The sequence below is a fragment of the Carassius carassius genome, chromosome 17 (assembly GCF_963082965.1).
Source record: "Carassius carassius chromosome 17, fCarCar2.1, whole genome shotgun sequence".
NCBI lineage: Eukaryota > Metazoa > Chordata > Actinopteri > Cypriniformes > Cyprinidae > Carassius > Carassius carassius.
In genome coordinates this window covers 9,849,675-10,067,801 of record NC_081771.1, presented here as the reverse complement: position 1 = coordinate 10,067,801, position 218,127 = coordinate 9,849,675, and the positions used below count along the sequence as shown (strand labels likewise).

The following is a 218,127-nucleotide window of genomic DNA, read 5'->3' as shown; positions in this document are numbered from 1 at the left end:
TAAGAGTTTACGATTGTACGACAGTTACAAACCTGAGTACTTAAATTCTTAACCAATGTTAAAGACTGAAACATAAAAAACAACAACCCAGGGTTTAGTAGGTTAGCTATGTGAGAAAAAAAAATGCAAGTAATGTTATTTCACCAAATTACATAATGTACATTGTTCAACATCATTAACAGAAGAAAGAAAAACAAACACTCTGGCATAACTGGAAGGCTGCTTTATTGTTTGGAAAAGGTTTCGTGCTCAAATGAAGACAATCTTTCACTGATTCTCACTAAGTCAAGTGGTTGTGCAACATACCCTCTCCTCTCCAACATCAGTGGCAAGAGATAAGAACAACATTATGAACCAAAAACCACTTGAATTATTGTCAGCAAATGAAGGAAATAGCATTTCAGTCATGCTACAAAAGAATAGACAGTATTTATAGAAAAATAAAAGAAGTGGCTGAAAATTAACATAAGCTGAGCACAGAAGGCAAACTGTTTCTCTTTCTACAGACTCAACTTTTAAGAGATTCACTGAGTGACCAACGCACTCTATTTCCTGCCCCATGCTATTTGACAATCTCTGATGAAGTCAGGCTGATGCCAGTTAAGTTTTCTTTTTTTATTTTATTTGTTTCTGCTTTTTTTTTTTTTTTTTTTTTGTATTTTGTCTTTTTTATTAAGTTTATTTTTATTTATTTTTTGCTTTTTAATAGATGTCACAGACATTCTTTAGTTCAGTTCTTTCTCCCAGTGCTCATTTGAAACAAGCTCCACTTGTTTAGGAGAATTTTATGCAACATCATCTACATTTTTGACAAACAAAATTGGCAGCAAAAGGCACCTTAAACAAACATACAAAGACAAGAAAAGCAATAAAAAGCCTAACAAAAACCTAAGACTGCAAATTGCATTGCTGTGTATCTAAGAGATGAAGAACAAGCTAAGCTTAACTCAAGCTGCATCACACATTTAAAGTGACCAAACCGTCACGGACACTTCATCCCCTCCTCCCTACGCTCACACGCGCACACACACTCGCTCTCAGACTCGGACTGAAAGATCATGGCATTTGGTGATTAGGTCAGAAGATGAAAACAGGGTTTATGGGGGAAAACATGTGGCGTCCAGTGCATATGTACGTAGTATGTGAGTTAGAGATGGTAGGACGTATTCACACAGGGTGTAAATGAATTGCTGGTATTCCATTCCCCTCCCAAAAATGGGTGACATAAGCCATAGCGAGCAGCCACTACATCACCGTGCATTGAAAGCTAGACCTGTGCACGCACACAGACAACACTCGCTCAAACCCAGACGTCTCAAATACACACACACAAGCACACACTGTGTGGGCCAGGTCAGAGTTTTGGCCGTTCACTGAACGTATTGCACGAAAGAAAGAAGAACGTGAGCAAACGACAGCCAGTAGTGCTTCACCTCCACTCCAAGCAGAAGAGGAGGACAGTGCTCTCATATCATATATACATACATATGTATATGTGTGCATATATATACACATATGTACATATACATGTATACATACATATATATATAAATATGCCTTGATTTATGTATAGGTTAATATATACTTTTTGCATTTAACATATTGGATTCCACTCTTAAATGTGAAAAGTGTGTCAGAAAAATCTACACCTTCTAACAAATATGTCACAGTCTACCTAATGAGACCAGGGCAATGAGCGAAGCCATTCTATTAGGGTTATAATTATTTTTCAGTATTAGATTAATAGCAGTAATTTTTTTTAAGTATTTCTGTATTTACAAAAAAACTATGCATGCTGTTAAAATAAAATTATATATTACATTATTTATAGTCTCTTAAAAAGTTCATTCTTAACTTTTCAGCATTTTGTGCCGCTTACAACATAGCCTATACAGTACAATACATGTTTTAAATGAATTTTTCATTCATTTAGTTTTTTTTAAATGAATGTGTGATCTGTTGTTGGTTCTTTTTTGTTGTTGTCGTTTATACAGAGCCTGCGTGGCTGCTTAAATGAGAATGGTTGAGCTTTGCTGAGCAGAGTTTTTGTTTTGTTTTGGTTCAGGTCAACACCCTCACATGAAGCAACTGGACCATCAACACCAGATGAAGGGTAAGGAAAGACTGCTTACATCACTAAAAGAAACCAAAAAAAAAATGTAGTCACTTTGATGTGTGGAGCTGCCCGGCTCACAGTAAGCTGCTGTGTGACAAGTGCCGAATGGTTATTTGGAATTTGTGTAGTGGTGTACTGAAGAGAAAAAAGGCTGACCAGGGGTCGAATAACTGCACATTTAATGTGGTGAGAATTAGCAATATTCTCAGTCTGGATCTCATTTCATCATCAACTCCACAACAACACCTTTCCTGCTGTCTGAAAACTCTGAAGCTCGGCTCTGTGTCTCTGTGTCAGATAGCCCTACTCTTCTCTCCACATGAGAGTTCAATGTGGTGGGAGCGCTCCTGCTTTAGCTCCACACAAACTCGATTATAAACATTCTCCGGACCTAGTGGAGGCCCTTGACGATGACATCAGAGTGACATGATACACTGTGTTGTATCCTGAGAATAATGGGGAAAGTCAACTAGCATTAGTCTGTCTGAAAGTGTTACGCAGGAGAGGATCACTCCACCCCGGAGACATTCCAGAAACTTCCAGACACAAATTGCACACACCAGATAATCAGACAAACATCTTTGGCTTCTACTTAAACAGCTGTGACTTCCCAACCATCCATCTGTCTCTCTCAAGTCCTGTCCCTTTGTCCTGGCTACAATCAAACCATTGTTGAAGATGCGATGGCTTCATACACAAAAAACATCCGGATGACCCTTGAGGGACAAACCAGGACGAGTCTAGACATAGACACACTGCAATATTCTTTAAAGAAATATAGCATGTAAAAATTTAAATTAAAAATCTCTAAAAAATTCTATTTTTCTAAAATAAAAATAAAAATAAAAAACTGCCACTTTCCCAGAAACAGTTATAGCTTGTCTCATCTAATCCCTGATGAGGATTAAAAATGCCAACCAACTTGCTACACCCCTAATAATGCCCAAACTTTTGCCCCCCACCCTCTTGCCCCTCCCTGGAGTCTGAACCCACCTACCATATGACCCGCAGCGCGGGCAGTGCTGTAGGTGAGGCAAGTGATATTGCTGCATACAAATAAAACAAGAAGCTTTAGGAATTACAGTGTTATTTTGTATCATTTTTCTCCTGTCTCCACACACACATTCCGACACATTTAGTCTTCCCATTCATTATCTCCTGAGCAGCACAAAATGGGATGTCCCTTGTATCCTTCCTCTCCAATAATGTGCCACAATGCGAGTATTTGTTTCAATGTATATAAGCCACTGATTAGTCACAGGCATTTGCACCATCTGAAGCCAATCCCAAATTCTGTCCTAATGTGTGATAATCTATTTCGTAATGTTAAGTAGAGGAGCCAAATTGGGTTTTCAAATTAAATTTGATTTCTGGATGTAAATCTAGCCAGTGGACAGCATAAAACATCATCAAGCCACTTTGGTGGTCTGTATTAGTGTTTTGTGGACTATGATTACTCATGCAAAATTTCTGATCAAAACATGCCATCATGCAAGTCATTTCTATGCATTGAACAAGCACAGTAATTTATTATTCATTTGGAGATGTGTATTGGGGGCCCCTGGTTTTTGCCCCCGGTCCTATCGGTGTGAAAGCCCATGTAAAAAAAGCCTTTTGATGCAGGCATAACAAAGTTATCATGACACAGTTACTGAGGGTGACATGGGCAAAATGTTATATCCATATTTTCCCTCCTGTTTTCTCCTTTTTTTGCCGCTCAAATAATTTAAAGACCGTGTAAATATATATTCAATGCTAACAAACGCAAAGAGACCGTTGGAATCAGCCAGACTGTCTATCTTGCTCACTCTCACAGTAACGTCGAGTTCTGACACGTATATGAAATGAAACTCCTTCGCCATCCGCTTCGGGAAGCTGATCCATTCATGAATAGCTGTGTTTGTTTTCTGCATGGAAACTTCACAGACGCAGTTCAGAAGCATGGGATTCGATCCTAGTTCTCCCTTGGATTATCACATTGCTGCTCGGTAAAGAGTTCCATATTGAAGCGGAATATAGCCCTCTAAAATACACTCGATCAAGTATCGGTCTTTTAAATAATATTTGATTCTGTTTAAATTGAGTGTTGATGCAACAGTGTCACACAGGAAGCTGATTATGTTTGGTTTAACTTGTAAGTTTCTTCAAGCTTTGAGGAACCCCAACACTTTTCTTCGCCTCGATATGCCAGTGACGTTTGTAAACATTTTTTTGTCGTGTTAATTCGGCTTTGTTTTTTCCTCTTAAATGAAAGTAATCTGTACATCTGTATAGTTTGATTCAGGGTTTCCAGTCGCTTGATATGACAGTTTTTGTTATAATATCATGTCATGATCATTATCGCTGTCCACGAGTGTTACCGCAGCAGTCTTAACACTTGGATTCCCTGACGTCTTTTTGGTTTCGGCCCTTTTCCTTGCGGCCCTTGCCTTCATTGTTGTCGTCCTGTTTCTCCTTCTCGGGCTTGGTTACACTGTCATAGGACGGCAGGGATGCAGTGGAAGGCGTGCCCTCTTTCTTCTCCTGATTGTTCCCTCCGTTCTCTCCGTTCCGTTTGTTGTTGGCAGGCCTACGTTTGCAGATGAAGCCTCTGCGCGCCAGGTGGGCTCTGTATGCCCTCTGGATGATGATGGCTGACACCTCCTCCTGCTTACGCCGCAGCGTGGTAGTGATGGGCTCGTATGACATCTTAGAGGGATTCGCCGCCACAAAGCGCTCCTCCATTTGCTGTCGCATCATGTCCAGGTCCCCACTATCTCCCAGCACACGCTTGGTAAAAGCGAACAGAATATCCAAGCAGTGAATGCGGTCGCCACTCACCATGGGCATGTCCATGGCGATCAGCTCGATGATGTTTGGCTTTGGCACACGGAGTGGATGTTCTAATGTATCTGCAAAGTCTGGCAACTTGGCGAAGGTGATAAACTGTGAAGCATCTGGGTCAAACTTCTCCCAGATTTCATAGAAGGACTCAAAGTCATCTTCGCACAGTGGATCAGCACTCTCCTCGGTGGCAACACTGAAGTTCTCCAAGATGATAGCAATGTACATGTTCACCACAATCAGGAAGGACACAATAATGTACATTACAAAGAAGAAGATGCCCACTGAGGGATTGCCACAGTTGCCCTTGACTGTGGTTCCTGGATTCTCTTTCTCGGGGTCACAGTCAGGTGGATAGTTCAAGATAGGAGCCAAGAGGCCATCCCATCCAGCTGACGTGGTGATCATGAATAGACAGATCATGCTGTTGCCAAAAGTTTCAAAGTTGTACATGTCATCAATTCCTAATTCTCGTTTCACATATGCAAAATTAGACATGCCAAAGATGGAGAAGATGAACATGACTAGGAAAAGCAGCAGGCCGATGTTGAACAGAGCAGGAAGTGACATCATCAAAGCAAACAGTAATGTCCGGATGCCCTTGGCTCCTTTGATTAGACGCAGAATACGGCCAATTCGAGCCAGACGGATGACCCTGAACAAAGTTGGTGACACAAAGTACTTCTCAATGAGGTCTGCCAGGAACATACCTGAAAAACAAATTAAAGACAAATTACAAAACTCTCCAAAGCTGATCAAATGTGAAATGTCTATTGATAAATACACATTTGGACAAATCACTCACCCACAATGGACAGAATGACGACAACAGAGTCAAAGACATTCCAACCATTGGTGAAATAGTAGTGTCGCAGAGCAAAGAGTTTCAGGACAAACTCGCCAGTGAAGGCTACAATGAATATGAAGTTTACCCAGTACAAAATGTTCTCTGTCTCATCTGACTGATCATCAGTTTCCACCATCATGGTTACCATGTTAAGACAGATGAGGATCATGATGGAAATGTCAAAGGCCTGCTGAGTGACAAAGTCGAATACCATCCCCTGGATTTTGTTCTGGAAGTAAAGGAAAAGAAAAAGGAATACAGAAGATATGGAGGTAAACATGGAGGACTAGAAGTGTTTCTAGTTCTAAGTTATGAAATGTAAATCAATAATACATCAAAAAATATTTGAAATTGACATTAATAAGCATATTTAAAACATTTAAAAGTCGAGAACTGTAAATTAATTAAAATAATTATATTAAGAAAATAATAAATGAATAAAATGCACCTTTCTTGCATTTAAATTGCATTTGTAGTTGCATTTTTATAAAAAAAAATGTTTTTTTTAAATCCACTTGCCAATCTATATATATAAAAGAATGCACACGTTTGAATATGACATTATTGGTCTATCCCTGCACCAGTCATTGATGGCCAGATATGTGTAGCAACCCAAATCTGTCTGCTTACCAGAGGTCTAGGGATGGGTTTCTGGGGTTTCTTTGAGCCCAGTTTCTTCATAGCATTGTAGTACTTTTTCTGTTCTTCAGTCATGAAGATATCCTGACCTCCAAAGTATAGGGACAAAAGTAGACTGGTTACAACCTTACAAACCTTACACCGCATGTGCTCAAATTAAGAAGATTTTGCAATCAAGCAATTAAATTTAAAGCATGTCGCACGAAAATACAGAGAGAAAAGAAGATAACATAAAAATGCAGAGAGAAGGTGTGAAAGTGCAAAGCACAGTAAAGAAACTCTAGATGTGAAAAAGAGAGAGAACACTTATCTTTTTCTTCTGTTGGTTAAAGTTGTCAATTATGACACCAATGAAAAGATTCAGAGTGAAGAAGGACCCAAAGATTATGAAGATGACAAAATATATATACATGTAGATGTTGTCCTCATAGATGGGTTGGTCCTCAACCTGGAAGCAGCAATAAGCAAAAAGTGATTCAGTTGAATAAAGAGCTAAAAGTTTCAAACTATAAAAACATCCGCACCTTTCTGGAATCCACAGCAGCATACATGATGTCCATCCAGCCTTTGAATGTGGCCTAGGTCATATGGAGAAAGAAGCCAAACTCAGTGCTATGCACAGTAATACAACTCTTACTCCGCCATTGACATGTTATCTCGTCTTTTATGAGAAAACAGTTCCCTGCCAAAGACAAGATCTAGTCTTTCCATGCTTTCATTGCTATACGCTCAGGGTGCTATTATGCATCTTCTGAATCATCAACAATAAACAGCATATAAATCAAAACTGCCTAGTGTTACTTAGTGAAATGTGGATCCAAGAAGTGGTAAAGGACTGTGCAAGCTTTGGGGGTGCTGATTGAAGCGATCCACTGCATCTATGCTTTGATCACCATACTGAATATAATCCAGATGTAGCCTTTGATAAAAATTTGATTTTCCCAGCTTTATAAATAAATAAACAAACAACGAAGCTAGAACAAAACATATTTATACAACAAAATATTCTGAGGGCCAAGAAAATTTTGTGAAAATGCACAAAAACACAGGCAGTGGCTGGCAACTTTTTTCAAACAGAGTTATCAGTTCTAGTTTGTTTACATTGAAGATTTGTGTTTACTGAGCAAGGTCATGGTGGGTATTTAAACAACTGATATACAAAAGATGAGATGACTTACCACTTGCAAGAGTGCCAGGTAACCTGCACCCACATTATCGAAGTTGATCTTCACATTCTTCCAGCGAACCTCTGTGTGGTTTGCATTGATGAGCGCAAAACATTCTGTCTTGTTGTCGACAATGTCATCTTTAAAATACTCTTCTGATGTCTCATTGAAGCAGTAATAGTACTTCCCAGCGAACAGGTTGACACCCATAATACTGAAGATCAGCCAGAAGATCAAACACACCAACAGCACATTCATAATGGAGGGAATGGCACCCACCAAAGCATTCACGACAACCTACAGGAAAAAAAAAAAATAATAATAATAATTGGGGGAAGTGGGCAAAAAAGGGGGATGGATTTTAACAGAGTGTTTGAGAGAGAAATAAAAAGCAGAGAGAGAAAGTAGTGGTTAGACTAAAATTGTTCATATGTTCAACATGTAATGTGCATATCTTCAAGCTCTTTTGAAAGCAAACCAATTTTCCACCTAAGAAGGCTTCTACACATTTTGCAATGAACAAAAAAAAGTAAACTAATCTTTTTAGAACAACATATAGGAGTTTTGTTGACTTTAATAACAAATAAAGTGTAGTAAAATCTGGCCATTTTTTTATCAATATTATCTGTATATACATGTAATTATAATACCACTAATATGTATTGTTGTTAAAGAAAATTTAAGAGGTAAAGGTTTAAGATTTACTCTATAATTACTGTGCCAACACCTTAATAATGAATTACATGAAAATCCAATTGTAATATTTTGTGCAAGAGCAAGGAGATAAATACACAAATATGTTGTAACTTGACATAGAATCTAAAGATGACAGCACTAAGATGATGTAAACTGGTATGGCTTGATTCAGAAACAGAAATGAATAAAAAAAATAAAAACTATAAAGTGTGCATTAAAGTGGCAAAAGTTATACAGACAAAAGAAAGAAAACTCTTTTTATGTTAAGTTTTTGATGAAATGTTTTAAATTGAAAATTTGGCAGTTTTTATCACATCAAGGTTCAAATTTACAGAATGGCCACATTGGTTTCTCTCCACCTGCATGCTGGATATCACATGTTCTGCTTCTATCTGCTTCTCATGACTTACTTGCTACCCTATTTGTAAGTCAACATTGTTTCCCATTCGATAACTGAATGAAAGATTTATTATAAAATGCTATATAATCTAAAGAATCCCAAATTTTACTAAATATGAAGAGTAAAAAAAATTTTGAATGGGCAGCAATTTCATGCTTGACAACAGTGTATCAAGTAGAAAGAAACAAGCAGAAGCAAAACAACACCAGAATCGAGAGAATATGTGGAATTCAATTTGTAGACCATTGCCATTTTTGATTAATTATTACTCACACATACTGTAAATACATAGCCACCAAACACATTTTTTTTCTCTTGCCATACCAGGATACTACTTAGTGTCATGAAAGAACCCAGATTTTAAGAGAAAACTATTAAGAGAAATGTAAAGGTAGACATTGAAGAAGAAGACTCCCACCCTCCCAAATCACCCTCTCACTCATGGTACACACAAAAGCTGTGATGTCAGAGATGGATAGCCAATAATGGTGCATGCAGGACATCAATCCTAGCAGTAGCCATGCCCCCACCCCTTTATACATTTTAATAGAATGTCAATGATCTTACTGACTCATTAATTAGTGATCCTTACACAAGGAACTCAATGGTTCTATTAAGGCTTTCATAAATTAGTGCAACTTGCAATAATTTTAGGTATTTTGAAGTGTAGGAAATGTATCAAAAGTTCTATAAAATAAGTTAAAAATAGTGCTGTTAAACGATAAATCACAATTAATCACATCCTAAATAAAAGATTTGGTTTAAATAATGTGTGTGTACTGTGTATATTTATTATGTATATATATAAATACACACACAAAGTATACTGTATATTTATAAAATATTTACATGTATATAGTTATATTATTTATATCACAGATAAATATATTTATATATATATATATATATATATATATATATATATATATATACATATATATATAAACATAACACATTTTTCTTAAATATAATGTGTGTGTATTTATATAAACATAATAAATATACACCGTACACACATACATAATGTGAACAAAAACCTTTATTGTGGATGTTTGACAGCACTAAAAAACAAATCATTCTCTGGTAGTGAAATATGACCTGTACATACTCCTGGCATTCAGTTAATCAGTGGAGCTTGCTCAGCAAATATGCCTGGTGTATATGAGTCAATGAGATGGTTATGTAATCGCAGACATAAGCTACAACAGAACCAAGGAGGGAACATGACTTTCTTCTAACACCTTCAAGAACATGCATTCTACATGATATGCAATGGCAAAGGGATAAAACTAGAATATGAACAACTGAGTGAAAAGTATTGAAGTACTGCTGTGAAAAAAAAGAGATTAGGATACAATAAACTAGTTTTAATACGGATACAAATTCTATTTAAGTTCTAGCGATCAAAGAATTATTTAGAAAATGGTCTACTGTCTTCTGATTTTGCTTTTCATCGACATTGTCTATTAGTCTTCAACATTTGTCTTAAAGGGCTGAAAATTATGGAAGGCATTTTCTGCCAAATTTAAATAAATAAATGAAATGATTAAAATTAAAATTAAAACCAGATTAACTATTTCATTACAGAAAACTGTACGCAAAATATGTGACAAAATTGAGAATGAAATTAAATAATTTCATTTTCACGGTGACATACCTGTCAAATTGAAAAATAAAATGCAATTGGTGATTTCACATTTCATTTTCAATACAGTCTCGAGGCAAGACTGCCAATATTAAAATGAAAAGCCAAACGTGAAAAAGAAACTACACATACAGTTTTTACAAAGCTCTTTATTAACGCTCACGCAATAATAGTGACACAATTCAAATTTAAATGTAAATTTTACTTGTCATTTTAATTCCTCTTTTATTTCTCTGTTTTCATTTTCGTTTTCATTTTCAAAAACAACCTACATGCAAATTATATGTTAATGATTGGGTGTGGCTTATTCTAGTAACAGTGCTAGAGACAGTCGTCGAAGTCTCGTGTGCATGAGTTGAATGGTGGTTGAAACAATGTGTGAAACGACATTAAAATGTGAATATATTGTAATCCAGACATAGCGAATCTGTTAGTGAGCTTTTGCGGGAAGCTGCTGCAGCATTAGAACGTGGAAGAAACAACCAGCCTGACCAGCATGTGTCAAACCCTCGACCCACTGCAGTTCCTTGGCCTGAGCCTCCACGAGACTCCCCGGAAAATCTGCTGTCTGCTGAGTTTGTGACGGCTGCAAAATGTCCAGTGTATCCAAGATAGATTCAACTCGTAGCAAAATGAAGTCATTATCATCCGAAATGTTTGCAAGCTGGTTTAATTCTGCTGCTATACTGGCCATAACCGCCATTATAGCTCCTCCACGTAAAAACGTAATTGAGCCACACCCACTCATTAACATATAATTTGCATGCAGGTTGTCTTTGAAAACGAAAACGAAAATGAAAACAGTGAAATAAAAGAGGAATTAAAATGACAAGTAAAATTTACATTTAAATTTGAATTGTGTCACTATTATTGCGTGAGCGTTAATAAAGAGCTTTGTAAAAACTGTATGTGTAGTTTCTTTTTCACGTTTGGCTTTTCATTTTAATATTGGCAGTCTTGCCTTGAGACTGTATTGAAAATGAAATGTGAAATCACCAATTGCATTTTATTTTTCAATTTGACAGGTATGTCACCGTGAAAATGAAATAATTTAATTTCATTCTCAATTTTGTCACATATTTTGCGTACAGTTTTCTGTAATGAAATCGTTAATCTGGTTTTAATTTTAATTTTAATCATTTCATTTATTTATTTAAATTTGGCAGAAAATGCCTTCCATAGAAAATTATGTATTTTTGACATAATTTAAAAATGTTGTTGTGAGTGATCGAAAAATTATTGATGCATAAAAATTAAATGTGATTTTTAACCATGCTGTATCTTTTATAGCTCAAATTATCAAGCGAATATTATACTGTATTTAACCCTAACATACGGCCGGCCAATTAACCTTATTTTAACCTTAACCAGATATTTTGTAATTAGACACCTTGAGAAAACTTTTTTTTGTTATTCTGTAATGACTGGAGTAAGGATGCAGGAATTGGTGGATAAGTTTTAGGTTGCAGAAAAGAGCAGGGTGAAGACAGAAGGATGACTTTAGAAAGTGGCAGAGGTTCTTTGAAAGAGAAACACTGAACCTTTAAGGCATTTTGGATGCTAGAAACATCACAAAAAGGCCTTTAACCTATGTTGCATAAATGGTAACCAGACAAAAGAAATGAATGGTTGTGATGAGGCAGCTTCACATAATATCCCCTATCGTCTTTATTCTAAAAACCATAAGTTTCCCCAAAAGTTGCTATAAGATTATTTGCGATCGCAATTGACTGGAAAAGGAATTTCAGTATTCTTCTAGACATCTAAGAAATCAATAAAAGGAAGCTAAATCTTCATATTTCAGCTGCATCATGACGCAATGTTGAAAGGGTTTTCCATGCGGAGAGTTTTAAAATACATGCACTTGAAGGATAGGTTTAGCCAAAAAACAATGTCATTTGGATTTCCAGAATCCTGATAGGTTTGCTTATTCCTCTATAGCTGTGGTTTTGCTTTCTGCACAATGGTGGTTTTGGCATGCAGTCGTGTTCTCACAGAGTGACTGGCATGCATAGGGCAGCCCTGGATCTTACCCTCATGCCCTCAAACCGGGACAAAGCTCTCAGGGGCCTGAGAGCCCTCAAAGTCCTCAGGGACTTTATGGGGCCCAAGTCTGAGTAGCCCAGCGCATTAGCTATAAGGCTGACTATAGACACCTATACAAAGAGAGAAAGAGGAAGGGAGGGAGAGAGAAAGAGATGGGCCAAAGTGTTAGAGTCAAGGAGGACGTCAAGGAGAAAGAGAGGGGACCCTATATTGACACTGAGCTGGAAAGGCAGTAAACAGATATATACATACATACAGAAGGATTTGCTCATGTATGTATGCATATACAGTATCTGTATTCAACAACAGAGAGAGAGAGAGAGAGAAGGAGAGATTCAGGTTAAACATGGGGTTAACCAGTCATAGGTACTGTATGTTGGGCAACCCAAATAAAAACAATAGTTTTGATCTTAGTATGCGATTTGTTTTTGGTATCACAGGTGGACGAAGCATGGAAAGCAGCTTACAGCAAACCTGGAAGGAAACTTTTGGTTGAGAAATATAAAAAACAGAGGTGAAGGGACACATATAGAGAAGAGGTGTGCACAAACTTACAAGCAAGTTCACTGTACTTTTTACGCACAAGATACACACAATACGTACAAACACCAACCGCGTATGGTACATACAAGACCATTTGAGAGTCATTTAGGTAACAGGGCGGTTTGGGAGAGTAAGGAGGCAGAGAGAGAGAGGAACTCCTGTAAAAGAACAAGAGAGTCCTAGCAGAGACCTTACCCTGGCCCCTCACTTCCCGGCCCTCTTATGCCCCCTCAGGCCCTCTGTGTCCATCAGCACTATAGAGAGACAAGGTTACAGTGCCTGTCAGGGACAATAACTTACCATTTTTAGGACTTATATCCACATAGACATGTAATCAATACACAACTGCAGCAGCAAACCAAAACAGGCTATGTTTATAAATGTGGGCAGTCATTTAGATGTGTTAGTTTGTGGTATTGTCTTTGATGTCAATATCATGTCAGCCATTTCCAAATGAATCATTTTTACAAGTTAATTTACAAGAATATCTATCTACATCAATTTAAAAAAGAAAGTAGGATTTTTTTTTTAATAAAATCAATTTCAAAGAAAAAAAAAGCAATGTTTTTTTAGCATTAGTTACACTAAAAATATTGAAATTTATTAAAATGTATTAAAAAATTAAATTAAACTAACAATTGCATTAAAAAACTTTTTTTAATTAAAAATGCTAAAATATTTTGAAACCTATGTATGTGAACTTTGGATAATTTACTGGAATTTACACTTGGATTTCTTACTTGAATTTTAAGACACGGAAAAGCAATATGAATGAGTCATAATAAATGTTGATTTTTTTTCTGTGTGGTTTAAACTAAATGAATAATCTAGATATAAAATGATATTGATGAATTGTGTAAAACTTCGTTTTCATTTTCTTACATTCACATTTTCATGATTCCAACTGGACAAACTCAGGCTTATTCTGTTCAAATACCCAGGATTCACATTAAACATATTTTTTTTGTTTGTAGATGATGATTGTTTTTTGCTGATGTTTATACTGTGAAAAGGGGAAATACATTGAAATAAAATAAGGCAACAATGTCACTAGTAACAATGTTTCTGTTCTACAGAAACATCAGTACATGTATAACAAGAATGAATAAATATTATTAGTATACAAATTATGGAAACATGACCTCAGCACTCAGTTAAGATCAAATTTAATTTTAAGATCAGTCTAATGCCGAGTTCACACTGTATGATTTTCAAAATCAATCGAATCATCGTTGTTTTCACACAGCACAGCTATCTGGGGTAGCATTCAGCTGCTGCTGTGTTCATATTGCACTATAGATCGGCGACAGGAGGTTACACACTGCATGACTTTACAATAGAAAGAATCGCAGACAACTCTGTTTGGTCCACAAACTATGTTTCATAACCAAAGGCACACGAGAAGTGATAAGGAAATAATGCAACATTACGCTGATATTGTGGTCTACAATATGTCCTCCCCAAACAAACATTAAAAAAGATGACTTTCGTAACATAGCCTACTTCTGCTGGGAAAATTTTATATACACAAATCTTAGTACTCGAAAGTGAAGCAACGTTTTGTGCATTTTATAATGTAGCTTATAATGTAGTGATGCTTTAAATCTTTGATAATGTCACTCGCGTGAACAAGCAACGATTTGCCTCAGATTCTGGGCATTTGTCTGCAATTTGGCAAAACCTGTCTGCAGGTGAAAATCAGGGCTAAAATCATGCAGTGTGAGCTCGGCATAAAGACAATGGCCAATGATCTTAGAGCAGATCACGAGGAACAAAAGGAATAGAATAGAATAGAAAAATATGTTTTTTTGTATTGGAAATATAACTAATTAACAGTGCACCATGAAACACTCAAAACTACTGCATATATCTGCAGAATAGTCCATCTGATGTGAGGCAGTGCAAGGGATAACAGCTGTGATTTATAGACATTAGTGTAAGTTACTTACATCCACAATGAAGAAGTCCAGCCAGCACCATGCATTGGTGAAGTATTTGACAAAGCCATAGGCTACCCATTTCAGCAACATTTCCAGGATGAAGATGTATGTGAAGACTCTGTCTGCATATTCTAGAATGACCTGGATGGTTTTTCTCTGTTCAATGTATACATCCTCAAATGCCTTAGAAACAAAACAGATAAAGGCATATTTTTTTTTACATTTACTTAGCACATCTAGTTTCTGAATGTTCAATTAATCTTAATTTTTTTTAAGAGTAAACCACATGAAAACATTTTAAATTTACATTAAAATAAAAAAAGTAAATTATGGTAACTCGATTTTGATGAATGTTTGTTAAATCTTATTTTCAAACATGGTTGTTTGATCAAATGTTTAAGATTTATCAGCTGCTTCTTTCCCCACGATCATTCTTCACCTTCAGTACCGGACATCACCAAAGTGTGGCACTGCAACCCCAATTACATTAGCTCACTCTTTTACTTTAGTGGTAGTTTGTGCAAGATCCCTAACAGTAGCTGTGAGAGAGGCAGCAGAATTGTCTGCATGTTGGGCCATTTCTACAGCATTTGGCTACAGTCCCTAACAGCAGACATGAAATACTGCAGGCCCAAGACAGACTGCTTAGGTGCAGGGCCGGTACAGTGCAATATAGTGATAGCCATTAGGTACTTACATAGATCATATACCACATAGTATGCTATGAAGCCTCAATCACATTAAAATCTACCTGCACTAGCATTATATCACATTAGTTTCCCACACACTCTGCCCATATATCTTCCAATCCTTTTTCAGAATCTTTATCTCAGTCTTTATTTCTTTCAACTTCTGTAAATCCTTTTTGTTGATGTTGCCATAAGGTTGCCATAAGAGCTTATGAATGGGCATAGACATTTTGAGGTCTCCACTCTTTATCTAATTTATAGCAAATTAAATAACTGATTTATCTGTAATATGCATAAAGGTTATTTGCATCACTTTCAAAGATGAGGGTATAAACTAAAGGCCCGTAACTCTTTCAAATGTTTTTTTTTTTTTCAACAATGGTAAGGGGAAAAAATAAGCTTAACGTTCAGAATATCTTAGCATTAACAAGTTTGGGACCAAATATTGGTTTGTGGTTATGAATAAATATTGCCAATAAATTAAAGTATGTGTATGTGTGTGTGTATGGATGTATTTATTTATTTGATCTTTAAATAGATGGAATATGTGCTTCAAACGCTGTGCAAAAATGAATGGAACATTAAAGTGTACTGCATCCGTGGAATGTGGTTTACACCTTTGCACTTAGAGAGAATATTAGCAATTAATATCACCGTCTACTTTATTTATTTATTTTTTTGGAAACGGTATCATGTGTGTGACCTCACCAGAGCTCCAGAGCTCAGCAGAATCATGAAAATGATGACTGTCTCAAACCAGTTGTGTTCAACTAAGAGGTAGCAAGTTTTCCTCAGGAACCACCAGTATTTTCCCCAGCCCTCGGTGATAGGCACGTCACAGCATTTGTACCGTGCCACACAGGCTGAAAAACATACAACACATCTACTGAATACACATTTACATCAATTCAACACTCACAATGAATGCTTTATTGCCTAAAGCTAAAAAAAAACTGACTGCTTTACCATTTCTTTTACCAATTTTATTAGTCATTTTTCTCAGCTGATATGTATATATTTGATTGATTTTAATTAATTAATTTATAGATTATATCATAGATGAAGTATCACAGATATATAATATTAAAAGTTAGATTTATATCAAGAACATTCCCTATGGAACAAATGTGCATTCATTTCTCACCATCAGTCCAGCAGGCCTCTGGGTCTAAGTACTCCTCCACGACCTCCACTACAGCCATCTCCTCCTTATCAGGCTTTATGTCGATAGTGCTTCCCTCTGAAGAGCTGGTGTCATCCAGCTGGGGAGAAAAACACAGATGTATCAGTGTACATGTGATACAGATGGTCTCAAAACAAGGTCAACACAAGGTGATCCTGAATCCACCTCTCCAATCACTGCTTTCTCCAGTGAAAACCTTCTGCTATTGTGTTAGTCCACAGAAATCCCTGAATGCAAGATACAATATAAATAGATACCAGAACATGAGTAACAGAGACTGAGTCAAATTGTAAGCCACTAGTAAGTCATAAACTGAAGCCAGATGTGTCCTAGCACTAACCTTCAGTGTTCTTCTGGGTGTCTAGCTTAATTAGCATTCACTCTACCCAAGACACAATTAACCTTGCCTCAACACTAAAATTAACAAGGTTAAAAACTGTCATCTACATGTGCAAATCAGACAGTGATGAATGACTTTTTGCTGTATTTTATGCAAATCAGGTGTTGTGTATTGATTTCAGTTTTGTTTCATATGGAACATCACATCTGTATTTATGTCTAGCCAGCAACTGAAAAATATATATTTGTCAACATCATTAACATCTCTTGTAATCTAATAAAGATAATATTGTTATAATAACAATAATAATAATTTTGATTATTATTTGAAAATAAATACACAATAACCTAAAATGTATTAAATTATAATGTGTATATTATATTATATTATATTATATTATATTATATTATATTATATTATATTATATTATATTATATTATATTATATTATATTATATTATATTATATTATATTATATTATATTATATTATATTATATTATATTATATTATATTATATTATATTATATTTCCTGGAAAATAAGTAGCACCTGACTTGTATTGGGCCAAAAAACAAAAACGTTATTTTTTGATTATTCATTTACTACAAGTTTTCATATTAAATCTTGATGTTCCTAAATGTTTATATTATATAATATTTAAATTATATTATATTTTTACAAGGAAGCTACCTAAATGTGACATATAAGCCTTGTGCACAGTTCATCAAAAGCTTTAAAAAAGTGAATTAGCATATACACACACACACACATACACACACACACACACACACACACACACACAGGCATGTGATACCCATACAAACACAAAAAACATATTCCTCAGCCTACTGGAAAAGCCTGACCCTGATCACAGCAGGCCAGGATGACACAGCAGTTTTATTAAACCGGAAACATTAATACACACACCGGCAGTCGAAAGCATCAAAAGAATCAAGCAACCCTTACACACCACCACTGCAGTCCTCCCTGACCCAGCCTGGCCAATCAAAAATGAAGACCCAACCAGCACTGCTTTGATTGGCTAACATGAATGATCTACTGTGATGCCACTGGCTAGATGTTCAGCATGTGTAGTTCAGCCGTGGATCTGTTACGTCTTAACTGGGTCAAGGTGACCCAGTCTTTGCACAGAGACCAGGACAATGACAAGAGAGTCACTATAAATTTATGTGTGTGCTAATATCAATTATAAATGTTTTTTTTCTTACTCAGTTCTCACTATTACTCAATTCACGAAAACTCATGCTTGATCCTCACATTGAGAGCTGCAGGTAAACTCAAATTTTGAACTACATATGATTTTGGATGATAAGTGATCACTGACATTGTTTTCTGATTAATTCTTGTGCCTGGTAGCATGGTAAAACATACATAAAACAGTATTAACTTTTAATGGCTAGCAACGCTTTTTGTTGCTCTCTTGTTGCCACAGATTTAATAACCCAATTTTATTGAAATTTGTGTGCACACAAATGCATGTGTTTGACCAAAAATGCAAAGGAAAAACATTACAGCATCTGGGGTGGACTGCATCTATTCTTTGGCTGAGTGGCTCAGCAGTCAGCAGAAGCAGCATGGCAATAAATCACAGGAATAGCACAACTCAACATTCTTATACTGCCTGCAAAGCCTTAATCCACCCATACTGCTGTAATCTGCAGTCTGTAATCAACTACTGACATTGATTTCATCTAGTCACGCTCTTCAAACACATACCGCCATAGATTGATCATACTCCCTTATTAAATTTTGTATCATTTGATTAATTAAGATATATGCATTTGAGCTTAATGCATTTGTCAAAATATCAAACAAAATAGAAATGACTAGTCTGCTTCTCTAAAACTGTACAAGTCAATGCAGTCCTCGTTATCTATATTTATTTGAGTCATGCTCTGCTGACTCAAGGAGTGTTCTTTTGGCATTTTATTAATAGAGAAATCATCTTTAATCAAAAAGCCCTAATATGGCCTCGGGAAATATATAAAGAGGTGCAACCAAATGCAGATAGACAATAATTTTCAGTGTGCCAGGAAAATAAAGTATGTCTCTGCCAGAATACAGAAGCTAACTTTTTCTGAAAGTGAAATGATGCAAAAAGCAACAAGGGCTCAAAATGATGATCTTTATGAATGTTACAGTAAGCAGCGGTAAGCCATTTTCATTTCCTCAAAGAATACTGTAAGGGCTACAATTTTTCCAAATTTTTTCCTCTGATAGATTTTTGAGATTTTAGCATTTCCCCATTCAAGTAGATAGGAGTTAGTCTTGCAATCCATAAAAAAATCAATGTTGCAAATATGGCCACCAAGTGAATTGACTTTCCTTAAAAGGGACTTTAATAATACTCACATCTTTGCTATTTTCCACATCCGACTCACTGCTGAAGTCCTCTGTGTTGAGGTTCTCAAAGTCCGACTCTCCCAAAGCGATGGGAACCCGTACCGTTAGGTTGGGGTTGTGTATGAAGGACATGGGCTCCTCATCAATCATGTACTTTCCTACGCTGCTACCAATGCCGCTTGTGGTGCCATTACCGTTCTTGGCGTAGTTCAGATCGCCACATTTGATGTCAACACCGGTGTGGTTACCTATGATGTTGAGTTTTTTGTCATACATGTCGTCAAGAGGTTTGTCTTCATCTTCCAAAGGTTTCTTCTTCATGATGTGGGCCACCAGGAGACGCATGTGAATTTTAAACCAAGCGATACCCTTCTTAATGCGGATCACTGAAATCTGCAGGTTGTTCAGCTCACCGTCATCATCTGTGGCTGCCAGATTATCAGCACTGAAGGAGCTGAGCAGCAAGGCCAAGAACAGGTTCAGCACCTGATCAAGAGAAGATCACAGCTTTAGCTTTTACATACTGTATGATGAAGACTTGAAGACCACAAGACCTTAGGTTGTCCCATCTGTAATTTATTTTGCTCAAGCCCTGCCATTATGTCACCACAATGCATCTTGTATACGGCATTATTTTACAAACGTGCAAACCCCAATGAGGCCTGCAAGCATCCATTTGAACCACAAAATGACAGGTGGGATAGACATTATTTAGGAAATAGTGACAAAGAAACTGCCATACTGGAAAGTAACTGAGCAGAGAAGAACTCTAAAACTCACCACCAAGTTTCCAATGACCATCACCATCATGAATACAGTGAGACACATTGTTTGTCCAGCCACCTCCATACAGTCCCACATGGTTTCGATCCATTCTCCACACAGCACCCGGAACACAATAAGGAAGGAGTGGAAAAAGTCATTCATATGCCAGCGGGGAAGCTTGCAGGTCTCTTGGGCAATCTTACACACACAGTCTTTATAGCTCTTCCCAAACAGCTGCATGCCCACCACAGCAAAGATGAAGACGATGATGGCCAGCACCAGGGTCAGGTTCCCCAAAGCTCCCACAGAGTTACCAATAATCTTGATCAGCATGTTCAGAGTGGGCCATGATTTAGCCAGCTTAAACACCCTCAGCTGTATGAGAGAGAAGTTTGGGATTCACAAAAGGTTCAGAATCATAGGATAAGACATTTTACTCTACTGTTCAAAAATATTTTTTCTGTTTTAAAGAAATCTCTTATGCGCACTGTGGCACATTAAAACTTATTGTAAACTGTTATTACGATTTAAAATAACTCTTTTCTGTTTTAAAATGCAATTTAAAATTTATGGCAAAGATGAAATTTCAGCAGCCATTACTCTGTCACAAGACCCTTCGAAAATCCTTCTAATATGTCGATTTGGTCCTCAAACCGGAAACCGTGATATGTATTTTTCAGTATTATTTGATAAATAGACATCTGAATAGAAAAGAAGATGTTATTTTCCGAAATATGTCTTCACTGTCCCTTTTTTATTATTTTAATGTATCCTTGATAAATAAAATTAATTTCTTAAAATAAAAAAAAAATATTTTACTGGCCCCTGATTTTTGAATGGTGAAGTGTATACAACTATGGATGTCATGATACAAAAATGTCTGTAGTTGATAGTTGATAAAGTCTGTAGTCTGTAAAATATCAAAATTAATTAATTTTGTGTATTGCATTTTTACACAGTTTATTAAAATATGAACAAATCAGACTTTAGGTAAGTAAAAAATAAAAATAAAAACTACTGTGGATCTAGTACCTTTGACATCCCTACATACAACAGTAGAGTAGGGTAAATGCAAATACAAGACACAAGAGATGCTTATACCTTTAATCAAATTTGGTATTATCTATTACAGAAAAACATGTGCACGAACATGTCTTCACTCATAACGCACCAATCTGAAGGATCTGAGCACAGACAGGCCCTCTACATCAGCCAGCCCCAGCTCCACCAAACTCAGGCTCACAATGAAGCCATCAAAGATATTCCAGCCCTCCTGGAAGTAGTAGTATGGATCCATGGCTACCAGCTTGGCAAACATTTCAGCTGTGAAGATTCCTGTGAACACCTGAGATAAAAAGACAAAGAAAAATGTCATTAACACAATCTCAACAAGGTCAAGGGAAAATGTTGATGATACATTAACATCACATAAAAGTATATTAGTATCTAGTCCATAGAAAAAAGGTATTTGGATTGCAAATTAACATTGATTGTGCCTGTATCATGATGTGTGATCACTAAATTGCATATATGCGGAGCAATGGATTGGTAGTGGAAGATAACAAAAACTAGAACGGTAGTGGAAGACTGGTTTAATGGAGGCTGCATTTTTTAATGTAGGTCCATCAGATACAGACAGTGCCGCACTGCCAGAGACATAACTTAAAATGGAAATGTGGGACAGGGTCCAGCATTGCTGCTCATTACAGAAATGAGGATATGGTTAGAACTGAGAAAGGAAACGACTGAATTTAGGACTATCAGTTGATTAAAAATTGCGATTAAATCAATAACATGATATGTCAATCAATTAAAGAAATATTGTATATACAAATATTTATTAAGAAAAGGTCCAAATAATGATATTAACATGGCAAATGAAAGGAATCAGAATATTTGTGTTTTGTATCAACTTTGTATCAAAAGTACAATTAGATATTAATACCAATAATACAGAAACAGGAACAGAACTGTAAGACATTTAAAACATTTAATGTTTTAAAATAAAATAATGAGGCCTTCATGGTGCATAATTAATTACATTTTATGAGGTTTACCTCATGCAAGTAAACATGTTCGTATTAAAGTCCACAACCATAATCAGTGAAACAAAATATTACTAATTAAAAAGATCCTAACAGAAGTTAAAAAGCCATTTGGCATTCAGTTCAATTTTGCATTTAGTTGTGTATATGAGTTTCCACACTACTTTGGTCATTTCTATTAAAAAGAAAAAACTATAAAAGAAAATGAAAAACATTCTCACCAGATTTCCGACATAAAGCACTTCCTCAAAGTGTGGTGTCATGGGATAATGCTCCATGGCCATGAAGACTGTGTTCAGCACAATACATATAGTGATAGCCAGGTCTACAAACGGATCCATCACTATGAGGTTCATTATCTCTTTTATCTTTATCCAGATAGGACAGCACTCCCATATCAAGAATATGTTAGCAAACTTATACCAGCAGGGCGGACATTTTCTCTGAGACTCCTCCAGCTCTGTGGTGACATAAATAAGGAGAAAATCTGAGGCCTATGTTTTTTGAGCAAGAAATATGAAATATGGAACTATAATTTGACATCATTATGGTTTTGCTATGTTTTGGTATCATAGTAAACAGACAGACGGAAAGACAGATGTCACACAATACCTTCCACCAACGTGTTGGTGACAACAGTCATAGCACTGTTGGCTCGCTCTTTCCGGCTAAAGGAAGTATTGAGCTGGTCAACCGACACCATTAGAGAACCTGAGTGCTTTCTCTTTCCCTCCACCTCTGTAGTCTGTGGACAAGAGTGATATAATGTGGAGAAATACAAAGAGCAATCAGAAAAAAAGGATTTTATTTTTATAGAAACATTTTAACCCATGCCAACACACATGCACATGCTGACAAAAACACAAGCCCAAACTAACCTGCAAATCACACTCAACTTTTATTGTTCCATTTAGACATTGCTGAGTTCTCTGATACATTTCTAAGTGGGTTCTATCTCTCTAAACCACACTGTGAAGTATTGTACTTAAACCCTTCTCAAACTGGCTTTACTAAATTACAATTCGATTTTTGCAAGACAATGGCACATGGATGAACCATAGCTAATTCTCTTACAGACCCAACGGCAATGTGAAGTTCAACTTTTCTACACTAGATGAACACATTTATAAATATATATAAATTTTATAAATAGTAGAAGCCTTATAGTGATTCTCAACTAGAAGGACTTCAAGATGACGAAATTATTTAAAATTCGACAAACAACAAGGATATTTCTTATTTTAGGTCACCTGCTCCACAACCTTTGTTTTTTTTTTGTTTTTTTTTCAAGAAAAAGGTCTTGAAAAACCTTGGTATATGAGGTAGTCTAATTTAGTCTAATATGATTTCTAGACCTGGAAAAGCAATGTAATTTAATAAAATCTTATAGTTATATAGGCGTTTTATGAATATACATTCATCTATCAGGTAGAAATTGAGAGTAAAATATTTGTAAAAAGTTCTTATGCTTAATCCATTAAATCACAACCAACTAAAAAAGTAATTGGGCCTTTAAATATTGTTGTGGAGAATGGGGGACCTTGGAGTCAAAGACTCAGAATCGCTGCCTTAGAGGAATAGTTTGAGCAAAAAAAAACTTTTTTTTCATTTAACTGTACATCTGAGATTTTGAATGAGAGACACCTATTTACTACCTTTAGTTACAAGACTATTCATTCATTACTGCTAGCTGCTCAAAACGTTGCCTATTTGTTCTCCAGAGAATATCATGATGCAAGAAGAAAATTCACACATTGCTTGAGGCCCAGCTTTCACTGCCATTAGAAAAGTCTTTTGAATATAATTTTGGTCAAGACAATGTTTTTCTGTTTATCTGTTAACAGTTCCTTCCACTGTTTCAAAGATAATCTATTTTACAATGCAATTACTTGGTGACAGCAGCATGTTCAGGTGAATGTCTGAAACAGCATGCTATAAAGCTGGGTGAAAACTGGGCCTGAGATCATGCTTCACACACAGGAGGAAAAGGCAAAGAGAGTATAAGGATGTCAATCCACCATGCTAACTAAAATGAGGCAGTATGCTGTTATTGGTAATGTTAGGGTAGGTTTTTCTTGCATAACACTTTTTTGGAGGGAGCAGAGTGGTCCTGAAATTCTGAAAGAATTGACGTGGAAAACTACATAGAAATAAATAAAATGACAAATCTGAGGTTGCGGTTGATGGGTTGATGTGGAATGGGTAAAATACAATAGTGTGACCTGAAAAATATTATAGGTACCTTATTATATATTATTTGGCAATGTAATTAGTATGTAACTCAGGTTAAAAGGGGAGGGGCTACAGCACATATTAGTTTAAAGATGGGCATTAATGTGCACAAAAGGACCCCTCAAAAACTCGCCCAATTTCTTCTTTTTTTTCTTCTTTTTTTTTGATTGGCCATGCCATTCGCAGGGGAAGAGCATTGGCAGGGAGTGGGACTGGTACAGTAGGATTGCAGATCAAGACTTGCATAAAATAATAAAAATAGAAACAAGAAAAGTAGTTGAGGGGTTGAGAGAGAATAGACAGGTTAGAAACTCAGAGACTTAAGCTGCTTTTCCACTGAATTTTCCTGGAACAAATTTTTCCCAGGAACTATTTTTTATTTTTTTTTACCCCAGCCCTATTGCTGCCTGCGTTTTCATCGCAGTTTAAAGTACCGAGAGGATTAGGCAAATAGTCTGGTGACGTAGGTCTGCGCGCGTTTCTCAATACAAAATATGCAAAATTTGGACTTGCATCCTCAGTATTTCAGACTTTGCAAGTTCGACTCTAGAGTGTGAACACGCGTGGACGGGACGACGCAAGTCCGGTAATTCTGCAAACAGCAGTGTACTTAAAAACTGTCAGCTCGCCTTTTTTCCTTACTGAATTTTCCTCACTGTATTTACAATAAGACTAAATATTATTTCAAACACCACTGCCCATTTTAGTTTTCATTTAAACTAATTAATAGCCACAGAACTGTAGTTCAGGGAAAACGTACAAAAATTATAATGAAGCAAAATATTATATCAAACAGTAGGCTATTGATAGATTAATTGAATAAAGACCAAGGATTACCTGTTAGATTTACCCAAAACAAATTATATCTTATGTTTAACCACTATTGAGACATTAATCGAGACTGCTCTCATCGGTAACATGAGCACTGAGCTCCCACTTATCGCGTGAAGCTCACGTCTCTGAAATCTGCGAAGCACATTTTCAAATAGGCGCTGTCTTTATAAAAAAAAACACAGATTTGAGTTTCAAACAAATACATTCTGGTCTGAAATACTTTTAAAACTACATTTCCTGATACAAACATTAATATCTTAAAAAAATTATGCGAATATACGGTGGTTGAAATACAATGCTGCGTGAATTCAACCAATCAGAATGTTCAGTGCCCAAATCCCGCCCCCAAAGTTCCGGAATTTTGAAGAAATTCTACTTCGAAAGCAGGGACATTCTGAGAGGCTAATTTTACCCAGAACATTTTTTTAGATCCTGGTTCCTATATTAGAAACACTAGAAGTACTGGCCCAAAGTCCATAGTTCCTGGGGAAAGTTCCTGCAGTGGAAACAGAGCTTTAGAAGGACAGAGTCAAAATGGGGTAAAAGAAAAGGTAAAGAGAGAGGAAAAATCTGAACTGGAATCATAATCGGCCACTTTTGTCATGCCTATACTCTGAACCTGCCCCCTGTGGACGTCCTTACACTGTCATCAGAAGCTGCCTTATCTATTTTCACCTCAGGCAGTAGCCGGCCAGGCCCAGGCGTGATCAGAGACACCACTCCATTGCAGTCCACCGTGCTGTTTCTCTTGCAGCCTAGGTGGGGTGCCAGTGGGTTAATGCGTGAGGAACCCTGGCTGTAGCCGCTGTAGCTGCTGCGCCTGTACGGGACAAAGAGGGAGCCACGGCGGTCTTCACTCTCCTCGACTGTGCTGTGCTCGTCATCTGCGAACTCGTTCTCCGATCCCTTGAAGCTGAATATACTGCTGCGGCGGGACATGAAGGGTGAGCCAGGGATGCTCAACAGGGACTGTAAAAAACAAGGACGGCACACATGAGAATAAGGGATCCTTAGAGAATGTAAGAAGCGAGAATGACATTTACACATGAGAAGCTTAAGAAAAAAACTTGCACTGCACTCGTTTACCATTCATCTGCCGAAGACTCCACATATTAAATACTAGTGACTCTCAGTAAGGTGGAGAACAATAACTGCTGAGCAAAGTCATGAAATGAATAATTTAACAGTTAACTGCAGGGCACTTCTGGTATTCAGAGAGCCACTGTTCTGTATTTGTTTATGAAAGAGGACTAGGTAAAGCTGACCAGTGTTTAAAATCAATATGGAATCAAAACAGACGATGTTTATTGTCTTATTGCACATTTCTGATATTCTTATTTATTTTGATTACTATTAAATGTGCATTAATAGTTAATGAATAATACTAAAGTAATGCTGCTTAATATGATTTAATATAACCTAATATGTAATGCTGGCTATTTAGTAATTGCTTTTACCATTCGATTTGACTTCATTCTGGCATATTCTAATACTCATACCTCACAATCCAATTAATTATTTCACTTTGGAAACGTGTAACATGATGGAAGTTTAATGAAAAAGTACACTCTTGCTCATACACCAAAAATGAGCATTTGCCTTACTGCAGAATGCTTACTTGTGGCTAAAATTCCCTTCCCATCCGATATTCACAGATGATCCAAGATGCTAGTTGATACCAGTAATATTGTAGCATTCTAATTGTTTGCTGAAATTCACTGATAATGCAGAACGCTAGTTGCTAGCGCAGGTATTTTCTCTGTGGTGCGGCTGAGAGCCTTCCCCCTAATGGAGCGGTTGACCACTGCAGACTATGTACAGCAGAAAGAGACCCAAATGTGCTCACAGAAGGGACTATTTTACCCAGATCACTCACTAAGGAGAAGTGGTTTGATCTGGTAAAGTGTTGGGACCACAGTGATACAAAGTAAAAGTACTATGGAGATTGCATAATGTTACTAACATCAATAACAATCAGTGGCTTTGGAGCTAAATCTAAGAAGAAGAAAAAAAAACAGTATCAAAAAAAAAAAACCAACAAGTAAAATGTTGGGTCTCACTGTAATAACTAATGTCATGAAAACAGCTTCCAATTAAATGCAGCGATTGCCTAATAAGGTGCATTTATTCTTTACGGCGATGTTGATTTGATCAGAATTTGCAGGGTGCGGCCCAGGAGTATAACTTCCTGCTTAAGGACACTATATTACTGCTCTCATCAGATGAAAGATTTATAGCAGGTAAATAAATAATTCACTGGGCCAGCGAAAGTACGGTGTAGATTTTTATTTTTGGGGGGTGGGGGGGGGGGTGCTTATTCCCCCCTCCAACATAAATTTGTCCCCAGCACTTTTTCAGGCAAGTGTATTCACATACAGGTTTTCAGGGGCCTGTGTAAATAAATCTAAATTTAAATTTAAAGAGAAAAGAATTACGGAAGACCAGGTGTTTTATTTGTATCCAAAATTAAGAGATGTGTTATGGAGTGCTAAACACTGTAATGCAGTTTGTTGCATTCATACAGTAGCAGTAACCGGAGGACACTTTAGTGAGAAAGTACAAAACGGCATGGCAGGAAATACGGCCCTAATATGGACAAATACATCCAGCTATTGCTTTGTTTAAACAAAAACGCAGTATTAATTTCTGTTGATTTTATCTGAAACATACTGTATTTTTGTGTATTCAGATGGTTTGGTAAGATAATAGTCAAAGTGAACCAGTTACTAGTAGTTTTTATACTCTGTGGGGTCCCAGTGCAGGTTGTATCAGTGGGCCTTGTTTGAAACAGTTTAATTTGTATGCTTGTTCTGTTTATTTATGTGTACTATTTACACACTGTTTAAGTTTTTTCAAGTTTGTAGGTGTCCAGGTACAGAAACCGAATAATCAAATGTAAAATAGCACTGCATAGTGTTTACTCTAAAAATTCAATAAACTGTCAAACCAAAATTTATTCAGACACCTCCAACATTTCTAACACGATCACAGTTTATTTGCTATAGTTTAAAAAATGGTAATAAAATAAGACAAGTACACAGAGAGAACAAATTCATTTTGATAATATCAGATAACTTTGATATAAAGATATGTAATGGATTACAATCAACCAAAAATTCAGACAGCTGATAGTATGACAATATTTACACAACGATCAATACTTTGTTGACCAGTAACCAAATAATGCTTAATTTTTTTTCAGTCAGTGGTGTGAAAAGGTCACATTAGCAAATAAAGAAAAACTTAATTGCAAAACATGGTCAGGTCAAAGTGTCTACATACTATGATACACATACGATTTCCTTCTCCGCTGTTTACTTTTAATTTAGACATAACCTACAGTTTTTTTGAGGATACTGTCCAAGAAGGGTTTTTTGAAAGAATTTTGTATGCATTCATCGAAACAAGAGCAAGAAGAGGCAAATGCGGTGTTCAAGTGTTTGAGACTCTTCTGCATGCGCCCTGTGCACAAAGAACATCTTTTTAAATTTTACAATCATAAATCCATAAGCTGCTGCCCAAAGCAAGACATTGAATGAGATGGAAAGAATTACAGCGATAGACAGATGGGCACTGAGAAAGAACACTTCCTCTTGTTCTGATCTTTGAGTGTAAGGCTGAAGCACTTTGTCTAATCACCCTGGTGATATGGACGATGACTCAGCGGAAAGTGGAAGCGACTGCACAGAGCAGAGAACAGTAGTATCAAGGGCTGGGCTGGGCTCTACTGGGCTGAGATAGCAAACACCAGAGGTTATATCCGCTTGCTACTGCAATGTAACAAACAGCAAATAATCTTTGCAGTATAATTGGAGAGCACAGTTGTAGCTTTAAATCACTAATGTTAATAATAAAATGCTATCTATCAAACAAACATGCATGGTGAATTTCAACGGGAAACAGACAAATTTTGCTACATGTAATTTTCTACCTGTTATTGCTAGATGATGGCAGGTGGTATTAATGTTTAAGGGGGAGGGGATTTTATTCTACAGAACAATTTATTCAACAATATATGTATACGTCGTAGTCCAAGATGAGTCATATTATATATATACATATTTCTGGTCCATCTTCCCTGAAGACGCTACACATGTCTACTGAATTAATTAAGGTTTTGTTGGGCATTGAGAATTGTTGTGTAAATTTAAAGGAAACTTAATAGTTACACTCTATAAATAGCCAAAACTATATCTTGGTATAGACATTGATACTTAAAATGACCAAAAAAGTCAATAGCTTCTCGAATTAACAAAAAGAGAATAATTCTATGATGACAACAAACAACAACACCTCTTATATCCATCTTCTCCAGTCTGAATGAACATGATGATCTACTCTTTATGAAATTCATTGTAACTTAGCAATCTTTATCTAGCCAGACATTTCATATACCACATAGGATCATGTGAAAATTATATTTTTGGGGGGGGTGGAAGTAACTCCACTCTCACCTGGTTCATAATTGAGGCCTTCCGCCCAAGCCTGTTGTCTCTGAAACGGAAGCGGCTTCTCTTGCTGCCGTCATCAGATTCTGACTTTACCACCTTCTCACAATCACCTTTCTCCTCCTGTTCTTTCTTCCACTTTTTCTTTCTGTTCCTTCGCTCCTTGGCACTCTTGGAGCTCAGCTTGGACGCCTCAGAGGAACTGCGGGATAGATGCCCTCCTCCGTCGTCCTCTACTGCATCCTCAGATACTGTACCTGCCGAGGTTGCCATGGCATTGGCCTAGTGATGAGGGACAAATAGAGGATGAACATAAATGCAAAAAATCGCAGGGAAGTTTTGCTTGTGATGTGCATGTATTTGTGTACCTGTGCCTCCTCCTGTTGTCTTTTCAGTTGTTCCAGCATGGCTTTAAACTCAGCCTCCTTCTGTTCTGCCTCCTCCATGGTGGCCTGGTTCTGCTCTTCATAAGCCATGGCCACCACAGCCAGGATCAGGTTCACCAGGTAGAACGATCCCACAAAGATCACCAGTACAAAGAAGATCATATACGTCTTCCCAGCAGCTCGCAGAGTCTAAGAGAAAAACGTTGGGAAGAAATGTCAAGAAACTACAACCCGAATTCCGGAAAAGTTGGGACGTTTTTTAAATTTTAATCAAATGAAAACTAAAGGAATTTCAAATCACATGAGCCAATATTTTATTCACAATAGAACATAGATAACGTAGCAAATGTTTAAACTGAGAAATTTTACACTTTTATCCACTTAATTAGCTCATTTAAAATTTAACGCCTGCTACAGGTCTCAAAAAAGTTGGCACGGGGGCAACAAATGGCTAAAAAAGCAAGCAGTTTTGAAAAGATTCAGCTGGGAGAACATCTAGTGATTAATTAAGTTAATTGATATCAGGTCTGTAACATGATTAGCTATAAAAGCTTTGTCTTAGAGAAGCAGAGTCTCTCAGAAGTAAAGATGGGCAGAGGCTCTCCAATCTGTAAAAGACTGCGTAAAAAAATTGTGGAAAACTTTAAAAACAATGTTCCTCAATGTCAAATTGCAAAGGCTTTGCAAATCTCATCATCTACAGTGCATAACATCATCAAAAGATTCAGAGAAACTGGAGAAATCTCGGTGCGTAAGGGACAAGGCCGGAGACCTTTATTGGATGCCCGTGGTCTTCGGGCTCTCAGACGACACTGCATCACTCATCGGCATGATTGTGTCAATGACATTACTAAATGGGCCCAGGAATACTTTCAGAAACCACTGTCGGTAAACACAATCTGCCGTGCCATCAGCAGATGCCAACTAAAGCTCTATCATGCAAAAAGGAAGCCATATGTGAACATGGTCCAGAAGCGCCGTCGTGTCCTGTGGGCCAAGGCTCATTTAAAATGGACTATTTCAAAGTGGAATAGTGTTTTATGGTCAGACGAGTCCAAATTTGACATTCTTGTTGGAAATCACGGACGCCGTGTCCTCCGGGCTAAAGAGGAGGAAGACCTTCCAGCATGTTATCAGCGTTCAGTTCAAAAGCCAGCATCTCTGATGGTATGGGGGTGCATAAGTGCATACGGTATGGGCAGCTTGCATGTTTTGGAAGGCTCTGTGAATGCTGAAAGGTATATAAAGGTTTTAGAGCAACATATGCTTCCCTCCAAACAACGTCTATTTCAGGGAAGGCCTTGTTTATTTCAGCAGGACAATGCAAAACCACATACTGCAGCTATAACAACAGCATGGCTTCGTCGTAGAAGAGTCCGGGTGCTAACCTGGCCTGCCTGCAGTCCAGATCTTTCACCTATAGAGAACATTTGGCGCATCATTAAAAGAAAAATACGTCAAAGACGACCACGAACTCTTCAGCAGCTGGAAATCTATATAAGGCAAGAATGGGACCAAATTCCAACAGCAAAACTCCAGCAACTCATAGCCTCAATGCCCAGACGTCTTCAAACTGTTTTGAAAAGAAAAGGAGATGCTACACCATGGTAAACATGCCCCGTCCCAACTATTTTGAGACCTGTAGCAAAAATCAAAATTGAAATGAGCTCATTTTGTGCATAAAATTGTAAACTTTCTCAGTTTAAACATTTGCTATGTTATCTATGTTCTATTGTGAATAAAATATTGGCTCATGTGATTTGAAAGTCTTTTAGTTTTCATTTTATTAAAATTTAAAAAACGTCCCAACTTTTCCGGAATTCGGGTTGTACATTTATTCCGTGAAATCTATTACTGTCCTTTGTTTCTAAATAAAAATTAAATGAAAACATTTTGTTAGCTTCTAACTAGCTAGCAAGGAAGGATGGGAAGTAATATCATCCATGATTTCACTCCTGCTTAACATATTATTAGATCAGACTACCAAGAATATAAGAGACAATTCAACCCAAAATTAAAACTCTAGAAAGTTATTATAGTTAACTTAAACTAAAACCATAAAATAAAATGTTAACTGAAATAAAATAGAAAAGCTTATTTCAGCTTGTTTCCAAAGCAACATTACTCGTTTTCATTTAGTTTAACTAAAACTAGAATAAAAATTAATAATAAAAAACATATATGTGACATTCAACAAAAACTAATAAAAAATGAGAAATACACAACAAAACACTAAAACTTTCAAAAGAAGATGAAAGACAGAAAATATGAAAAGAAAATATTTAATTACAAATAATTACAAAACAATGATAGTATAATAATAAACTATAATAATACTATTATATGTTATTTTGGAAGTCAATGGTAGCCAGATTTGTTTGGTTACCATAAAAAAGAATGATGACTGAATTTCCATGTTTAAGTGAACTATCCCTTTACAGTTCTTTTTACACTAAATGTGAATGAAATATACATTTAACTAACAATACTAATAGTTATTTCCAAGATAATAACTAGAAACCATTTTAAATAATAATCATGCAACATGGTGAGGTTAAAAAACTTAGAGTAAGGGGAATGAATGCTCACCAATTGGTACAGATTCTCCCAGAAGTCTTGTGTCATGAGTCGGAAGAGGGCAAGAAAAGCCCAACCAAAGGAGTCAAAGCTAGTGTAGTTATAGTTTGGGTTGCGTCCAGCCTTCATGCAAGTATAGCCCTCCGGACACCGTCTACACAAACACACACGCAAACACACTATACTACACATATGTCTGTGCTTTTAACAGATCATACATTGACAATAATAATAAAAAAAACATTATTAAAAAGTGCATCAAGTGTGCTATTATTTGGAAAAAAATATTTAGACTTTAGACTTAAAAATACATTAAATAACTGCTGATAATTTATTATTGGAAAAATTGTGTTTGTCTGTGTATGTTTTCACTCTTCACCCTGCATCTGAGCTGTTTCCACATATCAGCGCATCCAGCATGCCTGGCTGAAAGTAGAAGTTTTCTGAGAAATGAGGAGAGAGAAAAGAAGATGGACTTGTAAAATGTGAAAACCATGTCTAAAATCATCCAAAAGTCTTCAAGAGTGTAACAACTTTTTTGGAGAACCTGAATTGTAGAGAAAATCTAACTTTAGAGAAAATAACAATAAATAAAAAAAAGCTGAGGACAGCACTGTTTGATGCAACTGTATTAGAAACTACCCTACATAGTCAAAGCTTTGCCTACTCACTTTTATCCATGATGTATTCATTGAAGTCAAAGCCCCTGCTCCCATTGGCCAGGTAGGACTCAGTATGATTGTATGGCCAGATGACACACTTTTGCCGAAGATTACCCATGAACAACTGTAGACCGATGAGGGCAAATACACTCAGGCAGAACACAGTCAGAATCATCACATCTGACAGCTTCTTCACTGACTGGATCAGAGCACCCACAATGGTTTTCAGCCCTGTGGGGAAATGAGGAGACAAACACAACGGGGAATATTCTGTGTGCAGCACAAGTGATAATGTTCACACACACGTTCTACACTTTGTTGATGCATGCAATTTCATGTCTTACTTTGTGATGTAAATTTCCGCTATGATATATATATATTATTTCACTACTTTAAAAAAGATGAAAGAAAATAATTTACTTTTGCAACAAAAAACAACTAATTCAGTATCACATCCATAATCAGATACCCATTCAAGCAATCATACCACTGGTTTCCTTAACTTTCTTACACACACATATCATAATAAATAATAGTTTGCTTATATAAAACCATGATTCACACTGAACAGGCAGCTTAAAGAGTCTCCCGTCCTCTCAGGACAACAGCACACAAACTGTCTGTATCTCATTGAATAGAACTATGTGCAGTTTGCCATAAGTTTGGAATTATGCATACCACATTGATTTATAATTTGAATATGCCACTTAATTATATCAGGAGGAACAAATGAAATGTCAATCATGTGTAATATGTAGTTTGTAATAGTAACAACAGCAACACGAGGATCTCAGTTTATAAATACTTGGAGAATAAAGAAAATGAGAATTGTAGGAAATGTTTGAGTCTTCATGAATCCCCCACTACAATTTCTGCAAATATTGTTACAAATAATAAATCAGAAACTGACATTAGTTGTTAGAAAAACTTAATTTTTACTTTTCTAGAGAAATATGTGAGAACTCACCACCACAATGCTAGGGGCATTTAGGTGTAGGTGGTTGCTAAGGTGTAGTTGCAATGAAAGCTGGTTTCTCGGGCATTACTAAGCTGTTCCTAGGCTGGTTTAGTTTGTTGATAGGGGTTATCAAGTCGATGTTTATGAGTATATGCAATTTATTTAGTCTGCCAAGAGAAGTAGTGGATGAGAAGACTTGTTTGCTAAACGTTTGAGCACAAAATTAAAGTTCTAGGTGGTTACCAGTGCATTACTAAGGGGTTCTAGGTGATTGCTGCAAGGCTTTATTAAATTCTAGTTCCTACTCTAGATATTGCTCAACCATTTCTTTAGTGCAATGGCTCCCAAGCTTTTCTTCTGGTTCCCCCTCTTGTAGAGAAAAATGTTTTCAAGCACCCCACCTACATGCACCTACATAAAGACACTCTCAGACATGACCTTGCTTGCAAAATCATATTGTATTTATTTGAAACATTTTAATAACACAGTAAACACAACTTAATCCTTAAACAAGGATTTTTGTTTTTATAGTGTAATTCACTATAAGCATTCACTGCTTTTAACAGATTTTCAAACTTGTTTCTGGCCATCAATGAACATGTCTTGATTGAGGCAACTGCAGAAAAACCATCTCACATAGTTAGGATGTGGCAAAATGAAGGAGTACTGCCAGTGCTCTGGCTGTAGGGTAGCAGTGGGTAGACCTTTTCCACTCCAATCCAAATTGCAGCTAATGAATGGGACTTAAACTGAAGCCTCATTAGAGTTGACATCAATGAACTGTGCTCAAGTCAGCAGCTGGTATTCCACTGATGGGGTCTCAAATCCAGTCATATTAGCACTGGGAAATAACTCTGGAGATGTTTTTTTATTTATTTTTTTATTACTTTGGAGATTTAGACCTCAATTAATGATTTCAGTTCTCAAATAAGTCTACATTCCCTCTTTCCAGTTTTATTGTGAATGATTTAGTTCACAAGAATTTAGTTCAAATATAGTTCATTGAGCTTCTGAAACATGTCACTGAGGAATGCAAGTTTCATGAGAAAGTTGTTATTTGTTGAACTTAAGGGAAAGTCCATTTCCCTCTTCCTCTGAGAAGATTCTGATCTCATCCCACAACTAAAAAACCCTGGATAAAACTTTCCCACACAACAGCAAATGGGGAAAAAATGCTGTGTGATCAGATATAATTTTTTTCACACAGTGGAAACCATTCTTGTTGTTTCCAGTGACAATAATAATGTGCATTACATCTTTCAGCTTGGCAATCATCTCTTTAGTTTCTAGCACCTCCCAGTGCATCATACACTTTGTCCACTGCAGATTTGGGAAAACATCCTTGACAACTAGTGCATCCAGCTCTCCTCGTTTCCCCAAATTTGCCTGAGCCCCATCACACAGCCCTCCAATTTCAGATCAGCCTCTTTCAAATAAGTGTCAATGATTCTGAACAATTCATTTGCTTTTGCTTTTTCAGTTACAATTTTGCAGAAAAGCAAATCCTCCCTCAATTTATCAGCATCAATAAACAAGACATGGATTATCGTTAAACCATCTTTGTTACTGTCAGTTGCTTCATGCATCTGCAGAGCAAAATGGCTGTCTCATATCTAGTCATTAAGTTGTTCCTCTACATCTTCCTGTAGCTTCACAATAGTGTTGTGTGCAATTGAATAGCCTTTAGTTTACTGGCTGTTACTTTATCAATTAGAGTTAAAACCATATCAATAGCAGAACAAAGTATTAATTTTTCAGCTAAAGTGCAGCATCTTACACTGAGCTGCTCTGTATTTATAGGAGGCAGATTGAGCATTTGAAGGCAAAGATGCTGCTTTAGTAAAACGACTGTGTTAATATTTTGAGGCACCTAATACACGTGGTCTCTCTTCATTACCCACCGTTGTACTGGTGTATCCGAGGGTGAGATATGCTTCGACATTTTTGTCTTTGTTATAGTTATAGTGACGTTTAAAGTAGATTCATCATCTGCTTTTATGTTACCAGGCACTGTTCGTCCTCAGTGCAGAACCATGCATCGCTTAATTTATACAAAGCTCCCTGCAACTAATTTCTGATTCTTCAACTGTCCCATCTACAAGTCTGTTATTCTATGACAAAAACTGCAACGACTGATAACAGACACTGAGTCCAGCAGGTACTGCGAGTCATCTTGAAGTAATACGTCAGATTAATATTTTGTGTGATGTTGTGTACTTATGTGGCAAGTAGCAGCGTATTAAGTGGGACAGTCAACAAGTTCCATTGAAGTATAAGGAAAATCATCTGAGAGAGAAAAAAAATCATTGTATATATTACATATATTTCCTTCTTGTGTGTGGGAGGGCCTTCAAATGAAGTGGCAGCAAATCAGGGCCGGCCCAGGCTCTGTTGGTGTCCTAGGAGAGATTTTAGCTTTCCGCCCCCCAACCCCTACAAACTAAAAAATTCTGACAATGCTGATTTTTCAAATCTTTGCTATAATATATAACATTACATAAATACCGATAAGTATTGACATAAATTAGTAAATAAATCATGATAATAAATAAATGGAGATGTTGAAGTGCTGTAGGTATTTGTGTATCTGTTCAAATAAACTATTGAAGAGACCAGACATGAGCTATTCTCCGAGTGGGTCTTGAACCCAGGTCTCTGATGTGGGAGGAAGACGCATGAACAAGGAGGATAAAGTCACTTATGCGCCTTTTGGGATCGTTACATATACTGTATACAGTGACAAGTACTTATTACAACAAAGAAAAATATGAGCAATATGAAATGCCATAAATAGTCTAACATATAGACGGTTTCATCGGGCGCACGCGCCTGGACCTAAGTTAACTTCCGGTCTGTGTTGTGTATATCGGTCTGGCTGCAGTGCCAATGATGAGGTGATGAGTACACTGAAGTTGGGGTCAGGTGGTTGTGCTGCGGGATGTGTTTCCCATACATTTATTTATTTTTGGAGACTCGCCACAATTTTAAAACTGATCAATTTTCAAAAAGGCTTCGCTGAATAAACATGAGTAACGTTACGTACTGCACGTTTAATAATAATAATTCCTTACATTTATATGTTTAAATATCAAAACGAGGCACAGATGTTTTTATATCGCTGTATTTCTGAAGGAAGACTTGCGTGTTATATGCCTGATAAAGCAGCGTGTGAGCGTACCAGCTCTGCTCTGTTTACAGCTGTTACTGGGGAAACCTCTATTTCTCGGGCTTTATGTCTATGCTTTAAAACATCTCCTGCTGCCAAAGAATGAATTTGCATTTTCATTAAGTCCGCCTGATTCACGCGGCAAACATATTTTGTTTGTTATCAAAAAATATCTACTCTAGAGGGACTTGGCTGTTGTTATTGATTCTATTTGGAAGTCTACCGGAAGTTAAGTTAGGTCCAATAAAGCGCGCATGCGCAGTAACGTTTGTTTATGTTGTGTCCGTTGAAACCGTCTATACAACAAAGGCAACAAAATAAAGGCTACATTTTGTAATTTATTTGTAGATGTTAGCCAGCTAGTTAGTCTAATTAGCATACCCATAGCTTTCATTTGCAATTTTGTGCATACAGTGGAAAATGACATTGTGACGAGTGGGGCGGGGCCAAGGGACATGGGAGCGAGGCCGGTGGAGTGATTGGAGATGAACTACACCTGTTCGACCCACCGGTCTTGAGGCCCACGGAGGAGATGGAAGGATATAAAACTGGAGCGACGACAGTGAAGGACGAGAGAGGACCAGGCCTGGGCTTTATTTTAGGTTTTGGTTTTATTTTGTGCGCATCAGCCGTCCGTTTTGTGTTTATTTTGAATTATTAAAGTTTCATTTGATTGTCCGCCGGTTCCCGCCTCCTTCTTCCCGATGATTACGAAGGTTTAATTCATTACAGACATATTTAATTATTTCATTTTATGAATGCTAGATTATAGACATTTAGACCAGTGAATTAAAAGCAAGCAGTAATGTAACTGAAATTTAAACAACATTACAGAAGCTTAAATTTATTGTAAAAAAAATTATTAAGGCAAATTAAATAAGCAGTTAACTCAAGCAAAAACATTCCACGGTGTCAGAGTTGCCAGGTAAGATGTTCTAAAAAAGAATATTTCAAAATACTACATAAATATCACGGGCTAATACACTTTCTTTAACATGTGATTTTTACCTCTATATTGATATTTGTTCTGCCACTGATAATTTTCTTTGTTTCACTCATTTTTTAGCAATTATACTTTAAGAGCACATAAATGGCAAAACTATTTTAACTGCATGCGCCATGCATAGTTAATGCGTTATGATGATGTATTCTAGGTCATGATGCAGAAAGTGTTTAAATTAGTCCAACATGACATGTTGTCAAATCTTATTTTTCGTTGATGTCAATTTTATTTTATTCTAAAATTATTTCAATCAGTCTGATGATCGATCAGTACAAACATTATGTCAACTGTCAGAAATTGTGCTTAATATATGGGTGTAGAAGGGCACAATGGTCACAAGAGGGCACACTTCCCCCCCAAAAAAACCTTTCCTGCAGCTATGTCGCCTATGCCACGGGCTGGCCCTGCAGCAAATATAATAAACTGGATGTTGTAGATGCTAATAATAAATATATTTTCAAAAATGCAGATTTACAGTTTTCTCATGAGCTCTTCACTAAGGACAGTTTGTGTAGGGACCTTGGAGAGACTCTTTAAAAGATAAACACACATACAATATTCAACACATATCAGCAAAATGAACACTGCCTGAAGAGAGCGGCGCCATACACAAACAGTATGAAGAGAGCCAACACAGAGAGAGGAAGAAGAGAGGACAGGCAAGGGGAGGAAGGGCATGCAGGTCATTTAAACGCCAAGGCTGAAGGCAGCAACATTATCGTCTTTGCTTTATCACCATGGTGTCAATATCATGTTTAACCAATCGTTCATGTCTAGAGAATGTGTAACCCTGTCTTCATATCCCATTGGATCTCTTAGCGGAGAGAAACCAGGTGAATAAAAAAGTCATTCTCTAATCGAAATACTCACATGTGAAGTCTACAACAATTGATACAATGTGACAATACTGAATGTAAACATGTTTCATATGGGTGGGTGCAATTGTGTGAATGTTTCATAAATTCAGCAGAGATGAAAACTAGCTAGTTAACTTGGCTATTCCTGGTTTTTTGGTCCCCTTGCTACAATGCGGACATACACACAAATGTTCTTAAATTTTCTGATGCTTCTGTTTTACTTTCCACTCCGAGTTCTTTGAAATAAGAATAGGGAGGGAGCTAAAAAAACAGTAGTTTTACAACAACAAAAAAAAATAAGATAAAAAATACATAAATCTTTATGTGTGTAAAGGATGCAGAAATTCAAGGAAATCCACTTGTAGAAGAAAAAAAAGAAAACAGAATAAAAGAAAGACAAACTAAAAAAGCAGATGTCTTCGAAAGCATCATGCAGCAGAAATGTTTCAAACTAGGCTTGGCAGTCTCAGAGAGCACTCTACCCACAAACCTTTGCTTCATGACATCACATCGGCTTCTTTAAAACAACTCTGATGAGATGTTCATCAAAAGACAAACAATTTTTTAACAGTATGAAATAAAAATTTTCTATGCACATACAATATTTTTTTTATTTTCTACGAGTTTTAGGTTTGTCTGCTTAGGATACTGTAACTTAAACTCAACACAACAAAGAAAAGACAAGGCTGGACATTTCAAATATAGAACACAGAGCTGCAATCCTAATTTTTTTAAATATATTTTTTATTCATGGGTTGGATATAATAAGAACTGCATTCTGTGTTTACAAGTACTATACTTGAGTACTAAATGGTACACTAGGAAATGTGTTCTCCCAGCTGCAAAACCAATTTAAAACCAACTTAAAGTTGTTTGAAACATGGCACCTGGTTTCCATTCACTGGTCCAAGTTCCTTAAGTTGATCTGGTCAGCCATTTTGGATCAGCAATAAAACCACTTGACCAACTTTGACAAGAAGGGCCCTTGACCAAGATTGGTATACTAACTCAGTCAGGTCCTCACCAGCTGTTAACCCACCTAAACTAGTGACCATGTTACACAACACAACTTTTGTGCTAAGTTTAGCATTTTATTGTCAAAACAACTGCCATTTACAATGCACGTCTGTTGACAAATGCAGTTTTTATTCAGTAAAAATATTTAACTCTCATATTTCTGGAAGGCATGTGTTTTTTTCCATGATTTGACTGCAGACTGCAAAGCCTATCAAAAATGTATCGCTACCATTTTTGATCGTTTGGGTATTAAAACATAAATCGAACAAATGAAAGTATTCTTTTAGCAGCATCCTCTTGAAGAAGTACAGCAAGTCAATAATAAGAGAAATAATAAGAGTAATAGTACAACTGGTAATAATAATAGTTTGCATCGGCGTGGGAAGCAGCTCAGCCTTCGTGTTTAAATGCATTCTCACCTGGTATGACAGAAATAGTTTTGAGAGCTCGTAGAACCCTGAAGGTTCTCAGGGCTGACACATTCCCGAGGTCCACAAACTCTGTTACATATCTGCAACAAGGGAGGATCACACACAGAACAAACGGCATGACACAACATACACACACACACACACAACACCACAACACGTACGACACACCACTACCACCAAGCCTGTCTAACGGGAGAAGAGAAAGAGAAACGAAGAGAGGAAGAAGGAAGAGACAGGAGCGTGAAAAAGAGACAGCGAGCGGCGCCCTCTGTTGGCCCTGATGGATGCTGGACTTACCTGGGATCACAGCAACAGTTTTCAAAGCCCTCAGTACCCTGAATGTGCGCAGAGCTGACACATTGCCTAGGTTTACAAACTCTGTAATATACCTGCAGAATGGATCGCAACATAGTTACCAGAGAGAGAGAGAGAGAGAGAGGAGAGTGAGAGACCGGAAAGGAGAAGAGATACAGGATGACAAAGCAGTGAGGGAAGATGGCTCACAGGAAGAATTAGTTGTAAAAATATATGCATCCCATAAAAACAATGCTCCAGGTTCTAAGTTACACAGCATTACTGTAATTACAAATTTAAGACTGGTAAAAAAAATTTAATTATTTGCCACCGCACACATGGATCCATGGCATTATGAGCCTTAGAAACTATTTATTTCTCAAGAAGAGCATGTGAATAGCTCAAATTAAAATCTTGAGAGTTGCTATCTCGTAATTACAGTAATTCCAACATGATGGGATCCCAGCGTAAGGATTTGAATCTTGTGGCACGTATTCCAGTATAATGCCTTGCCCCATAGACTAATAATAGCATTAGTATACTCTTTTCTTTTGATTTTACAAACTGAAGTTGAAATCATTTTCTGTGGCAACCTACTATGTATCACAGATACTCTCTATATAGAGACTGACTGGAAATAAAAAGCAATCAGATATGAACCGATTCTCACAAAATGTCATACAAAATTCATGACAAACATTTAATACACTTTCCAAAGGGTTAAGAGCTTGTTTCTTCTAGTTTTGACATTTTTTCACCATATTTCTAAATTGAACATTTTGCTTTTAGGGGCAAGGGTTGTCTTTTGTAAGAAGAAAATGGCTACCCGCCAGAGGAATGAATGAATGCAGATAGGGAGAGAAATGAAGTGATGGACAGATTAAAAAGAGAGCTATGATTTATATGTACACACACATACACAGAAGTACAGGCACAAGCATTGTCATCTTTGAGTACTGAACTCCCATCCACCACCTATGAGAGGCAGAACAAGAGCCTCTGTCTCTCTAACGGTTGCAGACACACACTCTTTTGTGCAGGCATGACATCAAGGCTCAAAAGTCAATGGTCTATGACCTAAATAAAGGTTTTAGTTTTAGACTGTTCTCAGATATTTACTGTGCAAATAACTTGCATGTTCTGGAAAACTTTTAGGCTTTAAGTAGGTCTTGCCCTCTAATTAGTGGAGAAGCTTGACTCAATCTGGGTGCAAATGAATTTTCATTTGATATTATTTAAGAATTTTCCTAAATAATATCACTATATATTTTTCCAGTCCTTAGTTGGGACCAACTGAAGCTCCTCTCTATAGCCTAAAAGTCAATGCTGCACACAAGAGTTACACACCTGTAAATACTGCATGCAAAAACATATTTTGAAGACAACATTATCAAAATGTTTAATTAATGTTTGAAATAAAACAGGATTATACTTACGCCATAGAGATGACCATGAAATCCAGCCAGTTCCATGGGTCTCTGAGGAAGGTGAAGCCGTCTATACAGAAGCCTCGAGCCACAATCTTTGTGAGTGACTCAAAAGTGTAGATTCCTGTGAAGGTGTATCTAACAGAGTTCAAAAAAGAATGCATATAGGTAAGCGAATGCTTGGAATTTGCTGTATGCTGTCACACTAGCAAAAAATTGATACTTTTCATTATTCAGTTAAATGAATGGTTTGTTTATAATTAATATTTATCTCGCCCTCCCCCACCATATTCTTTTTATTTATTTTGCATTATGGGACCAGCTACAGCAGAGAAGATACATGTGACGCTGCCTTAGAATTTAACCATAATGTCTAAGGAGGCAGCATAATTAAGATGATGTCCTAAAATGTTGCTCACTAAGTTTTTCAAGGACTCCAATGAAACTCCATTAATCCTAGTTACCCCTAAAATAGACCCAGCAATTTCTCTATCCCTTTTTGCTATGCTGCTGCATGAAGAACATCTGCTTAGACAAGACTAGACTAGAATTCTGGAATAGAATGGAATAGAATACTTACTCTACTTGTTTGGACCATTCTGGAGGATTGCTGAATGTCATGAAGACACAATTTGTCAAAATTGTACACATGATGATCATGCTAAAAAGTGTAAGAAGTAGTTAAGGAAATTCTGTGGTAATCTCATAAATATTGATCAGATATCAAAACTATAATGAAAAATAACAATGAAACAATTTCATAAAATGATGTGGTAAATTCTGGGGTCACACATCAGTTGTTGGATGAGGACATAAGCATTAGCTATTTTTCATAAGGAAGTATGTTGTTAGCCTGATATGAATAATTGCCTTTTAATCACTGTCTGTGTCACAGCACAACAAGCTTTAGTTCAGAACTCTCTTTATTATCAAAACATTTAATTAAAATGCTTAAACGATGTATTGTGATACAGATTATAGGGTGCAACTGGTAATTTGTCAGTAATAAATTTGATAAAACCTATAAATTTAACAAAGCATTGTTGTCAGATTTCAGACAGATAGATTAAGCACAGATTAGAAACAAGAACAGTTATTAATAAAACGAACAATGTTTGGAGCACTGAAAAGGATATGAGTGTATCAAAATTTTAATTGCTATTAGCCTGAATAGGCTAAAAGGACTAATGATATATAACGAGGGCGTGGCACTGAAACGGAAGATAGTTTTTCCTTTGTTAAGCACTATAAAGGTCTGAAGAGAAAAAGAGGAAAAGAAGAAAGAAGGAGAGATATTAGTTACATATGTCAGGGTGCATGGTGAGCGAGTCCACACATTCCCAAAAAATAAGTTGAGAAATGTCAATAAACAACATAATTGAAAGGTTAACATGACAAGAACTTTGTCTTTATCCAAAAATGACAGCCACATTCAACATAAATTTACAAACTGTATACAATATTCAAATATACCCATATAAGTTTTTCATTAAAAAAATTAATAAATAAAAAAAGGCTATTTCTAAATCAAGCCTATTAAAACCCATCTATGGATATATTTGCGCAAATGGAGCTAAGACAACTGCAGTGAGCTCTGGCAAAGATATGGACCTCTTACAGGAACTCAGAATGTAATACTAACGCTAATGCTAACCACTAACACTGCGATCCATCAGATGCAGAAGTGCTGACTCCAGATAGTGTGTGTGGGACAGGGAAAAGTGAGAGGGAGGGGGAGGGAAGGAAGAAAGGAAGGAAGGAAGGTGGGTCAAAAGCCCTGCAAAACTGCTTTGATCCTGCATAATGTATTAAAAAAAATTGAAATCTTCATTCACATACTCATCATAGAAACCACATGAATCTAAGTTTACACACATATACAGACTTCATGTCAAAGAAGTAAAATTGTGCTTTTATACATATTTTCAATCATTCCCTATTTCCTTATTTTTCTTATCCCTTTGGTGAATATTTTTTCTTACTTGCTTTATTATTGTTTTTTAATGTTAGTATTATATTTTTTTTAGTTACATTTATTTTTTATTTGCCACTGGGGTACATAAAAAATCTATATTTGAGACCTTTTATAAAAAATAAATTTTTTATCCTTTCTAGCCCTAATATATTTCTTTTGTTTTAAGCATTTTTAGAGTTTTACTGGAAAACAATACAAAAAAAACTGAATAAGTCAATATTTCTTTAAACACATAGAATACTTTACATTGCTTTACTTACACACACACACACCCAATAAAACACCACAGAGAGGAGTGGATGAGATTCTTCCTGCAATCTAATTAGATTAAAAATAGACAGCTGTCTGAAGGAGGACAAAAAAATCTCTCTCTGTTTCTCCATCCCCTAGCTCCTTTTTCACTGCATTTGTCTGTCTGTCTGTGTATTTAATCATGTCAAATACTACAACACACTTAACAAAATCATAAATTAAAAGACACCATGTGTCAGTCAGAAATCACTGTGTCTTCTGTTTGAAGACAGCTGTCATTTTGAAGCACAGAATCCCAAAGCACTAGCAAAAGCTGTGAACCGCCCAAAAGGCTCCACGTGTTACTGAATACTGAGCACTGGTTTCCCCCGAGTCTCTCTCACACACACATACACACCCACACTGCGACAGACTGTGGGCTTCCTCCGCTGGCAGGAGCTCCCACTCTCACAATGCTACACTTTGCCGAGGACATAGCTGCAACTGTCAGTATCCTGGCCTAAAAATCATTCTACTCTTCTCTGAATCTTAATATCGATGAGTGTTAATCAACGATCAATGATCATAACACAAGCATAGTTTCAACTGTAACTCTTGTGTATATAAAAGTTATGCGATTTTGCATATGAGCAGAACTAAAACCTGCTACAAAAACATGGCGCTTAATGGTCATGTACATGTGATAACAGCCTTATGTCAACACCTGCACACACACAATGCAGCCTATTGCTCTTTCCTTGTGACAGCACAAGTGATATGCTGCAAAGCTACTGAAAATTTCATTATCTACAGAGAAGAGAGCCAGAGAGACATGAAGATGTGGACAGAGCTAAGGGATCTGCTGCGGGGAAGGAGGATGAGGGAAGGAGGGAGAAGTGTGTTAGTATTGGGGGTTCAATAGTGGAAAAACTGGATATAGCATCAATGTTGCACTTAACTCCAAGTACATCCGATCTACTAGACATCACTGAGTGCATTTACCGTAAGGCCTTAAATCACCAACACCCCATCCAACCGCTAACCAACACTTCTCAGTCTTTTTTTACAACTTTCACAATGCGCTAAGATGCATCTATCAGTCTATCTTTTAGAGAGTGAATAAAGTTCTAATGACATGACTGAAAATATTTTCAGTATTGCTACATAAAGCCATAGGAGTTATAATAATATAATTATAAAATATGGTACATACAAAATCCATTCACCATCCATTAATATATCTACTAATGAGATCAAAACAGAAAAGTAATATAGATATAAAATATTGTTTAAACAAAATATAATTATTGATAAAAATAAACAATTCATAATAACATTGATTAATAACATAGAGACAAAGTTTGTGAATTATAGTGAAAATACAAATTATAGTGACCCATAACAATAAACTATGCATTAATGTATTTAATAATTTAGAAAATAAAACAATATAATTACTTTGAATCACTTAAAATAATAAACCATCAATTTATTTACCTACTAATTAATTCATAAATCATGAACAAAACATACTCGCTGATCACAGTCACAAATCATCCATTAAAGTAAATCTACAGTATCAGACCTGAACTTTTTTTTAACAACTCTCTCCAGATGTCAAGCCCTCACATACTGCATCCCATATCTCACAATCACATGCAAACAAACACATGTGACTACAGGGCTTCCTGACATCCTGACTGGCTCTTTTACCAAGGGACCAGAAAAACTGCAATTCTGCATTCCTTTTCTCTTTTTATTCCCTTTAACCCTTCCCCACAACGCATGACTCTACCACAGCTGCTGCAGTTATAACAAAACATACCACTTTCCAAGAGGGAGAGGAGGAGGGAGGGCCGGAAAGGAGCTGTAATATGTTGGATGGGACGCGCTGGCAGCAATGCACGTTATTTCTGGTAATGCGAGGTGGATATGGTAATGTGTGCGACAAATGATAAAACCACAGACAAGACCAATATTCTGTTTCCTCTACTAATTTCTCTCAAAAATATCTCCTCAACTCCCACTGAATAACACATGCCACACTGTGCTCGGTTATGTAACACATACCTCTAGTGTACCAACAAGGAGGAACTGATGTGGGTGCACCGCTCCTTTACCCATATACAGTTGTGGCCAAAAATATTGGCCCCCTTGGTAAATATGATCAATGAAGGATGTGAAAATTCATCTGCTTTGTTAATCCTTTTGATGTTTTATTAAAAAAATTAACAAAAATGTATCCTTTCATTGGATAAGAATTTAATACGGGGGGGATACCATTATGAAATAATGGTCGTTCTCAAATACTCGTTGGACACAATTATTGGCCCCCCTAGAAATTCTTATGAGTAAAATATCTCTGAAGTATATTCCCATTCCTATACACAATTTTGAGCACTCCAGCGTGATTATGAACATGAAATTATCCAGCCATGGCTGCCTGTTTCACAGAAATATCACAATTAGAAAAACCAAAGAATATATTTCTGATGTGCAGCAAAAGATAACTGAGCTTCACAAATTGGTGAAGTGGCATTAAGAAAAGTGCTAGAGCAGAGAAAAATCCCATTTCCACCATCAGGGCAATAATTAAGAATTTCCAATCAACATAAAATATTACGAATCTGCCTGGAAGAGGACGTGTGTCTATATCGTCCTAATGCATGGTGAGGAGGTCAGTTTGAGTGGCTAAAGACTCTCCAAGGACCACAGCTGGAGAATTGCAGAAAACAGTTGAGTGTCGGGTTCATAAAACCTTTTAAAATATTGTCAAACAGCACCTACATCACCACATGTTGTTTAAGAGGGTTTCAAGAAAAATTATCCTAGCTCATCCCAAAACAAACTCCAGCATATTAATTTATCAGACACGACTGGAACTTCAAATGGGACTGGCTTCTAGTCAGATGAAACTAAAAATGAGCTTTTTAGCAGCAAACACTCAAGATGGGTTTGGTGAACACAGAGAAAAAAAGTACCCCATGTGTACAATGAAATATATTGCTGTATTTGTGATGTTGTGGGCCTATATTTCTGCTGGAGGTCCTGGACATCTTGTTTAGATACATGGCATCTTTGATTCTATCAAATACCAACAGATAAAAAATCTGTAAGTGACTGACTCTGTTAGAAATCTTATAATGGGCCATGTTTGGATCTTCCAACCGTACAATAATCCAAACACAAACCTAAAAAACAACACAGAAATGGGTCACTGAGCACAAAACCAAGCTTCTGCTATAGCCATTCCAGTCCTCTGACCTGAACCCTATAGACAATGAGTGTCGAGAACTGAAGAGGAGAAGCACCAACATGGAGCTGGGAATCTAAAGGGTCTGGAGTGATTCTGGATGAAGGAATGGTCTCTGATCTCTTGTCAGGTGTTCTCTAACCTCTTCAGGCAAAAATACTTTTTGAAACCTCCATTTGCCAGTTTAACAGACCTGTTAAACTGGCAAATGGAGGTTTCAAAAAGTATTGAATAAAAGGGGGCTGTTAATTGTGGCCAATGAGTAATTGAGAAAAACTTTTATTTCATAATGATATTTCCCCCATTTTAAAGTCGTCTTATCCAATGAAAGGATACATTTTTGTGAATTTTTTAGATCAAAAGAATTAACAATGCAGATCAATTTTCACAGCCTTCTTTGATCATATTTACCAAGGGGGCCAATATTTTTGTCCACGACTGTATATATATATATATATATATACAAGAATGACACTGAGTCTGAAGGGCATTTAAAAAGCCTCTGGAAAAAAGCCACATTACAAATAAGGTTGGACAAAATCAGAAAGACCTTTTCCTTTTATATAATTATATTCTAAATAATACATATAGTATATTCCTTTTATATATCCATTGCTCAGAAGTTTGGGTTTGTTAAAATTAAACATTTTGACATTTTAATTACACTGTAGCAAGCAAACAAACACTATCAATTATATGTGGTTGACTTCTATGATTTATATTTTTATGATTTGAAAGGGACAGTTCACCCAAAAAGGAAAATTCTGTCATTATCGCTCACCCGCAAGTTGTTCCAAACCTGTATGAGTTTCTTTCCTCTGTTGAACATAAAAGAAGATATTGTGACTACGATAAACCCACTGACATCCAAAGCATTTTCTACCACTGTACTATGGAAGTTAATGGGGACCAACTACTGTTTGGTCACCCTCATTCTTAAATATCTTCTTTCATTTTCAGCAGAAGAAAGAAACTCATACAGGTTTGGAACAGCTTGAGGGTGAATAAATAAGGGAAGAATGTTCACTTTTGGGTGAATATTAACTTTACAAGCATTTAAACCCAAAATACACAAAATTGTTGTCATTTTAATCTCAACAAAGATCTTTAGTAACCATACCGTTATGGCAAAGCCTTATACTCATTTGTTACTATATCATATAATCTGTTCATCCATCCAAACAAAGGAATAAGTTAGCAAGTTTGATTCACCAACTTCGATCCTCTCTGCACCTTTCCAAACCTTTCCACCACTCTCTCTTTCCTCCAGCTCTCCCAGAAGCTGAAGAGCGAAGCATTCAGAACACTTCTTAATTCATCTTAGTGAGGAAAACTATATTTCACCTGTATGGAAGATGAATCCTATCAGGGATGATATGGACTCAAAGCTCACTCACTTTTTTGTTCAAATAGAAGGGGTCCAAGTCCTCCAGGGGCACAGCCAACATGTTAGAAGGAACGTCCCCGTAAATAAAGGGCACGCTCTTCCCTGCTTCCAAGTCAGTGTTGGGCTTCGGTTTGTTGTCATCATCGTCATCACGGTGACTGCTATCAGATCTGGGCTTAACAGGCTTCTTTTTCTGCTCCTCAGCGATGCGCGCCTCGATGTTGGCCAAAGATTCTGGGGTAAACCTCTTGAAGCTATCGGGGCCTGGAGGTGCAAGCAGCTGCGCAGCCATATTGTCATCCTGCAGCAGAGTCCTCTTTATTTAGAAGCCAGTCAGGACAGCTAGCTCTAGGAAAAGGAGGGGAGAGGGAGGTACCCGGACAGATCCCGAAAGAGAACAATGAGGAAAGAAAAAGAACAGAAATTAAATTTCAAAATGACGTTTAAGCAAATAATTACAGACAAACAAAACAAACATAAAACATTTCTACTTTACAAGCATATTTGCATGTGTGTGTATTTGCAAACTATCCATTGATTTCAGTGGCCTCTGTTATTGTTCATCCTCTTTTGCAGCTCTCCCTGTTGCTCTTTTTCTCACTCTTACACTCAAACACACACACACACACACATTCATTATGTCCATTAAGAAGAAGATGACCAAGCAGAATAATACCAAATGTGCTGCAGCACTGGAACCTCAACCTGTACGTGTGTGTGCATGAAAGAGAGCGAGAGAGACAGAGAGAATGTACATTAGAGGGTAAGGTCATAACTGCATTACTGCCCTTTTCAACCTTCTGTGATGGCCTGGATTATACTAACTAATATTCCAGCCCATGATGTCATCAAACCCATTCCAAAAACATCATATTAAACATTCAATCAATTCAGAAATATTCAGTCTGTCTCTTCCGGATTTATTATGTAATACCATTGTTCAGAATGAAATCACTACATTTAATCAAGTGTTCGTGAATCACAAATCACAAACTCTCCACTTCATTCATTTAATACTGAGTTTATACATTAAACACACTATGCTTATTATATCGCTTGACCTAAATAATACTGAAAAAAACAACACATTATGTGTCTGTCAATAAAGACTGTTATAAAGACACTATAGGACAGTACAACCAATTTAACAGTGCCCCTTTGCTATTTATGTTTGAAGTGTCAGACCTGATGTATTGACCAGACTGATTAGTCAGCCAATATTTGGCCATTTTGAGATGAACTCTGTCCAAAGTGTTTCAATTCCTAAATCTGTGTGTGTGTGTATGTGTGTGTGTGTGTGTGTGTGTGTGTATACACTTGTGCCGGTATTCGGTAATGCGATATATCACAGTAATGAATATGCACAATATTCTTATCGTGGGCACTTCTAAATACCGTGAATAATTATATATTACAAATTATTCAGAATTTGGAATGCATTTTAAGAATACTATTCCCATCAACTGGTCAAAATGCACAACACCGCTGTATGCTGCTTGATCTGACTCTGTGCGCTCTGATGTAAACAAGCACGTAAGAGAAGCACATTGAGGAACACGTGAGGGACTAGCTGAATGAAAGCACATTCACTCTCTGACAGCAGATGGCGCTAAACTGCAGAAAATGCAGTCCTTACCCTTGAAACACCGCAAATAAACCAGCTGCCCTACTTGCTAAAACATATTTAATCATTTTAAATAGCCAATCAGATTTGTGTATTTGCTATGATGTTCATCACAATGCCAATTACTTAAGTATTAAGTCTTAATAGGCTATTTTAATCTGGACTACAACATGACATAGAAATTGTTTGAAACTGTTTTGATTTTTTTATTGTTAATTTACATTTTACATTAGGGCTTCATTTTTAACATTAATTCATTAGTTAACATAAGCTGCCAATCAAAAAATTATTCTGAACATTCATTCATCTTAGGTATTCCAATATTTAATAACACGTTGATAAAATCTAAAGTCGCAACTGTATTATTTAATGAGCTAATATGAACTAAAACTTATTTTTTAACAAAGATTAATAACTTCTGTAGCAAATGTAGCTATTGCTCATTGTGAATGTTAATGGTGAACTAAAGAGAATCTCACCGTAAAGTTATACCTATGGGTCTTTATAGTTCTTTTGCACTTTAATCAGTGCAAAACTTTTATCTTTATTTTTCTGTATTGCTTTATTGTATTTAAATGTTCAGTTATTTTTGTTATAAGAAAAAAAGTTTTTTAACCTGTTATACTGTATTATGAGCACTAAAGTAAAACTAAATTGCAATACCGTGATAATACCGTTTACCGTGATAAAAGCATGAGCAATTAATCGCAACAGGAAAATTTGATACCGGCATATCCCTAATATATACTCACATAAAGCAGCATGTCACTCTTGCACTCATGACAATTTGTAGAATTTACACACTACATTTGATGTACAACGAGTTAACAAATTAACTTCCCCTATAGAGTTTTGTCTGTGAAGAACTATCCCATTAAAGATTTATAACGAATGTGACGGAAAAACTCTAAATGGCATTAGTACCCTCTCCTGTGTTCCAGGTGTGTGTTGCGGAGTTAGTCCCAGCTTAGTCCCTCAGGCTCCACTAAACTGGGCTTTTCCTTTTCCAGAATGTCCCTTTACAAACATTTTCTATTGCAGAGCTGACTTGCATTCATGGCCCAGTGATCAATGTAAAATGTGTCCTTTTCTAGTACCAAACTAATTAGACAAGCAAAAACAAGAAAAGAATATGAGCACATAAGCACTTTGTATGAGCACACATAACCATTGATGACATGATGCTCTCTTCAACTAATTACTGAAACTGCATGTTTTCAGACCATCATCTCCACATCCACATATCTTAACTCATGTAAGTGCAATATGATGTGTCATACAGACATCACATACTTTCACATTCACTTTCAAAAATATTAAACCTAACAGCCAACACTAACGATTCTCTTTCACTTGTCTTTTTGCAGGATTGTTTTATATAATGTCCAATACTGAATCCCTGTTCTCCATATCCTTAATGACACAGTCTGTTAATTATTTATACACCAAAATGGATTCAGTTAAGTCAGCACCGACAAAATCAATAGTGAAGTGCCCACGGTCACGTGACACTCTTTATGATGGGCGACTTTACCACCATTAAAACAGAAAGCTTCTGATCGACCTATGGCAAGTCATTTTAACATTTAAAACATTAAACTAGCATTTTTTTGTTGTTTACTATAAAGCAGTCTTATAGTTTACATTCCATCAGTAATGAGTTAGTACTTGTTCAGTAAACATAAGTACTAATTTCTTTACTTTTTAGTACAGAAAACAAGTATTCACTTTCAATAAACATGTTTTCAAATCACTGCTTGTACTTGATCCAGTTTTACTAGAACTGCTCAATGTGATGGGTGACTTTATCACCATTAAAAGGCTTCCTGATCTACAGCAAATCTATTATAGCAAGGACTATTAACATTTATTCATGAATTCTGGCATTATTTAGATATAATCTATTTTGAATTACTTATTAAGCAATTATTAAGTAATAATATAAGTGGATTAAGCAATCCAATTGTGAATAGTATTCATATTTTTCATTATTCACTATTCATTATATATAAAATGGCTTTGAAACTATTTCACTCAGAAACTGATAGTACATATTACAAATAATTACTAAGAAAAAGCAAGTAGCATTTAATTAAACATAAAAGTTTTAAGTAAAAGACGGAAATAGTACTCTTGTAAAATGTACTCCAATATAATTTGTTTTATTTATAACTTTTTCATTCAACACTAGTTGTTTATTACATTAGTGACAATTATGTATTGCTTTAATTACTAGCACTTGAACTTACTAGAAACAATAAACTGAATACTTATATAACGAAGTCAATACCCAATTAAAAAAAAAAAAAAAGATACTCGTCTTTATTGGATTGCTTACTCGTTATTTAAAATATGTTTTTAAAAAAACGTATTAGTGGTTTAGTGGTTAATTTTAATGAATGTTTGTTAAACCAGCTTGCCATAGACACATTAGTTTTTTTTTTTTTTTTAGACAAAAGAAATACAAAGTAAACAACACTATGACGTGCGTTTAAAGTTACACACTGCTGTGTCCAACCTCCAAGTCTCCTTCCTGGGATACTGTAGAGACGCCTCAGTTCAAGGTGATACATCAGATAGACAGGCCCTGACAATATATACACACAATGACCTTAACAAAACTACTGCATTTTCTTTCTTGTTTTGCCATCTTTGGTTATAGAAAACGAATATGCTGTTTAATGGTACGACCTCCACTTTTCGATTGCCTCGAGTTAAAACACCTACACGTTAAATCCAGAATAACCGATGCCATTCGATAGGTTAGGCTACTTACGTGCCTTCAAGCAAAGTCATTGCGTGCTCTCATCTCTGGTAATCTGTACGTTCCCGTGACATCGCAAAAGTATTCTTCATCAAGCAAGAATAAGTGTATGTTTTTAGGAAGCCGAGACAAGTCCGCTGTCTTAGATGCCGTCGAGTTTAGCGGCGCTGTCCGTTCAGCACCGCTCAGCGCGAGCTCACGCTTGTCCTCTAGACTAGGTGAAAAAAATCACATCCTGCCTCAAGCCACGATGAAACATGACTTTCCCGTATTTGATGCCTTTAACGAAATTATATGGAAAGCGAACGCTAGCTCTCTGGCACTGTACATCGAGGGGGGTGGGGAGATGCACAGCTGTCACGAGGACGAACCTCGCCGGCCTATCCCGTGTGGAGAATAAAGGCCGTAAAATCTGACTATATGTTTTTAGATTTCAACACACATAAACACACAAATATGTCGTTTTTGACTACATTTAACTATCTCTCCTTTTGCTTTTGTAATACTTGTTTTGTTACACCAACATTAACATACAACCCATTCAGGAAACGGTCCTCGTCATTTCAAAGCAAATATAAGTTATAAAGCATGAGCGATAGCAAGAACATATTAAACCGGTTCATACTTCAGCCCCTCACGGGTATTACGCAATTTCTCCTCCTAACAAGCTTTGCGCATATGAAGGAGATTTACAGATCAGTACGTCCAAGTTTGTTTGTAATTATGGCATCTGTACGTACACGCGTGGGCCCCACGCTCTTGACTGAAATACTGCAGTGGATCTGAGCGGAGCTCGCGCGAAGGCACGAGCCAGCGAATCAATCTGTGAAACATCTACATCTGAACACCACTGACGTCTCAGACAGTCGTGCCTGCGATGTTTTATTATAAGTCTAGATTTCTATCCTGTTGGTTTCAATGGCATTCACATCTGAACACTTCAAGAACATTTGGGACTCTGTCCGCTCCAGCACCACACCCGTGCAGTCAGACCGTCCTTCCTGTGATTTAACCCGCAACAGCGCACACGGTCGGGCGCATCATGCCGCTAACGCCTCAGGGAGGAGTGAATGAGAAAACGGGGGTGGTAGTCCCCGTTTTTAACGGCAAAAACGTAAACGCACCGATTCTAGAAAGACCAGCCCAAAGAAGTATGGCAAGGGTGACTTACAGGGAGGGGGAATGCAGGCGCAGGGGGACTAAAACTGCCACATTAGTGATTTTGACATGTTACGTTACAAAACACTGTCACAAATGACATCTGCTTGCTGAATACTGCGTTTGCGTCTTGCGTCAGTCTGTCCGGACAATATTCCCATGCAATAAAGTTTGCGGCGGTCGTACTTGCCTGTCCCATGGTATGCGTATGTTCTACATTTCGACACACACGCTAATTTTATGTTTCCAGCGCCAGGCCAACACCCTCATTTACCTCAGTCAGACTTTTTCCCTTTGCACAGCCTCTGTTTAATCAATACAATAGCTGTTAGTAGTGACTGGTGTGTTTACTGGCGTTTTCCTGCAGCAAGCCTATCCACATCTGTGAGCAGGAAAGATGCTGAGCGCGAGAGACCGCTCTGCGGCAGATGAGTCCAGGTATGAGACACGCTCAGAACAGGCTTTAAACACCTGAAAAACCACCACACTTGCGCTGTAGACAAGAGAAAGTCTACTTACTTTTTCCGCATTAAGAGAGATACATGTAGATCTTGCGTGCCTAAGGATGTTTAAAAAGACCCAGGAGAAACTGCGGATGTCGCCATATTGTTGCCGCTATCTTCCTTCCCAGTGCGTACGGCTAGCCTGCATAATTGATGACTCTCAGCAAATTGTTAGGGAGCGTCTGCAAGTACCCTACTTCCGACTTCCGTACTGACCGACAGAACGCTGCCACGTAAGCGAAACAGCGCTAAATCGCAATATCAATCACAGTGATCCGAGTCTAATTATCTTTACCACTTCACAGTAACATTAATCTAATCTTCTAATTTCTGTTCCAACAAATGTTAACGGTCTCAAATTATTATTATTTTTAATCGAATCAGGACTGTTTAATCAAAATAAAATAAAAATCTTTCTAAATTTGCCAATATATAATTTAATAATTTTTTTAAATGAAAATTAAATTCTATATTGCAAATTTTGGAAGTTCATTCAGAACACACAATGAACAATATAGAATACAATTTGCTGTCATTTATGGTGTCATCATATGGTACTGGCTTTCAAATTAAATGGTGCTATTTCAGTTTTAGCATACACAAAGAACATTTCAATATCTTCATTATAATGTCTGGAATAATTCTGCTATACACACCTGTTCCCACAAAAAGTTATTTGAGGTTATGTATGCTTTAAAATATCTGTGAAGCACAAAGTCACATAAAAAAATAGTTAACCCCAAACTGAAAATGTAGGCCATCCAATATTTAGATACATTTGCTTCTTCATCAGAACAGATTTGGCGAAATGCATTGCATCACTCAACCAGTCACCTCACCAACAAATGTTCTGCAGCAAACAGGCAACAGTTCAAACATCTGATAAAACATCACAGAGATCTGACAAAGCCATGATTAAGACACTTTTAACTTCAAACCATTGCTTCCAGCAAAATACATGTCTTGTTGCTTTCTCTTGTGATTTAATGCTAAATTTCTCAAAATCTTTTCGGATGAAGAAACAAATTCACCTATATCTTGGATGTTTTTTCAGCAAATGTTCATTTTTGGGTGAACTATTGCTGAGGACAAATGCAGACTTTCCAATGAAATTCATTATTTTAAGTACAGTGGTCAGTGCAAGATTATACTCTGGCATTGTTTGTGGGATTGATTCCAGCAGTGTGGTTGAGGAAGTAGGCACATGTTCAAAGGTTGCAGTCAATAGTTAATCTTCCTCTAATCCTGTTAGGAAGTGAAAGGAAACAACAGCTTTAGTCTACCTCCAACTCCCCCTTCTGGGCCACCTGAGCATCTTTTCTAGTCCTCACTGATGAGCCTCAAGTGGATGAAGCCTTGCTGTGCAATGCGCCACCAGCCATGTGTTTTGTCACTGTCCTTGGTGCTGAAGCCCCACTTTATGCATAAGCCAAATGGGACACAGAGGCATCTTCAAATGACACTGTCTGCAGTGCAGATGAATAAAAGAGTAAATTTTTATGTGTTAGTGATGTATATTTTTATAATGTTGCGTGCAAGTATTACAGGAGCTTACAGCGTCTAAAGATATTACTGTAAACCTAATCTCAAGTAAGAAACTCCTAACTCCTAATCTCAGTCACCACAGAGGATTTTAGGGATAATTGCATTTGTCAAGAAGAAGATAGATAGATAGATAGATAGATAGATAGATAGATAGATAGATAGATAGATAGATAGATAGATAGATCAGATAGATCAGATAGATAGATAGATAGATAGATAGATAGATAGATAGATAGATAGATAGATAGATAGATAGATAGATTTTCTTAAACATTTTTTATTCATTTTTTTAAATCTTAGCCTACTACTTGTTTTAGAATGTACAGCGAACATGTAAAAGTAATGTTTCCATAATGTTTTCAAGAAAATAAATGCTCCAGCAACGAAAGTTGTTATTACTGGGCAGTTACATAGACAGTAGAAAAGCAGGATAAAGAGAGATTTTAAACCTGAGTTGGAAACTAATTCTCTAGAGCTGAGAAAACTTTCAATAGACAAAAATCTCCATTATTAAGATAAAATGTCCATTTCTGGGTTTCTCTCTAGCGAAAGTCATCATAGTTGTGTAAACTTCTATAGCACTGAGTGGGAGTCTAAGAACCACAGATAATACAAAGTATAAGTGTAAACTCTTTTTCTAATGAAAATATAAAAAACTTTCTAGGATATCTTCGAGGGTTACTTTAAGTGAGGAAAAGAAAGGAGGATCCACTACTATTATTTATACACGGACGCCATCTGTCGACAGAGTGGAGTACTGCCTGTCTGGAGTATGTCACATGCTGATCACATGCGTTGCAGTGTTGCCAAGTCCGCGGTTTTCCCGCGGAATTTGGCTACTTTAATACCGTTGCCTCGGGTTGTTTTTCATGTCCGCGGTTTGAAGCGACACAAATAACGTGATATTTAGCACCTAAAATGCGAATTTTACCAGGGAGGGGAACCCGACCAAAAACGTGTTTTTTACCCAATCGATATGCGGTTTTTTTTTTACCGGGGATCCACCCCGAACCGAGATTCGGTTAGTTTCGGTTGAGTTCTGAGTGGAAACTGGGTGGATCTTGTTGTGAAAACCTGGCAACCCTGAGCAATGTCACAAGGTGCGCGCAACAGCTATTCCCTTCTGGTCTACAAAATACAGCTGTTGGTGCTCCAGGTTTGTCGCTAAAAATGACGCGGTTTATGAACGCTTGCGCTTTTTTAGTCAAAGTCCTCACTCTACCTCTGCAAATTGCGGAGGTGATTGGACTTATGTCGATTTACAAACGCGTCTTTCCTTTAATCGTCTATAAATTATCGTTCTCCTACAATGATAAAATGAACGAAAACAAAAGGGAACTATTTCGAAACCTGGAAAAATTCTTCCCCCCGAAAGGCTCTCTGCGCATCCTGGAGGTGGGCTGCGGATCCGGGGCGAACTTTGAGCATTACCCGACGGGCTGCAGGATCACATGCATCGAACCCAACCCGCATTTCCAAAAGTACTTAGAGAAAAGCATGGCGAAGAACGACCACCTCGTTTATGACAGCTTCATAGTGGCGTCGGGGGAGAATCTAAAGGCGGTGGAGAGCAACGCAATGGATGTTGTGGTGTGCACGCTGGTTCTGTGCACAGTCCAGGACACGCAGAAGGTTCTGCAAGAAGCAAAGAGAGTTCTGAGGCCTGTAAGTTTAGGACAGTCATTGCTCAGCTGGAGGAAGTCCAGTATTTTGATGGTATTTCATGGTCTCTCATAACTCCCAAGCCTCAGAGAGTAACTATTGATAACATTAAGTTTATTTACAATGAAAGGTAACAGCATTACGTAACTACACGTAGACTGCGATGAACCCATTAGTTTTAAGTGAAGTGACATACAGCCAACTATGGTGACCCATACTCAGAATTCGTGCTCTGCATTTAACCCATCCAAAGTGCACACACACAACAGTGAACACGCAACCAAATTCAAACCCACAACCTTAGGGTAAAGAGTCAAACTCTCTAACCACTAAGCCACTACTTCCTGCACTAAGCCACAACTTCCCAGATGGCAGATGACTTCCTAGGGCAGATGCTGTTTTTAAATGCTGGAAAATTTTAAGCTAAATAACCTATATTCAAATACACAATTATGGGTTGAGAAATATAATTTTGCTTTATTTTCAGGGAGGTGCATTTTTCTTCCTTGAACATGTGGTGTCTGACCCCTCAAGCTGGATTTACTTTTTTCAACATGTTCTTCAACCATTCTGGTAATATAAAAGCACACAGTATTTATAAAATCACCATTATATTTTACTTATAATCTCCACTGAATTTTAATCACTTTTATAATAATAATAATAATAGTTATTTATATAAAGCTGAAGTAAATAAAATTATGGTAAATTTCTTATATTTCTGCAAACATAAAGCTAAAAGACTATGTTATAGCTTTGAAAAAATATAAGTTGGTAAAATGCCTGCGTAAATATAGCAAAAATATATGCAATCACCCACACATAACCAAACCTTTTTTTTTTTTTTTCTTTCTTTTTACTTTGAAACCATACTCTTAACATTTTACATACTGTTGGAATACTTGTAACAATATGACCATTGACCACTGTAGAATAAGAAAGTCTATGCTTTACTTGTGTGTTTGTCAGGTATTATTTCGGTGATGGCTGTGAGACAACCCGTGCTACTTGGAAGCTGCTTGAGGCAGCTGGATTCTCGGACCTGCAGCTACGTCACATCCAAGCTCCTCTGTTTTTTATGATCAAACCACATATTGTTGGTTATGCAGTCAAATGATGCCAATTATAAAAAAAAAAAAAAAAAACAGCAACAACCTACATTCAAAAAGAAATCATTTCACCATCTACTTTTAAATGTTTTTGTATGAAAGACCAATTTGTATTAAACCATAAAATAGAACGTTATTGTTTAATGTGCAAAATCTCAAGACTGAATTGTATATTTTATATGACTGTATCTTGATGCATGAGTATTCCGTTTGTAAAACATTACTATTATGTACAAAAATACAAGCAGGTAAAAAAAAATTATAATAATATTTTTATCTATATAAAAAGGCATTCAGAGATAAATAGAGGCCAGCTTTTGTGTTGTTGTGGTTATTGTATAAACGAGCTATACTGCCATCTCGTGGTTAGGAAAAATCTTCATTTTGACTTCATACTGTACTGAATACTTTTGTAATTAATTAAAATTGCATAAATACTCAAAAGACCACTTTGCATTCTCCACATTTAAATTTTTACAGACATATATTTTTTACCCAATACTTCTGACTATTAAAGTTCCTGTTGTTAAACAGATGGTACAAAAAGAAAAGAAAAAAAGTTATCAATTAGAAAACAGAACAATTGTTCTATCAAATTGTTCTATTTTCTATCTATCAATCTATCTATCATCATCTTGTCAAATGCAAATATCCCCAGCTGATGACATGTCTTTCTGAGGAAAAACTTTCAGCAGACAAAAACTCTATTATTAAGATAAATCGACCGTTGCCAGGTTTCTCACTAGTGGAAGTCATCATAGTTGTGTAAATATCAATATCAGTGGAAAAAAAAAGAGAGAGACTGATAATGGCAACCAAAGTTCTGTCTTGATTGGATCATATGAATCAATTATGTTGATTGGTTAGATGCCATGTGAATATTGGAAAGCATGTGGAGTCGACTAATAGCAAGATTAGCCCGACATTTGAAATCGCTCACTTGTACACCAAGTTTTCAGTGCATTATAAGTCTTGCCTGTCACACAGGGGCTACCGCTTGCTCTTGCATAAGCTTGCTGAAAGAACTGTCTCAACAGATCCTTAGTAGCAACACCCTGTTTAGATAGGTATCTGAGGATACATAGGTGGAGCGGCGCCCAAGATGAACGGGGCTTTTACCAACTCAAGAAAGGGCACGAAGCAACCGCCCAAAACCCTCACCATATAGGATTTTTAGAAAGATCGCAGAATATTAGTGTGTGAACTTACCACAGTGTGGATTTCAGAAAGTGCGCAAAGGCTTCACGTGCACACTTACCATAACATGGATTTTAAAAACCGCTCTAAGGGGGGTGGGGGGCTCTTGTGGCACTCTGATAGAGCAGCTCATAGATGGAATGGTGCATCCCAAAACAATATGTTGATGAGTCTTCAACTCGATCTATGGTAATAATGCTGGACCGCTCTGGGGGGGAAGAACAGAGAACTCAATCTCACATGAGAGGAGAACTCAGAATTCAGGAAGAGAGTAGCGCACTCATAGGCGACCATTTTTTGGTAAAGGGGAGCACTGCTAAACTACTACGAGAACCACCCAAATAGCCCTTAATGTTGAGGGAAGCGATGCTTGGAGTGTATAAGTAAAGACACACTGGCTGAGTGGAGCCCAAGGAACCCAGGTCTAACCAACTCAAGGAAAAGGGATAAAGCTGAGCGCATAACCCTTACCTTACAGAATTTCAGAAAGTGCGCAAAGTCTTGTGTGCACACTTACCACTTATGCAGATTTTAGAAAGTGTGCAAGTTGTTCAACGTGCACACTCACCACCATATGGTTTTCATAAAGTACACTGAGCTTAGTGTGTGTACTTAAAGCTACCTAAGCATCACAGAGGTGCCGAACCGCACAGGAGATGCATGCTAAAAATTTGCAAACCTCTAATGAGGGGAGCATCACCTGAGACAGCATATACAAGAAAATTCCCGCAACAGCCACCTCCACTTCCGGCTCGATGGGTGCGTGCTCTTAGCCCAAACAACCAATGCAGAGATTGTGTGTGTCATCGGGTATCAAATAACGATGACATGGATTCACACATCCTCTAAACGTTTTGCTAGTGTTTGCTTTGCAAGGAGGAAGTCTTAATAGACTTAACATCTTAAGAGAAGATGCTTCCCCCATGGAGATATAGCATGGCAGGTCTATTTAACAGGTGGCAACTTCTCATAACCATTCTCACGCATCCCCTCGATGTTGGCATAACTAGTATGCTGGAATCTGTGGATGCGGATGATAATTATTTTTCTTATGTTTTGTTTTAAGCATTTTTTTTAAGCCGGAATGCAGCATAAGCAAAAGGAAATTTCCTGTCAGATCCTTTCCATGTTATCAACGCGATGCATGCATTCAGCTCCCACGGGAGGTAAACACGCTCCGCCCACTCACTAGATTACCACAGAAATCAAGCATGAGCAAAAACTGCTGCCTCATATGCATCGCTATTCCCGTGAGATGCAAATGCACTCATGCAAATGTTGTTACAATCTCTGGTAAATAGTGAAATACATCCCCTCAGAGTCTCGCAAATGCATCACAATGAGTGCAGCAGAGTGCATCCTACTCCCTCCAGAGCTGAAGGCTTGTGCTTGCTCTTCACTGCACACACACACACACACACACACACCACAGTGTGCGAGCCGTGTGAACTGCAGGTATCAGACCAAAGCCTCTGATGAGAAACATGCACTCCTAAACGCTGTACGCTTCAAACAAAACAGTCAATGAAGACAAAGAACAGAATGACGTGTTCTCCCGGCGCCTATTTATCTATAGTCGCACTGGTAGTGACGTCAGGGGCTGTCGCCGTCCAACTTGGTGGTGTTTTTTCAATGAATGCTTCAGACATGTCACGACGAGGCTTTCACCATAGCGATCCCTAGAGGACACAGTTCGAAGTTCCCTTGAAAGGGAATATTTTTGATTGTATATTTGTAACAACTGGATGATTTGCATGAGTTGGGAGGAATGAGGTGTGATCCGGGAGGTGCAGGAAGTGAGGTGGATGAAGGAAATGAGATTGAGGTAGGAAAATTCAAACAACGAAGAATGGAGGATAGTGAATCGGGGGGAAAAAATTAAACAAAAGCAGAGAGAATCTGATGGAGAAAAGGGAGAGGAAGAACAAAGTTCTGAAATTAAAGTTATTCTGCGATTTCAATCTCTCTGTTCATCAAATCCCTTGAAGGGCCAATTGGGGGCTGTATAATTTTAAAACAAGCAGCAAATTAATTGAAGTCATGCCAAATTTGAGTGACGACATTGAGGAGCTGAATGATATGATTATCAACATAATACATGAGTCAGCAGAGGAAAAAATAGGTAAAACATCTGGAGCAAAGAAGAAGAAAATGGTACCATGGTGGTCTGATGAGTGTAGAGAGGCTGTTAAAAACAGGAATAAAGCCTTTAAGATTGTTAAATCTAATCATTCATTTGATAATTTATTGGAGTATAAAAGAGCACAGGCTAAAGCCAAAAGAATTATAAGAGAATCTAAAGGGAAATATTGGAGAGATTTTTTGTAGTAATATTGCAAGACAGGAATAAAAATGAATGACATATGGGGTATGATCAGAAAGATGGGTGGCATAAGAAGGGACTTTTCACTACCAGTATTAAGAGATAATAGCACTGAGGCACTAACCAGTAGAGAAAAAGCTGAGATGCTTGCAAAATCCTTTGTAAGGATACATAGCTCACATAACCTCTCCAGTGAAGAGCTAGCTACTTATAAGAATGAGGATCATTGAAGAAAATAAAAATATGCTGGGGATAAAAGTGATGGGGGAGAGCACACTAGATGCAGATTTCACACTGTTTGAACTAAAAAGAGCATTGATAGGTGTTAAAAAATACCTCACCAGGGAGAGATGGGATATGATCAAAAAATGTGATACTGGTTTTATATAACAAAATTTGGGAGCAAGGAAAACTGGGTGGACTGGGCCTACTGGGTGGAAAAACTCCGTAATAGTCCCTATAGAGAAACCAGGAAAGGATAAAATGAATGTCAAAAGCTACAGACCAATAGCATTAATTTCTAAGCTATGTAAACTCATGGAGAGGATGATTACTAAAAGGTCAGTGTACAAATTAGAAAGCAGAGGGTTGATCACACCATATCAGAGTGGATTCCGTATTGGAAGAACAACTATGGATCATGTAGTGTGCCTGGAGAATGAGATACGTAAAGCACAAGTAAACAAAGAATCTGTTTTGGCAACCTTTTTTGATGAAGAGAAGGCTTATGACATGCTGTGGAAAGAGGGACTTTAAATTAAGTTTAATAAAATGGAAATGGAAATGGGAGGTAAAATGTTCAACTGTTTTTTGGGGGGGGGGGGGGGCGCTCGGTGTTCATCTTCAGTTCTCTCTTCACAGCAGTTCAGTCAGTGTAGTGTTTGAGTAAATGAATTACTCTGGGATATTGATTTGAACTCCGAGGGAGTGTCAGCCTCATTAAAAAAGTTAACAGCTTAAGTCATTTGTGGATTAATGCGTATTGGAGACACAAACCGTTTAAAACGATTCAGTTGAACTGGTTCAAAAAGATCTGGTTACATCGAATGATTCGTACGCGAACTGGATATGACAAACTGCTTTGTTTTGAACTCTCTCACAACAGACACGGAAGAGAAGACCATGCTGAATAAAGTCGTAGTTTGTGCTATTTTTGGACCAAAATGTATTTTCGATGCTTCAAAAAATTCTAACTGACCCTCTGATGTCACATGGACTACTTTGATGATGTTTTTCTTACCTTTCTGGACATGGACAGTATACCGTACACACAGCTTCAATGGAGGGACTGAGAGCTCTCGGACTAAATCTAAAATATCTTAAACTGTGTTCCAAAGATAAACGGAGGTCTTACGGGTTTGAAACAACATGAGGGTGAGTTATTAATAACAAAATTTTGGTTTTTCGATGAACCCATTAAGAAATTAGGCATACCTCAATACTTTTTCTCTTCTACTTCCATACTTGTTATAATACTTCGGCATTAGCTATATACTCAGAAAGACCATCTTGTATTCTCCAAATTTAAATCAAGATGCTTCCTTTCTAACATATGTATGTATAGGTGATTAAAGTTAAACAGTTTTTCCACTACATAAATTTCTTAGACTTTGTATTGTTTTTGTACTTCTCCAAAGCCTGGAAATTAATCTTTAAATTATAAATTAAAAAGAAGCTATAATTATTTTATTATGTTTTCACAAATATACTGAGTGGAGTTTTTCCAAGGGTCTCTGAGCCACAAATCAAGTGACAAAACAACACTGAAACTGAAAGGGAGAAAAACTAAGGTTTGAAAAATATTTATTTAGATTCACTTTAGGAAAAACAAGTGACATCAGGTTTTTTTTTTTGTTTTTTAATCGTATACTCCCTGATTCGATTGTCTTGTAACAGCTTGACTTATAAACAGTGGTAAGCCTCGGGTCTATTACTCAGCTAAAACCAACAACGGTTCCAACCCAAGTGTGTATATGGCTTGAAGACCAATCAGACTTATAACAATGACCTTGACTACAAAGGACATGGGTTTCTATAATATTAGTATATCAATCCAGAATAAGGCTTAAATCGGCTTACCACTGTTAAATGTTACCTATAATAATAAAGCTGAAAGTCCTCACCTTAAATTCTGCTCAGTCTCTGTAGAAAACCTCTCCCTAAAACTCATTCAAATAAAACACGGAATGGGGATAAGAATACCAGAGCTTCCTAAGAAGGGGAAAACAGCAAGAATGCAAAGAACACAGCTGCATGACTTCATGAAAAATACAATCGCATCACAATTTTCATACATACAAGCGCATCTGAGACAAGGTGTAAAAATACCTATCTATCTGGATATATCAAAAGTCAGCTAGCGCTTCAAATAAAATTAACATTCAATATACCCTGGAAACCAAATGCATCAAAAATAAAGCGAGATCTCCCAGTGTAGACGTGCCAATGCTAGCACAAGATAACATACACAAATATAGACATCTGTTGACTACAAATAAAAATATGTGGTAATGGAAAAGCATATCCCTCTTTCCATCTATCCTGAAAAGCATAACAGTTGCTGTTGTTTCTGGTAAATCGTTCTTAGGCTATTAGTTAAAAATGAGTTGTATAAAAACTTGACATTTGACATGAGGATTAAATGCATCCCCCATGCCAAAAAAAAGTCCCTGTGTCTGTGTTTCTATAAGCCCGTAGGCAGACAGGTCTGCCAGCAAAGTCCCATTAGCATGATTGGATGGATGTCCCATTAGCCAGTTTTAACACAGTACAGGTCTTTTAATGTCTTGAGCTCCTCGATAAGAGTCTTGTTCTGATTCTCCAGGACAGCCACACGGTTCTCCAAACATTTCACATACTCCTTTTTCTTTCTGCGGCACTCTCTGGCTGCCTCCCTGAACACAGAGATTTGCAATTACACAAAAAATGCAGTTAGGCTTAAAATGCAATAAAAACGACCCATATGAAAACAACCACAGGATATTATACATCACCAAACATGTTCATCTCGCTAAACAGACCAATCCTCTTTCTCTTAAATACACCCACCTGTTCTTCGCCAGGCGTATCTCTCTCTTCATTTGCGGGTCATCGCTTTTGCCCTGAGAGCTGATAACAGGTGATGTCATGACGACGGTCTGAGGCAGCGAGGAGGAAGAAGAGCGGATCTGATAAGCTTGCATTTCTCCCCCTGCACCTATAACACAGTATCACAGCCAGATTGTGTCCAACATCTACTAAAGCAACAATCCCAGCTGACTGCCAAATGAAAAGGCCAATTTGCCTTTGTGTGCCAACCTTGGAGCACCACTTGGTTACTAGGCAGCAGAATCTGTTGTCCGTCGGCAGTCTGAGCGTATTGCAGGATAGTTGGCTGGTTTGGGTTCGAGTTGGTCATGGTGAGAGTCTGCAGGCCTTGCACACCCTCTGAACCAGCACTCGCCAACTGCAGAGAGCCATTGGATGAAATCGCAACTGCAAAGGTGCAAACAAAACTCTGATGGATGGTTTTTGGTATAATAGTATGCAACCGTGCTCTAGTTCATGCTGTAATATAATAAGAAAAATCAAGTTTGTATAAACAACAAACTGCAGCTTAGGCAACCATTTGCTTCATTTCTGTTGCAGAATACATAGGAAGTTACCACATGATGCATTCCGTACAGCACAAAACCCCAATGTATTCAAATAACATGCTGGCTTGGCTTACTATATTGCCCAGTGCTTGTCTGGTAGATCGGGGTAGGGAGTGAAACGCTTGTTATGGCAGAGGAGGTTGAGCTTTCCTCTTCTCCCTCATTCTGAGTCACCACTTCCTCAGCTGATAGATCATTTAGAATCTTCCTGAAACACAAAAAGGAACAGAAAGTTTTTGTGTGTGCCTAAACTTGGTTTTGTGCAAGAGATGTGCCTGGGGTTTGGCAAATTTAGATTTTTACTTTCCTCTCACTAACATTGTGTTTGTGTTTAATTAAGGACACATGGAATGGAGCGCAAAAATATCCAGAAGAAAAACCTAAAATCTACACAGATTTTCTTTTTTAAACAATGGGTGAAATATGCTGGTTCTGGCCCGCCTCATCTCACAGTCTGAGAGGCAGTTCTGTGCTCATCTAGTTTTCTACACAAGTCAAAAAATTTTTTAAGGATGTGGTTAAATGTAAACAAAAAATACTTATGCTGCATTTAAAAACTGTAAATGATGACTGCAAAAGGAGTGATTTGTCAAAGATTTCCAAAACAAGAACAAAAATCCAATAAAAGCACTATAATCATTGGGAATTTTTTTTTTTTTTTTTTTACATTCAAGTCACCATGAAAATAGAACAATTATAGAAGAATTTACTGATTTATCTGTGAAAATTGTGTTATTTTTATTTTTTGAACTTCAAACAAAAACATTAACGCTGGGCAATAATCTCCTATATTGCATAATTATATAAGCTAGTGGCCTGTTCTTCATCCATTTGAAACTAAACTTTATTATACAGCCTATTGATACTTTTCACGAGACGTCACACTCGTGACGCCCACCTGGGGGGCAAAATGAAGCTTTGTTCCACTGACCACCAGTTATTTTTTTACACAGTTTGCATTAAGTAGTAATGTAGTAAAACGCATATATTAAAAGGTTGAGAAAGCGGCATCCTGTTTGTTTCCTTTATTTTACAAAAGCATGTTTTGTTTTAATTGTGAATCTACACAAGTAAAATAAATATTTAGAATAATTTTGAATAATGTTTTACTCTAATATGACCACAAATGAAGGAGGCAGGCTGTTACAGATGGTTGTTTCCACTTTTATAAGGAAAAAATAATAAAAAAATCAACTGATCTTGCCAGTGTCTCCTGCACACAGTTAAGCGTTAACACGTTAACGCAGCATGTTCATGGTCATAATAAAATACAGTCAACCAAACATATTGAAAAAACATTGTTTCAAAAGAAATCCTTTAAATTTAACAGAACAACAGTATACTCAGAACAAAACAAGAAAAAAAATATAACAAGCCTAAACAAATACATTTAAAATGTTATACTTATCGTTCCAATATTCACTTAAAACAAGATCTTCAGAACAAAATGAATCAATTTTAACTAGCAACTTAGTAAAGAACATTAAATTAAGATATGTATATTTGAGAGGTAACTCATCCATTTAACAATACGAGTATGATTTAATGCGCTTTTGAACTACAGGGAAACGGTGCTTTAGCGTGAGCAATGCTGTCATGTGACAACACTTTTATTTGAGTTAAAGCCCCTTTTCTAGACAAAGTGTTTCCAAGATCCTTTTTGCAACGTTTGAATTATCAATATATAATTTGCGGTAAAGTCAAACGGAAAAAGATTATGTCAACACGAGACATTGTATCGATAAATGGCATTTACATCAGCTAAATTTTTTGAAGTGCTAAATAGATTGGATGGAAACCTCGATATTGTTGTTTGCGAATGTTGCAATATCAATCAATTCCAGAAAAAAAAAAATCAAGTTAAATTTTTTTCTAATTTGAGAAGCCATTTCACTCAGATATACAACACATTAGAAGAAAAGAGGTTAAATGGTGACTTTAAAAATGTCTTCTTTCTTCGCATTCTCACTTTAATAGTCATTAAAGTACCGGAGAACCATGCTTCGGAGAAACTGCTTGATTACACAATCACCATGAATAATGAGATTTGTGAGCTGTGTATTTACTGAGGGAATATTTTGGAGCAGATCCAGTTCTTCAGTGTGAAAAGCTGTTTGCTTGTGGTTACTGCCAAGGCCATGAGAGTCCACCTCACTGACTGGCTCTGATTAATTCAAACTTGCTACATGTGGTCAGGGGGTCTGCAAGAGCAATCCCTCTGATTCTCAAAAACTATGCAAATGAATGCTATTAGGATGCCAGCTTCAGAAGTAATTAAAGAATCCATGTAATGTTGAGGTTCAGCAGACTCATAAACTATTTGCCCCTGACCCCAGGGCTTGTTTTACCTGTAGGATGGGCGCCGAGCCAAGATCTCTCTTGATTTCTGGTTAGATGCTCCACTGTCACTTGATTCCTGAGAATCATCACTGTCAGATGCTTGGCCCTAATAGGAAACACTGTTTAACTGGAGGGGAAACATGTCATTGATTTCAACCTGAAGTAAAAGCATTCAGAAGTTTTAAAGATCAGGAAATTTAAGATCACTGTATGCATGTCTGCACATTACCTGTGCTTGTGCTGGTGGAGACTGGATAACTGATGACTGTGCTGACTGAATCACACTTTGAACCTGGAACTGACCGCTGGGCAGCTGAACCACTGTCACTGGATTCCCACCCAGAGACATCTTTGTACGTGATAATCATAACATGAAACAAGCAATTTTGGTGCTCTTTTTTTTTAAACAAATGCTCAGTCACACAACATGTATATGTAAATACATCATGAAAATGTGTGCACATGAACAATACCTGTGCTATCTGTGATATGTGAGAGGCAGTTATAGTTGTGGGGATGGCAACAGTTTGATCGGAGCCATTACTGTTATTCTGCTGGACCTCCTCCATTGCCACTGCAAATCAACAATGAGACAGATTTTGGTCAGTATTTAATGTAGATGTGATGCTTTCCATGACCTGTGCTTATATACAGAGTGTCCACATTTTTTTAATTGCCGTGTTCTGTTATTACTAGAATGTACTGTTTACAGAGATTACTTTAAACAAGCAATTTATAACCAGTTATATTTAGAGCTGGTCTTAATTATAATTTTTTAATCAATAAAAAGGTATATTTTTATACTTAATATATTCATTTCCAAGTAATTTCAATCACAATTTCCTCACATTTCTGAAATATCTTACATATTTGATCATGAACATACATTTTAATACCTTGCAAATAACTGTTAAAAAGTGTTTGGTAATAAATAATATGTTTTTAATTAATTGTTAAAGGGAAACAAATTCCCTTTTATATCATTTTATTAAGGATGTGCACGCTTTATGAAGAGAAATCCCCATCCACTACAATGACAGAGCGTAGAAAAGCCAGGACAATTTTTAATATAACTTTGATTGGATTTGTCTGAAAGAACAAAGTCATATACACATAGGATCGCTTGAGGGCGAGTAAAACACAGGCCAGTTTTCATTTTTGGGTGAAATGATCATTTAATATTTCATATATAAAAATAAAAATTTATTTGAATTTCAAAAAAAAAAAAAAAACTATATATATATATATATATATATATATATATATATATATATATATATATATATATATATATAATGTGTGTAAAAATATATACATGAAATAAATAATTCAAAAAGTTGGTAAAGTTAATATTTTATTTGATTTTATTTTTTTCAAGGCAAACAAATTTGAACCAAGGGCAGAAAAACTATGTACAATTTTGCAGACTGACAGCAAACATGAGAATGCTGAAGAATACAGACTGTTTTTATGTGTTTACAGGATGGTCGGTGTGTGTATGCGTGTGCATGCTGAGATAGTTCTGTGGTCAACCTAGGCTAACAGTCAAAAGCCTTGATTTAGTCACAGTTTCCATTTCACCCCAACCCTGAGTCAGTCCCTTCGGCTCCACCACACACACTTACACTGTCCTTCTGGGTTGCTTTCTATACATTATTTCTGAACCTAAATTATGATTTGACTCCAGTAAAATCATGTTAGTACAATAATTGGAAAATAAAGTTACAATGTGATGGAAATAAATAACATAAAGGCTGCTTTAACATGGAAGACACAACTCCTCCTGTAGTAGTAAATCAGATGGAGCTGCTTAGTGTTGTTATTAACGGCACTTCAAGTAGAACCGGATGCTAAATAACGCCCATCAAATACGCACAGTCCTCGAAAAAAAACAAGCAATATCGGGATAATTTTTATTTTAATAAAGCCATGATAAAATTGCGAGCTATACTGACCTGTTGATTCAAAACATTTTCGATAATAATGTCTGTTAAAAGTCCACGTTTAAATTTTATATATATATATATATATATATATATATATATATATATATATATATAAACTACAGCAGCTAAAGTTAACATACTAAATAATAATAGGCAACTGCCTAGGTATTCATTTCAGGAATTATCTATTAAAATACATCAGATTCAGTGGGTATTTAAAAGCGGGCTTGTTTGCACTAAACAAAAACTCCATCACCAGAAACGATAATTTTAGCGATGTTGCAAATATTTAATCAGTTTCAGCGTCCTAAAGTCTTATTCCCCCATGAGATCCTGATCAAAAGCACATCTTGAAAGAAGTCAAACCGCTGCGGTGTGTTGTGAAGCCTGTGGGCGACTTTATGTCGTGCTCTGCAGAAAGTTTCAAGCGAGTCACTGGCACGCAGATGCCCGCGTCAACAGACGTCAGCGATACGGGGAGCCATTAAAACACCTTCCCGTAACGAGTGCTACAACCGAGCGGACGGGCGCCATGACTGCAGCGACAGAGGAGGAAGAGTACAGAACAAAAGCAACGCCTTACCTTCAATCCTTTTGAACCGCTCCTGGGAACAATAACGACGCCTATAGAGATGACAGGATTCGAGATATAATTTGTAAAGTAAATTATTTAATAATGAACAGAATAAACCTGGGCGGTTTCCATTGAAAAATCTAGATGGCTTGAGTTTTTTTTCTAAAGGCCGCAATAAGCGCCGCCCTCTAGAAAGACGTGTTACGTAAATCTGTATTAAGTTTTGTGATTGGTCAATATCACTGAAACGTAGGGGGGTCTAGGGGCATGAATGAAAACAATACAATTTTATGAATTTCTATATTCTGCTTTGCAAATACTATATTCACAAACAGGAATTCTTAACAATATATGTTCCTGTTATACAACCCCAACTATTGTTTAATTAACTAATTTATTTATTTTGGGGGGGGGGGGGGTAGTTAATGTTAATATTGCATGTTTAAAAAGAACCTGTACATGGCAGCTATTAACGCTTTCAATCTGTTTGAAACTTTAATTCCTTAATAAAATAAAGATAACACTGCTGTTATCTAAAATTGATACTAAAGCATTGTGTCTGCCACTTTCACCAAAAAGCCATATAGATAGATAGATAGATAGATAGATAGATAGATAGATAGATAGATAGATAGATAGATAGATAGATAGATAGATAATAGATAGATGCAGTTATGAAATAAAAAACTTCAGAGATGCAAAATAAAAGCCTTTTATTATTTTTTCGTGGTTTTCATTGGAGTATAAAACAGTTACAATAACCAATGTACAAAAAAGAAAGATGTGAACGAACACGAAAATGCTTGCTTGCATAATCAACACTTTCATTTATATCCATGAATGACTAAAAATTGATTGTATCACATTCGTTTAATTGCAATGTGATCTCTTAATCTTGTAATTTAAAATGCTATGAGAATTGAACAAAGTTATAATCAACACAAAAAAGTTATATGCATTGTCTAAACAACAAAAGTCAAGTTACAGTTGCATGTTCCCACTTTATAGCTAGAAAATAATCTGTATTTTATTTGTGGTGAAGTGTGCACGTTGCTTTACCGGATGTGTCCTTTGTAACTGCATCTGGTTGCATAGTGTGTGAAACATTTATTTTGGATCCAGCACTCAGCTGGCATAACAGATTATCAATTAAATGATAATTTTCTTCTTTGTTTTGTTTCTTGTCCAAGACTTGGTTAACACTTGTTAACACTAAATGACAAATAAATTATTTTTATTTAAAGAACATAATCATTGCAAAACATGAAAGTGAATATTTATAAATGAATATCCTCTTCATCCTGGAAAGCACTATTTCCCTGAATTCCCCATGTAAAAAGCTAATTCACTCGCTTGTGCTTTCATCAAAATAAGCTCAGCTCTGATGCCATTAACGACAGTGAGAATGAGAGAATACATTTCATGACAGGAAAAGGTATCGTGGAACTCATCAGCAAGCAAATGACCTTTCAACGCAGTGACCATAAGCATACATATACAGTACAACCCCAGAATGAGGTCAGACTAACATACTGTAGTGATCAGTTGTGTAAGGACTCTGAAAATAGTCTTTCAAGCCCCCACAGTGCTTGACTTTATCATGCTTACATCTTAAAGACTTGTACATACCGTAAGAGTTCTGAATCTGAATTCTAAATAGAAATGCATGACAGAAAGACTTCAACCCATCACATTTCTGATCAACCAGAAAAGAAAAAACAGAAACAGAGCGAGCTATTTACAAGAAGTCTTTAACTTTAGACCCCCGCTCAGCTACGAAGGGATGTAAATGACAGTAGTTAATATTAATCCAAAAATCTGACAGAATACAGCAACTAACTTACAGTACAGTAGAATTTCACATCTGTACACAAGCAATAATTTTACAAGAAGTTAGTCATTCCTAGTAAAAATGTCTATAGTACAGGAGACAGCAACTGTCCTTTAAAGATCCTTTGCCAAACATGTAAAATCGATGCCTTTGTACAGTTAGGTGTTCACAAGGGGCTTGCTTGTACAGAGTTGTGTTATTTTACAGTTGTTTTATTTTATTGTACAGATGCCTGAATTCCTTTTTGCCATTCAGAGGTTTAAATGGCTTGTCCTGATGTGTATAAGCACCTTTAAATGAGAGCAAAAACAGAGCTGTACGTAACTCATTTGGTGTTTGGTTTGGGCTTGGTGTGTGTGATGATGAGGTTTGCAGTTGGTGAATATTCTTGTCTTACTGTTTTATGTTGAGAAGTAAACTCAAGGAATGTGTGATTTGTAAATGTAGGTACTGAGGTTAGACTGGGCATTACGCCCCAAAAATTAGTTTTTTTTATCTGCCTGCGCATTTTTGTGCAAGTCATATGCTACTCAGTAAAGCACGTATTTATATAATACTACACATATGCCCTTGTTGACAGATATTAATAATACATGTTACAGAATGTAGCTGCATTTATCTAATAAAGTGCATAAAGGATAAAAAATAATAATAATAGGGATGATTATCCTCATGCTGAACTTATGGAGTTGAGGGAATTAAGTTTTTCAGAACTTCAGAAATTGCAAACTAAAAAAAGATTATAAACTTTCGGGTATTGCATTGCAATTTTTCTAGTACATCTATAGATTGTGTACTGTAGAACTAAAACAAATATGTAAGTTTGTAGCCATAATAGCTCCATATCTGAAATTTAGTTAAAGCCCCAGTGGTAAGATTTTAAATGCTTAATGGTTTCAGAACAGGCAGCAAAATGAGCTGAAGGCTGCAGTCACTGCAGCACATTTGTGTGTTAACCAAAATGGTGGTGGATGATACTGTGGGTTTAACCTGGGTAAGGGCATTCTATGAACCAGAGTGTTAAAGAAATGTCCTATAATCGATAATGCCCTTGAGAAAGGCACTTAACCCCAGGTTACTCTGGAGGGACTGTCCCTGTGTCATAAGTATACTGAAAGCTGCTTTGGACAAAAGCATCTGATGAATGACAAATGACCAGGGGAGTATCAATACCCCTATTACTCCAATGCTGTCCTAAAATGTTAAAAATTTAAAGCCCTGTAACACACAGCACCATTAATAAGCTGGGTTGCAGATCAATTCTGTGTATATATTCAGAATCATTTAATAATATATCCTAAAAGAAACTAATCTTCCATTCTTTGCTGTTGGGATTCAGAGGCATGATGTCCTTGTCTGTTCATGAACTTGATTAGCACACAAATACACATCCCAAAAGAGTTCTAACCACACTATTTTAAGATACAGAATATGTATTGCTAAATCTACATAATTCCTTGACTCCTGTCTTTTGTAGCTCATCCATCCATCAAGACCTCCTATCATTCATTCTAGTAATAATAATCATATAAATAACAGTTTATATTGCAATTTTTAAGAATTCACTTTGTCTCCCTTTATACTAATTTTGAGAATTGACTCCTGGAATCGATTCCATTTATTCCAAAAACTTGGAAACGGAATCATCTATTCTGGAATCGAACAACCCAGGTGAAAACTTACAAACTGAGGCTTTAAGATCATTTTAATTAAAAGAAAATTACTAGCTAGACAGTACTAGAATAGGAATGCATTTGAGTAGAAAAAAACAGCTATGTAATTCAAGTAGATTTAAATCATGACCAAGAACTGGACAGACAGTAAGTAGAATTTTGTTCTGGGGGAGAAGGAAGTGAGCAAAAGGGAAATTCTATTATAATATCCCTTCTCCAAGACAGTAATCTCACACATTTGTAATTTTTGTTCAATAACACCTTATCCCTGAAAAAACAGGGCCAAGTCTGTCTGTATAAGAACCCAATCCCAGTTGTGAGGCCAGGCTCCATAGCACCTTTCTGTTAAGCCTTTGTATCGCCCATGACTCAAATCACATGTTGTACGCTACGTATATGGGGTCCAGCTGATCTGCCAGGAAGGAGTCTCTCAAGTGCATTCGTTGCTTTTCTCCTCTGGAGTTTATGGGAATGACCCCTGGGTCAACGATAACCACTACACCCACAATCAGATGGTGCTCCTCTAAAACAACATTGGTTACCAGAGGAACCAGGTCTAAAGCATCCTGCTCGGATCCGCAGAGTTCAGCCACCACCACCAGCAGATTTGTCCAGGTGAACACAGCACTGCGGAGGCAGAAAACAAATAAAAGGTAATGGACAGCATGACAATATATTGTCACAATGAAAATTAAGCAAAGAGTGTGAGGCTGGGACTCTACCTTTCACCAATGCTGCGATGGGCACGTGATACGCTGGTCTCGATGTCAATTGGATGATATCGCAAACCTCTCAATTCTAAAGTCTCATCCAGCGAGCCCACCACAAACAGGGCGTCATGACGATCTAACAAACAAGAACAGATTTACAAGAATGCATGTTTTTTTTTAATTAGTGACCCATAAACAGAGTTCAGAATCTAGGAATATATTCATACATTTTTATGCATTTTTTTACAATTCTAGAACTTTTTTGCTGAGAATAAAAAAAAAAAGATCTTCAAAGTGGTTTCAGACTTTAGCATTCCACATATAACATATCTCCCTCATCAATCTGTCATGAGCACTTAATTCATCCATTTTTATTTCTCTCTCTCACCTCCACTGGAGTCTGTGAGTTCAGTTCTCTTGACAAAGCCCAGGTATCCAGTTCTGGCCCAGAGTGTTTGAGGATCTCCGAAACTCAGCTTAGTGTTGAAGTGGTCAGCCTGCAGATTTTCCTCTCCGTATATAGTGTAGTATCCTGTTGCATTGTGGGGACTGTTTACCCAAATCTAGGAAAGAAAGAAGTTTATTACTGGATAAAGAAAAAATCCAGGTATTATTTCCAATTAAACTGTGTATTTCTCAGAGTATTAGCCAAATTACTATTTTTTATTATTATTACTATTTCAAAATCAGCCATAGCAAGACGAAGGAATCACTGTATTCCAAAAATGACTCCGTTATAATTGTTAGTATACAAATAAAATAATATTAGAATGATTGGAAGTGTGTTAAAGGGTTGTTCATTTTCAAAAAAAAGCACAAAGCTAAAAAAAAAACCACCCAATTATTATTCTCATATTTAAACACACCTCTCCCAGGTGAGAGTCCCCTAGTGGTCCTCTAGTTTCTGGATTGACTATGATCACCCTCACACCAGGAAGAATCTATAAGAGGGAGAAAAGGCATTAACACTATTTTCAATTTCATTTATGCACGGTCCAACAGTGGAAATGTCCTTACTGTTCCAGACTCCACAAGAGGAAGTGACTGTGGTGCTCCTCGCTCTACTAACCTCACCCTACAACACAGAAACATATTTTTCATATGTCAACACTTTTTTCATATTTGAAAAAACCCGGTCTCATATTTGATAGAATTCTGCATTTGAAACAGTGAAAAACTGTTGACTACTGAAAAATGGTACCAAACACAATTCAGTTTGGCCAGAAAGTGACATTTCACGCTTAACTTTTAGTATTTAAACACTATTTGTTTTGTGTGTGTTTATATGTGTTTGTCCTTATCTTACCGGTCATGCCGGAGGGACTTCATGTCCACATAAACAGTGGAGGGGTCTGGTCCTGTGGTACCCTGTGAAAAATACAAACCCACCAAACATACAGATCAGCTGAAAACCAAATATTAACATCACATATCCATAACCTCCCACCAAGCCCCTGTTAAAAAATTAGTATATGCTAGGTATGTTTTAAAGCATGGCTACTGGTTTGAGCTGGTCCTTAGCTGGTCATGAGCTGGTTTAAGCTGATCCTAAGCAGGAGCTAGTAGCTTAGGACCAGTTTAGGACCAGCACATCACTAGCTAAAACCCAGCTTAAACCAGCAAAGGACCAGCTTAAACCAGCACAAACCATCAGCCATGCTCTAACCATACCTAACCAGCATATGCTGTTTTATTTTTTTTAACAGGGGCATTTATTGGTAACATAGATATGATGGATCAGTAAGAAGAGTATATATCGTTGCCTACAGCAGGTGCAAAGGAAAATCAATTTACTGAGTTCAGATAATGTACCTGTAGGCATATGGCCAGGTTAACTCTCGACCCAAACGCAGTGCTGACAGCCCGCATGGAGAGTCCAAGATCTTTGAACAGCTTGGAGAAGGAATGTGTGAGAGCCAAGCGTGGACGCTCCTCAGCAACCACCACACAGCTCCTCACACATGACAGGTTCACACCACGCGCCTGAAGTCAGATGGAAACGAAGAACATTAGAAGAGCATGTGATAAAAATAAGAATCTTTTGAATCCATGATTGAATGGATCTATTGAATCGATGGATCTATGAAGGAAAGCCATACAGGAGTAAGAGTAAGCAACTGATGGTAGAATTGTCATTTTTGGGTGAACTATGCCTTTAATGTTGTAAATATTAATGTGAGCATACCTTCAGCATGTCTGTCTGTCCACCTAGGCCCTTGGTGCAGAGCTCCATGACTGAATAGGAGCAGAAGGTGTCTCTGATGCGGTACTGACTGAGCGTGCCTAGCCACAGGGTCAGCGAGCTCTCCAGCTCCAAAGGAGGGATCAAAATGGACTGATGACCTGAATATACACTGTAAAACACAGGCACATACCAGGTTTATAATACCTTCAAAACATATTCATATCCATTCTGAAGAGAACAAGCCATTGCATGAGATGACACAAAGCCATTTTTATGTTAGTATGAGTCATTTGTATGTGACTGTTTGTGTGTATCCATCTGTTACCTCGCAAGGCACCAGAGCACAAAACCAAGTCCACAGTAGGGGTCGAGGCAGATGGTGATCTGGCGAGAGGAGTACAGCTCACACTGCAGCTTTATAGAGCGACAGAGAGCGCTCACCGCCGCATGAGAGATCTGGTTGACAGCCAATCAGAGAGGGGAGTCTCAAATGTACAGAACAACTAAAAGGGAGATATTTGCTACAGTGGGGTCCAAAATGTCTAAGATATCACTGAAAATCATTAAATAATTTTTAAAATAAAATGTTTTTTTGCGATTTCAAAAGAGAAAATTGCAAAACAGAAACATTTTCAATAGTGGTTTTAGGTTTTAAGGACACCACTGTGTATTAACAAACATCCCATCCATTTGAAACGTCTCCGATTGGTCAGTTATTCAATGACCCTGCTAAAGATAACTATGAATATCTTATGAAGATCTCTCACCTTCACTCCTGTCAGCATGCCTGTGGTTGAGACACTGAAATCCAGATAGGCGATCATCTCAGCATTGGGTGGTTTGTAGATTGTGGGAGGTCGTTTGCGAGGCAAGTCATCTGGGGAAAATCATGAACATGTAAGTTTCTAAGTTTTTAGCCTAATGTTTAATTCCAAGCTAGCTTGCTATGCATGTTACTGGGTGGGAAGTTTATGTTGTTATTTTTTGTAACATGGAGACTTGTAAGTGCTTAAATTGACTGTATTGTGGTGATGAGTCTATTATTACACAAAACCCAAAAGTTGTTTCAATGAAAGAGCAAATCCTGATAGAGAGTATATGTTCAATTCTCATATAATATATTGTATCGTATCATATCATATATCATATAATATCATGTCACATGACTTGAAATAATTATTATACAAGCAAAGTATGTTGTGCACAGCAACTGTATTGAAATTGACTGGTGTGTGTTACCCGTGTCTATTATGATGGGCCATGTTTTTATGTTGACTGTAGCTGCTGCTTCTTTAGATCTGAGAATCTTCGTTAAAACCTGAGTTGTGAGAATGCAAGCAGCCTTGCTGACCTGAGGAAACCAGGAGAGATGCAAGAAAAGTGAACAATATTAGAGTTTGGCGGCTGAAGACCTACCAAGCAGTTAAAAGAAAATCAATCAAATCAAGGTGTTCAAAATATGCAAACACACAGACTTACATCAATGATCATGCGGACAGTGGGCAGAGTGGCAGAGAGGTTCTGTGGGTGTGGAGGCCTCACGGTGACAGGAATACAACCAGCATACAAACAGCCATAAAATGCTGCGATCAGATCTATTCCTGCACACACAAATAAATCAAATGCAAGGCAACATTTCAATTGTGTAAAAAAAATTTTTTTTTTGATGTAAAAATCTTAAAAACATTATAAGTGGACCTCAGAGAACAGTACAACAACAAAAAGGCATTCTTGACCCCTTTAAAGCACCTTTATGAAAACATCCTCTCCACATGTGAAATAAAATAGAGCAATTTTTTTCAATTAACCATGTCTTTGTGGTTTACTCCAATACAGTGTATTTTTTTAATTTGCTATGAAAGAACAAAGTATGTGTAATTTACCAGGTGGATACAAAAGCACCACATTCTCTCCGATGTTAATACCACTTCTCTCCATGAGAGCAGCTGCAATCTTCTCTGATCTTTTATGAAGCTGAACACATGTAGCTGTACATACTGCAACTCCCTAGACAGAGAGAGAGCACATTATTGAACAGCAAATCAGACATTGTAAGTAAGGATTAGATCAAGTGTAGTCCTTCCACTCTGTTTTTTGAGTGTATGAGATTTTTTTTACCTTTGCATTCAAAAGTACAAAAAGCGTATGGTCAGGATCAGTTTGAGCTCTCCAGTGTAAAGCCTCCGTAAGGAATTGATGCTAACAAAGACAAGATAGACAGTTCATCATCAATAACATATAAAATCAATAAAACACTAAATAATCATATCATGCCAAAAGTCATGTCATGCATGTGATGTGCCATAATGGTCCCAATGCTTACCATCATTGTAGGCCACATGCACAGCTGCATCCATACGAAAGCATTAAAATACCACACAATGCATTTCAAATAAACTGCTTCAAATTATACGGGTTGCATTATTTACTTCTGGTTGTATGGGCACAATACACAATAAATCTCAGTTTACCTTCCTGACCAGGTCTTGGTCCTCTATGAGTCCCAGATCCCTGCCTGCAGCCTGTGCAATTCTTTTCCCAGCAACCAAATTACCCACCATAATGGAGGCAGGTCCAACACCGACTATGAAAGACATAATAACAGGACAGAACACTTTGAGAAAACATCACATGCATCAGATTTTCACCTCTAAGATCTCTTTTTAACCCCTGCATACACACCTGGTTGTTTTTGACGTGGTTTGGGCATGTTGGTGACGCAGGTGTGGGGGCACATGAGGATATTGCAGGGGTGCAGCGCTCCCTCCAGGAAGAGTTGCTTGGTGTCGGAGATGTGAATGCCCCCTAGGGGAGTTTTGGGCAGGGTGTTGGCAGGAACCAGTGCAAGACAATACAGTCCCACCTGATGAATACTGTCAATTGCCTACAGTTGTAAAACAATACACAAAAATCACCAACAAACATATAAATGCATCATATATAAAACATTGTCAAATGTATGTGTGTTACACTAAACAATGAATTAACATTTATGCAAGCAGTAATAAGACACTGTTGTGATTTTACTTTAACAATGGTAAACTGCTGCCTTAATTAAAATGCAACTATATTCATTGTAAATGCATTAACCTGATTGGTATTACTAAATAAATCTAATTAAGAACAGTGTGATTTTAGTATTTTTTATATATTATCATAATAATTACTAATATTTTGAATTATCTTTTTATTTTTATATTTTCAGTTTACTCTAGGTTTAAAGAGATAGTTCATGCTAAAATTTAAATTCAGTCATTAATTGTCTTATGTCGTTCCAAACCCGTAAGACCTTTGTTCATCTTCAGAACACAAATTAATATATTTTTAATGAAATCCGAGAGCTCTCTGACCGTCCATAGACAGCAACACAACTGAAATGTTCCCAGGCCCAGAAACAGAGTAAAGACATCGATAAAACAGTCAATGTGACATCAGTTGTTCAGCTGTAATTTAAGGTTGGGAATGACATGAGGCTGAGTAATTAATGGCAGAATTAGAACTATCCCTTTAAATTACTTTGTTATGTGCTTTTGTCATTTTTATTAGTTTATTCTATTTAGCTTTAATTTGATTTTAATTTCAGTTTTAGTTTTATACATTTTAGTACTTCAACGTAAAATTATTTTATTTCAGTTAGTTGCCAAGACAACATTTTTCATGTATTTATTTGATTTTATTAGATTTTATTTCAGCTTTATTTCAGTTAATGAAAATGATTTGTAATCGTTTTAGTTTTAATTAACAATAACAACATGGATTTTGACAAATCCATGACAAACACCTTTAAATAATATAGAAGCATTAAATGTTCATTAAATAATCAATATTTTCAGTAAATTCAGTAAATAATCAATATTTAATAATAATAATCACAAACCATTTTTACACAAAAGATAGCACATACTGGCAGTACAGTCACAGATGTTTGTACATATACTCCCTTTTGTAGCATGGCATTCACATGGTACATCTGATCAGATTTATTTATTTATTTTTGGCATTTTTGACTTTACTATGATAGGACAGCTTAGATCTGACAGGAAGCGAAGTGGGGGAGAGAGAGATGGGGCAGGATTCGAACTCAGGATAACTGTAGTCACCGTGCTGTCACGAGTTGCCCATCAAACTATCGACACCGACATTCGATCAGATTTAGTATAAAACCTTCAATTTAAAATTATTGCTATGAATTAGTCTGCACCTGTAGAACCCGACTCATCCACTGGAAGCTGTCTTCTTCACTGGCATCAGGCCTCTGCTCTGCTACGATCACTATCCTCTCATCATAAAACACGGTCACTGAGAACACCGCAATCCTACAAAACACACACACATTAGATTAGTTTATTCTCTCATTAAAATAAATTTTAATACTACATTGTTCTCTCCATATTCAAGTGGGAACCCTCACCTTCCTCTGTACACGGTTTTGACTGGTTCCACCGCTAGTGCCGTCGCTACTAGATCATCAGCATTGTGACGACGACCACTAACCATTAGCAAGCCCTCATTCTTACCCACCACAAATATCAAACTACCCTGTAGAAGGAAGAGAATGGGGGAAAACAGATTTTATTCACATAAAAAAATGCACTGTTCCTCTCTTCTTTTCCTTTTTCACACTCTTACCGGTCCAACAAACCCCAGTAATCCTGAGCGCACAAATGGGATTTCACCAATAGGAGTGCCACTAGCATTGACTGGGATCACCTGTGAGATTTCAAACACAACATTCACATACACATCAAATTATTCCATTAGAAATATATTTATGGCGTGTAATTCCGTACGCATGTATGTGAGTTTTAAATTGATCGTCATACCTCAAAGGTATTTTTAGTGACTCCATGCAGGCCGTAGTACATGTTCCCACCAGCACGAGAGTTCACAACGATCTCTCCAATCTCATCCGTCTTGCACAGCATGGGCGGCCCATCCGGCTTCACAATGCACATCAATGCTAAAACACACATAAACACACATGCTAACTTCACGTGTGCTTGACAACCATATTTAAACTTTTATAACATGGTATTACGAACTGGATTTTTCTTTGTTGTAAATGTGAGTGAGAATTTCATAGCTCTATAAATCTACAGTAATATAATGATTATATTTTGTATGTGTGGACAATGCAAATCAGACACATAAGATTCAATAACACTTCCAAGTTTTCAATAATTAAAAAAAAACATTTTTTTTTGAAAGACATCTCTGCATTTATTTAATCGAAAAAATATTTTTGATCCTTCAAAAATCATTCTAACATGCTGTTTTATTGCTTAATTATTATCATTATTATTAACATCAATTATTAAATAATGGTCAAATATTAATAAGGATTCTCATTATTATGATTTGCTTTCAGATCTCTACTATCACTACTAACACTCGGAGAGCACGCTATGTACGTCGCAGGAAGGCCTGTCTGACAAACCTACGACCTGTCCCTCTGACCTCTACTACTACGCTCTCTATTCCAGTTGGTCTCTGGAATTGCCAGTCTGCAGTTAACAAAGCAGACTTCATTTCTTCTCTTGCTACTCATTCCGGTCTCAACCTCATGGCACTGACAGAGACTTGGATCAAACCTGAAGATACTGCCACCCCTGCAGCCCTCTCCACTAATTTCACTTGTTCCCACACTCCTCGTATCACTGGGAGGGGTGGAGGGACGGGTCTCCTTATATCAAAAGAATGGAAATTTGATCTTCAGCCATCACCTACAGGTACTGGTTCATTTGAATCACATGCCATTACTGTAACCCACCCTGTTAAAATCCACTTTGTGGTCATTTATCGTCCCCCAGGTCAATTGGGAAACTTCTTGGAGGAGTTGGATGTGCTGCTATCAAACTTTCCTGAAGATGGTACTCCTCTGGTACTGCTTGGTGACTTCAACATCCACCTAGATAAACCCCAGGCTGCTGACTTCAAAACTCTGCTCTCCTCATTTGATCTCAAGCTAGTGTCTACTACAGCGACTCACAAATCAGGCAACCAACTGGACCTCATCTACACGCGCTGTTGCTCTGTGGACAATTCTTCAGTTGCTCCACTGCACACCTCAGACCACTTACTCATTACTGCTAACCTAGCACTTACTCCTGAAGTGCCTCACACTCCAACGCAGGTCACCTTTCGACGGAACCTACGCTCACTCTCTCCATCTCGCCTATCTTCTGTGGTTTCATCCTCGCTTCCTGCACTCTCTCAGTTCTCTGCTCTGGACACGAACAGCGCTACGGACACTCTTTGCTCCACTTTAACATCTTGCTTGGACAACTTTTGCCCACTGTTGTCTAGACCAGCACGCACTGCCCCATTTGCCCCCTGGCTGTCTGAGGTTCTCCGTGAACATCGCTCTAAACTCAGGGCTGCAGAGAGGAAATGGCAGAAATCAAGAAACTCTACAGACCTCAGTGTGTATCAGTCTCTCCTCTCTTCCTTCTCTGCAAATGTCTTCACAGCTAAAACATCCTACTACCACAACAAAATTAACAGCTGTTGTGACGCTCGGACACTCTACAAGACTTTCTCTTCTCTTCTTAATCCGCTGCCACCACCTCCTCCATCGACTCTTACAGCGGACGACTTTGCAGTTTTCTTCACAAATAAGACAAGATCCATCAGCGACCAATTCTCCACACCGCAGATTGAGGACAACTTCACAATGACCAACGCACACTCTTTCTCCTCCTTCTCCCCACTCTCAGAGATGGACGTCTCCAAACTTCTCCTGTCCAATCATCCTACTACTTGTCCACTTGATCCAATCCCCACTCATCTCCTTCAAGCGATCTCTTCTTCAGTCATACCTTCGCTTACTCACGTTATCAACTCCTCTCTTCACTCTGGAACATTTCCCTCAGCATTCAAGCAGGCTCGGGTAAGCCCACTGCTCAAGAAACCATCTCTAAATCCAGCGCTTCTTGAAAACTACAAACCGGTATCCCTTCTTCCATTCATTGCAAAGACACTTGAGCGAGCTGTGTTCAACCAGTTTTCTATGTTCCTTGTACAGAACAACCTCCTGGACAGCAACCAATCTGGCTTCAAAAGTGGCCACTCAACTGAGGCTGCTCTACTCTCGGTTACTGAAGCCCTGCGACTAGCAAGAGCAGCTTCAAAATCCTCGGTACTCATCTTACTGGACCTTTCTGCTGCTTTTGACACTGTTAATCACCAGATTCTCCTGTCCACCCTCAGAAAGATGGGCATCTCTGGAACAGCACTCCTGTGGGTTAAGTCCTACCTCTCTGACAGATCCTTCAGTGTGTCTTGGAGGGGTGATGTTTCAAAGTCACACCACCTTGCTACTGGGGTTCCTCAAGGCTCAGTACTTGGACCACTTCTCTTCTCAATCTACATGACATCATTAGGATCTGTCATTCAGAAGCATGGCTTTTCTTATCACTGCTACGCTGATGACACCCAACTCTACCTCTCATTCCAACCAGATGACCCGACGGTAGCTGCTCGCATTTCAGCCTGTCTGAGTGACATCTCTAGCTGGATGAATGACCATCACCTTCAGCTTAACCTTACGAAGACAGAACTCCTGGTGATTCCAGCTAACCCATTGCTTCATCACAACTTCTCTATACAGCTGGGCTCATCAACCATTACTCATTCGAGGACAGCTAGAAACCTAGGAGTTGTGATGGATCATCAGTTAAGCTTCACAGACCACATTGCTACAACTACCCGGTCCTGCAGGTTTGCCTTATACAACATTAGGAAGATTAGACCCTTCCTGTCAGAGCAAGCAACCCAACTTCTTGTCCAAGCTCTTGTTCTCTCCAGACTGGACTATTGTAATGCTCTCCTGGCGGGCCTTCCTGCATGTACTGTCAAGCCTCTGCAATTGATCCAGAATGCAGCAGCGAGGGTTGTCTTCAATGAGCCAAAAAAAGCTCACGTTACTCCTCTCCTCATCAGGTTACACTGGCTACCAGTAGCTGCTCGCATCAAATTCAAGGTACTGATGCTAGCCTACAAGACGACCACTGGCACGGCACCAACTTACCTAAACTCATTGGTTAAATCTTATGTGCCCTACAGAAGTTTGCACTCTGCAAGTGATAGACGCCTTGTGGTACCATCCCAAAGAAGTTCAAAATCACTCTCACGGTCCTTTTCCTGGACTGTGCCCAGCTGGTGGAATGACCTCCCAATCTCAATTCGTACAGCTGAGTCTTTACTCATTTTCAAGAAACGGCTAAAGACTCATCTTTTTTGCCTGCACTTAACCAACTAACACTAGCACTTTTCCTTTTCTTGTCTTTTAATTAAAAAAAAAAAAAAAAAAAAAAACCTACCTATGCGTTCTATACTAGACTAAGGGTGTACTCACACTAGGCACGGTTGCCATGAACCGGGCCCGAGTACGATTGTCCCCCCTCCCCACTCCCCCTCTGGCCTGCACTCACATAGGGTTTCAGCATTCGTGCCGGAGCACGCTTACGTCATTATGGTGCGACAGTTTCGGGATAAACAGGAAGAGCGGCGCTCTCTGAACACAATGGAGTCCATCGCTCTGTTTTCTTTGTGGATAATTTTGTGTCGTTTGGTCCACGGTGGTCCACAGCCCTCTCACAGCCTGTTGTTAAACAGATGTGTCACCTTAGTGGCGCGAAAATTTTCACGTAATCGTGCTGCTCATATGAGGAGGTTTGCAAGGTACCAGCTGAGCTTTTGGAGCGTCGCAAAACCGTGACGCCACGCGTCCTGTTCCGTGCTCCAGCACGGTTAGCGCTCACACTGCATGCGAACCGCGCCCGAGTCCAACTGAACCGTGCTCTGGCCCACCTCTTCCAAGCAGGCCAGGGCCGGCCAATCGAGCCGCGCCCGGGCACGGTACGGAGCACTCACACTAGTCAAACGAACCGCACTTTGGTGGTCAAACGCACTCGGGCACGGTTCAAACTGGCTAGTGTGAGTACACCCTAACTGAGACTTGTCATGGCACTTGTATACTGTTGTTCTCTTGTTGACCTGACTGCTTCTATTGTTCTCATTTGTAAGTCGCTTTGGATAAAAGCGTCTGCTAAATGATTAAATGTAAATGTAAATGTAAATGAAGGATCATGTCAAGGATCAAAAACTGGAGTAATAGCTGCTGAAAATTCAGCTTTGCCATAACAGCAATAAATTACATTGTTATATATATAAATATATCAAAACAATTTAAAACAGGTCTATTAACTTTTATCCCTGCATTTTTATCCAAATCCTTGATGAGCACAAGAAATGTTCTTCAAAAACATTTCAAAAATCGTAATTATTCCAAACTTTTGATCGGTTTGATTGGTTGTATATAAAATTAGCATTAGTAGCACACACACCTCCAGGCATGACGTGTCCCACATCCTGGACGGTGAGAGCAGAGTTTTTGTCTTCAGTGTTGACCCTAATGACCCCATGGCTCAGCCCAGTCATGGACAGAATGGCTCTCGCTGGAAGAGGAGCTCCAGGGACCCCGGGCCTGGAGAAACATTTCACAATCAGGAAACGAATAGCTAGGGCTTTTAAACATGGATCCCTGCAGTTCGTCAAAAGAATGAAATACCTCCGTATGGCAACCGTCATGGCCTCAGGTGATGTAGCACATGGGCAAATGACCTCTGGCTTCAAACCATGGGCCTGGAATATGTTTAAAAAGGCATCACATGATGAAACTGACCCTAAATCAGAAAGAGATGGAGATACAGTGAGATGAAAAGAGTAAAATCCTTGAATGTGAATATTAAATGGACATCATCTCCCATGGAGTCTCTGCAGGAGGTCTGGTAGTGTAACTCACAAGGATTGGCTCCGTCAGCAACAATTAACATGCGCAACGAGGCCAGACTGGTGTCTCTTTGATCTCTGTGAGCCATCATCGCCCAATGCAGGTCACGACACTTCACCAGGGCAACCCGTGCTATAGAAACAGACATTTTTCATATCAAAACAAATGTGTGTAGATGACAGACATACATTTGTTTTTTTGTTTGTTGTACCTTTGTGTATATGAACTCGCTGAACCCAGGAAAGTGGACATGCTTTCATTACTGCATATGGAACACTGATGGTGTGGATTCGGTTCATCACACTCTGAAATACACACAGATATTACTGGTCAAATGCTTCAAAAATGGCAAAGGTCAAATTCCACTCTAAATCAAAAAAGAAATCAGCCTATTTTAGAATCATAATTTTATTTATTTTTTGCATTGTGACATTACTTTCAAGACAATAGCAATAAACAAAGCCTAATTTTCAATAACCTGATTATCATTACCGAAATGCTCTCTCTCTCTCTGTATATATATATATATATATATATATATATATATATATATATATATATATATATATATATATATATATATATATACATATATACAGTACAGACCAAAAGTTTGGACACACCTTCTCATTCAAAGAGTTTTCTTTATTTTCATGACTATGAAAATTGTAGAGTCACACTGAAGGCATCAAGGGCTATTTGACCAAGAAGGAGAGTGATGGGGTGCTGCGCCAGATGACCTGGCCTCCACAGTCACCGGACCTGAACCCAATCGAGATGGTTTAGGGGTGAGCTGGACCGCAGAGTGAAGGCAAAAGGGCCAACAAGTGCTAAGCATCTCTCGGGGAACTCCTTCAAGACTGTTGGAAGACCATTTCAGGTGACTACCTCTTGAAGCTCATCAAGAGAATGCCAAGAGTGTGCAAAGCAGTAATCAAAGCAAAAGGTGGCTACTTTGAAGAACCTAGAATATGACATATTTTCAGTTGTTTCACACTTTTTTGTTATGTATATAATTCCATATATAATTCCACATGTGTTAATTCATAGTTTTGATGCCTTCAGTGTGAATCTACAATTTTCATAGTCATGAAAATAAAGAAAACTCTTTGAATGAGAAGGTGTGTGCAAACTTTTGGTCTGTACTGTATATATATAAAGAGCTGGGTAGTAAGTGACCACATTCACTTAATTAGATTCCAAAAATTAACTACTTATAATTAGATTAAATTACATTTACAAATAGTTGCAATCAGACTACAGTTAAATTTTTATTGATTACATGATTACATATTTTTACACAATATATTTAACAATATTAGAATTAAGAATCTTTTAAATGTTCTTTTCTAAAATGCCTACATGACATGCAGACAAACGAAATATTGAATCTTTTAGTAAGTGTCATATTTTAATTGATGTTATTTTAAAATTATTTATTTTCATTTTACATTTGCGTGGCTTAATTAATAATTAGCTTTTCATTAAACTCACAAACCCCCCGCAGTTCCTTCACAAACACCACTCTGGGAAACCTTGAAATAATGTAATGCTTAATTCACTTTATGTTGTGAATAACATCAAATGGAATATATTTTCTTTGCATTTTAACATGAATATGGTACAAGTATAAAAGTAATCTAAAATTATTCAAAACGTACGGATTATATTATCTAAATTGTTTAATGTAATAGACTACATTATTAATTAAATTTTTTGTCATTTAATTTATAATCAGTAGCTAACAACAATTTGTAAGTAATCTATCCAGCTCTGTATATATATATACACAGTGGTGGCCAAAGTTATTAGAACACCTGACAGTTCTGAACATATTGACCATTGTCCATTATCATTATTGTTTTTGTCATTATTATTTTCTAAAATAACAAAAACAATAAACACACATACATATATTATATGCGAGGATTGAAATATGTATTTCCTCTAGGTTAGGGTTAGGGAATTCATCTAATTATAATCTCACCAATTTCAGTTATTGCATCAGCAGTAGGCAGATCAACACACCTTGATTCTGAAAAAATCTTTAGTAACAGCATCGATGAGACATTTTTGTCACTCACCGTGAGAACTCCATGCCACAAACCCATGTCCTTCTTAAAGTCCAAAACATTCACCAGCGTTTCACCTGAACATAGACAAATTTCGTTACATCTCCAAACGAGCAGGGCATAAAGCTGCTTAGCTAGTTTTTTGGTTTAGTGCAGCTGCAACAAAAGGATGGTGTTTCCATGGCAACAGCATCACTCACCCTCACAGTAGTTACAGGCCTGACTGAGAGCCTGGCAATGTGTTAACATGGCAACTTTTGAAACCGCAACACCCATCACTGTGCCCTCTTTACTGGCCTTATACTGCATGAAAGAGCAAGAGAGAAGAATATTTACATCATTTCAACAAACACACACCCACAGAAACACATAGAGCATGCACATGATCTTACCTCTATGTATGCCGTGTCTGTGTTGGCTGTTGGTATGTGAGGCTGCCAGTCTTTTGAAGGCTTTGTGAGGTATTTGGAGTCCGTCACTACCCACTTTAACCTGCGCCAGCCTATCAGAAACCCAACTAGTATTAGATCTGTTATAAACATTACCATCACGGACTGGCTTTTGAAAGGAAATGGATCATTAATTTGCATGTGAAGTCTCTGACCTTTAAACTGCAATATTTCTCCAGTGGGGGTCTTGGGTAAACCCTTCAAACAGATCTCACTGGTCAACGCCAGACCCACCCCACAGCTACCCAACAAAAAACCAACCTGGCTGCTCCCAGCATCCTGCAAACACAGAAATGATTTCAACCACAATACCAGTATGAATTTCTTTAGATTTGAAAGCTATTTATAATATATTATTGGTAAATGTGTGAATACCTTTCGGGATAGTGGAACCTCTATGGGCACAGGAATGACTTCAGCCAACAAACAGCCATAAAACGCAACCCAGAACATACCAGGGTCACTGTTTGGATACACCAACGCTACCTGGACCAATAAAAAGACATTGTTTACAAATAAATAAAGTGAAATGGTAGCATTTTTTAAAAATAAACATTACTTCTATCAATATATGCTGCTCATACCTAGTCCCTCCAAGATTTCACGATTCTGCCATTGCAGATTTGAATCCAAAATAAAGCAAATAACGTATTATTTGCAGCAACTTATTTATATTTAACTTATTTCCACTATTTTCCCACAAAGAAACGGTAACTTGAGAGTGTGTATGCAATACTAGCAATGCGATAATGCAAACGCAATAGTACACAATAGACAATGTAATTGTTTAATTGTAAAAACTTGAAGGATTTACAAGTAATTATACTATTACTGTCACTGACACTAAATACATCATGATTATTGCTGGGTTTTCACTATAAAAACAGCATGAAAATGACAATTTTTGAAAACTAGAAATTTATGTTAAATATCCATTAATATTATGTCTACTAACATAAAACTAAGTCTTAAATTCAAATAAAAATAAAGTAAGGCTAAATTATAATTATTTTTTTAAATAAAATAAAAAAGATAAAACCATATGAAAAAATTACTAAAACTGAAATAAAAAAGAAAACAGAAGAATAAAATGTAATATATTAAATCAATAAATACTATAAAAGAATATAAATAATTCTAAAATAACATTGGTTTAAGTAAACAAACTTAAAAAAGGTATGCAAACATCTAAATTATATTATTATTTTATTACTAATAAATTATTATATTATTAAGATATTTTTTTTTTTTTACCCGGTCTCCTGGTTTGAGGATCTGCTCATTTTTGGTTCCCAGCTTGTTGAGGAGAGTGTAGGCCAGCTTTACGCTACGACTCCACAATTTCCCTGTCAATCACACACCAATCACTCAGTTTTAAAGCCCTTATACCTTTCTTGGCAATTCCAGCATCTGCTTTCAATCAAGGTAAGTGTTTTGCAGGTGACCTTGCTCAGTCTTACCATACGTAAGTGTATAAAGTGGTTTTCCTGTGATATCCAGAGCTGTGAGGGCGGGGCTCTTGCCTTGTGTGGCACCCCATCGAGCTAATGCTGCCTGAAGAGCAGGAGGCCAGTTACTGACCACACCCAACGGCTCCCCCTTCACCGGGATTATCTGCCGGCCTTCTGGCTTCGGGGTGTTAGGATCTGCCTGGGGAACTGTGGAAGAAGGAATATGCTGATCCACATACTGCAGCTTTCTTACAGAGTGTGATGTTTTCTAAATTCAGTCACGTACCTTCTACAATCTCCTCTTGGTCATCCGTGAAGAACTCACTGAGGGGTGGGCGTTTGGGTCGTTTTAGCGTGTTTAGCAGCTGCTGAATCTTTGTGGATACACGACTGGACACTGGAACACCTAAACCAGGATCGGGGTCAGGTAGGGTGGGATGAGACAGACGAACAAACACAAACTCACGCGCACTTTCACCTGACCTGGGAATTTGTAAATCATGACTACTAATGTATATACATCTATTACACGCTCCTACAGTGGTATCATCAGTTCTGGTCCAAAGATGCCAAGATATACAGTACAATTATATACACCACCGTTCCATGTTTGGGTTCAGTAAAACTTTTTTTTATTTTATTTATAATGACTATATTTTTTCAAATAAGTTCAAACATTCAAATTCATTTTTGCTAAACCAAAACTTTTGAAAGGCAGTTTAATCTTCTCCTTTTTTACTGTGATATTTTTGCATTTTCTATATGGAAATTTTAAAGGACTTAATAATATTTTACAAAAGTTGTAAGAAATTATTTTATGATATATTAATGGGGATTTTTAGGTGAGTAAATACTTTAAGAAAGTACACTATTCCTTTAAATATCATACTTGTTTACTTGCAAAGCAGCCTTGATGTGTTGTGAAAGATCAGGACTGAGTAAAACCACATGTAAGCAGAGATGCAGGGATGACTTATCTACTATTGGTTATTTATTTTCCTAAGAAAGTGCAGGGTTTCACTTGGGTTCACATTTCCTCTGCGTAACACATATACAGTACACAAGCACAAACACACAGTCTTAAAGTCAGCTTACAGGACATTTCTATGACCAATTATTACCTCTGCCTACTCTTCTCACTGACAGAGAAAAGCAACATGACACAAGTGGATAAAAGGTGGAAAAGGAAAAAGAAACGGGATGTGATTAATGAAGCAGTCAAACACAGCATTCATAAAGACTTACTGAAATGTCCCTACTGAGATGATAACACAAAGCTCTGAGAGGCATGAAAAGAAAGTTATGAAAAGGCGCTTAAAGGTTGAAATACATTTTGAGAGTATATACAGTATGTCACGACAAGTGGTTTTTGTGTTTCTACAAGTGTTTTCCCCTGCACACACACACACACACACACACTCAGTACCGTCTGCTGTCTCCATCATGCTGGATCGGCTCTGGCCTCGACTCATGCCTCGCACCACAGCGTTGGGAGGCAGATCCACACGAGAGCCTCTCGCCTGTGCTTGGGATGGCACATCAGGGGGCCCAACTCCTCCAGCCGGATCTGGTACAAAATAACACATATTACTCACTCATACCCAGCCAAGCTAAAAGATATCATGCCCTAGCTCTTAAAAGTAATAGTTCACCCAAAATGAAACATTCATTTCTAATGACTTTGTCCTTCCAAACCTGCATGGCTTTCTTACGTAGAAAACAAAGAGGGAAATTTATCAGAATTTTGTTTGAAACATTTTTTTTCAATCCAACCGTCTACTATTCTCTTAAAAATCTTTGTAAAACTATGTGCACTCAGTACTGTTTTCACAATGTGCTTCCTTGATTTTCTTAAACTGGTGATAAGCCCAAAGATATTTTAAAGCAACATGCAATCAAACAGGTTTATTTACTTTATTTGTAGTATCTTTAGAATACTTTATTTTGATTTATCTAACATTCAAATATATCTATACAATGTCAGATAAACTGTGTATGTGACATCAATTTCCTACATATAATAAACTACTGTTCAAAGGTTTGGGTCATTAAGATTTTATGTAAAACAATTTAACACTTTCATTCATCAAGGATGCATTAACTCGTTCAACAGAGAGACTTTTATATTGTTAAAGGGAAGTTAAAATAAAATAAAATAAAAATAATAAACGCTGTTTCTACAAAAAATATTAAGCAGCACAAATGTTTTTAACATTGATTATTATATAAAATGTAATAACAAATGTAATAATTCACTTTGTCAGTACAGGAGTAAATTAAATCTTTAAAATATAAGATTTTTTTTTTTTACATTTCACAACATACATTATTTTTTTGATAAAATAAATGCTGTCTTGGTAAGAATAAAAGGCTTCAAAAACCCAAACTTTTGAATGGTAATGTCTCTTTCTTCTCACATTATAAAGTCATTTCATCTCAAATCAATATTTCACATTATTTTTCATGTTAAGCAGCTGAGTAATGTCCGCCTTTATCATGAGATAATGTAAAGTCGGTCACTTGTTATCCAAAAAATAATCCTCTTCAGGGTGCTACAATATTGATCACCCTGTCAGGGTTTATTTTACCTGTCTGTACATTATCTCTTACATAACTGTCTCTGGTTTATTGTGTATCATTATCATCGTACATCATCGTTTTCATAATCGTTCACCAAAATGGATTAACTTTCTCTGCCTCTGTGGGCTAAGGCTGTGTGGGTGGAGAAAAATAACATTAAACCAATAATATCAGCCTACTGAATATTCCATTTCAGGTCTGATGCAAATACACAGTTTTTGCAAGGGTGCGAATACTATTTCAGGTTGTCTTTACATTCACAGTTGATTACTGGTTGAATTTCTAGTCTAAGCACATAATCTACAGACTGTCTAAACTTACTGTCTGCTTTTCTCACACACTCAAGGTATGTCATTTGCAGGAAAAGACACTCATTGAATAAAAACGGTATGAGATCAAGTGTGTATTAAGATGATCACTCCTGAACACAAAAAGTTCACCCACTTCTTTAAGAAGCTTTATTAATTTTTCACTATTGACAGACCAATCATTCATAGGCTTCAAACACACAGGTGGGGCATGTGGAGAGACAGATAATAATCATAACTTTTACAAACACAGGGAAAAGACTATTAACAATAAATTTTACCTCTTCCTATTCTTCTCACTGACAGTCACAAAAGATATAAATGAACAGAGATAATCATTTGGCAATAGAATGCATAAAAGACAAACAATTTAGAAATAATAAAGCAATGACAGCACATGCAAAAACAGTTCAAATTAAAACTCAGTACCAAATAATACAATGGTGTAGGGTAGCTGTGACTCACCGATGCGTGCCTGAGCGAAGGCCTCTGCCAGGGCGGAGGGCTGAGAGTGGGAGTGGGGAGGGTGGGCAGGTGCGGCTGGAGGCGGGACCTGCTGAGACTGAGGCTGAGGAGCCTGGGTGGGCCGAGACTCCCCATGGGAGAGAGTGGAGGAGGCAGAGGAGGAGGTGGAGGAGCCATGCAGAGAGCTATTAATCCAGGTGTCTGGAGACTGCTGAGGCCCTGTACTTTCACTCGACACGGCTTCATCATCAGAGGAAGAGGAGGAGTCTGGCAGAGAGAGCATGAGAAAGACAAGAGAAAAAAAACAATGATAAGAAATATTTAAGCCTTTTTTTATACTTATTTTTTTCATGAGAATAGTAAATGTGGCTGCCACAATAACAAAATGTTAATAATACCAGTAAAATTGTGTGTGTGTGTGTGTGTGTGTGTGTGTGTGTGTGTGTGTATATATATATATAGATAGATTTATATATATAATAATAATAATTTTAATTTACTTTTTAATTACTTCCTTAATATTCATATGTATTATAAATCTTTATAAACAAATTCAATTAACTCTAATAACATGTTAAAATAAAAAGTAATTTAAATTAAAACTATTTATAAGATTACATATACAAATAATTTAATTTAAAAGTAGTAAATGCCTAAATGTTCAAAATTGAAAAATGCAACATAAAATACAAATTGTATAACTGATCTAACTCATCTAATATTCACTACATGATTATTATAGAAAATACATAAGGATAAGGATTTAAAGCTATCAGTTTCACTGAGAAATACCGTTACTTTTGCTATTTTAAACAGAAAAGTAAGATCCGGATTAGCTCTACCATTAACAATATGATGATATGTCCTATGACTAAATGTGGTATGGTTCTGTAAGTTCTTCTCTAGCTCTGTAGTATATTATTGTAATGGTTTATTTGAGCTTTAATATATTACCTGGTGGGGTGCAGTTGTCAACTGGTGACTGTACATATGCAGATCGACGCTTGGTTGGCATGGGCAGTGCCATCTTTTCCTCTTTATGCTTGGCCAACGCTGCCTGAACTGCCTCAGTGTGGATATCTGAGACAAAAAGAAAAAGAAGACCTCTGCATTTAGTAAGATGTTAGCAGATGATTAGTGTTATCCAAAGTGACAGGTACAATCAACCTTGACCATCCTGGGGTTAAATGCTTTGCTCCAGAGTACAAGACTGATTGGAATCTCATTAACCTACATTCTGTACCTTGATATAAATCAGTAACTTTTGTATATCAGCAAAGCTTCTTAACCAACTTAATGCTTACATAACAAGGTCCTCAACATAAATTATGCTTTGATATCAAATGATTGAATCCACAGGACTGATGAAACTACTTTCTGATAACAGTAGGACAGTAAATTTTATAATCACATCTGTGCAGAGTAACTGAACAAGAAACCTACAATCAAATAAGCAAGCTGCCATCTTGCAATTGCCACAAAGCACCAGAAATCCACAATGACACATTTCTTCTAGGCATCCATTTTGTCCAAGTATGACTGCCATGGCAGATGACTAAACAGTTCTTTCAAGGATGTAGTCAGAGAACAGGCAAATATTACCACCTGGAGACTCAACCTCTCAACCCATAAATCTTAAGTAAAGATCGGTCTATACATGACTTGCAAATTGGAGTTCGATGTTTTAAATGCGACGTGTGTCATTTGTTTAATGTTGAAATATTTGTAATGTGCTGAGATCACTATAAGTAACCCATGTTAAAGAAATCTTATGAACTTGTGTTTATGTAAAGTTCTTTGACATTAAATGAAGTACTTAAACATATTTTTCCACTCCTTTGCAGACTATAAGATATAATGTGATATATTTTAAATACTTCTATTTGTCACTAAAACATTTGGATCTTGACTACTTGTTTTGTAAAAAAAAAAAGGACTTAATGAAAATGTTTTATATATATATTTGAACTCAACATCAAATCAGCAGAATGCTTTTTCCAAGATAAAGCGCTTTTGGCTATTTTTGCTATTTTGCTTAGTGCAATTAAAGGCAAAACATTTCTCAGCCTCTATAATGACTGATAACATTATTAGGTTTTTTTTGTCCAGTGGCGCTAAAGGCAAAACATGACCTTTGAATTAACACAAGAGGAACATTCTCACACTATACTGGCTGGTAAAATTAAAATCAAATAGAAAACGATTTGTATGTTGTCAGGCTGTTCTAACCTGATCTGTAGCGTTCATCTCTCGTCCCACTGCTCCGGTGTGGACGCCGTGTGCGCCGGTGGCGAGAAGAGGAAGAGGACGAGTTCGAAGGGCCAGGTTCAGGTGCGGAGGCGAAGCTTGGACCAGGAGACTGTGCATCATATGCCGGAGGCGGAGCTAAACCTATAGAGACAATGAAGAGACAGTGAACTTCATGCAAACTAGCAGACGCAGTGAATGATTACAGAAAATGGAAGATATGAATGTGAAGCAGATGTGTAAAACTTTGTTTTGTTTTTTCTCATATCCCTCAAGTATAACAAATCAGCCCAACAAATCATACATGTCTTGCATCAGGGACCGTCAATAAAATAAGAGCAATTCATGCTGCACTTCAATGCATGAACAGAAGAGGGCAGTGCAGAGGGACTCTAGTCTAGATGGAACCCTCCAACCTCAAGAGGAACAGCCTGAGAAGATGTTTCATAACCACATTATCATATGAGTCAGTGGAGGACTGAGAAAAACAAGGAGACAGAGATAATATGGCAAAAAAGGAGATGGTGGGAAGTGGGGGCATAAGCAGCGATATGTCTGTAGTTCTTACTTTGTGTTTGTGTCAAGTAGGGTGCTAAAACCTTGGCCCTCTTCTTCTCGTATCCTTTTTGTGTGATGTCACCTAAAAAAGAGAGATAATTACCAATTAAAAACATGAACAGCATAAATTCAGCATTTCATTTTGAGATACATTTTTGGTCAAACGTTCTTCAAAACAGTAAGACAGATTTTAGTTGAAAAAAAAAAACCCACAACTTTCCACTTCACTTCTGTCTAATATTCAACATGAGGTCGCCTTCCAAAAAGTTTTTTTTTTACAGTTCATATACAAAAATAACTACATTAGATCACAAAAAAATCAAAACAACAGGCATTGTTTTAAAAAAGGTAACAAAAATACACCTAAAGATCATTTATTTATAGCTTAAGTGTCAAAATACTATTTTGGGGTCAGTGCATGAAGATTTTAATTTTGCATTGTTAAATAGAAATTAGGACTTACAATAAAATTGTAAATGATTGTTGTTTTTTGTACATATATACACTAATGTTCAAAAGGGGAAAAAAATAAAAAAGTAATACTACTCAACATTGGATTCATTAAACTGATCAAAAGTGACCGCAAAGGCATTTACAATGTTATAAAATATCTGTCTTTCTAATAAATGCTGTTCTTTTGAACTTTAATTCATCAAAGCGTTCCAAAAGAAATTATCATTATCACTTTACTGTATTTTTGATCAAATAAATTAAGCCTTGTTGAGTAGGAGAAAACAAAAGACATCCTTCAAAAAAACAAAAGAAAAGTTCATCTTATTGACCCTGAACTGTTGAACAGTAAGGTATAGGCAATGGCATTGGCATTGTAGTAGCAGATTATTAATAATGATAATGCTAAATAATATCTGGCGTTCAAAGGAACACATTTTAGCCGTTGATGGAGTAGGTTTGGAAACACAGGTTTGAAGAAACCCAAACACCCAAATCCTTAAAGATCATCACCATCTTACATTCTAACAGCCAAGCTGATTTGAGTGCGTGAGAGCTGGACTCGTGTGTGTGCTTGTGAGTGTGAAAAAGAGCAGAAAGTGTAATCTAGTGGGATTATGCAGGATGGAGAGAGCTTTGGTTATGATACGTGAGCAGCTCAAGCTCATTTCAACACGTGCCCTGAAGGGGAAAGATTTCAAAAGAGATAACACAAAAATATTTATTATAATGCATAGAAATCAGACTGGCCTGTGCTCATGCATTGACAGTAAACAGCAGAGATTTATGAGACAAACCACTAAACAAATCGTTCTTGCGAAAGCATTTTCAACATTAAAAAAAGAAAAAATAGCAAAGAAGAGTCAACTCCCATAAGTAATGCATGAGGACTGAACCCAGCTGCACCATAGGATATTTTTAGCTTCACCAGACTGTTCTATCACATGTAGCTATGAAGGGGGTTGTGTATGTGTATGTTCACCTTCAGTTTGATCCTTTCAGTGTTGTTCAGAAAGAGTGGTTTTGAACTGCAGTAAATTAATGTCAACTTTCAAGACAAGTCATTGCGCTTTTGTAAGTCAACCGCAAACTAGAAGGTTTTATTGGTGGCCTAAGGTGGTCCGGTCCACACTGAGGCTCAGATGGACTGTGGTTGGTTGCTGGGAGAATGATGATGATGAGAAGCGAGTGACAACAGACTGAGGCAGAAATCTACATTAAGACTTGACACACATGACATGACCTAAAGTTAGACATCAACACACACTTTCAGTCTATGAATCAGTGACCTGTAACATCCCACCTCAGATTCTCACTTCCACAAATTATAGATCTTAAAAATAATAGAAATTTGGAAATTGTATTACTGTCTTTCAGTCCAATACAGTAAAATTACCAATTCTAAACAATATAACCTGCAATCTAATGTCTGAGCAATAATTTTAACCTGTAATCCAGACATTAAGCCTGAAATCTAACCTTCATTTCTTTTAAATTCACATTCCTAAACTGTAATTCAACTATACTAAACAAATATACTCTATAATCCAATGTTTATCATTAAAATCTAATCCAAATACTTTTCTAATATTGGATCCTTAGTCTGAATTGAGCTCATAATGGAACATCAAGAGAAAAATATTTTGAATCATGACAGAAATCTTGTATTTGCAAGCAATTATGGGAAAAAGTGACCTTTTTCAGTATAGCACTTATCTTCCTGGCTCTGGCATTTTCAATTATTTAGTTTATGCATACATAGACATCTACTGGCATGCATGCATACACATACAAACACGTGGGGATTCTCTTGACCCTGAGAGAAAGGAGGTGAGGGAGGACGGCACTGCTTTAGGAGATAAAGCTTTACAAAATACAGTTTGCCTGCATTAGCAAAACAGAAATGAAACACCTACAAGTGACTTAATTTAAAATTGACATTTTACATGCATATTGATATTAACAGAGATTAAATGGAATGATAATGGCTTTAGCAAATAAATAAACACATTACCATTGAAATATGTTTGGTCACTAAGATTTTATGTTTTTGAAAGAAGTCTCTTTTTCTCACCAAGGCTGCATTTATTTGCTTAAGAAAAAAACTTGGTAAAATATGAATATTTTATAAATGTACAACTTTAAATAATTCTTTGCTATTTTAATATATTTTAAAATGTGATTTATTCCTGTGATGCAAATTCCTGATGTTGCAAAAAAAAAAAAAACCTGTTAATGGTTTCACATTATGCATTTTCTGTTAAGGTAATTAGAATAGAGACAGAACCATCTAGTCCCTCAGTGGCTTTCTGTACGACAGACATGGACACCAGCTGCTCGGACTGTGGGAAACTTGGATCTGGAGCAGGAATACGTGTGTCTCACTGACTAGTGTGTGTATGAGGGAAAGAGAGAGATGGACAAACATCTATTTTTAATTGACTGTGAGAGAACTTGTCTTGTTCTTTTGAAAAGCATTAACTTGCCCTGAATACAATGTTTTCAGATACTCATATCGACCCTCCCTCCGGTGTGCTGCATCACTGGCCCTGAAACACTATGACACAACAGAGTGCTCACAATGACTTTCACTCAAGACATAATACAGCTATCTCTCCATTGTGTCCCTACACACACACACACACACACACACACACACACACACACACACACACACACACACACAGCCTCAGTTACCCACCACCAGATGGTGACTCACCATTCAGAAACTGATAACACTGTATCACACTGTACTGAAGATGAATTTCATTGCCCTTCTTCACTGTTCTTTTGTCCACGTCCAACAGTCTGTCTTTCCTTACACACACACACACACAAACACACACATTTCCTTTCCCTCTGGATGATGTCATGTTCTCCAGTGCTAAATCTTCTAGCCTATGACATGGTTTCCTGTTCTGCTGAGAATATAAAAACAGAATGTGAGAGACAGAGAGCAACACAGACAGATAGAGAGTGACAGTGAAAACCTGCTCATGGAAACAGTAAAGTCAGGGTTACCAGGGTGTGTGCATGCAGGTGACAGGAAGACTCAAATTACCACTTTACACACCTGGGAACATGCCTTGCCAGGTGTAACCTTCCTACTTTACTTTGTAACATAGTTTATATGGGCAGGGTGCGATTTGTGAAAAAAAAAACAGGGGGGGGGGGGGTGTTTTGAAACATTTTAATTCATAAAAACAAATAATGAGAACATGAACTAGATGACGTCATGTGCTAATTAGCATATTTATGACGTAGGTGCGTCGTATTGTATTGCCTCCCTATGCTCACATACTGCAATTTAATTTAGCCATTTAATTTAATTCTCAATAAAACTGTTTTTATTACTATATTTTTATGTTTCTGTTGTCAGAAAACGGAATTAATATTATAATGACTGAAACGCGGTCCATTAAGACTGCACCAGCTCTCAAACATTAATCTGCACTAATGAAATCAAATACACATACGATAAAGTCAGTGGTTGTGCTGTGACAGATGTCAGCTATACTTGCTTGTAAAATAGAATTAGAAGCAACAGAATATATTTCTTTTTTTTTTACTGAAAATACTGCTGCTCTCTGCGCTCGCTCACAGATGCAGAGAGAGGCTAGCGCTGTATGGCGTTATTTTTGTGACACAATCCTGAGCGAGTAATTGTATGTTTTGAGCACAGAGAACTATATTTTGCAAGCACATTACATTATATTTTGAACAGAAATTAACAATCGCAAAAAAAAAATCGCTTGAGCAAAGAAAAAACTATTCCGTGCTCAATAAATGTATTTGCTTGTTTGCTATTATCCATATTAATGTGCAGTAATAACCCCTCTCACGCATTTTATTCAGGTGCTCTCTCACAAACTTATTCTCTGCGATCCTGTCACGTCCCCCTCTCTCTCTCTCAACCTCTTAATACTGTGCGTGCTCAACTCTTGACACACGCTCGCTCAACTTACAACAGCGTTACAAGTGTGCCACAAAAATCAACCAATCGGAAAATTACAGGTCAATTAGCCTTTTGCCGGCTTTTCCCCCAAAACGGCCATTGTCCAATCACACATCATAGAAACCGTTACTATGTGAGGCAGTTCCGACAAACTTTGACTCCAAGCAAGATGGTGAAGCGGTGCGCCCACTGCGTTTGTAAATCGGACACTAGAATAGAGCTGTAATCGGGCCTTGAAAGTTAGGCATGACAGGACCCGAGCCCGACAGATTTCGGCCCTAGCCAGACAAGTACATTTTGATTGACAGCTTTTTAAAAGCCCAAACCCGTTTACAGCCCGACATTATTCAAATGTACGCACGGACACAGCTCTCTTGCCTTTTGTCAAGAATGAGTCATTTATACATGTTTAAACATAATTTATACATGACTAACGTAATAGGCCACTTGGAAGTTTGAACAAAGAAATAAAATAAGTCCTCTGTGACATCGTAACATCTCAGAACTCTAAATAGCCCAAGGTATAGACTCATTTACCCTATAAATAAAACGCACCAATAAAAACGAGTCTTTCTTAAAAATTTTAATTAAGATAAATTCTAAATTAAGATGGGTATTTGGCAATAACGAAATTAATTAAGATAAAGACTCTGCCTTATTTGCTTCGCCATAGCAGCTGAAATTTAATAAAAGAATAATGCCAACATTAGCCTATATAGGCTAGCCTATATGTCTACATTATGCATTTAAGACTCAATTAGTATTTAGTTATTATTTTTAAAACCTTTACTCACCAAGATAATAATAAAAATAGCTACTCGCAATAGACAATAATAGACCATAACATATGAAAGAGAACTTTCCCGGCAGTGCAAGAGCATGACTGGTACACAAGGTCGTGTTTGACCATTTGTTTGTCGGAAGTAGCAACAGTAACTAAGGTGGGCGGGGCTCGGCGAAAGGCTAATTGTGATTGGCTGTTGGTCTCCCATCAAATCGCCAGTAGAACCAAAGCCCATCATTTCCTATTTAGAATTCAATAACAATAAATGGAAAAATGGCTCGTTTATTCGTTTTTCCGTTTAGTATAACAAACGAAGAATGAGTTTTTGGCTCTCTCTCTCATTTTGTCTTTTGGGGTTTACAAATCGGTTTATGGCTTCAATATTTCATGCGCACTTGTGGGCGGTGCTGAAACACTGCTTTCACATGCAAAGAATGTAAAGAGCTTTGACATTTTTTTTTTTTTTTTTTTTTTAAATTCGTTATTGAATTCTAAATAGGAAATGATGGGCTTTGGTTCTACTAGCGATTTGATTGGAGACCAACAGCCAATCACAATTGACCTTTAATTTTCCGATTGGTTGATTTTGTGGCACACTTGTAACGCTGTTGTAAGTTGAGCAAGCGTGTGTTTTTCTCCGTGGGTGCTCAAGGGCGCACGCCATTTAAAAAATAAAAAAAATAGACTAGGCTATTCAAAAAATATTGCATTTCAGAACCTTAGGCTAATGGACAGCGGCCGATACAAACAAACACAACAGCGTCACTTCTCAAAAATACAAACAGGATTGGAGATGAAAAGTTTAACTGACACGTAACCGCTAATGCGTTCAGCTTCTTGGGAAATTAATGTTTTGTAAATATTGATTAAAAAACTATTGCGAAAGGACAGCGTTTCCATTAACCGATTGTTGCGACTAAAATAATGAGTTTCTGGGAATGTCTACCTCATTCATGTTTCGAGGTTTCTTTTGATAGTGGCATGGCTTTTCTTTGAGGTTTCGAATCCATTATTCATATAGGCTAAAAAAATACTTTTTTATTTTATGTATTTAACAAAGAACTCGTATTCTGTCCAAAAGTAGGCTACTTTTGTGTCCATTAGTTTTTCCTCTTTTAAACCGTATATAGGCCTATACTTGAGCAGAAAAATGTTCCCATTTAAACCCTGTTACGAACTTTAAGGAGTCTAGGGAATGTACCGTAACATTTACATATTAACGTACTGCTGGGTATGAAATGAGGTGGAAGAACATGACAGACAAAACTTTGAAAGAGAAAAAATACTGGACGTTTATTCACAAAAAGCCAAAGCCACTAGATCCAGTAAAATAACAATAATAATGTGCGCTATGTACAAGGTGAAAATGTAAACAAACAAACAATAAAGTGGGAAAAGAACGAAAGCGGCGCCAAAGGAAAGAACAAAATATAAGAAAACAATCCTTAATCTAAACCTAATCTAACCAAAGCAAAATGTAGAAAATAAACCGAAATCTTCAGTGCAGTTTTTTTATAACAAATCTGTCCATTTTAGTCTGATGAATGATTAGTGATTACGGAAAGCAGTAAATGATTACATACTCGCACGGCACTGTATAGTGGGGGATGGGACGTTTTCAGAAACGCTGTGATTGGTGGATAGGATATGGAACATGCATGCGACTGGTTATGTCACTGTCACTGACAACAACATAACCAATCACAGTGTGGCAGACGCTTCATAGCGCCAACTGCAATGTTTAATTTTAAATAAATGTAGCCTGTTGGCAGTCTGGCACTGGCACACGTGGGTGCTCATTTTCCGTGGGTGCTCGGTATTTTCATTGGGTGCTCGAGCCCCGGAGCACCCACGGTATCGGCGCCTATGACTGCACGTTAATATGGATAATAGCAAACAAGCAAATACATTTATTGAGCACGGAATCGTTTTTTCTTTGCTCAAGCGAATTTTGTTAACTGATTGTTAACTTCTGTTCAAAATATAATGTAATGTGCTTGCAAAATATAGTTCTCTGTGCTCAAAACATACAATTACTCGCTCAGGATTGTGTCAGAAAAATAATGCCATAGCGCTGGGAAAGAGAGACCTCGCGCTCGTGCGGCAGCACCAGAGAGTCTCAGAGACTAAATAATGATTGTCCAAAAAGTCGCTAGATCTGTCGCTAGTCCCTTATTGGAAAAAAAGTCGCTAAATCGAGCGACAAAGTCACCAAGTTAGCAACTCCACTGCCCAGCGGACCGGCTTCAACCGTTTCGCAAGTGTTGATAGGCTATTACTCGTGAGGTGTAACCAATCAGATGATTGGGACATTGAGCAAGTCTGCAGAGTGATGAATACAGAGAGACGTTGCGCGCCAGCCAAAGTAGCGCATTTTAAAATAAAATTGACTTTAATCAAACCACGGATCCGTGATAAGAAATCAAAATAAAATTTGATGCACTGTTACACATGAGATTAACTGTGCAGCCCTTGTTTGTTGATCACAAAGTAAAAAGTAGAGGAGTAAAACTAAGATGCGGAGTGTATTCAAAGTGCCGCCATTACTGTCTAGAGTGCGTGGAATGGTGTACTGTGATTGGTTGAGAGGATATATCGCATTCTGCAAAAAAGGGAGACGCAAAAAAAGTACCCTACTAGAATTGTCACTCGTATAGTTTTGTAGAGTTGTGACGTTCGCGAACGAACCGATTCTTTTGAACGGCTCATAAACATGAACGATGGGAGCCGAGTTGCGGCTGGAGGGGAGCCGTTCTTTCTGTCGTTCTTTTATCCTATGCGTGTTTCACACAGATGCACACAAATGAGCTCCTCCGCGAGACAGAACAGTTGTAGGGGGAGGGGCGCACCCAGCGCAGGCCAACCCTTTATAGCGTGATGATATTAGTTATTAGTTGTGCACGCATCCTTCACGTCCTTCACATCCTGCGTGCCTCTGTCATTGGGTAGGAGCGTTGAAAAAAAAGCTGTTTTGCACAGACATTTATTGCAGCCCACTTTGTTATTGTTCATTGACTTGAAGGGGCTGATGTTTGCAAAGTTTACAGTAGTAATTGTATGTAGACATTTCCATTTTATTTATTCTAACTTTAAATATTTTTTGTTTTCTATCAAAATGTTCTTGTGTGATAACAATGTTCTTGTGTGGAAGTGTTTGTAGTAAAAGCTGTTTTGCACATAAATTCATTGCAGCCGGCTTTCTTTTTGATGTTTATTCGTGAGTAGGTATTGTATGAATAACATAAGTCAACGTAGCTTTACACACACACACTTTGTACTAAAGGTAAATCCAAAATAGTGATGTCACTGTCTAAGCAGAGGGATTTGTGCAACCCTATGGAATATAGTCCACACATGACAAACGAGGTAATAATCAATATTTCAGAATAATTCAAACTCAGATATTGGTGTGTGATATCTGAGTTTTAATTATTTGACTACAAATCTCACCTCATCATTCTTCCCAGTGATTATTTCCAGGATAAACTGAGATGGCTCCAAGCTGGCTTCTTAAAACTGACTAAATATTTAAAAGAGCCAAAAGAGCCGTTCTTTTGAACGGCTCTTTGAAAGGAACGGATCGCGAAGATCCGGATCCCCTCAAAGAGCCATAAATCCCAAAATGCAACACTTAATATGGCCGCTCAATCGCAAGAAGCCCCACCTTCTGAATTAAAGAGCCAATCACTAATCGGTAAAGTGTGCACTTTGGATAGGTTAAATGCAGAGCACGAATTCTGAGTATGGGTCATTTTACTTGGCTGTATGTCACGTCACTTTTTTTTATTTTTTTTTTTTTAAGTCAACACATCACTGTTAAAAAGTCCAATTTGCTATAGAAAAAGTCAGGGCTCTGAGATGTGCGCTCAGGACAGCGCATGCACACTGGCTGATCTAGCCTGAAAAATAAGCTTTTTATAACGCTATTTGAACAAATGTAAAATTGAATCGTAAGCTTAGTGAACAGTTTTGGAGAATTTGATGTTTCCATATTCAACGTGATAGAAGATGCACTTGCATGCCCGAGAGGCGTTTCAAAGATGGGATTTTGATAACTTAAATACATACACACACACTACCAAAACAAAAGCCTACTCAGAGGAGAAATTATCTGTGCATGTTTGGAGAGATCATTTTAGCTACAATAAAAGTATTTAAAATTGCTGAGTGAATATTAGGCCACAAATTTCTAAAACTTTTTTATGCATTTACACAGCAGTGAAACAGAACTGCAATATACAAATTAATTACAAATACCATTTTCAGTCACATGCTGTCTAGTTAAACATTACCTATGAAGGTCTGTTTCCACCTCTGAGTAAAAAAAGTATTTAAAAAAAGGAAATTGGGATTTTCTTTTGTCTCACAATATCCTTTCTTTCTCAGAACTGCATGATATAAACTTGCAGTTGTAAAAAAAATGACTTGTGAGTTGGTTTGGGTATCACAATTGCATATAACTCACAATTGCAAGTTTTATATCTCACAATTCTGAAATTCTGTCAAATTTGCGTGATATGGACATGCAATTGAGTGAAAAAAGTCATAATTGTATAATAGTTTTTTTCCCTCATGATTGTAAGTTTATATCCCGCAATTTTGAAGACAAAAAAAGTGGTGGATACAAGCTTCCATAGTTACCAGAGTATAATATGTTATGAGAGAAACATCTCTAACTGGCAGTTTGGAAAAACTGCTTCCTAACAGGATAGTGTATGCTAGTCTGCTAGAAGTAAAGTGTGCATCTCTTCTTTTTTAAAGCCTGATGTCCATCATGGACCGGTGAATAATTCAGTTACAGAGGAACCTATATTGCAACCATTGCAAAAGATATTAACTATTAAAATGTCCTGTGTGATGTGCACTTGAGAGCGAGCTAGCTAGAGAAACCAGGAGAGATTTAGTTTTTTTAAAGGAGACAACAAACAGGGTGGGAAAGAGGAGAAAACAGAGATGAGATAGTGGGAGAGACAGCGCAACATGTCAGAAAGCATGCTGTGAATCATGGGTAAATGAGTGTATTTGCTTCCCAATGCTCTGTGACCTAGATTAGAGTAATCTCTCTCTCTTTCTGTTTTGTCCCTAGGTCTCTTTCTCCCACTCTATCACTTTCTCTCTTTTTCTTAACAACTCAGAAAGCCTGCCTGTCCTCCTACAATCACAGTGGGCGCTTCAGCTACTGAAGTTACCTGATCAGATGCACACAATCAGACATTGTACAGCTGGTCCTAGCCTCTTTAGTTTAAGTATATGCTGACCAGCTATGGAAGAGGATTTCCACACTCACACACACACACAGCTCATTTGATCAGCTTAAGTGCATAAAAGCGTCTGAGTATGTGCTGGGAATTCAAGCAGAGATCACGACTGCTCAGCCCTGATGCTCTCAATGGTGCTCATTGTCACTCTGTCACGAAGACACACACGAACAGAAACAAACTATTTAATTCACAACACACGTTCATTACAAATAATGAAAACATGATGATGGTGGAGTCTCTCTATGAAATATTAAGCCAATTTGTATAATTAACAGGAGTCAACATTAAGAATGCTTTGTCTAATGGCTCAGTAGAAATGTAGCAACATATTTTAAATGTATGCATATTACATGAAAGGATATTTTGTATTTAATATTAAGCCTATTTGTATAATTTACAGAGTTCAACATTTATTTTATTTTTTTCTACTGGCTCAGGGAATGTGTAGGCTATATTTTTGGCTACATATTTATAAATGTTACTGTATATGTAAGGATATTTTTATTTAAATTTGGGGTGTTGGTGGCGCAGTGGATAAGACACACGCCTTTGTTGTGAGAGACCTGGGTTCGAATCCACTGTGAGACACCAATGTGTCTCTGAGCAAGACACTTAACCTCTAGTTGCTCCAGAGGCGTGATACCTCTGACATATATAGCAATTGTAAGTCGCTTTGGATGAAAGCGTCAGCTAAATGAATAAATATAAATATATAAATATATAAATTTAAACCTAGTATTTGTTTAATTTACAGGGCTGGACAAAAATAATGTTTTGCCTGCTGGGCCATGAAGAGAAATGTTCCTTAAAGGTTTTTTTTTTTTAATGTATACATTATGCAAGGATATTTTATTATCATTTTAATTTAAGGACTTTTTATCACATGTGTATTATATGTAAAGATATTTTTATTACAATTTCAAACTATTTGTATAATTTAAAGGGCTCAATAATATATTTTTCCTGCTGGTCCAGGAGAAATATTGCAAAACATATTTTATAAAATGTATTTGTTTTATTTGTAAGGATATTTTGATAAGCCTAATTAAAATAAGATTTCTGTACAAAACAAATCTCAGATTTGTTATTGAATATTTTTTAAATATGTCACTTTACAGAAGTAAAATGAGAAGTAAATGCACAGCCCTAGAGATGAACAATTATATTATTGAGGGGGAAAAATACTAATATAAAATAATCATTCATACTATGCTTTGCCAAATGTGGGGTGCGATGTCCAAAAAAACATGCCATAAGCATGCTAACATATCCAATTCTGACATATTTTACAGTACTATTTTGATAGTGACAACTGTTACTATTCAAAATAAATGTGTTAATATTTTCATAACACATTTTTCGTCTATTAAAACAATAAAAGGCATACATTATTTCAACAGGCTAGAAATAACAGCAGCTCTATAAACTACTGTTGTCAAACCTATGGCCATAACTACACTACTACTATGTCTGAACCCAAACAAAAATCATTGAAGCAGGGTCTATGAGCAGTGAGCTGGAAGCAGCCATACTCCATTGGTCCTTCAAAGACTGAAAGAGTCTTTCATTGTGACCTTTTCTTTGTGCTATACAGTCATTAGTGCAAAGGAAAGATGATATGGGTGTGATGCTAAACATGCTCATATCATGACAAACATTACTCAAAAGCAAACCGCGCTACTTAGTCAGTTTTGACTGTATTTTTAAGGCTGCAGTAGGCTTCGCCTGTCTAAGAGCCAAAAAGTGGGGACTGTAGGTGGGGACTGTGAATCGTGCCAGGACTGCATTGTGGGCTTTGAGAAACAGATATGCAGAAACATGTATAGGCTATATAATGCATACTTCAGAAGCCAACCTCAGGGAAATTAAGAACAGAAAAAAGACAGAAACAGATAAGCTTTTGTGTGTTTGCAAAACTGCACCAGCAAGGACACAAGATGATGTATGCAACTGCCATAAAATCTCAAAACACACGACAATAGTAAGTGAAGCCAAAAGCAAACTAGCCATCATTTGTAATCTGCCTCCAGGTGCTCTCTTGATGTTCTGTGTGGGAGACATACTGAGAATGAGTGCAGGCTGCACTGATGGCAGATCAGCTGTTATTTCAATTCAAACGATTCTCTGGTGCAGAGATAAATGAGAATCTCTTTTTATATTTCGGTAATGTGGTTTAAGATATTGTTTTGCTCTTCTAAATCTTTCATACACCACTGCTGAAAGGCTTATATAACAAATAAGAATGACTAAACACACACAAACAAACAGATTGCCTTCTGCAGTGAATCACAATGACCATAACAGCAAATTAAATGTAAACAATCACACACACACATTTTTGATCAACTGAGGTCTAGACTCACCATTCATACTGAAAATCATTTAAAATGCTTAACACAGAGTAATAGTTTGTTTATGTGAATTTTATACATGTGCATATAGCCTATATGTTATGAGCATGATATTAAAGCTATATATTCAAAGGCCCTGAAAAAGTTTCACACTGGTCCACTCTATGCCAAGTTCCATTGTCTGAGTGAGTGATTTAAATGTTTTGTGGCAAGCTGTTTTAACATTTATTCCATTAGAACCAATGTTACGAATAATTATTTTAATGTATAAGTGCAATTAAATAGTGCCTAGTATTTTCTTCAAATTTGCAGTTAACTGTTCTTTAGACACTAGCAATTACTGGACATTAAATTTCAAATTTTAGTTCTTGCAAATATGTAATATTGGTCTGTAGTTGGGATATTGAGAGTTAATTTCTGTTTAATGGTCTGTATTTATTTCATAAAGATTGAAATATTTATAATTAATAGTTTATATATTAAAACGTGTAAATAATTCCATACAATTAATGAGACCTAATACTACTGAAAATGAATATTATATATATATATATATATATTAGTGGTGGGCCGTTATCGGCGTTAACGTGCTGCGTTAACGTGAGACTCTTATCGGGCAATAAAAAAAATTATCACCGTTAATCTATTCTCAAAGCTGGGTTGGGAGCTGGATCTATACTAAGCAAGCTATGATGACTTTCCCCTTGATATTTTATATAACCGACTGGCTGAGGCCAGCCTAAAAAGATGCTCAGGACAGTTGACGGGCCACTGCTGCGCATCGTCACGAAAGCTTATCTTTTTCACGTGTTTTTAAGCCTTACCGCTTGTTGATTTAAACATTAAAGCATCCAAAAACAAGACGCTTTCAGTACTCGCTGTGTTCTGGTGTTCAGGGCTCACGCAGAGAAAGGCGTCTCAAAACACTTGAAAACTGAATCTGCTTCTTTTTGCTCTTGTGCAGACAAATACATACAAAATATGTCAAAATATAAAAATATTTTTAAAAAAAATGGGATGTGTATTATATTGGATGCGTTCATCTTCTCTTAAGTGACCGCGCCTAATTTAGCTACTGGCTGCTGTAATGTTAATCCAAGAAAATGAAAATGAAAATCACTAGCTGCTCTTGACTGAATTACTTTGAATAATTTTTGGTTTGACTGTTAAAACTACAGACACCAGATATAATTTTTGATATATATAGCAAAACTGTAATAATGTGAGAAATGTTGAAGGTGTCTGAATAAATATAGGTTGTATTGTATATTTCATTTTTACATTGAAGACTATCCAGTGCTATTTTATATTTAATTATTTGGTTTCTGTACCTTGACACCTACAAACTTGAAAAAAAAAAAAACGTAAACCTCGTGTAAATAGCACAAATAAATAAATAAAAATAAACGAACATACAAATTAAACAATTTCAAACAGGGCCCACTGGTACAATCTTCACCGGGACACCGCTGACCCCAGCTACAGCCCTGCTCACGCCTGTTTCACACATACTCCGTCTGCAGTGCTTATACTAGCTTGATAAACCCCTTCTCAAAGACTTACTGTTTGTCAATTGCATTTGGGTAACACACATATTCTGAATGCCTTCGGCAGAATTCGAATGAGCCATTTTAATCTAGATTAATCTAGATTAATTTCAAGATCACAGTGAGATTATGTGTGATTAGACTACATTAACATTAGATTATAAATATTTATTATTATCTAAATGACAGACCTTTCAATGGAATTCAATGGAAAAATTAGCAATGGAATAAGTAGGCTATATAATGCATACTTCAGAAGCCAACCTCTGGGAAATTAAGAACACACAAAAAAACAGAAACAGATAAGCTTGTGTGTGTTTGCAAAACTGCACCAGCAAGGACACAAGATGATGTATGCATCTACTATCTAATGCACAAGTAATAGATAAATAAAAAAATACTAGTAATTATTGAATTACTTACAAGTAATAAATAAAAACAAGTAACAGTAAGCTAATTTAAAAAAGGTACTTTTTCATTCTAAGGAATAAATGCTAAAACGGATTGCCATACATGACCTCTCATTGAATCTTAAATGGGTGTTGATTGTTTATGCAGGAAAAATTCGTTCAGATCTATTAATAGCACTGTCAATGTATCAAGCAGTACATTCATTAAGAAATCCTCAAGCCATAGGATAAATGTTAGTTTGCCCATTATATTTTACCCATAAAGATAGTACCCATTATAATAACAGCCTTACAGTGTAATATTACAAAAGCTATTGTGTTGTACGGGATTATATATATATATATATATATATATATATATATATATATATATATGTATATATATATATATATATATATATATATATATATATATATATATATATATATATATATATATGTATATATATATATATATATATATATATGTATATGTATATATATATATATATATATGTATATGTATATATATATATATATATATATATATATATATATATATATATATATATATATTCCCATAATAAGATTAAGTAAAGACTAAATATACAGTTAATACTGAATACTACTTAGTTGATGGAGTCTGAAAGAAGTAAGAAAAGACATATGCAGAATAACAGTGGCCTGTAAATAATCACATAAATACATCCAGCGCGCTTCACAGACTCGGTGTTTTTGTTTTACGCAATAAAACAGTAAATAAAGAAACATATTTGAGTAATGTCAGGACAATTAAATAGCAAAACAAAGCGAACAGACGTTTAAAATGCAGATAAATGCGACGCAGAACTAGTGAGCTGCAGAAAAAGAGGTCAGTGTGTTTCAGCGATCGGCGGCGACATTGAAGCATCATCATCACGGAACCTGTATGTGTGGATGCTCTTATTGAGGATGCAAGACTGAGCCTGTCAGTTCAACACATATCCATATAAATGCACGCATTGAAAAAAAAGGAAGGAAGAGCCGTTGTGTTTACAGGCTTACCCTCCGACAGCTCCAGGTCCAGCTCAGCGAGCTGCTCCCGGATCTCTTGGGGGAGAGCGGACACATCCACACCGCGCTCCGCCATTATGGCCCGACACCGGAACGGCAAAGAACGGTTTACCGACAACAAAAATGCACGTGTCCTCCTCACAGTGAAAAACAAATGGTATTAGACAGCAGACCTAGCTCCATCATCTCCGCCATGCCGAGAGAGAAATCCCAGCCGATGTTAGAGTCACATGACCAGGGCTCGGGATGAGGAGTCTGAGCCTGCGAGACTGTGCTCTGAAGCCCTCTGGTGTGGTGAGAGAGAATCTTTATAATCAAGTACCTTGAATTCAAACACTTAAGTGGTTAAAGTAGTTTTTCCCCCAGAATTTTAAATCCTGTCATTATTTACTCACCAATATGTCTTTCTAAATCCATATGTAGTTTTTTTTCGTGGAGACGTTTTGAAGAAGCTTCAAGCAACTATTTTCCATACAACACACCAAGTCTGTCAAAAAGTTAAAAAAACACTATAGAGATTTTCACTTTCGATGTGATTAACACAAGGTTAAAATTAGGTTAAAAAAAAGTTGAATATATTTTTTAATCCAAGGAATGTGTCCTACTTGTGTACATATCATTGCAAATATTTTTTATACAAAGGCAATATACAAGCTTTGTATTGTTTATGATATATTACTCACACTGATAAACAACATATGCATATACACCGAGCAGTCACGCACACAAATTCCACTGTATCACCTCTATATACACAGAGGAACAGAACACCTTCAAAACAAGATGATAAATATAGCAGAAAACCGCATCTCATTGAATGTACAAGAGGTTAGAGTTCCAACAATGTTTAATTATGACATATCTTAAGGACTGTTTCAGTTAGTCAATATCATACTGTAAGCAATGTTTGTACGCCGACACTCATTTCATATGTACAGCTCTAGTTTAGGGGCTTCACTTACACATTACACAATTTGGGATCAGTGAGTTATACACACCATGGAAAGCAGTACGTTCTACATCCAAATAGGATAAATCCAGACGCAAGTAAGGTCAGTGGCAGAAACTGATATGGCAGATTGGATCATGTAAAAAAAAAAAAAAAAAAAATCGATAATCTACACATCATTTAATCAAAACACATTATGAGAAGAAATATGATGCCATTGCCCAAAACCTATCGAAGCCAATTTCCTCAACATATGAAAAAGTATGCTTTGGTAAATCATAATTATGAGATAAAAGGTTATGATGACATTAAAATGTATGTTTATGAGACAAAATGTCTTTGTATTTTATAATTATGACTCTGTATCCAGGTTTTTTTTTCTTTTACTTTTACATCATAGGTATGATTTATCACTGCATGATTTTTTTCTTGTGGCAGAAATGAGTTTCTATAAAAAAAACTAAACAAAAAAACAGATAAAAAACACAAGTTTTAATAGAAAAGCCAAGTTATAACTAGCACAGATTATCCTATTAAAAAAAAAGTGATCAGACATTAACTGTTTAATGGAATACAACTCAAGTTATGAGTTAGTTATGCGCACAAGATGAAACTCATTCAGGATAGCCAAGTTTGAGTCTTTCGGGCCCCAAAAAATAAATAATAATGTTTTATTTCTGTAACACCATCCTATCACTTATTCAAAAGCATTTCAACCATTTTGAAACGAGACTTCACATTCATAGCCGGGTTACTTAACTACTGTACATTCACAAAACGCAAGCACAAGTCATTACGCGTGAGTTTTTGTGCGCGTGTTCCCTGTTGAGACCAGCTGCACTTCAATTTTGGGGTCTAACCTCTAATGCAAAAGGATTTATGTATTTTGGTTCAAGATACCTATAATTCAGCAGAGCATATCATAATCATACTGATCTAAAACATGTCCACATGGTTACGCTACCCGTTATATCCATATATATATTGCAAAATGCAGACAAACCAATAACGATATTCAAATATAAAAATATATTTTCTCTCCATTCTTAAGCTTTTCCAAGTCTATTCTGTGGCGCCAGGTTATGTTAATGTGAGAGACACGATCTTCACCAGGACCTGAGAGAAATTACTTTAGATACGATGATAAAATTAAGACAGAGCGGAAGAGCGAGAAATAAAAAAAAAAAAAGCGAGTATGTGTGAGAGAGCGTCACCAAGAGAGACTGAGAAAGGCGTTAAACTTATCTGCATAGTGTAGTAATCATTTCTAATGTGGCCAGAATCATGCAACGAATCATTATATTAGAAAAACCATTGAATAAAATGCAAAATAATTACAAATATCCGCAAACGAGACAAATATCAACTCAATGCACTAGTGAGAAGATCTATACAAGTACATGTAAAGGTGTATTTTATAGAGATGACTGAAGAGACTTCATTTCCACTGCAATGCTTCCTAGTCGGTGCAGTCTGACAGGGGCGTCGAATGATGTCACTACTTAGCCTGGGGAGAGTCTGCGATAGGCTACGGGTGAGCAGGGTGTGGTCAAAGCATGGTAACATTGCTTCCCATTTGTCACATGAGAGCATTTACAAACACACCAGGACTGACAGTTTTGAGGGGAAAGGGGGGATTCGCTCCTCTGAAAGTATAATTAGTTCTCATTGGCTGAACGACATGCTCATCATCTGGATGTGGGCTGCGATTGGGAGGAAGCATCTCCAGCTGTGTTACTCCACTGGCCCGAGCCCATTCCCGCTAAAACAGCAACAGCCTCTGCCGCACGCACGCTCAGACCGTTAACCGACACTGGAGCCGGAACCGACACGGGCATCACCAACGCCGCCACCGAACTCTCATCCACCCCTGCAGCTGAAGGGAGAGAAACAGGGGATGGATGTTAAATATAAGGCATTTTCAGCAAATAAAGAAAATACGATGGCCATGTGGGAGGAGAATTTTGATGATTAACAGATGATCTACCAAGATATGCTTTTTTCTGCATGGCAGTAACAGGGCAGTCCTTATGGGCCAACAGCAGCTCCTTCAAATGGGTCACCTCAGTCCTCAATAGGGAAACTTCACTCTGTCAAGCACATTTACACGGCTGTCAAGGAAGTCTTGTGATCAAAGTGCATGAAGGTCATTTTATGCAGAAGAAAGCCATTAATAAGTGCGTTTCCCCCAAATGTGTCTGACCAGCTGGACACAAGAACATTGGCTCAACCAACAACGCATGATCAAAAAAAAAATTGGGGGGGTTAGTAAGATTTTTTAATTTCTCATATACTCACCAATTCTGCATTTATTTGAGCAAAAATACAGTAAAAACAGTGAAATTGTCAAGTATAATTAGAATTGAATATATTGAATATAACTATATTTGTATAGATTTTAAAATGTAATGTATTTCTGTAATGCAAAGCTGAATTTTTACTCCAGTCTTCAGTGACACATGATCCTTCAGAAATCATTCTAATATGCTGATTTAGTGCCCAAGCAACATTTATTATCATTATTATTATCATTATCAAATGTTGAAAACTGTTGTGCCGCTTAATACTGTTGTGGAAACAGTTTTTGTTCAGGGATCTGGTATGAATAGAAAAATCTAAAGAACAGCATTTATTTGAAATCTATATTTTTAAGTTTAAAAATCTTTCCTGTCATTTCTGATCAATTTCAAGCATCCTTTTATAATACAAGTACTTTTTTTTTTTTAAATCTTACGGACCCCAAACAGTGAAAATTTCAACAGCATTATGAACAAGGACTCAAAATCACTATTTCCCGTGTCTTTTCACTCTGTCCGTCTGACTTACTGTGAGCGTGACGTTAGCATTAGCTAACTCCTCAGCGCGCTTCTCCAGGGCACTGACCCACACTTTCCGTTTTTGCCGGCAACGGGAAGCAGCGGCTCTATTCCGTTCAAGAAAACGGCGCCTGCGCTCATCCGGCTCAATATCTGCTCCTCGTCGTCTGCGGCCTCCTTTTGGTGGAGCAGGGGACACCTGCAAGATATCGCTTGAGCTATCAAATACATTGAGAATGTAAGCATGTGACAACCGTAAAATAGTGTAAACTAGGGTTGTGCCGATAGACGATAGTATCGTGTATCGACGATAGCAGATGCCTTTGTCAATAGTCAAGATGATATTAGGCTCATTCTCCTATTAATGTATAAAATTATAATAATTATTATCATTTGTATTATTATTATTATTGGGCGGCCTATTATAATTCAGCTATTAAATTGCCCTGCTATTTCACTTCAGCACTGCATTTCACACACACAAGCGCACATCATCTGCAGACAAAAAGTATTTCAATGCACTTTAACAAGTAATCTGAGCGGCCTATATATTTGCAATATTTTAAAAGAGCCCTCACTAACTGAGTTTAATGCCACAGTAATGTTAGAATGCATCTCTTTCTTGTTTCTGTGGCGGTGCTTCGGGCTCGTCATGGGGCACGGTATTTTCATATTTAACATGTTAGTTTATCAGTATGTTAGAAAGTATATTTTTTATTATTACTGGTGATCACGTAGGCTCGCTATTGCCCACCTGTGCAGTTTAAAACACCAGATAGTTATGCTATGACAAGAACAAAGAGTCTCTCTCTTGCTCCACTCATGCACGATAATATCGTGTATCGTCGATCTCACGGGCTGACGATATGACGATTTGAAAAATCACCCAACACTAGTGTATACTGATATATAATGCTTTAGTTGAGCTTATTTACTAGAAGATATCCCATTTTACCTATTCATTTAACTATTTATTTACGTCACAACCCCTATTCAAAAAGAACAGGCAAATACTAGCATATATGTAACACAGGCATGAGATGTCTGTGAGCACCTGTGGTTGAGCAGGTGATGGTGTCTCAGTCTGATCTGTTTTTTGTATTGGTGCTGGTCCACTAGGACTCTGCTGAGCTAGTGCTGCTTTTAGCCTCTAGATGGAGACAGATCCCATACACAAACACAAGGAAACACCACAACATGTAATTTAATGCTCAAAACCTGTGTGTTACATTTTTTTTGTTAGTTAATCGTTACATAATAAGCCCATTGTTAAGCATTTATACCTAAGTAAACACTGCGTGTGCTAGTGTGGGTGTATGTGCGTTCATTCTCACCGTCTTGGCATCAGAATGTGTACTGTATCCAGACGGAGAGGAGGATCCACTGCTGCTCCCACCAATAGGAGGGCCTGGAATCCCTGGGATATTGGGCACTGGGTTTGATGATCTGGCAAGCTATATATATATATATATATATATATACACACATAACAACACAAGCTTAACATACTATAAACACAAAGCATAGACACAAATACAAAACAGATGTGAGCTTTTTTTGAGGGTCATATTGCCGAAAATGTCATCATCTCAGATACTGTAAAGTTAAGATACTGTTTTGAATTTAAGAATGATATATGTCTGTGGGAGGTTTTCACAAGTGCAGATGTACTATATATTTTCATATTCATGTAGTCAGTTGTCTTTAAGGCCATCTGTATGATTAAAAGGACTGATTTTATGTTCAACACATTGGATGTATTCTTGCATTAAAAACAGCTGGAAAGAGTGCAGTGGAATGCATAAATTTTGAACTATTTTTAACTTGACATGCTGATAGTGCAAGAAGCTGGAAAAAAAGTGCAAGAACACACATTCCTCCATAAGGGTAACAGATATTCCACAAATATTTGAGCTAAACAACTTTTTACTGTTAACTACTGTTAACTGAAATAGAGATGTAATATAAATATTTGATGAATACATAGTATAAATGTTGGCAACAAATTAAAAATAAAATAAGATTTAATAAATTCTAAATTAAATTCTAAAATGACTAAAACTGAAAAAAAAAATGAAATGCTAAATATAAAAAACTAAGAAAAATTATAAAAACAATACTAACTACAACCTTTTTATTAAATAAAACCAATACATTTGACACACACAAAAAAACAGAGACACTAAAGGTTGTTTAAAAAAAATAAAACTGCACACTTTGATAAAAACTGCACATCTTGATAAAATCCTTTCCAACCGTGTCTCTTTTAATTCAACATCCGTAAAGCGCCAGCACTAATAAGACTAATAATAATTGTAATAATAATATAAATAAATAAAACACATTAACTAGCTGACCTCACTAACTCTGACTAGTTAGATGGAGAATAGATAGAATTGACGACCCTGACTCATCCCATAATGAGCACATGTGTGAGATCTCCATACCGATATGACTGAAGTCTGCCCTGGACTGGGCAACAGAGGAACAGTCTGACCATTTGGAAGCTGCATCAGCATGGGAAAAGAACCAGACGGCGAACTGAAAAGAGTCATAAAGGTACTATTTTAGGACATTTTTCCTCATGCAGGGTGAGGAAGCAGAGGTGTGAACAACACTGAAATGACTCATGCAATTAAAAAAAGAAGTTTCAACTCGAAGGAGTGAATCTGCTTCACTGCTGAGGATGAACACAACCTATCACAAAGTCAGGCTTGTGAGTTCATTTGGTTGGATCAACACCTACAATCCAAAAAAAGGCACTTGACATGAAGGGCCCTCTGCACTAGTGTGTTTGTACCTTAGTCTGTTTGACGGAGGGGTCCTGGTGATAACAGAGGTGGGAGAGGGCTGAGTTGGGTTCATGGCGTCGAATCCTTGGTGAAGTGGGAGTGAGCCTGGGCGCACTATGGTTGGTGTAGGAGTGGAACTTGCTGCAGTTCGTGGAGGAACATCCTGTTAAATGTAGATACAATTTCATATACAGCACTTGAAGAAAAAAAAAAATACTGTAATCCATCTAGCCCCAAATTTTAATTCACCTTGGCTTTCCTCATAGCAAGAGGCTCTTTTGCCATCCCAATGGCATCTTTGCTGTTTGTCATGCTGGAGGCGGAGTCTGGGCTGTCCGGAGGGGAGGAGTCAATCTCAAGAGGCCCCTCCCTCTCTTTAACCTCTGTAGGTGTCTGTAGAACTGGAAGCTTTGAGGTTTAAGATATCAAATTCATTAAAGAAACTGTGTCAAACAGAGCATTTAAGTTAATGACCTTTTACACTATCCTTATTTGAAATCTTACCGTGCCCTTAATTCTCCTCTCCTCCTCTTCCTGTGTTTTGCGGAGATCTTGCTCAAAGGAGCCAGCCAGCTCACTGAACAAACCCACCTCCTCACAATTCTTAAGAAATCGGGTGGGAGTGGGTGTCTGATCTGCACACACACATTTGTTTGACCATTGGTGAGGACGTTGCATGGACTTCCATTGATTTTCTATCATGTTAATGATATTTTCTATTCCCCCCAAACCTACCCTCACAGAAACATGTGCAAAACACTAGATTTACATCAAAATATGCTCTCATAAGCCTTTTTTAACTAAATGAGGTCTAGTTAAATGTCCACACTAGTGGCTATCACTATATAAGTGAGGACATTTGGCCCTCACACGTACACACAGTATTAGCAACAAATACAAACGGTCATAGGCGGCTAACTGCTCTATCAAATTTAGTCCAAAATGTAATCCAGATGTCCTTATATGTAGTACAACAGCACTCTCCTGTCATCTGACACTTTAATTGCTCATGATCTTTTAAAGCAGAATGGATTCTGCCTTAAAACACTGAAAGCCAATCAGAATTTACCCAACCTTAAAGAAATCAAACATATAAAATTTTAGCTTGTGATTATAATACACACATTATTATTGTTCTTGGTGTAAACCGGCATTAACACAAGCACTCAATGATAAATTCATCTACACAAACCTGCTATGATAACTGTGTCTGTTCTAGCTTGTCCAAACTTCAGCGTCATCTCATGCTTATGTTTGTGTACTGCCAAATGGTCCTCATTGGTGAACCTCTAACATGAGAAACAGAAACAGAGACACGTGCATTAACCAGCTGTAAAGTTTTCAGTCAATTTCCGTCTCCTCCTAATTCAAATCAGATGGAAGCTAGAAAGATAGAAGCAGTGAATGATATCAGGCCATCTGTTGTTTTTATGACGGCTTATGTTGTTATCCAGTTATGCAGTTCTATGGGAGCCTCTTACTCAGTGGAAGCAGGGATTAAAACAGCTGGTGTGATTTTAGAATAAAAGTTTGGGGCAACAATCTGTTTCTGGCCCCAAGATTAAGGGCCATAAATGTGCTTATACCTTATTATACACCTTATGCAAAAGGACATGACCGGCATAAAAAGGGAGAATTTAAGAGTAATAATGCAAGAAATTAGCTCTTACCTGTCCACAGCCTGGGGCAGTGCAGACAAAAGGTCGATCGTCTCCCATTTTAGATCAACTTCTTCCTGTGTCACTTCTAAACACCATCCAGAAAAAATTTATGATTTTAAGAATAGTTCGACTTTTTAAAAACCTCAATTCTATTCGTTTCATCTACATTTTTAAACCCGTCATCTGACCATAAACCTCTATTTAAAATCATTTCTGCCAAACTTTGCATTTGAAATGTTGTACAGGCTCTTGACAGATGACAGGAATCTAGACTTCATAGCAGCTGAGAGGCCTGCTGGGTTCAACTGATTGCATAATGTGCATGATGATTACATGATAAGACGCTTTCATTTGACTATTGTCTGAGATCATTCCTGTTTAAAGAACATTTCCGCTAAATTAAACCCGCTTCAACCCAATAGCTTTCTCATACCCACAAATACCGCTAGCTAGCATGCGTTTCCTCTGTAAGCCATTCCAGATTTATCTACAGTAAGATCACTTCACACTAGTATTAAATAAAGCCGTAACAACCGTTTTAACGAAACGATAACGTGTCGAAAGATTTGTCGAACTCCTGGCGCGTTGTGTTTCGTTTAAAAGGTTCTTATTTAGCGATGTCCGATTCGTGAACGAATCGTTCTTTTGAGTCGGATCTTTTGGTTGAACTGGTTCACAAAACCAGTACGAACGATTGATCCACGAATCTGACTGAATCAATGAAATGACAGTGGGAGCATTTGTAGTGAACCAAAACGTAAAATTACTTTGTTACAAATTAAAATATATTGTAACTATATTTACGAAGTGATTGCATGGCAGCTTTACCAAAAACATTAGTAAAATATGTAAAGTAAAATGTAGAAATATATAAGGCTGTTTTAAAAGAACTAAAACAAGACACACTAATATTAATGATTATTAATATCAAAAAGTTGACAAATCCGTGACCGCGAGATGACGCAATTACGAGGTAGTATACGTAATATCCGAATCATTTTACCGTTTTTTTTAACGAACTGTCCAAAAGAACCGATTCGCGTAAACGAGTCGGACTTCCCATCAGTAAAGCTAACAGGCTAATGCTAACCACACATGAGCCAACAGGCTGCAACACCCCATTTACACTACAAGCAAGCGACGCGAAGGGACAAAACAAGAACACTCCCATTATATTAAACGAAGCTACAGTGCCAGAGCCTTAAGATTATGATCGATGGATATAATGGGAGTGTTCTAATTGTGTCGCGGCTAGCGCAGGGTACACACGGTGCTCATGACACCTCCACCATTCGCGCGACCACTGCCGCTACACTTAAAGTCACTTATTGCAATGCATCAATTAAACAAAATGTGTTGCGTGTCACCTGTTCATCAGCCAAGGTTTCAGTGTTTACAAACTTACCCTGCTCCTCCCTCTCTCGTTCGTTCCCTCTCTCCGCGTTCCCACCTTTGGAACTCCTTCATCCAGCCTGCTCACAATGTGTTAATCTCGCGATATTTTGAGGTAATTTTTTTATATATATATTTTGAGCTAATACTCATAACCAGATTCAAGTCCTTACGTAACAGTTTGGAGCCATGATGAAAAATCCGGGTGCTCTAGTTTACGCATCTCTGTGTTGCACATCACCGTCAAATTAAAACAGGTATATTACTGAAGGAAAAAAAAAATACTCCCCACCTTAATTTTTTTTTAAATTAATGAAAAAATATTTTTTCGATCAATTTGCATTCAAGTAAATACAATTTTGCAACTTGACAGGTAAAGAAAGTCACAAGGGTTTTATAATACAAATTATTTATTACTCCTATTGTGTGTTGAAACAATCAGGATCATTTAATATCTGGTTAATAATTAAAATAAATTGCGATTCTTTTTTCATTCTACAGGATGTTCAAGAATAAAAATCAAGCGCAGATTAAAATCATTTATTTTTTTCTTTCATTTTCTTTCTTTTTTTCATTGAACATCTACAATACCATCCAAAACATTTCACTCAGCAGTTGCTATATCTATCCCCCTATACAAGTAAAATGAATAGGTCAATACTTGGTTTTCCTTTCCTTTTTTTGTTGGCTAAAGACTTGCTACTCGTAACTGCACCATTTCATGTCTAAAAAGCTTACAGCCTATACAGGTTATGAGATTAGCAAACATACATAATACATTTCATTTCATCAACTAGTTATGAATCAAATCCATTAATTCAGATAAAATAATAAAAAATTAAAATAAAACCAGGTCCACTGATTTTTTTTCTAATTTTAGTGGCACAGTTTCAAAATAGTTTGCGCCAATGGATAATAATCGCCAAATATAGAAAACAAAAATCTGAAAACATCTCAAACTAATTAGGGCAAGAAACACACATTAGGGCAAGAAAGTTAAAAGAAACAGACAATTAAAAAAAAAAAATGCTGATGCATGAACTTTCCCTCCATCCTTTCGTCTGAAACAGTCAAATAGAAAGTAGGGGATTTTGAGAAATTGTTCATAGGAGACCTTTATAAGGTTCTACACACAAAGTTTCATAAAACTAAAACATAAATTGTTCAACTCACTAATCAACAATCATAATTTTTATCACTCACTCATTCAACGGTGGCCCTGCCCATGGCAGAATAAGAGAGGAGTGAGAGAGGATCTACTGCATTTAAACAGCACTTCCTGAGATTGTCTCTCTGCTGATTTGACTTTGGTCTGGATCTGTGCACAGCCCATCCATACATGTGATTGAGACGAAAAGGAGGGGAGGAAAAACAAATTGAGAAGAGAATCATGCATTACAGTGTCATGGATTAAACATTTTTTTAAAACGTTCAAATATACATTAACTAAAACTTAAGACCCCTAAAACAGTTTAATGTGGTTACTGAATTTAAAAAGCTACAATTACAAAAAAAAAAAACTGCAGTAAGCATTGGTCAAAATTAGCAGTCATACACATCACTGATTTCCTCTGAGGTCCTGAGTTCCCTCTCTTTTACCAAAGTGGACATGAGATGGATGACGGGTACACTATGAGTGCTGTAGCAGGTATATTACATGGAATCATACCTGAAATGTATAGGCATAAACACAAGCATCACATACAGATTATCATTAAACAAACATACAAAGAAAAACAGACGGACTCAATAACACAGACGACATGAACAGCGATTCTGAAGCAGCACACTAACTCTGAGAGCATAAAATCCAACCTGATTATTGTCACCAGCATCTACAGCAGATGAAGTAAAAAATAAATAAAAAAAATAAAACTGAAATTGTCAAAAGCAGACACTACAAACAATCTGATCACTAGAAAACACTAACAAGACTTGCACTCCCAAGGGACAGGAGGGCAAACTCTGGTTTTGCTCATCTACACAAAGGATTTCTATTCATTCTTTCAATAAAGCAGCTTGATCTTTCGGTTACTGACAGACCCAGCCTTCAGAAACACTGGACATCACATGACATTTTACAAAAAGACACACCAACTCAAAAATCACCTGGAATATACACCGCAACGTCCAAATCTTCTTTCAATGGATGTCTAGTTCGATTTCATCTTTTCTTCATGAAAACTTCTTGTTCATTCTCTCAGTTTCCTTCAAACCTACACATTGCCCTATTCTTTTGTCTGAACAACGTACACACATTTGTTTTCCAGGTTTAGACTGGGGTGAGAATCTATAGGCACCGCATAATTTAGTTTTGATTCAGTCATGAAGCAATTACAACACAATGGCATAATGTGCACAACTGATTTGCTTTACAAATCATGTGATGCCCTTAATACCTGCCTGAGAGCTTTTTAAATGACATGCCAAATATCAACAAGTTTCCACCATGTTTAGGTTAATACATTTTTAGGAAGAAAAAAAAATTCAGACTGCTCATATTAAATTAATTTTAAGAATTAATGATAATGGAGATATGACTCACTTTTCTCCAAATCTCAATTTTAAAATTTCCTGGTGTTCCAAGATTGTGGGAACCTTGTATCAATATCTTGTTTCATCTTTTCACCACATTTCAAATAAATTAAACAACAAACAGTTCTGATTCACTGTGCATCGATCATTTTTAAAAGCATCACATCTGAATCAAATTGTTCCCCCAGCCCCTTTTAGGACTGGTGCAAACATAGGAAGCAATAAAAAAAAAAAAACACACATGCCTCATGGACTGGTGGGGTGTTGCCATGCTGTCTTGGTGTGATCTGTTGCATATGGAGAACATTTGCTGGCTTAATTTCTAACCAACTATCATTTAAAGATAACATCATATGCATTAAAAAAAAAAAAAAAGTACAGCATTGTTCACTAGTGCCAGGACCTTAAACACTCCAAATAAAATCAAAACTCATTCACAAGCTAATTAACTGTTGTAAATCACAGATAACACAGGAAGCATAGCCTCCATTTCTCCTTTCAAGTATAAGAGGTTTTTCATCTTAAATTCCTAGATTTCTTCTGTATTTTTAAGGAACAACTTCCCAGATATCACAGTCATTTGGAAAGTAGAGGGTCCTTTGACAACACAGTGTGACAGTCCAGTTTTCATATGTAGATTTATATATAGATATTTATATATAGATTTATATACTCTTAAATTTCATATATATAAGTTGTGTATTTAAGCATACACACAAGTGTGCACGTGTTTTGTGGGCATACGAGGCATTACTTTGGTGATCTGGGTGGGATGTTTTGTTCTTTTCCACTGCGTCTGTTATACCCCATCTGTGGAGAAGAGCGCCGACCCTGTAGAGGGCGTCTCTGTTGCTCTCTGAGTTTAAAACCTGATCCTCTGGGGCCGTTACCACGTTGGTGGCCAGTCTGCTCTCTGGACGTCCGACTCTCGTTTCCTTTCTCCAGTTTCTCACCAGGACTGCAGCGGGATGAGGCTGGGCCTTCCGCTTTGTTGACACGAAGTTCACGTAGTGGTTGGTTTGTGGTGGGAGAAGGAGTGGGACTGGGGCTGGGCGGGGCAGCTGGTGCAGGGGGAGGGTCTTTGGGTGGCCTCTGACACACCTCCGCATAGCTCAGCTTCCGAGGCTCCTGAGGGGGGAGTCCAAAAAATAAATAAATAAAAACCTTCAAGTTAACAGACATCACCATTCCGACCTTCAGATGTGAACGAGTAATAGGATGATTTACAATTTAACACATGAATGCATTTACCTGGACAGCTGCACTTGTTAGGACAGGTGGTGTAGATGCAGTGCATGAAGTGCTTGACTGGCTGGGTGAAGGTTGGGGGGCAGAAATGGGCTGGACGTGCTTTGTAATCACCAATTCAAGGTCCGGAGGCGTGTCAGAGACATGGACCTCTTTCTCAGCTCTCTTCACTTGATTTGACGTACTGTAGAGAAAAATGGGATTTGAATCAACCTGCTTCTTTTTGAACAACGTTTCAATTATATTTTTTAAATGCATTAATTTGAATCAAATTATATTGATATGTATAGCAAAAAAAGTGTTAAATTTTTCGGATATTTAAAAACGCATTAATAACCAATAAATAGGTATTACAATAATTATAAATTAAAATTAAATACATTTTATAATAAAATTTTAATTATATTAATTAATTGTATTAAATTAATTATAATAAAATTCACAATTCACTAATTAAAACCAAGAAAAATAGTATTAGTAAAAAAATTCTTCAATGAAAATGAGATTCTTTAACTTAAATTCTTCAAAATATAAGATCCTACTGTACATGCATGTGTGTACCTAGTGGAAGGTGTGTCCTGTTTTGTGGCAGGAAGCTTTGGTGCTGGAGTAGAGGGTCCAGTCGATTGAGCTTCCACTGGACATGTCCCAGGATCTTGACTGACATCTTGCTTACTTGTTTCCGGCTTAACAAACGGAAAAATGGTAACTTGATGAGATTCTCTGTGTAATAGCAGAACAAATGTAAATGAGAATAAATGGTTACAAGAAATAGTTCTTACTGCCTTGTCCCTGCTGATGCCCTTAACTACATCTGCCATGCGATTTTCCAACACCGACTCCGTTTGTATGGTCACACCTGGCAGCCGACTCGGGACACCTCCTGGCAATGGCGGGAAGTTAGTGGTTGCGAGGTCAAACTTAGGGGGTGGAGCTTTCACTTCTGATTCAGGATTTGGCCTCTGTGAAAAATAAAACTCAAATGAAATGAGAAACACAAATAATGGAGCACGAATGGGTAATAAAAATGAGGTACTTCAGAGAGCCATGTAATAAACATTTAGGACTTACGGTTCTTTCATCATCTCTTCTCCTCCTCATGCCACGATAGCTTCCTCTCCTAGACACATCACAAGTTGTTAAATACAATCCTATCAGCAAACCTGCCACCATTCACTGAACACGCTCAACAGATGACCCTCAGATCTCATAATCTTACCGCTCACTGGGACAGGAGTGACAGAGACTTGGAGGAGAGAGAGAGAAAGCAAAAGAAGAGGAAGGAGAAGTGATCAGAGAGAAGATAAAGAACTCAAAGCCTTCCCATCAACCCCTGCTTCCCTCTATGCGCTTAGTGGATCATCACTGGGTCAAAACAACCAAATCTGCTGCTTCGTTAAATTCATTTAAAAAAAAAAAAAAAAAAAAAAAAAAAAAAAAAAAAAAAAAAACAGACCTGGCCCGGCTACTGGTGCCGAGGTCTAAGTGTTGGTTCTCTCTGGGGGAAGCTGGCGGTTCAGAGAGTGGGGTGAGGGTGGAGGCAGTGGTGTCTGAAGTAGGCATGCATGGAGGCTGGGGACTACCGGTACCAGACGAAGTCTCTGTCAGCTGACACACGTCAGCACGAGGCTGTGGCTTTACATGATTCCTGCACAGAACACAAAAATCAGGTGACTGCATGTAACCAGCCTCCAAAGCAACGCTGAGTAAACAACTGTGGAACAGATCGTTTGTCCAGCTGGGCTTTAAGGGTGGTCTCTCTGGCTGTGAACAACAAGCATCACAAATGGAGGTGATATACATAGCGACAAGAAAAATGCCTATTTGGTTGAGAAGATCCTGAACAGCAACACCATTTTCATTTTTTTTGCAGATGTTCTCCTCATTAGCAGCATAGAAAAACTAAACCAGCAGGTGAACCAACAAGTAAATATAATTCTGCCTGTGTAAGCCCTTCATTCCAAACTTGCATAATGCTTTTAAAAATTTTATTTATAAATTTTTTTTAAAGCACACAAGAGAAAATCTATATTTATAAAAAAATTAAAAAAAAAAACGGTGCATGAACTTTCCCTCCATCCTTTCGTCTGAAACAATCAAATAGAAATTATTCATAGAAGACCTTTAGAATGTTTAAAGAAAAAATATTGTACAACTGACCTGAAAGATTGATTCTAAAGTCAAATATTATTCTAACATGGTAAATATTACCAGCACTTGTTACAACTGCCCCTGATCTTCCTTGGTGTAATATACCGTACTTATTTCCCTGCTGCCAAAATTATGCAGGTCTCATTTGTCATTAAACCTATTTTGGGAATAAATGCGCCACTGGCCAACTTGTCCTTTAGATCTCATATCAAGGCAAACCCATATGCAGATTTTAATAATTCATGTACTTTCCCAAGACGCCATCAGGAACCTCTCATACACGTAGAGCAACAAATGATACATGCAAGGACAGGGTCACATGACAGATCTGATGACACTGCACAGACATTCATTCACAGTGAAAGGAATCATGCATCAAGATGCAGCTTTAGCTGAGTCATGATGGCAAATAACTATGGAGTGCTTACTGATAGTTGAATAGCACTAAATGTTCTGGTTATATTTGAAGCGATGTGATACAGCCAAGCCCTTAGCTATAATGTTAGTCTAACGTAAGCCCAAACATTTTAATCACCCCCGGGGCAGTTTTGGCAATCTAATTTTTTAAAGCAGTTTTCATGGTACATGAACATGCAAAAGATGATCATTTAAAATGAAGAAATGCTCCAGTAAAAGCAGAACATATCTACCTGAAGGCATTGATTACATTCTTTCTGGAATAAAGTGGAAGTCTAGAAAGTAAAGGAACAAAGTCATTGTGACTCCAGTGCATCATGAGTGGAAATAAATGTAGGTAAACCGCAACAAATTTCTCAATTGAACAAAAAGTACAGCAAATTAAATTGAAAAGGATGCACAATAACTGAGGAACAATTGTAATTTGCTGAAGTATTAGAAATAATTTGCACAGTTACCAGAATGGTTTTATCAATGTATAGCTTAAAATGTAAGCCACTTTGGACAAAAATGTCTGCAAGGTCTGGTTTTATATCCAATTCATTTGGCAAACATATCTAAAATGGGGCAAAGCAAGTTAATGTCTACAAAATGGTTCTACCATGACCTTCATAAAGTCTGTTTTTTTTTTTTTTAAACCAGCACCTGGGATATAAACTTTCAATGGTTGAAGAAACAATCTATTAAGTTTTTGGCAGAGAAGAAACGGAACAGACTAAAAAAAAAAAAAATTTCCTCAAACAAAATGTAGGTTTCAGGGTCTTACCGGTTGCGGGGGTAGTTGCGCGTAAGGCTGATTGGAGAGGAGCCAGTTTTGTAGTTTCCTGCTGTGCCAAAGCCATTAACAAATGTGCTGTTGGGAAATGGAGCCTGCAAGATGAATCAACAGCCGAGATTAACCCACACATTTGCAAAACTACTACAAATTGAATTCACATTTTTGTGACATGATCAAAGCACCACTTTACATTGTGAGATGCTAAATGAACCAAATAACTGTTGGCATGGTAAACCATTTGAAAATGCCCTGCAGCGCTGCCTGATTACAAACTACAAGACCCACTGTGACTCCGTCAGCTTACCTTCAGCCTTCATGACTGCAATACAAAAAGTAACGAAACAAAAGGCTAACATGAAAGATACTTTATTTGACAAGTCACTTTCAAAGTTACTTTAAAATGAACTGCTACAATTCTCATTTATTGCAAATAGTAAAAGTGACCCTCAGATCTCATAATCTCAACGCTCACTGGGACAGGAGTGACAGAGACTTGAGGAAGAGAAAGAAGAAGAGGAAGAGAAAGAAGAAAAGGAGAAGAAAGTAAAGGAGAAGAAAAAGAACTCCCAAAATCTTCTGACCACTCCCTGCTTCCCTCTATGCGCTTAGTTTATCATCACTGGGTCAAAACTTCCAGATTCCATCTTTACCAAACAGCTAAATTTAGGTTTTTATTTGTATTTTATTTTTTAGCAAGGACGTGTTAAATTCATGAAGTGACAGTAAAGACTTACATCGTTACAAAATGTGTATTTCAAATAAATACTGTTTTTTATAAATTCAGAGAAAACCATTATACATGCTCAATTTTATGTATCACCATTTTAACTAGAGGTCGGCTGATAGTGAATTTTGCCAATACCAATAGCTAGGTTGGCCCACACTCGCCAAAAGCGATGAATTAACTGACAGTTTTTAAAATGGATACTGAACAAAAAAAAAAAACTAAAAAGAGTGCTTTATTTGTAAAAAAAAAAAAAAAAAAAACTACTGACCCATACTAGTAGTAATAATAATAATAATAATAATAATAAAAGTAATAATAAATACCGCACTCTAATAGGGCCCTATGAAATCAGTTTTCCCCCCTAAATTCAATTAAATGTTTTCCAAATTCCATTATTTCTATTTTAATTTTTCTGGATTCAGTTTTTTCCATTTTAATTCTTCTCCACTCCTTTTTAATAGTTAAAAGTTTATTAATCAAAAAGCAAGTCTAATTAAAATCATGAAACTTATACATTTTCACATCAATTTAATAAAACTTTAACAAAAATTACATGTTTGGGGCCCTATGAAACGTTTTATTTTTTCTCACCACATCCAATTATTTGAACGCATAAAACAACTTGATTTTTTCTCAATTTTTTTCCCCCTCAAAAATTCTGTGTATTTAAATTTGATTGTTATCAAATCAAGGCATGAAACATTAATTTAATTTATCTTTTAATTACTGAAAATTAAGCATACTTTTTTGGCAAACACAATTTACTATTAAAATTTAAACATGGAAGAAATGTGTGATTATTCCTTAAAAATAATGTTACATTTTAGTAGTAGGCTATGTACATTTTACTAAAAAAAATTGACTTCAAAACAAACCAGAGTTTTATTTTGACAGGTTGCCAAGAATACCTTTACAATTCTGTACTTGTGATATGATGCTTTTGCTCAAATGAAACTGTCATGAATGCTCATGAAGTGACTCTCAGAGCAGCTCTGGGGATATAGTTTGTCTGTTTCGTCCTCACTTAGTGAAACGGCAGACACTGAAATCACCGCGAGTGTCACAGCGTTTGACAAATTCTGTGACATTCCGTGCTAAACCGTAAATTCTGTTTTTATGAATGGATTTTACGATTCAGTCCACATTTTCCGCATTGTTGAAAACATAGGGCCCTACAATTATACCAGCAAAATGTTATACTCACACGTAAGCTGGTTCTATTCTTGAACACTTGATGATCTAATCAAAATAAAAGAGCAGTGCTGAGTCTAGGAGAACTCACTTGTATCACACACACTCCCGACGCATAGCGTTCAACTTGAGCAGTGGTCTTAAACGGTTTATTCACCAAATGGACACAAGTTTACTTTTAAGAATGAACAATGAGATATAGACAAGTTTGAAGTTCAGCGTTTAAAAATGGAGCAAACGGAAGAGCAATCTAAATTATAGCTCTATAAATGAAGCATACAGACTTTATTAGAGCAACAGAAAGACAAACGTTTCATTATGTACATTAACAACGATTCTGGCGAATATTAATTTAATATAACGTTCAGTGTGCAGCATCACGTGTCTAAACAAATTGCATGTGCTGTCAGTTATTTTAACCACTAGAGCCGCTCTCGTACAGTATAATGAAAACAGAGCCTTCTCAGCTGCTCCAGCAACGGACGCAACCCGGAAAACTATCGGCATGTATTCTTGTCGATAACCGATTGTTCCAGCAATTAACTATCAGTGCTGATTAATCAGCAAAACATACATCGGTCAACCTCTAATTTTAACGGTGATAAGACTTGTTTCTTGAGCACCGAATCAGCACAATAGAACAGGTGGAAGTGTTATATGGGGGATTCTCACCAAATCCTTTGATTAATTTTTAACACACCAACATATTTCAAGATTAAGTTCTTACCAGTGGTGTTTCAAAGTAAGGTGTCGGTGAGGGGGCCCATGTCTGCGGCAGGAGGCTATAGAGAGGATACTGCTGTGGAGGTTGGTACACCTGCTGCAGGTAAACTGGAGACGAGTACTGTGATTGAGTGGAGTAAACCCCAGAGTCAACGGCCCCATAACCGTTCTTAGCAAAAAACGTGTTTATGGCCTTGATTCGAGCCTGACAACACAAAGAGACACCTGTTAATAAAACCAGAACATCTAAAAGATCATTGATTATAGGTTACACTCAGTTGTGAAACTAAAGGAAGACCACAAATGATAAGTCAGTGTTTACATAAATAAAACAGTACATGCACAGTACAAGACAAAAACAGCCTGGTTTATGAATTACGTAATCCTATACACTGTCTGTGGGGTCTTTCCTATTGGTTATATATTGATGGGATAACAAATCACTGATTGGTTGAAAGAACAGAGATCAGAGTTGAGTACTTCAGAGAATCCTGTTAATCATCACCGCATTGGTAGTGGTCAAGGTTACACTAGCTGTATTTGAAGTGTTGGCCAGGAATGCACACATTCAGAGTGCTTAAATTGCAGCGGACCTAACAGGAGAGATGGCAGCACAATGGGCACTCACCATAATTGGTTTGCCCTGAAAGGTTTTGACTTCCTCACGCAAGTATCTGTAGGCCTGTAAAACAATGTGACCAGAAAAAAATAATAATTGCATTTAATAAACACAGAAAAGCAAAAAAACTTTAGGCATCATTAATGCAATAACAGCAGAGTAAATGTGTTTATTAGTGCATCAGACAATTATTGCAGCAGTTACAAGGTTTTATTATTGCAGCAGTTACAAGGTTTTAACCCTTTCAAATTAAGCATCTTTCAAATGGCGCAATTAATATAAAACACAAAGGGAAATTACCATATTTAATGAATAATTATAATGGCAAACAGAAAGTTACCCATAATACAGATTAAGTCATAAGCCACATTACAGGAAATAAATTCAGGCAATTATTACTCCCATCATATGATCTAAATAAAAACAAGTCTAAAAAAACAATATGGTGGCACACCATCCTCACATATGATTTTTACCAAATATTTATACATACGTCTATTCCATGAGAAAGGACTTATGTGTGCATTTGTCAATAATACCTGCTGAGCATCAGTGTCAGACTGGAATGTGATGTACCAGTTGTTATTGTGCGCAAACTCCACACTGATAACCTTCGGACATTTTTCACTTTTAAACAGGGCCTCCACCTCCTGACAGAGACACAAAAGCATAAGTCAGCAAATCAAGAGTAAGTGAAAACTACTGACAAACAAGAGGCCAGATATCCCTCAGATCTCATAATCTCACGGTCATTAGGGCAAAATCCACTGTACTGAGAGACAGAAAGGGGGGAGGGGGGGGAGAGAGAGGGAGAGACAGAAAGGGGGGAGGGGGGGGAGAGAGAGAGAGAGAGGGAGGGGGGGGGGGAGAGAGAGAGAGAGAGAGAGAGAGAGAGAGAGAGAGAGAGAGAGAGAGAGAGAGAGAGAGAGAGAGAGAGAGAAAGAAAAATAATATTTCTCAACAGCAGCAATGGTTCTGGATCCTTCCAAGCGCGATACTGATCATCATCGGGGTAACCACATTAATGATAACGAAGCTCTACCATATACAGCCACAAGAGAACCATAAGGTGTGCACTCACCTCTACAGGCGTGGTCTCAGGTACCTCTCTGAGGATGATGATGCATCGCTTGTGGTTTGGCCGTACCTTCTCACCCTTTTCATCCACCTGCACCATGGGACAGGCTAAGGAGGACAGAAAATAAGGAATTAAAGCATTGCAAGGCATGAACAAACTTTGAAACTGTGGTCAGGTTTTGTTTGTTTTACCTCTTAGCACCTCTAGTATCAGGTCCATATCACTAGTCAGCTGTTTGACCCCCTCCATGCTTGCAATAGTCCAAATAGGGACAAACTGATCACTGTCCATCTGAGACATCAAGTAAAGGTCCTTGGAGAGATTCTCTCTGTAGGAAACAAGTGTAATGAACAGATGTTGAACACTTGCAGTGATGTTCACTGCAGAGTCAGTGTGCATAAGAATTTCAATGGATAAAATTTTTGGGTCCCACTTTATATTAAGTGGCCTTAACTACTACGTACTTCCATTTAAATTAATCATTTGGTACAGTGTACACTGTTTTTACACTACCTTTAAAATAACCATGCAATTACATCTGTAATTAATTTCTGTAAAAATAATTACACTGTTCACCCATCCCTGACACCTAACCGCACCTCAATAGCAGCAAAAGTGATTTGCAATACAATATAAACACAGTAAGTGCATTGAACTTATCTTTTGATCCAAGTACATCGTAGTTAAGGTCACCTAATATAAAGTGGGACCTATCTTTGAATACTTATTAGGTGTATACAGTGGGAAAACAGAAGTCTGCTTTGCTGACTAAAAGCCTCCAATGCGAGAGTTGCAAATTCCATTGATGGAGTAATGAATACTTTCACAACACTAAAGGACTTGTTTGCTTAAGTTTACACATGCAAATATCAAAATAAAAAGACCAGAGAACTACAGTTACTTCAAATGATATTTGAATTTCGCAAAAAAAAAAAAGTTCACAATAAAACCTAATTTGGTCACTTTCTGTGATTCTCCACGTCATATTTGAAGATGCAAGCAAAAAATAATTAATGAATGAATAAGGGGCCGTTCACATAACGAGCATAAAAACACATGGAAAACGCTAGGCGCGACGCTTTCTCCTTTCCAAAGCGCTCGGGCAGAAGCGCTCCTGAGGCGTCTGTCGTTGCTAAGCAACAATGATGCGCTCTCTCCATTAAGACGTGGAAATTTCAGCAAAGGATAAATGGATTTGCAGCAAAAAAAAAAAAAAAAAAAATCGCTTTCAGTAGCTCTGCTACTAAATTTAATGGCAATCCATATACAGCTATGATCAGCTGTTCCTTCATCTTGGCTGAGCTTTCAACGTTGTTACGGGAAAGGATGAAGCTGAATGTTTAGTTCTTGTCACATGACCTGCGGTGCGCTTGCGGCATTCTGAAAAGTTTAGATGTTTTTAACTCGATGTGGTGCGGACGCGCCTGGAAAAAACGGGCGCGTTGCACCGCGACCGCGTTGCTTTTATTATGAGCACGCATACCGCGCGCCTACATTGGAAATAACGAACTTGAGCGGGCAAAAGACGCGATATGTGAACGGCCCCCAAGAACTGCGGTCTTCTACAGTACTTCAAATATGCCGTGGAGAATCACAGAAAGTGACCGAATTCAAGAACATTGTTGCGGCATCTCTCAAGCAACGAATAAACACCGCTAACTTGGAGAATGCAGTGAAAACTCCTCTTCTCGCGTCTGCCCTAGACCCTCGGCACAAACATCTCAGGTTTCTCGATGAAAACATGAGAGAAGTAAGAAAAAACTTTTTTGAACATTAATCAGAACATTTTCCTTGATGCGAGTGGTGCGGATGCAGCCGCCACCAACGATGAAGAGGATGCAATGCCCACTCGTCGGAAAAGGCTGAGCCAGTTCTTCAGCGATGATTACAGAGAGTCCAGCCGAGACGAGTGGGAACAGTTCTTGCTGGAGCCATGTATTCCACCAGATGAGGATCCCATTCAGTGTTGAAACGAAAACACTAAGCGCTTCATAAAACTTATTCGCTTAGCACACTGTTATTTGTGAGTCCCGACAACGTCTGTGCCATCAGAGCGCGTTTTCTCCGCGACCGGCCTTATTGTTAACAGACTAAGGAGCCGACTTTCCCCCGATCATGTTTACATGCCCGTGTTTCTTAACAAGAACATGTAAAACAATAGAAAAAAAAAAAAAAAAAAGATTTGCGGACAGTTTAAAAGTTAAGTGTAGGCTACGTTCTACAATAGCCTAATTGCTGCAGGCTGCTTCACGTTTTTTTTTTCCCTTTCACTTTTTTTGTGTTTTTTTTTTGCTTTTAATCTGTACTTTTGTTTGTTTGCATTCATTGTTAAAGGTTTTCAGCTACAAAACACGATGTGTAATGTTCAAGCTTATTGTGTGTAAGCTTGTTCAAAATGACTGAAACAAATGTTGCTGAAAAATAACATCTGTCTCATTAAACTTAATTTAAATAAATTAATATTCGAATATTCGTTTTTTGTGAGCTCAAATATTTGAATGGGATATTTGCAGAAAACGCCCATCCCTACTAAAAATACCAAAACTAACAGGGGACAAATAAATAGAAATGACTGATATTTGGAACAATTATCACTAACAGTCCATCCAACAAGTCATTGAGTCTAATTATTGGTCAACCACTGATTAGAACCAAAAAAATAAAAATAAATTATTAACTCCACAATGGGTTATTGAACAATTGCTGACTTTCATATTAGTCACATGACTAGTGTGCCGATAAGTTTTTCTGTTTGGCTGATGTGGTCGAAGCAGGACTTTTATTTTGACAGCACTGAGAGTAGGCAGCGGACACGCTCTATCTTGTTCATCATCGTCATTAACAGTTCTGTCTAATATGGATAGAGGTCTGTCTAATAATCAGATAGAATGGTTAAAGGAATTAATAATGTATACAGAAAGTATTACTATCGCTTTTATATTAGGCCTATTAGTAATAGAAAGGCAAACATTATAATACTTTCACGTTTGCCGTCAGCATTAAGCAAAAACGCATTTATATAATTTAAACAAATCTTTGAATGACTAATTAACATTTAATTTCACAAACCTTGCAAACTTAGTCGAATCCAGCTGTGAGATATTGTGAAGTGTGCATTTTTATCCAGCATGATCACGTGTTCTCTGTGTGATGGTCAGTCTGTGAGAATTGAATGCTTTAAACTATTAACTCGTGATTTCAAATTATGCTGCGCTTTATGCATTTGCCCACTGTCATATTCATTTTGTTTTCACTGTGTGCTGTACATGTGTTTCTTTTACACATTTTTTTAATCCATTGTTAAATTATTTTAAATCTTAAATATTGATGTTTAAAATTATAACAGCAAGTAGTTATATATAAAAAATAAAATAAAAAAAACAAGACATTCAATATTTTGGTGAGCTATTTTTTTCTTTTATTTTTTTTTTAGGCGTCACAATTTCAAATTAAACTGTCCTTATTAGGCAACCGACAATTACAAAACTGCCAAAAAAAATGGCTTCAATCGGATCATCTACATCAAATCACTTCCAATATTGTAGGTCCATTATGACATTGCATTTAATTAGTGAATGAGAATTTATCAAGCAAGAGTAAATACACACTGCTCTACTGTGCAGATGATTATGATTTTCCATTCATCTCTTAAACATTTATGTAATATGGGGAAGCAGGTGTTAGCATGTCTGGGCGTAAAGTGGGAGTTACCTTGAGAAGCAAAATTCCAGCTGCTTCTTCAGTGACTCCTTCAGACTCTCTTCAGACAGGAGGGGCTGCTCCTCGACTGTCTCACTCTCCGCTGAACACAAAAAATGCACACCCCAATGACTATCAGCCAGTAAGCAGCATTGGAATGGAGTAGAACTGAAGTGTGACAGTGGGTGTATGTGACAGACCTGGTTCATAGAGTGGGTAAGCCAGTTCTGCAGACTCCATGCCATTCAACATGCTGTTCTCCATAGGAGGGGCTGACTCAGAGTCACCATAGCCAACACCATACTCACTGAAACCTACAGAGAAGAAACATAGTAGTAAATGCGTTTGAAAGCTTACTGATCACTTATCGTGTAAGAACAGCGATAGGCCATTTAACCCTCAGATCTCATAATCTCACGGTCATTAGGGCAGACACACTCTACTGAGAGAACAAGCAAGAAATTGAGCTTGAGAATTAGAGAGAGACAGAAAAAGAACAGAATGGAGAGAGTGAGATAGAGGAGAAATGGGAATGAAAAATCTCTACAGTGAGAATGGTTCTGGGTCCTTCCAAGCGCGATACTGATCATCACTGGGTTTTAGCTAATTTTAACATAACACTACAAAATGGTTGTAGCTGCCAACAATACTTGCAATAAATCTAGCCATTTCCCCGAGTAGATGAACTAGTGTGTAGAAATAAAAATCTCTATAGTTCTCCACAACTCAAATTTTCCCACATTTATTTACAGTACTAAACAAATGGCAATCAAGATACATACCTTCTGACTCCTCAGTGGAAACAGTATCTGTTTGTGGCCAATGACACGTCTCTGTGGCTGCCTCTGGAGCCTGGGTGGTTGGTGCAGACACTTCCTGCCACACTTTAGCATTGGGATTCAGACCGGCCCCCTTGGTGGTCACCTTGAAAACAAGGTTAAACAAATTCTGGGTTAATACAGTACAAATTATTTTACAGTTAGATTTACACATCAAAATAGAATAAAATCAGAAGAAATGTCAACTGTAGCTTAATTTAAACTAAACTATAATACTATTAAGTAAAAAATTGCTTATTTAACTACCCAATATCATACATAAGAAATAGACAGCAATCTATCATAGCACATATTAATCAAAGTTCATGTTTAATGAAAAGGCAACAATGTAGTTAGGCGTCTGTGTATTAGGCAAATAGTTATCCACCCTGTTTCACAGTATGGTGGGAGTGTAACTACAAAAAAGGGAGAGAAAAAAATCCTGAAAAACTTGCGTTCAGAATAGACATTAAAAGCATATACTTAAAGCTTGCTAGTCACAGCTGTTGAACAATCACTAATAAAGGACAAAACTGCAAACACTTTGGTAACAACTTTGCAAGAATCTGACTTGAATCTCAATTCACAACATGTTAAGTGATTACAAAAAAGATAACATTCCTCTCAATATCATCTTGCATTACCAAAAATGCAACAGTGGGCTACAATGATCAATGGGTTTCTTTATTAGTAACTATGGAGCCCATTCTGGAATACATAGATAAAATATTGTAAATGATTTGACAATTGCATTTTTGCAACGTTTTTCCAAACATTCACTCAGAAAAAAAAAACGATTTAAAACTACTTTTATAGTCATTTTTACTGGAGGGGGGGTCTCAATGGTTAACATTCAAAGTTTCACATGACACGCTGAGGCACATATTTACAACACCGCTTCCACTTTGCAGTAAAGTAAGAGTCGAAATGTGTAAAATATAAATTATATTTAATTTTATCAAATGAAACTACAGTCACAACCTTGGTGAAGGACGTCTGAAGAGCAAGGAATACAAACACCACAGGACAGGCACTAACCAATAACACACTTGACGAGTTTAAAAACCAGAATTGTGCACAACTTCTCCCTCTGACTTCTCTTTACAATACTGCGCTCGATCAGGGACGAACCTCATTCACAAGACCTATTAACAGTTACTTACCCGACGCGACACTACAGGCACACAGACAGGAGGTTTTAAATAGTCAGCCTTTCACCCATTTAATCTGATTAGCCACTCTGATAAACCAGAGCGAGAGTTTAGAGCAAAGCGCTACAAACCTGCACCTGAAACGCAGCCTGGTTAACCTGACTAGCGCTTTATTGGATTTGGACGGGTTAAAGTTATTTTTGAACTAAAGGATAAATTAAAAGAGGAGACAATTCGTCGATACCTTCAGTAACTTGACGCGGTCTTCGCTTTAGTTTTTATCCGCACTGATAAAAGTTACGTATTTTGCGCAAATAAGACTCTTGCTAAATAGCTAACGTTAGCATTTGTTGCGCGCACGTGGATCTTTCGCTGTCGACGGTCAGTTCGCGTTCACATAAATACACTCTTACATAGCAGCTTAACTAATCTTGCGTATCGCTAACTACTCATTTTGAAGTAAATGAAATTATGACTGCACTACAAAAGCACAAAAAAGTATTATCCTTATTGAACTCATGGCGGGCGCCATCGAGCTGAACCCACGCCGCAGGTCTGAAGAACCTTCGCGGTCGCCAGAGAATGGCCTAATTAACTCACCTCCACAAACAACAGCATGGTCTTCTCCTCCGACAACGTTATCACTCGCTAGATATCCAGGTGGCGAATTAACCTAGCTCACAATAACCGCGGCACCGGTTCCCACCTCTTTCCGTTTAAAGCAAAAGTGCAAATTCACAGCCAAAGAGTTTCGCGGCCACTCATCATCTGCATCAATCCCCTTTGCTCTGCGTAAGCATCTACACGGCGCTTACCGAGTCTGATTGGCCGTGCACTAGTCTTTCATTGCCTCTTTTGTGATCACGTGCAGCAGCACGCTTTGAATATTTCCCGCCCACCGGTATGGGATTGGTGCGTGCTGGTATACGTCATAACGAATCTCCGTATGATTGGAGCGGGTTAACGTCTGTCAAACCTCTGTTCAAGTTACCGGAACTATAACCTCTGCCACCGAGATCATTGCTGAGCACGTGGCGACCGCTGAAACAAATGCAGTACAGGCCTGACAAAAAAAATGAATGAATTAATTGATAAATGTAGTTAAAATTAACAATTTCCAAATAACGTTACATTCCCAAACAATTAAACGGGCTTTAAGGATGAAATTTGTGTTGTTGTATGACACGGTGACTAATAGTGTCACGTAGCACCGAATAGTTCTAGGGACGCCCAATCGCAGATCACGGACAATCTGGAGGTTGGATCTCAATGTAAATTCAATGATGAAGACTAAAACCGAGCCTGCACCCCGATGTGCGTATTATCCATCCTTAATTCTATGTGATATTAGTAATTTTCAATACTATTTAGGGCAGATAAGGTGGATAGTATGCACATTGGTAGGCATGGTAAGACTTGACAAAAACTGAAATTGCCATACAAAGTCATCTAGAACTTTCTAATAAGTGGTTTAATAGTCAGTCAGACAAAACATGTATGTATGGTATTTTACTCAAAACAATATTAAACAAACAATACTTCATGTTTATGTTATTATTTAGGAAAGTCCATAGAATCTTATAGCTTGTCGGAAACCAAAGTGAATTGTATTTTACTCTGAATTTACACAGGAAAGTTTAAAAACAGGTTCTCAAGCATGGGGCCAGAGCAAACATCTTAGGTAGCCTCGAAATTATATATTAAAAAAAGGGGGTAAAAGCATTTAAATAAGATAACACAACTAAGCAACAAGATATTTCTTGCTTTAATTCAAGAAATATCTTCCATTAAAGATATGCAAGATATTTAAAAAAAAAAACACTCAAATGTGATAGGTAAAGTTAGCCTTCTTTTAAAAGTATAATTTCTAGACCATGTAAATGAATAAAATTGTAAAATGTAAAGTCCATTTTTAATATTAATATACATTTTTCTAGTTTTGCCAAGCTCTGAAATATTTTTCAGGGTAGAAATTTTGAATACAAGCAGTTTTTAAAAATACTTATTATCCTTAATCTTTATCATGAACAACTAAACATTTACAACTGGACAACAGTATTAATGTGATCATGAATATGAAGTGTGTTGTGAGAATGTGACTCTTTAATGATGTTATTGTACAAACTTTAGTTAGGAATTATTTATCTTTCCTAGCAACTACTCAGCGACCACCTAGCAATTCCCCAAAAACATGCAGAGCACTCTATCAGCTGCATATATAAACAACTCTGAACACTTTAGCAATCGTCTAGCTAGGCAGGCCTACATTCCTTGAAATTTCAAATCTCGTTTCAAACTTAGTACATATTCAGTCTCAAAGCAATCTTTGAAAACTTCCTTTCATTCAAAGTTTGTTTTTGCTGTTTATAATTAATAGTAATTTCTATTAATTTCTAGTAATTTCCCGGCTGACATTCACTTTTTTATGCTGTCATTGTGGTAAGTGACAATTCAGATGACTGAATGCCATAATTAACAAAGTGGTGCATAGAGAGAGCACGAAAAAGAAAGAACGTAAACATGTTCAACTGGAAAAGTCATGGGGCCTTTAAATATTGTTGTGGACAATGGGGGGCCTTGGAGTCGAAATGCCTTTAAATGATTCCCACAGGTTATACTGATGTCTGCATAATTCTGAAAGATAGAGGGACTCCTGCAGAACAGACTTGGCACATCTAGGACAGAAACTGGAAACAAAACCTCAATTCGCTTCATATTGTTGCAAGTCCACATCTGACACAAATATCTTTTTAATATTATTACCACATTATTACCAATGAATAGCATCGCTGCATCATAATGGTGCTTTTATAGGTAAAATGGAGGGTTTTATGTAAAAGCTGACTTTCCTCACCATGTTAAAACATTCATTCCAATGACGAAGCCTGTTAAACCTCTTTAATACTCAACATATGACCACTTCCGTCATTCATATAGGCATGATACAAGAATCTAAGCCAATCTTTAACAGCAGTAGGCCTATGTGCCCGATTAAATGTGTGTCACAGCTAGAAAGTAAATCATGTTCAGATGGAAAAATATACTGCTTGATTTGTTAGACAAAAATATCAGCATTGCTTTATTTGACAACAATTTAATACATTTAATTTATAATCAGGTTTTAATTTTTTTTTAAATGCATTTTTTTATCAATATAGATTATTAAATGGAAATGCTTTTCTTTAACAATTATACCCAGTATTATTACTCAAGCAACATGAAACAAATAGTAAGCATGGTTAAAAAAAAAAAAATAATAATTATAACCCAAAGCAAGCTGTCACGTGGTCATGATGTACCGTGACGTGATGTAAGTTTAATTAATTTCCAAATGACATTAACTCGTAGTTTTAGAAAAGTAGTCAACTATTTAACCTGTGTCACGCGTCCTGAAGTCCTGAAATCATTGCACAGTTACAGCAGAGCTCCGCTGACATGAACACGTGCTGTGTAATTTATGCGCAGACGAAGCCTCGGTGGCAATATATTTAGTTTATGTTGCCTAGTTAAAACCGACTTAAAACCGACTAGCCAGACCCATCTAACTTAATATTTACAGTAACTAACAATTTCAGTGGATCGATACTTCATTTGCAAATGAACTGACATCTGGTTAGCGCGCAAGGACACATGTAACGTTAAGTTAGTTTGTCAACATATTGCAAGTACATACTGGTGCTTACCATTTCGCTAAACAGTAGTCTAAACACGTTTGTTCTAAATATGGACGTGCTGCCTCCATTAAACGAAACGTTACCACACGGTAACGTCGAGCTTAGGGGGAGGGTTAAGTGCCGATTCAGCACCAGAGGCCTGAGCTCACCATGCCGCCTTGGTCCTCGCCGGTTTTCTCCTCTTGATCTCGGGCGACTGATCCCGTCTCGACCTCCTCCTTCTGTTGCGCTTGGCTGCTGCTCTCCGAAGTCATCGGCCGCCTTTGGCTGTGCGATCCTCGCCCGATCCGCCGATCCGCCGCTCCTCTCCTCCTCTTGCCGGCTGAACGCAACAAGCGCTCGCTCTCGCTAGTTCGGGTCGGTTTGTCTTACCGTTTCAGAAACTCAACGAATGAAGGAAGGAAGAAAAAGGATAACTGACGTTTGCGAATCTATCTCCAGTAAGGGTCTACTTCATACACTATTAAGCCTTAATGGGCACCAGCGAACGTTTCTGTTAGGCAGACATTCACCGCCACCGTCCCGACAGACAATGCGAGCAGCAAGCAGCACCCCCTCGATCGCGCTCGCTCTTCCCTGGCAACAGAGCGCAACACGCGCTGCGCCGCATAGCGACAGACGCGCAGCGAAACCGCAGCCGGGCAACTGTCTGCGAACCATGACACAGCGAATAATACACATGTAATTACAGCAGTCCTCCATCTACTGATGACAGCTCTTTATTATTTTGGTGTCATTTGAGATTGATTAATGTTTACGCTCTTCATTATGAATTTTAAATGTTTTAGTGATGTACATATGTACGTATCTGCAATTTCAAACTATTTTCTATTTGAATATATTTTTTAAAAATGTAATTTATTCCTGTGATGCAAAGCTAAATTTTCAGCAGTCATTTCTCCAGTCTTCAGTGTCACATGATCCTTCAGAAATCATTCTAATATGCTAAGTTGATGCTTAGTTATTATTAGTAATGATTCTTATTATTATTAATGTTAAACAGTTTCTGCTGCTTAATATTTTGTGGAACTTTTTTTCGGGATTATCTGAGGAATAGAAAGTTCAAAAGAAGAGTGTTTATTTTAGATGAAATTTTTTGTAATGTTATGTTTTACTGTCATTTTTGTCCGATTGTTTGAACATTTGCTGAATAAAAGCATTACATTTACTTTTAGTCATTTAGCAGACGCTTTCATCCAAAGTGACATACAAATGAGGACAATAGAAGCAATCAAAACCAACAAAAGAGCAATAATATTTGCTAATTAATTTCTATTAAACACACACACAGAAACACAAACCCCAAAGATTTGAATGGTATTACATCATGGTGTCTGTTTAAGCAGCACAACTGTTTTCAACATTGATAACAAGTAATGCTTTTTGAGCAGCAAATCGGCATATTATAACGATTTTTGAAGGACAGTGTGACATTGAAAATTCAGCTCTGTATCACAGGAATAAATTACATTTAAAAATATATTACAATAGAAAACAGTTATTTTAAATTGTAATAATATTTTACAACATGTTTTTTATTTTATTTTGAGTACCTTGGTTAGCATAAGAGACTTAATTAAAATCTAAAATATTTCAAGATTGTAATTGTTTACAAACTTTCATCAAGTACTGTATGCGAGACACACACATAATTCTAGATAATTGTCTACAGAGATATACACAGAATAAGTCAATTTACGTAAATATAACAAATGATGTAGTGTCGGGTTTTAAATGTCAACTTTTAATTTTTTTTTAAGCATGGGTGGAAAATTGTACAAACATTTTACAGTAATAACTCATCTGCTTGGGACAACAAATCAAGCTTTTTTAAATTGTTTTAACACATGAAAATACTAGTAATGAAATGCAGATACTTGTACATTTCTGTACATTCGCTTTTAGAAAAGAAATAACTTTTTCTTAAGCTGATTTCAGCTGTAAATATTTGCATTCAAAATATTTGATGTATTTAAAAAAATCCACAGCAAATGTTTGCCACAAAGTAAATCTCCTCCAAAGACATTAATCCCAGTGCTGGGCGGCTTTGTGGATACAGCCAGGCTGTGCCCAATGCTTCAGTTGTTCAGTAAACATGAGAGTGAAGACATGCAACAGAAAAATTGATTAGTTGTTTTATACAGGCAAAGTGCTGGACTTCCTTCTCCTCCCCGAAGAGATGTGAACATATTGACATCAGAGCAGTGGTTCTCCATTTTAAGGAATCAGAATGGATCCATATAAAAATGTTGAACGCTCAAGATCTCCTCAGAATTTTCTGCCATGCTGCTTGAAAGCGGTTTAGGCTTTAGTGGTGCAAGACTGTGATGCCTGTTGGCTTTGCAGCTGCTGAAGCTTCATATTCATTACTTCCACGACAGCTGTTGGAGGCATGAAACTTGTATAAAATGCATTTATGATTTGTGCAGGGGTTTTGTAAAAAAAAAAAAAAATGTAAGTGAAATCACCTTGTTTCATAGCATGTTTTTCTTGAAGGGCAGGCTGAATTTTCTCAATTTGTTTTGTAAGGAAGTCAATTTTGCGCTTAAAGAACTCTTTGCCATCCTCGACATTCTGAAAAGACAAAAAAAATTGTGACACTTATTTGGAAATGTTTTAATACCTTTATACAGATGGGCAAAATCTTGGCTCACCTTCTCCACAAAATAACCTGTTCCGACATCCACTAAGACATGATCCACATCATTCAGTTTTCCAGGCACATACATCTTGCAATGTGTGTTAAGGAAACATCTTATCTGAGATTAATACAAATGAATTACATAAACACCAAACTGTCTGTGTGATTTTTTGTGGCTCTGGTGATGGATTGATACTTTCTGAGACAAAATTATTCAGTCATCACTCAGCTAAGCTGCTGAAAGGATACAGAACTGGTGAGTGGGACAAGGAGTTCTTTTCCTGAGGAGGGAAAAAAGGTTAAATGAATTCAGTGAACAGATTAGATTTTGCTAAAGATGTAACAGTGGAATAAATCAATTGATTTAAAATGAGTATCATATTAAGTATAGCAGTAATACTCACCTTTATTGCTTTTGTTAAGTACATTCAAACTGTCCTTGGCCTCCACATATTTAGTTTGGACGACTTTCAACTGGCCTATGGATGATGACAGGAACTCCGTTTCCTAGAAAACAAATTAATTTCATTATGTTTGTTGAACACGGCTTCATAATTCACAGTTTACTAGGGGGAAAAAAAAAAACAGAAAAAAAAAAAGTTTATTCTGTGCAGATTTGTCCCATCCTAGCAAAACAAAAAGTAATAAAACAAACAAAAAAATTGTTTATACTAAAATACACAAGAAATAATTTTGCTCATTAAATATTCGTAAAAAAAAGTTTAAAGGAAAATTTCAGCCAAAAAACGTAACTCTTAAATTACCGTACTTAAGGTAGAATGTTTTTATACAGCTGAATGACTTTCACCATTCAGTTTCGTTCCATACTATGCAAATGAATCGTGACTGTGGCTGTCATTCTGCATGTCATTTTGGGTTTCATGGAAGTCATACAGATTTATAAGAACAAGAATACTGAAATGTGGCTGAAGTATCGGTTTAATGGTGAATTACCAGCAGCACGCGCACAGACAGCATGACAGCCGCTGCGTGCCCTTCCCTAAACCACGAACTGATTAAATCAGCACATACTGCCTTACAAAATGAAATTAGGCAATTGTTACCTTTATAACACAATTTACCTGATCAAGTTGAGTTTTCAGACCTTCTAATTGAGGAAGAGATAATTCAGTTAGATTCACCGCCATGTTGACAATAGAATAGGGAGAGGAAAGCTTCCGGGTCAATCGGACACAACCGGAAGGTCTTTTAGCAACGGTTTTGTATTTCAACAAACATCATTCAACAACAGTATTTTAAAAACATGCAAAAAAATTAAATCATTCAGATACTCTGTAAAGCTCACAAATATTATTGATGGCTTTTGGTCTTTAATGTCAGTTAAAAGATTGGATTCCCCCTGTAACATCATACAGTGCAAGTATTTTACTTTTATGCACTTGGTATTTTGATAAAATGATATCTAGATTTTACAACAAAAGTAATGTGGCTTTTAAGTACACTTATTTACGGAAGCCCAAAATGTAAAGAGAGGTGAATCAAAGAAACCAAGGTCAATAATTGAAAAATATGAATTAGTTAAAATAATCTAAATAAACTTCGAAGTAATATTTTTCTTGTTCTTGACATACTGAAGACACAGGCTTCATTGTTTAGTTGTTGCTACTGGAACAGCCTGTCAGTTTATATATGACTGATGAAATAACCACCACTCTCAAAAACATGCTATAAGATCACTTTATTTTAAAGCAGTTTGGCATTTGATATAACTTAAAAAACGGGAAAAAATGTGCAAGAAATAAAGTCTACATCAAAAACAAATGGGACTTAAAATACGTAAAACATCTTGAGATAACTAAATCAGCAACTGCAACCACACAACATTGGCAGAAATCAGAGGACTTTAAAATAGCAAAGCACTTTGAGCTTTTTACATTCAATTTCATGTAGGCAGAACTTATTCTTTGCATTCTAAACAAGCCCAGAGATTGCTTATTTTATACCTTAAATAACAGACAGTTGCCTTTACACATGAAAAAAATCACTATATTAGCTGTGAATAACAGAAGTAATTTAAAATCTCTGAGTTAGTGAATATACACCGGCAAACCATATGCAATGGGCGCAGCACCAATTATATGTTTTAAATGTGTGGCATTACGCGATTGGGCTAAATGCTGAAGAAGGGAGGAGCCAGAACCAGCAGAGAGCCAGGATTGGAGTAGAGCCGATGTGAAACGATCTAAATCTCGATCTGTTACGTCCCACAGGTTACCAAGCACTAGCGGGCTGGGGAAGAGACAAAGAACCATGTTCAATGATTAAGCAGTGCATTCTACATGCAACATTTCTGTACATGGATGGGTACTTTACCATCCAGCGGTCAAGTAGCTGAGGATGATTCCTGTTCCCTCCTGGTGTCCAAGCACACTGAGAGCAGCACTACTGCAGCCAAACAGAAGAGCTACTGCCCGCACAGGCCCTTTCAAAACCCTCTGAGCATCCAGAAAGCGAGCCCCTGCGCCATGTCCTATGTAACTACATAGAGGTATAAATACATATTGTCAGACTCAAATCACTTTATATTTATTTAATAAAGCACAGATTAATGGCAACTGTATGCAGCTTCACTCACATGTAGAGGTCTTTGGTGGTCACAGCCTCTTGTAGTTTATCTGGGTCTGGAGCAGTTCCACAAACCCCCTGCCATGCTCGCTCACTGGCCAAATCACAGACAGAGATGACAAACTGGAACCAGGACCAATTACATAATTGTGGTCTTCAGTGTGTTAGAGCACATTGTGTGAACTTACCCAGTAAACCATTCTTTAAAGCGATTCTCAGTGTCTGCCAGATTTCTATCTGGGTTAAGCACATAGTAAACTTTCTTAGGGTTCACGCCACAGGACAGAACACAACTTGAATCCATCTGAGAAAAGACAGACAAACAATTCACATTCAAGAAACGGTTCACCCTAAATATAAAAGTTCTAAATAACATGAGGGCGAGTAAAATCTAACAGAATATAATGTATTTGTATTTTAATTGAATGGGAGACTGCTGAGCGTCAGAGACAAGAAAAAAAAATATGAAAAAAATTGTTCATAGTTTATTTTGGGTTACTGCTCCATGACCAACAAAAGTTTGATTTTCTACAGGTTTATGAATTTAAGCATAAATACAACTACCCGAAGTAAAAAGCTATTAGGCTACAAATAAACTACGGTCGCAAAACTTCATCTCAAACACACAAAGTATTTTCAGTCTTTAAGATCTACAAGTTGGAAGTTAGAAGAGCCTGCAAGAGTGTGAGTTAACAACACATGTACAGGCTATTAAAAATAATCCTGAGTGGAGTATTGCTGATTTATTTTATGTTGTAAAATAAAATGTCAAAAACAGACCTTTTTTCAAGCAATGAACCAAAAACCCATGCATAAAAAGTCAGAAACAATGAAACCTTTTACTCAATGCTATAGGACTATATAGAAATAGATTTTAAATTAACTTATTCCATAGCTCTCAAATTTAATTTGTGCTCTGTCAAGTTTTTGACATCAAATATCACTGTTTAACACAAGTAGAGAAGAAAAAAACAGCAATTATGCAAAATATATAATTTGTGTTCCGTGGAAGCTAAAGGTTATGAATAATTGGTGAACTAACTCCAAGTATTATTCTGCACATGTTGTGCTTGTACTAAGTTATATATACCTCTTTCAGATGACCATGTCCAAGCACTGCATGTAATGATGGCATGCGAGTGACAGAACGAAACTTCAGACAAGCAATGTTCTCCCAAGGCAACCTCTGCAAGAACTGTAGAAACACAATGTTCAGTATATTGACTCAGCTCAAAAAATGTAATTGCCTTGCAGATTAGTGATGGTTTACCTTGTCTAATATAAGAACTGTATGTCCCTTTGGCTCCTCCCTTCTTCTCAGTTCAGTCACACCCCCCTGCAGAAGCCTCAGGAAGTCCTTGTCCTGCTGACTCATCCCCTCCACGAGGCACTGCAGGTCTGGCAGGGACAGGAGTGGAGATGCTGAAAGAACCACCTTCAGAGAAAAAGGAAGTATTGAGGAGGAGTTACAGGTGGGAACATGTGATGATCAAAATAAAGCAGGTGCAAAGAGATACCTTAAGAATGTCCTGCGTGATCTTTGTTCCTTTCAGTGCCTTTTGAAAGCACTTCGCCTGCACTTCAAGCTCAGGGTCAGAGGTCAAAGGCAGGAGTAGAGTTCGCCACACCCCTAAAGCCTCTTCCATCTCTTCTAACATTTTCTGATGGACAAATAAAGACAGCCTCACATTGAGTACCCAACATCCTTCCTTCTACATGAATTTTTTCTAACGGTCAAAGACCATATGTCTCACCTCCACACGAGCATCCAAAGCCTTTCTTCCTTCCCACCATTGCGATTTCTCAGCCACTGTGCTCACTTCCTTTTGCCCCTTCAACACTCCATCCATTTCTTCCAAAAGCACAGCAACAGAGCGCTAAAAGTAAAGGCAAATTGTTTGTGCAAACATCTCCCTTAATGTGAAAAGATTATCGTAATGTTTTAAAGGTGTTGTATTAGGTAATAAACCAAAGCAGTGAAAACATCAGCACACAAGTGTATCTGTACCTTCCTGCCTGCAGTAGGGATTCGAACAGTGATTGGGGTAGAGCCACGCTCCAGTCGGGTCAGAAGAATAGAGCTGCCAACTTCATCAGGATACACACCCGTGAGCGACAGCAAGCACACGGTTATTCCTAGAGTAAAAATACAGCATATTTAAATGATTGGTTGTTTGGATTTTAAACCCACGTCAGCAGCTTTTGCTATTTTTATGGTAAGTAACAAGCGGAGAGAGTATAAAAGAGCAATTTAAAAATCTTGTATGAATAGGGAACTATCAGGTTTTTCAAATTTGACTTCGATAAAAGCAAATACGGATTCAGAGAAAGATTTCAAAAGTGCTTGCAGAGTAATTTAATTTCCTTAAACCAGCACTATTTCATCAAAATTAAATCATTCTGTAACATTCTTACAATACATATCAACAGGGCCAAAAGTTACCTTACATTCTTACCACCATGAAACTACTTAATTATAAAAACTACCGGTAATTTTTGTAACAAACAGTGCCATTCATTTTCAGCTCGGCTGTTACCTGCTGGCAGATCTTTCAGCTGCTGCGTGAACTGCTGACAGTGTGTTTGTGGGAACTGCGTTGGGTGTGAGGAGGTGAAGGAAAAGATCTGCTCCAGCGCAGAGAGTTTCTGAGACTGTGTTGCCCCAGACGTTTCCTCCAGACTCAGAGCACCAAGACCTTCTGCTACATCATTGCATGATTTCTTTAGCTTCCTACAGAGATAGACAGAGAGGAGGTTCGATTCCTTATGATGTGACTATTAGTCCGTCAAAATGTCTGCATTTCATGCTAAACTGACATACCTGAGCTGGCTAACCACATGACGGGTCATGTGGTGGCGAGTGGACACACCCAGCGACTGTGCATGTAGCATTGCAGTAGTGATGGGATCCTTCTGGCCGAGGGACTGAGCAAGCAGTGTGCAGATGTGGGTAAAAAGAGAGGGAGGAGGGAAATGATGGAGGAGAAGCCACGAGGAACGCAGGTATGACTGGACTGCCTCTACTGACAGGTCAGCTAAATATGACAAAACAAATACATTTATATACATTTATACTAATAAAGACAATTTTGACAGCCCTAAATATCAAGAACCTAAAAAATAAATTTTTCATAAACACCCTAACACCGATTCAGGCGTTTTTTGCTTATGCTCACCAAGGCAACATTTGTGTGATCAAAAATACAGTAAATAATAAAATTGTAAAATATTATTACAATTGTGCTGCTTAAAATTTTTATGGAAACCTTGATACATTTTTTCAGAATTCTTTGATGACTACAAGGTTCAAAAGAACAGCATTTACTTAAAATAAATATATTTTGTCATTATGTCGTATTCAATAATATTTTTACTGATCCCTTAAAGATTAGTGCACAAAGTATTTACCTAGGGGTGTAGATGCATGCGGTAGGGTTGTGTGAGATCCATTTCTTCTAAGCTCACTAAAACACTCTTGTCCAACATCTGCAGCCAGATCTCTCCTCAAGACCTCACAACCAGCATCTGGGCTGCCTAGAACCACATATACACACAATTAATTTAGCCCAAAGAGCAGTCGTCAGATAAGCAATACAATTATATCAGTTTTGTTCTACTAACACACCTCTGTCATTTATCTCTGTGTCAGAACCTCTGAGCTCCTCCAGGCTGATATCCAAAAGAACCTCATCATCTTCTTTAATCATTCTCATCTTCTCGGGTTCCTCTGTAGCCTCTGAACTTTGACTCTTTTTTGGTCGCCCTCTGCGTGTGCGTGTCTGGGAGGATAAGCCAGTTTCTTCCTCAGAAGAGAGGCAGCTGGTAGAGGAGAGGGCTGTGCTTTTCTTAGTGGTCCGTGTGCGTCGGGGAGGTTCTGATTCTACAGTGGGGCTCACAACTCTGGCGTCACTGGGAACGAAGTTCAGGGCTGGTTTCAGGGTGCGAGATGTTTTGGAGTTAGAGGTATTCCTCTTTTTTTCGGACTTTGCCACTACAGCAGGAGGTGCAGCTTCAGTGTCACTTTCATCACTGAACTCAACCTAAGAGAGAGAGAGCAGATGTAATGAATTCACTAATCATTTATGACATTATGTCTTCTAAAATTGTCTCAGGAAGGCATAAACCAATGGGCCAAACCTTGAAGCGAGAGCGCTTGGTTCGTTTAGGCGCAGCTGGCACAATCACAGGTTTCTTATCTGCAGGAGAAGAATCTTTGTAAACTTCGAACGACCCCTTTGGGCCAGTTTTAGACTTTGCAATCCCACGATGGCTGGCAGATGGGTTTAATGAGTGTATAAGGTTGACAGAAATTTCAGGGACCTCATTAGTGTAATCAAAGGCTCTCAAGTCACCAATGCCAGAGCTAGTGGAGACAGATTTGGATCGGGATGTCCTTATTGCTTTGGGTGTTTTGAAAACCATGGAAGATTTTGTGAAGGTAATTTTTGGCACCAAGTCCTTAGGTTTCTTAGGAACTACAGAGGACTCTTTGGTTTTCCTGCTTTCCTGCTCTGCAGGTGCACTCTTCATGTCAGGGTGGCATTTAGCACCTGTCTCTGGAGGAGTTGTGTCAGAAACGGGGCTCTTGGATCGATGCTTTGATTCAGTTTTGAGTTTTAATTGTGGTTTATTCTTCGGTGGATTCCAACCCCATATAGAAGAAAACAGTTCTTCAGGGTGACACTGTTTCTTCATGGCCAATGCCAAACAGCAGGCCACAGCTTTAGCCCCCAGCAGGGCAGCTCTGATGGGCCCAAGCTCTGGTGTCAGTGCCTCTTTGGGCGTCACTGCCTCCAATCCTGCCTCTATTTCCTCCCACAGAACTGTAGCCTTTTCTTTTTCCCCTGTTCTAAGGAGCTGAAGCACAGTGCCCAAATGTACTTTGCCTTGTTCCACCTTCAGCAGCGACAGACATAGTTCAGTTGACTTTTTAGAGGACATAAGTGCTGCCAAACTGTTTTGAAGCTTAGCTGCAACACTATGGCAGCGTTTCCTGGCATATTGGCGTAGGCGGCGAGAATGCACAGGGTCTGTCTGGAGGTCTGCCTGTAATAGTGCCCAGTGGATACCGACTCGAGCCACACTGAGCTCACTGCAGCAGGGACAGGAGCAGGTGTCTGCGTGGGTCAGACACGAAAGCACATGCTGGCGTTTGGGCTTCAGAGGAGGAGATGCTCCTTGGCATCCTAATCGAGACATGGTCTCAACAGGCTCCTTGAGAAGGGCACGAGAGCTGAGGATTCCACTCAAATCATCATCTTCCTCAGGGGTGTGACCAGAGGAAGAAGGGGCAGCTGGCCGACCTTTGCGTGGTTTTATTTTAACCTCAGATTTCAGTTGCCGTCCCTTGCCAAAATCTATAAGCAGGGGAGATGAAAGCATAATAAATAATATGTTTTTAAAATTAATAGCGGTAAATACATTTGTATTAAATAAATTATTTAAAAAAATGAATTAAAAAAAATCCTATAAAACACATTTATATTATATACATAAAAATATATAATTAAAATAATGCTTCAAAACCTCTTTCTCTTCCAACTTGAATATAAAAATCACAAATAATGTCTAGACAGGGTTAAAAGGGTTTTGTCTTGGTAATTCTGGGTGGACCTTTCACAGGTAAAAAATTTAATCTTTACCTGTGCAGAGATCAAGTAAGTTTCTAACTTGCTCCAGATCCAAACTACTAGCTTCATTTGCACCCTTCATCAACTCCAGTTTGGCTTTCAACACCAACAGCTCAGCACAGCTATAAAACAAAATAACATGCAATTACAAATGTATTAATAACAATCTGTCTGGTGTCCCAGGAGTACATTCAAACCTACTTGTTGCTTAAAAGGAAAAGCATTAGTTGGTTTATGTTGTTGCCCCTCAATGTCAGAAACACACGTTGGGATCTGACCTGTCACACACATTCTGCCTCTCATATTCACAGATATGGAGTATTTACTCACTGGCTGAGTGTCTGCAGTTTGGTGGCCAGTTTGAGAGCCTCTAGACACTGAGCTTTAGCTTCATGAACAGCCCCACTGCTGCTCCTCACGATCACCATCCTTTCGGAGCACACTAGCACCTCACTCAGCAACAGCCACTTAAATACAACACTGTCTCCTAAAGAGAGAAAACACACCAAGTTAAAAAAAATCCAAGAATAATTTTTTGTTAATCAAATCTGCTTAAAGCTTGCACCTTGATCTACAAAGCGTGCGTCTGTGTTTGGTCCAGGGGCTCCATAAAACCCATTGCCCAGCAACATCATCACCAGGCTGCACAATAGCTTTAACCCTTCATATTGAGCCGTGTCTGGAGTCTTCAGACCTACAACACACACAGTTTATACATTTGCTCCCACATAGTATTAGAGTAAGTGATGTGACTAATTTTCTGGCAATACTTGAGTTGTTCAAAAACACATTCACGATCATTCAAAAGTTTTGAATGGTTTTGAATCTGAATGGTTTTAGTTTTTGTATTGTTACTGTAGTTTTGGACAAATAAATGGAGCTTTGATGAGCAAGACAGGAATCTTAATTTTTTTTTGACCCAAAATGATTTTAAATTAATTCAAGAAATAATAAAATGTTATATTTCCTTTTTTAAAAACCAAGAAACTTTTTTTTCCCCAAGCTCTAATGAAAGTTCATGCAAGGTTTTGTTTGTGGTCCCTAAATGTGTAAATTATATGAGCGCTCTCACCATGCTGAGTGATCCTCTGACGTAGCTGTGAGTCCAAAGTCTCTGTGTCCAGACTCAAGTATTCACTAGCTGTCTGCAGTGCTCGTGCCCGGACAAGGTACCAGCTCTTAGAATGATGCTGAGCAGACTCCTTTATCACCTCCATCAAGCAACACACACCACGCTCCACCTGAGCGAAAGAGAGAGATAAAATTAAAAACTATAACAAAATACAGAATAAAAGAACTAACTGGTCCACAGAAAGTCAAACAAACATTACCTGTCCTACAGCATAGTGTATCTGTGCTTTCTGCAGCATAGCAAGCATGGATATAAAAGATGTGCCCTCGGAGTTAGGGACAGAGGTCAAACTCTGCTCTGCTTTTTCTAACTCCACCTACAGACAAAGGTCTGGTGTAAACAACATGTTAAGAGCACAGAAGTACAGTGTAAACAATTCATTCACCTGTGCAAGCGGAGGACAGCCCAGATACAGCAAAATCCTGGCAGATTGGCAAAAGGCATTTGCACTATTCTGGGCATCGCCGAGGCTACGGAAAAGGGCAGCAGCGAGCTGATATCCCTCCAGAGCTTGCAGGTGCTAAGAGAGACAATCTTTTTTCAATATGAGTCTCAAATACTTCCCTCTTGGTTGTCAGCTTATGTAAAATTATGTTACACAGAGATGTGGGTGGTTTAGTCTTACTTTGCCCATAAGAGTGTAGAGGGCAGCCATCAATGTCATGGATGAAGCAGTGAGTTTAGGGTCTCTTACTGCAGGCACAGACCCCTTGAGCAGATTCCGCCACAGAGACAAACATCTGTCCAAAGGCTCACTCAGCTCTGACACACACGATTCATCCACATTAGATTATCCCATAAAGCAGTGCTTCTCAAATCTCTTCTTGTGTCTGCATTCTGAGTTTGAGTGAATGACTTACTGCTCTGAGCTAGTAGATTGAAGCGTAGTCCATCATAGACTAACTGGCTCTCTTGTGATTTCTGTTTGTCTTCATACTCCAGATCATTAGTGGGAACAGGATCCATATTCATCTCCATTTTATTCTCCTCCTGCACTGCACGCAATCGCTTCTCTGTGTCCACAGCCTGTGACATACCAAAATGATAGTGACTTTACAGTACGTACATTATGGTTCAAAAGTTTGAGGTCAGTAAAATTGATTTTGAACATTTTGCTTTGAAAATAGAATCTATAGATTCTATCTAGAAGGAAGCTACAGACCTCCTGTAGGTTGGTCTCAAGAGTACAGATGTAGAGCCACAGGGAGGCGTGTGCCTTCTCATCCATCAGCCTATCAGCATTCTCTGCCGTCTCTGGCTCTGAATCCAGCAACCTCAATGCCTCATGGGTGAAGTCAACTGCTAAGCTGATTACCAAGAACCAAAATATATTAAGTGCTTCATGTTAACATCTGATTCAAATAAGAGAAAAGTGGGAAAAGTCCTTCTGAAATATTGTCCTGTGGGCACGTTTACCCACCAGTCAGTCTGTTGGCTGAAGTCCTGATAGCAGACAACCTGTGCCATCTCACACAGATATGTTGCCCGTCTCAGTGTGTGTGGGGTTTCTTCATGGCAGATATCCAAGAGGTCACAGAGTGTGTTGTAGCGTTCCTGGGCTGTGTCTCCAGTCTGCTCTTTATACAAACGCAACTCCTCTTCTAACAAACACATCATCACCTCCTCGTCCACTATTGCTTGTCCCAACCCATCCCTCAGAGTCCTGAACCAACAAAAAGCCCATAATCAGCACATTCAATCACACTTAAACAATAGTACATCAGAAACCCCTTTCAATTGGCTTAGTTTAAGCTACCTTAGACGCGTGTCATCCTCTCCTGCTCGGGCAGCATCACACTTGGTTTTGACCCACAGCGAGACAGGTTCAGCAAAATTATCCAAAATCTGTGTTCCCAAAACCTGAATCCAGCGCACAATCCAGTCTAGAGCCCGCTCCAGCTGACCCCCACGTCGGCTACACTGCACTGTCAGCATGAAACAGCGATTGACCTGAAACATCCACATAATACATCAACAGCTGAGATGCTTATATTGACATTTAACCATTTAACTGAATGTACAACTTACATTTATATAGAACATATATTCAAATATTCATAATAAATAGAGCAAACAGCATACACATACAAGACACTTGACTTTAAAGGCCAAGTGAGTCACAAAATGTCACAATATTATATTGCTCATTTTTATTTGTTGCTAATCCAAAACAAAGTTAACAAATGAGCAGAGGAAACTGTAGTTCTCACCCGATCCACAGGAAGAGAGGGTGGGCAGTCCTTACACAGCTCCTGACACACAATCACAGCCAAACCAAAGGCTCCCTCATACAGCTTCCTGTTAAACAGCTCATACACCACGTTATTCACTGCACACACTAGAAGAAAAAAAAAGCAAAGACATTTATATAGAATTCATTTTATGCATGTGCACTCACTACTGTTTACAACTTTGGGGTCTGTAAGAATTTTTGTAAAATAAATTGATTCAGCAAGGACACTAAATTGATCAAAAGTGACAAAACTTTGGCACTGTTACAAAAATGTAACAATTTTGCAAGATATCTATAATGGCTTCAAACACAGGTCATCCACTAAGAGTTCAGCATGCAGAATTTAGGCAGATGTACCTGCTTTAAGTAAGAAATTGTCGTTGTTGAGTGTCCGCAGTTCAGCAAGCATCCGTCCTGCTGTTGCCTGGCAGTACAACAACACTCTGTCCAGAGCATCGCCCGCAGACACCTTTGGACACAAATGTTAAATGAAGGATATGAAGGTAAAACATCTAGCTGATCAAAAAACTTAATCGTGGTCTCAAGACAGTTTAGCATATTACCTCTGATGCATGAAGACTATCATACGTGATGATGAAGCCCTGGTAAAAACTGAAACAAAGCGAGTACTGAACCTGCTGTGAAAATGATTCCTGGAATACAAACACAAGGTATAAAAAATAAAAAATAAATCCTATTCCAAATATGCATTACTAAGTAGCAGCAAATTATTATATAATCTTACTTTTTGCTGTGTGAGCAGAAGTTCCTGATATTCTTCCAAAAATGATAAGCAAGCCAGCAATGTAGCTACGTCCATGCCTTTACACTGACCAGCTTCCATCGCCCAAACCACCAGCTGACAAGCCTCCAATAGGGCATGAGACTCTGCGGCCGACATGGAATGGGGCAGCCCCCTGAGGGAATGTGCACTTTCAGTGAAAGCCTTGCTGCATTCACCCCCCAAGCTTAACGCACTCTGCAGCTGCACTGCATGATCTGCAAGGCTCAAAGCCAAACGCAGACCCACGTGTCCATCAACACCCTCCAAAGCACCACTTAACAGTCCAACAGCCTCGGCTGAAAACAGACACTTGCAGAGCAGTTTACAGACCTTAAACACCACCTCACACTGCAGAGCTAGCAAGACACATGTCAGTGCAGAGTCCTGCTGATTGATTAAAGGGCCGAAAAACAGTTCTTGTAATTCAGAGGACAGAAAACTCACATCGTCATGAGTTAAACCACCGCAAGATCGTTCATATTCCACTACTGCTTCTTCTACGAACAGAGGAACTTTAGATGGAAAAGAGGCCGAGCTGGACCCCTGTTCTAGGAGTTTGAAAGTTAAAGCTTGCAGCTGACAGTGAAGTCTGTCCCGTGGAAGGAGGGTGGAAGTACTCGCTCTGTTGGACAGGAGACTGTTCCACAGCACTGTGAAGCAATTCCGCACCAGAACATGGAAGTCCCCTGTCTGATAACAAAACACAAAAATGTGAAGTTTACAGAAAGCTACTTGACATACAGACACATTATTCAAAAGAAACCATACTGTCTCCCAAGCTACCCACAATATTTGATCAAGGCTGAAAAAAATAAAAACAGAACTTTAAAATGTTTTGACCATAGTTTTTATTTTTAACTAAAACTCAAATATTATAAACGTTTTTGTTAATAAAAAAAAGCTGAAATAAAATAAGCTATAAATATTGGATGAAAATAACAAGTGTTGTCTTGAAATTTTGCCAAATACACACACTAAAATTTGCTTGAAATAAATACAATTAAATGAAAATTTAACTAAGTTGAAAGAAAATAAAGTGAAGGCTAAACAGTAATATATAAAAATAAAAATAAATACTAAAAAAGAACAAAACTGCCATTTTTTTTATTTACATAAAAACAAAAAGTAAAATAAAAAAGGATAATTCATTATAATAAAAAAATATAATGGAATATAACACTGGTCTTGACCTTGGGAAAACTTCAACTTCATCAAGCACACTGTACCTCTGCAGACAAACACTTTAGCCTTCTATACATAAGTTGGCCCAATCGACAAGCAGGGCCGTGAGCTCCAAGGCTGGTGACTTTCTGTAGGATGTGGAACACTATTTTTTCAAGATAAAACGGGTTGTTCTGCATTCCTGACTCCTCGAGCGATTCAAACCCTTGGACGGCCAGTTCCACCAACTCCACTATCTTCTCCAGATTGCCAGGGTCCAGAGTCCCACTGCCCAGCAGCTGGTTACAAGCCCGGATGATACGATCGCACATTGTGCGACCATACGGACCAAAGCCATCATCCACATGTGTCTGCAACAAAATTAAATAAAAAAATAAACCCAGGCTTTAGCTTATTGGAAACCGTTCCCAATATACCTTGCAACAGCTACATAGAAAACGTTTTTACCTTCAGCTCGTCGTGAAGAACTACAATGTCCTTTAAACAAGATAACTGCTGGACGTACTCCTCTGTTTTCAAGCACTTCATTATCACTGTTAAGACTGTAAAACAAACTGCTTGTTAAATGACAAGCATTTCAGATATTAGACGATTTAGTGACATATAACAGTTACATACGCACAAACATATAAGTTAACGTTCCAGGCAAAATACGCAATTATGTAATACAAGTTTGAAAAGATAAGGTCTAGAGGGAAAATCTACTCTGAATTAACATTACTGCATTAAAAGTATATTCCATGATCATCACCTATGCTTTCTTGTACACTTTGACATTTAAGTATAAACTAGCATGTAGCTAACTTAGGCCAGCGTTAACCCACAATCCGTGTAAACAAATCAAACAAACCTGTTAGCCTGCCACCACCATGCTAGATTAAACGGTCAAATATGGAGGAACAGTGATACTATTCTAGTGTTGTGAAATCCGTTCATGTATTTATATCATGAATGTGGTTAAATAAAGAAAATTGCCTTATTATTTCCAATCGCACTCCGCCGTTATTTGAATGGTAGCAACGGAGAGTGATGTCGCGCACTTGTTTAAAATACCGCAAAGCCTATCGGGAAACTGCAGCGTCCCGGAAGTGGAGGTAATTACATGAGTACTGTAGTTTTTAGATTTCTACTCGTGATCAGAGCAGATGTGATGAATTTGTCATTCAGAAATAGAAACGGACAACATAATGTGACCTGCTAATTGAACTAAAATTATAAGATGAAAGAATGAAACGTTTTTGGGAAATTTTGAATGGCACTTTTATTATTGAAGCAAAAGTAAAGCAATTACACTGTTAACGGTTTTGGAATAAAGCTGTTCAGGTCATACCTCAAACATAACTTGAAGTCACTGTTTAAAAATAACAATAATTTAAGCTGTAAACCTGCTGTATTAGCACTAAAACACACCTTTGAGGTTTTAGTTAGCAATATAACTGCATAAAATGTCACATAAATGTAATAATTTTAAACAAACAATAATAATAATAATTTTTATCTCATAAAAGGACATTCTCTATTTCTATTAGGTAGAGTTGTTTAGTTTATCAACCTTTTCAGGAGAAAGAAGGCTTTGTGTTCATCATATATTAGGCCTACCATGCATAAAATGCAACACAATATTTACAACAATCATGTATTTCAATGTTTTATTGTTAGCTTAGAATATAGATTTTAATGACATTGACACAATTTAAGATATACAATAAAAAAATGCAAAAACAAGATATCACAATTGCAAACTCCCAGAGACACTCTCTCTCTCTTTAAATTAAATTGACTCAAAATCCTTTTCGTTTTCGTCTTTGTCATGCAAAGGGTTGTACACCGTTGTTGTGGCACCTTTGAAAAGAGGATTCTGGGTCTGTACAGAACAAACAGACATTTAATTGTTACACAGTCATTCTGTAAATTATTTGATTTCACAATAAAAACAAACAATATGTTGTCTACACAGGTTATAATTCACTCTACATTTAAAGCCTACAAAGCTGACTGTGTTTAAGTGCTTAATAACACAGAGTGTCTTTGCATGTACATCACCTCTTTCCATTCGGTCTGCTTCTGCACTTTGACAAAGTTCTGATATTCTCTAATATCATACAGCTCCAGCAGGCAACGGTAAATAATGATTATTATAATGCCAATAAAAATTATGCTTGACACAGAAATGCCAATTATAAGTTTAGTCTTATCAACAGAACCTACAGAGACAAAAAGAATGAACATTTAACATTCACAGTTACATCAGTTCTGTGTCATATATGAGTTTAACAGTGTGCTTATTTTACAGTCTGGTCAAATTAATCTAAAGTAGGCCTTAATACATACGAGGCAGGTCTGCATATTGAAGCACAATTTTGCCGTCGCCACCAAGTTTCACATCATATGACATGGTCGCTTCATGTGTGCAACGCAGCTCATGAGTGCCAACAAGACGAGATACTGTAGCATTCAAACATTCTACAGCACAGATATTGATATCAGGAGTACCATCTTTTACATGACATTTCACACAGCCCCTAAAGACATATTAAAACAAAGACACATTTGTCAGACACTTTCATCCAAAGTAAATTTGCATTTGTAATACATTGCATTCAAGGTATATTATCAATTCATGCATGCCATGGGAATCAAACCCATGACTTTGGTGTTGTTAGCAGTGTTACTTTAATATAATTGAGAGTTTTTAGTAATATTTTAAATTAGTTTGTAGTTTTATATTTTCTGTTTTTTAATATACCTATAAGGTTTTTGTTCGTTTTGATTTCAGTTTTGCTTTTTCTTATTTTAGTACATCAGTTTAAACTAAACAGAAATAAGGAAATGAAATATATCAAGCTCCAGTCTAAGTGGATAGCAGGAATAAGCCTCACAATGATTCACAATTCAAAAGTCTTGTTAATCAGCACTATGATCATTACAAAAACAGGAAGAGAAAACTGAAATTGTGACTTCAAAAAGAAACAAACCCACACACAAGTGCACACCTCACAAAAAAATCATCTTGAAACACGGATATCAGTTCAGAGGAAGAGACAGATACTCACTTCAACAGCATGCACTCATCAGTGAATGCAGAACAGTTCTCTCCCTTGAATCCTTTGTTACACTTACAAACGTTGCAAGTGCATTTGCCTTGACCGCTGCAAAGCAGATTGTTATTCATGCATTTGTCTTGGCTAGGTGAGCAATGGCATGCAGACCCCGTGTAGTCATGACTGCAGTCACATGTCCCACACTTACATCTGCCTTTACCTATGACAAATGCATGGAGGGGATACATAGATTTAATAAAAGAAAGAAAGAAAGAAAGAAAGAAAGAAAGGCAATATTTTGTGCTATTGCATTGGACTTACCATTACAGAGCTTGTTATCATGGTATTCACAACTATTGTCATCACATTCGCAGAATTTCCCACTGTAATGGCCTTGGCACACACACTTGCCACACTCACAGATGCCATGTCCACTGCAAGTCACCGAGCTGTTGTCAGGCCGACAGGATGCCAGCATGTTGCTGATGGAGTCCGCATCAGTCTGTTGTTTACACTCGCAGCGCTGACCCAAAAACCTTTCATTACAGCTAACAAACACATCACACACACACTTTACAAGTTAAAAAATGTAAACTGTAAGGAATACAGTATTTGCCAGTATGCACCAGCATTTAAAGCTGTTCAATCAAATAAGGTGTTTATTCGAAAGAGCTTTTTAAATAAATCAACATGACAATCAAATCACACCATATCACACATCATTCCAGCCTCATATTATATTTTCTCACTTTTGTGAAATATAAAAGGTGATTTATACCACGAACCTACAAAAAAAAAAAAAAACACCACAAAATATCATAAAAGTAGTCTTTTAAAGACTTTACTGAGTACTAACTGAAAAGCTCATGAAAATAACATGTTTGAAATAATTGACACTTAGCTTCACATGTCATGTGACTAATCAAGACACATAAGTTACAAATGTGACTGGAAATGCAATTTTAAGACTTGCTGATGACTGTAATAGCTGTTTTTTCTTTTCTTTTGAGCTTGGTAGTAATAATAAAATATTGTTGATTAGCCTTTCAGCTAACTTGGGTACGAATGCAAATGACAAAATGTAATTTGTTTTATTAATTAAACTTGAACTTAAAGTTTATTATAATTTGAACTTCAGAGAGCCTCTAATCACGTGGTCTGTTAGCGGATGCAGTTCCCAGCTGAGACGCTAGGGGTCTCTACCTGCACACGCCGCATGAGAGTTTTCCATTACTGCTGCAGTGTTTGGAAGCCTCCTCTGCAACACCACAGTCACAGTCACACTCTGTATGCACTGTGATCTTCACCTCCTCATTTATGCCTTGTATTTTGATCCGAAATGTCTGAGGCTTTGTCAGACATGCAGACGCATTCAAACGTACATTGAACGTAATCTATAAAATCAATAAATGAAAAGAAAAAAACAAAACTTATTCAGGCTTATGATATATAACAACAAATTGTTCGTGGTTGCTGATTATTCAGATGAAACCACTGATGGTGGTGTTTACCGGCTCATGCTTAATGCCTTGACATTCCCCTTTCTCCTTCCATTCACTATCCAAATGATTCCCCTTACATGTAGACCTGTAGGAAATGTCCAATTCTTTTGGAGCTCCCTCCTGCTCTAACACCAGTGTGGCTGACAAATTCTGGCAAACATAAACATGCATTTTTATAAATACACAGTGATATATAAATTATTAAGCAAAAAACATACATGTCTATGGCAAAAGTCTTTTGTGTATTATTTGAATCCTTATTGAAAAAAGAAAATAATTAAATATCATCTGGCTTTCTGGAATGCTTGCATCTGTGGTCCAATAATTTGATCTCTGAAGTGTATAATTGACCATTATTCCTGGCAAGCAATTTCTTACACTGGGCTAGTTTATTGTCTCTCATGATCACAATAAGATCATTTAAACTCGAATCATTTAATTTATGGCAGTTATTTGTTTGTTAAATAGGTCATGTAATACACAATACACAGTTTCAGTTAAAAAAATATTTAATATTTTTAAAAAATTAGTAAATTATTTAACTATTTAAGCAGAAGTGAAAAAGGGCTGTGGGGAAATAGTGACTGTTATGTTCTAGCAGCCACTTGTTATCACTGTTAGTTAAATGGGAAGTAGAGGCAGTGCACAAGCCAATATCACGAAACAAGGTCAAAACATTAAATTATGAAAACACTCACCCCATAGGCTTCAGAGATGAGATCCACAACATTACTTGAGTCCTTCTTTAATACGCCAACCACTGACTGAGGAATCAGTGCACTGAGGGCCTGTGAATGTGTGTATGAATGATGGAAAAAAGAGAGAATCATTCTATTTTAAAAACTCACTAAAATTTGTATTATTAAATCTATTTATACAATACCATTCAAAGATTTGGGGTTGATAATATTTATTTTGTTTTTGAAAGAAGACTCTTATGTTTACCAATGGTACACTCTCAGAAAAAAAGCACAAAAGCTGTCACTTTTGAAAAGGTACTGCCCCAGTTTTTCCTGAGAGTGTACATTTATTTTATCCCACGATCACGTTTACTGTCACTTTTAATAAATGTAATGCATTCTTGCTGAATAAAAGTGTTTTTCTATTAAAACAAAAACCACACACACACATTTACTGACTCCACACATTAAACAGCAGTACATATAGCACCCTCAAACCTTATATGCTGGATATATGTCCTCAGTCACAGCAAATATGAGCTGAATATTGTTATCCTGCAGGACTCTAGATACATGGCCCACTGATGGATAATCCTATAGGATAATTTAAAAAGATTGCATGTCTTTATATACAAACTATTCCACTTAAATTCCTCTTTAGATTCATTTTCTATTTTTGGGCAACCATCTACAACAGAAAACACAAAGAATGTTCATTAAATGTGCAATACTCACAAAGGCTTTTCCATCATAGGAACCATTATTATTGAGATGACACTGTCCATTATGTGGCTGAAAGACACCACCTAGTCGTCCATCTCCTGCCATGTGGAAAGTATCATCAGATGTATAAACCAGAATCCGTGTCACATTACCCCACTTGATCTTATCCTTTGTTGAGAAATGGAAAAAAAAAGCCTTTTGTCATGTAGCTACTATGGAATTATCAGCTTGAATCAGATTTTTCTCAGGTAACAAACACACAGATTTCACCTTACAGACCGCAGCCTGCATGATGGCATCCAGACCAGCCTCAGGAGCGTCCAGGTTGCCAGAGATAAGTTGTTTGCTAACTTCTCGTTCAAACTCCCTGGCATCCTGAGTCAGGGGCAGGACATTCTTAAAACTGAAGGCCGGTTGGCAGGTATCTATGCGATTGGGGCAGGGGTTCAGACGTCTTGCGTTCACCTGACTGACATATGGCAACATCTCCTTATCAACAAAAGACCCGAAGCCTGAGAGATGGAGGAAGAGCTTAGGATGCATGACAGTAATGTAGCTCTGTTTCTTTAAACTGAAGTTTAAATAGCTCTATTTATTTAATATTTTTCCTATTTTTATGTTTTAATTAATTATATTTTTGGGATCAGTAAGATTTTTTTAATCTGTAGAAGAATTGATTTAATCAGAAATACAGTAAAACAGCAATACTAATAGTGTTTAAAGAAATAGCATTTTGATTTTAATATATTCTAAAATGTATTCCTGTGATGGCAAAGCTGAATTTTCAGCAGCCATTATTCCACTTTGATGCCTTGACACTACTTCTTATTTACATTCCAGAAATAATTTTTTGCAAAATAAATTTTAAAAGGAATGGACTTCACAAAAAAAGAAGAAGAAGAACATTTTGGTTTTCAAGCAAGTCTTTAACTGAAGAAACATTTTCAGGCAGAGTATAACTAGAAATTAAGATATTAATAATATAACAATAATAATAATAATATATTAATAATGAATATAGAAATTCATATAGACATTTACATAACTTTAATTTATTCTCTATATCTTTTTCAGATTGGGAATACAAAAATGTGCAACCATTTTTATTGTCATAATACAGTAGTTCAGATTTCTTTGCGCTTTCAAAAATGATTTATTAACAATGATGAAAATTCCCCATTGGTCAGTCACCATTGATATTATTAATTCCGTTTATTATATAGTCTCACCGATCCGGACGGTGTCTGTGATGTCCTTCAGCTTCTTGAGGATTTTCTGCCCCAGGGTTTTAATTTGCTCCAGATCATCTTTCATGGAATAGCTCAGATCCATCAGGTAGTACAGATCTATAGGGTAACCTACAGCCCTCTTAAACTCAACTTTGAATTCAAATGGAACTCCTGCACATTTAAAAAAAACAACCAGAGAAAACTATTTAGGGACTGCAGAAATATGGTTGTTTTGAATTTAGTTTGTGCTAATTGCTATTATTTGGCTAATATTTATTAATTGTATGTACAAGATACATATTATTGTGCATCGTTGCTGTATAATGTTACAACTGCATACAAAGTTATATAATTACACTAAAATGTAAATGCTCTGCACATGGCTTTAAGCTTATGTTCCAATATGTTGCAACAAGCCGCTGCATGTTTGAGCAGAAGTCTTAAGCTCACCAATTCTGAGTGTAATGTTGATATTTTGAGGTTTGAGTTGGACCACATTTTCACGATCACTGCTGAGGTCACTGTTCTTCACATTAGTCAAGGGATGTAATCCAGGATTGATCATATGATTACAAATCCTCTCCTTCAGAGACCTGGGAGAATCACATCGCCGTTCATTTGACTCACCTGGTTTTAGAAAGTCCTGCATTGCAAGGAAATTTGCATTACAAGCACAATCATTTATTAAATGAATCAGAAATCAGATAATCACAATGAAATGGCATGCAACACATTGAATTAACATAAAGGGCAAATGTTGTACTTCAAATGTTATAAAAGTAAATATTAACTGAATCAACCTACACCATGGCAAATTAGAAATAATGCTTTAAGCTAACAACTGTTTTTACTTTTACAATTAAGGAGGGAGGTGTGATTCATGTTAAAGTTTAATAATTGATTTCTTATTATTATGAAACTGTTGAATTCTTTTTCCATTTATCCATATTTAGAAATATGATTATTGTCTAATTGATTGTTTTCATGATTTTGAAAATGCACAGATAGTAAATGTATCAGTGTACAACACAACCAAATAAAGAATTTTATTTGCAGTGCGTTTCTTTATTTGGTTGTATTGTGAGCATTTGCAGCACATGTATTGTCAAATGAAGTTGTTTTCTCAATTTGCAAGTGTTTTTTTCTATTTGCAACGCATTGAGCTCTCTCAGCCATCGTATTTAACACTTAGTTTAGGAAACAGCTGACAATACCATGAACATCACCATGGGAGAAAAGTGTAAAAATGCATCATGACAAGAGCATGAATTGCTGAAGAGGCAGCTGGTTAGTTTGTATAGAAAACATGCTCAGCCACAGGTACCACAGCAGGAAAAGAGGCTTCAAAAGGGCACCAAAAGCAATGTGCAACCTTAAAAACTTTTCAGGGTTTAATGTATAATGGATTCTTTGTTTCTCAATGATTTCTTTTCTCAATTCTCTCCAGCTGAGAAAGACTGACATCTTCTCTTTCCTGATCATATAGTTAAATTACATTACAAACTGATTCATTTAGATTATATAACTTACGATCTGTGAGCACCATGCACATCCGGGACTCTTTATACATTCAGAGCATGAAGAGTGAGATTGGCAAAGTGGTCCCTGCCCTAAAATGCACATATACAGATAATTTCAATTATAAAGGCACCAAGGCTGTTTTAAAAAAAATTTAAAGTCATGGATGTGATTAAAGAGACCAAGTGCATTACCGAGTATACACCTCTGTCCCAAACAGTGAAAGAGAACTGTCACAGCTATCAAAATAGCCTTCATCTGCAGAGAAAAGAAAATTTTACTATGAAGTTACAATGACAAAAGGTTAATTTAGAGCTAATTTGATCATTTTAACATATCTTAATATGAAATATACCTGTAATAAAAGTGTCTCAATGACACCACCCATTTAGTAAAAGCACAATAATACAGCATAAAAGTATAACACTCATATATTTATATGTAAAAAACATACATGCACAAATTATGTTTCTCTATCAATGTTAAATAAATAAAATATTCTATCAACTGTCATGTTCTTTGGGACCAGAAACAAATCACATTGTGATGTTCTTTTTTTATCATAAAAAGAATTTCTACACTTGCGTGACATACAACACCATATGACCAGCACATGAATAAAAAGAAACAGAACTAAATATATATAAAAGCACCACTGCACTTCCACCAGGCCACATGCATGAGAACGTGACAGCAGACACCTGACAATGAGTCACACATTACAAGATGGAAGTCTGCAAGCGAGGCGGCAGACAGACATACAAAACCACAGAACGTCAGCCTTCCTCTTTTGTAATTCTCATATATCATTTAACCAGCACAGAGTCATAGACTGAGTGAGAGACAAATCCAAGGGTGAAAACACACATTCTTAAATACTTAATAAGTAGTAGCCTACTTGGCAGAGATGCTACCACTGTTCTTTTTTAAATAGCAAGTAAAAACAGAACATACTCAAATTTTTAGATGTGGGTTGACCCTGTTTCAGTAACGGAAATGTTCAGATAAGAAACAGACAGATAGGCATGATGGGGATTCAATTATAAAACAACCAGTAGGCTATTCTAACAGAGCACAGGGCTAAAAATTAACTTACATATTTTCTTTTATATTCCATATTGTAGACAACAGTTAAAAAGTATAAAGAAAGCAGAAATGCTACAATAAGTTTTTGTTTTGTTTTACAGTAACCTAATTAAATAGAGGAAGAGTAGATTTACAATAAGTTTTAAAAGTATTACAGTTTATATGTATTTTGTTGTATTTCTAATTAGAAAAGCTTTCAATTGTTTTGGGGTAAAAGATAGAGGGGAAAAAAGCCCTAGCCACTTTTAATAAACATAACAAACTACCGTTTTTATGGTACTGTATGACGATACTATAACTAATAATTGATAAAGCTAAAAACAATAAAAAAGTATAGTTACCCCTAAGAAATATCATAGCTTAATGCCATTAAGTTTTTAACTCTTTGAAATACTGAAATCGCAAATCTCAATTTAACTATATAGGCTATTCATTAATTAATTTAATTATTTTCTTTCTTTAAAACAAAGTGTTACGCCCAACCATTAATAACATTTTTCAGAACACCATCACCACAGAAATGTGCTTTTTTGAAAATCAACGTCACTTTTCAAACTGTTAGAAACTAAAACTGTCAAGCATTCCCAAAAACATATACAGAGTTCATATTAAAGAGTTCAACGAAATCTAAAATAATTTTCGAATAATTCGAAACAAGTCTCTTACCATAATGGGAGATGTCGAGCGGAGCGTGTGAAAGAGAATTCACAGCGTCACTTGAGGCGTCACAATCATTCTCAACAGCATATCTAGGGCTGTGTCTCAAAACCTAGTGAGCTTTATACCTAGTAGCCAGTTTGGTCAGTTAGAGACAGGTGCAACATATTTGGGCAGGTATCAAGTCTATGAGCCAAAAATAAATACATAAATAAATACTACGTGTTTATGTGATTACCAAACATGTTGCGTGCCTATAATTTAAACATGCTGTCTAGACAGGCAGCGCACTAGGATTTGAGACGCAGTGTATCGATCACATCACAGAGGTAACGTTAGCGTGCAAGCGATACAGGAATACTGTGGTCACTTTACTTTACCTCTTCCTCTTCCTCTCTAGATTTCGTCTGTCTGCGTATCTGTCTTTTGTAACTTTCCCCTCACAATCCAAATACAACACGCTTTTAAATATTAAAATATGCTGAGAATAGTATTTGCTGAACTAAAGCGATACATTTGTATAAGTAGCGAGTATTAATGTAATGTAAATGAAGTTATGATACAGTTATGATTTTCCTGCTATTGCACGTTTGCTAACTTCTTTAGTATTGGAATCTCACATTTGTAATCTGAAAATAGCTTTTTTAACTATAAAATAAAGTGTATAACAACACAGCTGTCGACAAGCATCTTTATTTTAACATTATATAAATATGTAGTCATGGTTTCGATGATGTTAAAGGATATTCTGGAACATATTGGAAGAAAACTGGGATATGTGGTAGGATTACTATGTTCGATGTTTTCATTATTATCATGTAATATATAATGTTATATATTTGGGGGGATACAATATGCATAAGAATATCTTGAGCTTTGGAGAATACGTTTTGTACATTTTATAAAATAAAGCTAAATAATTTGTTGGCCTTTTAGAATAAAAATCCAAAACACACTGAAAAATGTAATATCTTAACAAATTTCAATCTATGTAAATGGCTTTTCTCCATCATTGTCACACACCTGGACTCATTTTGTGTGTTTTTGCCCCTGTGACCCAGTTTCTGTCTTCCGTGTGTGGTTTGATTAGTTCCCAGGTGTGTCTAGTCATTTCCGCATGTGTTCCATGTCCCTGTTAATTTAGTCATGCCATCCACCTGTGTTTCCCCATTATCCTTTGTATAAAAGCCTTGTCCTTTCAGTTCTGTTTTGTCGGGTCTACTCGTTACTCGTCACTTGTCAACTTGCCACTTGCCACTTGCCACTTGCCACTTGCCACTTGCCACTTGCCACTTGCCACTTGCCACTTGCCACTTGCCACTTGCCACTTGCCACTTGCCTCCTGTTATTTACTACTTACCTTGTTTATGTTTGATTTAATAAATCCTTGTTTCGTTTATCCCTCGGCTTCGTGTTCCTTCCAGCAGCGTAAGCCGTGACAGAAGACCCGACCTGAAAAAGTTTTAAAAAACTGTGTTTTCCCTCCGTTTTGTTTTCCGTTTTTTCAGTCTTTTTCTTTCCGTAGTGTGTCATGGATCCCCTCTATCGCCCCGAATACCTCCTCCTCCTGCTGAAGCAGGAGGGACTGTCTCTCGAGGACCATACCAGACGGTTTCTCTGGCTAGCTAATGCCACCAGCTACCCGGACCACGCGCTCTGCACCTTTTATCATGCCAGCCTGAACCCTAGGTGCAGAGCGTTGTCGCCCGAAGATGGTCCTCGGGAGGATTTCGCCGCCTTTATAGAGTGGAATCTGGTGAGAAATGGGTCACCTCTCACGGTCGGCCCAATGGAGGATCTCGCCAGGTCCACTCTGGACCCAGAGCCCAGCCTACAATCTCCCCACGGTACGAGGCATAAGCCAGAGCCCACCGATGACGGAGAGCCAGAGAGCAACCCGTCAGACCAGGTGCGAGAGCCGGCGACACTGCCCACCACGAGGGAGCATAATGTGGAGCGCCAAATGGGTCAAAATGAGGGGGTTTCCAATGCACCTATGCCAGATCCTCTGTTAAGCCCAGGACGGGCTCCTGATCTTCCGTTAAGCCCAGGACGGGCTCCTGATCCTCCTGTAAGCCCAGGATGGGCTCCTGATCCTCCTTTAAGCCCAGGACGGGCTCCTGATCCTCCGTTAAGCCCAGGACGGGCTCCTGATTCCCCGTTAAGCCCAGGACGGGCTCCTGTTCCCCCGTTAAGCCCAGGACGGGCTCCTGATCTTCCGTTAAGCCCAGGAAGGGCTCCTGATCTTCCGTTAAGCCCAGGACGGGCTCCTGAACCCCCGTTAAGCCGAGGACGGGCTCCTGAACCCCCGTTAAGCCGAGGACGGGCTCCTGAACCCCCGTTAAGCCCAGGACGGGCTCCTGAATCCCCGTTAAGCCCAGGACGGGCTCCTGATCCTCCGTTAAGCCCAGGACGGGCTCCTGATCCTCCGTTAAGCCCAGGAAGGGCTCCAGCCCCAGAGCTTACTCCAATGCCTGCTCCTCCAAAATTCCCACCCTCCCACCCACTCCTGCCTCCTCCTCCGCTGTCGTCTGGCTGCCCCTCTGCTCGCCCTCAGCCTACCATCATTGTGGTGCGAGCTCAGCGGGACCGCCATCCTCCAGCGACGCCTTGGTCGGCGTCTCCCTCACCTCCGCCTCCAGCCTCTGAGGCCTGGACTCCGCCTCGGCCCGTTGACCCGTCGGCTCCACCATGGCTCCTAGCTCCTTCCTCTCCGCCGTGGCCCGGCAGTCCGCAGGCTCTGCCTGGCTCCCTCGTCCCTCCGGCTCCGCCTTGGTCTGGCGTCGTCCATCCTATGCCTCGGGACTCCACTCCTCCGGCTTCGCCTCATCCCTCCGTCCCTCCGGCTCCGTCAGGCTCCTTCATCCCCTCGGCTACACCTCAGTCCTCGGTCACTCTGGCCTCACCGCGGCCTTCCGGATCAACATCGCCGCGTCAGTCACCAGAGCCATCAGTTCCGCCTAGGACCTCCGGCTCCTCCCCGTCACCCTGGCTCTTCGGCTCTCCGTCTCCACCTCGGGCTCCTCCTCCACTTGCTCCGTTGCCGTGGGTCGAGTCCCTGGAGTCGGTGACCATTCCTCCTCCATGGCTCCTTCCACCGTCGGCCCCACCTTAGGCCGTTATGGCTGTGGCCTGGGTCCTGCTGGGTACCTCCTGCTTCAGATCCTTCCTGTCTCCTCCCTCCGTCATCTCCTTCCTCTGTAGTCCCTGTCTGCTGGCCCCCTCCTGGGAGGCTGTCCTCCACCGGAACCTCCTCCCAAGTTCCCACCCACGCCTCCCTTTGTTGTTTCTACGGTGCGAGGACGCACCTACCGGGAGGGGGGAGTACTGTCACACACCTGGACTCATTTTGTGTGTTTTTGCCCCTGTGACCCAGTTTCTGTCTTCCGTGTGTGGTTTGATTAGTTCACAGGTGTGTCTAGTCATTTCCGCATGTGTTCCATGTCCCTGTTAATTTAGTCATGCCATCCACCTGTGTTTCCCCATTATCCTTTGTATAAAAGCCTTGTCCTTTCAGTTCTGTTTTGTCGGGTCTACTCGTTACTTGTCTGCTTGTCAACTTGTTACCTGTCACTTGCCACTTGCCTCCTGTTATTTACTACTTACCTTGTTTATGTTTGATTTAATAAATCCTTGTTTCGTTTATCCCTCGGCTTCGTGTTCCTTCCAGCAGCGTAAGCCGTGACAATCATTTAATATTAATATGACTTTTCAAATATCTCTGTGTTCAGTGAAAGCTTGTAAAATGTACAAGTTGTATTTAGCACGTTTTATTTCATTTTTATTTTTAAACAATTATACAATTTCATCCAGACATAATCCAAAATGAGAAATACAGTAGTGGGGTTTTGTACTTCAAGGCATAGTTAATCCAAAAAGTTAAAATTCTGACAATATTTGTTCACTCATGTAACCCATATTTCCTTTTGTGTTCATATGGTTTATAAAGAACATGAGGGTGATTAACTGAATGTTCTTGTATACTAAGGTGATATGGCTCAAAAATCTTTCTATCCCACTGTATTTTTCTGTGTATGTGTGTGTGTAGTCTAGACGGTTCCTCTCTTCTTGATAACATGCTCCAGTGTAGCTGTCTCTGAGGTGTCCAAAGTGATCTTGTATTTAGCCAGAATCTTGAGAATGGGCCTAAGCTTCAGCCACCACTGAGTCTTCGGTATACGATGTCTGGAACAGAATCAGACAGTGTGAGCACATGAGGATGCAGTGATAAGATAGTATTCATCCAGTGAATGACAATGTGTACAATAAAATGAAACAATGTTTAAAATGAAACAGCAGGATCACTCACTCAAAATCAGTGTCCTCTTTGAGATCAGAGAGAGGCTGGAAGATCATGGCTCTCTTCTTCATTCCCAGAACACAGGCAGAGTCCGGTGTGTTGGCAAAGATACGGCCTGCTCATATAAAGATATAGACAAAAAAAGAACATTATTCACACAAACGGGTCAGGTTCATATGTAGAAGTAAGTCGTGGCCTAATGGTTAGAGAGTCTGACTTGCAACTGAAAGGTTGTGAGTTCGAGTCTTGGGCTTGCAGGAATTGTAGGTGGGGGGAGTGCATGTGCAGTGCTCTCTCCACCTTCAATACCACGACTTAGGTGCCCTTGAGCAAGGCACTGAACCCCCAACTGCTCCCTGGGTGCTGCAGCATAAATGGCTGCCCACTGCTCCGTGTGTGTTCACTGCTCTGTGTGTGTGCACTTTGGATGGGTTAAAAAAGCAGAGCACGAATTCTGAGTATGGGTCACCATACTTGGCTGTATGTCACGTCACTCACTTTTTAAAAAAAAAAGTTTTTTTCCCACGAATATGGTGTCCCACTGCTTTTGTATAGTGAGAATTACTGAAGGCTCATTGCAATCACCGTTCACTTACCATGTCTGTAACACTCCTTCAGTTTATCAGTCAACCATAACACTGCTTTAGCACCCATCTTTGTGCCAAAGTTCCTATCAAACGGTGTAGGGGTTCCACCCTGAAATACCATGAGAAAAGAGCTAATGACAAAGGAAATCTCAGCTCTGTTATAATGTTAAAAACAAAGAATGCTATCAATATTGTGCACACAGACCTGCTGCATGTGTCCAAGCACATTCTTGCGGCAGTCAAAAACTCCCTTGCCCTCTTCAGAGTACAAGTTGAAGAGAAAATCTGTGGTATAGTTCGCATTACATTTCTCATTCCTGAGGGAAAACAGGTTGATGTAATTTAGAGTGCTGGTACAAGAACGCAATATGACTGGAGTCATTTGTCTAGATTACTGGTGAAGTTGACTGAATGAAAGATGCAGAAACAGATTGTGTCACAGAATGACCAACCTAAGAATGAGGCCTCTTTTCACTGTGGTCTTCATCTTCTCTAGTAAGTGCTCCACGTTTGTCTACCTCCCAACCAGACGTTAAATGGTTAAAAACAAGCAAAATTATATATATATACACTCAATAGAGCATCAGTCTAACACAAACATGTTTCACCTCCAGGTCGTGAATGCCAAATGGGTCTTCATAGATATAAGCAGCATCAGCCCCTGCAGCCAGTCCTGCCATTGTTGCCAGATAGCCACAGAATCCCCCCATTGTTTCGATGATGAAAACCCTACGCTTTGTTCCAGCAGCGGATTGCTTGATTCTATCGCATGTCTTAAAAGACACAAAACAGATGCTTTGACATATAAACATGTCTGTGAACTGTATATTATTTTATTTTTATAGTGTGGGGTTCTTACAGTTGTGATAGTATTGAGAGCGGTATCAGCACCGATGCTGAAATCTGATCCAGGAATGTTATTAGACACAGTAGCTGGAATAACAACCAAGGGAATACACAACTGCTCATATTTTTCTCTGGCAGTCACTAATTCCAAACCTCCAACAAAGGCCTAAATGAGAGAGAGAGAGAGAGAGAGTGTGTGTGTGTGTAAAAAGGATGCAGAAAGGTAACGTAGTAGCAGATGGACAAATAAAAAAAGGAATGTTTTTATTCATATTGGAATTAATATTCAGGATTTCTCACCTCAAACCCTCCAATGATAACCAGGGCATGAATGTTAAACTTGGCTATATTCAGACTGATCTCTTCAATCATACTAGCTGGAAGTGACCTCCAGGGAGAAACAAAAACAACAACTAAATGCTGGAACTCACACTACATACACTACCATTCGAAGGATTCTGTCTTACCGCTTGGTTCCTAAATTAGATCCGCCTTTGCCTGTCCAGCCTCCAACATAGCCCCATGTCATTGGTTCAATCTGTGAAAAGCGGGAGACAGAGATAAAATTGAATAAACACATTTGTTCATGTGAACTCATGGATTCCTCATGTATGTTAAATACTTTACAGTTCCATGTGCAAGTCCATCGAAGCCGTCATGTACAGCTAGCATGTTGTGTCCTTGAAGGATACCGATCCTGACGGCTGAACGGACTGCCGCGTTCATTCCTGCACATGGAGCTCCCACATTTAGGATGCCTATGTTTATATTACTCTAAATAAGGAGAAAAAGATGGGAGGAGGAAGATGATAAAAATCCTGATACAGAATTATAGAGAAGAGGTAGAGAAATTCATGCATATTTGGAGTAAAGCCTAACGAATGGGATAAACTGCATGATAAAAAGGGGCTTGTTATACACCTTCACATCCGGGGCGGTCACATGAGCCAAAAGTTTATATGTGTTCCAGTTGTTCTCAAAACTCCTGCAGAAGAGAAACAGCAAATCAATCACAAGATTTCTTTGTTATAACGAAAGAAAGAAAGAAAGAAAAAGATCTCACTTTCCCCTGAGCTTGACAGCATCCTCAAACCTGCCCTCTGCCATTGCTGTGGTCACTTCTTTTGTCTAAAAACGAGAATGAGAAGATATTACAAAATTAAATTGCCTAACAATGGTACAAATCAAATCAACAAACCAAACATTTGCATCAGATACTGTATGCTTCTGCAAAAAATAAAAATATAGTATGATATTTCATTATACTACCATTATTACCATAAAGACAAATGTAAACAAATGTAAAAAATACTTTTATTCAGCAAGTGTTTTTAATATTGATAAGAATAAGAATGTTTCTTAAGAAACAAACCTGAATATTAGAATGATTTCTGAAGAATCACGTGGCACTGAAGACTAAAGTAATTATTGCTGAAAATTCAGCTTTGCCATCACAAAAGTAAATACAATTTTAAAATATTTAAAAAAAAGAAACTTCTTCTAAACTATACTATTATTTCAGAAAATATATTATTATTATTATTATTATTATTATTATTTTATTAAATATAAGGATCATTGGTGAGCATATGACACTTCTTTCAAAAAAAATTTTTTTAATCCTACCGACCACACATTGTACCTGTAGTTTATAGAAAATTATATAAAACATACACTTATTACAGGTTTTTTCAACTGCTTACACACAATATCCTTACTTACACACACAGTTTCTGAAACCTGACACTCAAACACTATAAACACACACCAAATCTGCAAAACCATACACTAATTCTTGGCCTTTGACTCTTGAACTCTTTGACTTTTTTGCAAAACACAACACACAACTCTCACACAAAAATATAACAGGAAGTATCTTGGTTTCCTTTTTCAAACACAGCCAATCAAAATGGCACACTAATTCATCAGTGCCTCATACTAACTCCTCACAGGTGCAAACAAACATTGCTTTACTCAGTCATGGCTTTAGAATACGTCTATAAATACACATCTACACATGGTTGATGTATTAATTTCCTTTTGTACTGTGTGATACTTTATTCACAACCACAAGTGCTTACAGTAAAAAAAAAGTAGTTTCAATATTGCTTTCGTGTGTTTTTCAACATCTCTCTGCCAATTACTTTCAATCTTGCACAGAAATGTACAGAGGAATTAATGAAAGGAGAGCTTTAGGTTTTGAATAAATGTGTGTATATGATATGTCCAAAAATATAATACCATGGTGTTTGCAGCAAAGACAAATGTTTGCTTTTGAGATGTGTTTGTGATATTTTGAACGCAGTGCTTCATTTTACAAGAGATGTGAGGCATTTTGCATTTTGGGTGTGCAATTCTTGGATTTGTGTGCAAGAAAAAAGGCAACGTTTTGAAAATGTGTGGAAGCAGTGTACAGCAAAAACTAACTAATAAACATAGGAGCTATGAACTACTTAAGTATATAAATTAAAATTATATACAAAAAAAAAAAAACTTCTATTTTGGGAAAAGAGCATTTTGCTTTGGATGACCACAAAAAATCTAATCAAATATGAAAATGAAGCAGCCAAGTCAGAAAGTATCTGTTACTGCTCACCACTTGCACACACTCCATGAGGGGCAGTCGAACCGCCATGTTTCCAGACAGACTGACCACACATGCAGGGGTGTTAGGAGTGGCTTCTAGCAATGCCATCACAGCCTCCACCCCCATCCTACTGCCCTGAGAACAAGACAGACAGGGGAAGACCTTACTGGCAGCATGTTACAGGTGCATCAAATAAACAAAAAAATATTTCAAAATACTTTCATACCAAGATTCTGTCGAAGGCTGAAGGGGTTCCTCCTCTCTGCACATGACCCAGAACAGTGGCACGTGTGTCAAAGCCGAGCTTCTTAGTGACCAGCTAAACAAACACAAACAAATGTAAAGAATTAGCCAGGATATGTACCGGCTGATAATAAAAAAAAATCACAATGATCATATTTTTGTGCAGCAATGTTTGGCTTACATTCTTGATAATATCACAAGTGATAGGTTTGCCGTGGCGATCCAAAGCACCTTCTGCCACAATAATGACATTCAAACGATTGCCAATGCTTCTTTGCTGCACAATGAAGACAGCATAATATGATGATGATGTTGACTATGATGATAAATAAGACCATTATAATGTGTATAGATGTTACATAGGTAAGTCTCCTGCACAGATGGTCCTCCCATCCTTCATCTGGGGGCATTTCAGGAATAAAAACCCAGTCGGCACCACACGCCAGGGCAGTGACTAAGGCCAAATATCTATATAGACACATAAACATATACATACACTCTCGGTTAGTGGCAGAACATAAGAGAAATACTGCATTGTGATAACCAGGGTTATTACAGTTACTAAAATAAAATAAAAATAATAAAAATACTGTACATTAAAAATAAAATAACCATTAACTGAAATAAAATATAAAAACAATATAATAACTTATTTTATTGAATTTTTATTGAATCTGGTTTCCAAAGCAACATTTCAATAAGTATAACTTTATGTACTAAAATAATTCAATAAACTAATAAATAATAATAAAGATAAAACAAATGAAATAATATCACATACAAAAGGCCATAAGAACACAATAAATCACTAAAACATTAACTATAATTAATATATATATATATATATATATATATATATATAGATATAGATATAGATATAGATAGATAGATAGATAGATAGATAGATAGATAGATAGATAGATAGATAGATAGATAGATAGATAGATAGATAGATAGATAGATAGATAGATAGATAGATAATAATGTATCTCAACAATACTAAAATAACACTGGTGGTAACCTAGTGTAAAACAAAACTACTGCAATTGATACATAAGATATTGATTTTTGTTGTAGAACAGATAATAACAGAACATACAAATGACATATCCATGCACAATACTGCAACATACCCACAATGCCTCCCCATCAATTCCAGAATGAAGGCTCTTTGATGACTGCAAAGATGAGATAACAACAGACAAATCAATGCGTTATCAACTGTGTAGTGCCCTATAACCATGCATGAGTGTGTTTGTATGTACCTCTGAGCTGTTGTTGTGATGGCATCCACTACTTCCATGATCCTGTGCAGAGCTGAATCAGTGCCAATGGTCATGTCTGTGCCACAGAAATCATTGTCGATGGAGCCAACCATCCCAACGATGTTCAGATGAGATGAGCGTTTAGCCTCCTCTGCTGTGATTTTACCTATAAGCAAAAACATGACGTCACATGTGTTTCTCTCTAAATCGCTCTGAAAAAGTGACACAGTTCTCATCAAGCTCCTTATATACTCCTTATATATAAAATACTACTATATACACTACTTTTCAAAAGTTTGGGATTTTTTAATGTTCTCAAAAGAAATCTCTTACACTCAACATATATATCCTACCTGCTTTTAGCAAGATTTGGAGCAGTTCGCTCCACTCATTGCGGAACTCATTGGCACCTGTCAGGCTTCCGTCTCCACCAATAACACACAGATTTGTGATGCCCAGCTTCACCAGGTTACATGCTGCTTTAGCTCTGCCCTCCTTAGAGCGGAAGTCCTGACAGCGGGCACTGCCAATCACTGTACCACCCTGACAAAATAGTCAGAGATAAATAAGAAAAAGAATAATAAATAAACAAATACTTCAGCAAAAACATTAAATTAACTTATATTTTAGAGAAATATACAACCGTGTGGTGGATGTTAAGTGTGGTTGAGATTTCCCTCAGCTGGTTTAAAAAATATGAGGATGATTTAGACCCACATTGCTTTCTGGGTATGGCGCTAGACCAAAGGATAAGGTTTGGCTGGTTAGCCAGGGTTTGAGACTGCCCACACACTTGTGGTGTCATCAGCCAAACTGCATTATCATGATGTCATTTGTCTGTGGCTCATGTGATCACTCACTTGGAATTTGTGGTGTGGGCAATAGTGTTTAAATGTGTGTGGGTAACATTACCCTAAGTCTAAAAAGCAGTTCGCTGGGTGAACTCTGGCATTTTGTGGTAGAACACAGCAGTTATGCCTTGCAACATGATAGCTTCAGTTATATTGATGTATGCACAATAATAAATACAATGTGTCAGGATCCTGCCCTGACAGTCTTGTCTGTCCTATCTTTGTTAAATGTGTCTCTGTACATTTTGTTCCTGAGCACATGGTTGTGTCTTTTGTTTATGTTGGCCGTGTGCTCCCCTTGTCCTGCCTCCTCGTTTCTAATCACCCCCTTGTTTAGTCCTTTGTTTGTCTAATTGTTCACCTGATCCTTGTGTGCTCTGCTCCCTTTATATTGTGCTAATTTCCCTCTGGTCTTTGCTGGTTCGTTTTTGTGTGTGCCTTGCGTACAGTCTCTAGCTTGGATATTTAGTCTTGTTAGAACTCTTTAATCAGTATTTTGCATCTTATTTGGTTCCCTCTTATTTTCTAGTTTTCATTGTTCCCATGTGAGGTCTAGTTCTAGTCTTTGTAGTTTAGTGTTCTTGCTCTTGAACCTTTTGGGGTTTTTCCCACCATTTATTTTCTTTCTAGTTTTCAGCAGGGTTGCTGTTTTCTTTATTTATTTTGGTTTGTAGTTCTAGTTATTTATTCCTAGCTTTTCCCATTATTATCCTTTTTGTTTTCAACTAATTCCAGTTATTTCTAATATTACCTTTTTAGTTTTCTTTTATCCCCAGGCATTGGTTTGCAAGTTTACTTTTATGTCAAACTCTTGTCTCTCCTGTTGTTTTTTGTCTTTGTGTCTGTGTTGGTTCCTGCCCTGCTTCCTGAGTCCTCCCTGGTTGCTGGTTCTTCTGACCTGACAGACATTGTGGCGCTACAAGGGTTTCCTTCAACTGGGTCAGGAGCCACCTCCTTCTAACCAGCCTGTTCTCCTGTCGTGTGCCCTGCCCTATTGTGGACTGTCTTACTGCATCATCGGTGTTTCACGCTTGTTAATAAACTGTTCCCCCTGTTTATTCTGCATCTGGGTCCTCCCTTGCCAAACCCTGACACAATGAGCACAAATGCTTGTTGAAAGCTGTAGTGTTTCTAGCCTTCCATAAACACTGGGACACATGCCTCCCATCAAAAAAGTGTTTTAAAATTGTGATACTCTTTTATGATGTTTTGGATATATGGATAATAATTGTCTTCACCTGCAGTAAGAGTGTGCTGCATTTTCACAAGCAATCAAAAGCAGCTTCACTGCTGATCCACCAATGATATTACCATTTGCGTGTTTTGTTAATTCCTTATTCATTTTCTGTCATAAAGTATCCTGTTACGGTGTGAGAAACTGCTACATGTGATTAAGTGAATTAGTGAACTGTTCCGTGAATTGTGCCCCAGTAAAAAGGCTTGATGCTTCAGGTTGAAGGTGAAGGGAGATGAGTTTATTACCAGCTGCAGCATCATTGACACACTCTCCCAAGTTGCTTGTCGGATGTTATCTCCTCCATCGACTAGGCCCTGATAACCCTACAAGCACACAAAGATTGGAGGATGCATAATTGAACACACACACACACACACACACACACACACACACACGTTACATAATACATCAACTTTAAAAGATTGAGTGGATTTTGAATTGAGCAAGAGCTGAGTGAATTAGAAAGTGAATTTCAAATTTCAAATTTCTGTGTACAGCGAGTGCCAGTCTTTCACTTTTAATTCTTTATTTCTTATGTGTGTGTGCTTAGATGTACAAACCTCATGTACAAAATAGACTTTCGCACCGGTGTAGATCCCAACCCTCACTGTGGCTCGGACAGCAGCATTCATACCTGAGATACAGTATAACAAATAAAGAAGCATAAATATTGGACATATTTTATAGACTTTTGATTTGCTAGACATTTACATACCAGAGGTCTAAGGATGTCTTTAATTTGTCACAAGCATTACATTTAATAACATTTTGGTGACTGTTTGTGAAAGTTATCAAGGTAACTAACTATTAATTAACTGGAAAGTGAGAGAGAAAACTGCTTTTGGTTTTATTCTAAATAAAATTTTGTCATCTGGTCACACAAACACACATGGTGGTTAAGTCCCATTGAAAAGGGCAATCTAAGTGGCTCGAGTTTCATTTAAGATTGAACCAGAGAGGACAACAGGCAAGCTTCATTGCCCAGCTCTCTAAAGCAACCACATTTCCCCAAAGGTCACCGGCTAAATATATCACCCCTCAGACAGAGAGAGAGATAGACAGAGAGATCACGGGGAGGAAGTGAGTGAGAGGGAGAGGGAGAGGGAGAGGGAATGATAGGATGACCATAGTTAAGGTTCTTCTAGGACTAGTTGACATTACACAGTTATTTGACTTATTTTCCCGCTGGTACCAGATAAGGTTAGAGGTCGGCTCTTTTTCCTAATGCTAAAGGTTGGATAAAAGGTCAGTGTGAAAGCTTTAGCACCTCTCATGACCTCTCGGATATACGATTCCTGTTGCTCATTCAACATGGTTGCTATAGTAAATGAGGAGGTGGTAGTTCAATCAGGTAATCAAGCATCCAACAAAACCACTTCAAATGATCATCTATCAAGTTATTAGAAAATTCAAAACCACACACATTTGACTTTATGCCTTGCATTTTAATGCAAAAGAGGTGGAAACTGCATATCGCTCTTGATAATGCAGACAGAAACCTTCCTAAATGACAAACACTGATAATTTTCTTACTCCTTAAGATCGAAACTCTATTAATTCAAAGGTATACATTTTGGAATGGTAATGTATATACATAGAAACATAGTAGCCCAATGATCTATTCAGTTCCCTTCAACTCACATTTAATTGTATAGCACTTTTCACGATACAAATTATTGCAAAGCAGCTTTACAGAGAATTAAAGTTTTTACATTTTTATCTATTGACATTAACTACAAGACAGTTGTAGATTATGTGTTTTGGTGTATAAAGTTATGTTTTAAGGCACAAGACTTGTTACTTTCAGTATTACAAATTAAAATAAAGAGATAATTAAAGAGTGCACCCCAAAGCTCTTTAAAGCCTTACTTTCACAGAGTTGGTCTCCATAAAGGCCCATACACACAAATACACACTTCCTTACCTTGTGCATCTCCTCCAGAGGTAAGGACAGCGATGGCTCTTCCAGTGCCCATCTTTGTGGGGTCCACAGATGTTGAACGCTGCATATTGATGAGATGGCCTGGGGATGACAAGAAAAACGAAGTGAACTGTCACCTTTCTCTATCAGACAACTGTCTTGAAGGCTGATTGAGAAAGTGGAGTGGGAAAGTGACAGCAGTATGAACCCCCTCTACTCTGGCATGCAGTGTCACAGACAGTATCCACCCCCTTCATAACTAAATTTAAAATTATCTGCAGTGGCACCGCATGTTGCTAGTGTTCTGACTAAAACAAACACACATAGACACTGCATTTACTGTCACTTTAATCCCATGTCATGTGTCCTTTACACACAAACTAAACCAGATACAAACACAGAACACTTACACAGACAAACAAAAGCATATGGTCATGGTTGGACATGCATACAGCAACATGACCTTTTACTGTGAATATGCAGTACAATACTCACACATGCGCACACACTCAGACTTACAGCCATTGTGTATGGTGGTGGGACAGCTGTGGTTGTTCAGAGTTCCATCTGAATACTTTGTAGAAGTGGGCTTTCCATCTGTAACACAAGGGCATTGAAAAAATATTAATTTACTTCTACATACTAGAATAATCAACACAGCTCTGGCATGGCTAAATTATTTATTTCACACTTCCATCTGATCATTCTGAGAAAACACTCAGTGTTATGAACACAATATTATGATTGAATGATGAGGAGGTGTGTGTGTTTGTCTTTGTATGTTTAGTGCTATAATAGTACAGATTATCCTTACTATAAAGGGCACAAGAAAGATCTATCTATCTATCTATCTATCTATCTATCTATCTATCTATCTATCTATCTATCTATCTATCTATCTATCTATCTATCTATCTATCTATCTATCTATCTATCTATCTATCTATCTATCTATCTATCTATCTATCTATCTATCTGTCTGTCTGTCTGTCTGTCTGTCTGTCTGTCTGCCTGTCTTTTTCTCTGTGTGTGTGTGTTTAAATTCAATATCCACTTAATTCAGTAATTTTAAGGTAAGTATATGGTAAGAATATCTTATGTTTCTCCATTTACAAAGAGGAAGACTTCTAGTCACCAAGATTAGTGACTAATGAGATTACAGTAGAGTCTGGATTAAACTCTACGACTCTAGCGTCCCAGTGTGCAACAGCTGCTGTTGGATGGCATTGGTGTTAAGTGACTCCAGTATGTTACTTTCCACTGATTGAATGCTGTTGTGGATCAGAGTCAACAGACTGATCAGAGTTGCTGGTGTTTTTGCCTACACCCAGCCAGTCATGTCTAAATTAGTTGTTAATGGTTAGAGAAACTGACCACTACAAACCAATCCTGTTTTAAACAAGTTATTTACAGTGTAAGAGTTAAACCTCCTTAACACCAGATAATTCTCTTCAGCAACATTAAATTCAGTGAGATCAGTTTTCTATAAAACTATATCCTGCAAAGGTTTTCTAAACTGCAGTCAAAATAATCAGACTTGACCCCACTATATACATAAACATATCTCTTCCATCTTTATTTGACCCTCTAACTCTAGTACGTATTTTTTTTTTTTTATTCTTTGAGTTACTGTAATGAGAGATTGTTCAATGTGATCTAAAGATTTGCCTCAGTTGGCAAAATCAAAGCCAAATATGAATAGAAATAATATTTGCTTATATATATATATATATATATATATATATATATATATATATACACAGAAATAAATAAATGCAAAACAATACCCAAATTATTATAGACATTTACTGTATGTTAGTTTTTACAAACTAAAAATCTCCTTAGTTTTAAATCTAGTCTCTGATAAAGAACACTGGGCTGGCGGTCGATCTCAAAGGTTACTGAGGGGTACTGACACAGAAGAATGTGTATGTCCATTTAATCGATTGCCAAAATACTACTACTACACTTTCTAGAAGAGCCTTACCAGCACATAGTTCGGACTTTGATTCATCACTGCTACTTGAATGTTTTGATCCTGTTTACCAAAAAACACACACACACACATTTATATTCATTCATTCATGACTCTTTCTCTGTGTTACATCATTACACCAGATTTAAAAAAATATTTTTTTAACAGAACAGATTTTAAAAGCAATTAAAGAAGTAAAGGCAAGTTCATTGTTTTCAAACTGACAGTAAATGCTTTAATATAGAGTCTTCTAAAAGTCATGTTAAAAAAAAAATTGGGGGGATATTTTACAGATTGATGGTAACCAGACAGTTTTGGTTCCCATGGAGTTTCATTAGAATTGGAAAAAAAAAATTCCAATGGAAGTCGATGGAAACCAAACCTGTTTGGTTACCAACATTCTTCAAAATTTCTTCTTGTTTCCATCATTCTTCTTTTATGTTCTGCAGAGGAAAGAAAGTCACAAAGGTTTGGAATGAAATGATGTCAAAAATTTTATTTTGAACTATACTATGCTAATGTGTGTTTACAAACTTAAGTTATTTTGCCATTCTGATTCATACTATCAATCATGTTAGTGAAAAATATACCATTAGACAGCTTCCTGAAGATACATTCCCATGCATTAAGATAAGATCATTTCATTCCCATTTTTTCTGAAGAATAAAGTAAATAGATGGAATCCAACATTCTACAATCAAACAGTTAAATAAGCCACTCCTATTTTATAAATATCAATCCCCCTATAAGTAATGCTTGCTTACTGTGACATCAGTACATTAAAGTGCTGTGTCATTTGGTCATCTGCCTGCTTGACCGCTGAAAAATGGCATCTTGTACTCAACACACAGATACACACTCTAACACACACATAAGGCTACATGCAGTCACAACAAAGTATAGACATAAAACAACATGCAGTTTTTTTACATTTTTTACACGCAAACACTATGCATACCGTATACATGATTAGCATCAAACTGAATCTTCCTGTGCGTGAACTGCCAGATGAACACCACCAGCCAAATATGAGGGATCCAGTGGAACAGGAGTAAAGACAGTTGCAGAATAAACTCGCACAACTCTAACAAACAAATACTAATCTGACACACACATACAAACACATCCCAAACGCATACAAACACCTGCCAGACACACACACAGCTGTCCAACACTGCCTCCATTCTTTCTAGTAGAGTGAGATGGTGTGGTGGCCATGACTAGGTCTTATCAGTATTATTAGAACTGACCTCACGTTCCTTCTCCCTCTCTCTCCTTCCCTCGTTTCCTCCCTTTCTAAACACCATCTTCATTTCTTTTGTATTTCCCATCAAATCTCTCTCTAACTCTCTGGTCTTTTAAATCTGCACTTGTTCACTGGTCTGTTTCTGCTGAGTTTTTCTTAATTAAATGATTGAATAGTATTTTAGTGCTGGCTGAATACTTAAAAATCAGCTGAACTCACAGCATTAGAGGAAGCCTAATACTGTAATAGGATTGCATGCAACAGAGTTCACGTGCAGATTTTACTGGATCAAAGCAGGAGTCAATGCAGGTAATGTACTAATATGTTAGGGTAAAGTAAAGGTTAGTAAAAAACAGACCACACTATTGACTCACGTGATTAGTAGAGTCTTTTTTGTTTGTTTTCAAGGCTCAATATTATGGATTATTTTTCTGTATCACTAACACTAACAAGAAAAAATTAGAAGATATAAGTGTTATTATTTCATTTTCCAAATATTAAATACTTAAAATTTAGTAATAATTTAATAAATATTACTACATCTAACAAATATTCATAGTATAATAACCATTAATATTGCAATAAATAAGGCTGCTTTATTAATTAATTCATTCATATTTTAATTACTTCATTCATTCATTCATTCATTCATTCATTAAATGTTATCTTTCCCCTTTAAATATGTAAAACTAATAAATAAATAAAAATAAATTTATTTAACTAATTAACATATATTTGTTTTATTGTTAGGGGGAAAGATACCATTTAACAATTGTTTTTTTTTTGGGGCACACACAAATATGCTGTCAAGAATAAAATCACCAGGGACCGTATTCCTAAAGAATCTTAATGCAAAAAGTAGCTCTTAGTGACAAAATTCTAAGAAAATTCTTAGAAATGTGGGCGTTTACTCTTAAAATTAAAGAAAAAATCATAGTAAAGAAAAAAGTAATTCAGAAAGCATCTTAACCCTTAAAAGAGGTCTTAAGGTCAAACTTGTTAGGAGCACAGACGAGGACTTTTAAGAGGCTTAAGAGTTTCTTTAACAGATGAGAAAATGGCAGAAAGAGGAAGAGGCAGAAGAAATGTGTTGCAGACAACAGATGACAGTGAGTTAATAAGACGCTGTAGATTAGATCGTGCAGGGATCATGTTTGTGACTGATCTTATTAGAGACGTGCTAACATCACAGCGCAGAAATGCCATAGCGCCAGAAATTAAAGTAATCACTACGATATTTGGCAACTGGGAAAATGCAACAATGCAATAGTGATGATTTGGGTATGTCACAACCTTCTGTAAGCAGAGTGATCACACAAACAATTACAGCACTTTCAGAACATCTCATTGTGTCGCAGTTCATTTCGTTTCCACTGGACATTCCCACCTTGCAGGCTCAAAAAACTGCATTTATGAATATAGCAGGCTTATAGGTAGGTGCGCACAAGCAGGGGGAATGAACCGTTAATAGCTTGTGCTATACGCTCCCATGTCTGCTTCTTGTGCCTTGCTGTGACACCCGGCCCGAATTTTCCTTTAAGAATGGCCTTGTGTTCATCCACTAACTGGGCTAACAATAAACACTGTTTGGCTTTCTCGTCCTTCTTGGTTTTGTTTCCATGTTTGATACATTAAAACCAACTTTCAAACCGCCACTTAAATAGAACAGCAATCACTGTAATTGGAAAGAGTGGAACAATTTTTATCATTCTAAGCCAATCAAATACCTTATAGGAAATTAAAAGCATGGTAAATAAAAAAAGGATTTATATATACACATATAATGTGTGTGTGTGTGTGAGAGAGAGAGAGAGAGAGAGAGAGAGAGAGAGAGAACGGTCAAATAGGAAAAATTACGCATGTTAATTCAAAGTGAGAATTAGAATAGACCCTATACTTAAAATCACTCTTTTTTCCTTCTTGGACAACCAACCAATCAATTTATTGTACATTTCGAATCAGGGCCCGTATTCATAAAGATAAAGACAATAAGATGTTCTGAAAGTGCTGTAATTGTTTGTGTGATCACTCTGCTTACAGGAGGTTGTGACAGACCCAAATCATCACTATTGCATTGTTGCATTTTCCCAGTTGCCAAATATCGTAGTGATTACTTTAATTTCTGGCGCTATGGCATTTCTGCGCTGTGATGTTAGCACGTCTCTAATAAGATCAGTCACAAACATGATCCCTGCACGATCTAATCTACAGCATTTTATTACTGTAACTCACTGTCATCCGTTGTCTGCAACACATTTCTTCTGCCTCTTCCTCTTTCTGCCATTTTCTCATCTGTTAAAGAAACTCTTAAGCCTCTTAAAAGTCCTCGTCTGTGCTCCTAACAAGTTTGACCTTAAGACCTCTTTTAAGGGTTAAGATGCTTTCTGAATTACTTTTTTCTTTACTATGATTTTTTTCTTTAATTTTAAGAGTAAACGCCAACATTTCTAAGAATTTTCTTAGAATTTTGTCACTAGGAGCTACTTATTGCATTAAGATTCTTTATGAATACGGGCCCAGGGCCCGTATGTATAAAACTTCTAAGAAATGCTCTTAAGAATAGTCTTAAGCTTTGACTTAAGTGTCAGAAAATACTTAGTAAAGAGTAGGACTTTTCTAAGAGTAGGAGACATTTATAAAGCAGCTAAAAGCAACTTTCAGTAAAGTATAAGACTGATTCTTAAGTGCTGACTGAAGTGGGACTTAAGTGCAGTGAACTAAGGACTACAATGATGTGAACCCAAAATGTCCGTCCTGAACCTTTGAATCAGCCAATAGTGAGCCTGCAAGGGTGAGGTCACAGCAGCATGACACAATTAATTCATTATTTTATTAAGACATAACAATTATTTCAATATTTCAATTTATTTAGAATAATTCGTTTTTGCTTTGTGCAAAATTTTTTTTACAAATAAGTACATGCATTTTACACAATTATAATAGAGTTTCAACACATTAATTAAATGGACAAATGTGATGCTATTTAAGTAATTAGGCTGATGAATCACATAATTCAAAATTGCACTCACAACTGTATATAAAGGGAAGACAAAAGTTGCAAATTGCTTAAAAAAAATGGATGCAAAAAGAAAACCAAACTGGTCCAAGGAAGAAAATCTACTTCTAGTGCAGTCAGTCCTTAAATGGAAGGATGTGATAGGAGGAAAATTCAGTCTAACTTTAACAAGCAAAGAAAAAAAATGCATGGCAACAGATTGTACTAACAGTAAATGCAGCATTTCCTCGGACAAGACGTTCAGCAGAGGATTGTGAGAAAAGGTGGTACAATGTGTTGGCAACAACACGCAAGGAAATTGCAGCATATAAAGAAAGCATGCGAGCCACAGGTACATTTTATTTTAGCTTATTAAACCATTTTATATTAAATGATTGTCTCCATGTGGTCAGCAGCTGAGTTCTTGTCAAACAGGTGGGACCCCTCCATGTAAACCTCTGTCTGAGATTGGTGAAATAGTAGAGGAGATACTTGGAATGGCCAATCCCTCTATTTGTGGCATTCCAGATGCCCCAGACCCTGCACTTCTCAAATTTGAAGGAGTTACAAAGATGGTAAGAAAAATATTTATGCTTGTAATAATGTATGCATGTAATGTGTCTTTTTAATAAATTGATAGTATTTCAGTCACCACGATGAATTGAATAAACATGTTTGCACTGTTTAATATTTTCTGCATGTGACTGTAGTGTGGATAATTCTGGAGCCGGTCCATCAGATGCATCTTCTCCTGTATCATCTCAGGACATCTCCGTGTGTCCTCCAGATGAGCCTTCTGCCTCACAAGACACTGGATTTGCACAGGGCGCAGCCACTGAGGATGACATTGAGTCCCTTAAAAGAAAAAAAGCTCAAATTGCAAATTAAGTTGCTGGGAATTCAAAATGAATATTACTCATTAAAACTGAAAAGAATTAAGAATACTCAATGATTGTACATATGCTTTGTGTAATAAAATTGTGTAAGGAAAAATTAGTTTGTTGTTACTTATTGTCTACAAGTTTGCTTAACCCAAAATGTGAGTTAGCAAAGCAGTCCCTGAATGATGCTCTCCCCGAAATGCTTTGTAATGTGTGTTCGGTGGTATTGTCATCATTTTCATCATGATCACTGTCATCATCACCATGGTCGTCATTTTCATCGTCATCATCATCATTATCATCATCATCAAGCAATGGGAGGTTACGAGCTTTGCAAATATTGTGCAAAATGCCACAAGCCATAATAATGCGACAAGCACGCTCAGGTGAATGTCGAATCTCTCCATGAAGGACATGGAATCTTCTCTTCAGCTGTCCAATTCCTCTCTCCACCACGGCTCGTGTTACTTTGTGTGCTCTTCATGACGCAAAAACAATAAAAGAACATAGGTCAGATAAGTCAAGAATATACTCATTGAACAAAATTGGTATCTTGTCTACAGTTCAGTCCAGTACAGTACCTAATATAATTGAGCTGCTGTTCTCCTTGAGGTCTTCTGTAAGGGGTGAGAAGCCAGTGTTTTAAAGGGTAACACGAGTCTCCCAGCAGATGACATCCAGGGCGAACATAATTTTGTTCGAATAACCCAGTGAGGCCACTCTGGGAAAGAAACCGAGCATCATGTGTTGACCCTGGCCATTTTGGCACAAGATCGAGGATCTTGTAATTGGCATCAAATACGACTTGAACATTGATGCTGTGGAATCCTTTTCGATTGATGTATGTCTCCTCATTTACAGTTGGAGCAATGATGCGTACATGGGTGCCATCGATGGTTCCTACAACTCCAGGGAAACCCGCAATCCTCATAAAATCTGCTTGCTTTTGCCGTATAGTTTGAAGGTCAGTTGGGAAGTCAATGAACTGCCTCACTATGACTGGTATGGTTAGTGCAGCAACAGTGGTATTTAAGACCCTGCTAACTGTGGACTGTGATGGCCCTAAGTCATCACTGGTGCATTGCTGCATTTTTCCAGTTGCCAAGAAACACAGAGTCATTATAACTTTCATTTCAGCAGTTAAAGCATAGTTTCTTACAGTGGGAGAAGTTATTGAATTTCTGACTAGGTCAGTAACAAAAAGAATACCCTGACGATCAAGCCTGTATCGTTTGATCAACTCTCTGTCATCATATAATTCCAACACATTCTTACGTTGTTGGAAACTGCGCGGCCTCCTCCTCTCTGCTGCCATCTTGTTACTCCTAACTGGTTAGGAGACCTCTCCAGCTCTCTTAAATAATTTAGGAGCTGAGACCTAGTCCTAACACTTAGGAACCTTTATGAATCACACTTATTCTTAAGTCTAGGAATAAAAGTAAAATGACGTCATTCTTAGAATTTTGACAGACTTGAGACTAAAATTTTACTCTGAGTGGCTTTATACATACGGCCCCAGGTCTTTATTATTAATTTCAGTTGATCAGGGAAAAGGCAAATGCTTAATAGTACAGACATATTTTATAACAGACATTTTAATATTCATGAGGGAGGGACTCATTATGAAATGTCACACATATATTGCAAACTGAACAACAGAACAAAACTTGTTGTACTCGGTATCGTTTTTTTTTCTACGTGTTTGTATTCATTTAACAGATTGCAATACTATTTCTTACCAGTGGGTGGAAATAGATGATACTTACTTGCCTCTCACAGTTAAATGTGTATATATATATATATATATATATGTATATATATATATATATATATATATATATATACCACTGAGCCACTGCCGCCCCTATATATATATATATAGTATTGAAGAAATAGTATTGCAATCTGTTAAATGAATACAAACACGTAGAAAAAAAAACGATACCGAGTACAACAAGTTTTGTTCTGTTGTTCAGTATGTAATATATGTGTGACATTTCATAATGAGTCCCTCCCTCATGAATATTAAAATGTCTGTTATAAAATATGTCTCCGTGAACATTGCTCTAAACTCAGGGCTGCAGAGAGGAAATGGCAGAAATCAGGAAACTCTACAGACCTCAGTATGAATCAGTCTCTCCTCTCTTCCTTCTCTGCAAATGTCTTCACGGCTAAAACACCCTACTACCACAACAAAATTAACAACTGTTGTGATGCTCGGACACTCTTCAAGACTTTCTCTTCTCTTCTTAATCCGCCGCCACCACCTCCTCCATCGACTCTTACAGCGGACGACTTTGCAGTTTTCTTCACAAATAAGACAAGATCCATCAGCGGCCAATTCTCCACACCGCAGACTGAGGACAACTTCACAATGACCGACGCACACTCTTTCTCCTCCTTCTCCCCACTCTCAGAGATGGACGTCTCCAAACTTCTCCTGTCCAATCATCCTACTACTTGTCCACTTGATCCGATCCCCACTCACCTCCTTCAAGCGATCTCTTCTTCAGTCATACCTTCGCTTACTCACGTTATCAACTCCTCTCTTCACTCTGGAACATTTCCCTCAGCATTCAAGCAGGCTCGGGTAAGCCCACTGCTCAAGAAACCATCTCTAAATCCAGCGCTTCTTGAAAACTACAGACCGGTATCCCTTCTTCCATTCATTGCAAAGACACTTGAGCGAGCTGTGTTCAACCAGTTTTCTATGTTCCTTGTACAGAACAACCTCCTGGACAGCAACCAATCTGGCTTCAAAAGTGGCCACTCAACTGAGACTGCTCTGCTCTCGGTTACTGAAGCCCTGCGAGTCAGTACTTGGACCACTTCTCTTCTCAATCTACATGACATCATTAGGATCTGTCATTCAGAAGCATGGCTTTTCTTATCACTGATACGCTGATGACACCCAACTCTACCTCTCATTCCAACCAGATGACCCGACGGTAGCTGCTCGCATTTCAGCCTGTCTGAGTGACATCTCTAGCTGGATGAATGACCATCACCTTCAGCTTAACCTTACGAAGACAGAAGTCCTGGTGATTCCAGCTAACCCATTGCTTCATCACAACTTCTCTATACAGCTGGGCTCATCAACCATTACTCCTTCGAGGACAGCTAGAAACCTAGGAGTTGTGATGGATCATCAGTTAAGCTTCACAGACCACATTGCTACAACTACCCGGTCCTGCAGGTTTGCCTTATACAACATTAGGAAGATTAGACCCTTCCTGTCAAAGCAAGCAACCCTACTTCTTGTCCAAGCTCTTGTTCTCTCCAGACTGGACTATTGTAATGCTCTCCTGGCGGGCCTTCCTGCATGTACTGTCAAGCCTCTGCAATTGATCCAGAATGCAGCAGCAAGGGTTGTCTTCAATGAGCCAAAAAAAGCTCACGTTACTCCTCTCCTCATCAGGTTACACTGGCTACCAGTAGCTGCTCGCATCAAATTCAAGGTACTGATGCTAGCCTACAAGACGACCACTGGCACGGCACCAACTTAACTAAACTCATTGGTTAAATCTTATGTGCCCTCCAGAAGTTTGCGCTCTGCAAGTGATCGACGCCTTGTGGTACCATCCCAAAGAAGTTCAAAATCACTCTCATGGACCTTTTCCTGGACTGTGCCCAGCTGGTGGAATGACCTCCCAATCTCAATTCGTACAGCTGAGTCTTTACTCATTTTCAAGAAACAGCTAAAGACTCATCTTTTTCGCCTGCACTTAACCAACTAACACTAGCACTTTTCCTTTTCTTGTCTTTTAATTAAAAAAAAAATAAATAAAAAAAATAAATAAATAAAACCTACCTATGCGTTCTGTACTAGACTAACTGAGACTTGTCATGGCACTTGTATACTGTTGTTGTTCTCTTGTAGATTGCTTCTATTGTTCTCATTTGTAAGTCGCTTTGGATAAAAGCGTCTGCTAAATGATTAAAAAAAAATATATATATATATAGGGGCGGCAGTGGCTCAGTGGTTCATGTAGGTTGTCTACAAACCGGAAGGTTGGTGGTTCAATCCCCGGTCTTCACCTGACCAAGTGTCGAGGTGTCCTTGAGCAAGACACCTAACCCCAGCTGCTCCCGACGAGCTGGATGGCGCCTTGAATGGCTGACACTGCAGTGGGTGTATGAATGAGTGTGTGAATGGGTGAATGTGAGGCAACTTGTAAAGCGCTTTGGATGGCCATGTGGTCTGTTGAAAGCGCTATATAAATGCAGTCCATTTACCATTTATATATATATATATATATATATATATATATATGTATATATTAGGGCTGTGAATCTTTGGCAAGGCAGCGATTCGATTCAAGAATGATTTTTGCAAATTTAGAACGATTCAATTCGATTCGATTCGATTATAACGATTCGATTATAACGATTCGATTCTGCATTCTTTAAAGTGTAACTAAACCCCTGCTCAGAGCCTGACTCCACACCCACTGACAATATTTGAAAAATGCTGAAAAGTGGGCAGATCACAGCAGAGATAGAGGGGACGAACCTAGGGCGGGGCTGAGCGAGTGCGGCGTGATCCTGAGACTCGCAGTCACGGATTGATTGACAGCTGCTGTCAGAGACGCTAAAATGGAGAGTGACTGTAATGAAGCAAGTAGCTTTGCAACAGAGCGATCATTTGAAGTAGAGGACTTTTCTCCCCCACTTTCACCACTTTCACCTTCATATCAATTCGAGCCGCTGGCTCAAACTGCGGTCTTACCTCCCGCACCGCGTCGCTTTTCAGCGCGAGCTGTGTGGAGAAGCCCATTTCCACCTCCATTGCGTTGGAGAAGCAATCCATTGTAAAACGCAGTTTGCACACTCCAGCTCTAGGCGGGAATTCACGGTCTTCCAGGCCAAATGCATGCAACCACTGGCGCTTAATTTTAAAGTCTGCTGGTAAACTATGCAGTCCAGCAGTGCTGTAGCAACCAGCAACACACCTCCATACCTCCGCACTGTACTAAATACAGATAAATCTACGCTAACTTGAAGATCTACATAACTATATAATTGCTATGCTAAATAGATGCTATATTAGTCTATCCTGGTCGTTACCAATACTCGCAATTCCAGCTCCTGACTCACTACAGTGATTTTGATGGTTTTATACTGCCAAGGGCGTGGTAGCTCGTACCAAGGGGCGTGGTGAGCTGGAAACTGCTTACGTCACCTGCCACCGCTTACGTCACTTGCCACCGCAACATCCAATAGGAAAAATCAACTGCAGTAGCCACCGTTCAACCTGAAGAGGGCAGCACTCATACATTTTTACACCATATATTGTAGAATTAAAACACTTTATACTCAAATGTCAAAAAAGTTACTCGAATCAATGAACAGCACTAATAAAGCCCCATTCTTATAGATCATTAACTAAAAAAAGTTGGTTTAGTTACTCTTTAAGTGCATTCACAGGATTATTTAAATGCTTCTACTAAATTCTTTAAATGCTTAGTTAGGGGGCAAATTACAGTAGCATTTATGGTTAGAGAACCATAGGTTAGAAAAAAAAAAAAAAAACCTTTTGTCCATTGTTAAATTCTAGTTTAATGATGTGACATGGCAAACGTAAAAATGTATGTAAGCCAAGTTTTTAAAAAAGAGCTTAAAGAGTATTATATAACATTTTGTCACACCAGGGGCGTAGCCATAATTTCAGAAGTGACAGAAATGTCAAATACAATCATTTTATGTATGTAGCCTATATAATAATAATAATTATTATTATTATTATTATTTATTTATTTTTTTTACAAGGAATTATCTTCTTTTTTAATTACTTTTAATTAGCTGTAATAAATCAAATTAACTGCTGGACAATAATCAATCATTTGTAATCGATATTTTTTTCCTAATGGCAATTTTATGATTGTTTTATATACTAGGCTACATTTAATTAGCAATTATTTAAATTTTCTGCACAGAATAAGGTAGAAAATATACATTATAGTTTCTGTACTGTAATAAATGTCAATTAGCACTGCATCATTCATACATTTTTTGTGGGTTTTTTTTTTAGTTTCATCAGTTCATTTTGCTTTTATTCAGTTTAGCTGCAGATACAGCCTGGCATGTCTATGAGAGCGAGATCGCTTCTCTTTCAGTGTGAAAACGTCTTCATCTCTATTTAACTTTTCCTCTCCATCAGCGAATGATTCTGAGAGAAAAAGTGCCAGATGTCTGTTTGCTAATGAAACAAACGCTACTTTCATGCATCTGATTATCAGATAAATCTCGCGCTCTTATTTCAAGGTCGTTGTTAATGCTGTGGTTCATTTGAAAAGTTTCCTTCGTATATTCGGTTCATCCGCATTGTTTAAAAACATTTATCATTCAATGGATCTGTGCGTATGATTTAGACACTTACATTTCTGCTCCGTCCATGCAATAAATACAGCTGGCGACGGCTCCGGTAACTCCGTCGGTAAGATGCAGAGAGCCATTGACAAACTACAGAAAAGTAAAACTATTTCACGTTAGCATTACTGGCCACGAGTCCTATAGATCACACGTCAGCTGCATCAGAGACGAACGGAGTGCGAGCGCAATCCTGTGACAGTCTCAGTCGGTAAACAGTGGAGCGCGTGAAGGACAGATAAGAGGCACGATTCACGAACACTCTTCAAGGTCTCCATTAATTTTTGCGTGTAGTAATTTAATGTGTATACATTTTGAAAGCATTGAATCGCTATAGAAATCGCGATTCATTCGATTCTTAGCGTTTTGAATCGATTACTGTCCACGATCGGTGATTCACGATTCAAAAATCATGTTTCAAGATGGATGCATATGAATCGACAGGGTTTGTAATCGATGCATCGAGAAAACGAGTGAATCGTTACACCCCTAGTATATATACATATATACAGGGCCGTCGCAAGTGGGGTGAAAGGTGGTGACGATTATAGGGGCCCCCGGCCGAGGGGGGGCCCCCTGCGATCTCAACCGTCTGGCTGAGGCTAGCCTAAAAAGATCAGGACAGTTGACAGGCCACTGCTGCGTGTCGTCAAGAAAGCTTATCATTTTCATGTGTTTTTAAGCCTGACCACTTTCCAATTTAAACATTCAAAAGAGTTTAAACCATTCAAACACAAGACGCAGAAAATCTCAACTCGCGCGCTGTGTTCGGTGCGCACGCGGAGAGAGAGCCGCGTCTCACAGACAGTGATACTGAACCCAGCTCTCTTCTGCTAAGTTCTCCTCGAAGTCCCTCCTGCACCTGAACCAACAAATACAAATCGCAGTTTAAACAAACAGAAAAGGATGTGAAAAAGCCCATTTCAGCACCGCGGTGTTCTGGCGTTTTAACACAGAAACACTATTTTAACACAGAATTTGCCTCTTTTTGCTCTTGTACCGACAAAAACATACAAAATATGTCAAAATATCCGTCTTGGAAAGTATGTTCGAAAAAACTGTCGGTTATGTCTTAAGTGAAAGTAAACAGTTAAGAAAAATATTGGATGTGTATTATATTGGATGCGTTCATCGTCTCTTAAAGTGAACACGCCTAATTTAGCTACTAGCTGCTGTAATTTTAATCCAAGAAAATTTAAAGTTTTAATAGTAGGTGTAGGACACTATAATTAATTTAGGTAAGAGAGTATAGCAAAATAAAGCAAGCTGTGACATAATTGGTAGAGCATTGCGCTATCAAGCGTAAGGTTGGGGGTTCGATTCCCCGGGAACACATGATAGGTAAAAATTGATAGCCTGAATGCACTGTAAGTCGCTTTGGATAAAAGCGTCTGCTAAATGCATAAATTTATTTATTTTTATTATTTAAATTTTTTATACCCAAAAAATCTTCATACATTGGACTACTAGTGAAATTGATACAAAAAAAGGGACCAAAAATTATTCAGACATTTTTTTTTTCCTGAATTGCTAATGCAACCTTTTCACACCACAGACTGAACAAAATTAAGCATTGCTTGGTAATTGTTCAACAAAGTATTGATAGTTGTGTAAATATGGTCATACTAACAACTGTCTGAAGTTTTGGTTGATTGTAATCCATTACACACCTTTCTATCAAAGTTATCTGACATTATCAAGATTAATTTGTTCTGACAGTTCAACTCTGAGTTCTTGTCATATTTTATTGCCATTTTATAAACTAGAGCAAATAAACTGTGATAATGTAAGAAATGTTGAAGGTGTCTGAACACATTTTGGTTTGACTGTTAATTAAATTTTTACAGTGAAGACTATGCAGTGCTATTTTATATTTAATTATTTGTAGTCTGTACCTGGACACCTACATACATGAAACAACTTAAACATTGTGCAATTAGCACAAATAAATAAATAGAATGAACATATAAATTAAACAATTTCAAACAGGGCCCACTGGTACAACCTTCACCGGGGCCCTGCTGACCCCAGCTACGGCCCTGCATACATACATACATACACACACACACACACAAACACACACACACACACACACACACAGACACACACACACATTCTGTAATAATGTACTGTGGAAAGTTTTATAGAAATGTCTGAGAATCTTTAAATCCATTGTGTCCTAATCTTATACCTCACACTGTATTGCTTCTACATTATTTATTCATCACGTCTGCTATTTTCATTTGATTCATTCCCCCATATTTAATTTCTCTTTAGCCTCTCCACCATCTCTTTTTTCATCCATTTATCTTCTCAATAAATTTTTCTGTTTGTCCTCTTCCCCTCCTCGTCCTCCTCCACCACAGTCCACCTTAATTTCAGTGACTTGCCCTCTCCTAACTTCCCTTCTTTCATGATCTTTCTCTTATCCCCACTCTTCCTGTTTTTAATTGTTTGCAAAATGAAATGCTAAACCTACACGCCCTTGACATTTAAAGCACACACACACTTGAGAATGCACACACCCTCACAAACACACACACACACACACACACACACACTTGAGAATGCACACACACTCACAAACACACACACACACACACACACACACACACACTTTGTGTTGCATATGAAATGAGAGTGTGTGTGGCCGTGTAAGAAATAAAATGGAGGGTGTTTGTGTAGTGGAGCTTGGTATGCAATTTTTAAATGCTAAAACTTTGTTTATGCATGAACATGAGTTGGCAATAGAAAACTAATTGGAAAAAAGTTGTATTATTGTACACACAGGCTTCAGGGTTGTTTACTACATTTCCAAATGATCCGACCAATGAATTTCTTCAGAAAAAATTTCAGAAATCATATGATCTTTCTGAAATCATTCTAATATGCTGGTTTGGTGCTAAGGAAATATTTGTTGTTATTATCAGTGTTGAAAACAGTTGATCTGCTATACACACTATATACTATAATATTTTTACAGTTTAAATAACTGTTTTCTATATTCATATATGTTAAAACTTTATTTATATTGGTGATGGCCAAGCTGAATTTTCAGCATCATTACTCCAGTTTTCAGTGTTACATGATCCTTCAAAAATCATTCTAATACAGTATATTGATTTGGTTCTCAAGAAACTTCTTTATACTGTGAAAACTGTGTTTATAAGGATTATTTAATGGAGATCTGAAAACAGAAATCTGAAACAGAAATCTTTTATAATATTCTAAATGTCTTTAATATCAATTCTTGATCAATATAATGGGTTCTTGCTGAATAAAATAAAAATATGAATTTCTTTAGTGTATATGGATAATCTTGAGACCTCACCGTGTCTGCTGTCAGGTACCTTTATGACATCATTGTTCGCTCAAAGAGCTGAACAGAACATCTCTGGAAGGCTGCTAGATGAACTTCAGACGCTCTACTGATCACCAACCCATGAAACACTGTCTGGGGCTGTCAGAAGAATGTTACATGGGAATTGGATGAGGGCTGATAAGGCCTACCATGAAAAAGGTAGAAGAAAGATTAGGAAGAAAATACTAGTCTGGAAAGACATGTGGGTGAGACAATTATGACAATTTTCAATTCTGACTGAACTTTTCCTTTAGTATTTGTACAAAAAAGACAGTCAGTGGTAACATCAGTAATCCTGAATACATACAGGTCTGGAACTGAGCATAATAAATACCACCTTCACTTCTAAACCTGTTTTTGATACTTGCTGAGAAAGACAGCACAATGTGGTCAGAATGGGGAAAAATAATAATCGGCATGTGGTTTTTCAAATTCTCTTTCTCATTTTTAGATGCACAAACATATGCACACACATGCTAACAAACATTCATGCTACTTTGCTCATAAGAATATGTGCTAACTTTCATTCTAACACACACAGACACACTGTTTCCCAGTTTGACACCTAACAACTATGTGGTAACAAGCAAAATCTATTCAATTACAGCAACAGAAATCCCCTCACTCCTCCATTTTTCCTTCTCCATCTTTCCATTCTTTTTATCTTGCCACTAACAAGCGAGCATTTAGCCTACACCCCAGAACATTTCTTGGGGTTTCGGTGTGGTGCTAGCCGTTGTATTTTTATTATTTTTTTACTTGTCTTTTGTTCTTGAATGTCAAACTCGGATAACCCAGTGTATCAGCGTCTTTGTACATTGAGGGTCATGGCGAGTGGTACACTGATCTGAGAGATAAAAAGAGATGATTAAGGGAGCAACTATTTTGTTTTAAGCATCATTTCCATAATTTTTAGTTTTTATCAACACTGATACAAAAGTATGTATGCAAGATGCACATAATATAAATTAACATCACAACCAGAATTTTGCCTCTTCTGCTTAAATCTTATTCAGGCAAGGCACAAAGTGGTGCCAATGCATATAAACATGTTCTCAAAATACTTCAAATGTAACTTGAAAAAGCAAATAAACAAGGTAAAAGTAATTTATTTTAACTAACAGAGAATCAGGTTATCTGGCTTGAACTGGCTGCTAGCGTTATGCTTTTAACTCCCCATGTCTCAATCCACCCCAGTGGGTATTGACTGCAACTTGAGAGACACACATTCAAGAGTATATTTCAAATATCATGCCCTGCACGGTTCTGAAGGTGTGAAGATATTCAATTGCTTAGCTGCTCTGTTTTTTAATAATATACAGAATATGTCAGTGAGGATAACACCAATGGAGTTATTAATTAACAACAGGTATAAACTCAGTAGAAACATGAACCAGCTAACAGTATTTGAAGTGTTGTTATAAGAAGAACATGACTGGATAAGATCTTAAAAAGAAATTAAACCTTTGCCATTCGGGATTTAAGTGATCAAACAAAATAGCAAAATCATTGAAACTGTAGAAGACTTTAACAAGAGATCTGCACCCTCTATATAGGGAGTCTATGGCTGTACTGTATGTGTTGGCCAGTTGTATGTAAATTTTGTAAAAAAAAAAAAAAAAAAAAACAACACTAACAAAAAAAATCCTACAGCTTGCTTCAACCAATATTAAATATTAGAAAATGAACGTTAAATGCTTAATTGTCCTTGCCACATTTAAACATATTAAGTAAGATTATGATATAAAGTACAAATCCTGACTGTGCACATTAGTAATTGTTTTAATGGCTTAGCAATGTAATCATAACACATAAGTAATCATAACACATAACATAAGTTCACAGATATATTCTTATGAAACTGTACATTGCCGTTAAAAAGTTTGGGGTCAGTTCAGATTTTTTTTAAAGAAAGAAATATGTTTATGCAAACATTTCTATTGCAAATTAATACTGCTTTTTAAACTTTCTATTCATCAAATGATTCTAGAGAAAAAAAAGTATCACAGTTATATTTAACTATTTTCAACAATGTCAATAAAAAGAACAGTTTCCTAAGCCTATTATAATAATTTCCTAAATAACAGTGAAGACTGAAGTAATGAATGCTTAAAATTCAGCTGTGCCTTCACAGGAATTGTAGTTTAACATTTATAGAAGAAAACAACAATTTTTGAGATATTTCAAAATATTAGAGTGTTTCCTGAATGTTTGAATCAAATAAATGCAGGCGTGGAGAGCATAAGAGACTTCTTTTAAAAAATAGTCAAAAATCTCACCAGAGCCAAACTTTTGAATAATATTAGGCCAAGATTTTAACAAAATGTTTAGTTTTATGTTTAATAGGGGGTTCCTATTAAAGTGTTATTCACTATAACATGCAAGCGAGAGTCACAACCAGACAGGAGTATTGTAATATTCAGAGGTTTATTCTAAACGTAAACATTTAAATGAAATAACAGAACAAATTTGAATGTCTCGGTAAATGAGCTTGTTGCATCCATGATCCCCATAGCATTTCTAAAGGCTCTGGACTGTCTACAAAAGTGTAACTGTTCACCAAACTGCTGCTATTTCATGAAGGAAAGCAAACTTTTTAATGGGCATCATTTCTTCTCATAAACAAGTGTGCAACGTGTAAGATGCAGTTTATTCTGGTATTTGGTGTTTGTCATTGATGAGCAAGATGAGCAAGATTATGTGCAAAAGAGTTATGGAAAGTGATTAACTTTTTGAATTATCTGATCGTGAGTTCAGCTACTGAACCATAAATCCCAACCATCCCTTGAGTCTCTTTGGCGCTCCTCTTCTCCCTCGCTGTATTTTGTTCTCTCTCCCTGGTAGACTGTTTGTTTTCTTTTTACCCTTAATTTATGTCTCAGGCTAAAAAGAGCAGGACAGTTCTGCAGTTGCTTTAGGTTTGTCCAAATGACAGGTTATATTTTAATTTTAACTACCTATATTTATCATGTGTGCTTCAAAATTTTTATGAAATGCTTGACCTGTACATTACCCCTCTCGAAGACCCTCTATTCTGTACTCACTTGTGCGTTTATTCTCAAATATTAGTTGTTTGGTTTATTCTCTGCATCAACCTACAGTATGATCAATTGCATGCCCGTATTAATGCTCTTAAGTTTTCCTCTGCATTTCATTTTAATTTCAAATCCTTGGACATATTTTAACATCAGCTTTAATATTATGCTATCAAAATGTTTAATTTGCCAGTAGTCTTCTGCAATTTATCAATCCAAGTGTGAGTCTGTAATACCTACACACGTTCAACTGAACCCCTTGTGTCTCCTAAGCCAATAACAGAAGCGCTGAAGTGTGTATTTGTCCATTTGTCTACTCAGAAGCAGCGGGAAAAGAGAAAAACGGCTAAATAATACATGCAGCTGTGCATGTGTGTGTCTGGCCCTGGGTCTGATTTTGGCAGCTAAGTAATAAATTATTAAGTATGTTATTAAAATTTGAGCCTTAATTAACCCTGAGTCTTTATCATATCACTGTAATGATAGTGTCTATAACCACTCATGTCTATTCCTTAAACTGTCTAAATTCATCGGTTGAGTGAATAATTCAATGATTCACTCTTAAAAGCATTCAGAGTCAATGTTTTGGAACAAATCGGTTTAATTAATCTTTTCATATTGTAACAGCAGTCCCTTGTCACCACAGGTGTAACGGCATATAAGTTCTTATAAAGTGCCAACCAACCCCCAAACCGAATCTTAAAATAAATTTAAACATCTTTACATTATTTATGAAAAAATGTTCTTGCCCGTCAAAAGGTTTAGTCTTTTAAAGACTTAAAAGAATCAATGAGTGTGGGTCAAATGAGCAAAGATTCATATTACATTTTATGACAGCATCAATTATGAACCTGAAATTACTTACTCCTTCAGCTGACCAACCCCAGTCTCCTCAACATCCTATATCCTTATTCAGTGCTTGATTTAAATCGACTATGACGGCTAATGTTAATGATATCGCATCCACACACCTTACTACATAATATGCAGGCCTTCATTTGGGCAGGGTGTACATGTAGGGCATTGGGAATACGTGTATTAGTGTCAATGTAAGCACTGTGTGCATGTGAGTGTTTGTGTATGTGTGTGTGTGTGTGTGTGTGTGTGTAATTGCCGTGACGGGACAAGATGTTGGAAGTTCATTAGTGCGTGGCTGTGGAGCGCTTGAACGCACCACAGCAGGTCCAGAGAGAGGGATCACACAGAGACAGACGGAGAGAGAAGAATAAAAAAAAGAGTAAAAATATCAAACAACAGAAAAAAAGAATAAAGAAAACATAGATCCCTGATATGTTGTTCAAAGTGAATTAATTTGTTGTTTCTTTGCATGTTTGCTTGAACATTTATCGGTGAGTAATCCAATATTAATAATATACTATTTGCTTAAGAAGATATGTAGTACAGCACAATTATGCAATACCACACAAGAAAACATTGCACTGAACATAATATAGTAAGCTGAAGACAAGAGGAAACGTTTTCTGTATATTTTGTTGACATCAAATACCGCTGATGACAAGCATTATGTTTTAAAATCATGTAACTGTTCTTGCTAAATTTGGTGAGACAGGTTGCTTGACAAGCACTCATCCTAGATAAATATATATATATATATATATATATATATATATATGTATATATATATATGTATATACTATATGACCCAGACTACATTAAATATGGATTTACATGTGGTTTGTGCAAACCACACTGAGTTTTGGACTCCTTATGTCCAAAAATAAAACCTTACACTCAAACTGAAAAAACAAACCTGTTTTTTTTTTGTCTTTTTGTTTTTAGAAAATTGAAACCCAAAATGAGTTTGTTACTTCCCTGGAACCAATTTTGAGGAATTTAGCATGAGCATCACTTGCTTACCAATGGGTCTTCTGTATGAATGGGTGCTGTCACAAGAGCAATAAACAAATTCATGAAATATGAGACCTCTAGCCATAAAATTGTCTTAATCCCAAAACATCAGTTGATGGATTGGAGTCATGTGGATTATTTGTGGATTATCACAATGTTTTTATCAGCCGTTGGGAATTGCACCCATTCAAGGATCCATTCATGAGTAATCATTGTTTCTCCAGAAATTTCTCCAGATCTGTTCAGATGAAACAAGATCTACATCTTGGATGACATGAGGGTGTGTACATTTTCATTCAATTTTTATTTTTGGTTTTAAAGTCATTTTTGTACAACTAGTACATTAGTTCAATATGTACTTGTTAAAAAAAATGCATGCCGGGCAAATTTTGTGTGTCAGAGTTTGAGGTAAAAGTCTTTTTGACATGAAAAACTGGAGCACTGTAAATAGATCACAGAGACCACAGAGCACGAATGACCTTTGTAATTCATACTGAAATATTATAGTGCATGGCCACAGTTTAGCTGTTAGCGCGCTCACACAAAATATGACACAGTTAGTAGTTTGATGTTGAATGGATTGATGATTTCTGACAGGAAATCTGACGGAATGATGGTAAATATTTTGACGTTTCTGTCTTTGTTCCCTTTCTTCTGTCTGATTCCTTTTCTCTCACCTCCTTTTTCTATCTTTTTTCTCTTTCTTTCAAAGGCGTTTTTGAAATGGCTGACAGAGGGCCAGAGAGAGATGGGGGAGTGTAGAGGTGAAAAGAGAAACAGTGAGAAAGAAAGAGAGAAATGGAGTGACAGTCAGTGACGGTGGGTACAAACCGTGACCTTAAGAGCAGAAGCAAGGGAGCATGACAGAGAAGGAGAGAGATACTCTATAGCTCCTCTTAAAACAAACATTTTCCCTTGTGTTGTCAGAAAAGGCCACTTCCTTCCACGAAAGCAGCATCAGCAGAAGACTCAAACCAGCTGCTGCCAAATTAACTGATGAAGATAAAGGGCACACCAAGTCTCACCGACTTTGCAATTCAAACACATACTTGCATTTTCACGTCCTCTTGACAACAATGGCTAACACTAGACTCAGACTAAAAATTATTTATTTAATCAAAATGGACTAACCTGAAAATGTTAATTGCATAACTGTATCTATGGAGTTTTTATTTTTAAGATGTTGTAAACATATCATCATCAACCAGAAAATTCTGACTAATGCCAACTTGAGGTTGATTATTGGTATGAGTATATTTTCTTTTTAATGTTGTCTTTATTAATTAATATGAAAACATGAAGATCTTGCTACTTGTAATTAAAGCGTCACACGACACACACAGTAGTACAGTCCGCAGTCATATTTCATCTTGTCATTGTGGACAAGGGCAGGCCCATGCGTTGAAATGTCCGCTGTATTATTTTCAGGCAGTGATTTCTGTCAATACCATCAAGCTCTGTAAGATATCCTGTCAACAGTGTCTGATTCTCACACGCATGCAAACGAACCACATATGCGGTATGACAGATCCTTCTGTTAAGTGAAGGCTCCTGCTTGCATTCACATTCAAGGGGGAAAGCTCCTGACACAATCTGCTCCTTTCTCTCTCACTATCTTTCTCTTTTTACTCCTTCCATCCTGATCCTTCTTCCCAGTCTGTAGAGACCGTCTATCCAACAGAGCATTTCAATTCTCTTTCTCTTGCACAGTCAGTCTTTCTATTCCCTACAAGCACTTTCTACACTTTACTATTGAGGGAAGAATGTACAACAATAGCGAAAAACTAAAAAACATTTACATTTTATTATGGCTTGACAAAGTCATGGCTGAGAAACTAAAAAGGCTTTAAAGGATAGTTCACCCAAAAACTTAAATTCTGTCACTATTTATTCGCCCTTAAGTTGTTCCAAACCTGTATGAGTTTCTTTGTAAACATTCCGATCCTAACTCTGTACATTATTTTGTTATTTATTTAGTAAGTCAGAACAAGCTAATGGACTATGCCAAGATTTATGAACATAACCTGGATGCTCTGAGAGACGTTTTAGTTAGCAATGTGCAATAAGGGAATTTTGATCTTGCACTCTTGGAAAAATATCTGTAAAAAAAAAAACTAATATAGCAGCCCCAAGCATTTACTGATGTTTTCTTCTAAATTTACTGGATCTAGACTACTAGATGTAGGTAGAACAGGCAACTTTTGTAGTCTATAAGTTTCGGGATATTTGATTGTCAGCTTAGGGAAAACAATTCAGATCCAAAGCGATCGGTTAGAAAGTTTTTATCACAAAACAAGCTTAAGAACTGTGCAGTTTAGAAGTTTCATTTAAAAATGTTGGGCTCATTAGGGATTTTTTTAGAACAACATAATGACTTTAACTACAATAGTATGTTGTCCCCAGGAACATCTTGGTGTTTAGGAAAGACTGTTAAGAGGAAATGGGACAGGAACTGGAAATGCATGAAGCCAGAGAGTGAAAGAGAGAGACATGAGCAGGGCAAATTAATTGGCTCTGAAAGATGTTCCTAACAACACTACAGAGTAGAATTTCAATGAGAGTCGGTGGGAGGGAAGCACATGTTTGCAAGAGTACGGTTTCTTGTAGGACCCAAGAGCAGTTTGCCCTTTTACATTTATTTTCTATTTACCAAAGCAGTATCATTGCAAAAGAGGGCAATTATCTCAACAGCCAGAGTCCTCAACCACACTTGTTTAACTACAGTAGCTGTAGAGCAACTGCTTGTGAGCAGTCTGCACATTTACAGAGGAGATACTGTGTTTTTAATAATTTTTTTATTATTATTATTATTATTATTAATTAAATTTATTTATGTATTGCTTTATGTATTTGCAGTCTTGCTCTTTACTAGGGTGACCATATTTTAGTTTTTCAAAAAGGACAGTAGGGGACAGGGGCGGGGCTTCACATAACAGTATACATAGCAAGGTTTCTTTTTTAATAATAAATAAAAAGAAAATAAGTAGAAAGAATAGAAAAATAATAGAGAATGCTAGTGTTATAGGGTCATTATTTATAATAAATAAAAATAAAAATGTAGAAAGACTAGAGAATGCAAGTGTTAGAGGCTCTTGTTTATAAATAAACAAGTCAAGTATAGTCAAGTTTTTTAATTAAAAAAATAGATAAAATTAGAAGTAACATTAGAATAGAGAGTGCTAGAGTTTGATGGTCAAATGAAGATGAAAGAGATGTTTTTCAGTCGTTTCTTGTGAATATTAAGTTGGGCAGGTCATTCCACCAGGAGGGAACAGTTAATGTAGAAGTCCATGAAAGTTGTATCATAGGTAGAATGCAAAATGTTTCAATACAAGCATTTCAGTCAAATAAAATTTATGCAATATTTCAAATCTTTAACCCATTTAGGAAAATCAACCCATGGCAACAGTCTAAAAGTAGCCAAATTCTGTGGGAAAAAAACGCGGGCTTGGCAACCCTGCGTCCAACTCAAGCTGCAGGAGTATTTGACTGATCATAGATTAAGAATAAGGAGAGATGACTGACAAGACCATGCTGGAGAATTTGCTGCTCAACAGACCCTGAGCTCACTGACAAATATTCTGATCTTGTAAGATGTGCTCCCTTTACCTAGAGTGCGTGTGATTGCGAAATCAAAAGTGAAAGTAAACAGCTGCTAATTCAAAAATATTTGAATACATCGCATCCTGAGAGCAGCCCCCTGATGCGCCAAAATTATACATAATAGTTAAATGTTTCAAGAAGTGGACACGAAATTTGCAGGAGCGAGACAGGGAGCAGGCGGAAATGGTCAGGCATTCAGCAGAAGCGGTATTAAGAAAACAGTCGAATCCCGGACATTTTGGGCAATTAAGAAATCCATTTTTGTAGGTCCAAAAAGAGGACATGTCCAGGAAAATGAGGACGTATGGTCACACTAGATTTACTAGGGATTTACTAGTCAAATGAAATAGGCTAATTGCATCTGATCTCAAGGTATAGCTACAACTGAAAATGACACCAAAAACAGCATAAAGCAAATGCAGTCAGTCTACTTTTACTAAACAAACCAAATAATGCTTATATTCAGCCTGATAATTGGTCAACTTCCTTGGACAACAAACCCATTCCGCGTTTACAGTATAGTGGCGTTTCTGAACAAATCGCGTTGTTGAAGTGAATGATTTGAGAACTCGCTTGTTTCGTTTCTGAGTAAATTGGTGTGTTTGAACAAATAATAAATGATTCAATGACTCACTCACAGTAACCTAAAGGCGAATCAATGTTACATTAAGAAAGTGTCACTTAAAATTACGGACACAGGTAATTAAAGTAGCTAATTAGCTTAGCAACATGCTCAGGTCAAATTCTAGTGAAATAAAATCTAAGTCTAAAGGAGAGTCAAGACATGCCTCTGCCATGCAAAGAACTATTTCTGCAGCCCATTAATTAATGGATGGATTTATAAGCATCCTGGGGTATGAAACTGGCCAGTTATGTCCACTGTAGTCGGATAACAATGAAAGTTGAAGTGCAGGTGTCAGCAGAACGACAGAGAGAAAGAGAATGGGAGAATGCAGAAAGAAAGAGAAAGACGGCAATTATCTGAGGTTAGCCTGGTGCGTCTGGTTTTGTTTTGCGTTTACAGTGCTGTGTTCTGAACACTAACGAGACAGACAACACTCGTTAATAATAAATTGGGCAGGAGGTAACAGAGAGGGACAGAAAGACAGAGGAAGAGGAGAAAGTGAAGGTGGGAGTTCTTTAGATGATCTCTTAAATTAGATGCATTAATTAAAAACACACACACAGCGAGTGTTCAGAAGCTATACTTGACAAAAATAATTTTACATAAAATGCACCCAAACAGTTCAGATTCAGGTTCACATTACGCTGATGTTGGTCATACCAGTAATTGTACCAGCTTGACATGATGCTTTCAGCCATGTATTTTGATTAAACCACCATAAACATGATCTCAAACACTACATATCAATTTGTACAAACCTCCAACTTCCATTAAAAAATGCTTTAAGCTTTACTCAAAAACATTCTCTTCTATCAAAATCAATATTAGGCTTCAAATGAAACACAAAACCCAGCAAATGCACAGACTATTGCACTGCCCCTAAAACATCAGTGAGATCACTGACTGATCCTGAAAAATGACTGAAATTCTGGATTTTGTTGCTTAGTGTGCAAAAAAAAGAAAAAAAAGAAAACACTTTTGATCATGATCAGTTTATGAAAGTCTTTTGTCATAAACTCCATTATGGCTAATATCTAAATTGTTTACATAGAGACATAAGTGTATTTGTGTTTGCAAGTGAAGGAAGTTAAACGCAAAGAATCACTGTCTCTGTTATTCTTGTCAGTCCTGTTGGATGTTCCCTCATTTCTTCTTCTCCCCCGCTGTCTTTCTATCCCTTGTCATGCTTTGGAGATTCCTCTTTTATCTTTTAGTTTTTGTACTCTTGCAGCAGTGATATTATTTTTTTTTTTTTCAAAAAGTTCAGTGTCATCGTTTCTTTCAGTGTGCATTGAAAGCACTGCTTTGTTTGTGTATTTCTTCTGTGAATGTCTATCACAAAATATATTGTCATACAGATGATGAATTTAGTTTTTTGTTTTTGCACAAACACATACCTCAAAAAGAGCTATTAAGCATTTCCAAAATTATTGTCCAGGAAAACAGATACAGTTTATTGAACATTCACATTTTGTGACAACACAGCAGGAGACACCATGTTTCAGTTGTATAATTTAAAATATATAAAATTAGTATAAATATAAAATGTACGAAAATATCAAACCATTGTTTTGACAACAAGTATTATAATTACATTTCTAAACATTAAATGACTTAACTTGAAATTAATGAGATAATTTTGCATGAATGTAGTGTAATTTTATTGCATTCACTTGTTGACCTCAATAAACAGCTAGAAAACATAACATATTATTGGAATTTATGACAGATTTTCCAAAAAATGTATTTAATTTTAATATTTAATTTACAAACGTTTTGAACTAGGTCTTTAAAACTACCTTAAAAAATAATACATTATAGTGTCAAACTAATTTAATTTCCTCATCGTTTAATAAAGTTTATTGTAGCGTTTAAACCAGAGCATTTTCATCTATCAAAAAAATTTTTGGATCAGTGTGAGCCTTTACTGATCATATTCCTAACTACTCTTCCTGGATGCATATTATTAAGCCATCAAAAGGCTAAGTATTTATCTTACACTAGTTGACCCCAGATAATGAGATTCTAAACAAAAGCTTAAATTTAGGATGAAATAGTAAACAAATGAATAAATATGAACTAATGGATCTGCATTAAATGTCAAACTCTGCAATGTGATTGTTTGCCCATCCTGCTCGGTTTCATCACATAATTAAAGCGGTCATGAATTGATATTTTCTGTCCTGTTTTGACCCCCCTCATCAAAATGCTCTGCTTTGAAGGGGTGGATTGTAAACTTGGAAGTAAATGCCCACTGCTATGATTGGCTAACAGTTGTGTATGTTTGACAGTCTACTGCATCCTTCATATGTGGACGCTAATGTGATTTAGGTTAAAAACGCATAAAAACTCATTACACGTCAAATAATCTGTAATAGACAAAGCAATAGTTTTTATATATGCAATAGTGAAAACAGTTACTCACACTTATGTTGTGTGACATTGTCGGCACAGCATCGTCTTTTTAAAGTTGCAATCTCTCTGAAAATCCTGCACTGAACTGTGACTTGTTTGTAAACGAATCTGTGGTAAAATGAAGTGAACAAAGGACCAAGTTCTCATGACGCAGTCTAGCACTTCATTAAAAATAAAGATAATTAAATAAAGTATAAAAGCATTCGGTTTCTGCGTAGACCTATGTTTGCAGCTCTTGTTATTTACACTACATGAACAAATTATGGTCAGCGATGTAGAAGCAGGCAAAATCTGATGACTTTCTGACTCATATTTAAGATTCCAGTTAGTGAGACTCTTATTTGTATTGCTATAAGGAATAAATAATAGCATGGGAGGCATAAAAGAAGTATTATTGCTTTAAGATCGTCTATCCCGTCTATCCCTGCCCATTAAGAAGGATTTTTTTTTAAATGAAAACAGCAAGGAGTTTTAAATGGAAAGTGAGCATTGTAAAGCCTTTAATCTCCCTCAAGGATCATTTGAAAAGCTTTTTTTTTTTGCCACACACTTCTGACTGAGTGATTGAATAACATTCTATTTGAATTAAATAATTGAATAATTTCCTTTTTTTATAAATAAAGTATGAATGGCAGTATAGTTTACTCAAGTACAACAGATTATCTGACCTTCATATTTCAATAGAATTAAGATGTAGGAATGGTGGCCTTCTCAATGTTCATGCTGAGAAGGACACAAGAGGCAGGTGGAATGGACAGATTTGGAACAGGAGAGGGGAGAATCGGACGTGATGCAGGAGATGATGGGAGAAAAGGAGAGAGAGGTGGGCAGAGGTGTTTATGGAGGGAAAGACTGAAAAGGAAGGAGAGAGGGAAGGGGGAGAGAGCAGATGACAAATTGAGATGAATAGATGTAGTCCGGTGCAACAGTGGGAAGCTGGCTTATTAATAGAGAGAATTAGAAAAGCAGGCTGAGTCAATCTGCACCATGTCACCCTGTATCAGCAAGCAATCAGAGACACACAAACATACACACACACACACACACACACAAAGACAGACTCACACACACTCTACAAATTCAGCTTCACTTTTGCCCTTACTCTTCCCTATGCTCACTCTAACATCTATCCATTGCACACAAGCTTGTATATAGGCCTATACATATTTGCAATAACTTGTATTGTAATGTATTATAGAGTACATTTAGCCCTGCGTTATAGATCATAGATCATGTTGTCTTTATGCAATAACAGATAGAAATGTGAATTTGTGGTCATTTATTACTATCGATTTTTGCTAGAAAATTCCCCAGACATCATTTTAAAATGTTACGATTTTGTAGCAGACAAAAGCGCTAGCAATTACAAAAGTCACTTTAGAGGCCAAAACCATACCACAAATGATCATTCTATTATCATATTATAAATCATATATATATATATATATATATATATATATATATACAAATATATATATATAATCTAAATTTGATTTAGATTTCATTTAAAATCTAATCAATTGTTTTAGCAATTCGTTTATTGATTTACTTTCCTATTACTACATTTATTCATTTATTTAATTATTTTACATTTCTTGATTTGAATGATTTATGTACAGCGTAGAGTTGAGTTGCTCTAAAAGTTTTCATGAGTTATGCTAATGTGACCTCAGACACATCAAGCTAATGCCAGTGTGAGAAGTTGACAAGGTGCATCATGGGAGGTGCTCTATTGATCAAGAGGCAAAATGGCGACAAGTCCTCCTTAGATCCGCCCCAATGAGCTTTAAGCATCAGAAACCATGGACAGGCATTCACATAAACACAGGCAGACAAGCAAAATTTTAAACAGGTGATACAACAGTAGTTCTCAATAGATTCCAAATTTATATTAGAAAAAAAACTAAAACACATAAGTAGCCCTAAACCTACAAAGAGATGGTATAGAAAGGCTACAGTTTTACACAAGCATGCACATGAGAGAGGATGACTGTCTTTTCTCTTCCAAGGCTTTAGTGTAGCCTTCATCCTGTGTACTTCAGAAAACCATTTATAGAAGTATAAATGAGTACTATTTGTCTGTCAAGATTTGAAATGTAATTTAAGATCAATTAATCGCAAGGATGCAACTAGAACAGTATACGGTACTGTCCGTCAAACTCAGTCTTCAATAGTGAAGTGTTCTGTTTTGACTCAAATTGTGTGATTTAAGAGTTTTCAAGCCATATATGATAGCTTTGGGGAAATTTTTAAAGGGATATATACAATATTCTGGCATGAAACTCTAGATGGATTATATTTTTCTCTTATCACATTTGTTCTATCAGGTTGCAGTGCTGCGCAAATCAATGAATTAATGTTCCGAGGTAGTAAACTTCAATGGATTTCCCCTGCTCAGGGCATTGGGAGCAGTGGACACTGTGCAGGGATCATGTCAATTGGAACATAGTTAAATCACGTAGCTCTCTTCTAAGGAGCTGGTTATCTGAATCAGGTGTGTATAAGAGAAACATGCAAAATATGCAGAGCTGGGGGCCGCAAGGACTGGAGTTGAAAACCGCTTATGTACATTACCATGCCAATCCCATAAATACAAAGTTCTGGCATGAAAATCTAGAGGGCGCAATAGATAGATCTAATTCAATATGACATCATTTCACATGTCACAGCTGATTGGTTCTCTCCTGTATCGGTAGCCAATGAGCTCGCTGCTCAACATTCAAATACTTGGCTATGTTCGCTGTAGCAGTAGTGCACTTCAGAAAACCCTCCACCTTCCCCAGCTCCACCTGTCTGATACAGGGTGATCATGTATGCTTAGCTATGGGGGTTATTCATTCATATATGTTATATGTGCAGCAGCAGTATTTCTTGCATGCTCACAGCAGCATGTTGTTGATGTATTGGCAGTAGCAAGTCTCTGTACTTGCTCCAAACAGCAGCAGCAGCAGCAGCAGTGTAGCAGATCTATTCGGCCAAGACCAAACACATTAAAGAGCCACACAGATGGGAAATCAAAAATTACCTGTATTACAGTGTATGATGTAGCTGTCCATCAGTGTAAACAATGTGCAAAGTAATTAGACCAAAAAGTACACGATTTATTGTGTACTTATTAAGTTATTGGCTTCTTAAGTAAGGAGTCGACTCTGAATCGCTGAAACGAGTCATTATAGATTTAAAATCTTTTGCCCATCTCTTTGTACGTAACGAGAACACTTTGCATAATAATCTCCGCCTACCGTCTTGGGAGAAACAAAACTCTGACCTGTCCCACCCCCCACACAGACGCTCTGGTTAGTAGTTGGTGTGATAGCATCATGTCGAGGAGACAGTGTTTTTAATTGTAAAGGCAAGTTTGTTTTATTTTCACTGCCAAAGAATGAAGATCAGAAGAACCAATGGCTAAAATTCATTTTTACCACAATACCAGAGCAGTACAACAAATCCCTTTTGTTGTGTTCACAACATTTCACTGATGACTGCTTTTCTAATCTCGGTGAGTTCAAGGCGGGATTTTCAAATTGTTTGGCCATAAAAGAGGGTTCATTACCAACTTTATTTGGACCAACAAGCATCTCCGAATCACAACCTGTAAGTATGATTATGAAGTTATGTGTTTGTTTTCTCCCAAGCGTCTTATCAGTATGTCGCGCTAGCACTATATGTTAATGCTAAAGCATTGTTTACCGTGAGGTTGTCAGTTGACCAATCAGAACACAGTATGCTACCGCAAGGTGGGGTTTAAGGAAACTGAATCTTTTGAACAGCTTCACGCGAACCGTTTGGGGATCTCTGAGAATTGAGGTAATTTTAAAATGATATTTTGACAAAATGACAATGTTTTTTAACCTTGCATGGATTTAAACCTGTTGTACATGACTTATAAACAGTGATAGGAAGCTTAGAATTTTCATCTTACTTGCTCTTTAACATTGTCATGCCAATCCCTCAGAGAGTTGTCCTGACAGAAATATAGTTCTACCAGAAAGACTCGGGAGATAGAATGTGAGAAGCATGCATTTATTGACAACTCAGCAAGCATAATTATAAATTTCTTTGGCGGAAGGCCCCGTCCATGGTTCGTAATCCGAGGGTAGCGGACCTGCATTTCCTGCCTGAAGACGAAGGCAGGGGCGCAGCCGACCCCCCCTGGAAGGTAAGGACAGGACCATCCTGGTGGTGGTGGGGAGGGTGGAGGTTGTTATCACGTCGGCATCTGTGAACTCAAACATGTGTAAGTACGATCTTTTATACCAAAGTATAAAGACGTGATTGGATAATGAGGAAGGTAATTAGTGACGAAGTAATTGAGTCTTCCTGGCAGAACTTAGGCTGAAGCTTTCATTTCACTCAAAAAACATATTTGATGTGGTTTATATGTAGAAAAAAAAAATTATCAGTTCATCATATGAAGCCATCTATTAACACTGAGAAATCTTAGCATCCAAAACTAGTTAGAAATTAGAAAACGTTACCATTTTTCATTAAGGACAGTGCAATCATCAAAAATAAGAACAGTGATTACATGTGCAGGAACCAACCCTTTAATTAGAATAAAACCACTGTACAAATAATGAACAGTATAACCCAACAGGGGAGGAGAAACAACCATGCTTCTCCAGCAGTGCAAGTGATAAAACTTAAAAAGTATGATGAAAGAGAGAGGAGAGGTGCTTTAGGACAATAGATTATAGCGACTGGCAAAGGAAGATGGTGATAGAGATATAAATGATGGTGAAAGTGGGATGATAGGGAAAGAGTAAGATGAGAGCTAAAGTGTGTGGGGGAGGTTGTCAGTAGCAATGTGTCTATCACTGCTAATGAGCTCTGAAGGCTAAAGAAACAGAGACACTGACAACAGACTTGAAAACACAGCTAAACTGTCTTTCACCCTACACACTGTCATTCTCTCTCCCTCTGTCAAGCTTTCTTATCACTTTCTCCTCCCTTTCCCTCTTTTAACATCACCACAGATGAATGCAAAGATGATTTCC

At 37.4% G+C, this 218,127-nt stretch overlaps 11 protein-coding genes and 2 long non-coding RNA genes across 26 annotated transcripts; 2 read left to right on the top strand and 11 right to left on the bottom strand.

The window, feature by feature from the left end:
• Window positions 1–208: 208 nt before the first annotated feature.
• LOC132161040 (sodium channel protein type 8 subunit alpha-like) lies at window positions 209–55,576 on the bottom strand. 2 transcript variants are annotated; one of them, XM_059570817.1, is made up of 27 exons: window positions 55,450–55,576; window positions 49,395–49,732; window positions 43,675–43,793; window positions 43,119–43,208; window positions 42,548–42,676; window positions 41,115–41,206; window positions 33,395–33,616; window positions 33,103–33,166; window positions 32,736–32,877; window positions 30,129–30,335; window positions 29,767–30,042; window positions 25,988–26,281; window positions 22,859–22,991; window positions 22,468–22,706; window positions 21,373–21,546; window positions 20,217–20,576; window positions 19,446–19,922; window positions 16,695–16,812; window positions 16,259–16,413; window positions 14,871–15,044; window positions 12,366–12,488; window positions 7,604–7,888; window positions 6,950–7,003; window positions 6,736–6,873; window positions 6,417–6,521; window positions 5,745–6,015; window positions 209–5,649 (listed from the first exon to the last, which is right to left on the bottom strand). In XM_059570817.1, exons 2-27 carry the CDS (start codon window positions 49,674–49,676, stop codon window positions 4,487–4,489), a joined length of 5,886 nt encoding a protein of 1,961 aa, XP_059426800.1. In that variant the 5' UTR covers window positions 49,677–49,732; window positions 55,450–55,576; the 3' UTR covers window positions 209–4,486. The 2 variants fall into 2 exon arrangements, with proteins under 2 accessions (XP_059426800.1, XP_059426799.1); XM_059570816.1 differs by lacking the exons at window positions 41,115–41,206; window positions 42,548–42,676; window positions 43,119–43,208; ... (1 more) ...; window positions 49,395–49,732; window positions 55,450–55,576 and adding an exon at window positions 40,806–41,065.
• A 2,262-nt stretch (window positions 55,577–57,838) lies between these two features.
• LOC132160504 (N6-adenosine-methyltransferase TMT1A-like) lies at window positions 57,839–59,794 on the top strand. The gene is made up of 3 exons (XM_059570176.1): window positions 57,839–58,643; window positions 59,128–59,213; window positions 59,610–59,794. The coding sequence occupies exons 1-3, from the start codon at window positions 58,149–58,151 to the stop codon at window positions 59,755–59,757; spliced, it is 729 nt and encodes a 242-aa protein (XP_059426159.1). The 5' UTR covers window positions 57,839–58,148; the 3' UTR covers window positions 59,758–59,794.
• Window positions 59,795–65,055: 5,261 nt separating this feature from the next.
• atf1 (activating transcription factor 1) lies at window positions 65,056–71,945 on the bottom strand. 2 transcript variants are annotated; one of them, XM_059570814.1, is made up of 8 exons: window positions 71,774–71,945; window positions 69,718–69,818; window positions 69,474–69,593; window positions 69,253–69,350; window positions 66,979–67,112; window positions 66,567–66,743; window positions 66,318–66,465; window positions 65,056–66,163 (listed from the first exon to the last, which is right to left on the bottom strand). In XM_059570814.1, exons 2-8 carry the CDS (start codon window positions 69,811–69,813, stop codon window positions 66,019–66,021), a joined length of 918 nt encoding a protein of 305 aa, XP_059426797.1. In that variant the 5' UTR covers window positions 69,814–69,818; window positions 71,774–71,945; the 3' UTR covers window positions 65,056–66,018. The 2 variants fall into 2 exon arrangements, with proteins under 2 accessions (XP_059426797.1, XP_059426798.1); XM_059570815.1 differs by lacking the exon at window positions 71,774–71,945 and adding an exon at window positions 71,557–71,732.
• Window positions 71,946–72,460: 515 nt separating this feature from the next.
• On the bottom strand, window positions 72,461–114,138 carry dip2bb (disco-interacting protein 2 homolog Bb). 4 transcript variants are annotated; one of them, XM_059570810.1, is made up of 40 exons: window positions 113,868–114,138; window positions 98,097–98,168; window positions 97,511–97,672; window positions 96,236–96,361; window positions 95,282–95,548; window positions 93,355–93,495; window positions 93,050–93,067; window positions 92,215–92,334; window positions 91,938–92,135; window positions 91,732–91,823; window positions 90,853–90,963; window positions 90,633–90,756; window positions 90,421–90,530; window positions 90,229–90,331; window positions 90,041–90,105; window positions 88,168–88,261; window positions 87,969–88,088; window positions 87,735–87,849; window positions 87,511–87,650; window positions 82,987–83,123; window positions 82,793–82,873; window positions 82,575–82,702; window positions 82,365–82,479; window positions 80,846–81,047; window positions 80,635–80,747; window positions 80,487–80,510; window positions 80,282–80,362; window positions 80,047–80,170; window positions 79,643–79,764; window positions 79,403–79,514; window positions 78,931–79,040; window positions 78,489–78,619; window positions 78,164–78,332; window positions 77,791–77,961; window positions 77,285–77,346; window positions 76,996–77,053; window positions 76,845–76,919; window positions 76,367–76,541; window positions 75,991–76,114; window positions 72,461–75,895 (listed from the first exon to the last, which is right to left on the bottom strand). In XM_059570810.1, the coding sequence occupies exons 1-40, from the start codon at window positions 113,950–113,952 to the stop codon at window positions 75,643–75,645; spliced, it is 4,830 nt and encodes a 1,609-aa protein (XP_059426793.1). In that variant the 5' UTR covers window positions 113,953–114,138; the 3' UTR covers window positions 72,461–75,642. The 4 variants fall into 4 exon arrangements, with proteins under 4 accessions (XP_059426793.1, XP_059426795.1, XP_059426794.1 ...); XM_059570812.1 differs by lacking the exon at window positions 80,487–80,510; XM_059570811.1 differs by lacking the exon at window positions 93,050–93,067.
• A 2,087-nt stretch (window positions 114,139–116,225) lies between these two features.
• LOC132161036 (cyclic AMP-dependent transcription factor ATF-7-like) lies at window positions 116,226–123,606 on the bottom strand. Of its 4 annotated transcripts, none has more exons than XM_059570806.1 (12): window positions 123,500–123,606; window positions 122,104–122,179; window positions 121,626–121,722; window positions 120,938–121,068; window positions 120,683–120,841; window positions 120,442–120,596; window positions 120,089–120,182; window positions 118,976–119,095; window positions 118,696–118,791; window positions 117,652–117,840; window positions 116,813–116,915; window positions 116,226–116,701 (listed from the first exon to the last, which is right to left on the bottom strand). In XM_059570806.1, the coding sequence occupies exons 2-12, from the start codon at window positions 122,149–122,151 to the stop codon at window positions 116,514–116,516; spliced, it is 1,380 nt and encodes a 459-aa protein (XP_059426789.1). In that variant the 5' UTR covers window positions 122,152–122,179; window positions 123,500–123,606; the 3' UTR covers window positions 116,226–116,513. The 4 variants fall into 4 exon arrangements, with proteins under 4 accessions (XP_059426789.1, XP_059426791.1, XP_059426790.1 ...); XM_059570808.1 differs by lacking the exon at window positions 123,500–123,606 and adding an exon at window positions 122,629–122,736; XM_059570807.1 differs by lacking the exon at window positions 123,500–123,606 and adding an exon at window positions 122,528–122,668.
• Window positions 123,607–124,011: 405 nt separating this feature from the next.
• On the bottom strand, window positions 124,012–144,854 carry larp4ab (La ribonucleoprotein 4Ab). Of its 2 annotated transcripts, none has more exons than XM_059570804.1 (16): window positions 144,445–144,854; window positions 139,435–139,576; window positions 138,853–138,966; window positions 138,665–138,755; window positions 135,145–135,281; window positions 134,957–135,060; window positions 134,415–134,525; window positions 133,885–133,938; window positions 133,261–133,461; window positions 130,604–130,707; window positions 128,726–128,917; window positions 128,341–128,389; window positions 128,052–128,231; window positions 127,831–127,955; window positions 127,273–127,453; window positions 124,012–127,149 (listed from the first exon to the last, which is right to left on the bottom strand). In XM_059570804.1, the coding sequence occupies exons 1-16, from the start codon at window positions 144,547–144,549 to the stop codon at window positions 126,772–126,774; spliced, it is 2,268 nt and encodes a 755-aa protein (XP_059426787.1). In that variant the 5' UTR covers window positions 144,550–144,854; the 3' UTR covers window positions 124,012–126,771. The 2 variants fall into 2 exon arrangements, with proteins under 2 accessions (XP_059426787.1, XP_059426788.1); XM_059570805.1 differs by lacking the exon at window positions 144,445–144,854 and adding an exon at window positions 141,222–141,451.
• Window positions 144,855–146,279: 1,425 nt separating this feature from the next.
• On the bottom strand, window positions 146,280–148,123 carry LOC132160503 (prefoldin subunit 5-like). Its single transcript, XM_059570175.1, has 6 exons — window positions 148,019–148,123; window positions 147,341–147,443; window positions 147,186–147,217; window positions 146,950–147,024; window positions 146,764–146,869; window positions 146,280–146,676 (listed from the first exon to the last, which is right to left on the bottom strand). Exons 1-6 carry the CDS (start codon window positions 148,082–148,084, stop codon window positions 146,597–146,599), a joined length of 462 nt encoding a protein of 153 aa, XP_059426158.1. The 5' UTR covers window positions 148,085–148,123; the 3' UTR covers window positions 146,280–146,596.
• A 497-nt stretch (window positions 148,124–148,620) lies between these two features.
• espl1 (extra spindle pole bodies like 1, separase) lies at window positions 148,621–161,455 on the bottom strand. 3 transcript variants are annotated; one of them, XM_059570802.1, is made up of 32 exons: window positions 161,334–161,455; window positions 160,931–161,040; window positions 160,528–160,833; window positions 159,263–159,991; window positions 159,081–159,170; window positions 158,875–158,986; window positions 158,495–158,622; window positions 158,041–158,234; window positions 157,705–157,947; window positions 157,447–157,591; window positions 157,145–157,310; window positions 156,910–157,046; window positions 156,670–156,804; window positions 156,484–156,600; window positions 156,225–156,393; window positions 155,718–155,846; window positions 155,483–155,639; window positions 155,165–155,274; window positions 153,660–154,879; window positions 153,148–153,562; window positions 152,931–153,056; window positions 152,344–152,557; window positions 152,060–152,253; window positions 151,531–151,658; window positions 151,277–151,399; window positions 151,040–151,183; window positions 150,793–150,957; window positions 150,613–150,717; window positions 149,711–149,826; window positions 149,533–149,616; window positions 149,271–149,435; window positions 148,621–149,186 (listed from the first exon to the last, which is right to left on the bottom strand). In XM_059570802.1, the coding sequence occupies exons 2-32, from the start codon at window positions 161,009–161,011 to the stop codon at window positions 148,985–148,987; spliced, it is 6,549 nt and encodes a 2,182-aa protein (XP_059426785.1). In that variant the 5' UTR covers window positions 161,012–161,040; window positions 161,334–161,455; the 3' UTR covers window positions 148,621–148,984. The 3 variants fall into 3 exon arrangements, with proteins under 3 accessions (XP_059426785.1, XP_059426784.1, XP_059426786.1); XM_059570801.1 differs by having other exon boundaries at window positions 160,931–161,037; XM_059570803.1 differs by having other exon boundaries at window positions 160,931–161,025.
• Window positions 161,456–162,118: 663 nt separating this feature from the next.
• LOC132161032 (integrin beta-7-like) lies at window positions 162,119–171,449 on the bottom strand. Of its 3 annotated transcripts, none has more exons than XM_059570800.1 (16): window positions 171,300–171,449; window positions 169,371–169,434; window positions 169,189–169,268; window positions 168,109–168,301; window positions 167,659–167,829; window positions 166,700–166,941; window positions 166,442–166,597; window positions 166,205–166,300; window positions 165,725–165,814; window positions 165,036–165,176; window positions 164,728–164,918; window positions 163,846–164,072; window positions 163,537–163,744; window positions 162,815–163,005; window positions 162,527–162,687; window positions 162,119–162,347 (listed from the first exon to the last, which is right to left on the bottom strand). In XM_059570800.1, exons 2-16 carry the CDS (start codon window positions 169,432–169,434, stop codon window positions 162,255–162,257), a joined length of 2,304 nt encoding a protein of 767 aa, XP_059426783.1. In that variant the 5' UTR covers window positions 171,300–171,449; the 3' UTR covers window positions 162,119–162,254. The 3 variants fall into 3 exon arrangements, with proteins under 3 accessions (XP_059426783.1, XP_059426782.1, XP_059426781.1); XM_059570799.1 differs by lacking the exon at window positions 171,300–171,449 and adding an exon at window positions 170,929–171,209; XM_059570798.1 differs by lacking the exon at window positions 171,300–171,449 and adding an exon at window positions 169,532–170,292.
• Window positions 171,450–174,673: 3,224 nt separating this feature from the next.
• On the bottom strand, window positions 174,674–184,949 carry LOC132161030 (ATP-dependent 6-phosphofructokinase, muscle type-like). Its single transcript, XM_059570797.1, has 22 exons — window positions 184,760–184,949; window positions 183,396–183,469; window positions 183,081–183,158; window positions 181,101–181,290; window positions 180,748–180,913; window positions 180,616–180,660; window positions 179,842–179,950; window positions 179,664–179,759; window positions 179,466–179,558; window positions 179,249–179,374; window positions 177,716–177,780; window positions 177,574–177,637; window positions 177,280–177,426; window positions 177,120–177,190; window positions 176,953–177,040; window positions 176,666–176,818; window positions 176,415–176,579; window positions 176,259–176,320; window positions 176,012–176,123; window positions 175,816–175,915; window positions 175,229–175,334; window positions 174,674–175,104 (listed from the first exon to the last, which is right to left on the bottom strand). The coding sequence occupies exons 1-22, from the start codon at window positions 184,842–184,844 to the stop codon at window positions 174,969–174,971; spliced, it is 2,331 nt and encodes a 776-aa protein (XP_059426780.1). The 5' UTR covers window positions 184,845–184,949; the 3' UTR covers window positions 174,674–174,968.
• A 325-nt stretch (window positions 184,950–185,274) lies between these two features.
• On the bottom strand, window positions 185,275–187,956 carry LOC132161031 (uncharacterized). Its single transcript, XR_009438092.1, has 3 exons — window positions 187,690–187,956; window positions 186,744–186,794; window positions 185,275–185,353 (listed from the first exon to the last, which is right to left on the bottom strand). It is a non-coding gene; the product is annotated as an uncharacterized LOC132161031 (long non-coding RNA).
• Window positions 187,957–191,678: 3,722 nt separating this feature from the next.
• On the bottom strand, window positions 191,679–193,370 carry LOC132160502 (putative nuclease HARBI1). The gene is made up of 3 exons (XM_059570174.1): window positions 192,435–193,370; window positions 192,005–192,331; window positions 191,679–191,827 (listed from the first exon to the last, which is right to left on the bottom strand). The coding sequence occupies exons 1-3, from the start codon at window positions 193,166–193,168 to the stop codon at window positions 191,734–191,736; spliced, it is 1,155 nt and encodes a 384-aa protein (XP_059426157.1). The 5' UTR covers window positions 193,169–193,370; the 3' UTR covers window positions 191,679–191,733.
• A 13,590-nt stretch (window positions 193,371–206,960) lies between these two features.
• Window positions 206,961–207,823, top strand: LOC132160501 (uncharacterized). The gene is made up of 3 exons (XR_009438022.1): window positions 206,961–207,103; window positions 207,200–207,306; window positions 207,415–207,823. It is a non-coding gene; the product is annotated as an uncharacterized LOC132160501 (long non-coding RNA).
• The last annotated feature ends 10,304 nt before the right edge of the window (window positions 207,824–218,127 follow it).

What these genes read in the sequence shown, in the direction of transcription:
- LOC132160502 (XM_059570174.1), bottom strand. Translation starts at nt 193,168, where the DNA reads ATGGCAGCAGAGAGGAGGAGGCCGCGCAGTTTCCAACAACGTAAGAAT. An exon ending in CAGCAGCTCAATTATATTAG is followed by an intron (nt 192,332 to 192,434) that starts GTACTGTACTGG and finishes TGCGTCATGAAG; the next exon opens with AGCACACAAAGTAACACGAG. An exon ending in TTTGCTAACTCACATTTTGG is followed by an intron (nt 191,828 to 192,004) that starts GTTAAGCAAACT and finishes TTTTCTTTTAAG; the next exon opens with GGACTCAATGTCATCCTCAG.
- LOC132161036 (XM_059570806.1), bottom strand. Translation starts at nt 122,151, where the DNA reads ATGGGAGACGATCGACCTTTTGTCTGCACTGCCCCAGGCTGTGGACAG. An exon ending in GGCAGACTTCAGTCATATCG is followed by an intron (nt 119,096 to 120,088) that starts GTATGGAGATCT and finishes ATATATATATAG; the next exon opens with CTTGCCAGATCATCAAACCC. An exon ending in GCAGAAAAAAGCATATCTTG is followed by an intron (nt 116,702 to 116,812) that starts GTAGATCATCTG and finishes CTCTCCCTTCAG; the next exon opens with CTGCAGGGGTGGATGAGAGT.
- espl1 (XM_059570802.1), bottom strand. Translation starts at nt 161,011, where the DNA reads ATGAAGTGCTTGAAAACAGAGGAGTACGTCCAGCAGTTATCTTGTTTA. An exon ending in GAGGATGACACGCGTCTAAG is followed by an intron (nt 157,948 to 158,040) that starts GTAGCTTAAACT and finishes TTGTTGGTTCAG; the next exon opens with GACTCTGAGGGATGGGTTGG. An exon ending in TCCCTACTGCAGGCAGGAAG is followed by an intron (nt 151,400 to 151,530) that starts GTACAGATACAC and finishes CTTTACTTTTAG; the next exon opens with CGCTCTGTTGCTGTGCTTTT.
- larp4ab (XM_059570804.1), bottom strand. Translation starts at nt 144,549, where the DNA reads ATGACTTCGGAGAGCAGCAGCCAAGCGCAACAGAAGGAGGAGGTCGAG. An exon ending in CTGGAATTTTGCTTCTCAAG is followed by an intron (nt 135,282 to 138,664) that starts GTAACTCCCACT and finishes TGTTTCCTACAG; the next exon opens with AGAGAATCTCTCCAAGGACC. An exon ending in CTTACTTTGAAACACCACTG is followed by an intron (nt 130,708 to 133,260) that starts GTAAGAACTTAA and finishes TTCATCTTGCAG; the next exon opens with GCTCCATTTCCCAACAGCAC.
- LOC132160504 (XM_059570176.1), top strand. Translation starts at nt 58,149, where the DNA reads ATGACGCGGTTTATGAACGCTTGCGCTTTTTTAGTCAAAGTCCTCACT. An exon ending in CAAAGAGAGTTCTGAGGCCT is followed by an intron (nt 58,644 to 59,127) that starts GTAAGTTTAGGA and finishes CTTTATTTTCAG; the next exon opens with GGAGGTGCATTTTTCTTCCT. An exon ending in CATGTTCTTCAACCATTCTG is followed by an intron (nt 59,214 to 59,609) that starts GTAATATAAAAG and finishes TGTGTTTGTCAG; the next exon opens with GTATTATTTCGGTGATGGCT.
- LOC132160503 (XM_059570175.1), bottom strand. Translation starts at nt 148,084, where the DNA reads ATGGCGGTGAATCTAACTGAATTATCTCTTCCTCAATTAGAAGGTCTG. An exon ending in TTGTCCCACTCACCAGTTCT is followed by an intron (nt 147,025 to 147,185) that starts GTATCCTTTCAG and finishes ACACATTGCAAG; the next exon opens with ATGTATGTGCCTGGAAAACT. An exon ending in CAGGTTATTTTGTGGAGAAG is followed by an intron (nt 146,870 to 146,949) that starts GTGAGCCAAGAT and finishes TTGTCTTTTCAG; the next exon opens with AATGTCGAGGATGGCAAAGA.
- dip2bb (XM_059570810.1), bottom strand. Translation starts at nt 113,952, where the DNA reads ATGGCGGAGCGCGGTGTGGATGTGTCCGCTCTCCCCCAAGAGATCCGG. An exon ending in TACTGGGGTTTGTTGGACCG is followed by an intron (nt 82,703 to 82,792) that starts GTAAGAGTGTGA and finishes TTCCTTCTACAG; the next exon opens with GGTAGTTTGATATTTGTGGT. An exon ending in ACTCACAGACTCCAGTGGAG is followed by an intron (nt 76,115 to 76,366) that starts GTGAGAGAGAGA and finishes CTTGTTTGTTAG; the next exon opens with ATCGTCATGACGCCCTGTTT.
- LOC132161030 (XM_059570797.1), bottom strand. Translation starts at nt 184,844, where the DNA reads ATGCAGCGTTCAACATCTGTGGACCCCACAAAGATGGGCACTGGAAGA. An exon ending in ATCACAACAACAGCTCAGAG is followed by an intron (nt 180,661 to 180,747) that starts GTACATACAAAC and finishes TCATCTTTGCAG; the next exon opens with TCATCAAAGAGCCTTCATTC. An exon ending in CTCTCAATACTATCACAACT is followed by an intron (nt 176,580 to 176,665) that starts GTAAGAACCCCA and finishes GTGTCTTTTAAG; the next exon opens with ACATGCGATAGAATCAAGCA.
- LOC132161032 (XM_059570798.1), bottom strand. Translation starts at nt 169,564, where the DNA reads ATGGGTGGTGTCATTGAGACACTTTTATTACAG. An exon ending in CACAGACACCGTCCGGATCG is followed by an intron (nt 166,942 to 167,658) that starts GTGAGACTATAT and finishes TCCATCTCTCAG; the next exon opens with GCTTCGGGTCTTTTGTTGAT. An exon ending in AGCAGACCGAATGGAAAGAG is followed by an intron (nt 162,348 to 162,526) that starts GTGATGTACATG and finishes TGTTCTGTACAG; the next exon opens with ACCCAGAATCCTCTTTTCAA.
- LOC132161040 (XM_059570817.1), bottom strand. Translation starts at nt 49,676, where the DNA reads ATGGCTGCGCAGCTGCTTGCACCTCCAGGCCCCGATAGCTTCAAGAGG. An exon ending in ATGTGGAAAATAGCAAAGAT is followed by an intron (nt 16,813 to 19,445) that starts GTGAGTATTATT and finishes TTTTCTCCCCAG; the next exon opens with CTGGATGACACCAGCTCTTC. An exon ending in CGTCATTCTGTCCATTGTGG is followed by an intron (nt 5,650 to 5,744) that starts GTGAGTGATTTG and finishes TTTGTTTTTCAG; the next exon opens with GTATGTTCCTGGCAGACCTC.
- atf1 (XM_059570814.1), bottom strand. Translation starts at nt 69,813, where the DNA reads ATGGAGGAGGTCCAGCAGAATAACAGTAATGGCTCCGATCAAACTGTT. An exon ending in CTCCACCAGCACAAGCACAG is followed by an intron (nt 69,351 to 69,473) that starts GTAATGTGCAGA and finishes GTTTCCTATTAG; the next exon opens with GGCCAAGCATCTGACAGTGA. An exon ending in GCTCGGCGCCCATCCTACAG is followed by an intron (nt 67,113 to 69,252) that starts GTAAAACAAGCC and finishes TTTGTGTTTCAG; the next exon opens with GAAGATTCTAAATGATCTAT.